Source organism: Neodiprion pinetum, chromosome 5 (assembly GCF_021155775.2).
Source record: "Neodiprion pinetum isolate iyNeoPine1 chromosome 5, iyNeoPine1.2, whole genome shotgun sequence".
In the NCBI taxonomy this organism is placed as follows: Eukaryota; Metazoa; Arthropoda; class Insecta; order Hymenoptera; family Diprionidae; genus Neodiprion; species Neodiprion pinetum.
In genome coordinates, this window is record NC_060236.1 from 10,100,270 (window position 1) to 10,370,206 (window position 269,937).

At 37.6% G+C, this 269,937-nt stretch overlaps 8 protein-coding genes and 1 long non-coding RNA gene across 29 annotated transcripts; 4 read left to right on the plus strand and 5 right to left on the minus strand.

Moving 5' to 3' along the window:
- Positions 1-21,559: 21,559 nt before the first annotated feature.
- Positions 21,560-24,837, minus strand: LOC124218998 (uncharacterized). Its single transcript, XM_046626030.2, has 2 exons — positions 24,168-24,837; positions 21,560-24,087 (listed from the first exon to the last, which is right to left on the minus strand). The coding sequence occupies exons 1-2, from the start codon at positions 24,624-24,626 to the stop codon at positions 23,089-23,091; spliced, it is 1,458 nt and encodes a 485-aa protein (XP_046481986.1). The 5' UTR covers positions 24,627-24,837; the 3' UTR covers positions 21,560-23,088.
- Positions 24,838-31,527: 6,690 nt separating this feature from the next.
- Positions 31,528-38,987, minus strand: LOC124219375 (protein maelstrom homolog). Of its 2 annotated transcripts, none has more exons than XM_046626834.2 (10): positions 38,853-38,987; positions 38,508-38,709; positions 35,062-35,445; positions 34,607-34,773; positions 33,856-34,089; positions 32,839-33,021; positions 32,714-32,753; positions 32,388-32,456; positions 32,213-32,272; positions 31,528-32,128 (listed from the first exon to the last, which is right to left on the minus strand). In XM_046626834.2, the coding sequence occupies exons 1-10, from the start codon at positions 38,982-38,984 to the stop codon at positions 32,103-32,105; spliced, it is 1,497 nt and encodes a 498-aa protein (XP_046482790.1). In that variant the 5' UTR covers positions 38,985-38,987; the 3' UTR covers positions 31,528-32,102. The 2 variants fall into 2 exon arrangements, with proteins under 2 accessions (XP_046482790.1, XP_046482789.1); XM_046626833.2 differs by having other exon boundaries at positions 32,714-32,756.
- A 9,632-nt stretch (positions 38,988-48,619) lies between these two features.
- Positions 48,620-54,537, plus strand: LOC124220612 (uncharacterized). 7 transcript variants are annotated; one of them, XM_046629775.2, is made up of 3 exons: positions 48,620-51,763; positions 52,465-52,597; positions 53,061-54,537. In XM_046629775.2, exon 1 carries the CDS (start codon positions 49,059-49,061, stop codon positions 50,883-50,885), a length of 1,827 nt encoding a protein of 608 aa, XP_046485731.1. In that variant the 5' UTR covers positions 48,620-49,058; the 3' UTR covers positions 50,886-51,763; positions 52,465-52,597; positions 53,061-54,537. The 7 variants fall into 7 exon arrangements, with proteins under 7 accessions (XP_046485731.1, XP_046485727.1, XP_046485730.1 ...); XM_046629771.2 differs by lacking the exon at positions 52,465-52,597 and having other exon boundaries at positions 53,061-53,400; positions 53,524-54,537; XM_046629774.2 differs by lacking the exon at positions 52,465-52,597 and having other exon boundaries at positions 53,061-53,400; positions 53,527-54,537.
- A 3,773-nt stretch (positions 54,538-58,310) lies between these two features.
- LOC124220614 (guanine nucleotide-binding protein subunit alpha homolog) lies at positions 58,311-63,979 on the plus strand. 6 transcript variants are annotated; one of them, XM_046629783.2, is made up of 5 exons: positions 58,311-58,469; positions 59,642-60,169; positions 60,399-60,449; positions 60,635-60,852; positions 61,116-63,979. In XM_046629783.2, exons 2-5 carry the CDS (start codon positions 59,687-59,689, stop codon positions 61,471-61,473), a joined length of 1,110 nt encoding a protein of 369 aa, XP_046485739.1. In that variant the 5' UTR covers positions 58,311-58,469; positions 59,642-59,686; the 3' UTR covers positions 61,474-63,979. The 6 variants fall into 6 exon arrangements, with proteins under 6 accessions (XP_046485739.1, XP_046485735.1, XP_046485737.1 ...); XM_046629779.2 differs by lacking the exon at positions 58,311-58,469 and adding an exon at positions 58,755-59,029 and having other exon boundaries at positions 61,116-63,978; XM_046629781.2 differs by lacking the exon at positions 58,311-58,469 and adding an exon at positions 58,760-58,863.
- A 6,328-nt stretch (positions 63,980-70,307) lies between these two features.
- Positions 70,308-77,979, plus strand: LOC124220610 (protein MTO1 homolog, mitochondrial). Of its 3 annotated transcripts, XM_069136806.1 has the most exons (11): positions 70,308-70,439; positions 71,407-71,631; positions 71,960-72,259; positions 72,342-72,518; positions 73,278-73,685; positions 73,890-74,062; positions 74,150-74,602; positions 75,483-75,586; positions 75,699-75,759; positions 76,482-76,579; positions 76,934-77,979. In XM_069136806.1, exons 2-11 carry the CDS (start codon positions 71,421-71,423, stop codon positions 76,947-76,949), a joined length of 2,001 nt encoding a protein of 666 aa, XP_068992907.1. In that variant the 5' UTR covers positions 70,308-70,439; positions 71,407-71,420; the 3' UTR covers positions 76,950-77,979. The 3 variants fall into 3 exon arrangements, with proteins under 3 accessions (XP_068992907.1, XP_046485724.1, XP_046485725.1); XM_046629768.2 differs by lacking the exon at positions 70,308-70,439 and having other exon boundaries at positions 71,419-71,631; positions 76,877-77,979; XM_046629769.2 differs by lacking the exon at positions 70,308-70,439 and having other exon boundaries at positions 71,490-71,631; positions 71,955-72,259.
- Positions 70,437-71,225, plus strand: LOC124220616 (MKRN2 opposite strand protein). The gene has a single exon (XM_046629784.2). It carries the CDS (start codon positions 70,621-70,623, stop codon positions 71,218-71,220), a length of 600 nt encoding a protein of 199 aa, XP_046485740.1. The 5' UTR covers positions 70,437-70,620; the 3' UTR covers positions 71,221-71,225.
- mthl1 (methuselah-like 1) lies at positions 77,128-196,467 on the minus strand. The gene is made up of 6 exons (XM_046629778.2): positions 195,450-196,467; positions 188,670-188,908; positions 148,010-148,088; positions 101,891-102,075; positions 92,108-92,246; positions 77,128-83,430 (listed from the first exon to the last, which is right to left on the minus strand). The coding sequence occupies exons 1-6, from the start codon at positions 196,199-196,201 to the stop codon at positions 83,097-83,099; spliced, it is 1,728 nt and encodes a 575-aa protein (XP_046485734.1). The 5' UTR covers positions 196,202-196,467; the 3' UTR covers positions 77,128-83,096.
- On the minus strand, positions 138,941-140,790 carry LOC124220617 (uncharacterized). The gene is made up of 3 exons (XR_011177245.1): positions 140,514-140,790; positions 140,244-140,444; positions 138,941-140,033 (listed from the first exon to the last, which is right to left on the minus strand). It is a non-coding gene; the product is annotated as an uncharacterized lncRNA (long non-coding RNA).
- Positions 196,468-237,642: 41,175 nt separating the features above from the next.
- Positions 237,643-261,906, minus strand: LOC124219305 (glucose dehydrogenase [FAD, quinone]-like). 7 transcript variants are annotated; one of them, XM_046626677.2, is made up of 5 exons: positions 254,238-254,446; positions 246,964-248,237; positions 246,407-246,686; positions 245,602-246,019; positions 237,643-238,324 (listed from the first exon to the last, which is right to left on the minus strand). In XM_046626677.2, the coding sequence occupies exons 2-5, from the start codon at positions 248,208-248,210 to the stop codon at positions 238,320-238,322; spliced, it is 1,950 nt and encodes a 649-aa protein (XP_046482633.1). In that variant the 5' UTR covers positions 248,211-248,237; positions 254,238-254,446; the 3' UTR covers positions 237,643-238,319. The 7 variants fall into 7 exon arrangements, with proteins under 7 accessions (XP_046482633.1, XP_046482632.1, XP_046482629.1 ...); XM_046626676.2 differs by lacking the exon at positions 237,643-238,324 and adding an exon at positions 241,122-241,659; XM_046626673.2 differs by lacking the exons at positions 237,643-238,324; positions 254,238-254,446 and adding exons at positions 242,597-243,160; positions 261,675-261,906.
- Between the last annotated feature and the right edge of the window lie 8,031 nt (positions 261,907-269,937).

The following is a 269,937-nucleotide window of genomic DNA, read 5'->3' on the forward strand; positions in this document are numbered from 1 at the left end:
TGCAATTAAGGTGCTGCATGTACGTTTATTTATTATCTTTACACTACGTATAGTAATATGCATATTATATAAATTGGTTACCGACGCGTCTAGAGTTGGGAATTTTTTAATGAATAAACTATGGGTAATAAGGGATAAATTTTAAGAAAGAAAAACAGCGAGTAAGAATAAAAACTTTATAAAAGTATAAACGGGGGAAAAAAATCAAAAAAAAAAATCGAATGATTGTACAAGTGTATAGTTCAGAGTGCGAGGATTAATAAATGCAGACGTATGGCTGTGTGTCTCTCCGTAGTTTAAAATTAATATTCACCCGTAGTTAGTGGAGGTAAGTAAATGTGCAAAGATCAATCTCGAGTACGGAGTTAGTAGCGACGTTTTCAATTTTTTACAATACCAAAGAAAAAAAACAACTTAAGAGTAAAAAATAACTAGTAAAATGATGAACGAGGCGGTTCGAGTGGCGTCGTCCTTAGAGCCCCGGATGTTCGCCCCTCGCCGCCTTTCATTTATTACCACTAAAAATTACTGTTACAACAGTTGCATAATTACACAGATTCGCGCATAATGTTAATAGTATTCTTTTTCCTGTTGCCCGCGGTATTTTAACAACCAAAACGGTATTATTTATACACCTTTTAACAAACCCGATAACATTGTCTCGAAAAATTATAATACATATATCCATATTTATATACACAAATAAGTTAAACAAATTTTTTTCACACAATTGTAAGATGTCGACGAGCGTAATAAAAGTTTTCAACGAATACATGTATAAGTAAGAAAGATAGGGTATATTGTTATTACGTATTATATATACACACTTAAATGTAAAAAAAGAAAGAAACAATGATGAAACTGGACAGAAGATATAATAAATCCTTCGAATATTCTCAGATATTAAGTGTTTTTCCATTTTCAACCATCCACTCCGTCCCTCTACTCGTCTAGCCAAAAACGCATTTAAGCAATAAAGGTTTACAAAGCGGGGTTCAAGCTATTCTGATTCAATTTAATTCAGCAGGGCCTCCTGAATCCATAATAAAAATTTGAGACCTTTAACTTTTATAGAAAAAAAAAAAAAACAACAAAAAACTCATATTAAAGAGACTGTAATACTCTGTCATTTTTTGTAAGAAAAGTATATTGTTCGTACATTTTTCATGAATCACGGTTGATTTTGTCCGTAGTTGAATCCAGTATGTAAGTGTTGGATTGAGAATTGAGGCGAAAATAATAAAAACTTAAAAATCCATGAAATCAGAAACCGATTTTCTTTCCTTTTATCAATCCTCGGTAACTTCTTCCCTTAGCCAGAGGTCGTGCAGCCCACGAAACAAGAGAAATAAAGAAGAAGATAAAAGAACAAAGGTAATTTCGGAAGTATAAACGACATGTCTGTAATATGGATCCGGTAGTTTCTAAAGAAGACAAAAGAACGAGGAATGCTGAAAAAGTTGGATTTTTCTTCAGAGAGATCATTTATGTTATGTATGCTGTGGAAAAAGTACAGGTAAGTAGGTGAGAGAAAAAGGAAATTGTTCCGAATAACTTTTTATCGATACTGGATATTGTACATTATATTTTATTTCGCTGTTTGCCTGTTGTGTATATAATCATGTCCGCGTATTTAACATATGGATAAGAAAAAAAAATCGATGCCCCTGGTTGGAGTTTACACGGAGAGAATATATCAATCTTCCAAATAAAATACAATTGATTTACGGATCCATGCGTAGCTCAATGACTGCCTAATAAAATGCGATTCCGGACGAAAAACAGATTTTTTTTTTTCTCGTTTGTCAAGGTACAGATAATCTCGAATTGATTCTGAGAACGGGATTACGGCCAGCGACGTGTACAAACAAGATATTCATAGCTGTTTGTCTATCTACTGTGCAAATATGAAATATTTATCAACCATTATACCCATGACTGCTACTATTAGGCGAAACTGGGTCAAGGCTGACAAATAGACGAGCTTTTCCGATTCAAACCTCGGACACTGCTCCACGATCTATGAAATGGAAAGAGGACTTTTTGTCGTCCCTAACGTCCGAAGTTGTGGGGTTGATCACCCTTGGAACCTGGTGTGCGTGATTCATGAAATTTTATAAGATCCTTCGAAACCCTGTGAAATTGTCTGAAATTTGTGAAATCTTCGAGACCACGTTAAATTCTTGAAAGCCGTTAGAACGTTTTGAAATCCTTGAAAACCCATTGAAATCTCGTGAAATACTGTAAAATCATCTGAAATCTCGAAAAATTTCCGGAATCACATTAGCTTGTATGAAATCTATTTAGATCATTGAAACTTTGATGCAATTCTTTGAAAAATCTAAAAGCTTTTTAAATTCGATCGAAATCTTATCGTATTATTGGAAATAGAACGATATAATATGAAATATTAGAAACCTTTGATATCACATAACATGAAATGTTTGAAATCTCAAAAAATGTTTTGAAATCCATCGACACGTTATGGAATCTTGCCAAATATTGTGAGATCAATTAGATTCATCTGAATTCTTTAATCGTGAAAACCCTGAAATTTTTTGGAACCTTTTCAAATCAATTTCTCTGAAAGATTTATACCTAATCGTGTAAAACATTTACACAAATTAACGAATGCTTAACTCCTCTTCCAGAGTAAATATCATTCAAAAACGAAAGTAACGCTATCTTTATTTACGGTCGGATTGGATAAATATTATGAGAATCGATTATCGAATTCATTCTTTCGTTTCTCCGCACGATTGACAGATTATTCGGATATTCTTTTATTCGCGTTAAAATGCCATTGGCATCTCACATTAACTTACCCGTATGCGTATTATCGCTGCTCAATGCCGCGAACTGAGCATGAAATAAAACGAGCGTCGCGTTCCATCAATGGAATCGAATACAGATAAGAAGGATTTCGAACGTCTCCTTGAATCCGGCGAACCAACGAATCCGGAAAGTCGCGGAATGAAACAGTCAGGGTAAGGAAGAGTCCTGGAAGTGCGGAATGGGGGGGGGGGAGGGGGAACAGAAGAAAGCAATCGCGGTAGTTCTAACTGCTACTACCGACCGAAACTTTCCTACTTTACAATCAAACCCTCTTGCTGCGGGGAAAATGAACGATGTACCTTTGTGAAATAGGAGTCCTTCGAGACTTGCCTAACTATACGAGTTTTACCCAGGATCAATGGCGGGGACGCCAAATGTCGACGCTTTGAACAGTTTCTTTATCCAAGTTTTCAATGGACCGACCGAAACTGCTACAGCGTTGATACGACTCAGCGTGAAAGCTGGCTGTCGCAGAGTTTGAAAAAAAAAAATAAAACATCCGCACGCGTATCTTTCCCAACGTCTAACCTACGCTCAAATTGTGTTCGATTTCTACGGAGTTTCGTATCGATGGTCCTCGATAAAATTCACTCAACTTTAGAGAATCTGATTATAAAAGACTTAACTTTGCCGTGATGATTGTAATCCAAGTAACTCTACGGAAACCAATGATAAAACAATTATCTTCTATACTTACACAGGAGTTAACTGTTTTACCATCGGGGTCCGTAAAGTTACCTGAATTATAATCGTCACGCCAGAATTAGGTCATTTATGATCAGCCTCTGGAAAGTTAGGTGAATTTTATTGAATTGAATTGAATTTTAGATATTCAACACAATAATTTGCGAAGTCGTACAATGAAGTAAGAAGAAACATTTGTTCTTCATCTAAATTTGAGTATCATGAGGTCGGATTGAATCCGATATTACAAATCACAGATTCTAAATGAACTCAAAATATAGTGACCCGAGATCTGCAATACTGTCTTATAGGTGGCCGAGGATTTTATAGGGATGAGATGGGGTCAAACCCGGTACGGGAGCGTGGGGCAATGGGGGTCGGCGGATAATGGAGGAGGTGTCAAAGTTGACTTTCCCAATGCTCGTATTTCTGCAAACGGCCCTCGAGTGTCTTCCTGAACATTCGACTAACGATAAGATCCCCTCCCCTCAATAATCTCACGTTTAGTTACACGAGAGAGGTTTATGTTTTTTGCTCCCCGCTTATAAAAAGTACGAAATTTCAACATTTCTGGCAAGCATTAAGATGCATAGGTACTATGTTGTATTTACACCAGCTATATAACCATATCTATGTAACTCAAGGTGTTACTCTTGAAATTGCAATAAAAAACGAGGTGAAATTGTTGATTAAATTTTTTTCATTTCGATGTTATGCGGGTAATGGGAGCTATATTACTTTGTTATCAAATATTTCTTTTTACTTGTGATTAGATTAACGATTACGTAGGCAAATAACATTAGAACGTTTTGAGATAGATTGAAACTCAAGATTAGACTTTTATCAGACTGACTAAAATTAATGGCTCTCATTTGACATATGGGACACTTAATGGCTCCCATTTCCCGAAGTGTGGGCTAATGGGAGCGAATGACATTTCTTACTTTTTTTTGTATTTTCAACCAAAGATCATTTAGCACAATTATTTTTCAGTACTTTTCTAGTAGTCAGGTAGGTAAAGCTTACGTTCGTAATTAGTAAAAAAACAGACTACGTAAACTATGAGTTTTATTAACAATTTTCCTTAGTAGGCTCCCATTACCCGATGCTCCCCTTACTCCTGGTTCTCAACGACAGGTGCTGCCATTTACGGCCAACTCATTATATTAGATTGACGCCATACGTGTTCTGCAACCAAAGGTATCCACTGGCACGCGATGTCCCGGCGTTTGTACAAGTGAAAAGTTTTCAAGCTCAAAGATATTAACACTACGACAATCATGTGGTTTTTTCCTGAAGTAGACGGCCAACACGAACAATTTCGTCCTGAGCTCTTCTTCCTCACTTTGGAATTTTGAAAGTTGCCAAAAATTTCGGGTAGTCAGTTTCAGGCGCCTACTTGATATTCCAATAGTTTGTATTACGAGATTTTCAATTAGTTGATCAGTAGATATTGTTAAACAATAAAAAATTCTCGAAACACCGACAAGTGAGAAAGTCAAGGTGGACGACATCGTCCATGTTCACCAGCAGAGGGTTAATATTAGAGCAATAATCAACTGCCTGTGAACATCGACCACGCAGAACATCTGTTTCGATAATTTCAGTACGTCATTCTTTACGTATTTGTGATCAAATACCAACAATTTCGATCGTCACCTCGTACGCTGGAACTTACAACAAGGGGTTAATTACTATTGTAATCTCGTGTACACGATCTAACCTCACGTAATATCATGTAATCTCTGTAATCTCTCGTAATATCTTGTAATCGTTTGTTACTTTTACATTTTTTATTAGTAATCTTAGCTGTCTCTGGAATCATTGTAATCCTTGCAATCCGTGTAATCTTTGCAGTCTTTTGATAATTTGTGCTGTCTCTAGAATCTTTGGAATTCTTTTAATTCTTGCAATGACGCGCAATCCATGTAATCGTAGTCGGTGTATGGCACGTTTACGTAGTGATGGAACAAGCTCGGTTTGATTTGATACAACAATTTCATACTTTCAAAACAAAGCGATTGAAGTGCGTTTGACCAAATTTTCAGTCATTTCAATCACACATTTTCTTAATAAAAAAATCACATTATCGCAGGAACTCACGCCATGTTGCCTTGAATAAATTAATAATCAGTATGATCATTCAAAGGTTTGATTCGTTCTATATTAAGGTGGGGGGGTAAGGTTTTGCCCTTTCGAAAAATCGATTTTTTTTTTTGTCTTATCTTATTGTTAAACATTTCAAGAATATATTCCCAAAATCTTAAGTAGATCTAAGCAAAACTCTTGAAGTTATTTTCTACTTAGTCTCCTGCCCTTTAACACTATAGCTCTGACAGCAGGTATACAGCTTATTCACTTCTATCGTTCTGGTCCATTATCCTGTTTCGAGAATATTTTATTTAGTAAAGACAGGTAAGTAAAGCCATAAAGACATATTTTATATATGTATGTATACTATACACTGTACAATATTTTAAAACAAGAGACGAGCGTCAGTTTGTCGTTGTACGTTCGATCGTGCGCTTGTGATTTTTTCTCAAAACTACTTTTTCAAAGTCCGTGTTCACTGCCATTTAAAAACTACTTGACCGATTCATTTCAAACTTGGTACACATTTTCTACATATGAAATACCTTTCCCCAACGTTTAGTTAAAATTTTTTTTGTTACATTACGGGGGTTTCCCACCCATAAAATGGCGGAATTTTTCGTGGAAAACAGCAGTTTACACTTTAGATGGCCACCAAAAATTTTTGAATGAAAAAAAAATAATCAAAGAATGTTGGGGGGAGGATTTGATGATACTTTGACTAAATTTTAATGCTTTTTGATATCGGATAATTTCCGACCGAGATATAGTGAACACCGCAAATTGTTTTTTTCTGAGACGTTCTGGGGCGAGCTCTGTCACCGGCTTGTTTTTCAATATTTCCGCATGAAAAAATTACACAATATTGTTAAAAGTATACTTAATAATGTACAAAAGATTTGACTGAATTTGCTCAATCCATACTTTTAAAAAAAATTCACAAAAAAGGATTTTTTTTTACGCTGAAACCCCCCCCCTTAAGTTGTACCAAGTATTTCGTCCGTCAAAAGTATTTTCTTGAATCAAGTAAGTACGTGTTCACCGCATTTGACTATGGCATATATAAGTTGAATCAAATGAATATCACTTGACTCAAATAATCCTTTCTCTCTGTGCAAGAGAAAGACAAAAAGACAGAGCTGGTGTTATGAAAACATGACTACAACAATCCAAGATGTTATGGAGGGGTAAATGCTGTAAAAAGAAAAACTGCTGCTGAAAATGGACTCCGATAGAGAAGCTGATGGAAGAAAAACCTTAGTAGGATTAAGTTCAAAAATAAAATAAAAACAACAAAAAAATGGACGGCTTATCTCCAGAGGATGTAGAAGATGCAGCCTGCGTCTTTTGAAATGAATTGTATTTAATGCTGGATGTATTTCATCGCATGCAGAGAATTTGCCCATGAGTCCTGCAGCAATGTTAAGCAAGAGGATTTTGTGTGTGATTATTGTTCATAGAATACACTTTTATAAAATACTTTAATCAAAGTAACTTTTGCATCCTACTTCAATGGAAATAAACGAGAATTCGTTTTAACGAGTAACCGGTTCCTCCGTACCAGCGCTGCAGCGGGGCAAAACCGGGTATTTTTACTTTTTTAAAAAATCACGCTCTCCCTAGTGACCAATTTTCTTTTCTCATCAACTAGCTTCATTTTCTCATAGTTTAAGATCCACTGAAGACTACTGACTGCCCATATTATTTTTTGTACTTCCAATTTTTTTTAGAGAATCGAATATAAAATGGTACCCGGTTTTTTCCCCCTATCCCCTACTCGGAGGTTTGATCTGCAAATCCGACCATTTTTTCAAGATTCGGATTCATAGTCTGAGGTTTTTTTAAATTTGCACTTCTGACTCATTCGGGTTCGAAATAAGCGTGAATTATATTTCCTTGTGAAGTATTTAATCATTTTGGACGAATTTTCATTTTTTTCTTTAGGTTTGAAATTAAAAACAGACGAACGAGTTTCAAGGAATTCAATCACAGCTACTCTGCGAATTTTAATCAGTGAAAATTCACTGATTCCCAGTTATAAGTATATCACTGAAAAAAACCAGTGCGCATAAACTGACGATTCAGTAACTTTACACTGGTATTTCACTGATTCTTTCCAACAGTATACTCATAACTGATTCATATTTAAAGAGGAGTGATTTGTTCTTATCTATGGTTACAATTTTTTAGCAGTAAAACTAATAAGGCGACACAAATGAACATCCATGTTTGCATTCCTAAGTTCCATGAAAGTTGATACTCTTACGGTCGACGTAGTAATCATTGGGTAAAGTTTTTTCCATCGACAGAAATCGAAGCGCTGAAGGATGAGTAAAAAATGGAGAATAAGCGAAGGAAGTTAAATTACGACTCGGTTAGCTCCGGACATTCGTTTATTTTATTAATTTTTTTGCTTTCCAGCTCGGGATCAATTTGCACATCGACGTTGGAATGAAATTAACTCAAGGCTTCCTAAATTATTCCGTGACGTGTAATATTCGTATAAGAGCGTGCGGTGAGACCAGGTGCAGGATTATTTATGATACCTTTCGGCTTGTTATTTCGATCGTGAAATTTTATCTCTCTTGAGCAAATATCCGCGAACACCGAGCGACCTTACGGGCTTGGATATACATAGGAATATTTTTGCGCATTAATTGGACAAATTTAATGAGCCTAATTAATATTTGCCTACTAGACCCAGGCCGGTGTGTAAACGAAAGTTATGTGCCCACCTAACTGAACGGCAACTTCAAGAAAATTAAAATTTCTTCATACAATTACGGACGGAATTGTACGCAATCCAGAAACGCACGCGTGAAAAGAAAGACGGTTTACTGACAGCGAAATACACGTGATTAGGAAAGAAGAACTATGAAAGGCGGATACCTGAGATGAACTGTGATTATCAATGCGTTGGTATAACTTGTTAAATATAATAAAAATGGATGAAAGAAAACTTTGATGTCAAACTAATTGGTGTCTTCACCTTTTAGAAACTTATTGATTAAATTTTAAGATCGGTTTCAGCGGGGCCGAAACTGTCGAGCAACAAATTCTTGTATAATTGAGTATTTGAATGAAATTTTTTTATTTCATATTTTTGTAGATTGGAAAAAAATATTTTGGACATATTTTTTATTTTTTCGATTGATTATTTATCCAATTTTTTGTTGATCTTCGTGGAGGATTTTGGAACACAGCAGATTTTGGCACGAGTGAAAAAAATCCACTCATTCATTTTTTCATAATTTATTAAGCCTCGTTGCAACGTTACGTAAATCACGATGTTCGCTTTGTTTAGAGTAAAAGATAATACCCCCGACTTTGTCATCAATTTTATTCAATTTAGAAAATATACGTCAACTATCTCAATGCGGGGTTAATCACAGTTGTAATCTGGTGTACACAGGTTACTGTAATCACATGTATTCCGTTATCTCCTGTCAACCTTTTGTATTGCTTGTAATCATTTTTGTTCTTTATAATCTTTTGTAATCTCGGTTATATTTTTGGAATTTCTACGTAATCTCAGGTAATCTCTGTAAGCTCTGCAATCTCGTGTAAGTTATTGTAATCCTTGCAATTTTTGTAATAGTTTGTAATACTTGCAATCTCTGTACCTAATCGTTTTTTATCGCTTGTAATCACTCGTAATCTTTCATAATCTTAATTTGATATTTGTAATATTCTTGCATGCAATTTTTGTAATCTTTATGTAATCCCTGGAATCATGGTAATGAATTTTTGATATTTGTAATTGCAATAAGTGTAAGCCATTTTTGCGCACTGATTAATCTCATACTGTTTAGATTTGCAGATTTTGATAAGCAGCTACCAGAATCTACTCTACGCCCAGCCAAGATGTTTATTTGACTTTTTTACCGTTTGTAACGTCGATTGTGCTGCACTTACGTGGCACTACTCCTAATGCAGGAAATTACTAGAGGTGAAAGGAATTGATGTTGAGGAATTAAATGTTTGATTGTATAATTCATTTGTTGTTAGGGATCTGAGAGGTAACATGAAAAAGAATGAGGAGGAGGAATTGTCCGTAGGCTAAAAAATGGAAGATAGGTAAATTTAGATGTTAGCCGAATTTAGATTTTGACCTCTGGTGAAAAAACCTTTCGAAAAGTATATTAACAATGTGTTATCATTCTTTATCGAAAAAAGATTGAAATCACGTACTACCGCCAAGCACATGTCTGTTAATGCACAGTAAAAGCATGACTGAAACTTAACCCTTAGATTCCACATCTCTCTGGAATCACACTGCTGTCACACTGGGATCAGACTGACCCTAAACTTATCCAGCTATAAATGATAATTAATAATGAATAGAAAACGAAATAACTCATACATTGACGAAAATCTAGAAACAAAGCAAACATCGCTGATGTAATTACAACTGGAATGGGATTAAAAAGTGTTCAGATAATTAGGAAAATCGATGGATGGCTGAGTGCCTTAGGAGAGATTCAAATACTCGAAGAGATGGACGAGTACGGCGCAGCAAGCAGACGGTGAACTGAAAGCTAACAAATGGTTGTGCAGGGGCAAAAAGCTTCATTATTTCTTATGCAGTGAAATTTGATACCTTAATTAGATATATAACGAAAGCTCCTACTCTTGCAACCGGATTTTTTCTTCTCCCTTTTATTTGCTTATCATCTCCGATATTTTTGTCCGAGAAAGAACTGCGTGAAGATGAAATCACCTCGTATGAACCACAAGAGCTAACATTTGTTTACAGTTGTAAATTAAACTTATAAACCCGCGGGTGGCGTCATGTGTGCATTAACGTTGGGGAAAATGCGACTTCGTCCCAAATGAAGTCTCGAATATTAACAATATAAATTTTGTAACTTTTATGTATAATAAATATCAATATTATTGCTATTGCTGTTGCAAATTCATTGATTGACCCATGAATTCACAAAATTCTTTTTCTTTTCGAGTGTGTTTAGACCTGGGATCAATTTCATCTTTTATTCAACTAATTTTGAGATATATAATTGAGAAAAACCAATACTCATGTATCCTAGGTATCAAGTATTACCAAATTGTTATTGAATATGTAGTTATTTTGAAAGAAATCAGTCATCAAAATTCAACATTGAAGCTAATATATTTCTCAGAATAGTGTCAAGGTAAAGTAAAATTAATCAATATTTTCACTAATTCAAATATGAGGGATTCTCCGTCAACTCGGAGTTAACCTTTTGAAAAGTGGCCGAGTTGACGGAGAATCCCTCATATACTGGTTTCATCTTCTTCTTAAGCTTCGAAATTTTCAAAATGATCCACGAAAATACTTTTTTCGTCATTTATTAGACGATGGTCACTTGTCAAGTTCCTATCAAATTATTACATTCGCAAGCTACAGGGTTTGCACTAGCAATGTGAATAAAGAAACTGAAAATATGAACAAGAGCTTCGCTATCGATTATTCATTCAAAAACGGATGAAAATTCAAAATGAATATCCCATCGCAGAGTGAAATCGAACGAACCTTATACTAAATTTTTCACCGTTTCAAAGCGGTCTGAAATAAATAATCGATATCAAAGCACTTGTTCGTAATGTTGGCATATTTTTTTTCTGCTTTACTAAAGGAAACACCGTAGCTTGCGAATATGATAATTTGATAAATATTTTACATAATTTTTGGAAATTTAAATAAATAAGAACTAATTAATCCTTGACCCTAAAACCTGGGTCATTTTTGTCCGAGCCGATTTGAATTGTTCGAATAAGTCGAGAAATATTCACCACCCCATAGTCACCTCCATTCTGAAACGAAGCTTATGGGGAAGGGTAATTTGATGCGGAAGCTCGCTTTTCCGGGTCAACTCGTACTCGAATGCCGAGCGGCGCAAGTTACAAACGGACAAAATTGACCCACGTTTCGGGGAATAGGTGACCTTTTGCGGCAGGCTTTAACGCGTCGAGTGTTGTACAAACGTGTTTTTGGACCGAGTTTTGTGTTTTCATGCTTTCAGAGGGTAACTCCACCGTGTTACACATTCAGTAATATCTGCTATAAAATAAATTATGTATTGAAGTAAAAATAATATTGCGTTAACTTATATTTATTTTACTATCCTTTTTCCCTGAGTCCGGTTATAATACTTAATAAGCGTTCCATATTTGCGTATTCCCTGAATTAGGATTGATTATTCTGACGAGAATAATAAATGGTGTAGTGTATCGGTACCGTAAAATTACGATTTTTCATGGTAGAGACTTGAGCATTCGGCTGAAATTTTTCGAAATGGCTTACAGGTACTTTTATTCCTCAATCTCTTAGCTTTAATTGCCCGTATGATTTTTTATTTTAACACATTTCGTTCAAGAGTTATTATTATTCTTCGATAACCATACGCATCACGCATCCGATGCAATATACTTGCAATAAAAAGTTGTTACAAATAATTATATCACATTTTTTTTTTTTTTATTTATAGAATTGTATGAGATGGTTCGAACATAGTATATGAATTTTTCCAGATTTTTTATAATAGATTTAGTTAGTGAAAAACGAGCCGGACAAAAATGACCCAGGTTTCCGGGATAAGGGTACCGAAAAAACCTTTCAAGGTTCAGGGTTAACAAATCTGTTATTAATATTTACGAGAGATGCTCTAGGCAAAAGTATGTATAAAAAATCTAAGTCTCTTATGAGAATATTTTGTAAAGAATCGTCTAGTGAGAGCAAGTATTCCAAATGAGAATATGCGAGACTAAACCAACTGAGAAATTGCTCGGCGAATTAGCGTTCTCAAAGAGCTGGGAATGAGAATGTCCTGTTTCCATGCCGCTTCTTGTTTATATACATTTTGGGCGGCTTTTCCAGGGTGTGGCCACTTAGTACTCCCCTCCACACGTTATTCGTAAGGTTTGGACCAAAGTGGTACCACAACAGTGGGACAAATTGTAAAACATAAAATTGTTTTTCGTTGCGTTCTTGATTTCAAGTGGCGCCCTCTCGTGCCTTATTTTATGACTAAATTATTCACGGATCGAATATCACGGATGAAAAAATTCGTACGTGTAACCCGTAGCATCATTGCTATATCAGCATATGAGAATAACAATACAAAACTAATTCATAAATTGTTAAGAGAGGCTTGGGTATAACTGTTATTAATCGGCAGAGGTCGCCACAAATACTGAATCACCAATTACTTCAGTGATAATATAAAATATTCTATAATATCTTTAGTGGAAGTCTCGTTGTTATGTTGGCTACAGTTTGGTTCAAGCCGACGAATAATTCGTCCGTGAAATGGTAGAGTGTCCATTCCACGGGCTTTCCCCTCTTTGTCAGCATGCTAAATCTAGCTCTAGATATGCTATAGATATCATTTTTCTGACTTGTTTCCGCCCATTCGGCTTTATCTATCGTCGATGTTCCTTTTGTGTTCCGAGCTGTCTTACGCTTCCTTATTCTAATCCTATTTGGTAATTTTTTGTCCATTTTCCTAGGATTATTATAATTGAGACAGAAGAAAGATTATTGAAAGGGATCCGCAGATGTCGTTCCAATTGTGCTCTGACTGGTTAAATAATTCGAATGAATGTGGGCAAGAAATAGGTATTGTAATACCTACTCGATGTATTTGGGCGTTAAAAACTATGGAATATATCCGCCGTATGTAATCGTTGTTTATAACGACCCTTCCTGCATCAATAGCAGCGATTCAAGGTTAACTTAAAAACGCTAATCACCAAAATTTTGGGTCGAGAATGTGTTATAAAAGCCACTATGGGTCCCTAGTGTATTTTTGCCTCGAGAATCGAAAAATTGTAATCGTCTTGCCCCTAGACGTCAGAAATTCATAATGTCGAATAACATGGCATGTTGAGAAAAGCTGTTGTTTCATATTCTTCAAAATTAAATCGCATTACAATAATTACTCCTGCCAAGATTAGATGAGTTTGGATCGATACGATTCCGATGTTATTTCAATGCTACAATGAACCTAGGAAGAGACACGGAGGAGAAAAGAAGTATCCAACGTCGTAACTTCTACTTACGCAGATAAAAATTATTTTCTAATGAACTTGTAATTCGTTCTGAAGTTTGATATTTCCAAAAATCCATTCTTGAAATATTGTTCTTAAAACTTTTTTCTTATGACACGGAGTTTTCTTCGGATAGTATATACCAGTAATAGTCAACTAGCGTATATATTGACATTTTTTTATTAATTTTTTATTTATAACTTTGTACCATTTCTACTGTGGCTTGGTGAAATCTTTAACGATATATATTACTTACAACTGTATACTAAATTTTCGGGAAAAAACGTTCAAATACGAATGCATAGTCTGTATTTTAAATGATGTATCAACATTCGTCTTTTCAACATTTTTAACATCGGTTCTGAAAACGATTCATAACAATTGAGTGTATAGTACTATCTTTCGAGAAAATTTCTGAAAACGTTGTGTTATAGGGACAAGCTGGATATGATTTTTCGATTCAGCGAGCAAAATGACAAACAAAATCGCATTCAACATAGGTATATGAAAATATGAAAAAATAAGTGGTTAAAAATTCACCTTATAACTTGGCAGGAGTTATTAATGCATGCCATTCAATTTGGAAAAACATGAGAAGACAGTGTTTCTCGATATAACAAATTGTTTGATGTATTAAAATATTGATGTCTAGAGAAAAAATAAGTGTGATTTTCAAATTCTACCGGCAAATATACATCGGAAAATCAAACGTAATAATGCTAAGCATTCCCCTTGAATAAATAACTTCTTAAATAATCCCCCATTTCCATTACCCCGAGGACACACGACCCGCGATCAGCTATAAAAGTTCTGATACGATACAAAATTGACAAAATCATGTCCTGGAACATGTTCGCGGGTCCTGGTGGTACCAGATCGATCCTGCCGAAATTAAATCTCCTCGACAACGCGTCCGATCCTCTCGAAAATCTTTTCAACCCTGCCATATGCAGTATGGCTGGAGATACCGCTGGAACAATTCATGCGAAAATTGATTTCGGGGAAACACGTGATGCTGTTATACACTGATAAGTTATAATATCTGATGTAATCTCATTGCCACTAATGAAAATCACGTACTATATACAGATATATCCCGCGCTGCAATTATAAAGTGACAGGTACCGTGGTTGATAAAATGATTGAACGAAAAACACTGGCTATTCTACATAACCATCTGTCACGAAACGAAAAAAGTCTTCTCCGTGGTCACGACTAGAGCCAATAGTCAACAAACAAACAAGCAACCCTCTTGAACACTTACACTTGATACCCGCTATATTTCAAAGATTCTTCGATTCGATCACTCTGGCAAAATCTCTCGCACTTTCCGCACGGCACGCGCAAGCTCCCAGTGAACGATAAATATCCGCCTAAGCTTATATCGCCGGGTTTCCTATAACACATGTAGCCGGGTGACGCAAGTTTCCTCTTCCACTTTCTTATTCAACAACTTATGATATTCTACAACCACAGCAATAAAAACGAATTTCGAAAAGGAATTAACTAGTAAGAATGGATTAGTTTACTTTTCCATCTCGAGAGTGCGCTGCGAAGAAATTGGGTTACCAACAAACGTGGGGGAAAACTCAAAAGTTCTACTAACGTTTGGTTACTTCATCACCCACCTCGATTCAGGTGGTAATGACTGTGATACGAAAACGATGTCGTATTCCCTAACTGTCCTTTTTCCTAATATTATAGTTTCTTTGTGCCTTCGTTGATGTAATTACTTGGATCTTTTCATTTCTTCATAACTTTTCGGACCAACTTAAAGGGTCTGGCCACCCAGATAATTGCAACATCTTCGTTTTTTTTTTCAAATTGTAATTAACCCTAAAGTATTACCAACAATTTGAACCATAACTCGTAATGGAATTCGCGAAATTGCCAAAGTTAGAGGCATTTTTCGGTAGAAGGTCAAGTCTCGAGCTATACGGCTTGGACACGCAGCTGTCCTATTGTTTACTTTTGTATGCATCTATTATGCACTCGGAGCTATGTGATGTGATTATCCTGGAGACCGAAGACGTTATTTAGGATTTTGGGAGCGTGAAGCGTCTCTCAGTATTCGGCAAGTAACCTACAAGCACGCATCGCTACTTATGAACTATAATTTCACTTACAAAATGGAAACAAAGAACGAACTACCCAAGCTTATCTGGGTGAAAAGGAGACGACGTCTTGATGGAGTCGATCGACCATTATAAACCGCTAAATCGATTTAAAATGGAGCAGGAGAATGCGAGTACTTATATTCACCCGTGATATTCACACAACAAAAAAGCTGAAGGCTGACCGCAACATCGATTCACCGCTTAGTGCGAATTCTAGGTATCGGATTCTAAACTTCATTAATGTTTTTTCGGCAATTAGTAACGTCGTGAAGTGTAAATAATGCAACGGTGATGCACACTTCATGGAATTGAACATTCGTGCAAAACAACCAATGTCTATTCTAGGCCTCTCATCAATAACAAGGCGTATGACATAAACAGACGAAATATGTTCGCATTCCAATTGTTGGGAATTGGTCTGAAAGGAATAGAAAATTTTTTTGGGGTCATGGATTTACTAAAAACGATCTACCATTCGTTACACGATCCAGTTTTCGAGCATATTCACGCTGCTGCAGAAAGTGTATGTAACATATCCATGAAAAATGCTGTGAAGTAAATACAATAATTATCAATAAAAATAGGAAGAGGTCCAAGTTTGTCTATTTTTGATGACAGAACTTGGTGGAAACGAGGCTGCTCTTCCCATTACGGAGTATCGACAATTATTGGATATTAGTAAGGCAAAGTGATAGATTTAGTAGTGAAATCTTCTTACTGCAAGGCTCGTGAGTATTGGAATAAGAATATTTGTATAGTTGAATACGAGTCGTGGAAAAAAGATCACGGAGAAGAATTTTCGTGAAGTCCGCTGGAAAAATTAAAGTTGATAGTATAGTAAAAATATTTTTGAGGTCGATAGAGGACTATCATGTCCGATACGCGAATTAGATCGAAGATGGAAATTCAAAGACTTATAAAGGAATTGTTGACGCTAATCCATACGAAAAAAAAATTATAAAAAAAAAAGAATGTGCAGATCATGTGCAGAAAAGAATGGGACCACGACTTCGTACCGTGAAAAAGTCACAACAAAAGTCTTCGAGGTAGAGGAAAGCTAACCGATAAGCTAATCGACGAGCTAACGGTATATTATGGCCTCGCTATTCGAAGGTTCTCTCATTCCAAAGACGAAATGAAGAAAGCTATTTGGGCAATGTTCGATCACAAAAAATCGACCGACGAAAAGTCACGAGATGAAAATTGTTCTTCGAGAAAAGACTCGCACTGCTCTTGTCAAATACCAAAGGAATCGGCAGTTTCGATGAATATACGCACAAGAATGCTCCCCTGAAATCGTTCAAGATGCCATTCGACCTCTTTATAAGGCTCTCAGTTCAGGCAAATTGTTTTTATCTCCAAAATGAAAAAATTTATCATCCGTAAATTGTAACAATTGTCAGATTTGATTTTACCGACCAACTAGTTCAAGAGAAAATCTTTCAAGACTTTTTTTAATATATTCATTTATGAGTACAGTAAGCTATTGTTCATGTAACTTGATGAGATTTCATTACTTTCCAACTTTTTTTTGTCTTTTAAATCTTTTGTTAGTCATGTTTTTGTTGTAGCACATTTTCCAGCTGATTGTACGTCCCATATATCTTTCAACATGGATTTGTAACAGTTTCCTTCTCGGTCGGAACACGGAAATGAAAATTTGATTCTGGGCTAGCGCGTTTGATCAACCGTAATGGAATTCCTATAAATTTTCTCTGCTTCAGATTACCATTTACAGTTCAGCTGTATCTTCAAACTGCTAATCGGAGAAATAATCATTCAACGACAAACTACTTCACCCGGAACACTTTTATATACGACATAAAAATATATTCGAGCATTTTCGACGTGAAACAAGAGTCTTGAGAGAAGTGAACGAACAGAGAGACGACGTGATACCGAGTCAGCGAAATCGCCGTGATTGGGACGATCGGGTGAACGAGGACTTCGAAGTACTTCGGACTGCGAAATTGTCGAACGGGTGATGAATATAGTGATTGACAGATGGGAAAGAAGATAGGAAGCATGATCGACCTAAGAGAGATAAACGAGCGGGTTTTCACGGGGTAAGGCAGGAGTTGTAAAAGTGAGAGGACGATGGATACTCGAGTCGTCAATTCCGGAAGGGACACGAAACTATACATGTATATGTATGCTGTCATTCGAATACATACACCTACCAAGGATTTTCTCGGTGGCTGATGGGGCCCGCTTTCTTCTGCCGCAGCTTCGACCTTCCTGTTTTTTTGTTATTGCTGGGAAGCTTTTGAGGAGAAATGTTTTTTTACGTGAGCTTGATTTCTTTGTACAAGGAGAAAAGTGTGTTTTCTTGTCAATAACATGAACTTTACACAGTGTGTCGTATGTAATTGCACAAAATCATTAATGTCTGTAGTATTATTCAAAGAAATGCGTAATTAAACGTGCCTGAATATGTAAAAACTGAAAATCAAATTCTGTCTTCACGTTTCGTTTACACTTTGCGCCGAGAGTTCTGCCCTGTTTGAAAGATCAGAGTTTCTAATTTTTATTCACCGCAATACTGACGTCCCAAACATTCGTAATAAAGCTGAAATATCTTTATTCTAATAACACTATTGAAAAAAAAAAAACTTTACAATTTGAAAAATAAATTTTTTGCAACCAAGTTTATAGGAATAGAAATCCACTGTACAAGTCTCTTACATATGATTGAGAGTTCAAACGCTTGTGACCTACCTTGTGAAATTGTTTGCAGACTGACGAATTGAAAATTTATAACAATCCTGTTCCAGGATGAATCGAGAGGGGCAACTGCAACCAGTAAAAATTGCTCCACATTTCAGAATTAAAATGACAAGCGTTACCCCTGCAACAATCTCCGATGCCGTAACCTCCTTGCCGAAAAACGCCAGTATTAAAACAAAATCGAGAGAAAAATTTTATTATTGAGCTTTTTAATCAAATTAAATCTCAAATGGGAAAAACCGATGAAGTTGAGATTGCGTGATCAGACTGTCAATATAACATATTCCGTTTTCACCCCGGATTTTATTGAAACTCGAGTTGAAATCGAAATGAAAATATAGCAAACAACCTTGAACGGTGAATTTTGATGTATTGAAAATATGATAAAAAATACGTTATAAGGATTTGCGTAAAGCGGCGAATAGTGTGACGAAACAATACTTCTTGGTCCGAACCGTTTGGGTAGGGAAACCAGAATAATAAAAAGTAAACAAACCAACTGACAGCTAAATAAGATTTAAAAAAGTCGTCTAGGTACTTGGGCAAGCAGCAAGCGGTCAATGGTGCTCGGGGTCATAATCTATTCTGAATGTTTGCTTGGATTCTGACCCGGTTCGAATGTCGCGACCTACACCGACGACACCTTTATATATGCCAGAAGTAAAACACAAAGGAATTAGTCTGGAGCACCGAAGGATTTCGTCTGGAAAGGACTTTGCCCGTCTTTCGGTTTGGTAAGCGAAGCGCATGGGGATTCTCCACGTTCTCCCTGACCGACGTCATGTAATCTTTGCCAAAACGTACAGTGTTTAATGAACGTGAAGCGGAGAATTGATGGCGTGCAACGATCACGTCGCGGCGCGATAAACATACGGGAAAAGTTTTAGTGGCTGACATAAACCAATTACACATCCTAATTACACATTGTTCAGTGTGTGTAACGTCGCCCTGCACCAGGTACGAATAATTAATTATATTTTCAATCAAAAAATGAACAATCATGCGTGCGGGAAAAAATTCGCTATTCTAAAAATAAAAAGGAGAATTGTTAGCAGGCGCGGATTCAGGACAGATTTTGGGGCAGCGGGGAGGGGGGGCAAAAATAAAAGTACTAAATAAATTTTATAAAAATTAAAAAAAAAAACACTGTATTCATGACTGTAAAATATACTGTAAATCATGACTGTATTTTAAAATTTCATTATTTCCGTTTTTAAACTTCAAATCAAGGTTCGCCTTGATGAAAATTGTTGCTGAGTGATTTTTTAATAACTAACAAGTGAGACAAATTAGAACTAACAGTTATTGACCAAAAAAATTCTACAAAATCGCTCCGACCTGATTTTTTTTTTGTCGATAATCACTGTAACAAGTAAACCTTAACTTTGCGGTTGATATTTAAATGACATTTATACAACATAGATGTATTTAAAAAAAAATCAAACTTTCCAAGTACTGTGGAGAAGTTTATTTTATTCGTTAGAAATTGAAACGAAAATTCTGAAGTCAAAAAATAGAAATTTTTAGCAAGGCTTGTGTGTAGAGAAGCAAAAGGCAAAGTGGAAATAATCGGCTTTTAAAAACATGTAAATTGGTCAAGGTATAAAGTTTCTCGGATGCTTGTTTTTTTCTAAAAACCGCCGTGTAAGGAAGCGCCTCGTGTAACAACTCGTCCCACTCTTCCGTCCTGTTTAAATAACCTTTGTGAGATTACTAAAAATCTCTAATTTGCAGTAAATTATTGCGATTTCGTAGTCCTTCAACAACTTCTGCAACTTCAAGATTTTTAATTATTTCATGAATATATTTCAAAGTAATGTAAATTGAGCAATAAAAAACTTTATAAAATCAATTTTCAAGGCTTGGTTTCATAGAGCAGTACATTGCAGGCAATGTTTTTTTATACTCAGTTGTTTAATTATTTAAATGAAAGATCGATTAAGATAATAATTGAAGTATTGTTGTCACCACATATTTTACATTGTCGAGGTAGTTTTAAAAAGGCCATAGGGGGAAAACCAGAGTAAAAATGCTTCTTGCGAATATCTGAATGATATTTTATAGACAAGTATAGACAAGTACATGTACTATTGAAATACTGAGATACTGAATGTATCAGGCCTCAATCTCAATTGGATACGGAGAAAAAAAGAAAATAACAAAACATACAAAATAATTTTCTCAGGATTGACTAGAATGATTTATTTGAAAATTAATTATGTTATTGAGAGAATGAGGAGTATTTATAGATACGATAGACAGATTTTAAAGTCATTAAATTCGTCCTGAAAAAATTATTATCTGAAATTTTTGGTTCCTTACTGTGATACTTTTCGAGCATAACGATAAATAAACTAAAAATCTGTCCATTGTGTCTATAAAGGCTCTTGACTATCTCGATAACGTTTTGCATTTTCAATCAAATCGCTTATGTCAAACGCGCAAAAAAAATTTTTTTTTCTCAAAAACTAATCGGTTAACGTTTGGTGCTTTTAGAGATCTAGTATTTTAAATAGGGCTATGCAGGTTCCCGAAATCTCGGGAAAAAAGTTCCTAGTTCGAGACGAAATTGTATCGGATCGGGTTTTTTGGCAATCCCGGAATGGTGAGAAAACCCGGCATTTTCGTGAAACCAGAAATTTTTGAGAAATCCGAAACCTGAGCAACCAAACTTACCTGATATTCCTAATATTGGATTGAATACTAAATTATAACAGTATATCTAAATGACATCAATATTTTCAGTTAAAAGTATAACATCTTTCATTTGGAGTTCCGGGAATCCCAAAAATTTCAACAAAACTAATATTTTTGTGAATTCCGACATTTTCATGAATCCCAAGATTTTCGAAAAACTCACCCGACGGTAATAAACTTTTCACGATCCGAAGAATACACAATATATGGAAATTGATTCTGCGACAGCTAATTGTTCTCCGTAGCCAGATACGTTGGCAATAACTTGCAGTTGAAGAATTTCAGACCGTAGCACGCCACCCGCAAAGTGTTAGGAAAAATTAGCTGTCGCAGCATCAATTTTTGTATATGTACACCTTCTTATCCATAAAATATCATTCAGTTATCCGCAAGAGGCATTTTTACCCTGCTTATGCGTCTATGGCTTTTTTTTTTATATCTATCCAATATTTTAAGGTAATGTTAGATTAGTAAAAAAATATTTTTCGCAATATTCGTTCAACAAAATGAGTTTTAACATTTGAAAACCTGATTTGTCTCAAAGCCGAAGAAAAATAATTACAGATATACGAACTTTTGGGGAGAGATCCCCCCACCCCCCAGACGGCCTTAGATCCGTGCCTGCTCTAGTAACTAATTAAATTTGCGGGAGTTTTCCCGTTAATTGCAAGCTTCTCAACTCAAAAACTGTCCGAACTAATGTACTAGTCGAGGTAGGGTTTTCCCACAAACTTGACAATAATGTCTGTAAACTCGTAAACGGGTTATAGGAGTTATCGGGATACTGATGGCAATCGCATGTGTGCAGGTTCAGGTGGTGGCACCGTCGGGCAGTTAATACCCTGAGATTATCTGAGAAGTGAAATCGAATTTGCTACCATGTTTTTGCCACGTTAGCTAGTTTCATTTTTTTAGGTTTAAGCGTGTTCGAAAAAAGTAAGTATATTGAATTAGCCCTATGAAACATTACAAAAACTTTTCATTGAATAATTAAAATGTCAATTCGAATGCGGTATACTAATGAATACCAATTAATACTGTCAGAATAGATATTTTATATAATTTTTGTAAACGAAAGTTTTGTATGAGAAACACCGTATATAATGCCAATGTCAGCACGTGAAATTGAATTATTTGTAAGTGCGCATGCGCGAAAGAAATCATAATGTGTAAAATAAAACATTTTTAATCTGTGCGCATGCCAACTTATTATTTCCGTACTGAAAATGATCATGTGTTACATTGGTAAAAGGTTATGACTGAAATTCACGTGCAATTTGTAACATGGTCTATTTTTGTAAATTCAATAAAATACATAATAAATTACACAAGCACTAGATGAAAAATCGTATCAAGGTTACACAGTTCACTATATGATTTTTGATTTCGTATATCTGATGCGTGCTTTTGTAATTTATTATGCGATGTTTTATACATTTTATCGTACTCAAAAGATAAATCATGTAGTAAATGTGAATTTTGATCATAACGTTTTATAAATCAACACATGATCATTTTTAGTAGGGCGGAAAGAGGGTACTTTATGCACACTCCACAAGCTTTGAGAATCAATCATGTTGAAATTAGTAACGTTATCGTCACGATTTAGGCTAAGGAAAAACAATTATTTCTTTCGTGACGTTGGAATTGTTTGAAATTTAGTAAACCGTAATAAAACAAGATATAGGCTTATATTCTGAAATTTTAGTTCTTTCATTCGTCGTGAAAATAAGAAAATAGCAATGTTTTCCCCAATATTTCGTAACGGTAACGTTGCTAGCTTCAGCTTCGTAAAAGTCAAACTTTCCAAACGGGTGTGGGAAAACTTAGTTCTCACATTAGTAGACTGATAGCAATTCAGAAGGCCATGTTATATCTTTTTGGTATAATTTATCAAAAGCAGTGGTTATGCATTTTTTAAGAGAAGACTAATGGTTACATTTGAACATGAAAGATTAATTGTTACATTTGAACAATGATTGAAATTCAAAGATGTAGGTGTAGATGATGTAGACGATTCAGGGTTATTGGTTGATGCCGATGCACCATGATTCACTTCAAATTCATCTTCACGATCTTTTTCTTTTTGTGGTGACGGTGGTGCGGATGGAGAATCTACTTCACTACTATCTGAGGATGATATCGATGGACGACTATGCGCTGATTCAGCGATCTGTTCGCAAGTTTTGGACTTATTATTCAGTGAATCTTTAGTATATTCTTCTGCCGCTGGGTTGGATCTCCATTCACCCTGCTGCTTCATAGTTATGTCAGATTCAGCATCGACAGTCGATGCGCCATTATTCACTTCAATTTCATCTAAAACTTCTTTTTTTGGTGACGGTGGTGCGAATGTGGAATTTACATGACTATTCCTAAAGGAAGACGTCGATGGACGTAAATGCACTGTTTCGGCAATCTGTTCACAAATTTTGGTCTTCTTATTCAACGAATCTTTAATATATTCTTCTGCCACTCGATTGGATCTCCATCCACCATGGCGCTTCAAAGTTGTAATATCAGCTCCAGCATTGGCAAGTAAAGTCACTGAAGTCCGCCGAAAACTATGACCAGTATACGTCTCAGGTTCTGGCAAATTCAAGTACGACGCAATTTGCTTTGGCATACCGCCAAATTTGTTAATTCCGATAACTTGCTGCGTACACTTTCCATTCTGATAATTTAAAAAGAATCTATTGGACATTACATTTTTTGGACGGAGGACAGCGTATCTTTTGAAAATGTTGTAGAATTCTCCAACAACTGTGAATGACCGTAGCTTATTTGTTTTAGATCGCCGAATTACTATTAGCGCCATAGAGCCATTGTCATCAATGTCTTTTATGGTTAGGTTACAGAGCTCTTCTCTTCTACATGCTCCAGTCACTCCGAGAACTAGGGCAACCTGAATATGAAATGGTAATTATTAACGAACATCTTTGTAATTATGTACTTACAAGTATATGAGTAATTATTGTGATTTACCTTTGTTGCCAAGTATTGGTTATCGGGAGCATTGTTGAGAAAATTTTCCACATCATTTGATGTCAAAACTTTCGATTTCTTGCCATGATATCCAGTTGCTTGTCGTTTCAAAAATGCACTTAATCTCGCGTATGTACTCATGTCAACTTTGTGTTTAGCACCGATTGTACTTTTCAACATCGAATAGTGGCTCCACAATGTTGATGGCTTCAAATTTTTTGATAATTCAATGAAATATGCCATCAGGACATGCTCAGAGAACGATGTCGTCTTTCTCGTTTTTTTCCATTGCATAAATTTCTCATAAACAGACTCGTACTTCTCTCGAGACCTCTGCGGCAATGTATTCGCTGCCACATTGTTAACCGATTCCAGGATATCTGGTGACGCATTGCCAGCCGATTCTACGACATCTGGTTCCTCCTTACAATCGACGAATTCGATTTCACTTACACTCATCTTATTCTGTTAAGAGAAATTCTGCGATACACGAATAATTGGTAATGATAGCCCGCACAACGGTGAAAGTAACGGACTGATTAACCTAAACGCGTATCTTACGCCCCATCGGGCCCGATAGCGTTACTGCTAGCACGCAAAACCAAGTTATCTGAGAGTGCGCAAGCGTGAAGAAGATCCTGGTAAGGAAATAGTATATTGCATGACGAGTATGGAAAGTAAGGGCGATATTCGTTCGACTAACGATACTACTACGCCGCCCTGCCGGACTTGAGTTGTACCTTTTAATCTTCAAATAATTAAGTAGGAAACTGTTAATTATAATTGTTTTGAAAAAGAAAGTACATTTGTCCCTCGCTTCGATTATTCTGTAAATTAAAAAAACCCAAACCCTACCGACTTGAATTTTCATGTTTGCATTGCGTTGAAGTTAGCTATCCACTATAGGATATCTTTTATCATTTACGCAAGAAAGCCGAAAACTAATTGCATACGAATCGTCGGTTTCATTTCACTGAATAATCGTAGAACAAAACAATGGAATACTTTTTTTTTACTATGAAACAATAATAATCAACAGTGCCCTACCTAATTATTTTAAGCGGTAACTGAAGAATGTTTTCAATATTAAATCGACAATTTTGAACACGAGAGACATTGGTCGAAGATACGCACGTAAAACGTGCAAATCTTCAAGCGTTTTCAGTTGGCTGCACCATAGACATATAAGAATAGACTCGAGTCATGGGTGAGCGTGTTAAGTCGGGTCTTTTGCTCACTCCCGCGGTTTATTCTTATATGCCTAGGCCGCACTGAGTGTGATTTTCTCAATTTGCAGCTCAGCGGGCGGAAACCTACAGCGTTTTTAGTTGGCTGGGATTTCCCTAGTTTTCAATTTAGGGTATGTTCCGATATTAGCTCTCAGTGCTGTCAACAATCTTTTATCTCTTTTGCGCTGCCGAGTTCGATTTTAGCGCTGTCAGGTACGTTCGGAACGCACCCTTATGACGTGTTTACACACGATGCTAGAAATCGGACCGAATTCTCGGACCGAGAAAAAGTTACCAGAACTCGTATCGTATATACAGCAAACTCGGGGCGTAAATCGTAGATCGAAAACGCGGATGAAAAAATAGATCGCGTCCCATTATTCATCCGCGTTTTCGATCCACGATTTACGTCCGAGTTTGCTGTATACACGATACGAGTTCTGGTAACTTTTTCTCGGTCCGAGAAATCGGTCCGATTTCTAGCATCGTGTAAACACGTCTTAGGCCATGTTCGTAAATTGACTGCCAATACTAAAAATTCCCTAGGACAGAGACAGAGCTGTCCATGAACTCAGCAGCGCAAAAGAAATAAAAGATTGCTGACAGTACTGTCAGTAAATTTTCGAACACGGCCTTAATAGCAAGGGCGAAAAACTAGGGAAAACGTACACTTGCGGCCAGCCCTCTGACACTCACCACTGCTCGTATACCACAAAATTGTACGCGTCTTGTCCCCGTTTTTTAGTTCTTCTACGTGGCGCTAGTAGACTTCTGAACACGCTTGCTGCCCTCGCTGACCGCGCGCAAGCTTGTCAGGTAACTACTAGCGCCACAAGTGGTGGAAATTGGCGGCAGAATAGAGGGACATTTTGCGAACCACTTTTAGCAGCGTGTGTCAGAGGGCTGCTTGCGGCCAATGAATCTGAGACGGCTAATTTTTCACACTAGACAGTTATGTTGGCAGCACAGGAAACGTACAGTGCCATAGTCGGCCGAGCGCGAAACAAACTCAATCTCAATAAACGTAACATAACCCATGACCATGGAAATTAACCGTAGATATGTGTCAATACAATAAGTCATTATCCCGCGATATTCTATGGTTAGATTCGACGGTCATGAGTTATGTTATGTTTATTGAAATTGAGTTTGTTTCGCGCCCGGCGAACTATGGCTCTGTACGTTTCCTGTGCTGCCAACTTAACTGTCTAGTGTGAATAATTAGCCGTCTCAGATTCATTGTCCACAAGTGTACATGCCTTGCACAGTCAGTTAAATATGCTACTAGAAAAAAACCGCAGTTGGTGGGCACTCTTGCTGCCAGTTGGAAACGTTTCTACAGACTTTACTCTACGGGTCGAGGTAACGTAAAGAGAGTAGAAAAACCTGAGGAATATTTGAGTATTCCGTTAAACTGTTTTTTTACGTGCAGCAAATAGCTCAATGCAGCATGCTCTGATTAGTCAATTCACAAAAATCACCATTTGGTGACGTCTTACGATGCTATTTCATGAGCAGTGTAACGTCCGACCGGAACGTCCGTATGTTTTATCGATTATTATTACTGCATGTTACTTTTATCAACTAACCAAACTCGAAGTACGAGAATCTTGTAACCATAAGAAATTAAAACAACTGTCTAACTATTTGGAATATCCCTAGATGGAAATAACTATGAAATTCACTACCCAAGGCTTACAAACCATGTTACGAGATCTTCGTACTACAGAGAACTATAATATTATTATACGTTATTATATATCACTATCATATTAACACTATAATTAACTAACACAATTATACCCAATTATTATATAGCACTCAACAATGCCATTTGTGCATTCGGAGGTGAGAGCTATACTATAAGCAACATACGCTTTACTATATAGCCTGGAGTATAGAAGACTGTAAAACCATAGATAAATGCATAACCAATATAATGTAAAGATAGCACTGCTGCAACCCATAAAACCAGAGACTGCAAAACCATCAAACCGTGAATGCTAATTACCCAGCATGAACTATACCTTCTTCCGTAACGCCGTAATGTAGGCAACACGCGCAACGTTTTGAAGGCAATGCAGATCTCCAATGTGGAGCCATACAGAGCTTTACCTAGAGAATACATTAGGAAACTTACCGACGAAACGAAAACGTTCTAGAAGCTTCCAAGCCGATTCATATAAGAATTAACAATTACAGAAGGGAGTTATATACAAAAGCACACATGTAAACCTGCTCTAAAGCCATGAATCATCAAATTACCAAATACTCTAAACCTGTTAAGATAGTTATAACACAAACAACTAAAGATATTCGCAGCAGCGCGATTCTAATAATGTTAAACAAATAACAAACTATGTTTTGTAAACAATCGCTATTGTACTCCAGGTTAATAACGACAGTAGTCGACTATGATACATATGTAACTCTACATAGAAATAGCTATAAAACTAACAAACGACAGGTAACCAAAATGAAATATGGGCTTTGTAACGAGCAAGATAGCAAAAACATTAAGAGGTAGACAGGTAGTTAAGTGGCTGACGGGCGCCAGAAAGGGGGCTGGCGCCACAAAGGGGGCTGGCGCCACAAAGGGGGCTGGCGACACAACGAAAAGCTCACGCAGTTCGGAGAACTACGGAACCAAGTCCACGCACCTACACCACCGCACCAAGCAGCGATATACCATACGTAAAAACCTACAATATAGTAATAGCTAAAGAACTAAGATCACAGGCGTGCATGCGGCGAAGATGTCGTGCCCTAATTAGAATTCCTAGAAAAGAGGGGAGGTGCGCAAAGGCGACCAAAAAACTAGAGAGGGGGATCGTTCTGCGCAACGATCGACCCCTATAAAAAGGGCGACCGATCACTCGATCGCTCTCTTGTGTTTCTACCTCCAGATTCGTCATCTAGTTCCGGTACAGTCTCGCGGTAAAATCCTTTAGCCTTTTGCATTAAAACTTTCATACAACGTTACTCTGCCCAAAAGTTCAGCGAGCTTCAACTCCATTTTTTCATACTAAGTCTAAGATCTTACACTGTGTAACTCTGCGTTTGTGACTATTAAATATCAAACTTATAAAATAAACCAAGTTAGTCAAAATATCCAAATATTAAAGTCGGTTATTTCGCTAAAAACCTCTCACCAATCTACAAGTCATCGCATCCAGAATACTCTCAAAAAGGTAAGCCAAATTAAATCTTTTATCCAACAATTTCTCCCTCTTCGGTTCGTTCGACTAGAGCGACAGAATGCCCGTTGTCCGGTGTATTTCAATACTTAATCGGTAATTGGTGACCCAAACTACTGATGTGAGTCTGGCTGTAACTGCGTGTGAATGTTTCCGGTGTCTAACATCTGGAGATTTCCACTAGGTACCGTTCCGACGTCACAAGCAGTAAGAAACAGCAGTGGCTTAGTAACTTACTAGTGTTCACTAGCATCAGTCTGGTAATTTTACGCAGCAGCAGCGCTGCTCATGAAATAGGTCGTTGCTTCTTGTGATCTTGTGGCTTGTCGCTCGAGAAATTGAACTGCGAGCAGCAGAAACGTGCGCCGGAAGTGATAGGGGAAAACTGCTGCTACTGCTGCTTCTTACTGCTCATGAAATAGCACCCTTACGCTTGGGGATTCTGATTAATTGACCAATTAGAGCATGCTACATCCAGCTTCTTGCTGCACGTGATAAAAGCAGCTTACGCTCACTCGAACTGCGTTCTGAAATCAGCTCCCAGTGCTGTTGGTAGTTTTTGATCTCTTTTGTCCAGCTGAGTTCGCGACTAACTCTGCTTCTGTCCTAGGGAGTTTTTAGTAGTACTAGCTATTTTTGGAACGCCATCGGATAAAATCAGAAGATCGACACGAAAATCCAGCGCGAAGATGTAGTTAGACGCACAGGCAATAATTTCAGTCACCAAGTACCGATTAGAATTTATGATATAATGGACGATTTGCATTCAATTGCATGTCTCAGATAATCCGGGAGAAGAGAAATAATTATAGAATTAAATATTCATGTTTTCTTTTCTCAAATAGGTAGCTGGAACTCGGATAAAATGTTTCTCTGAAGAATCGGTGTTGAGCGTTTACGTTTTCGAACTTCTAGAATATGAAAAAAAGGTTCTTCGAAGAATTCTGATCTGCATGTCCCTCTGTTGGTCTATCAGACAAACTCTCGCTATGATCTCGAAAACGGCTCAATGAAAAAATTGGAAATTCCCTCACAGGATTTACAATGAAATGTTGGGTATGAAAAATTGGTATGTCCAGTCACTTGAACCTTCTGTTTTACCGGAAGTAAATCGATTTTCAATCTAACTGACAAACAAAGAGGGTGAAGCATTTAAATTGGCAAATGCAAATAATTTGAAAATAATTGATTTCTGAGAAAAATGTTTCACACAAAAGTTTTATCATCCTGAAGCGGAATCTGAAGGCTATAATTTTTTTCACATTGGTGGAGGAATACCCCTATTCTTTTTACAGATTCGTCTTTAATGTGAAAAAAGTTGTCATTTTTGTTTCTAGCGGTTTTTTGTTCCGTCCAGTTGTTTACGAGTTATTGAACATTCTCAACATTTACGAATATGTCAATCGTCACAAATGAATATCTTTCGCATAAACCACTTGGAAAACGTAATAAATATAATGATTTCACAACACTCTGTTCAAGCAATAATCAGTGTCCCACATGTTCGGAATGATATCCTTCAAGATCGATACACGACTTCGTAAATCAACAATTACCACACTTCTTGAAGATTTACCATCAGAAAAAAAGATAAACATGTTGTTCCAGCATGATGGTTATCCACTGTACACTGCACTAGTACACTGGCCAGCTCCATTATCTTATTTGACCACACCAGAGTTTTTGTTGTGAGGATATCTCGAAAGAAAAGGTTATAAATACCTGTATCGAGAAGTGTACCGAACTCGAAGGACATCATTTCAAACATGTGTACACTAATTACTGCCTGGACAGAGTCGTGTGGAATCATTCTGTTTATCAATTTCTTCAAATAGTTTGTGCAAGATATTTATTTGAGCCATATTGGTAAATTTTGAGAATGCTCAATTACTCACAAACATTCGAGCAAAAAATTAAAATAAAAATGATTTCAACAAAATTGCGTATTTTCTCAAATAAAATACGAATCTGTGAAAAAAATAGAGGTACCTATTTCAAAAAACAAAGTTTACCTTCGTGTGATTATGAAGTCCTCTATTGACTTGGAAAAAATTATAGACATTACATCCCATATCGAAGATCATCAAACTTTGGTTTGGAACATTTTTCTCGACAATACTTCATTTTCAAGATATTTGCGTTTACCTCCTTAAATGCCTCATCCTTATACATACTATGTATTTATATATTAGTATATACGTTTTTCTCAATAAACGATGTTTTTCCTAGTTTACATATTTATTTTGTTACATCCACCAGACCTTAAGTTCTTCCACACTTTTACAGCTACCTTATACTCTGCATCCTTGTCTTGTCATTACCTTGCTGCCTTGGTTACCATTCCATATCAGCAGAATGCTCTCTCTACTCCTACACTGCAACTAGCCAGTTTCTTGCATCCTTCCACCCATACATTCACTCTCAAGTCAACTTCGGTGAGGATCTAAATTCTGCTCTGCTTTTTTCTGCTCCACATCTTTATGCACTCGTAATTTGTAAGTAGAGAAAATACGAATTCTAATTGCACTTGTAATTTGTAATTAAGGCAAAAACCGATAATTACATTTGTAATTTGTAATTAGAAAAAACACCGAGTCTAATGATTACATTTGTAATCAGAAGAAAAACTAATAACATAAAAGATACTAATATCACTCGGAATTTATAATTACAAGTAGTATCAATACTAATTATATTCGTAATTTGTAAGTAAAATGTTTCTTATTAGAAATTACAATTGTAATTAGTATTTTTTATTCTTCTAAATACAAATTGAAATTGTAATTAAGAATATTTTAATTGCAAATTACGAATTACGTTTGTAATTTAAAGTACATTAGTAATTTACAATTAGAACGTAATTAATTCAAAAAACTCCCAAGACTGGGACGAAGTTGAAAACTAAGGAAACGTGAAAAATAAAAAGAATACAAATGGAAAACGGGTTGACATATAAAATTTATTTATAAAATATAAATTGATTTCATACAAACTTATGTGTAACTCTGTAGGAGAGCCCGTTATTTCTAATGATCGTCAAAAATGGATAAAGTTGAAACAATGTTTTTGAATTATAATTATACAAAGATTTATCACATTAAAACTAAAACAAAATAGTTCGATTCATACGACATAAATAATACACATCGGCAAACTACTTTTGTTGTAACGAACTAGAAGAAGCTGAGTAAACGAATTTCTTTTCTGTTTGAATACGTCAATTGAGTGACAGTAATAAAATGTCAATATGAGTAAGCGTAACTATGAAATCAAAGAAAATGAAGAAGAAAATAATATGCATTTGACTATGAACATATTTAAGAATGAAAAATACCTGCGACAATAAAAATAACTGTCATCGTTTACGTAAAGCACCAAAACTTCGTTTCGTTTGCTCTAATATCAACTTAACTTATATCTATATGCTTAAATATCACGGATGTTTCGTCATTTGGTTAGATTCATTTACAGTGCCTTATAAAATGCTTATACATTGATGTATTTAATATTTAATTGTCGAATGTGCCACCGCGACCTAGATGAAATAATTTTTCTTGTATGATTGAATGGTAACAACATAGTTTTAGTACAGCAAATTCAAATGCCAAAGCGTACTCACCACGGCCAATTGGTGGAAACTTTTCGGTAGAAGCCTTCCTCAAATTGATTCCTCTGCCACCTAAACCAAGAATGACAGTAAAAGTCGATAAGACTACTTTATTAGAACCTCGAGAAATGGGATTTTCCCGAAATGTATTTGAGACAGTTGATGTGCAAAGTCAATAGACATTTACCAATCGCTGGGAAGTTCATATGATCCATACTCGGTACTTTCTCGGTGTCACTTACGCTCATGGCGAAACCTATTGAGATAGAAAATATTCATGTATGAAATATGTGCAGAATTGATGAAGTGAGGATTTCACGTCGATGACACATCCAATATAAAGGGGGTAAAATACTTGATTTTATCCGTGAGTAAGGGCATGCAGGATCCATTTTTGACTTTCTCACTGGCAGGAAATTTAATTTATATCATTCAAGAGAAAAAAAACCTACGAAATGGTTTCTATCCAGTAATAAATTGAACTCAAAAGATTTTCAATTAAAAGTTTCTTACTTGGTCCACGTGGTAACCGAAGCGGTCTTTCCACCTTCTTCTGCTGAAAGAAATTACAATTTAACAAATTTAATAATAAAAACAGAAACATTGAAATAAGAATAATTTCGGCATTCATAACTCACCGCAAAAGTAGAAGTAGATTGAATACTAGTGCTTGGTGCATTCGGATCACATTTGTTATCTGGTACATTGGAATTTAGCAATTTGCTATGATCTATAATTTTTAATGGTTGAAAATTTTGTCGCCGTTCTTGGTCTTCCTTGTAAGTACGCGCAGAGGTTTTCACCCTATGTTCTTCAGTCACCTGAAGAAAAAAACACATTAATGTATTATTTACAATAACAAACCAACAGCAAAAGACATCTGATTTGAAAAGGCTAGTCCTAGAATTTTGCGCTGTTTTCGTTACTCATCCTTTGATCGAGAGTTTCATTTTCGCAAATAACTCAGGGATGGCTTGACGAATTTTGATTGGAATTTAGTTAGCTCTATGTTGAGAAAACTGCATCAAATGAGAGCAAACTCGTTAAAAAACCGTTTATCTATTTTTAAGATATCATCGCATGAAAAATTAACACACCAACACACACACCCCCTGATGAGGTCTTGAAAATGACTGGAGGTGATTCTCTAGACCATAAAACGTAACTCTAGTGAAAATTCAAGTTTTCCAATTCAGAATGATTAAAATGTCTGCCCTTCTCTGGAGACAGTACTGTTGTGTAGTACAGTAATGTCTCATGACCTGTACGAAACACTCTAATCACAGAACTCAAATATAATCAATCCGCACATATAATACATGCTTTTTTCCCAACACCGCTGAAAGAAAGTTTGATTTCAGAAGCAACGATGGTGCCACTGACAGCACGTAAAATTAGTGTCAGGTAAGTTATGCTCAATGACACGGTGTATAAAATTCAGTAATTCGTAAGTGAACATACCTAAGAAAGCCTTGGTAAATAAAATTTAGCACTTCAATTGTACGCATGTACCAAGGTTGTTTTGGTGCACTATACGTATGCGCCACAGGCTTCGAAAATTAAACTTCCCAAGCAAGTGTCGGAAATCTTAAATTTTGAAACATTTGTAGTATAAAAATAATTCACTGCTTTATTACAAGTAAATTTCCAATTACCCCTGTCATAGATCTGATTCGATTTACACTTTCAGCCATCAAATTATCCATGTCACTTTCCCTCTTTTCCTTCAAATCTCTTATACGATCCATGTCAGTATTCAGTGGACAATGGGCTCCGGGCTTCATTTCAATGCCCACATCCAAGCAACAAAAATCACATATGGTATATGCCCACCGAATCACAACAGATAAGCTACAGTGCATTGTTGCTCCATCTATATTTTGATGATACTGAAAACGAAGCGTTTGGCATTAGTATATAAGTGACCAATCGAGAAATTGATATATGGTATGCTTTTTGCCCTTTATTGCCTGAATCAAAAGCATTATTAATTCTATCATAACTGTTTCTGGAGATCGTGATATAAGTTACTTTTGTGTAAAGTTAACAATGATGCTGTATTAGGGGAACCTCATACTTTCTAAACTTCAGAAGTATATTTCTTCTTAATAATTATAATAGCTTCAGTTTTGAGAAAGTACCCGCTTCCAACGACGTGAAACTAGCAGGTAGTACTAATCCTTGCTAGATATATGTTGTCACGTTAAGGCAAGGTCTTTAGATCAAGTCAATAACTAGAAGAAATTATTTTCACTTGGATAAAGATCTTCAAGTTATTCAATTTTTGCAAGTTATTTCCTTCAATAAATAAAAAAAAAAAAAACAATTGCACAGGTTGAAGATTGAAGATGTATGTTAATTGTACACTCATGTGTTTTGGGTATGCTTACTACATACTGCACTTACATCACATGCGATACCTGACACATAGTCAAAAATATCCCTGTGTATTTGGTCCTCTGCTATTGTAAGCGCTGGAAAACCGACAGTATCAATCTTTGATGCAGCAGTGTTGCGAATGTGAAAAAAAAGTGTTTCCAGTGAATAAACTCGGAACATGTCTGCTGTTTGGCCTGCAATAAAATATCAATCGATAAAAAATCAAATCAGTACTGAATAAGAATTGTATTTACTGCCACCGCACCAGTAACTTAAATTGTGTACAATGGATTGTGAATAATAACATTTAACAGTCAAGTAATAACATTTCCTGTCAGCTTCATGTCTTGACCTCGGTTGTACTTCGAAATAATGAATGATGAAAAATTGAATACTTTAATATCTTTCAAGTATTACGTCAATGTCGAAGAATGCTGGCAACCATAAAATTATCAGATCTAGTAATCAAAGAATATATTCACCGACAGTCTTAGCCATTCGGCTCAATAGTCCGGGCACAATTTCCATTACACCTCTTGTAGTATAGAGTGGTGGTAATTCATCGCCAATTGTTTCAGGTTCTAGTAAGTTTCTCAATCGCTGATACATGATGCTAAAGTTTTTTTCACCACCAGGCGGGTTGGGACTAATCTTATGAGTAGCCTCTGAGTGTTGTAAGGCATCAGATGCGTATCCCATTGGAACGTCCAAGTCAATGATTTCATGGTAAGGTTTGGCAACACCATCCTTAAGCGAGAACTCAGCGACAGCAAACTCAATGGGATAAAAATCACCCTCTCCATTTGGAAGGAGCTTTCGACAAAGCCAGTTCACATGAATGAAGTAAAACTTCTTGCTGATCAACTCTATGAAAAAGAAAAATTGGTCTCACTGACAAACTATTGGGAGTTTAAAGTTTTAGTGATTGTTATCCTTGTTAAATAGCAATACCCTACTTTTTTTTCATTTTTCCATATAAGCACGTGTACTCCAAGCGGCCATTTTAACGCCACACAAGTAGCGCCACTCTACCCGCAGTGATAGTTTTCATTGCCAATAATAATAAGATTTAATGAGGTTGAATTTTGTGGCGTTAACCGTTCAGTTCATTGTAATGTAAATTATCAATGTGGTCTGGAAATAGGTGTGCACTTGAGCGATTGATCTAACAAGGCATTTTTGACAAGATTGAAGTTAGTAACGTTATCGTAACGAAACATTGGGGAAAAAATCACTATTCTTTAAATTATACAATTATTTTTAAGGAACTGAGATTTCTAAATATGAGCGTGTCTTGTTTTATTGCATTTTACTGAATTTCAGACAATTCCAAAATCGTGAAGTAACGGTTTTTCCTCAGCATGAATATTCCCTCATTATTACACAACTTTACAATTGTATGAAATTTTTTAAACCTCAGTAAGGCAAAACATACTCATATTTGCAAACTCAACTGCATCAAAATCAATCTAAAATTGTACAATTACGGTTTTTCAATTCAATTGAGGGCTAAATCACTGTCAAAATTGTTTACACCACATCTCCATTTTTTCAATCTCCATATTTTATCAAAATTTTCATATGTCTGCATTATTTATAAAAATCCCTAGAAATCTTCAAAAATATCTGAGAATCCATCAAAATGATCTGCAATTTTGTCCCATTATCTCTGAATATCTGCTAATATTAACTGCTCATTGTACATTAAACTTCCATTATGATGCCGCCCTAGAATTCAATGTTTCGATACGTTACCATTCCCAACTTTGATTCCAAGACTATTTATCCTACACAGTGAATCTATATGCATGGTAAATTTTGGAGTTTCATTTTGCTATGGGACAAATTCCTTTTGACAGGAAAATATTGCAATGTCACACAAACATATTAAAATATTACACAATAGCAAACAAGATTTAATGATCTAACATAAAGTGATAATACAGTCCTATTGAATCGGACAGTGTGTAAATATTACATGTTAACAAAGCTCAATACTATATTATAATCCATACAAGGATGATGTGCCAACTTTGCATGGAGTAGCAAACAGCTGACTTATCAAGGCATATGTCGAGTAGTCAGCCAGCATACCATAAATATGGAAATACAAAATTCAGAAACTCTTTCAGAATACTAAGCAAGAAACACAGTAAGATAATTATAGATAGGCAGAGTTACATATCGCAAGAGAAAGTCATAATGCGCATGCTCCAGTCTGATGTGATGGACATATAGACTGAGTCTGAAAGCAACTAGTGTCTTCGATTCCATAATAGACTCTGGAAGATTATTTCAAAATGAGTTTTGATAGGTAGTAATTCAAAAGAAAAGGATTTGCTGCTTTGGTGCGCCAGAAGCCAACCGAGTGATTGGCAATGAATCAGCTATTTTCGACTGAAAAAGTACAGTAACATAGGTATGAGAGTCTGTATGTACATAACATGGAATAAAGCAGGAATTATACCGTGAGTTTTTCTAACAGCAAAAAAAGAAGGTCGTCCCAAACGTTATAAAAACAAATAATATTCGACGTCAAAACGAATAATATTTGATGTTTGGGATGACCATGGTAGGATATGATGCTCAACTTGAACATGAGCTGTAAACTCTGATTGCCCGAATCAGACACACGCATAGTTTTGCTGTTAGAAAAACTCATGGTATACAGCTATCTGTTTGACAAAGTGATCCAACTCAATTTGAGTTGATACGGCGCTAATATGTATCTAGCACATGCATTCTGTAGTCGCTGCAGTCGCACATCACGAACACTAGGTATGTCATAAACCACAGCTCCATAGAAGTCAATGCTAGGAAGAACGAGTGCAGTGATTAGCCAATTTGGAAGGATAAGAGCAAAGTTTTATGAATTTTTCGACAAGGTGATATAACGTCCTATTAATTTTATGATAGACGTTGATGATGTAGTTATTCCAAGAGATTAGAGGTCTGTAATAGACCAAAATTACAAGTGCTGTTCGAGGATGGGATGGCATTCCCATACACCGCAGTGTGCGAGTTGCTCATAAGGTTCACATGTAAAGCTACCTAGAGCTATCGGAAAATAGGGTTTCAGTTTTTCAAAAATTTATTTGTAACCAGTCGCTCTTGGCCCATTCACATATGATGTGGATATCCTTGGCAACAGATCTAAGCCCTTCTAGTTTATCATTCGGGGAAGGGGAAGAGGTATTAAATCTATAGAATTAGATGGTATGCCTAAAGTAGATGCCTGCATTATTGAATCAAGTTTGGAAACTCGTTAATAAAAATGGAGAACAGCAGAAAACCTAGAACAGAATGCTCTGGAACCCTGGGTTTCACATACTGAGATGACGATAGCAACCCAACACATCCGGTCCCTTAAGTTGTGGAATAATTTAGCATGACAGACTATATCAAACACCTCACTCAAATCAAAAAGCATGACTAAAGAGATCTTTTAATCATCCAGAGCGTACTTCAGGTCCTCACACAATCTAAGCATGGTCATTTCCATTCTGTGGCTGGGACAAAACTTGGAATGAAAGGAGTCTAGAAAGCCCGAGAATACCATGTAATTAGTGAACTACCGATATGTGATTTACTCAATGTCCTTGGACAGCCTTCAGAGGTTAAAAATAAGTCAGAAAATGCTAAGAACTACAGCATGTAACCAAATAAGTGGTTGTAAACCTCTAGCATCGATACTGACAAAACTGGTATCACAACTTTGATGTAGCTGCTTGGCATCAGCTCTTCTAAGAGTTTTGTTTTATTTTTTTGAAAATTAGTAAATGCTTCTCAAAACTCGAAAATAATACATATAGTTGAAACAAACGTATTTTTTAGTAAAAACAGGATCAAGCGAACTATTCCACAATACAGAGACTGCAGTCCCTAAGTCAGGTGTGATGAAATAGCATGGTTAATTATTCAAACTTACCATCTATGTGATCCGTCATGTTGACTGTCATTTTAATGTAGTCATTCATATTGTCTTCGAACTCCTGTTTCCTTTTGGCTTCCTTTTCTATGAGTGTGATTGGCACCCCCTGCGAAGTGTATTTCATACCACTGATACCGCTTTTTACCTTAGCATTTTTGGCACGAGCCTCATAAGGCCCTTTTTGTTGATCCGTCATTTTCTGCAATACAAGCCACAATTTATTCAACTGTAATCTGTTATATGCTTTTATGATCGAGCATAACAATTTATGAATTTCAGAAGCCGACATTTAGACGACTATGAAAAAGTTAAAGGTGGAAAATGTGAAAAGGAAGTCTGTACCTGCCACTCCGGGCTGCAAACTGTGGCGATTTCTTGGAGGCCGCCGGGAAATTTTTTCCCTTGAGTCTCTTGCGTCTTCCTGAAGTCTTGCATGAAGAAGTAAAACGCGTTATGTTGCTGTTTTTTCGGCATGGTTGATCGGGTCACAAGATTTATTATTTCTCTTCTTCTTGCGGAGATAGATTTTCTACTTGTATCAAATACGATACAAACGAAGTTAACTACTGATTTGTGTTGTATAGAGATCAGTGAAATTAACGCAGAGCTCAAGGGTTAACAGCAGTTAAGATTTCTGTCTTCGTATGACAAATTTGAATCTCTGCAAGTCTATGGTCGTTAGGATTTCTGTCTTCGTATCAGGGAGACCAGAGTAAAGGAGTGGACACAGAGTGCTTCAGAAATGTACACGAAATCCCGGCCTAAGACGGCGGCGCTGCGATCAAAAAGATCGTAGTCATATATATATATATATATATATATATATATATTTAGATCAGACACACTGTTACTACTTATTTCCTAACCTCAATGTGGCAAAATTCGTGCAGTGTTTATGTTTACATGTGTAAAGCTTTTTGTTATTAATATGCAGTGTTAATTAATTAATTATGTTTATTAAAATGGGTGTATCAAATTTCGTTGAATAAAAATAAGCTGAAACATTAGGATAAACATCGATGTAATGCTCCCAGGCAAGAAACGAAAAGAACATACGAACACAAAAAATAGTCTCCTTAACCTCCAATATACTATCATTTAGGTGCGTCACTTTTCATATTACCGCGGACCGGTCACTTTCATCGTGTGGACTAATTTTATTACTATATTTACGATCTTTTCGACCCATGCGATGCTAGTGGCAGAGCGGAGAACTAATTGAAGGACGGGTTTTTGAGGACGCCGTTACTACTTATTCTCCTATGCTGTATCCACTCCATAGACTTATAAAGATAGACTGAGCGCTCTTATGAGCCGCTTGAAGCAAACATTTAAAGGACAAAAATATGCCGGGAGTACGCCTTTCTCTCTCTGACGATATCTGTGGCAGGGATCGAGGCGGTAGAGGAGAATGAGGCGAAATTATGCGCCTATATCTATGGCTGTTCCACTTCTGCTCCGTTGTCTCCCACCATGACGCCGATTGAAAAGAAAGAGCAGTCTCCCGGTATATCTCTGTCCTTTATATGGAATTATCAATGCCTCTTATAGGAGCGCTCAGTCTATTTTTATAAGTCTATGGTCCACTCCTTTACTCTAGTCTCCCTGCTTCGTATGACAGATTCAAATCTGCAAGTCTATGGTCGAAGGTCGGTAAGCCCGGCCTGCGAAATATGGTCGCGTTTTGAATCCGTTAATACCGATTCTCTACAGATCCACATACGTTAGCCCCTCGTCACATCTGAATAAGTTGATTTTTTTAAATCGGTTTTTGGTCGTTTGTTGCGTTTGATAGTGAGTTTCCGACGTTTGATAGTTATCAGTAGTCATTATTGATAAAACAAAATCTGCAAAATCAAATGACGTTGGAATGATGTGACGTCAGAGCGGCGATTGCCCAAATTTCTAGAAGTTAGTCACCGAAAATCGTTGGTGAAAATATAGTGAGACACACAATCGGTAGTTTCGGGTCCTTAAATACTGATTAAGCATTAAAATCCACTGGACAACTTGTTTCAATCGCCTACTTCAGGTAAACCGGGTTTTATTCCTAATAAGTGATTAATAATGATGTGTACTTACTACTAGAATGTAGAACTCCGTTGAGATATTGCTCTGTTTACTGAAGAGACTAATAAGAAAATGGTAACGGGAAATTTGAATTTAGATTAGGGATTACTTTTTCACGTATTATGAAATTATTACAAAAAGAAGGATAATTAAATAGATGATTCAGTTAGACTAGTATATATGTGATGTCTTATACATTATATGTTCATCGCTAATTTCGCCAAATCTTGGGTGTTGATCTCGATGTTTCCATATAAGAAATACATCTTTTTCATTATTCGGAATTCTATGCCGCACAGATGTTACGTCGGAACAATTTAAAACACAGCACTTTGCTTTTCTAAGTATATTTGCTTACAAACACTTCAAATCAATTTTTATATCAGAATCATCAGAGCGAACGCCTTCAATCAATAGTGCCTGGTCTACACATACGCTTTAAGTGGGGGTCTTAAAGTGCGCCTCCATTAAAGCTAATGTGTAGCCGAGTTTATATGAACTTTAAGCGCCTCCTACTTAAAGACTTTCTGAATCCCACTTTAAGCTCAATTTCCCGCGAGAAGTAGTGCCAACCGTACCGACATGACAGATATATTGAAATCTCGCGTGGTTTGAACCCGTTCTTTGTTCTTTGTGCTTTGTTCTTTTCTTCGGTCGGCATTTTGCCGTAACCAAGTTTGGTACATATTTATTACTTGAACAATTATTGATATGAAAATATAATCCATGTTGAAGTATCACCAGGGTGTGTAACAAAAAAATGCTTTCCGAATTACAGATGAGAGATATGATGATTATAAGCTGTTCGAAAAATGGAAAATAAAAGATAGATAGGTGATTATTAATTAATGAATAAAATTACGGAGAACATTGCATTATATTGCTTCCTATATTGTATTACTGAGGTTATAAAAACTAACTGACAGTTCTTAAATTCTTCTCGTTACTCCGTTTGATGGGTACAAGGCTTTCTGACCTTCAAGTGCCACACAGTTCTCATTTTAAACCCAACACAGTTGCAAGCTTACCAACTCGAAATAAATTTTTGTCATTAAAGTAATGTGTGCAGAGAGCTGTGTGTAGCTGAATACAAGGTCCCTGAAGGTCCCTAGATTAGACAGGTCAAGACAGAGATGAGTAGGGAGATCTCCAACGCTCGGCTTTTCGTGATACCAGCTAGGTTGGAGCGTCGACGTGACACCTAGGCGGCCACGCACCGAAGGTGGCCCATTTCCGACCTGACACCTAGGCGGCCATGCACCGAAGGTGGCCCACAATCGTGCATATATAGATATACTCGGTCGCTCGAGCAAGCGGTTGCCAATCGCATCCTTGTCCCCGCTCGCACAAATGTTTCCAGGAATGCAAGAATTGGGATTTTTTTGTTTCAATTATGAATGTCAGCGAATAAAAGTATCTCCAGATTTGATAAATTTTGGATTCAATTAGCGGACGCTGAACCAAAATAATTAACCATTCCCAGCCCCAATACTTTTTTTTTTTTTTTTAATAAATATTATTTTTTTATTGATGTGAAAATATGTGACGCCTGGTGTTCTCGAATATTTGTACACGCAGTCTATGGAAAAATATACGAAGCCAGCTCGATAACATTTATGCAAAATGTGCAATGGGCAAGTGGTTGGAGGAAATTTTTTTTTTCTCGAACTGAATCTTCCAGAGAACCATCAGGGAATTCCAAGCAAGCTCCATAAACATACCGAGCAAACGCGCGATCACGGACGTAGCTGTGGTGTGGCTGAGTGGATACCACATGAGGATGAATTTTCAATCACAGGTTTTTGCGCGAAGTTTTCCTGTATTTAAGTTAATTACTGCTGCCTGTGCTATAATACTGCATTCAAGTCTTAAACAAAACACTAAAAAACAAGTTAACCACTTAATGTAAAACAAAATGTTAGATTGAGTTTAAAATTTAAGCCGGAGTTACATAAACTAAGATAATTATAAATGCAATATTGTAAATATTGAACATTTAATGTTCATCTAAATAAATATAGTTTCCTCCTCAAAAAAAAAAAAAACATGAGGATGGAGTGATGCGAGACACGGGTTCGATCGCAGTTCACTCGTTTTTTTTTTGTATTTTCGGAGAGAAAAAACAAATCAAAGAAAGAAAATTTCGAGAGCCGGTCGATTTTTTCCTTCTTTCCTTTTACTTTTTTTTTTTTACTGAACCCACCTTTTTTGTGGTGGGGGTAACCCGGAAGAGAACAAATAATTGAAACAATAAAATTCCGAGAGCGAATCGATTTGTTCCCCGTTTTTGGCGCCTCTTTTTTGACAAGGAAAAGTTTTGACAGTAATGGAAAATAGAGATTACTAAACGCAAATGTATTGTTTTTTAATAACACCGGCCCACAAACAAAAAAGTGGTCTGTACTTTTGACCGGACCTACCTATCTTTATGTATTTTGACGCGCTCAATCCGAATCTGAAGTCAGTTTTGCCCGTACACCCTCAAAATTTTGAGTAAATTGCAAAAAACCATAAAAATCGCCAAAAATTAGCATTTTTGGTAAGAAAAAAATTTATGGAAGTATAGACTAAGTATGATTTTTATGCATTTTGGTCCGCTAAACCCAAATCTGAAGTTTATTCAACCATAAGCCTTTTAAAATTTAATTGGGCCGGTGGTATTAAAAAACAATACATTTGTTTTTAGTAATCTCTATTTTCCAATACTGTCAAAACTTTTCCTTATTAAAAAAAAAAACGCCCATTTTATATCAGTCTTGACGAGCATTTCTTAAGAAGTTTGAGAGATACGAGATCGGAACGACAAAATTATTTCAGTAGCAACAATGTATGGACCCCTCTCCTTTTCTGATATTGGCAGCCAGTTAAGAGGCTTCACAGTGTTCAGTTTAGTGCCAGCAGCTCTCGAGGTAGCAAGATGGTAAGTGAATTACATAATTATTTTACATGTATGGAAAAACCGGCAGGTTTGACGATCGTCTATTTACTTTATAGATTAAGAAGAGAAAAAAAGGGAAGGACCTGTAGTCGTATTTTATACTTTATTTAATTTTCCTTGAATTGTCAGACGTTTTTATTTTTGATTGTATAGGAAGAAGATGTGTGGGGATTTCCATTCTAGTGCCCAAGAATATAGTACACATTTTCGATCATTTTTTCTTTTTGGAAAACATTTTCCTCAATTTCCAAATTTCCTTAATTTTTTGGTATTCAAATCGATTCTTAACAATTTTGCGCACAGGTGGGATTTCTTTAATTATTTTTTCCCTAATCCTGAGGATATTTCCTATCTGAGACCACTGTCAATAGGCGAGATTCCGAATATCATAAAATTACCTTTTTTTCTAATTAAAAAGAAAATCACATAAGGCCACTAAGAACTCGAAATGAAAATCTGAAAAAATTAGAGATGTTTTTTTATATTCTAAGCCATTAACGTAAATAATCCGTTTAACGACCATCCTAATAGATATACATTGTATATAGGGCATTCCGCGTCAAATTTGCAACCCATGTACCTCACCCTCTTCGATTTCGATAATTCTTTAGTATGATGTTAAAACCACGGTTTCAATCGACTTGAAACAGTGTTGGAATTTTTCACAGATTTCTTTAGCCACCACTGAAATAGAAAAAAATTGTAAAACCAATTCCGAAAAAGCTTCTTTTAAAATTCTGAAGAAATTCACACTAATTTTATAATTAAGAATATTATTTGTAAGCACGACACGATAACGGGATCTCAACATCTACTACTTTTCTAGCAAGTTTTTAGTTTTCTTGGATCTTTGGATAACTTGAAAAAAAAGAATGAAATGGTATGAACTGTATTCAGGCCTTCTGGCATTCCTCTAAATTTCATGAAAATTGAAATCCATTAATAATAGAGAAATTTATGACCGAACAAATAAATAGAAACTCCAATTCCGGCATGAGAAAAAAAAACTTGCTAGAAAAGTAGTAGATGTTGAGATCACGTTATCGTGTCGTACTTACAAATAATATTCTTAATTATAAAATTAGTGTGAATTTCTTCAGAATTTTAAAAGAAGCTTTTTCGGAATTGGTTTTACAATTTTTTTCTATTTCAGTGGTGGCTAAAGAAATCTGCGAAAAATTCCAACACTGTTTCAAGTCGATTGAAACCGTAGTTTTAACATCATACTAAAGAATTATCGAAATCGAAGAGGGTGAGGTACATGGGTTGCAAATTTGACGCGGAATGCCCTATATACAATGTATATCTATTAGGATGGTCGTTAAACGGATTATTTACGTTAATGGCTTAGAATATAAAAAAACATCTCTAATTTTTTCAGATTTTCATTTCGAGTTCTTAGTGGCCTTATGTGATTTTCTTTTTAATTAGAAAAAAAGGTAATTTTATGATATTCGGAATCTCGCCTATTGACAGTGGTCTCAGATAGGAAATATCCTCAGGATTAGGGAAAAAATAATTAAAGAAATCCCACCTGTGCGCAAAATTGTTAAGAATCGATTTGAATACCAAAAAATTAAGGAAATTTGGAAATTGAGGAAAATGTTTTCCAAAAAGAAAAAATGATCGAAAATGTGTACTATATTCTTGGGCACTAGAATGGAAATCCCCACACATCTTCTTCCTATACAATCAAAAATAAAAACGTCTGACAATTCAAGGAAAATTAAATAAAGTATAAAATACGACTACAGGTCCTTCCCTTTTTTTCTCTTCTTAATCTATAAAGTAAATAGACGATCGTCAAACCTGCCGGTTTTTCCATACATGTAAAATAATTATGTAATTCACTTACCATCTTGCTACCTCGAGAGCTGCTGGCACTAAACTGAACACTGTGAAGCCTCTTAACTGGCTGCCAATATCAGAAAAGGAGAGGGGTCCATACATTGTTGCTACTGAAATAATTTTGTCGTTCCGATCTCGTATCTCTCAAACTTCTTAAGAAATGCTCGTCAAGACTGATATAAAATGGGCGTTTTTTTTTTTAATAAGGAAAAGTTTTGACAGTATTGGAAAATAGAGATTACTAAAAACAAATGTATTGTTTTTTAATACCACCGGCCCAATTAAATTTTAAAAGGCTTATGGTTGAATAAACTTCAGATTTGGGTTTAGCGGACCAAAATGCATAAAAATCATACTTAGTCTATACTTCCATAAATTTTTTTCTTACCAAAAATGCTAATTTTTGGCGATTTTTATGGTTTTTTGCAATTTACTCAAAATTTTGAGGGTGTACGGGCAAAACTGACTTCAGATTCGGATTGAGCGCGTCAAAATACATAAAGATAGGTAGGTCCGGTCAAAAGTACAGACCACTTTTTTGTTTGTGGGCCGGTGTTATTAAAAAACAATACATTTGTGTTTAGTAATCTCTATTTTACATTACTGTCAAAACTTTTCCTTATCAAAAAAGAGGCGCCAAAAATGGGGAACAAATCGATTCGCTCTCGGAATTTTATTGTTTCAATTATTTGTTCTCTTCTGGGTTACCCCCACTACAAAAAAGGTGGGTTCAGTAAGAAAAAAGCAAAAGGAAAGAAGGAAAAAATCGACCGGCTCTCGAAATTTTCTTTCTTTGATTTGTTTTTTCTCTCCGAAAATACAAGAAAAAGCGGGGATTGAATTTAAAAATAAAAAAAAAAAAGAGTGAACTGCGATCGAACCCGTGTCCCGCATCACTCCATCCTCATGTTTTTTTTTTTTTTTTTTGAGGAGGAAACCATATTTATTTAGATGAACAATAAATGCTCAATATTTACAATATTGCACTTGTAATTATCTTAGTTTAAGCTCTATCTAACATTTTGTTTTACATTAATTGGTTAACCAATTTTTTAGTGTTTTGTTTAAGACTTGAATGCAGTATTATAGCAAATGCAGCAGTAATTAACTTAAATACAGGAAAACTTCGCGCAAAAACCTGTGATTGAAAATTCATCCTCATGTGGTATCCACTCAGCCACACCACAGCTACGTCCGTGATCGCGCGTTTGCTCGGTATGTTTATGGAGCTTGCTTGGAATTCGCTGATGGTTCTCTGGAAGATTCAGTTCGAGAAAAAAAAAATTTCCTCCAACCACTTGCCCATTGCACATTTTGCATAAATATTATCGAGCTGGCTTCGTATATTTTTCCATAGACTGCGTATACAAATATTCGAGAACACCAGGCGTCACATATTTTCATATCAATAAAAAAATAATATTTAATAAAAAAAAAAAAAAAAAAGTATTCGGGCTGGGAATGGTTAATTATTTTGGTTCAACGTCCGCTAATTGAATCCAAAATTTATCAAATCTGGAGATACTTTTATTCGCTGACATTCATAATTGAAACAAAAAAATCCCAATTCTTGCATTCCTGGAAACATTTGTGCGAGCGGGGACAAGGATGCGATTGGCAACCGCTTGCTCGAGCGACCGAGTATATCTATATATGCACGATTGTGGGCCACCTTCGGTGCATGGCCGCCTAGGTGTCAGGTCGGAAATAGGCCACCTTCGGTGCGTGGCCGCCTAGGTGTCGCGTCGACGCTCCAACCTAGCTGGTATCACGAAAAGCCGAGCGTTGGAGATCTCCCTACTCATCTCTGGTCAAGACACGCGTGGGCAAAAAAATTAGTCAGAATGCGCCAAAAGTTTCGTATGCCAATGGATGCTTTCCATTTAGAGCACAATATGACACGGTGTAAACATTTCTGGTCTATTCCTTTGTCCGGATTGGTCGCTTACAATAGAAATTTGCACATTGTGTCACACTGTGCTCTAAATGGAAAGCACCCGGTGTGCTTCTGATTCCTGACCTGTCACAATGATTAACCTCAAAATATAGACGTGCTTCTATTTATTTCGTGAACGTCAGGACACTAAGGGCGCAACTCGTTAATGCTTAACCTTAAAAAATTGAGCAAGATTGGTCAAAAATGCGGTAATGTAAGTTTGATATTTTTTGGGCGAACGCGTATAGAACATTTTTGCCCACGTTATAGTGAGAAAAACTGGAACACGCGTGTCTTGACCTGTCTAATCTAGGGACCTTGTGTGTGCCAGCATAACTGTCTAGTGTAAAAAATTAGCCGTCAATTCATTGTCTCCAAGTGTACATCCACGTGTGGAGTTTCGAGTGCGGTGCGATCACTGGTTGCGATATTCGCTCCGTACACTGAAAACGTTGAATACGCAACGAGAGTGCTTATATTCCAGACGGTGCTCAATACTGCGAATCGGGCCCTGAACTAAATTCTCACATTTTGTAGTGATTTTTAGTATAATGAAACCAACCTTCTTTTGGATTTCAACTTTATTTACTAACACCCCCCGCACATAGCTTCTTTTCTTCGCCGATGCCGCCACGACTCTTTTTTTCCCCCACGAGCCTGCCGGTTCGGGCCTACCCCAGGTGTATTCCGAAATATAGTTGCAGTACTGCAAGTACTGGCAACCGCGTTCCGAAATCGCGCGACAGCTTACTGCCGTCGATGCTGCCACCAGTTAGTGACGTCATGAATTTACTGACTTAAGTCGACTCGTGGCGCTGTTTCTGGTGTATTCCCTTGCCCAGATTGGCCGGTTACACCAGAAATAGCAACACAAGTCGATTTGAGTCAGTAAATGGAAAGCACCCACTACGGTCTAGGACGTGAGGCAGTTGCAGTACCTGAAAGATGGCCGCGTCCTCGGTGTAGCGTCCCGATTCTACTGCGACTGGCAACTCGTAGTAAAAACGGAACGCAGTTCGCAGTTGACTGCGTGACGTCACGGTCGGCAATACTGGAAGTATATTTCGGAATACACCCGAAGGAACTTCGCTGTTGCTATCTCTTTTTAATCAGTTCTTCAACTCGATACATACATCGACTGCGCAGTTCATCCCTATGGGCATGATCAGTAATGGGCATACGATACGCCCCACTCACCCCACTCCAACCGTTTTAGGTTTAACTTCTCTCTCATTCTCTCTCGCTCGGCGTGTGTAATGGGAGCTTTCCAGCAAGGAGACACAGTGTGACACTGTACACGGTCGAACACTGTGCCTTGGTGCTTGTGGAACGGTTTGAGGTTCTTAATTCAGTCACTAGAGTCCGCTCATGCATTATACGAAAAATCTAGGATCATTGAGCGCTCCAGGAAAAAAAAAACATTTGTGAAACGCATGTAGATTATCATTACATTTAATAAATAAATATAAACAATACCATGCGTCGAACATAAAATCTCTAACTAAAAAATTGGCAGCAATGAATCCGACACAGTGTCCAACCATGCTCCGCAGCTGTGTCCGACTGTGTCGTTCTGTGTCGTTGTCGATAGCACCATGTTCGACACAGTGCCGCTCTGTGTCGCTCTGTGTCGTTGCTGGAAAGCTCCCATAGAATTGAGCGAATATCTGACCGTTAACGTAGCTGAAAACGCCTTAGATCAGTATCGGAACGTACCCCTATTCAGATTGATTTAATAATATAGATTCACGGGAAAATGGGTAAAAGTGGTCACAAAGGGCATGGTAGATACTGGTTATCCGTGAAACCACCGAGTCGAAAACGCAAATTCCGCGAACGCAGAAATAGATTGAAGGCACATGCAGTAGCACTATCAACGGTACGCCAAGACAATGTGCATCTTGTGAATAAGCAGGTCGCAAATGAGTGTAACATATCAGGTACGGCGCCTCAAAGTTCCGAGTCTGCCGATTTAAAATTTGAATTAGATTTATATGATCAAAATATCATGGATAATCAATTGAAGGATGTTGTCGCTAGAGAAACAGTCGTGAATCGCATAGATGACGCCTACATGGTAGTCATGGAAGAAGAACCTCAGGAACAGGCGACTCATCAACGTGAGAAAACTTCAAGGAAATATACGCACGGTGCTGAAATGCAACAGGGAACGGATGAAACTGGAGACATTCGATCAAGACTACACGACAATAATATATGGCAGGTAGATAACAGTTGTGATGGGAGTTTCACAGATTTTATAGTTAAACCGGCACATGTAGACGAAGCTGATATCCAAAATCCAGGTACTCGATACACTATTGATTTAAAATACATGCTCTCTGAGTTGCACAGGGAATTTGACTATCATAATTCAATTTACAATTGCAACTTTGATTCTCTACACTATGTATTGACAAAGCATGTAGGTCTGACGACAAAGTTTCTTTTTGAATGTAAAATGTGTTCGACACGAGCATACATTTCAGCGGAGCCCGTCGAAGCAAAAAACCTTTCGATTAGTGAGAGTATAGTGGCTACAACAAATTCTACCGGGATAGAATATTCTCAACTAATAGAGATTCTTAATTCGACAAATGTTCAATTCATGACCGAATGGCAGACTCAGGATACGGAAGTTTCAAATTTCGAAAAAGCAGCTGAAGCAGAAATGAAAGTAGCTGGCAAGGAAGAAAAAAGGCTCGCAATTCTGCGTGGTGATATGACGAATGGAGTGCCGTACATCCCAGTTGTAGCAAATGGAACTTGGATAAAAAGGCCACATAGATCTGGAAAACATGATTCGCTGTCTGGTCTTAGTGTTATTGTCGGCTTCCATACTCAAAAAGTTCTATTTGCAGCAGTTCGAAACAAGTACTGCACAGCTTGTAATGTGGCTGAAAGAAAGAACGAGATTCCCAAAGAACACCAATGCTTCAAAAATGAAGAGAGTAATCAGAGCTCTTCCAATATAGAAAGCAGTGCAATCGCTGAAGGATTTATACGAAGTTTGGAAATGCACGGACTAGTATATTCTGCACTGATAGTGGATGGCGACAGCAGCGTCTACAAAAAAATTCTGGAGTGCAACCCATATGATGACTATTACGTGAAGAAAATCGAGTGCACGACCCATCTGTTACAAAATCTTACCACCAAGATCAAAGAAATTGCTAAAACTAAATTGAAATCCGATTCAAAAACAAAAATGAAGGAATCGTCAGAAGCTACGAAAGCTATCGGAGAATGGCGAAAAGTTATCCAAGGTAGTACACTAAGAATTTGCACGGCTGTGGTAAAGGCAAGCCAGTACCACATGACCCAAGATATCTCGTTGTCTGACAAAGTAGAACGTCTGAGAAAAGATATGGTCAATATTCCAAATCATGTGTTTGGTGAACACACGCGATGCGCTGGATTAGGATACTTCTGTGATGGTATTCCGAAAGAAGGCGAAAAAAATAATGTGCCAGTTTTGACTGAAATAGGATTGTTCGATAGGATTTTTGAAGCGATTACACACCTGAATTGGCATGCCGAGAGTTTGCTATACAACGTCACCAGAAGCACTATGCAAAGCTAGAATGCTATCGTCAGCTAGTTTATTACAGAAAAGTGTATTAATTTAGGAAGAAGATATTCTCACAACGCTCAATGCACTGTAAAATTCAACTCACAGAAATCGTACTAAAATTTGAAAAAACTGAACCATCTTGTTTCATTTCCTGCAGCTAAAGCTCAAATGAAAAAATGTAAAACAGCTGGAAGAGAAAGACATGAGAAAAAAAGAACCCAAACAGAAGTACATGTCAGCAGAGTCCTGTGGGCTAAGGTTTCGTTCGGGCCAAGACTATGGTCGAAATTCTAAGCCGCCCCTCGTCTTTCTGTTGCAGATTTCAAAGTGCAAATTAGGTTGCATTATAAAAAACTAACAGACCAGCAGGCAGAGCAAGACTTCATCAAAGTTTTGACAAGAGGCTAAATTAACAGTGGCAAATGAAAATCTTTGAGGAGAAAACTACTCATAGCATCGAATTTTGTAAAGGTGTGTCGCATGAAACCGACTACACTTTCCACGAACATAGTGAGTACTGTGTATCTGCAAGAAAGACTTTTTCCTGCTCTGCAGTATGCGAAACAGAGCGAGGTAAAAGTACAACAACAATTTGAAGAAACTTAAGAAGTTGCAGTCATCCCTTGCGTCCTCTTCATTGATTCGGAAAATGCATATTGGGGTGTGTCATCAGATGGCTTGCTGAACGATGATGGCATTGTTGAGATCAAATGCTCCTTCAGTTCCAAAGATGTTACTCCGGACTAGGTCATCGAACAAAAACATGGAACTGGTCACAGAATTTTTGACAAGAAAAATTCTGACAGGATAAATGAGACTCGTTCTTACATTTGCCAGATCCAAGATACAAAGTCAACATTGTGCTGTCCACTCGTCAACTCCGAAAGGTAAGATGGCTGTTAAAGTTCACAGAAACAGCCAATTTTGGCATAGCAAAATGTTACCTGACTAGTAAAATTTTATGAGTCTTGCATGCTCCCAGAATTGATAGATGGTAGATATCTTAAAAATACGGAACTTAGAAAACTTCAGTATATAACACCGGCACACAAAAAAAAAAAAGTGGTCTGTACGTTTGACCAGACCCATCTAGAATTACGTATTTCGATGCGTTGAATAAGTAAGAGATGCTAGCCCCCCTTTTCAAAATTTTCAAATTTCGATAGTTGCTCTGGTTTGCTCCGATGTTGCTCTACATTGCTCCAGAAATGTATTTCGGTAAACCCAAAATTGAACAAATAAACATAAAAAAACTATTTTTCACACCAGCCCCCTGTTTTTGAAAAAGTGATTTTTTCGCGATTGCTCTAAGTTGCTCTAGTGGTTCCGAACATTGCTCCAGAACCACAATGCTGTCAAATGAATAGTGCTCAAACGAAAACCAAAAGTCGACGGGGAGCTTAGCCCCCAATTTTTTTACATAAAAATTTCTAAAAATGATTTTGGATAGGTGAAAACTTGCTCTGCATTGCTCCAAAGCCGTAGGATTCTGAATCGGAAATTCGTCCCGGAAATGAGGGAAAAACCTTTTATACTGGAAAATTTGTTTTTGAGAAAAATAATCTTGCGATCCGGGAATCCTTCCCAGGTCCACGAAAGCCTACCCGGGGACCAGAGTTGTGAATTACACATAACACTGCCTGATGTGAAATGGATGAGTGCTACATTACAAATACAAAACGCAATGTGTAATGGATGAATGCTCGATTACAAATAAAAAAGTAATGTTTAATGAATGCGTTATTCATTACAAATAAATAAAGTAATGCATAATGCATAATGGACGTGTGATCCAGTACAAATTTAAAAAAGTAATTTATAATCTATGAGTGATCCATTACAAGTTACAAATGAGAAAAAAGTAATTTGTAATTATGCCTGCCTACAGCAGGTAGGAAATGGATGTAGTAAATTTTTTTAATATAACACCATTGCAGAAATTGATATCGAAAATATTACAGTATCAGCATTTATAAAAATGCACTAGCCTGGAATTTTTTAATTAACCCACTTATGATATGAATTGATATAACGTATAAAACTAAAAAAGCTTAGATTACAATTTATTTGCATATATTATATGTAATGAGTAAAAAATGTTATGCGCTATGTAACATTATACTATAGCATGTAATAGCCGTGATTTCTCAGACGTCTAATGAAGATTTGTTTTCAATTTTCCAGCTGAGGTACCTTGATTTTCGAAAGGCTGCTGTGCTAGGTATAGACAGAACATGATTAAGATCTGCAAAAGGCACAAAATGAATCCAGCAAAATGCATAAAATTGTACGAAGTGAATACAGCAGCAACTTTGAGGCAGTCCAGAATGTGTACAGTGAGTTGAGATTCGTGACCAAGAGGTTTTAACGATAAAGCATTCGTCGGGGAAGGCCAAGAAAGAAAAAAAATGCCTGGTTTGCATTTACCGTGTTGGTCCGAATATAAGTCGACGCCCAATTTTTCACCTCTAATTCCGGATTGTTTTTGGATTCAAATATAAGTCGAACTTCAGAAGCAAATTAGGTACATATTATCACAGATGGATATTTATTTATAATATTGCAGTTTAAAAAAAATATATTTCATACATTTAACTTGGAGCAAACAAAGTTGGAGAACTAAATAATTCAGGTATATTTTAATCAGCAGAGTCTCCATCGGTGCCCTCCCCAGCTATTGACTCTTCGGTAGAGCTCTCCTCAGTTGTTGACTCTTCGTTTTCTGGGATGGGATCATCTTCATTTTCTCATAGCACGTCATCTTCCATTCCATCTATTTCGTTGCTTATGCAACATTTTTTGAAGCCTGCGACGTTCGTTTGACTTTTAATGGATTGCCAGGTGGTTTTGATCCATTGTAACAAAAGAGGAACGAATGGTTTCTTTATTTTTCCACTTCAGCATCCAATTGGTATAACAACTCCTCAAGTTGTCTTTGAACGACTTGTTCACCACTATGTCCAGGACTTGCAACTGAGAGGTCATGCCTCTTCATCTACTTCGGGAAATATCCCTACTTTTTAGTCCTTTGAAAGCTTTGGCGTGTGGAACAAGCATTCTTTAGCTTCGGTTTCATTTTTCGCCAATTACGTACATTTTTTTCTAAGATCCTGAATTTTTCCGCGGCCATACAGTTATTAGTATTTTCCGCTTCCCGGACTACCATCAATTGAAAATTGGCGTCAAAAGACTTTCGAATTCCTTTATTAACTTGATATTTGCGCATCCGTAAATTCCACTGTATCTGCACTTACGATATCCATTTCTAATTATTCAATGATTTTTACGTCTTCTAATTTGCAATAATTGTTTTCACCTAACCGATGCCAAGCCGAAAAAATTGAAGTTCAAATCTTCGATATCTCGCAAATAACACACGCGGCCGCAGCGTAAAATTTTATTGGTCGAATTTTACGATCAAACGGTCGATAAGGTAACTTAGCCAATCGGTAATATAGATTCCTGTAAAAAAATTTAAAATGCGTATATATGTCAAGGACGATTATGGCGGGTGATCTCAGCGACATAAAACCTCGACTTACATTCGAAACAATATGGTAACTATGATAGGGCAACGATCGTAAAATTTATTTCTAATCATGTCATGAAAAAGACGGTGATATCTATAAGAAATGTAGTGGAATAAAAAAATTGACAATTACCCTATTTCTGTTCTACTTCCAAATATTAATCGATCGATTAGCTAATCCTATTATTTTTACAGACCATCGTAAGACTGCGTTTTTATGTCGAATGGTAACATATCTCTATGTGAGTAAATGTTACTATGAATGATCAACAAGTTTGTGTTGACTCATTCTTTTATACTAATCCTGCTGGTAGATATGAAGTAGTTTTCTGTTCCGGAATATACCACAGAAGTAAAAGCACAAAACAAGATCGGTATTTTCTACTAAAGTACTGATGTTCTGCACATGTTCTCGTGAAAACAAAATTTCAGAAATTTGGGACCCCACGGGCACCATAATGATTTGGCATATGTGTACGCTCCTGGTGGAGGAAGTTTCTATGCTGACCACCAGTCAACTCTGCTGTCGATTAACAAACAATGACGGCCACTGTGATTGACTCCGTAGGTTGATTCTCGTGGAATCAATATTTCATCTAAACAAAACTAATAAAAATAAAATCAGATTTACGCCGGGCTTGGAGCATTCAAACACACCAGTTTTGATCTGATGGCCAATGTTTTTATACGAGATAGTCATCACGTATTATGGTGCTGTCCCATGTAGGGTGGAATCGTTGGAATGTAGAATGACGGAACGGAATGCAGATGAAATCTAGCGAATTTCCGAGTCCGTTCTAAGTCTTGAGAAACCCTGGGGACCTATTCTTGAACTCGTGATAATTCTCACATGCGATAATTATCGCGCAGACCAAATCGCAGACGACTCGAATTAGGTAATCTCCAATACCACGCAGTCGCATACGTCTTGTTACATGCGATAATTTCCGAGTTTTGCAACAGCAAGCAAGACAAGCATTGCTGAGTTTACAAGAGAAATTCGGAAAGAATCATATCGACGAGTGTTCTTCGGTTCTTCCAAACATTGCATCGAGAAGAAACGTGAAGTGTCCCAAGCATCGTAAGCATCATAAGCATCATCCAGAAAGCATTTAAAAAAATCAAGTTTTAATAAATTAATGTTTGGAAAATGTTAGCTATTGTAAAGAAAAAATGCAGACACATAACCGAAGAACAAAAAACCTTACTTATTGAAAATCGTCTGAAAGTAAGAATAAACATTGCTGGAATTAATTCAAGAACTAGTGCAATACCTCGGGCAATATCTATATATCTACTTCATTATTGTGTAATCTGTGTGTATTTCCGGGTCCATGATAAATTTTTTCTGGAGAAATACATAATTATTGAATGGTACGTTTTTTGATCTTCACGAAATAGTAAATACATTGTACAATAGAAGATAATTCAAATTATCGAAATTTATCGCATGCGATTTGCAGTATCGTTCGGTCTTATCGAGTCGTTAGATAGATTTTGACACGTTTGATATCTAGGAATTTTACGGCCCACAATGTTGGATGAGCACTGCATGGAGACTAGAGTCAGGTCCACGAAACTCCGAGATTTAATAGTGCACGGTTTTATCACCAGCGCCGCTCCGGACGTTCTGATCCTAGAAATATAGTAATACAGTGATCAAAATTACAATAATTATAATAAACGTAAATATGTGCGGCATCATCGGTCCAGAGTGACGACAGCGCCCCTGTAGCGGAACCCTCATTTCTCATGATTTCGTGGACGCATCTTCAATACAGAGATTGGGCTCCTGTACTCTAGTCTCCATGGAGCACTGTTTGCACCACCGGCCGCGCGCTCAGAGCCCAAGTAGAAAATAAAAAGGAATGCGGCGGGCTGCTGGCAATGCAAATAGTGCTCATCAAACACCGTGGCCGTTGACCACGGTGTAAAAATAAGAGGTGGTCCTACTTCTCTATACTCCCTGTGTTGAGCTCTGTGATTATTATGTCTTAGTACGGCGGATATCCGCCAGGGACTTTATGCGTCGGTGAGGATGAGGTAAACAATAATGGTGGCGATCTACTAGACGGTATTCACGAAAGTTTGAAGCAGGGAGACTAGACTGGGTGCTTTCCATTTGCTGACTCAAATCGACTTGTGCCGCTATTTCTGGTGTAACCGGCCAATCTGGGCAAAGAAATACACCAGAAATAGCGACACAAGTCGACTTGAGTCAGTAAATGGAAAGCACCCAGTAAAGGAGTGGACACGGCATAGGAGAATAACGTGGCCATGACCTCGCTAACGCAGTCTATGATGTTTACGTACCTGCATGCAGCTCTCTCACTCGCACTCTCAGTGAGAAGGAAGAGGACACGGCTATACTGCAGACAGCGCATGCGCGAGCATGTAGCTATTCCGTTCTGCGGACTTGGTCTTTTTCATGCAGTATAATGAGCCAACTTTTGAACTCAGCCTTGGCTGAGTTCGGTCACCTTAGTATTACTTCGTGGTTTTCTGACACAGCACGAGACTAAATGATTTTATTCGTACATTCCGTTAGATTTGACCAATGAAATCTCTTTGTGTCGAATTATGTCCACGGACGTAGGTTGTGTTAGAAAGTTGGTGTAAAAGGAAAGCGGCCGAGGTTATGGACGGTCGTTTTTTAAACACACTTGAACACATTTTTGGTGGCTAGATTATGAATGACAAAACCAACTTTAAAATGAGAGCCTTCCGTTTCAGTTGATATTTTTGATTTGGCTGAAACTTGGCTAACTTTTTGAATTCTGTGAAAAAGGATGTTCGATTTTTTCTTAAATTGAATGTTTCTGAACGTACCTTTTGGAATTTCAATGATAAAATAATGAAAGCCTGTTTACTCAAGTTTTTTAATTTGAAAATTGAATTTATTTAATTTACACTTGAATGGATTGATTTTTTTAAAAATATTTTCAAAAATACTACCTCTTATGGAACATATTTTAAGCCTGGTCTTCACGTAGGGAGATGATTCCTTTTATTTCTTTTGATTTCAAGCATTGATGAAACCTATTCTTTTTATTTCAAATTTTAAGTATTACTTTTGAATGTCTTAAACAATGTCTCATTGAACACGCAGTAGTAAAAAATTGCAAATCGAATTAATCCAAAATTGTGAAAACGTCAAATAAGTATTTTGAACGAGCTTTTTATTTATTATCCTTTTTCCTTTTGTGTCATCGTTCGAATATGCTTCATAAATGACTTTCACTTGAGCTTGGAATTACTCTCAATGTAAAAGATCCATCTTTGTTCGAATTCACACAATGAAATTTTTGAGTTCCTGTTATTGTTTCAGCCTTTGAATAGTAAATATTAAGATTATTGGCAACTTTATCATAATCTTTAATTGTTGAGAACTTCACTTTATGATACTTCTGATTGCCTTGGTTTGCAGTTTTTTACTAATAATATATTTAATAAGACATTGTTTAATGCATTGAAAGTAATATTGGAAGTTTAAATGAAAAATGGAACTCATCAATTTTAAAAATTAAAAAACGAAGTATCGTTTTCTCATGATGCCACCAGGCCTCAAATTTTGTGGAGTAATCAGTAATATTTTCGAAAATTAAAGACAAACAATTCATTGACACAATCAACTTTAAAAATGATTGTAATCTTAAAGTAAAGAAACTTCAGTAAGAATGCTTTTGATGATTTTCTGCGTCGCATCTTCATAAAAGTACGTTCAGCAACACACAATATGAAAAAAAAGTTCAAATTGATGTATTTTTCAAAAAATTGAAAAAATCCAGGAACTTTTTTTCACTAAATACAACAAGGTACGTTTGAGCCAAATCAAACATTTCAACCTTATTAGTAGGTTGACTTGGCATACAATGCCTCATAAAGGCGTCCAGTCGGCTGGGTGGATCCAGGGTAATTCTATTGTTCTGCACTTATCGACGCATTTTATGGGATTCCAATGTTAAATCGGCTCAGTCGGCACACCAAGAATACAGCGATCCCCTCCATCCCCCGCCATGCAGTTCCGCTTACCGTGCCTTTACCTGGGGAGCAAAGTCCATAAGGTTAGCAATATTTACACATCTTTAGTTGTGCTTTTTGTAACACCGTGCTGTAGAGCAATCTTATGGCTAACCATGATCGTTGTATGGCAATAAAGCATCATGATAACTGTCTGCTAGCTGTCCTAAACACCATAATCGAAAAAATCCTATAAGGAGCGTCGGCAAGTTTATCCTGTGAGTTTATCCATGGATCCGTGGATTTATTTGTTGCTGTTACAGTTCTATAAGAACAGTTACTCAATGACTCTACCCACTAGCGCTAAGGTACCGCGGCGTTGATGTATGAAGGTATTATAAAAGCTGTGACAGGTCCTACAGACTGCGTCCGATTGTGGACTAGTGCCATAGGTATTTTTGATGTAATGTAGTGCTTGTGCCAGGCAGCGATGCTATGGTAGGGCGACATTTTCCTATTCCAAAAGTAATTCATTTATCATTAAATAAAGTTGACAAAAATTATATAGTCATGACGCTTCGTTAAGCCGTATTATGTTCACGAAGCGATCCTGTAAATGCAGAGCTGCTAGACACCGGATGATAATGGAGTGTGACGTGTGACGGTATTTTATTCTCAATGAAATCTAATCATTCTTTAACTATTTAAACTGACAATTATTTATATAATTGCAAAACAACGAACTCATATGAGTTTCAATGTACCATAACTGACAAACTTCACCAGCCGATCTGCCATTTGAAAAATTGAAACTGCATTCTTTTGTTTCTGTCTAGTTAAACATACCTTCTATATTCGACCTACATGAATCGTATCCCAAGATTTGGTCAACTTTCGCACAATAATTAGTTATTATTAATCCCATCCTACTGGTAACAACATTTTTTTGGACTGTATACGGCTTTCTTCTCTTCCTTTTACCTAATCTATTGCCTTTGTCAGTAAGAGTAGATCGTAGTTTTGGTAACATGTGTAAAACTATTACTACAATAACTCTTCACCTGATGTGTGAAGTAAAAATTGAGGAAATGGATAAAGATGATAAGAATTCATGTACACATTCATGCCTTACGGAAGCTAAAAAGTAACTTATTTTAAACTGTTTCAAGTTTGATAAACCATTGTTTCTTTACTTAATATTGAAGAGAGAAAGTACCGATCTTCTGATCACTAAATTGATTTCTTTTATTTACATACTTGTGATCTTTCCAAATAGGTCGCAGATGCGTTGAGGAGTGTATGAAAATTGATTGACCCCAAAATGGCAGCGATGTTAACATGGCTATGTACCTGTTGCTTGCGATTCAAGTTCAGCCAGGAGGAAATAGAGCAGCGATTCAAGAGTCAGGAAATAGATCAAGAGTTGGAAAAAGAACGTCAGGAGAAAAGACGTGAAGTAAAATTACTGCTACTTGGGGCTGGGGAAAGTGGAAAATCTACGTTTCTTAAGCAAATGAGAATAATTCATGGAGTTAAGTTCGAGCCGGAACTTGTCAAGGAATATCAGCATGTTATCTATCAGAATATCATCAAAGGAATGAAAGTGCTCGTTGATGCTCGTGACAAGCTTAACATTCCTTGGGAAAATCCTAAGAATTATGATATTGGTTATCAGTTGCTTAAGTTTGAAAATACTACAATCTTAGACACTAGATTATTTCTACACTACGTTCCATCCCTGCAAAGTCTCTGGAATGATGCTTCAATTAAGCAAGCCTTCGATCGAAGACGAGAATTCCAGCTGGTAAAACTTTGTTCTACAATTAAAGATGATTTTCTTTATATGCTAAATTTTAACCGCAAGTGTAAAGTTATGCCCATTGTAAACAAACAATCATCTTCTGTTATCATATACTTCTACAGAAATTACAAATTTCAAATTGAATTTGATTACTGTATGAAGCATCACTGAAATATGCGCACTGTATAGTAGTAATATTATTAATGTATCAATTCTTCTTAAATGCTTCCAGAGTGACTCTGTGCAATATTTTCTTGACGACTTGGAAAGGATTGCTCGTGTGGTAAGCATGCATCATAATAAATTTAATTAAGGTACTCTCAAGTTTCAAGGTGAAATATTATTCGTAGACCAGATTTCTCGTTCGGTATTTATAAAGAAATCTTGTGGCGATTGGGTTTCGTAAACTGAAATATTGATATGTTTTCCGCATTTTTATTTTATTTACCTGCTTATTTTTATTTACAGGATTATATACCGACACAACAAGATATTCTGCACTGTCGAAAAGCTACAAAGGGTATTTCTGAGTGTGTTATAACAATAAAGAATAAAGCGTTCCTGTTCGTTGATGTCGGTGGACAGCGATCACAGCGACAAAAATGGTTCCAGTGTTTCGATTGTGTCACATCAATCCTATTCCTTGTATCTTCCTCTGAGTTTGACCAAGTATTACTGGAAGATAGGTAAGTTTTCAACAGAAAGAGTCAATCATGATCATAACTATCTGTTTTACACGTTAAGCCAGGATTGATACAGAAGTTCGACGATTCTGAATTAGAACTTTACAGAGATTTCAAAAATGCGACAGTCATTAGAATTCAGTGCAGTCTTACAGGATTACAAATATTAATTATTGGTTGTTTGACTCGGTGTGTAAAAGATTTTCTTAAATTTAGTTACACAAATAGAAATAAACTGATGGAACGTATAAAACAATTCTTTCCAGGCGAACAAACAGATTGGAAGAATCAAAGAATATTTTTGATACGATTGTGAACAATATCCTATTTGAAAAAATATCAATAATTTTGTTTTTGAACAAAACGGATTTACTTGCAAAAAAAGTGCGATCAACCGACACGGACGTGCGTTGGTACTTCCCGGAATTTATTGGAGATTCACATTCCATGAAGGATGTACAGAAATTCATCTTGAATATGTTCATATCGGTCAGGAGAGAACATAAAGCATCGTTATTCCATCATTTCACCACAGCTGTAGACACTGAAAATATAAAAGTTGTTTTTAACGCTGTCAAAGACACAATACTGATTCGAAACTTGCAGTCGCTTATGCTACAGTAAGCTTCTTTGGAGTTTTGGAATCTCACTGTGATTAGTTCGAACCAGATCTGAAACCTTTGAGGACTGGTGGCTATCAAAATAGGTAAACAAAATGTGGAAAAGATAAGGCACTATATGAAATTTTGGAGTTTATTAGTTGAGCATTGTAACGAATTGGTAAAATTTTCATAAACTCTACACTAATATTAATCAAATTAATTGACTACAACATAGATACTATTTAGTTGTGATATTTCCGTTCTCCGGGAAACAGTTGATTTTGCAATTTCACGTTCTATTTCAGAAATCAACAAAACTTTGTAACACTCTTTACAATTTTGTATTTTTATAAAATTTTTCGAAATTCTCAACTTTGAAGTGGCACTTTGATTTGTATTTTACATTTACATTATGTCGAAATATGATAGTAGCTTCTTACGCATGCGTTAAGTTTGGCTTTGTTGAGTTATTTTTACAACACTCTTTGTTAAATAACGAATATGTTTTATGGGATAGTACACACCAGGCCTTTCTGCAATATTTTCAAAATCTGTGCTGCAAAATAACAAGTTTTAAAGGTCCCAGACGCTACTTTTGTCAACTATTATATTTATCTTCTACTATCATAGGAAAAACAAGAACAATTGCGTATACATGTCGCATCATCTATCGCTATCATCTCCTAGTGCTAAACGAGAAACTGCCTGATACAGCTGATACTGATATAATAACCAAAATGAAAAATTTATATAAACATATACACGTATTATAAGATATTCTTCCATCCCATTTTGATACACATATTGATCAATGGTCTTTGTAAAAAGTCTAAGCTACATACAACATAGCGTGTATATAGTAATATTTATCGTTATCAAATAATTTCAGTCGCAACGCATTCACATAAGTATATTTATATAGGAAATATTAAATTACAAACAATTGTAACTTAGAGTTTTGTATATTGTACAGATGTTTAAAAGAATTCCCTTTAGGTCACTGTTATTATTATTAATATTATTATTATTATTATTGATATTATTATTATTATTACTACTACTATGGTATACGTAAAAAAAAGTGCTGATCAAATAGCTGATTTTCGTGAAGAAGTAGGTAATTTATTTTTAGGTAAGATTAGAGATTTCAATGACTAAGAAGCAAGCTAAGGAACAATGAAACCAAATATTAGGTCCATGCCATAAAAACCAAATGAAACTAACCAGTTTGTGTTCAAATTGCTATGATCGTAATTTGTTGTTGATAATCCCGATTATACTAATTAATTTATTCATTTGCATTCAACCTTTTTTCGTTTCGTTTTCCAAAACTTCACTTTTAAATTTTGCCATAATATAGTATTTCGAATATAATCAAGAATTGATTTTTCTTCAGAATCCCATCATCAAACTGTGCGAATTTTACAGTGCAAACCAGTGCTTCTATTTTTTTAATCAATGTTTTATTTATTCTTTTACTATTTCTGTTGTGTTTTTTCATCACTGTCACAGGGTGTTTGAAAATACCAGCCTTCTATTGGACATTATTCGAACATTTGTATGCCATATTTTTTACTTGCAAATTTATTCAACGATCCAGTTGCTAAATGAATTTGTTACATTGAAAGCTTTTTTGCAAATCAGGTATAAAAGCTCAATACTAATAAGCTTTCGAGAAAAATTCTTTACAGATTACCGAAATTCCATTATAATTCGAAAATCTTGACTGTACAAGAAGAAAAAAAAATTTCCTCATTATTGTCGATTATCTCTATTGGCTGGTATCCGAAAGGTAGTCATTTTCCACATGATTTCTAATAGTAACTCATATGATTCAACTTGAAATTGTTATTAATCGACACAACTGATCAACAATAAAGTTTATCATCATTTTCGTGACGTGTATCATGATCGCATGGGTATTACTTTGTGTGGTAATGTGTGATCAAAAATTATTAGGTTCTACATTCCTATGGAGCCGATGTGGCCCGGTTTCAACGAAGTTGAGTGTTGTATTTCTTAATGTTTTGACTATTGTATATAAAGTTTTACATGACAAGCGTGATATTGTACATGACTTATGTGACTGGCATTATCGACTATTTTCGCGCGTTGCACACGACATGGTAACGGATAAAGAAATTTGTATTAAAATATTTTGAAACACTACATACGTATATACGTACAATATATATATATAATTATTTAATATTCAGCAAACTTGTGCTAGGCTAATCAACCTATTTATATACATTATTTATATATATATTCTATATATATATATATATACACACACACACACACAAACATATGTATAACTTATACGTATACAATGATATGTGTATAGTTAGAAGTGTACCATGTAAACAAAGTACGCATTTAGAAACTTTTATACGAGTATAGAATAAGGATATCTAACAAACCTTACGTCTACACAAATCAGGATCATAAGAATTGTATATTGTTGTATTGTATATAAGTAAATAAACTGTTGTATAATATAAGCTATATTTGCAACAAAGAAGTATAAATGTTTTGCGAAACGTGTTGGTATATTGTTTAATCGTAAAATTTTCCACTCTCTATAAATCAAAGGAAAATATTAATTTATGCAACATAGAAAATCACCCGAATCGATTTAGTTGGATGAAATTTAGTTTTAGTTGCTTCAATCGTTATTTTGTGAAAATGAATTTACGGTAGTTAACATAATAAGTTCTGTCTGGTCAGATGAACCAAACGAGTTACTTGAACTATGCGGTCGATTTGATTTAAAATTTGGTACGTCCGAACAATAATTCGTTCGTGTCAACTCAATGATCCGGATAAAGAATGCGAGCAATCGCTTTAACTAAATATTTTTTTGTCGTCAAAGAATTCATTATTCCGCCAAATCAAATTTGATCCCCTTGAATTGACCCCTGCATGTGATTTAGTAAATAAATTGATTTCGATAAACCAAGTGATTTTTATTAGTTCCGTTGAAATTTATACAGTGTTTAATACGTATGGTTGAATAAACTAATGTGCCTTTTGTCGGGAAATTTTGACGGATGAAAGAAACAAATCAAGTTGCTTGGACCAAACAAATCTATATCTTGTAGGTACCACTTGTTTCGTTGATCCAAGTCAGCGAATATAATTCGACTAACTGCAAATACTTTTGATTATTCAAATGTATGTATCAGTCGAAACAGCAACAAAATTGTTTACACACAAATAGTTCAATGAATTTATCGACATTAATCTACAATCACGAATAGGCTAATAAATTTACCTACTTTTGAACATTTTGTTGGTCAAAAAAACCCACAAAACTCCAACGCGTAAAACAGCCGGAAAAACAACGGTAATGAAATAGGAAGGTTTCAGTGTGTTGGACCAATGACATGAACGAAAGATTCACGTCGAATAAATATTTTGTTGATTGCGAGCATTTCATTCGTTAATTGAAGTATTTCATTGGCTGTTTCACTGCTTTGAAATTGTTAAAATACTGTTGAAATTTTTACACTTCTGTACAAAATCTCTTCTCGTCACCTGGCAATAGTTTCGTATCACCGAGACAAATATATCTCGTCATCTAACTGATTGTGAGCAACAGTCAAACCGAAGTCTGTTCTATAGTTTGGCAGTTCGAATCTCGAGCAAAATCAAGCGGCGGCGTCGTATCGGAAACTAAAATACGTTTCATCCGACTTGCGAATAATTGTAGTTAATTGCGTTACTGAAGATTCTACCAATTGCCTTAATTAGCCTAAAAATTTCAATTTTATTTTTGATCAGAACTGTTCCATGATTGAACCGCTACACTGAACTGAATGTTTATAGTTGCTTGTACCTAGCTGTGATTTTTCCAACTAATCTAAATGTGCAATTCCGTTAACTAAGATTTTTTTACACCAGATGAGTATGATCTTGTATTGATCAAACATTCGTTGAATCAAAAAGTACGATATTGTGATTAACAAAATGATTTTCATTTTAACTATATAGTACAGATTGTTCGAATTGATATTTCGTTGACTGTACATCCTCGTATTTGTGTTAAATTATAAATTAGTCAACAGAAGTATTTTTACGTTAGTTCGTGTAGCTTATAAATTGTTCTGACAGTCAAATATTTGTTTTGCCGCCCGTGTACTCCTCATTTATTACTTAATCGAAACAGTTTTTTTTTTTTTGTTTTCATTCAACGACTTTTTCTTCTCAGTGTATTGATTGACTGATGCAGAAAATACGCGATTCAACCTCGATCCATATACTTTTTGACAAAACAAACCACAATCGAATGAAAGCTTCGTTGTCGAGATAAAAGTGCTAAACACGGCGTAGGTTCTAAAATACACCCACCTGTTCATCTGTCTTCTCGTATAGTATATTCTCGTATACTTTACAAATATCTCTTATTATAGGCATTATAGCCGCTGGTATAGGTACAAAAATGAACCAAAGTATAGTTTACATGACACACAATATTGTTCCGGTACACCTTGATTGCAATACCAGTAGCTCATCAAAAAATATATCTACCAAAAATATTAAAAACAATCCTTATTGCCAAATACAACGTAACTTTTTCGCGAAAATAGCTTATGTGTAAACGAAAAATAAATAATTTAGGACGGAAGAAAACATTTAGAGTATAGAAGTAGTTCGCGGGCAGTTTTAGAAAATGTATAAACTACAAGATGAATAAATGCATCTTTAAAAGACGCTTCAAATCACTTATTGATCAGCCATCATGTCATTTTTGACGTATTTTGTAAAAATATTTTCATAATCATATACATGCATTAAGAATCACATCAAACACCTTAAATTATTTCACTGACAAGTAATTGTGAAAACTTTAACGTTGGAACTTGCACGCCAGGGAATGCAAGTAATTTTGCAACAATCAAATGTAAAGAAAACTGTCACCTCTAAAAACAAAACTCAATTGACGTTAGTGATACCCCCTATTTTTTGTGGCTTCTGAGCCCCGGTACAAATTCTTTTGATATATCTCGAACAAATTCGTCAGTATTTTGCCATAATTAAGGAAAAAGAACTTTTCCTGGGCACGACGGATGCCTTCTAAAAATGTGACATATTTTTTTTTCTAATAACTTTGCACTCTTTAATTTTACCTACATTGAATACATCTTTCATTATCTATCAATATATATATATGACAAAAATAATTATCTTCCGGAGCAAATGGCCTTTATCTAAAATATAATTTTTTAAAAATCTTTAGAAAAATGTTATTCATCTTAAATGAATGTTGCATACATTCAACACATATTAAACAAACCTCTAATAATATCTCAGTATAAAAAAAATAAAAGTTCTCTTTCGTCAATATTTTGGGGGGTCCGTCGTGCCCCGGTCTCCCCTATACTAATATTTACGTATACGTACAGATAAAACGTAACATCCACGCTAGAATTTCAATGCTTTGTTTACCATATTACGGGGTGGATAATTGAGATCACGACGAGCGGCTATATCGATGATCGCATCACACTCAGCCGTGATGTTATTACCGCTTATTTTGGATTCGTAACCCGTTGACTACGGTCACGTAGAAAGGATCAGAGGAAATGAGAGGAACTTGTATCGAGGAGTTGAATGTTTAAGTATAGTATGTAATTGATTTATTGTCACAGGTACGGAGAGTACAGTGAGAAGATTTGGGGAAGGGAAAAGGGAACAGAGATGAGTTTGGATGTTGGCCGAATGGAATATGACTTAAGAGTTAGCACATGAGAAGAAGCATGCAAGGGACTGGCTAGTTACAGTTTACTAGTAGAAGGAGCATTCTGCTGATGCGGTATGGAAACCGAGGCAGCGAGGTGATGATAAGAAGTGGATCAGGATATAAGGTAGCTGTAACAGTGTGGAAAAAGAATCTAAGGTCTGGAGGATGTAACAACCGTACCAAAGTATTTGTTAATTGAGAAAACCTCATATAATTCCTCATTCAATTTTTATAATTAAAAAATGAAGAATATGTTATGGGATAGAGGGGGGCTGGTTCGACGATTTTCAAACCACCTCTATGCTCACCTAAGATGTTATTTTGGTGAATTCGGGTGCGGTCTCGTCGCAGTCCGCGATCCGGGAATGATGGAATGAGTGATAACGAGGTGGAGAAGTTATACATTTGGTTGCTTGAATGCTTTGTTAGAACTGGGATTAGGCGTAATTGTGTAACTAGGCGAAGTGAGGCAGGAATCTCTCTATCTCTCTATCTAATAAGAAAGTTTCAAACAAATGAACGTAGAAAAAGATTATAATAACAATAGTAAAAAAAGATTATAATAACAATAGTATACGCATGAAGTTGGCGGTGGGGTGAGATACCGAAAACAAAACAAAAAGCATCTAGCAAACCCTTTGACAGCTGTCATCGGCTGTTTATGACAGTCTTTGACAAATATCTTTATAGGTATCTGTTTCTGACGCGCAAAAAATGAACATGCAAACGAAAATTATAACGATGATTCCCGACAGGAATTGTCTTTTTCGCGCGTTGGCGTATTGTGTATACGGCACTCAAGATCGACACGCAGAGGTGAGACTGAGGATCGTTTCAAATATAGTGGATAATTGGTCTACATTTGCGGGTTTTATTACAGGTAATGAGTCAAACGGTGCTGTGATTAGGTGACCTGGTGATTACAAATCACATATGAATAAAAATGCAATATATGCAGCTGCGGAAATTTTTAAGATATGTTAAATCGAGTATCGCGAAGAATAAATTCATCCACACCGGATCGGATCACAAAATGGAACACAATTCTCGCTACTCTTCACCGGTGACGGAGAGAGTGGACACTTTGATGTCTTGCAGAACCAAAATAAAATTCAGATAGTGAGTAATAAGTATGAAAAGTAACAATCAAATAATAGTAAATCTAAATATATCACCAAACAGTCAAAAGGACAGCCAGGATTTACGATGACAATGGAGAAAGGAGGAGTTTCAAGCAGCAGACAAGGCGATGAAGATGGTGGATGGTCGGAAGTATCACAAAAGAAAGAGGAAAATAAAATTTTAAGTGCGAAGAACCAAATAAGGCAGAGAATAATAATAAACAAATATTCCTATAACCAGGCAAGAGGACGACCATGATAGATGTTGACCACAAGAAAAAGAGGTGTTTTACGGAGTGAACAGCAACATAAATACAGAGAAAAAAAAATATAAAGAAGGTGATTTTGGAGAATAACGGGCAGAGCGGTAGCAAAAATAATTCAGCAAGTCAAGGAGATAGACAGATATCAATAGAGAAGGAACACCAATTTTCAACCAACGAATGGAAGCTTAGATTGATGAAAAAAAGAAAAGTAAGCATAGAAGGAATTGAAGTGGACAGCAAGTGCAGGACCTGTCATTAAATCAACATGAAGGAATTCGCCTGTCTACTAGACAATGCGTGAGGAAATAGTGAGGCGCGAAGCGCCGAACAACGAGGCGCGCAGCGCCGAGTGCCCGAGGCGCGTAGCGCCGAGATGGGGTTGGCGCGCGAAGCGCGCAGGGGTGAAGCCCCTAGTAGGTGAAATAAATATTTAGAATGCAACGTGACGTTGGTTACTTGAATTGAGGTGCTGTACGTTGACGATTGTTTAGACTATAGTCAATTAAATAATAGAATTGAATTTAGTAGACTGGTCGTAGGTGCTGAAGTTAACGGGAGAAAACCCTTTACAATGTTCAAAAAATCGATTTGTTTTCGCACATTTCGAAAGTATAATATATTGAGAGTATACTAGAAAGTCGAACAATCCGAATATGAAATACTAACGAAGTTGTAGGACCTGCACCTGCATTCTTGTCTAAAAATCGTTGAAATCTCAGCCTACATTTCTGTTGGGGTATTTAATGAAGGCTACAGTGCCATTTTGAAAATGATAAATGCATTAGATATAAATTGTTAGATTAATTATTCCAAAGTCTTTGCTGAAAACACCGATGAGGCGCGGATAGCGAGGCAGAACCGAAGGAGTCTTTTTGATAAAAAAGTAGCTCGCACAGCTCGAAAACAACAACTCGAAGATAATCAGCTCTCTGAGGAAGCTGAAGGTTTATCATATGCGCCTGGAATCGCTGATTGATCGGTAAGGCACTAAAACTAATAGTATTATCGTATTGAAACTTTAAACGCGGTTGTGTCAATCTAATGATACGTGTCAATCTAACAAGTCATTATCCCCGCGGTATTTTAAAGTTACATTCGACGGTCATGGGTTATGTCATGTTTATTGAGATTGAGTTTGTTTCGTGCTCGGCCGACTGTAGCGCTGTAGATTTCTCAGTGTTGCCAACATAACTCTCTAGTGTAAAAATTAGCTGTCACAGATTCATTGTCCCCAAGTGTACATACTGCTTAGGCATATAAGGACTATAAGGTACAGTATATGCTCTAACAATAAGTCATACTGGTGTTACATAGGCCGTGTTCGTAAATTGACTGCCAGTACTAAAAATTCCCTAGGACAGAGACAGAGCTGTCCATGAACTCGGCAGCGCAAAAGAGATAAAAGATTGCTGACAGTACTGTCAGTCAATTTTTGAACACGGCCATACTAGTCTCGCTAATCGTAAGGCCTGAACCAGCCCCCTGACACTCACCACTGCTCGTCTACTAAAAAATTGTACGCGTCTTGTCCCCATTTTTTAGTTCCTCTACGTGGCGCTAGTAGACTTCTGACACGCTCGCTGCCCTCGCTGAACGCGCGCAAGCTCGTCAGGTAACTACTAGCGCCATTAGTGGTGGAAATTGGCGGCAGAATCGAGGGACGTTTTGCGAACCACTTTTAGAAGCGTGTGTCAGGGGGCTGGCCTGAACCAGAGAACGAAGAACGGTCAAGTGCACGTAGATCTAACTTATGAATTAATATTAAAAAATCTGATGAAAACGTGCGCAAGGACAACGAAATGAATTATTGATAGTTCAGAATATCTGCGTAAAAAATGCGTGGCTTATTACAAGTGTAAGGAGTGTGTTGCGATAATATCCGAGGGTTATAACCTCAAAGCGACCACAATATCACCAAACTTAACCTTATGTACCCTAATTAACTTTGCACGATCAAACCTATTGAAAGTTGTATTATCATTGCTTTTTAAAATCGCATAAAATAGTTGTAGATGACTTACTTTTAAATTGTACCGATGAATCACGACCCTTGTGTTATCTGTTTCAAACATTGTTCTTCAACTGCTATATTTTGTAAACAAGTACCAGCAATCTGTCCCGTATGTAATGCTACTATATTTGAATACTTATTGGAACCGTTCCGTCTACCGAATCCCTTTGCCAACGCCAGGGAATATCCAGTGACGGTTGTACTAAGACCATCACTAGGCGATTTCTTGAACGATTACACGATCACTGATGATTTGCATATTGGTGTGGTAGATTCTAAAGGGAATATATTCGAGTATGATAAACCTGGAGTGATAAAGAACGACTTTTCTAACTGGCTAAGCTGTTTGGCGTTTGACATTGTACCTGATTCCTGGACGGATCATTGGGACACAACAATACAAAAAATATCAACTGACGAAAAATGGTCTTGCCAAGATTATAACCAAGATTCTTTCAACTGCTTCAATTTTGTTCTTGAATTTTTAACTCAATTGAAGTATAGTGGTGCGTTATTTGCTAGTAAGGAAGAATTTTGTGAACGCTTTGTTATTCCTAAAATTCAGGATGCTCTGAAGTTTGTCACCCTTTACAGACAGCTCAAATATGTTGATCATTTTTGCTGAAATACTATAGATTTGCTTGTGTGAGTTATCTCTAATATAAATCCTCGACCTTTGTTAGAACTAATATATAACTCAGTGATCACTTCCAGGTAATTAAAAAAAAGATTTCTCTCCTGTTTGTAGTGCTATCATAGCTTGATTCACATACTGTCTTTAATTTTGATCAAAAATTAAATTTATGCTAAGAGAAATTGTGAACAATGGCTATCTCTCAACTAAGAAACTGTGTATTCAAACTTAAACATATACAACTCTATCAGCGGTGTATTGGAACAGTAGTTAGTGATAGTAACTATGAAAAGTTTGACGTCATCGTCGTTGGAGGTGGGCATGCTGGGACAGAGGCATGTGCTGCGGCAGCTAGAATGGGGGCCAAGACTTTGCTCGTTACTCACAAGAAGAGCACTGTCGGTATGTTGGCATAAAAGTCAAGAACCCGTTACCAAACTACAAGAATCCCAAAAATAATCTAATTCAAATTTAGACAACATAACATATTTGATAAATCTCAGTTCAACAAATTGATATAATTTAACACAAAATCATTAATTTTAAATTTTACCATGACTTTGAAAGTGTTAACTTTTGAAATACAAGTTATATTTTGCTTTATGATGGTATACTTAATTTCAGCCAGTCTTAAAGTTGTGAAGTTACGATTTTTTTTAAAATCAACATTATTACAAATAGCGTTACAAACTTCAACCTCATGATTCTAATTAGTGTTTTCTTAGTACAGGCGAAATGTCTTGTAATCCATCATTTGGCGGAATTGGAAAGGGTCATCTGATGCGAGAAATTGATGCGTTAGATGGAGTTTGCTGTCGAATTTGTGATAAATCAGGAATACATTACAAAATACTGAATCGAAGGAAAGGACCAGCAGTGTGGGGTCTTAGGGCCCAAATAGATAGAGTATTATACAAAAAGCATCTGCAGGCTGAATTATTTTCTGCAAAAAATTTACACATATCTGAATCTCCAGTTGAAGATCTCATACTACAAGGAGATTCACCTAAGTGCTGTGGCGTTATACTCAGTAAGTGTGGTTCTTTTGAATATACCTCCAGTGGAACTACCATTTGAATCATCATGTTGAATGATCAATTTTATTTTCACAGAAGATGGAACCAAGGTGTTTGGAAAGTCTGTTGTCATCACAACGGGAACTTTTTTAAAGGGCCAGATTAACATTGGTTTGGAAAAGAGACCTGCTGGGCGATTAGACGATGAGCCTAGCATTGGCTTGGCTAATACACTTGAAGACCTTGGATTTAGAATGGGAAGGTTAAAAACTGGTATGTAAGCTAATGTTCAAACTCATTTTCCTTATACCTAGCAAGTACTAAAAACGACTTGACACAAATTTTGAGCTGCTATGTATCACCAATGTTGTCCTTTGCCAGTCATATTAAAGAGATCATAAATCTGTTAAATATTATTTCCCGATTCAAGGATTTGTAACTTATTGAATTCACTGCTGTATATTATAGTGTGTAAGGTTCTATATGTCTGCATACTTCTTAGACCTAGGCTTACGAGTCATTCAAAACATTGAGTAGATCATAAATCATCTGAAAAATCCTGCTTTGTTCAAGCACTAAAACTGCAAAAATGTAAACAATTACAGTCCGACCTCTGAATAGTACCCCTCTCTCAATAGTTCCGCTTCTCCAGTTTTCTTTGCAAACTGTTCCTCCTACTACTCAGCGAACTAGCCGTGAGCTCGAATTTCGTATACCTACTTCTCAATAGTTTCGTCAGTCAAAACTTTTTTTCATTGGTATTTCGAAGCATTAGAGCGATTAGAATTATTGAGAGATAAGGGTAAAGCCTCACTGACCAGTGCAGTGGTACATAGTGGGGGAACACCGATTCATGGAAAAACTTCCCTTTTCATCCCTGCTTGAGACTATTGAGAGGTCAGAGTGTACCACCTGATAAATCTCAAAACGTGAATGTATAAAGCGTCAGATATATTTAGCCAATGTATTATTTAGATATCTTCATTCTCATTTTCTCAAAAAATGCAAGTACAGGTTTATCTTGTTACTCAGGTACCCCTCCAAGAATCGTGAAGTCTACTATCGACTTTACACAATGCCAATACCACCCTCCAGATAATCGGCCGGAGCCATTTTCATTCATGAATGAAACTGTGTGGATAAAGCCGGAAGATCAGCTGCCTTGTTATCTGACATTTACCGGGGAAGCAGTGGCTAAAATAGTTAGAGATAATCTACATTGCAATAGACACGTCACTGAAGAAGTAACAGGTCCTAGATATTGTCCAAGCATTGAGAGCAAAATTCTTAAATTTGCATCTATGAAGCACCAAATTTGGCTTGAGCCGGAGGGACTTGACTCACCGTTGATGTATCCAAGCGGTCTATCTTGTACTTTACCGGCAGACAAGCAAGTCGACCTTGTCAGATGTATGATTGGTCTAGAAAATGCTGAAGTAGGTAAGATTTATTTCATGAATAAGTTTCATGATATATCAAGGAAGTTACACAAATATATATTTAGATATCCCTATAAAATTAATATGAAGTGATTAAAACGCAGAAAATTGCCTGAAATAAACTGTCATAATTATGTAAATGATACATCAAGAACCAAGGTGTATAATTTGTCATTCTTAATTGAACATAAATACTTTCCTACAGCACAACCAGGATACGGTGTTGAGTATGATTACATAGATCCAAGAGAGTTGACTTATAAGTTGGAGACTAAAAGAGTTGAAGGACTCTATCTAGCTGGTCAAATAAACGGAACTACTGGTTACGAAGAGGCTGCAGCTCAGGGAATAGTTGCTGGAGTAAACGCAGCTGCCAAGGTAGCAGAAGAAAAAGGATTATTTGATAAACAATTAATATCTTGTATTTAATGATTACTAATTTGTTGATCTCGACAACATTCACAGGTACTGAACAAACCACCGCTTATAATCAGCCGAACTGAGGGCTACATTGGGGTTCTAATAGACGATCTTACCACTCAAGGAACATCAGAACCTTATAGGATGTTCACCAGCAGAGCGGAATTCCGTTTGAGTTTACGACCAGACAATGCAGATCAGAGGCTAACTGAGAAAGGTTATATCTCAGGATGTGTATCAAGGGAAAGGTTAACGAGGATGCAAAATATTCGAAGGAAGCTAAGAGAAGCTGAAGATCTGCTGAAGTCTGTTCAACTGTCAATTGAACAGTGGCAAAAGAAATTGGGAATTGAAATGAGCAAAACTTTTTCATGCAGAACGGCATTTAATATGTTGAGCATAACGAACTATGGCCTTACCCTTGATGATTTACGGAAATGTTTGCCCGATCAATTAGCTGGACTGGATAACGATCCAATACTACATAATAGACTAAAGGTATAACTGTCAGAGATTTATGTTTGGATTTTAAGGTAGTTTAACAGTCCAGATGGAATCAGAAGGGCTTTACATCCAAAATATGGATCCGATTGAATTTTCTTCACATATTCGTATTCATTTGGACCAGCGGAACAGCGCTCGTTTCAAAAAATGGTGAAAATCAGTGAACAATTATTCTATCTCGACACATTAATTACTTACAAAAACTGAAGTTGCATCCATGCATCTTGTGTCTCACTCAGCCCATCGGTGGCTTTGGTTTATGTACGCAAACAGAGAGTTGAAATACAACAGTCGTTCACCGATTTTTACTATTTTTGGAGCTGCGCACTCTTCTGCTACACTACGTGAATACATGTGTAGAGGGAAAATTCGATTGACCCATATTTTAGTGTGATGCTGACCGTTTTAAATCTCGACCAGACTGATACGCCGCGTTAGCAACAAAAATGCGTCTGAATAAGGAATTTATCAATTTTGAAACTACAACTAATGTAGAATATAGTACAAAAAATATTTAACTAGTTTTGCGATGTCCAGTTTGGTATCAACAATTGTAAAAAAATTCGTATATGTGTCAGCATACTCATCACTTACCAAAGTCATAAATTCACCAAAATTTGATGCATCACGTAGTTTTTATTTGATCGTTGAAAATAAATTTTTCACTCTTGTAAATTTGTTAATACAGTTCAAGTTTACTTACTAAACCACTAGTAATTTTATTTTCAGTTATATTTTTCATTGACGGACGTCATTAGACATGATTAGACATATTAGCCTGAAAATCCGTAAAAATTATAAATATTACAAAGTCCTGTAAGACTTACATGTATACGATTGCAACCATTATGCAAAATCTTATAATTGGTTTTAGATCCAAGCAATATATGCGATGGCAGTGGAAGATCAAATGCGTGACGTTAACGAAGTAAGGAAGCATGAGGAAATGCTTATTCCCCCAGCGATTGACTATTCAGTGTTAGTACATAGCATAGATATTGTGTTCATATCATAATTTCCGAAGTCTTGAAAAATGTAATGATTAATTTTATCCGTTGTTTTTGATCTATCTTTTATTTTATTCATACAGGTCTGCCTTGAGTTTCTCGTATGAAGAGAGGGAGAAGCTGATGATAGCTCAACCTCAAACTGTGAGCTTTCTTGATTCTTACACGAAACCTTAATTCTGTTGCACCTACATGTAGTACAGTCAAATTTATATTCTCAACTATGACGATTTTACCTATAAAGCATATTGACCTTTTGAGCAATCGATACGAAAAATTCAATTGACTGTAAAAACCCAAGTATCGGTAAATCTAAGCAGCCATTTTATTCTCAATCGTTAATCTTCAATTGATTTTTTGATGAAGAGTTCATAAGTACCTTATTTCGTGGATATGCGGCACATGTCACTTCTTGTCATAGTAGCTTGGCGCGCTTTTTAAAAAAGATAAAAACTTCCAAAAATAAACTTTTTTTGTTCCATATTCTTTTTACATTGTCTACTAAAAAATTAATTATAAAATAACAATTGATGTTAATCCATTTGCATTGTGAGCCTAGAACAAATACTAACTTTGCTTCCCTGCTATTTATGATCTATTACCAATCATTTTAAAGACAACTTGATATCTAGAAACGCCAAACGGCGTTTTGAAAATAAAATAGCTGCTTAGATTTAATCGATACTTGGATTTTCGCTATGGCTTGATTTTTCTTTATTGCTTGTACCAAGAGTGGGCTCTGTACACTGGTTAGTACAGAGATTAGTGGCTCTGTAGGTGACATTTACCGAGCTCGCACCATATTCGCCTAATGTAACTACTCTTAGACTTACCCATAAATTAATTCGTCGAAATTCCCGTTTCAGATAGCCGCAGCCAGTAGAATACCTGGAGTTACACCATCGGCAATACTGCGACTGTTGCATTACGTGAAACAGAAACCTGACATTGGGTCGATGCAGAGGTAACAACATGCATTGATAGAATGAAAATAAAGCGAAACTATTTCTATTCCTTTCGTTTAAAAAAATCTTAATAATTGGTCACAGACGAATTTATCAAATTCTTGGTTAACAAATTATTGTTTTGCTAAAAACAAAGTTCTGTTCAAATACATTAATTCTGTCTGTAAATTGATCTTCCTGGCATTTTACAATTACGAAATCTATTTCTATTTTGAAACATGACCATAAAATGTGACATTAAAAAAGACACGTGATGCAGTCGTATAAGCACAATTTCCTCCTCATTGATTGATTAGATGATCGTCTTGCGCCCCCTGCACATGAAAATTTTTATTGCTTCATTCTCCTGACAGCGCTGCAGCGCTTTGACAAACTGCAAGGTAACTGGAAAGGAGGGTTACGTTAACTTCGTTTTATCAACAAATACAATCACATACACTGTGTACTAGTTTAGTAGGTGTATTGTATTTAACAACAAGCTATATGCGTAATAAGATATTGTAGATTGTGAGATATTATTGGAGAAGGATATAAAATTCTGAAGAAAAACTTTTAATCGCCATTTATTCAATTAAACGTATATACCGTAACATGTAAATACTGTTTATAATACATCATAGGAATGGTGTGAACAAATCGATATATTATTCGTGGTTCATGAACCGATTACGCCAAGTGGTACACGCGTTATATACCACTGTACTTTCCACAAGATTGTGATCAGATTACAGGGTGCGTTTGCTGGAATTCGACAATTATTTATACTCGACTGTTTCAATTATCCTGATGTGCTACAGATTTCAGGTATGGACTTACGTGTGTGTATATTATTATCCTACGTAACGGTTTACAAATTTTTCTTTTGATTTATAAATATGTTTCGTTTACATGTTAGTACTATTCTTTGTCCATAGTTGTGTATTAATTTTATTATCTATAACCACTGGTTAATGGTGTATATATACTGTATGTTAGGGATAGTGTGTATTATTATTACTACATTTTTTTCATATAAAAGCAATTTTTAAACAATTTCAATCATGTGACATAAAATTTACTCGACAATAATGTTTACATTTATAATACGCTTAAAAATAATAGCGCAGTGTACTTTGACCAGACGTAAGTATGACAAATTAATTTTCTGAGAATTGATACCTCTTTACTCGAAAACTTATCATACTATGTATATGTATGTATAATGTTCGCAACATTTATTAACACCTAGTGCTGCCTTCTTTATTTTCATGTTCGTTTCCATATGTGATTAAATGACCAAAGAAAATTCATACGTGGTATGCTTCAGGGTTTACAAGATTACTGTAACACATGCTATCTTAATTTTTCCCTCCTTTGGCTAATTATTCTCATTTGCACTTGAAACTATGTAGTGTTGTAACGTTGTGAAAAATTTATTTCAGAAGCTTATCCTATACATACATCTTATCATCAATGTTGTTTCAAATATCGACCGGAATTAATTACTGGCAAGCCAACGTACATTTAATAGATAGAATGACTAATCCTAAGTGAACTGTATTGTGTACATAGGCAGAAAAGAATTTGGAAAAAAAATTATAAAAAAGGAAAAAAGTATACCGGAGACTATGAAAATAAATTATGTAATAAAAATAAGATGAACAGTAAATTTAATGCTCATATTTTAGTAAATAAGATCGTTTGTTTACACTTTTTCTTTCACAACTATCAGCAGTTGTTGTTCACATTCGATTTCACGCAACGATCATATTTTATTAAGATCCAATTTAGCGGCATAAAATACCTATGCAACGTATGTGTCAGTATCGACCAACGGTAACAGCGAAAGCAAGAATTACATCATTTTGGTCGGTACTGACTTATGGCTGTAAGCCGGTCGGTAATACACAATTTTCTCTTGTTTAATTAAGCTACAAATCGACATTTTCGGAGCTTGTAACACCAGATAGGGGATATTTTTTTATCACTATGCCGTTTTAATTAAACTCTTTGATACCGTCGTATTGTCAGACTTTAACTAGAATTTTGAGAGATGATCCTAAAACATCGGTTTCTCGAGAATCCACCTTACAATTACAAGATTTTGTAGTTTGTAATTACTTAGACACATTCTGTCGGATGATAAGTATCTCCATGTAAGTAATGCAATGACATTCCTACACATCATAAGATTTTCTTGGAAGATTGTGAAAAGTTCAAGTCATTTGTGCGATATCGAAAATTTGTACGCACTTTTATAAGTGATGATTCAATCATCGAACTCAACTGAATAATTTTACATCAGAAAATGTCTAACTTTCAAAGATACTGATGCAATCGAAAAGACTAGCGAATCGCCGTATAAAATAGAAAAATTGTGCCATCGAAAAATTTCTGTAAAACAGCACTGTAAAGTTCCGAAAAAATGTCCAGTTGAGTGGATAAACTGATAAATAGTAGTATTATGCCTACGTAACGTATAGTTATAGATAAACTGACAGGTTGCAAAAATTTTTGATAAACTCCTGGCAAGTTCTGGTAAATAAGTTTGTTCGTTGGTTCACTTTATAAAAATGTAAGCCGATGTATTATAGCTAGCCTCTTCGACAAGATGTATTTACAATGTTAAACCTAATATTAATCTGCCAGGAGAATCACATAACTATTCAATATACCTACGTACTAATTTATAATTGTTAATACATGTAAATATATATTTACGATTAGAAAAGTGTTGCACTGCAATGCGACATGGTAAATATATAATATGCATAGAAATAATGTTATTTACAAGAACGGTGCAATGATCTACTACAACAAGATTACTGAAATGATACAATATTGTTACACACACGGACACACACATACACACACACACTGTCTGTTGAAATTTTTTAACTACAAATATTCAGATTAAAAAAAAAAAAAAAAAAAAAACTTAGCAAACTGACAGTGGGAAAGGTAAAGAAAATAAAATATCAGAATTTACCGTCTTCAGCAAAGCATATTTGGCCAAATGTGACTTAGAGTAATTTGCATATAAAAATTTCAGCAAGAACGAACCTGAACACACGGCATAACATCGAATACAATCAATTTAGAATTAGTAATTTCACGTGTACCCCCGCAAGTGTTTACATTCGTATCTAACATGAATATAATTGCAGGTAATTCCCAAGGTACACATAGAGCCATAGCATACACGATCAACGCGACCGAAAGCACCCGCTCTGCCTAAACGAGAACAAACCGGGGATCCGGGCGATAATTTTGGCCAATAATTGGTGAGGAGGTTTGTTATAGCGAGAGGGCGTATGGATTCTGTTACGGGACGATCATTATACCGGGACAATCTCTTGAAACTCGAAAATCAACTGCGCGTGCGCCAAATAATTCAATCGCATTGGTCGGCGAAATCTTTCCGCAGCGATAGTTTTGTCTCCGATGCAGGCGGGCCAACGTACGCAAAATGTGTACGTTCGAATATTCAATGTGCATAAGCATTAAATTCCGACCGTTCTTTGAAGAATCAACTTTCCGACCCAATAACAAATGCTTCCGCAAACCTTTCCAAATCACTACCTCTATTATTTAAGATTCTAGCCTCGAAAAATCGTATCAACGCCGGCAGAAACAATTTGACAGCTGAAAACTCGCAATGGCCAGCCTGCATGAACAGCCGATAAAACTTGCGCATGCGCAGTTGATTTTCAAGTATCAAGACATTGTCCCGGTATAAATTATTGTTCGAAGTACTTCGCAGTCGCAGGTGCATCAGCTCGCGTTGCAGCTACCGTACATCATCATTCGATGTGTAATAAGAAACTACAGCATGATGATATACTAACGGCATAACATTCTACGCCATGATGCCATCTGCTCAGTCTTAAGGTGCACACCTGAAGAAACAATGATGATTTCACTAAATTTTATGCACATACTGTTATTACTAAATGACGTAAAGTAGCCTTTGCGAGAGTTGATTTTCTAGTGTCGAGGGGGTGTATTAAGTATCATGGTTCAAGTTGTAAAAATTGATAGTATTTTTATGAATTATACAGAACTGTAAGAAGAAAGGAAAGAGCGCTTCTTAACGGCAAGTTATTACAAGTAACTGCAGATAGCTCTTCATTTGATGAAACTATGAAAACTGCTAATTTCAAAAAAATTGTTGAAAATTAATGCGCCGTGTAAGCATCTGAAATGCAAAAAATCTGCTTAGCGGATGAGCTTCAAAACCATATGGAGTAAATAAATTGCGAAAATTTCTATTTCTTAATTCTTAGGTCAGCATTCGTGATCAGTTCTTCTATATTCCTGATGATATTATTTCAAAAAGATTTTCACTAATCATTTCACCCTTAAAATTAACTTGAAATCGCCTTCGACACAAAACACTGACTACTAATACCGGAAATCTATGGGATTTTGACTTATGTCAAAAAATTTTATCACACATTAAACACAAACTACTAAGATGAGTTAAACTGCAGGACTATTAAAATACTTCAGTCATATTCGATGCGGAAACATCGGTGCTCTCTTTGTGAAATAATTTGAGGTTCCTTTTTTGGCAAATCTCAGTTCCTTCAAATTACCATTTTATATTATGAAATTAACGAGCACTCATCGCACTCTGATCGGTACAGTTTTTTATTTCGGAAGCGCAAGCTTCCAAAACTGAATACATGAAGTAAAAGTCCTAGAAACAGTTAAATGGGACACCTATTTTTTACGCATGAATACATTTCATTTATCATAATTGTTAACAAATGAGTAAATACCATGATATATAATTTATGAGCGTTATAAACTTACTTCCATAAAGAAGAAGAAGCTAATATCTACATGTAACCTTACATCAGAGGTGTACTATATACATAGTAATAAATACACGGTTAAAACTGTCAAACGTTTACTCGGATAAAAGTATTGGCAGTCAAACGCGTCATCTTGAGAGGTTATCGCCATAAGGCGATGTCTTACTCCTTTTCGCAAACACATGTACATGAGCATACAAGCGAATTTCGTTGCTTGAATTCTCAAAAAAGATGAGGTATTTTTCAATTTGTTGGTGGATTAATTGTCCGCAACAAGATAAAATTCGACATTCCGTTGAAATTCAGAAAAAAATGTTTGTAAAATATTTTCTAGCTGGTGCGAAATCAAAATGGCTACTGTTGAGAAACTTGTAACTTTACTTTGGCTGTAAATTGAGAATTCATCCAACGAAATTTATGTGCATATGCGTACATGTTAAAGTGCAGTCGCGCAAAGGAACGAATCTCCTATCATGGTTTTTCCGTTATTCTTTGAACTCTCATTTCATTCGTTCATCAAATTTTCGCAACGTCAACGCAGTTGCAATAACGCATTGTACGTTTACGTCAGTTGCGGTGACAGTTTTTTTAATTTTTCAAACTTGGACTTTGAATTTTTCATATCTGTTAAACGTCAAAATTCTAACTGGACGCAATATCTTAGACGCATTGGCTTCAGGCGTGAAATTTTTTGAATACAATTCGTTTCGGTAAACACTGACGTGTTATATAAAGGCATTTCAAAAGGCATTGATTTCCTCGTTCATATTGTCAGTATCTAATAATATTCACGTATGATTACGCTTGGTCTTATTACCGCCATTTCCTCCTTGAATGCGCGAAGAGTTTGACTTTATTCTCAAATTTGGAATTCGCACATGTTTCGAAACGGGGATAAAATTTTGTGCAATAACGTAATCTATACAAATAGTATTATACTTTCTTATTCGGTTCGTGAAAACTTTTGACTTCCCCGATGCTTGCGTCATTTGGTATGAACCGCATTCTCGATGTATGGAAGAACGAAGTCGTATTTCAATTCTCTTTCCCATGTTGCAGTGCTAAATTAACCTAGGAGGTTAATTTTTTTTCTATTCATCGTTAAAATCAAACTGATTGGAAAATCCTTGACTACTCATTAACGAACGTTAGTTAAAAATGGGCCGGTACACGTAAAAGAAACAAGAATGTCAATATAATAATATTAGACCGCCGCGATGCCAATTATTTCGCAATCTCGATTAGCTGACGTCCGCTGCAAACGCGTACCAACATTTCGATTGCACAACGAAGATCAGTTGGTCATCAAGAATTGTGCTAGGATATTCTTTGAGAGTAAAAACGCATTGAATACGTAATATTACGTGTCGGACAATGAATTTGCAAATATTAATCCAAAATTACGATCCAGGATTGTTCACAGATTTACCTCGATGGTGTGTGATACTTTTAACATAATAGAGGTCGAAGTACTCTTTTCATCGTCTGTTTAGCATATGTTAATTGAGATTATAAATAACCATGCGGTAATTTTCTCTTCCTTAAGACTTGTCAAGACAGATACAGTTCATTCCCCTTTCGTCGTTCCAATTCCTCTGTTTTTCCACTAAAAAATGGTCGTCATCGATGACATACTCTGGTACCCATTCCACTGTTTGGTGGTAAAAGGAACTTTTCAAATTTCATCGTAGTATGTCTACCTCGTCCGTTTCTTTCTTTAGCAGATAGTTTCTAACGGCACAGATTTCGTGCTCTGATTCTGTGTGACGCTGTCACCCATGCTCGGCATTCCGTTGCTCGTTGTGCTCACCGCGTTTCCTTGTCTTCCGGCATTCGTACGCGGATTTCTGTTGCACAGTCTTTTCAAAGCGGTCCAAACTTGAGGCTGACAGCCAACAACAGCGAATATGAAGACTCCCTGGAGCGCGTTGACCATGTCTGGGAAGTACCATAGATACTGGGGTCCTCCGGCGATCCACGAAATAAGGTCTACAACCCAAGTCACTCCCATCACGACGACCAGCTTCATGCAAACGCGTCCTAGTGCGGCTCTGAAAAATTGAAGAAAAAATTCTCGTTAACATCGGCGACAGTAGGATCTCTAAGACGCTTGTTCATCAACGAACGACCATTTAAGTCAAGGATTAAAGCTTCGTTACATTTAAAATACTGTTAGCCAGGTCTTTAGACTATCGATTATATCACGAGTCAGGCTCTGGTATTCCCTGATGACACAATGGCCGTTGGTTCCGTGCAAAGAATCGGTTGCATCAAATCGCATCTAATTCTAGTACTATCAGAAATTGCTGTGGCGATTTGAAGCTTGGAATTCTGATTTTACGAATCATGTAGACATTAAAACGTTTTGATCCCCAATGTCAAGATGTGTTTGCCTGTCAAAGACCGAGTCAAAGGCTATCTTTCCATGGTCAATGACAATATTTTTTAATCATATGACAGATTCGGTATATGTTTAGAGATGGGACACACTTGTGGGTACTTAGCCCCACGATCAATTCCTACGCGTAGTATAAATAAAACAGTACGTGATCAATTTCCCTTCAACTGCAATATACGTATAACTTCAACTTTCGTTGTGTATAGTAAAACACTCCCGAGCTAAGTCTATAAGAAGATACCACTTCGATAAAGCGATCCTAAAATTCTCACGTACGTTTTATTCTATATAAAGTCTTGTTCATAATTTTGATGATGCGCGCTATGGATTAGTGTTAAGACATGAGGATAAGCCATTCAACACACAAGTAGTGAGAAAATTGAATGAGTGAACGCTGTATTTGCACGTTTAATGTATGAGAAGTAAAACTTTGGGTGGCATCTGCTTGCGGAGGTAAAAATTCTCATTGAGTTGTTTTACCAACTCGAATTGACGTATAAATGGCACAATTTTCACAATTATAAGCAACTGGCACCTGACCTGGCAATCTAAGCTGGTGTATTTCCAATAGAATGCTCACAACGGTGACAGTAATGTGTATCTGTTTATGTTAACGTATGTGTAAGCGTGTGATTGAGGATTGGAAAAGAATTGGGATTGTTATAAGTGAGAACTTATACCTAGCAAAACAACCAGAAGAAAATCGAGATGAGAATGCTTCGCTGTGGGTGGTTCTGACATATCAGCACCGCTTCTAAAATCACCCTTTTCTTCTCCACTTAATCCTGCAGGCAACTATCTGGTTTAGTTTAATCACAGATTGTAATGCAATAACTTCACTTGACACGATCGATTTTGCAGGAGCCAAGAAACTACTAGTTCTTCATATTTCAAAATCAAGGAACACAAATATTATCCATGTCCGTACACCTTTATCTTTTTCGATAAAAGTTGCAGTTGAAGTTTGTCAATGGTCTTACTCTCGTCTGCCTGTCGACTGTTGAACTTTACTTGAAAAGTATCGATTGGGCCATTGTATAGATGAGAAATTGGGAAATAATATGAACAAAAAGTAACTTCAATACGTTTAAGACCTCACGCGATCATGAATATGGTAAAATTGTGCTGAGAATGACTTGGACGCGGTCGTTAGGATGGAACGAATGTCTGAAATCCGGTATTTGGTGAGGCTAGTCTCTTTTGTTTTAGGAGGGCGTATAAATTACCCTCAGATTCTAGAGATGGCGTGATAGATTGAGGATAATGACGTTTTAATGAGCGCTATTTGCTCCGAAATGTAGCTAACGCCGGGGACCTGTGACAACTGTCTTTTAGAGAGTCGAGCGACGCCTTCGGAACGATCCTCTGAAGAGTTTCCTCTGCGCGGACCATCCACGAACCACGAACTACAGCCAGTTTATTTTGGATGGCGCATCGCTAATTATTATAAACGACTGGCACTTACGCGGTCAAAGACTACACCAAAAAACAGTCGGAGAAACTAACAGAAACACGATGGCATTTCGAGTCGTCGCTCGGAAATAAGCGTCAGTTTTACTCAGACTGGTATGTTGCGCTCCGTCCTAGACGAGCCGACGTCCGAAATGACAGAATTGTTTTGTTATCTTTCCATGCACTGCATAAATTCCAAATGTATGAGTACGATGTACAGGGTGGACTTTTTCAATCACGCCAGGCGAATATCTCGAAACCCGGAAGAGATACAAGAAAAAGTTTGACACACAATCTGGGGGAAAGATAATGCTGATGTGGGTTGACTTGTGAATTGGGGCACTTTCGAGATTGTTTTTAGTACTTCGTGATTTTAGGTAAGGAACGCGTACTTTGACTATGACCGGCCGATGGCGAGTTTGAAGCCAAATTTAAAAACGTAAGAAAAAAAATACAAATTTAATTTATGTTCCTTGTTCTTCGTGTTAAACACCGAGTGATCTCAAAGCTCTAGAATTCGTCCGGAATTTTCACGAATTATAACTGGTGGGCGAATTGAAATGTTGGCCACGGGGTTCTGTAGTTAATAAGAAATCATGTCTGATTATTTCTTTACCATATCAATTTTCAATTTTCTTAATCATAACTTCTCATTGCCAATATATTATGTTTCTTTCCTTTTATCAAAAATGAAAGCGATACTTATATTTGAGATCCAGTTCTGTCACTGATTCCAAATAGTTATTATTTATTGCATGAGATTCTATACTCGTCTAACAATTTAAAATTATCCAAAATACGTTCGGTAAGAACTCAATCGATTCTCGGGATTGACTATAAAGCTATTTCTAAATTCTGGATTTATTTGACAGTTCGTTCAGTCAACTTATTCTGCCAGAAGATGTACATTTCAGCTATTTTATCTTTCTGAATAGTACGCAGAATTTATATCATCGGGATAAAGGGATGTGAATATTCTGAAAAACGATTCAATACACATTATGGTATTTATTATATATCTCCCACTCGATAAATAGTTTGCATGAATTCTATGCGGTGATGTGAGATAAAAAATTAATGTCGGCGCAAGTTTTTTTTTTCACAGAACCGTGGATCTCCTACATATATCAATGACAAAGCATTCCGCGTAAATTTTGCCAAATCAACTTTTTTTTTTTAATACATAGGTATAGAAGTACCGATTTTATCGAAACTCGGCGATGTGTTGAAAGGAAAAGGTTGTTTAATATCACTCCTGGGAAAAAATAGCTCTTCTCAATACGTCTCCAATAATTTATCGTATCTACCGCATGAATGTATTTACCATCTAAAAAAAAAAGTAGTTTTAGCGACGTCAAAACGAATTTGGATACTGGATAATAAACATGATATTATTGCAATGGAATGTATGTCTGTACATAAAAATATAAAATAAGTTTATTGCAACGGTGTGCATCATTTCTCGCTGTGTGATCTGCAGAAGGACGCAATTATTGGATAGAACTGCAGGCATAGAGTGAATTTGCAATAAAAAACAAATTCCGCTGCAGCGAACGCTGCGTGAAAAATAAACCGCGATACCGTGTCTGGTAAGTTGTACAGCTTGTGTATACAGCGAACATATTACGATCGGTAAATTCAGTTGGAATATAAATTAAGCAAGATTTGAGAAACGATGTCAGATTTACCATTTATCCGTAGGCGGCGTCGCGCCGGTCGTTTCGATGGCTACTTTGAGGGTGAATCTTGTCACCCGATTGGACGCAAGGTACAAATACGTCAAAATGAAAAGCGTAGCGTCGCGACCAACAGGAAACAAGAAATACATCTATAAATATTGAATGACGTGTTTACGAGAAACTGAAAACATCCAAGGACGAATTCTTCGATCAAAAATATGCTTGTGTCCTAACGGGCATACGTCCACGACTTGGACTCCAAACACTTGTTCCAATCACGTCGATGTTCTGTGTCACAGGGATAGAATCTAACACTTCGGGTTATCCACAATCAGCCAGGCTTCGATATCAAAAGCATTAAACGAGATTCTACAGGCGTCCGTCTGCGGGCTATTTGAATGGATGCGGTTACGAGAGCGGAGACAGACATCCACTTGGCTACTGCAGGTTAAATGAAAATTTATTTTCTCAGACACCATACGCTCCGTGACCTTCGATCGTGGTATAAAACCAGGCACCTCTGAAACGCCAGGATCGTTGTTTATTTTTACTCCGCAATAATACTTAGATATCGTCGGGTTACAAGTGTTTGTTTTAATGTATCCATCTTGTAACGTCCGCGAGAAATTGAGCAGATTTTTGAAATCGTTGGCCAGTTAGAAATAGCCAATCTCGATGGTTAATACGAGCTTCAAAGAACCGGGCAAAATTTGTTCATTTTTTTCCAAGTGCATTCTTTATGCCCTCGTAGATGTAAAAGAAAAAATTACCGAAGCAATATCCGTTGAAATTTATGCATTTTTTTCACGTTTCTATATCTATTATAGATATGCATGACATGAGTGAATTCATCGGGTTTCAAACATTTTCAGTATATTTAACAATTGACGATTTCTGGATTACAAAATATTTCACCTTCAAGTTAGTTCGAAAAAAAAAAAAAATGGTTAAAAGAGTTTAAAATTTTTTCGCATCACATGTGCGTCTCTGTATTTAAAAGGATACCGTGGCATTTTGACGGTTTCAATTGAACTGACAGTGGAAAAAAATCTTTGCGAAACCGCTGCTGAGGGTGCAGTTTTCAATAATTGCTGCACACGCGCTGTAATGTTCAGATTGAAAATATTCTTTCGCTGTCATTTGACCATGAAGACATTATGGAAAAGATTGAGTGTAGCGCCGCGCGATGCGAAACTTCTCACGCGATCCGGAAGATGGCGCAAGGTGCAAGTACGAGTGATGACGTAAATAAGGTCATGACCAATAGCAGCCATTTGAGGAACTGCGCGGGATATTTTGAAAGTCAAAATTGAATACAACCAAAGTTCCCGAAAGACTAAAACAATATACGTTCGTTCCACTGCAATGTATTTCGATTGTATACGAATTCAAGAAGCGTTCGAAGTTTAATAAAGCATAAATTTTTTGCGGGCACAAATCAATAGAGCTGCACGAAGAGGAAGATTTGTAGGCAGACAATTAATCTTGAGAGATCAAGCACAGCTGTTGCCGCGTTGTATAGTTCAATCTTTTAAATCGTTACCGAGGGACTCGCAGGCATCTGCAACAATTTTGTGATAATAAACAGGATCATTAATCAAAGGTGAAGAGCAGGAAGATAATAGTGCTGCAGCACACTCTCGCTCGCAGAGGAGGGTTGGCAAATTATAAATGATCGAGTACCAGCGTAAAAGTTACGATGTCAATTTCGCTAAACCAGGTACCGTGATCACTGTGTTTATGTGATTGATTTATTGATACATTTCATACATTCGTTTGAATTACTGACAATGAGCAATAGACTATTTAATTCGCGTTTACACGAGTTTTTTTTAGACCAGCCGGCTGCTTTGATCGTCGGCCTTGAACCGAAATTAAATTCAGATTTAGTCGTCTACATCCATCGTTGACCTGGGGTATAACGACGTCTTCGAACGACTGGCGTCCGGTATCACGACACAATAAAACGTGTCGTTTGAAATCGCGTGGGACAAGGGAACGCTGCTCATTCCATACCTATGTTTTTTTTTTAAATTCCTCGTAGGCCGAGTCTTCTATGGAAAAGCTCTGATCTGCCCAGGCGAGCAAACTGTGCCTTATAACTGATACGGTTCACTGTTATTTTTCAACTGGCACAACCCGGTTCGCTGAATATTTTATACTTTCAATCAGATAGATGTTGCCCTCTCATCCGGTGTACGAGACGACGATTTTTTTATGTGTAAATTTTCACTTCAACGTGTCAAGGGGACCAGCATAAGTTAAATTTGATATTAATAGAGAATATACAGATTCGGTCACGCTAATAATATTATGTTCTATAATGTTACGTTTCTCTACTGTAGACGGCATAAATCACAGAGATAGGAGTAAACAGTTCAGGCATCCTTGAACTGGTTTTAGCTTATTAATAATCGGAAACTAATGACACTCGTAAAGAATTGAAAAGGTGCAATTTTTTTTCGATAAATGTCTGTCTTTCAATTCAATCTACGATCTGATTTCAGTTGACAAGATGGCTATCAGAAAGAAAGCAAGTTCTGCTAAGATTTTTCGTGACAAAGCTATTGTTAAAAATGCCATTTTTCTTACCATTGTAAAATTGAAATAAAATTATTTTGCAAGAAAATAAACCCATTCATAAAACTTCACTAATACCGATTTCCGTTGGTAACATTTTAATTTATTATGTGTACTGTTTCCAAAAATAGCAAACAATTTGATGTTTCTTACAAGGGTGTCTAATTTTTGAGAAAATACAGTCGTTATAAAAAAGCACATGATACGGTGTAAGGTTTCAGCTTTGTACTATAAGTCCGGAAAAGTTTTCAGAGATACAATAATTTCTTAGCTGGTAGGTCTATCCCGAGTTGAAACTTTGTTTGCTTGCGTAATTTTTTTCACTCAAGTTTGAAAATAAAATAAATCCTTATCTTACAGAAGAGTTGAATAGGTTTCACAAGGTTCTCAGAGATTCGAGAACTTTTATCTTACCCTGAGATGCAAAGGGAAAATGTGTTTATTGGCTAATTTAGGTGAACTCAATTCACGAATTCGACCATCTTCTATACAAGCGTCTAGTTTTATTATAAGCCACATACGTAAAAAATGGAATGACTAGAATAGAATACAAACGAAAAACAGAATATCATAAGCATCAGTCTCAAATTTCAGAAAAAAATTCACTTCTGGTGAAAGGAATTGTGATAAACTGAAGTCCAGCGAAAAAAATGGATCGCAGACGATTTTTAGGATATTCGTTCACAAGACAAATTGGCCCCTGACCTACCGAAATTGGACAAATAATACGATTTTGATAATAAAAAAAGACGACAATGTGACGTCATTCAAATTTTTATTAACTCTAGTTTCTTTATTTTAATTTTTTTGTTCCGCGTTGAGTAGAAACTCTGTTGACACGATTAAACTCGATTAACCGAGTCTTAACTTTCCGAACCCAGCTATCTATCTTGTTATTTTTTTTTTTCAACTTATGTTTCCACAGGATTGTACGTTCTGTAAACATCCTTAAGAACTTCTGCATCCTGGATAAAAGTCACAACGCGCATGTAGCAAAGTGTTAAATTGTGTCCCCTGAATTGTGAATACCGTTTCCAAAAATAGTAGAAGAGGAGTGCAGGAAAGAGTTGACTCACAATCGGACGGAGGGAACAGCGCGAGGTAAACAAGTAAGAAAATTTGCGTGGCTTACGAATTTTTCACGTAAGATATATAATGCCTGGTGACCGTCAAAGTTCGTGTTCACTCGTTCAGCGCGTCCGCTTTCCCGTCTGCTCTTTCTCGAATGTAAATATAATATCACAGAGTGCTGTCGTAAATATTATTTCGTCTGAGATGGGTGGGCAAGATTTTCAGGATACCAATACTAGCGTGTATTTCATTTTATCCGAGTGTACAAGGCGCTACTGCAACATCGTCGCTCTCAGGCAACGTTGGATTGCGACTTTCTTGGATTTCAAATACAGTAGATAATCACGTCAATAACAAGAATGAAATGCATAAAAATTTCGACGGAATATCAACCGATAGAAAATGAGGAAGACGAACCTCACGTCGATTGTAATACTATATTTTAGGTGCACGAAAAGAAGTCCTGGATTATTTTCAGGTGGTGTCCTGGTCCAGTAAAGATTCCGATAAAATTATAAAATCGATCGAAATTGAATTGAAATCGATTGAAATTTTGCGTCGTGTAATCGCAAAATGTGCGCGTGTACTTATGGCCATCAAAATCTGAGCTTAGTTGACTTTTATCTAAAAAACAGCATAAAACCACCATTCTACATGATATTCTGAACAGATAGATCCCAAGAAGAATTGTATTTCACGCTGAAGAAAAGAAACCGTAAGCTTTTTAGAAAATGGTGACAATTGGCGATTGTCAATTGTTCGAAGGTGCCTAGGCTCAGATTCTAATCGACGTAAGTGCACGCCTACATTTTACAATTCACACGACGTAACATTTTCTTGATTTAGATTGATTTTATAATATAATCGGAATATATTCCTTAAGAAAAATCGAACGCCGCAAGGACGAACGATTTGGATGCAGCGTTTCGAAGATATTGGAAAAAATTCTGGGCCCAGTATTGTTCGACCAGGGCACCCTCGTAAAAAAAATTCTAACCATAAGCTATATAAATCGTGAGAATTGCTTCGTTCTTCGCTTTCAGGTATTCATGTATATTCAATTTTCCTTCTCAATGTGTATCATTCGCACGCATAATTAAGCAGCTTCTCGCGAAAAATTTCATTTTGCGAAACCAATTTACTGACGTCACATTATTTAGTCGCATCGAGATAATTATATACAACATAAAGAGACGAAAAGCAATCTAATGTCTATCGTCACTTCTTTAGAAGTAATATCTACATAAATGAATATTGTTCGTTTCACTTTCAAAAGGTGCAGAGATGCGATCTCATTTTGTTAAAGTTACCTACTCAGGGTAACGCAGTTAATTAGTAATTATTTCACAATTAGTCAACACGCTTTGGTTCTCTTTCTCCCTTTCTCTAAGGTGTAATTCCAGGACACACAAACATTCAAATTCATATTCTCGCTCTCTATCTCTTTCACTTTCTCTTTGAAGGTGAGAGAAGAATCGCTTCTCTGCACCCTCGTTGCAGTGTAGCTAATTTGGATGATAATTTAGGAGTATAATTAGATTGGCTTACCTCTCCGTTGTGCTCTTGACTACTTCACGCTTCCATAGGCCACAGGTAAGCTCGCGAGCTGTAGCAGCGAAAAGCAGAACGTTGATTGTCAGCAGAATGCCGACTGGTCCAAAGAAGTAAGTCAGACTCTCCATGCTTCCTGAACAAATAAAACACACGATATTATTATCAGAGATTTGAGCATAGCAGCTCAAGAGTGACTTCAAATTACGGCCGAGCGTTCCTTGGTTGGCCGTGCGCCCAGCTTACCGTCAGAGCATTTTTTATTTAAAAAATTATTGTAATTCTTGGTTCTCGTCTAGCGACCTTAATATTGCATGAATACAGTATCACGATGGCTCATTTTACTCCTCATTCTATCCGGAATTGCGCAAACTGTGCACGTTTTCGTCCCTGAAATCCGGGAAATGTGGGAATAGTAACACCTGTCAAAAAACCTTTAATTTTTTGGACGATTTCGGGATATGAGTAACTTTCCTGAATTCCGCTACAAAAGAGCGATGTACCGTCGAAATTTGAACCCTTTCCGTTCGTTTGTTTACTTAATATAGGAAGTCAAAGGGTGAGTTTGCTCAGTCAGTAAAGGTAGGAGTGCTACATGACCTTAACAAATATCATTTCAACGAAACTGCGAGCTCTCGCATTTCACTGATGCGGTTATACTTTCTGTTTTTCATAACTTGCGGTCGCAACTTGATTCTTAACAACATTTTCCCACTGAGTGCATCGTCTTTCCGGCTGTTACAACGCGTACCTTTTTTATCACTGTGCCCCGCTTAACCGATTGCATGTAGAATTATCGAAAGCGGCGGTATACGTGGAATTTCCAGCTCTACTTGTGGCGCAATAAACGGAAGACATTTGGAGTGAAGACGGAAAAATAATTTCACCGTTGTTCAGGTCGATAACCGTATAATCGCGGAAGAACGTAAATTGCTAGGTAGACGCGGAGATCCAGAATCGAGAATGTGTAGAAATAGCAATCGGGTCCCGCGATATAATTCGCACGTTGTGTAATGTTTGGTTACGTTAAAGATCGTTTACGATTAATTTATTTCACATAGCTCGGCAGAAAATTGGCAACGGCAGCGTTTATTTAGAACGCGATTTAGCGGGCTTAGCGAATCGATGGAGTTTGGAAAATTCGCGAATAATCGGTTATCGCGGCGTTGCTACTCAGCTCGATCGGTAAAAACGAACAACTGAATATTCACTCTGGACAATTTCCATGGTTCAATTTCTTAAAATCAGTCGTTTGGTCAATCTATGCAGGACGTAACGCAGACGTGAACGTGAAATGATTTTCTTCTTTCACAATTTCAAGAGATAACAGACGTATAGTATAAATGGCCAAAAATTCGAAGTACGCCAGCCGCGTTTATTTCTAAATCACAGTTAACTTCTCAAGAATAATTCATACGTCAATTGGTCTGGTTCTGGGGAAACTGACTCAAAAAATATACGGATAATATAGCTTCTTACACATCTACGACAGACAGTCGATGAAGTCTATATTTATCGTATATGAAAATCAATTTTTCATTGACTTGTCCCATGCCGCAAAAGCTATTTTACTATACTCGTTATTTTACCTAAAACTACGGAAGTGGTTTCTGGGTGTTCTCAAAAAAATTCAGTAAAGCGGTTCATATCATTGGATTCTGAATTTGCGATATTTTTCCAACAGTCTTACATCAAGCCAGTCGCGTGTTTGTAAATTTTGTAAACTCCCGGTTGTATGTATTCAGAGCGGAAGTAAAGTTATTAGTATCACCCTGAAGATGAAACGTTGAATTTTCATTGGATCTCAATGTTTTGGTTCGTTAGTTTTGCTTCGTTTAACTTACAGGTTTGATCAGATGTCTGGTAAAATCGACCGATCCATCTTAGAGTGTATCGCAAAAATAAAAAACTTTTGTTGAAAAATTCAATTTTTTCCAAAACAACGTAAATAGTGGGAATTTCTGGGACCGGCTCTAAACTCGGACCAATCAGTTTTCCCCGTTTGGTTCGCAAGTGATCACGGTTTATCGAAATCTAGACAAGTATTAGATTTACCCTCAAAATCGCAGTGCTTTTTCCCAGTTTTTCCCATACTCATTTCCATCGAGTTCTTACCCCGCGAGGTGTGAACGAAAAAATACTTCAATAGGCGCGATAGAATTAGCACGATTAATTTATAAACGTGGTAGCGCGATACGAGATCAGACTTGTATATTTAGACGAAGGGAGAACTGCTTACACAGTTGAAAATTACGAGCCGGAAACCAGAATCTAATGGTTTTAGAATTCGGCGCGGAGTTCGTTTTGATTAGCTGTCAAGTCTCTGCGTGCATTATTAGAACCTGAGCCGGGATTGTGGCGCCTGGTAAACGTTATGGGGTGTCTTGCATGGGGCGTGCCAGGACGTACCGGGAGCTGCCAGGTTATCAGTCGTCAAAATCAATGTCCGTGCATCGCGTTAACGGAAGTCGCGCTATTAATGCAGCTGAAAAGGGTGAATTTATTCCATATAGCAAATTACTCGTCAGCAACGGCATCGGGTTTGTTTATTACCGGCATTCGATCGGGGAGTCGAATGTGATTTTCAATTTCACAATCGTTTTTGACGTGAATAACTTGAGAGTGGAATGTTGAAAATTAGGAGGATATATACACACATTCTTGTTGCAACAACATTTAAACATTAGTTACTGCCGCTTTTTTGTACCTTTTGTTTAAGATGTTTTTAAAAAATTTTCTTTGACTTACTTCAATCAACCGGCAAATCAACTTCTGTAAAATCAATATAGTTTGCAAATAATAAATGAAGAGGTGCTTTACTTTGAAATATGTTCATATTAACGAAGAAATATGTCAGGCGATTTGTGTTGGGTTCATAGCTAAAAAAATTAGCTATTATTCGTTGAAATTGAAGAAACTGATTTAGCATTATCATAAAGTATCTGATAATGTGATCCATCACAGATCAGCAATTAATGAAGTAATTCTATCAAAATTCACGGTTTTCAATTCTTTACGGTACCAAGGGGATAGTTTTTTGACAAAATATAAAATGTTTTTTTTTTTTTGAACTGTACACCTCAAGTAAACGGAATACTGTATACTGCATACGAAGCAATTTATTAATCTATTTTGACAATTTTGCCTTCCTATGCTTACAATAAATTTGTTCTTATACAGATTCTTAAAATATTAGACCCCTTTATATTCTGTAATAAATTCCACTCGTAGGCCGTTTAAGAAAACCAGCATCTGTAAGTTTGATTGAATTCACACTTTCTATCAATGTTTTGAACGATAAAAAGAACAATTCAAGACCAAATGTTCCCATTCTATCATATCGGAGTTTTTGCATTTGTTGACCGACTCTATTATTCCTAATTACCTTGTCAGCTATTTGTCTAGAAGAATAACGATAATTCTGGTTTCATTTTCCACGGAAATTCAGTAATCCCCGAATAGACCAAGAGCAGCTGTAGTAGAATGGATACTGGAAAAGTTTAATTTAAAGTTCTCATCACCGCGTGAAATCGTTTTCGGAGAATCAAAAGACAAACAATGCTTCTTACTGGTATTGGTTTATGACTAAAATGTTCAAGAAACAATCAATTCAATTTTTAGTAAGTGTAAATCTACAAAATAATTTAAAACTGACACAAATATAAGTTGCAGATTTGATAAAAGTTGTACAAATGGCGATGTCGACTTCGCACGGTAACGATTCAAAAACAGATTATTGTTCCAACGATTCAATGTAAAACAATTTTGAAGGTGGGGCAGAATTTACTTTCGCCTTTGCATTGAGTTGCTGTATAAATATAGCAGTAAGATATAGCTTGCTCGGTCTCTGCAAAAATAAACTTATACATACGCAAAGGAATCGACTCGTTCGAAAATATTCTTCGAACAAATAAAGACAGGTACAGTTTTGAAGCTGAAACAATAAACATCAAGAACATGCAACAACCTCAATATCGTAATTCGTAGCTGTTCTTGTAATTCCTGTTTCGATCTACCGAACGGCAGAGTAAGTTGAATTATAATTATGGAGGTTGGTTGGCCGAAAACCGATCGGTCGTGCGTTGAGCATTCACCAAATCACGATATTGAGAAACTATGACGATCTACTCAGAAATACGGAAGTAAAAATTGGGGGAATTATAAGCAAAGGCTTATATAAATATGCTTCATTTTAAATAGATTCCAAATAGCTCAAAAATTAGTGGGTTCCTTCTATTTCACTCTATGATGCCCCATCTTAATGCGGAAAATTGTTTTCGATAAGTTCACTGAAAAACTTTGTTTTGGTTATATTGACATCGTTAGATATTCAATTTTTTTCAACGCTTGCTTGGAAAGTTCGATTTTCGAATCCTGTGGAGTTCGCGTAAATCGCCCCATTTCCGAACAGTGCGGTAAACCGACGTTGGCGCATGCGCACAAGTAAAGTGCTCAATTTTACACACTAGGATTATCTTTTTTGGTGCATTTGAAAAAAATCAATTGTATGCACTGTTTCAATGGCGGTAAATTACCAAACCCCAATTTCACATGCCGTCTATGGCACCGTCGCGACGGTGCTTCTCAGGTAATACTTTCCTTCAAAGGTATTGCAAAAATAGCGTGTGTCAAACGTATGGGCAATATCTGCCAATATTCGTCTAAACGGAAATCGCCCACTTTCCACACTGGTAATACAATATAATACGACAATATTACACCGGTATCGATTATGATCAAAAAATGGCAGTATTAAATCGACTTCTGATAAAATAGGATAACTGTTTCACTTTTGGACAAAATGAGCCATGTAGAGTGAAATGGAATGACTCTATACCGACTTTAAAAAAATTTGAAGATATTTGAAATAAAGAATCGAAATCTACGCTTTTGTACATAGTCCCGGTATATATTTTATTTTACGTAACATCGAGAATGTTTTACGCGTTTTTTCATGTGTGTTTTCCGAACACAAGGTACGCGTTTCTATGACGGTCCAGTGAGATTGCGAATGCGCATGCGCGGAGTACTGCACGCATGCGCTGTCGCGAACAAATCTGATATTACGCGACCCTAACCTCAATTTCGTACTTCGTGCAAAAACGCGTAACATACGCTTGCAATACAATGAATCGTGTGCAACAAGGTGGCAAGGGTATTTTCGCCTCGCGTATTTGCAATATTCATCTACGGCTCACCTTCAACCCATATTGCAAACTTACGCTCGGTCCGAAAAGACCGAGTTGTCCTCCTTGTTACACAATATACTATTTATTTTTTTTTGTGTATTTCGGAAGAGATCTTGATGCTAATTTGCGACTAGAATAATGTGATAAATACTCAATCTACGACTACGTCTTACCGAATTTAACGAACAGTATCGGTTTTTAGCCAATCAATCTCCTTGAGTATGTGGAGCGAGAACGAGAGAGAGAAATGGTAATGAAAAAATAATAAGAACAATAGTACGACAAGTGTAATTGTCGGGCGGTGAACTATGGAAGTAAAGCGGAAGTCGAAGCGATGGGAGAAATTGGAGCGAGGGGTGCGGCGCTCCAGCTTATAGAATAGAATAGCGATTACTAACTACATCCCTCCGTCTATCCAGTATAACGTTATCAGCTGTGTCACCCCATGGAAGACAAACCCATAAATAATCTCCCGGCTGGAGTCGCTGGCCCTTTTGCTCGCAAAGAGTATCGCATTATCGTAATAAGTGGAGAATAGTAGCTTGCATTATAATCGACCCAGTTTTACTCTCTCGCAATTTACGTACTTGCTGGCCAATTCGCGTATGGTAAACACGCCTGTGTGTGCTGGGAAATCTCGTGCGTTTGTCGGCGCGAAGCGATGTTGGTCGCACTGATGCACCCAAGTAGTGCTGGGTGGCCGGCCGTATATCTGGGGGTCTATTTTTAAATATAGGTGACCGATAAATCATCGACGCCGTAGGTGTGCTCCGTGCATTTATCAATTCCTTTAAACGAATCATAGGTGAGATCAGGCGGGGACGTGTAAATTTTTCATTGTACAATTTTTCCGCAGAATTAAGTTATAAAAATTATACACATGCACCGCGTATTACTTTCAGCCCCATTTTACGACGTTGCGTGACTGGTGTGTATCGTTTACATATATTTTATAAAATTTTATTCATAAGACTACCTTTTCCCGCATACCAATTACCTACCTAAAATATAGCTCAATTTTCTTGAAAACAATGAAAAATAAATTCGCCATTGAATTTTACAATACGGAGATTTTTCTGTTTGGTATTCAATTTTTTTCTACACCACGGTCTACATTATTTTCAATTTTCATTTCGCTGACATTAAGTCCACTGCGAATTAGTCAAGGAATTAATGCGATTAGTGATAACTCGAAAATATTAAATATAGACTTAAGATTCAGATTAAAAATTTTCATTTTTGTAATTTTATGATCAACGACTTTTGTTTTATCAAAAAAACATTTGAGTCCATAACTCAATGATGTCGTGAAAATGATTATTAATCATTCTTGATCACATTGTGGATAGTAGGAATACTTTTCAGAAGATGTAAAATTCCAGCCAATAATTCATTACATTTGTTTCATTGTTGCATGGAAACTTGTATACCAACGTTCGTCTATAGACATACGGAAAAAGATTTCCTTCATTTCAATCTGTCAGCCTGGCAGAAGATAAACACAATAGATGTACAGACGGTGAGCAATATTCAACGTTTGGTGACATAGACGCTTTCTGATCAGAAGACATGCACCAAAAGATTTTAAGTAAAGCTCATTACGATCTCACCCTCGAAGCAACTTAGAGCGCTTCCCCTTTGCAATTTTTTTTTTTTTGTTTTGAGAGGAATAGCTTCTCCCACCCATTCTAGTGAATGGTTGAGCAAAGAGAGGGAGGGAGGGAGAGAGAGAGGTAGAGAGAGAGAGAGAAAAGAAGAGTTCTCGGTCTATGCTCCCTCCATAAAACCAAACCGGAAAAACAATTTTCAATTGGTCTGTTCGACAAACTTCGATGTCGGCGATCTCGAAAACGGCCGAGTGAGAAATCTGATACTGATAAAACTTGGCAGCCAAATGAAAAAGATTTGAAAGAAAAATGAGAATAACAAAAATTTTTGGAAAACCAAAAATTTATACATTTTTCAAAAATAAATATATAACTGAGAAAAATATGATCGTTTATTTAGAAAAATAATAAGGAGGAAAAGTATACGTTTGTCGGTAGAACATTGAAAATCGATTTATTTTCGGTATAACCGGAAGTTTAAATTAAACTGGACGTGGCAATTTTTCATGCCGATCATTAGATTGTAAAATCCTGTAAGTTTCAAATTTTTTCATCCAGCCATTTTCAAGATCATTGCGGAAGTTTGTCGGTCAGACCGACATACCGGCAGACCGACATTTTCTGAAAACCTATTTTTCGGATTCCATAGGTTCGAATCTCAAAGATTCGTTGAATTTAGAACAAATGATTTTCGACCGAAATCAATACTTTTCTTATATCGCTAAAGATGATGAAGAGTAAAATTGTTTATCCCGAGATTACTTCTAAAAATTGCTAAATGGAATGATCGAATGTTCGGTACTTGAAGTAGGCTTTTATACCAGCTTTCCAACTCTGAAATTATTAAATAGATAAAAGTCAGAGAGCGGGTTAGAGAGACGAGGTGAATGTCTGAAGAATTTTTTGTACGGATGAAGAAAAGTTTGGATGCCAAAAATTTCTGGCTTTTTATTGTCTAACGTTATTTGTACAGAACCGTAATAACGTTTCAGAGACAGGGAGTTCTGTGGACATTAAGAAAGTTTCTATCTGCAAGACGTGTAGACATTGTAACGTTGTATAGAGGCGATTCTTCCGTCAGGGATACGGTTGCGTGCGGACTTATCTCTATATATCCGCTTGGATTTGGCCGTTGGCCAACGATAGCTGTTTCCCTAGTTATATCTCACTCAGTGGCAAACCATAACAAACACAAGTGTCTTATTGCTACACCGGTCAATACCTGATGCAATGGGCCACAATTTCGTTTCCCGTTTGTCTTCGCCTCTCTCGTTAATGTGTAGAAATTGAAATATGACCACAGTACATACCAATAGAATCTGTGACTGGACGTGCGATGGGGACAAACTTTGAACTGTCATTTGTCTAGCAGACCTAGAGTTATCAACTAAAGAGTACTATGTAAGTTACTAAGTGTTAGGTACAGGTACCTCTGCAGATATCAAACGGTAAAATCTCACTATTATAGCTTGTTGCAGAAAATATGGAAAACTGAGAAGGTGAAGTGTTTCATCCTAACGATGCATATCAATAATCGTAGGCAAATGACGACGGGATGAATGGTAACAGTATTTTGGTATACTAGTTTCAAAATAGATGGAACTTTGGTCATTTTTATCAAAAGCATATAAGACATACACTGTTTAAAAATTGAGGTATCAATGCAAGTTAACATCGTTTGGTGTAAAATTTATACCGCCAATCGGATTAAGAGAGTCAAATTCACATCAAATAATTTTAAAATCACCACCAAAATGGTGTAGAATTTTATAGAACCTTTTCAGCACTACGTATTTTCAACATTATCATTCCAACAGTCTATCTTTGGAGCCATAGTGGTTTGGTTGACCAACTCATTGGTAGACGAAAAAAAGCAGGAAAATCGGAAGTGCAAATCTAAATTATTACCTAGGGGAAGTATCATCAAGATGGGCTATGGAAAGGCAAAAAGGGAATTTGCTTCGACAGCTATGTATAATATATGCTATGCATTCGTAACATTTATCACACAAGCACCATGCAGAATTGCGGACTAGTTATTTACCCTATAAGAGGGTTAGTCTGCGACGGTGGTTCAAAAACGCTCTGAAAATACTCTAAAAACATTTTGTACGATTTTGCACTGATTATCCGAAGAGCCACGCCAGTGTTTTTATTATTCAGAAAAAATTAACAGTATTCCGTTTTGATGAATGCATATTGAAAAAAAAACTAATGTTATCGAATTTAAATACTATTATCTACACTTATTTTAAATTGATCGAATTCTAAAGTTTGAAGAGAAACTGAATTTCGACGAGACGACGAACCACGAAAAACTTTCCCAACTTCAACGACTTCGTTCAGCCAATTGGACCTTCCCCTATTCTGAAGTTTTACAGGGTCAGAGGGACGGTTGGCCTTTCGGGGATAATAACGATTTTCATCCCGGGGCATAAATTTATATCAGTCACCGTACATTAACGAATCGCATGGATCTTTCGAAATGGCTCTTCCTATAGGGACCGTGCAGTGGTGGTTGGATCCATTTCGTTAAATCCCCTCTTGGAATGCCGGATTTCTGCCTGCTCTCTCATGTCCCGCGAACGTGTGGAAGGCATTTACGCGTATTCAGAGCTATCACACACGGTGGATGCATGTGTGCGTGGGTATTTATATACTTTTAGATCTACCCCTCGGTTTGGCCGCGGGTCGACCGTGTATCGCCAAGCGCCAGGGTGTCTTCGGATGGCCGGCTGGCGCCGGATTTATATCTACCCCATAGCCGGTATTCTCCGTGACGAGATAGGCAGTCGACGCCAAGGGCCATTGCATCGGTAAGCGAGACTCGGAAGGAAGGAAAAGTGGTGCTCTTGGAGTAAAGGAGAAAGAAATACCCAGACTCATCGTGCCGAAAATTTTTTGAATGGCCCTTAGGAAACTTCTTTCACGGAACAAGCAAGATCGCATATCGCTGTCATTGTTAATGTAGACTTTTCACCTACCGTAAAACCAGCAGTATTTCTCGCCGAAACGTGGTCTGAGGAATATGAGTCCAGGTTGTTCCGGCAGATTGTCAAGCAGTGCCGCTAAACCGGCTATAAAGAGAGGACCGCCCCAAGCGTAACAGGCGTACACCCTAAGCCTCAAAATTTCCTGGCCCTTTTCCAGACTCGCCGGCCTCAAGTCTCTGCAAGAGAAAAAGAAAACACTTTACTTCACCAGTTTATTCCGCATGACGGAGCGTGTCAACGTGTAGAAGGATAGAAAGATACAGAGGGAATTTCAATGAGAATTTGTTATTTAGTGAGTTCAAATGACTCACGTAGAGAATCGAGGAGATTATCTAACGATCAGATTTGCTGTTTTTCTGGTCTCGTGTATCCGAAAGTACGTATCGCTAATTGATATGTTGAGCCAATGTTAGACGGTCTCCATAATATGGTGCGACTGTTTCGTTGAATTACGTGACCAGACTAGTAACGATTTAAGAAGATTATTTTACACCGGACGCAATTGTACGTGAATGACGTGTTTCATTCAACCGAGAAAATGGCATATTTAAAATTCACGTATAATTCTTGCAGTCTCAATCGAACTGCAAGCCAAGATGGATAAGGATTACCGTTTGGTGTTCTGTGATGTATACAACTGAAGTCGTAGGTATTAATTGGCTCATTAGTTTCGATCATTCATCTTGCCATTAGAAAGTTGTAGTGCCGATTTTTTGATCTCTTTCTTGAAAGTGAGCCACGACCGACTGAGAGAATGTAGGGTGAGGACGTCATTAGGGATTTGGGTCTCCTGTAGTACGGATGTAAGACCTGCATCGATCATGTGCGAGCTGGCTTTGCCAAGTGGGAGAGGTAATAAATAAGAGTGATGTTGGCATTAGCGTTAGTGACAGGTCGTTGCTACTCAGGTATAAGTGTATACGTTATAGCATGTGGGCATGTACGCGGTTGTCAAGACGTCGCTTTATTTGGGACGGGACATGGCAGTGGTCATCGTCGCAGACGCCAGCGAATCACCACCTTGAAATAAATGTCTGGATTAAAAATACTCTGTCGATGTCGTCCCTGTGCCGACTATAAAATCTTGGAGCTCTAAAAAATCAATGCCCCTGGTATATGTATAGCAACAGTACGCTCTACGGGGCGGTTATCCACAACGTTCCCCTCAGCCAGAAGCTGATCGCATATTAAAATCGATCAATAGATGTATCACGTTTCTGACGCACAAGGAAAAGAAACTGCTTCTAGACGTTTATTGGATCATCGCATAATGGCGCTTGATCGGCCAGATCTGTATCGAGATTTTCTAAGCTGGGAAAAGGGCTCACTCGGTGACTACTTATAATACCAATGCAATATTGTAAGCAAAATTTAGTAGTTCCTAACTAGGTTCAAGTCACGCATAAGTACGACTTGCACTGTAAAGACGATGCTATATTCCTTCATAACTTGACCAACTGAAATTACTTTTGTTACACTTCTTAGTAACGACAAATCAGTGAGACTGTAATATAGATTATATCACTGGGCCAAGTAGGAAAATAGAATCACCTTAAGTCGTGTATCTCATTGAAGAATTTGTGAAATGCAGTATAAAAGATATGTGGCATTAGTTAGAGTTACAGAAGTCGTTACATATGATTTAAAGTCACCTGCAGATTTATATAATCATATGTCGGGTGAAGTTGTAGCCTGGTAATCCAATATCAATTATTGCAGCTTGGAATTAGGTACACAGACTGATTGAACTTGATTCTATATAAAAGCGTAATTTTTAGAAAATTCTACTCCGGCTTTTCAGTTTTTTACATGGTGTTATGGTCAGGGTGGATGTCGGAGATTCGATAACGGGAGACAATGCGACGTCAATCAGTTGAAGCATCGTGTCGTATTCACCTCGCGACGCTGCGGTAATTTCCCACAGAATACCGATCAGCGTGAATGACGTCCGGAATTATGACGTCATTAAAACGGAGCTCGAACAATGACTACGGACACAGGTTTACGGTTATAATTATTACTCGGCATGTTAGCACGACGAGACTGGGAAGGTGCTAGAAATTTTAACGGGTTTGAAATCATTCCATCGCCCCATCTCGGCGAGATCATAAACTGAACCCAACAATGCGCTCGTAACGATCTAGTCGGTGAAATTTGTATCCAGAATCGAACCAGTTTAGGCCCATGAATTCTGAATGTTGCTTTGCAATACTACAGATTTCGGAACCATGCCTAACTCTTGATACTTAAACCTTAATGATGGATACTTAGAATCTAGCAATCATCAAGATTATTGAGTAACAGGGTTCTACATCCTAGCTTTGTGAAATGACTTTGCTAAAAAAATGTATTATGATTCGTCAAAATTCCATATACGAAAAAACCAAGATGAATTTCGGGGAAATATTAAGAGACGTAATATTGGAGAGCTTTTCGCCCTGCGGATGAAAGCGATGAGGGGTAGAGCATGGTTGGACTTGATACGCGTATCGATTGGGTATAGAATAATACACCAGTTGCGTTAAGTTTCGATGGATTAGGATAGGTTAGGATTAACGACACGAACTGTAAACGAGCTCAAGTGTGAGTTCCGTGGTGACAATTGCAGGATAGTGGCAGGAGGGCCCAGGTTCACTGTCGTTCGTGAGCATCGCGTGTCGCACGGAAGCGAATTTCTTTCAGCTCGATCTTGTGCGCGTTCTATACCCAGTGTGGAACAGAAGCTGGTATAGAAAGGTATCACATAACGTACCGTTACGTCGTCGTAGTGCTTCCATCCTTCGGGTTAGGCTGAATTTACAACGACTGTCAACGAGTCTCATTCCACAGTCTCATTAAGATCCGGTTTTGGGCCAATCTCTTATCAAAGGATGAAAATCGAGGAAGATGATCGTGATGGGTAAATTACGAATTCGACTTGAGTCGGTGTGAACGAAAGAATGTTTAAGTTCTGGAGCCGGATCCCGCAGTGTGAATTCTACTGCAGCCACTGAACGCGAATGCGGGAACAAAGCGAGTGCAAACTCGTTTCACCAGATTGAAGGATACTTGGAACCGTGAGGTCACGAGAGCTCGATGGGATAATAGGTGAGAGGGTCGCAGGAGAGGGTTGAAGCGGAGATTTGCGCGCGGCAAGAAACTGTCCGCGAAATTGTACAGAGCGTCATAAGAATGTTTGGAATTAAAATTTTTACCCTTTGAGCAACGTAAAATATTCAAACCGAGTTCTACGATGCCTTTAGGGACTCCCTATCCCCCGGACAGGAGCTCTCCAAAGTCCTCGAGACGGTTCTACAGTCCAAACAAACGGCTTCGAATCCGGAGTAAAGAGCGCCAAGGGAGTTGACGGTTGTCTCTGACAAGTGGTCATTTGTTGATGAAGGGAAAGGACGCTTAGCCGTGAAACTCGGAGGACTCAGACTGGGAGACTGATCATCAAATCGGTGCTAGATTTTGGAACGGGGAACACGTCGGTGTCCTTTGTGATGTGATAATGGCCTCTTGTTGTTTTCGAGGAACACTTCGTAACACGATCCTTCAACAGGATTGCTAAGCATCCAATGAAACCTACAATGACAGTGAGCGAAGCTTGTGAAGGACAGCAATCTGCAGGTACGAATGAAAAGGTCATAGTTACGCGGACTTCTCTAAGCCGTACTATAATTACAGTACGTGAACTAGGTACAACCTGGTCTAACTGGCTGCAAGCATATCTTTTGCGGTACGCTATCTGCGCGTGATTGGTCGTATCGATTTAAGTTGTGGTTAACCAGACTACCATGAAGAGTCGACGCTACTACATTCTAATGTACCGTGGAGTAATTATTTATAACACAGGGATTACTTTCACATATTACCTACATTTTTTGTTGCATTTCTCAATTGAGAGTTCTAGATTTGAATTTTTTTCAAAGTAACATTTTGACGTTCACAGTTCTTGACGACACTAATTCTTCAATTATGGCGTAGCTGGTGGTTCTATACATGCACGTTGGAGATGAACATGAATGCATATACTAAACGAAAGTGTGTCCATAACTCAATGTTTGTAAATATTTTTTTGATTTGTAGATCGCGTCATGTTTAATACACCGTAGTGCAAATGCAGACTTGCGAAACTGCTGTGTCTTGAAAAAATCTAACTTCTATGAATTTGATGCACACAGTACATACGAGACTTCTTGGGTAGCTCACAGCTCGTCCTTGACAGTCGGAGGACAAGGACATTCTCGAATCATTAAACCGCAACACACGACCTTTCCGAGCGGCATGCTCAGAGAAGACGGAATAAATTTTCATAGGATGTACATGTATAGGTGTAGCGGCAGCCTCTCTCGGACGTGGAAGACCAGAATCTATACTCCGCGTGTATATTGTACACTCAACGACTCTTGAAGGTTTCCCATTTGCGAAGAAGCGGAATGTGCGTTTTATACTACTGCACTTACGGTAGTCCCAGCATCTTGTGTAAAAACGTTGAAGTATAAGCTATAAGTATATGAGTGGTAACGAGGGCTGATGGCAGAGCAAGAAGTGCAGGGTTTAAAAAAAAAACGTCGGAAAAAGGATGGAAAAAACAACATGAACTGACTGCATGGCGTGGCGGCGTTTTTTAGCCGTGTAATTATTTACCTTATAAATACATTCCATATTGTCACTTATTTTTCCGATCTTACTCATCTTCTTCCTGCAGTTATCTACGCGTTTGGCATTGCGCAAAATTCCACTTTGACTTTTCCATGCCAGTGCTCGTTGCGAACGCGCTGGATTAAAAGACGAGGGAAAATTCATATTGTATGGATCACATACAGTATTATACACGCACGGAGTAAGATCAGGCGACTTCTTTTCTTTCAAGATAGAAATCATATTTCAGATGTGCTGCACGAAGAATACTTACATTCGTGAAAAAATGTCCGTAGACAATTTCTGTTCAAACTCTGTCCAAGGATTTCATTGCCGCCTTTGGAAGATACGATTCTATGAATAAAGTCGAAGCATAATGCGCCTCATTAAATCCAAAGTAGCGACTTATAACTTGGCGCCTGCACTCGTGGAGGCTTAGGTTCAAGGGGGGAGTCTGCACGTTCCTGACGTGGCATTACAGAGGATTTGGATAGGAATGAAAGCCTGGCGTAGGGATTATTATACCCCGAACAAATCATTGCAACCGAACGGCTGGAAAAGACCCGGCAAGTTCAGGTCCCCCGGATCCATTGTCGACCGTATATCTTTACAAAACTGTATTATATATATTCACCAGTTCCGAATCCTCACCCCGTAAGGTCTTATTCCGCTGGGGGATCTTCCCGCATCGGGATTTATTTGACGGTCGCACTGCATCATATTTCAGTTTAATGAAAACCTTTTCTTCCTTATGAAAAGAGCCCATCTGCTGATGCTCGACGGCCGTTCGAAGCGAATCTTTATTCATAGGACTCGCCTTTTTCCTAATGACAAACGGACAAGTCTTCGACTAACAACGTCCCGTTTCTCTTATACGACAACCTCAATTACCGATTCTGTACCCAGACCCGCGGTTGCCGAGTAACCTTGGTTTAAAAATACGCGAACCCATCTCTCAGCACATGGTCTGAAAATTCGCGCGTGCTTGCAGACTGCAGCCACAAATGGACCACTCGAAAAGCAGGTTGTGGATCGTAGGAAACGGATAGCAGGCTTTCTGCGTCTATGTTTGTAGTACGCAATGCAGAAAGCTACACGCGATTGCGGCACAGCAAGCGGACGCGAGAGCTGTGATGTGAAAGTGTTCCAGGAAGCAGAGGAACGCCTGCAGACAGTAGACTGGTTCAAAAAGCGACGAGAACGTTTCAAGCCGGACAAATACCCCATTCATTCATTGGCGCGAGTCAAAAGGTAATGCGCTTTTAAGTAGATGAAATTAATGCACTGAAGTTGCGAAGACGAGTCGTTGGAGATGCTCGTCTGCTTTCTGCTGCTGCCGTGCTGGCGCGATCTCGTGTCTGGGACTGCGATTAATTCCTCTCTTGCATTCAGAGCGGTTTAATGTATTCCTCAAGTCTCTAAGGTCGCCGTATTACACGTTACTGGCGGGCTATTCTGCATCCGCGGCGAAGTTGCTTATAATTACGCTGATTATGTCAACGATACATGTTCATCGGCCTTGCGTCTTGGAACAAAACCGAATAGACAACTAAGCTACGCGTGGTACGCAAACAATTCCAAGATACGGAAAGATGCGGGAGGAAAAGGATTCTTTGAATGTATATAAAATTGAGTCTGAAAAATTAAGTTCACATACCATCAATCTCATTAGAATCTAATCAGAGTTGAAACAATTTACTGGTAAAACCTTTTTCTACATTTTTTATATATCATCTATGATCCAACTATTCAAATTTTGATTTATTCATTTCCATTAATTTCTATTACAATAGACATGTTTTTTTTTTTCATTCGTGGTCACTGTCATTGGGGCAAATAAGATTGCTTGAGCTTAATTAAACGGTGCTTCATCTTTTCTCAACTTTTGATGTGGACTATAGATAGGTGTAATTCTACCTCGATATAGTGCATTACTGAAACCCTCATACGGGCCCCGAATTTGATTTCTTATGAATAATAGTTTTTGGAATGACAGGCAACTTTTTGACCATCGGTATTGAAACGACCCTCTTCTAAGCAATATTTTATCATTAATTGGCGCGTGTGGCTCAATCACACAGGTCCTTTCTACAGACTTGAAATCACAAGGACGGGGTGTTTTTTACAGCGGTACCGTCCTTTGTGCCTTTGCATTCACAAGTTCTAGGCAGTCGTTGAATATTAATAAGCTACCAGTCACGCTGGCGCGAGCGAAGGGTTCTTCTTGCTCCAATGTACAACGCGATATGTATGTACATGCATCGATCGGAACAGCTACCCCACAACCTTAAATTGCATAAATGTATGCGTCGCGTCTCATATAAAGTCGTTCAAGTTCCCGACAAAGACCAATTTTGTAGAGCCAACATGTACATCTTTCGAGATTTTGTGTTATTCCAGGCAGCATTTTATTACCTTCTATTACATCTAGAGGTCGAGTTTTCTCATAACTATCCATGCACAGATGTTGCAACACTAACCGGCAAGAAATGCATACATATATATATATATATATATATTTGTAAATATATATATATATTTATGACTCTGGAATGAGGTGTCGAGCGGTTATATAAGCAGTTTCTGCGCAAAAATTATGTAGTAGCGCAGGAAATATTGAGCAACGCTTTTACGCTTTTACGCTTTTTGTCGGTTTTCAAAAAGGTTTCATCATTCTATACTTTCATACTTATTTAACGATACAGAGAACCGCTCTCAAGTTTTGATTTTGATTATCCTGGAATGAGACCGCATCTTACTTCAACTCACAAAATGGTCCTAAATTTCCTGACATGATATTATGCCATAATCTTCCGTCATTGAGTATTTAATTGGCTAAAAAATACTTCGAAACCAATTCATACTGCTATTCAATTATAATAGGTCAGGGTATTTTACTAATGAATTCTGAAAATTTCAAAACCGTAGAATCGTCACAGAAAACGAGTTATAAGCGTTAGTTTTTTTTCAGTGCCCTGATTTATGAACAACTAATTCCAGTACTGATTAGTTTAAATTTCAATTAGATTTAATACTAAAAAGAAGTAAAGTCTACGCAAAACGGTTTGGCAACTCTGTCATCGTCTATCATAACACTTCTCCATTTAAATAGTAGCCTAATTTTGAATCAATAATTGTTAGAAATTGGACGTTGAAAAAACAAGTAAGTAAATAGATGAATGAAAAGAAGAATATTGAAAAATAATCATGAATTTGATATTAGTATTCTCATTAAAAAGTTTTTGATTTTTTGATGTAAGCATGGGGGTTAAATGGAGAATATATACACAAAATCTAAAGTGACGATTTTTTCCTCGCGAAAATTGTGATAAGTAAAAAAAGCATGCGTTCAAGCTATATTTATCGTCCCACTTAAACGATTTTGATAAAATAACTTGAACAGAAACAAGTAGAAAACATTAGGATAAATACTATCTTTGTTAAAATAAAACATAGACAACAATGTACAAAGGAGATGGCTGAATTGCATAAGAAAACGAGGTCACGAGGTGGCATGGTGCACGCCTATTTTGTGTTTTGGCCAACGAATATATAAACCAGGAGTATCGTTCGTTTTTCTTTCCGTGCATTCAACGGCGATTAGCCCGTCTTCGAGTCGTCTTATCGTGCGAGGTGAAACAGCAACAATTGTTGCCTCGCATCGCGCGTTGGAACCGCTGCGTGGTAGCGATGAAGTAAACTCATTCCGGTCACGTACTCCTTCATTGGAGCAGCCGATCGGACTGTCCATTTAATTGCGCCTTTGAACTCTGTTGGTATAAGTGACGTGGCTAGTCACAGAAGATCCTTTCACGCTTATGGGATACTCCCGCGGAGGTGGAAGTGGAGGCGGAGGCGGAGAAGCCGCACTATGTGCAGACGGTCGTTGCAGAGGTCAACCACAGCGGATGTTATCCGATTTTTCACGCAGCCGTATGAAGCCTCCTGACGCCTACGCTGCTTTTAGATGATATTTCTGAACCTCCCACTTATGGAATCGGTAATACACTCGAATCTATCAGAGGCTGGATAGTTAAAATATTCGAATACTGCTGTCCGACTATTTTCACGCGATTAGTCCAGTCAAAATAGGTCTGAATTAAAAATACTCAGGATATAGGGGTTTTTGATCTTCACGAACTTAAATCTCAAGTCATTTTTGAGCTGCATAGCCGGCGTTTCGAGAAAACAGCAAAATTTGACGTTTTTTGCGTGTTTCTCAAAAACTGCTATCGATGGGTAAAAAATGAGTTGACCATCGTGGGGAACGGAAAATTCTACATCGAATTATGCCCGCGCATGTCGGAAACGGAGTCGGATTAACCAATTAAGAAAACCGGAATTAGTGTACCAAAATTCCCCAGATGGCATCGATAAGTAGGATTTCTGTTTTCTTAATTTGTTATTCGACTCCGTTTTCGACGTGTGAGGACATAATTCGATGTAGAATTTCCCGCACTACGCGATGGTCAAGACATCTTTCATCTATAGATAGTAGTTTTTGAGGACAACGCAAAAAGCACCATATATTGCTGTTTTATCGAGACGCCGGCTATGCAGCTTAAAAATGACTACAGATCTGAGTTCCTGAAGGTCGAAAACCCCTATACACAAAAATGCAGCCATATCCTGAATATTTTCAAGTCAGACCTAGGTCAACTGGACTAGCATACAGAATTTGTACACATAGGTATATTGGCCCGAGAATGCAGCACATTACTCAACTCAATTGCTACTCAACATTGTAAAGAAATGTGATTTTGACAGTCAGTGCTTGATTGAGTTAATGCTGCGTAAAAAATAAAGGCTTTTCAAAATGTCCATTAACGACCATCCACTGTAGTCCATCAAAGAGTGTATCACGAATGTTCAAACGCTTGATTTAACTTTACTGCAAAGGTTTAAGCTTCGGGTATGAGATTTCTAAGCGATTCATTTCACCCGTAACTTCGATACCTTTGCATATGGATTTGATTAAAATTGGCCGCAGGGTGGCGAATCCTGAGAGTCTGGCTAGCCTTCCCGATATTCAAATCAGCACTTGACCATTTCTGCATGCACCATGGCTCTTGGCATCAGCTGACCAAATGCGAGGAGCGTTGAAAGAAGATTCTTCTCGGTGATTTCCCTCTCTCTTTGCAACGTAAGCTTATCTTGTGCTCAATCTTTCGCAAGAGGTCGCAGCCAAATTGAAAATTTATAGCAGTTGAAAAATTCTCGCAGGATTTTCGCAGAAATTCAATAGATGGGTAGCAGCTTAGTTATAGGGAATTGTTACATCACACTAATGGAATTTTATGAGGGGTATTAGCGCGTGAGATTGAAAAAGTGCGCCCACTCGCAATGGCAGCAATTTTGCACGTATATTATATATTGAAGTAAATAATTGAGTTGTGATGTCACCGGACAGACTTAGATCAAGTGCTGAGCATTGATTTGCTCACCGAATATTATACTCTGAAATGATTTCATGAGTGTAAATAGTATCGATAGAAGTTTAATTTGTAAAAAAAAGAAACAAGACGGTTTAACATAATATTATGACTGTAAATGAATAATGATTTTCAATAAAGCTATTCGTACCGTATACTCTTTACTGATACATATTTTAGGATGTTAAATTTTGCAACGGGGCAGGATAAAGATTAGGCCTCGAGAATACAATAAAGATTAATAAATATTTCAGTACAGTATGCGCTTTTATGTGTCTTTCTTAACTGTACCTATCCAACATGCGATAAATAATAATTCCCACCTTCAGTCATTGCTACAGATTACTCCGAAACTATCGCTTCACCACAATTTTCAGGTTCTCATATGAGATGAATTTTTGATAATATCGACAATTTTCAATAGTTATACAAATAAAGTTTTCGAAGAGTACACAGACAGAACAAAATTGAAAAAGTTGCAAAAGCCTCGTGATGACTTTTCCAGTTTTTTAAGCATATTCGCGAGTACCCCGATTTACTCAATTTCCATTTTGTGTATGAACACTGTCCACATTTTATCAATATTAAATGTTTGCTCGAGTCATTCACATATGCGGGAGGGAAAGCGTACAGTTTTACTCGATTTTACCAACAAAAATTCTACATGCTCGCGATATTAAATTTGCGATCTCTATTAGCCGGGTTTAGCTACCGACCCGCGAAGCGCGCGAGCAAGGGCTTCGTCGCTCACAATCAGAGAGTAATTAACAGAGTTACCACACGAAAGCTAATCAATTGCCAGCAAAGCCAGCGTGTAGGTGTATAGACCGACCAGGAAATATTAATTACTGTTTGGTCAGAGCTGAGGCATTATATACGGTTGCTATTGACGTGCTTCGATCAAAAGTTCATTATGAAGAATTCTGAATTCGGAAGCCACGGGGCTACGTATTTCTGACTTTCCGTGGAAAGTCTGGCGACTTGGGGGGGGGTTGAATTTCCGAATTTCAAAATTTCCGAAAGCTCAAAATTCCGAATTTTTGGTTACGTAACTTGAACTGAAGAAATCAAACTTTGACGAAACATCAAAGTTTTGAATGGTCTGAAACCCAACGCTCAAAGTTCCGAAAGTGCAGAGTTCCGAAGGGGCATAACTCCGACACGTTAAAGTTCCGAAAGTGCGACAATGAGAAAATTTGAATCTGAAACATCGAAATTCTGAATGATCAAAGATTTTCAGTTCTGTGAATTTCTGGGTTGGTGAAATTTCACCACTTCGATATTTCTTGGTTTTGCATCCTGGTCGTACTAATTTTCGTTTTCTCTTTCATTTTTTACACCCACTCATTGAGAAAACTATACTGTGTAAGTACATTTTAATTTTCGGAATTTTGCTCTATCGTAACGTGAATTTTCAGAATCTTACATTTCGGAACTTTGAGTCGTCGGGTTTCGAACCATTCGAATTTGATCTTTCGTTAGAGTTTGATTTCTTCACTTCGAGTCTAGCCACCAAAAATTTCGGTTTTTGGCATTTTCGAAACTTTTCAAATTCGGAACTTCAACGCCGCCCCATTCGAGTGAACAACAGAACGTTTGGCTGCTAATTCCGGCTGCTACCTTCAGCCTCGTAATTCCCCCCACAAGTGCATGACAAGAAAGAGTTCGCGAATCAGCGTCTAACTACAGCAGCGCGTTTCAAATTTTGGAATCCCCGCATTTTGGGGATCGCGCAGACTTCGGACTGGAAGGCGCGAATGATAGATACCTGTAGTTGCAGGAACAAAACCTTCCCGGATTCACGTCCACTCACCTAGTAACAGGGTAATCATCCCACGTACGCTTGGGTCTATGGTGGAGGAGGATCGCGCAATGATCAAGCACACTAACACACTCTCGGATACATCGATAGGCCCGGAAGCGCATCGTGCACACCTCAGTCGGTATCGGAAAGCGATTACCGCTGAAACGTATGGCCATCATTATTGTCACGGTCATTATTATTAGCGCGGATGCTGCGCTGCACCGTTGCACCGGTGCCTAGGTATGTACCTACAACAAACGGGCATGAATATCCCACGTAAGCGAGACCGTTATTCAGCAAACTACGTTATTAACCGCTGTTACACGTATCTGCGACGGCGCAATCCCTGCGATTTACTGGATTTTTATGTTCCCTGGTTTACTGTTTTCACCATTTCCACAAAGCCCACGAAACGATATTTTTCGCTGCTGGTACTCCCCGTTGTACGTTGTTCCACTGTACCATGCTGTCCGTCAACTTCTTGTCTACGGAAACAGGTGACGCATACCGTTCGACGATTCGTAAGAGACGAATTAGTCCGTAGAAGTTGCATCGTTGATTTTCAGTATCATGGACGAAGAACGTGTATTATAGTTTGCTAATTTTTTGCTACGTACGATTTTAAAATCGAATGAGTGGATATTTTCATCTCAATTATTACTATGAGATCTTCAGAATAAATGCAGTAATATCAAAAAATATACGAATTCAGGTTAAACTATAGGATTCGAAAATTAAAATGGTTAGAATAAATACAGTCTTAAAAAGAAAAAGAAAAAAAAATAGGGGAATTTAGGCAATTGTATTTTTTGGCTTCCTATATTTTTACCCTTTTACAGTTTCAAGTTCTGTTCTTATTGTCGCTTCTTTCGGTATTCGACATAAGAGATTGCAGTGATTCTTGTATCGTGTGGCCATTGTACTTTTTGACCATTGGCTGTCGGAAAAACTTTGAATTTGACAAACATGTGATATCCTGTAATTTCACAATATTCCTGATTAAAAATTACTAGACTAGGAAACTGTGTATTTGCATCTGAAATTCGATCAGTTAAGATGACAGATATGTAAATTAGGGGTGCGAAATAAAATAGAACATAATATATTGCACAAGAAGAAAATTGCTTATTGGACAAATTGTGTGCTAAGATTGAACTGATTGTAATGCGGCGTCACGTATCATACAGTGTTTGTAGATGAAGTTTAAATCACTTTCGAGAGAGATCAATTATTTGATAACAACCTTTACATCGTAAACGATCTAGTACTGTAACCGAAAACTGATAATAATTCTAACTAATAATTAAAATTAGTTATTTTAGAGCTGCGTCGACTTTTCCGGACCAAATCATGCACCCAGAAGTACATCCAATTTGAATATCCGAACCTGTTGACCTATTTAGTTGTACATCAGGCGTAATAATTTCTACTCATCACGGTTCAGGGGCCACATTAATACTAATAACAGAAGCCCCTACATTCAAACGAGTTGATTTTTCCATCCGAATTATCAGCTAGTTAATCATTTATCCAAACGAACGATTCTCTTCCACTATATAAAGAAGATTATAAAAATTTTAAAATACCACTCGTTACTGAAAGCTTGCTTGTTGTATTGAACTACAATTCATATGTTACGCTGAATTGAACTTTGAACAGTTGAACATTTCCATGGGTTTTGGATAGTGCGAGTTTTGACGTGTCTATCAAAGAAAAGAAATTTTCATTTCAATATACGAATTCTACAGAATTGTTTTTCCGCTACATAACTCGTGATTTAAAAACAGTTACCATCGCAAATTTCGGAGCTCTTGTTTTTTGTTTCCGGTCCCCGGTGGGATTTACAGCTTGGTCCGACGGTATCGTGCAGGTATTCGCAACGGTCGAAGCATTCCAGTGACCAGCGTCATCTGGCATCCGTTCGTCGTGCGTTCCTTTTTTCGCTATTCTTTTACTCTTTTTTCTACATTCTACTTGTCGCAGTTCTGCGAACGTCGGAGCCTTCCAACGGCCTTGCATCCTCACCACGTATAGACCTGGACCGAGGAAACCGAGACCGAGGTCGCCACACTAAGGTGCAAGTCTTAGGTATTCTTACGGTCCATCGGAACATCTATCCAACCACTAGGCGTATAAGGAAAGATGACTCAGCGTGTAATCACGGCAATAGCTCTAAAATGTCACTACGTGTGAATTGGTACGTGATAGTTAGTTCACGCAGATCAATGGAGAATTTCACTCTTTCACTTTCACGCTGTTACAAATTTATTTACTAAAAAACTGGTCATTTTTGTATCCTCCGTTTATACTTCGTTCTCGGAGTGTCAATTCTTCGAAAAGTACGTTTGTGTTTTAAAAATTATCTTCTCACAATCGACGAAACGTGACTCATTGTCAGACCCCTTGCCATGCTATACAGTGTATTTAGTGCACGCGGTCGAGCTGTGTATGCAAGGGCATCATCTATGAAAGAACTTGACACCCTGGCCAGGTAGTTATAATTGTTTTATCGAGCGCAGGGAGTCTTTGATAATGAAAGTGAGGCTTCGACCGTCTCGTATGGTGTCGGATGCCGGGTTTAAAGTTTCCAGAAATATATCGAGTTACTAGCTACATGTGGAGCTTATTAGAAGGCCTGGATGAAAAAGTGTTCTGAGGCCCCTTTGAAGTGAGTTACCAACGAAAATTTACAATAGTACGATGTTTGAGCCGTTCGTTGTTTCAAGTAATGCTTTCAGCGTTGAATTAATTTCAGCATGTTTGTAATGAGAGTTATGGGCAGGGCGTGTATGACCTCTGACAAAGAGGTGAACAAAGACAGGATCAGTGCTGTGGAACAAGAGCAACGTCAAACCGGACAAAAATTTGGCTTTTTGGGAATTCAGGAAACTCGCTACAGGTGCCGGTAAAAACTTGTTGGGTCGTATCGCTGCGGACGATGGAAATCTCGGTCGCGAGTTCATCAAACTTGGAAGGCTAACCTCCACGCACGACGGGAGATGCGAACGTGTTTGTGGGTTGGGAGAGAGTGAATGGCGCGGGAAGAGATAAAGAGAAAGTTTGAAAATAAACCTGGGATAAGTAACTGTGTTCAGAACCCATCGGATGGAATACCGTCGTATTAAAAACAGATTCAAGTCCCTACCTATGCTGGCCTCAACCCTCTAACCGCGTCCGTATTGTGGTCAGGAAACAGTGCTGCTCGTGTAACGCGATCGTAACCTTTATTGACCGTATTGCATTCGCAAGGGGATCGAGAACACAGGGGCGTTAAAAACTACGTCTCTTAAGCTGGAATAACCACTTCATCAAAATCGAAAATGACCTATATGGGTATTTAGTGCTCTTTAGTTGCTAATTTGTTCCCCAAATTTTGATTTTGTTGCTCCAGTGATTTCGCCGAAATTGAGGGCGATGTCAAGTTTAAAAAAAGTTGGCAAAGCCAGGCAAACGGATGACGGAACATTAACGAAAAAATTATGAGAATTGGTTGCTAATTAGTTGCTCAAACAATACACTCATTTCGAACTGAAAGAATCAACCCCTGCTCCGGAAACCACCCCCAAGTTGTCACGTACAAACAATACGCTTGAAATGTAATTGAATGTACTGTACATTTTGTTTTCAACTAATAAATCACTGAATCACGTGAATTTGTCGTATCACCGATTTTGTTGCTCAACCCCCAACACCCGAAACTCACCCCCATGCCAACGACGCTAGACAGAAATGACAGAACGCGCGGATATAAAAATTCGTTAAAAATTGATTTCAGATCCGCGAATTAGTTGCTCTCGATGTACCGTATCACCGATTTTGTTGCTCAACCCCCAACACCCGAAACTCACCCCCATGCCAACGACGCTACACAGAAATGACAGAACGCGCGGATATAAAAATTCATTGAAAATTGATTTCAGATCCGCGAATTAGTTGCTCTCGATGTACGGTATCACCGATTTTGTTGCTCAACCCCCAACACCCGAAACTCACCCCCATGCCAACGACGCTACACAGAAATGACAGAACGCGCGGATATAAAAATTCGTTAAAAATTGATTTCAGATCCGCGAATTAGTTGCTCTCGATGTACCGTATCACCGATTTTGTTGCTCAACCCCCAACACCCGAAACTCACCCCCATGCCAACTACGTACAGAAAAGTGATGGAACGCACGTTTTCCATTGATATGCTGTTATTAGGATTCTGCCGTTCCACCCTTTATTCATTAAAATCACCCCTTTGTCAACTTATCTTGATAAAAATTAGAGTTTCACGTGTCAAAGTTGCTCGGCTCTATATCTAATGTCCAAAGTTAACGCTGCTGATGAGATTGCCATGATCGGAGAATGAGCTCGCCCACGAGTCTTATCCACTTTACAACTCGGCTTTCCAATCCAACTATTCGTGCTGTAATAATGTGTCGAGTTAAATAGTTTTGAGTGCCTGTAGAACGCCCAATATTATTTTATTCTCCCAATGTAATTCCTCGTGGCTTGACAGGCGTTTATGTCTATGGTATGTTAATGACATGTGTCGGTTGTTCCGCGATTATTTCAACAGCATTTCATTTCACCTCTAGTCTCATTTGTTCATTTGTAGAGGATTTTGTAGTCTTTCTACACCTTTAGAGGACGGTAACACCCATACACGGGGGCAACGCATGATCGACACTTTACCCATAACAGTTTCAACATATTAGATACCATTTTTATGCATTTTCTAAAGGAGACCAAGAATCCGAAATCCCTGTCCTCCAAACTTATCACCTCCGCTCTCGTATCAATTTCCCAAAGAGGTACTGATATAATATGTCGTATACAAATATCTGAAAAAAGTCTCATTTTACGCAACAAGAATGCCAGAAGATGTATTCCTGTGATTTAATTACCACTTATTGCAGGTATACATATCCTTGCATCATTTCCACTCAAAACAAAAGATTTTTTAACAATAAATAATTAATATAAACTGAAACTTGGATAAAGATGAGATTTATATAACTGTATATGTCATGAAAAACAGGAAAATCCAAATATCATTCAAGGCCGAGTAAAAATGGGTCACGTATTGTAATGCAGTCTCAGGTAACCCTGTAATGTTTTTTTTTTTTTTTATGCAATAACGGAATAACGCACATATTTCTGAAAATCTCAGAACTTGTAATTTATATTGATGACATGGAATTATGTCCAAGATGACCGTCGTTGGCATGGGGGTGAGTTTCGGGTGTTGGGGGTTGAGCAACAAAATCGGTGATACGGTACATCGAGAGCAACTAATTCGCGGATCTGAAATCAATTTTTAACGAATTTTTATATCCGCGCGTTCTGTCATTTCTGTGTAGCGTCGTTGGCATAGGGGTGAGTTTCGGGTGTTGGGGGTTGAGCAACAAAATCGGTGATACGGTACATCGAGAGCAACTAATTCGCGGATCTGAAATCAATTTTTAACGAATTTTTATATCCGCGCGTTCTGTCATTTCTGTGTAGCGTCGTTGGCATGGGGGTGAGTTTCGGGTGTTGGGGGTTGAGCAACAAAATCGGTGATACGACAAATTCACGTGATTCAGTGATTTATTAGTTGAAAACAGAATGTACAGTACATTCAATTACATTTTAAGCGTATTGTTTGTACGTGACGACTTGGGGGTGGTTACCGGAGAAGGGGTTGATTCTTTCAGTTCGAAATGAGTGTATTGTTTGAGCAACTAATTAGCAACCAATTCTCATAATTTTTTCGTTAATGTTCCGTCATCCGTTTGCCTGGCTTTGCCAACTTTTTTTAAACTTGACATCGCCCTCAATTTCGGCGAAATCACTGGAGCAACAAAATCAAAATTTGGGGAACAAATTAGCAACTAAAGAGCACTAAATACCCATATAGGTCATTTTCGATTTTGATGAAGTGGTTATTCCAGCTTAAGAGACGTTTTAAACGTTTTTAAGAGACGTTTTAAAAATTCATTGAAAATTGATTTCAGATCCGCGAATTAGTTGCTCTCGATGTACGGTATCACCGATTTTGTTGCTCAACCCCCAACACCCGAAACTCACCCCCATGCCAACGACGCTACACAGAAATGACAGAACGCGCGGATATAAAAATTCGTTAAAAATTGATTTCAGATCCGCGAATTAGTTGCTCTCGATGTACCGTATCACCGATTTTGTTGCTCAACCCCCAACACCCGAAACTCACCCCCATGCCAACTACGTACAGAAAAGTGATGGAACGCACGTTTTCCATTGATATGCTGTTATTAGGATTCTGCCGTTCCACCCTTTATTCATTAAAATCACCCCTTTGTCAACTTATCTTGATAAAAATTAGAGTTTCACGTGTCAAAGTTGCTCGGCTCTATATCTAATGTCCAAAGTTAACGCTGCTGATGAGATTGCCATGATCGGAGAATGAGCTCGCCCACGAGTCTTATCCACTTTACAACTCGGCTTTCCAATCCAACTATTCGTGCTGTAATAATGTGTCGAGTTAAATAGTTTTGAGTGCCTGTAGAACGCCCAATATTATTTTATTCTCCCAATGTAATTCCTCGTGGCTTGACAGGCGTTTATGTCTATGGTATGTTAATGACATGTGTCGGTTGTTCCGCGATTATTTCAACAGCATTTCATTTCACCTCTAGTCTCATTTGTTCATTTGTAGAGGATTTTGTAGTCTTTCTACACCTTTAGAGGACGGTAACACCCATACACGGGGGCAACGCATGATCGACACTTTACCCATAACAGTTTCAACATATTAGATACCATTTTTATGCATTTTCTAAAGGAGACCAAGAATCCGAAATCCCTGTCCTCCAAACTTATCACCTCCGCTCTCGTATCAATTTCCCAAAGAGGTACTGATATAATATGTCGTATACAAATATCTGAAAAAAGTCTCATTTTACGCAACAAGAATGCCAGAAGATGTATTCCTGTGATTTAATTACCACTTATTGCAGGTATACATATCCTTGCATCATTTCCACTCAAAACAAAAGATTTTTTAACAATAAATAATTAATATAAACTGAAACTTGGATAAAGATGAGATTTATATAACTGTATATGTCATGAAAAACAGGAAAATCCAAATATCATTCAAGGCCGAGTAAAAATGGGTCACGTATTGTAATGCAGTCTCAGGTAACCCTGTAATGTTTTTTTTTTTTTTTATGCAATAACGGAATAACGCACATATTTCTGAAAATCTCAGAACTTGTAATTTATATTGATGACATGGAATTATGTCCAAGATGACCGTCGTTGGCATGGGGGTGAGTTTCGGGTGTTGGGGGTTGAGCAACAAAATCGGTGATACGGTACATCGAGAGCAACTAATTCGCGGATCTGAAATCAATTTTTAACGAATTTTTATATCCGCGCGTTCTGTCATTTCTGTGTAGCGTCGTTGGCATAGGGGTGAGTTTCGGGTGTTGGGGGTTGAGCAACAAAATCGGTGATACGGTACATCGAGAGCAACTAATTCGCGGATCTGAAATCAATTTTTAACGAATTTTTATATCCGCGCGTTCTGTCATTTCTGTGTAGCGTCGTTGGCATGGGGGTGAGTTTCGGGTGTTGGGGGTTGAGCAACAAAATCGGTGATACGACAAATTCACGTGATTCAGTGATTTATTAGTTGAAAACAGAATGTACAGTACATTCAATTACATTTTAAGCGTATTGTTTGTACGTGACGACTTGGGGGTGGTTACCGGAGAAGGGGTTGATTCTTTCAGTTCGAAATGAGTGTATTGTTTGAGCAACTAATTAGCAACCAATTCTCATAATTTTTTCGTTAATATTCCGTCATCCGTTTGCCTGGCTTTGCCAACTTTTTTTAAACTTGACATCGCCCTTAATTTCGGCGAAATCACTGGAGCAACAAAATCAAAATTTGGGGAACAAATTAGCAACTAAAGAGCACTAAATACCCATATAGGTCATTTTCGATTTTGATAAAGTGGTTATTCCAGCTTAAGAGACGTTTAAAAACTGCGGAAGTATCAACGCCGCATTGTTCAGAATTACTTATCAACGTTCCTGTTGTTCTGCAATCGTTAGGACACCCATCCGTAGAGATGTCGATACGTCGTTTATAGATGGTAGAAATGTGAAAAGGTGAAAAGTTATCCCTGAAAAATTCTGAAACTAAGTGCTTTAGATTATCTCTCTGTGAATTATTTCACGCAAAGTTCGAAATTTTACATTCTAACAAAAGTTTTTCACGGATTCAACGCAACGTTATACGGTTGGAAGTACCGAACAAACTCAAGGTTGTCAGTGAGTTTCAGCAGAATTTAGATTTGCAATAAAACTTCGACGTTTCCATATATTAGAAATTTAGCCCGGTGCACTTTTGATTATGACTGTTCAGAAATCGCTGGAAACTTGTTGAAATTAATTTCAAATGGCTTGGAGTCATTTTTAAAGTGCTGGAAACATTTTGGAACCACTTTGGAAGCGATTGGACCTGTAAGTGCATAGCACCTTGGTTCAGCATCTATATATCGATTTTGGAGAAGAACCTCCACTTCCGGTCGTTGATTTTAAATGCATTAAAAATTTTAGGATGAGTATGAAAATCATGGCGGTCGAATCTGATTTAGCAAAGTGCTGTTGTGGAAAATAAATTCAATTCCTATGAAAACAGAGAGAATTTTGATCGAGGATTTTGTATGTTGAATACTGATGTCTGAAATAAATGCTACGAAAAATTTTTACAGACGTATTTCAGTGAGCAAATTAGAGAATTTGTACTGTTTGAACATGTTACGAAAAGAAACTTCTTTCGACAATTTTTTCTTACAAATGCCGCAACAATAAATCGGAATTAACAGTGCTGAGGAGTAAGTAATTTATTCCGGTTTGAAAATTGAATGCCTATTTCAATCCGAGGGAAATGATATTTTCGTGAAACTTCTGCATATTTCAAAAAGAGAGAGTTGAAAAATATTTGCACTGACGGGTACAATGAGTTGCAGAATATGCGAACTTTCTCTTTTCTGAAGCACGGAATTACAGGCGTTGGCATGGAAAATTCGCTGTCGCTAGATCTTCCTTGGGAACGGTTCAACGTGCCTCGACAATCTTAGTAAGTCCGGCTATGCGTGGGAGACAGAGCTGAACAAGGTGTCATTGTCCGGTCCTTACAAGAAGCATCTATCTAGCTAATAAACGCGAGGCTAGTCGCTCAGCCAGAAACTCGACGCTCTGCTTCCACGGACGGTTGAGGATCTTATCGTGCACAGAGCGATGAAAAAAGACCCAGGTAAAATTTGCTGTATGCATCCTGTACTAATTTATTCGTGACTTTGATCCAGGGTTTATTCAATTACGCGTCACTCTATCTACGATTGCTAATATAATGGAATTGCAGAATATAGAAATAGACAAAGAAAATAGTGATACACGGTATGACGAGAAACGAAAAGACAGATAAATGTTTGAACGCTCTTTATTCTTTTCGAGATTGATTCGGAAGTTTGTGAAATTTATAAGGCGTTTACGAACAGTAAGAACTTATACCCAGATATGCAAACAGTGAGCCAAAAACTATCTGGAAGATGCATGTTTCGTTTCGGTACGGTGAATGATCTACGCAATCCACGGATTATAGCATTCAGGTCATGGTCATCGAATGGTGGTTTCGTCATGCTTGGTCCGAAGTATCATTAAAAACGGTACTAGTAGGTACTGTCAATAATTTTGTCGACGGTATATAAAATATCCATAAAACTATTTTAACCGGCCCGCATCAAACATGATATATAAAATGTCCTTCAACCGGTGAGCATCGCATATTATACGTACAATGATTTGTTGATGGTGTGGGTGGTGTGCGATAATCGACGCTAACTTGATATTCAAATCACTTTTGGAGCTCTTGCTGCACGTACAAAACGCGTTGGATTCACGTCATGTTCTCTGTTACGTCGGTATGTCGATTCGACGTGTCCCTCGAGCACGGGAGGCGGCTACACGGCGTTGCTGCAGTTGTGTTAAAAACGAGTGCAGACACCCCGGGATGTGTCAGCGTGCAGCCATGGCGAGAAATCAGAAATCCATTAGCAAATTATTTCGTGATAATCTACAACGCGGTCCGCAATTTTTTCCCACATTTGTACCGGTTTCATCACTTCAACTGCCACGAGCCGGAATTGAGGGGGGAATCGTTGCATATTTCTGACTGCGGTATAACAACAAATGCTGCAGTTTTTACTTTTACTGCAACGCCTGGCGCCACTGACGAGTATATCGACTCGAGACACGAACTTTCCGGTCTCAAAAAAAACGAAAACAAGAAAATAAAACAGGGAAAGTGAACTTGGAAAAGAAAGAACCGGATAAAACAGACGCCAAGTGCACGCGGCTCCGGATGATCTTGAGTCTCTCCGAAAGACGCATGACTCAAAACTGTCGGCCCTGCACGTGTGACTCTCTCGAGCTTTGACACGGGTTGGTTAATTCACGCCCCGTGAATATCGCGGTATGCGTTTTACTGGGATTTTCAAGAGGCTCGGCCCAAAATTACAGAATTGTAAACACGACCCGTGGGCATACCGTTTGCGCGTTCACACTTACTCGATGGAATGTTAAAAGTGTTAGAGATTTAGCTTTCTCATGCGCGTGGCGCCCATATGCATGTACGCAACGCAGGCACACATTGCATGCAACGTGAACGATGTGTTACTTATCCACAGGGCCGCCGACTTATTGTTTTTTCACAATCACAATCGAAAAATATAGCTCTTGGTAGAAAATGAAAATTAGTTTCGTAGCTGTTACCGGAAAGTCTAGTATCCGTTACTTTTCCTTCTCATTACGATCACTGTTGCTATACATTTTCTTGCAACTGTTGCGAAAATCTAATGCCTGTGCAACGATAAATTGACGTTCAAGACTTGTTTAGGTAAAAAAGTAGAGTAAACATCACAAACTGATTTTGCGTTGCAATTACCAAAAAAGGATCGACGATAGCGCAAAATCGTTACGCGTAGCTCGTTTTTCGTAATTCCAACTATATTCAAACAGTTTTTTTTTTAACGATACCTGTTTTACTGAATTTTTATAGTTACTATGACAAATGAAATTTTTTACAGTGTAGAAGTGGGAACGTAAGGGGGTTGTTCATTTACTCTATCACAGTTACATGGTATTTTGATTAACGTTATAACTTTGCACTTTAGAAACATATGACCCTCATTTATACATTATTTTTTAATAAAGTCAAAAGTAGCTTGAAGTTCAACATTTCACTTATTCGTAATCGAGGCTCGATTGATTTCTATTACCATTTTTGTCCGAATGTAAAGGATCGCTGTGTGTATCCATCTAGATACCAGTATTAATATAAGATATGAGTTTCCAACTTCTGACGCTGGGATGAATGGAATAATCCTAAAAGAAAGAAGAAACGAATTCCGGATGGAATGCAATGGGTACGGTATTTTTTAGACAGAGATACGCAGAAAGTTCGAAGCAACGAAGTTACTGACTCAATAACAATCTTCTATAATTTTTAATTTGATTATATTCAAGTCTTCGCCTATCAACAATATCCAATCAGCAGATGTGTTTCGCTACTTTTCCGATGTATGAAAACTCCATACTCGGCATACATCAAGTGTGTGTTACTTCATACTGACCATGCCGAAGTCGCCGACGGTGCTTATCCATTAATATATCATATTGACGATAGTGTGCTTTTCACACGAGGGATACGAACAATTGGCAAAAGTAGCTAAGCCGCGAATAAGGGGAATGACAAACATTATATCCGTGTGTACAATTGACTGAGCGATGCGGAAGTACACTGCAGTTGCCCGAGATGTTTATTAAGTGGAATTAGCGTAGGTTTGTTTTAAATTTCTATAAATTACAGCATCCTGATTATGACCGTTCGCAATTAAGTGCAATTGCACCAGTTTCCGTGTCGTTTATGCCGCTGAGATCCATCCCTCTGACGATGCATTACACGATCTGTGTTACCGAACTCCCGAACATCACAGTGTAACAAATGTAATTATACCTATAAAGATTAGAACGCGTGTATGAACTCCTCTTGAGAAAACCTCTACCGGGACAATCTCTTGAAACTTGAAAATCAACCGCGCATGCGCCAAATAATTCAATCTCATTGGTCGGCGAAATCTTCCCGTAGCGATATTCTTGTCTGCGATGCAGGCGGGCCAACGTACATAAAATGTGTACCTTTGAATTTTCAAAGAGCATAAGCATTAAATTCCGACCTTTCTTTCAAGAATCAACTTTCCGACCCAATAACAAATGCTTCCCAAACCTTTCCGAGTCACCACCTCAATTATTTCAGATTCTAACCTCGAAAATTCATATCAACTACATCGCCGGCAGAAACAGTTTGATAGCTGAAACTCGGGATGGTCAGCCTGTACGAACAGCCGATAAAACTCGCGCATGCGCAGTTGATTTTCAAGTTTCAAGAAATTGTGCCGGTATACTCGTTAAATGGTCAGGATTCTTTCCACTCCACTTGGTAAAACGAGGACTAAGGTAGTCTTGTAAAAATTCACAACGCAATTTTTTCCTACCCGCGCGTTGTGAGTCATGCGTATTTCACATATATCCACAAGTTTCTGAACATATACCTCGATTCGAGTCACGCTCGTCAGGATAAGAAGAGGAGACGCGTTTCTTTCGGTGACCAAGGGAACCGCTTGTCGCCGCTTCCTGTTAACGGTGATTCCAGCATGAACGCGCAACTGTCACTATCCGTGTTCGCCGTCATGTTCACCACGTTTGCAGTGGCCGATTCCTCTTCCGGTTATACCGTAGATCTCGTAAAGTTAGCGCTCAATTACAACAGACCAGCAGTGAAGCTCATTGCTCTCATTATTTGCCTCGAAGAGCACGTATCCCGTCAAGGAAACGGTTAAAACAGTCATCTGGACGTTGATCCGGATTCTTGACAAACCCTAACGGGTTTCTTTTGTCTTTTCATAACCTCAATCATAGGTCTGGGCTTTAACCGAACCGTGATGATCCGCTACGTAATGTCGGGTATTTCTCGGATCGGAAATAACGCTTTCATAAATAAAGGTAATTGTAAGCGACGGATGAATTATCAAGTCAGGTCGACTTTTACATCAGGATTATATATGAGCGTATGGGGCTAATCCATCAACTTCCGGCCAGTTTTTCAGTGTCAGAATTTTGACGTGACTATAATTGGATACGTTACTGTGGACACTTGGATATAAAAATATTTTTACAAGCCTTACCGAATTCGAATTCAACCTTTTTCAGCGAATTGACGGAAAAAAATATGACCCAACGTGTTTGTCGTGCAAAAAAAGTCTGGTTTTTGCAGATATGAAATCTATTTTAAGGCAGATCCTCAGAAGTTGCAAATTAAAGTCGTGTTTCTGACATTTTTTGTATATACGAAAGGGATCAGACACGTTTCACATATACTGAAATAAAAATGTCGAAAAAACGTGTTTGAGATTGAATTTTGGCACCGAAGTATCCGACCGAACGTTAGCGGATCGGCCCATGTACTTCTTCCTGCGTCCGAAATGAAATATGTTTTGTATTATACAATGTAGGAGATTTCAATTTACGATAAACGGTTCAGCAAAAAGTGAAGAAGAAAGAACCTGCTGTGAACAGAAATTAAATGAACGACTCATCGTCAGCCGCCGTCTTAATAACGTCATGAATAGAATTTTCGGTATTGAACGGAAGTTTTGGGGTGTTGAAGCATGAAATTGGCGCATTGGCCGCCTTTGAGGGGACGTTGAACGTGGGGGCGCATGTTTGAAGCTGAGTAGAGTCGAGGGGGCTGTTTCATGCAATATTTAAACGACCGAGATTCGAGGAAGCTTACCGCGGGGTTTAGTTTCACCCGATTTGCTCGTGAATGCACACCATGTGAAACAGAGCGAATTTACTCGTCTTCAGTAACGACGTCGAGCGGCGCGAAAGAAGAAAAGTGGACAGATCGGGCACGTTGGTTTTACGACCACGAACTTCCGGACTTCGCTCTACTTCACCGACCAGGTTTTTTTTTTTTTTCTACAGGCTTTCGTCAATGCGTGTTGATCGTTTCTAGACTTCAGTGCGTTTCAACCGTATATCATGGTACGAGACTTCACTCCGCAGACAGAAAAACCTCACCATGTATTAAACGGCATTGACTTATCGATGATATGTTTACGTTGCACTATCGGATCTAACATTTGCTCTGTCTAAGGGTCAGTTTTATCGCACAACTGTATCGTCCGCCTTCAGATAACGAGAGTTCACCGTTCGCTTGGTCACGTTCGACGGGAAAATCAATTTTCACGGAAAATTACGTACGGAGTGAAAAAATTTTTATGCATGTTCTGTGCATCCAGATTTCCCCAGTCTGAAAAGTACTGAGATTAAAAAAAAAAATTCCTTCTCAACTTGTAACAAAATTTCATCATCAGTGTATTTATTTTCCAGCCTATACCTTAAGGCACGAACAGTTTCGGTTTCAAATTCCGGAGCAATGACTCGATTCGATGCGGATAAGATTTGAGTGAAAATCGCGTAAATGTTATCGGCCAAGTTGAAGCATCAAACTTTTTAAACCTTCGCGTATTTCCATGACGAAACAGAGATACTCTAAACTCTGTTACTATATTAACATAATTTTTAAATCTCTTAATATCAACTAAATTCATCAAATTTGGTGCAGAAGTAATATTTACCAATTCAGAACTACATAATTTCTTCGCAGAGTTTTCACTTGGCCAACTTATGTATTTCACTGATTCTAATCAGAACTTTTACCACCATGCATTTGAAAATAGTGATATCTTGATCTTCCATATTTACCATTACTTTCGTAAAAAAACGTTGCTTCCATAGTCATGAACATTAGTCTTCTCGGTTGTGAAACCAAGCCTAAAATACGACTCGCGGCAAAAATGCTTAGTGCTGCTTGATTATTGGGTGCAAAGGCGCCGCGTTGTTTGTTCAGGAGGCATGCAGGTAGAAAAGAAGGTTTTCTACCCAGGTAAGTGCAGAGGGATTTTCTGCGGCCAGGTATCTGCGACTGAGATACAAGGTAGTTTTATGAAAAGGATCAGCCTATATTATCTGTGGACTCACAATGATAAATTTTTACGAACCTCAAGTAGTAGATTTTGACAACTCTCTTGAAACAACGATTTACCTGAATTTTCCTATCTGAAATATGTTTGTTGCTGATGGTATTATCCGTCTGCTTTTAGTTGCGATTACTGCACAGTCGTAAACTCTTGAAATTTTATACCACAAACGAAAAATATAATTTTTGGTAAAAAATGCAAATTCGTTTTGCAACTTTAACCAGGAACTCTAGTATCTGTAACTATTCTTTCTGATCATGGTCGCTTTTACTATATTTTCTTGTAACTCTTGCGAAAATTTGATTACGGTACAATAGTAAATTAACGTTGGGGCCTTATTCTACTAATAAGAGAACAGTTGACTGAACAAACTAATTTTTGCGACGAAATTACCAAAAAGTATAGTAATGATGACTCTGAACGCATAAAATAGTTACTTGTACCACCTCTTTTTATGATTCCAACAATATTTAAACAGCTGTAACGATACGTATTTTATAAAATTTTTTTGGTGCTGTTGAAATTTTTTTCAGTACAAAAAGTGCGCCTAATTTTACAAATTTAGAATTAAAAAGAAACTCACTACGCAAACGTTTTTACCTGAAATTCAAAATTTTCGCAAATTTCCAAAATAGAATCTCTCAGTGAGCTTTTATTCATGATATTTCATAATATACGGAAAATCAAGCTTTTTTGTGACCTATTCTCAAGATTTCCAAGGATACTTAATCATCCACGTACGCGTTTCAGTTGCCAGTTCTATGCACGTTGTCTATAAAATATTTCAGAGCGAGCTGGTCGATTTTATGGTTTTTGCGAAGTCAATCAGCGTACTGCAGCGCACTTGAGTGTCATAAAAAGCGATAACCGTGAGGTGAAAAAGTGCTCCGCTTCACGGTGACCCCTCATACCTACAGAGTTGTGCTTCAGGTCGAATACCTTATATATATATCCCTGCCATGTGTGAGCTGAAACTGGAGCCATTATAGCCGTAGGTAAAACGTCTCTGTCCGTGCACCAATGACGAAGACAATGCAGTTAAAAATGAGAATAAAAAATTTCTTGGAATCTCCATCCATTCATCGAATGCGAATTCGTGAACTGCATTAAGCTGAAATCAATATTGCGCCAGCTTCGCAACTAGAAATGGAAAGATAATTCCCAGAATTGACGTGCTACTGACGGTCCAGGCTAAAAGCCATTGCGAATTATTTTTGGCCAGGAGATAATTCGGAAAAATATGCCATAACCATTTGATAGAAGATTTTTCGTTATTTTATATCATCTTCTATGCGAAATCTAAATTTTTACACCGCTATTATATACAAAGAGAAAGCATCAGTTAGTTTGTTATCAGTGATTTCAAAAACGGCTAGGCCAATTTTGGCAAAATTTTACGGATGCATCTGTGCTATCAGTAAAGTATCATACGAACTGCGAACTAAATTCATCTTATCGAGGAGCTGAAAAAAAAGAGATGTGACTGATTTGCAACGGTTTAAGAACGATTGTATGCGTTCTGCGGTTGTCACGTGTCAGTTCGCGATCTTCCGCCAGGTGGCAGGAGCTCAGACGTCATTCTCGCAGCTGAATTGGCCTGTTATTTTGGTTTTTACCAATGGACACAGATTATTCCAAATTCTGTGTACGTGTTGAAATACAAGCGGTGAATGAATTTTGTGCCCTGCGCTTAATGACGGCTCATCCCAGATTAAACCGGTAGGCATAACGTACCCGAAGCTGTGATCCTTTCACGAATGAACGGAAGAATGGTTTCCTAGTTGTTGGTGTACTATTATTTCCCTGCTCCATCCCCGAGGGACCCTCGAATTTGTACGATGAAAAATCTCCCTGAGATCACAGACAAAAGTGCCGCTGCAACTGAAGAAGCGCCAGCTTAGCAACCCATGTTCGATCAGTTCACAATATTTCATCTTCTGCTTCGAATTTGCATTTACAGAGTAGGGTATACACGTAGGCAAATCTAAATGAGAGGGAAAAGCAGCTGCGGGTCTCAATTACCTGATATTAAAGTTTCGGTCATCCGGATTATTGAAGTGCACTGAATTCTCTGCGGGTAAAATGTTTTCACTGCATTTCTTTTTCCCTTCGCAAAAATGCACTCTGATTAATTCTTCACTACCTTGTAATTGTTTATCATGAAATATTCGATGCCTGAAATTTCCAACTTTCTGATCTGTCACGCGTCTGAATTTATCTACATAGCGAATGACCGCAGGGCTACCAATATAGGATCGTTGATTAAACCTCGCCGTTTGTTTATCTCAAGTCAAAAGGACCGCTTTTAATCACTGGGTAACCGCAGCATTGACACGGTTTACTATCAGGTCTATATTTACCAGGTTCGCTACTGCTCGTAGTTGAGGGGCGCCTGAACTCTAATGAATCTACAGTCAACATCGAATCGTCGTCGCCACGGTGAATCCCAAGAATTAGAGTTGAGCTCTATGGATGGATGTACGTGACGTGCGGTTCCATGCATCATGCGTTTATCGCCCGTACGGCGAGGCGTGTGAGTCAAGACTCTGTTTATATGCCAAGTCAAAGTTCAAAGTTCAAGAGCCTTTGAAATTGACACATTGACAGAAATTGGACAGACACTTATGAATGAATGGCTTCATTAAAAAATAACTATTGATGTTGCATTTTTTTTAACCATATGTAACAGTTATACTTTTACAAGCCGAGTATAATTGTTAATTTTTCAAACCAAAAATATTCACGTCCCTTGGATCTGAAAGTTATATTCAATCACTTGTGTGTAGATTTCGGAGATCGATAGTCTATGAAATCCAACGTGATGATGAAACGATTGAATTGGTGGTAATTACGGATGATTGAAGAAAAGAAAAAAATTAAAATAGAAAAGAAGAGAACACTTTACTGAGGAAATGCAGTGTCGGATTGTTCTTTGATTTGTTCAGATTGACACGGGCTTGATTCTGCGAACCCGAGTCTGGGCAAAATTCTTTCTGATTGATAAAGTTCGGAAATCGGTTTCACTGAGTTAGTACCAAGTTATCAATTTTTTAAAACCACCCCCCCCCCCAAAAAAAAAAAACTCGAAAATTGGTTGATAAGCTCCTTGGATGTAAAAGGAAAAAGCGTTCTCCCAATTAGATGAACCTAGTTCCCAGTAAAGCAGTATCCTGTTTCCACTGAAGATAAATTTTGGTAAGTACAAATCGTTTCTGAGCTCGACGCGACTCGGATCTCCATGTCCAATCTGTAAACTGACACTTTCTCCCGAATCTTATCTGCCTAGCCGGGTCAAGACAAGAGCGACGAGTTACTTTCATTCAGATAGAAGGAGAACTTTGACGTCAGTTAAGGGGCGGAAAGATGCGAGCTGTCGCCAGTTTCGTCTGCGGTTGGCGTCTGCCGGCCCGTTTTGACTACCAAATTAACCAATTAAGCAGGGTCGATGGGCGTTTGAGGCCAACGTGACCCAAACTCTTAAGAATATGCGCCAGGGCTCCTCGATCGCAGATAGAAATCGGTCCATCCCTCTAATTGCCGGAAGGCCCCAGGCGCATGGATTTACGAGATACTCTCAGGGGGCAGACCGTTTTTCAAAAAGGACCACGCCAAGGAGATCGATAAGAATCTACGACAGTTGTTCGAAGCTCAAACCTCGGGCAGTACGGGCGCCTATGCTGGAGATGGCCAAGAAGTACGTTTTGCCCCTAAGAAGACGTTGCCGCCTTTATCTACGGAAATATCGCTTCGGACGCGTCATTTTATTCACCGTTACCTTACCACTGGGAGTTTCGATGCTCAATTGTGGTATTTGAAATCAGAGAACGCTTGAACATTAAGATATGATATTTTAACCTTGCATATAGAACGGAAATTTTTTTTGTCGAATTGGCAAGTCATAAAATTGCAGCGAGTAAAATATCGTAACATGAGAAATAGTTCAATGCCGGTATTACTTGACACTTGACTCGACTCGGGAAGTGCATCCTGAAATGTGAGCTTTGGTTTCAGGCGATGAGTAATTATGGCGATTTAAATGAGCTGGGTGATAACATCTGTGCGGAAATAAGCGAGTTTTAAATGAATAAATGGCGCTAGTACAAAAGCCTCACGCCGTCGACGCCACAGCTATAATGACTTATGGAAGCCTCAGAGGCATAGCAATTAAAATACGACGACATTGAGTCCGATGAATGGGAACAGAGTGAAGAATACGCGATACGAATGGAGGAGAATATGAATCGACGAAAACGTAACCGCTACAGGGCCGCGAAAAGATCCGGAAGACCTGCGATACTAGAACCTTGGAATCAATTGGAAATTGCCAAACTGCATCGGTGTGTGAATAGCCCCAGACGACAGTTGATCCGACGCTGAGTTGAACCATTAAAACAAAGAGTATTCGGCCCGCTCAAAGTGTTCAAGATGGTCCGATGTACGTGTGTCGCATTCCAACTGTTCCCTATATTTGGTTGCTCGAGTCTCTCCTGAAAAGGCTAGGCTGTCCTCTGCATCGTCCGGTCGGTTGCCTGCGTAGACCGCAGAGACTCGAAAGTTATAACTAAACTCACGTACGCGGTGCGTTTTAGTCGTAGACATTGGCATTCGTGGAAAAAAAAGAGAAATAAACGTGCAGGAAATTCAGTATTTCGCAACATTCCGCAGACAGTTTTGTGCCAATCGTCTCTTTGGTATGCCCACTATAAGTGGAAATGCAGGATGTGCAAGCACGTGCTTTGTATATTTTTCTTTATGCCTACAAAGATCCAGCGACAATAAAGTTTGATTCAAATTAAAATTCGGCAATTTGCAATTTCGCGAATTTTAGATCAGGTTCACAGCTGCAGTTGTTCAAAATAGTATAGCTACAAGGTGAGTAATATGGTCAGGAGTCAACCTACTTCAATTTCCAAATAACGTTCAGACCTCCTATTCAGTCTTCGACTCGTCAATGCATGAAATTCACGTATAATCCTGAAGAGGTTTGGCAGTTAGTATGATCTGTAGGAAGATACAATTCTCAAACTGGTCTTTGCAATTTCGATGTAAATTCCTTCACCGATGCACCTGCGTGTTGTCCCTGACGAGATGTTCTCGTCATCGCATAAGGCGACATTGCAATATCATTACTCTTTGCAATTTGATGAAAAAGTAGATGCGGTAAACGAGGATATACAGTCATGAAGTTGTAGGAGTAACTTCGCGGTCCTTGAATTTTCCGAGAGAGTGGTAACAATGCGCAATTTTAAAAAGTTCATTAATCGCACGAGGAGAGCTAATGAATGAAGTAGCCCAGCTCATCGTGTCTCGTCGAGTTTATTACACCGTCTCGTCCCTCTCCTCTGATGTGATATAATTGACTCCTCGGGAAGAGAGTTATTAAAATGCGGAAGAGCACCCTTCCCGGTTCAGCCCTTTCGAATTCATTTCTAATTACAGCAGGCCCGCTACACACTAGAGTTTGACGTGCAGCGGGTTCGACCTGGGAGAAATATACGTGTTTATTATAAAGAATATGTATTAGCATAAATTGATCAGGACCCACGTCATTTCATTCTGTGAACGTCAACATACGTGGCGCGATGGAATTTTCCGGGGTACCGATCGATAGTCCGCACATATTTTCGACGATAAACTCGGGAAAGCGAGGACGGACAGCCTTAATTTAATAACCGCGAAACCCGAGCGCTAGAAAAAATTTACCATCTCTCATACGATCTTCCAGTCCGCAAGTTAGTACGAAAGTATTGTATACGACGACAGCGATGTAACCCACGTCAGTTAAGTAAAACATGGAAGGAACGGAAAGATTGAGAAAAAGGAAGGGCCGTTTCTTTCGCTAAAAATCCAGCCCTAAGCCACTTTCTTCCTTTCAAATCTCCTTGCGATATGATAATTGAGAATATTTCTAGAAGCAACGTTATCTGTTCTCCAAATTGTCCGGTTAAGCCCCGTAGGGATTTTTTCTTCTCATTTCTGTAGCCTCTCGCTTTTTTGAGAAGGATAAAGCACGAAGAGCATACATGGACCGGTTTTGGTTCAATCCCTTTCTATCACCAGCTTCTGCGCAGTAACGTTCATAATAACTTTGTTTCACCAGCGTTCAATTTGTTTCTCGATTCCGTTGGGCCCGCTGGATTTAGAGGCTTTGCAGAAGTTGGATCACGCTTGCCAAAGTCCGGAGGGTGGGTAGCCGACGTCACGGGATTAAGAGGGACTCTGATGAATCGGGACTGCTTGTATTATGGCCATCGCAATTTTTTAGCGTCTTTGCCATGGTTCCGCTTACGCCCTGACGGAGACAAAAAGCCTCGATGAGAAGTGGAGGAGCTGAAAGGGTTCTCACCCTCCAGCTGAAATATATACCGCGAAGAGTCTCATCCGGTAAAGGGAACACGCGTTACTTCGCTTACATTTTTTAAGTTTATTATATGTACAAAGTAAGAGCAAGAAATGGATACATACATTGTATAAAACTTGCGCACGAGGCGGTTCAAGGGAAAAAATAAAAAGCGGTTTTCGAGGCGTAATTTGTTTTGCATCGAATTTTGCGTAATGAAAATACATTTACTTCAATAGAATATTATACGTATTTAGAGATCATTCTTAAGGAGTGTGATTTCAAAAGCTTTTCCATTATTGATCTTGAAGTCTATGGGGAATTTTTCGTAGGAACGGGCGTGACATTATTGTTTCAAGAAACTTTTTACCCGAGTACACCAGATTCAGTCTCTACCTGAGACTGTAACTGCAGAGGCAAAAAGATTTTTGTACGAATAATTATATATAACCTCTGAGGAACGTTAAAGTGTATATTTATAACAAGTAAGAAACAGAGAGACGAGCTAATTGCAGGAAGTTGAAAAACAGACCGGGGACGGAGAGTCAAGTGTTGCGAGAGAAGTTGGAACAAGATGACGTCGACAAAGAAAAAGAACTCTAACCGAAGCCCGATACGATTCATTGCGTGTTGGATATTTCGATCAGTTGATCCAACCATCCTGCATCCGCCTGGTCAAACACTTAAATCCAAGGAATTCCATCGCTCGGCTTCGTCAACCTTTTACCATGATTATCGGATGTCCGAGGACACCCTGCGTCACATGAAATCCTTCCAATAACTGATCTTGCGAGCATCCGTACCTAGGAGTCCATCAATCTTGCAGAGAAGCTCCTTGGCTCGAGGAGCAATCCATTAAGGGAGTGTCACTTTGGCTTGTCGGCATGATATTTGACGAAGGAATATCTTCCGGCGAGGGATCAATGACCGGTCGACTCTGTAGACATTCCGTGGCTATGGTTTGCGTCAGCCTCAAAAATCGACAGGTGGAGAAGCGCAGTTTGGTAGCCGGGAACGCGTTGGGATTTCTGGTGAAAATTGAGGGCTCCTAGTCTCCGGTAAAATGCTTGGGGCGGCTGATCAAACGCGAAGTGTCATTGGATGGGAGAAGGAAGAGGGGGGGGGGGGGGGAGGGGGCAGTTTAATATTCCCTCGATATTTGCTTTGCAGCTAGCTAGCCAAACTTGGGCGCGAACCCGCCTACTCGCCTCTTCAGCCTTCCAAGAAGACCGCTTTGAAGTCGAACATTCAACGAGGACAGAATGGCTGAGGTCTTAATTCCACCCAAACGAGGATCCCTCCGTCAGAAATTGCAAGTCTGAAGCGAGAGGCAAGCATGTGGCCATGGAAACCCGGGTGCAATAACGCACGAGTGAAACTTTCCCAAGATCACTTCACGCATATCAGTCTCAAACCAAGCGGAGAGCCGTCGCTGCCTGTAGAGCACCCCCTGTACCTTGCAGTGTCTCTTTTCGCGCAACGCTGATCAAGGAATATTGGAGAGGATCACCCACGGCGCGTATTCTACATTCTGCAATTCAGTTTTCAGATTACCTACATGTGCGTGTACACATCTGTTTGATCTCAAGTTCTCGTTGTACAAGGGTACATGTCATATACGACTAAATTCAACGTCTTCAGAGGTGCCCGTTTGCAGACTACACAAGAAAATACATCGCAGCGACAGTTCTGTGACGGTGTGATATCAATTTCAAAAAAATTCCAGCATTTTCCTTTGTGAAGCTACCTTTTATCGAAATATCTATAGTCAATTTGTGAAATGAAACGATGACTTCGTCCGTACCCCGATGACGAGGAAACGTCGAAACGACTTAATTTTGGCGATGCGCACCCCACTGTGATCAGTTTGAAGGTTCGCTACTTATTGTGAGCTCCATAATATCATAGCGTCTGTTTTCTCACAAAAAAAAAAAAAAAAAAATGGTAGTTTCGCAGCCTTTGGGAAATAGACAAACAAACAGATAGACGAGACAAAACCTTAGCAACTTTTTTTATACATATTGTTGAGTTATTCTCTTAGTGACTATCGATACTGTATTCCCATTAATACGACTAATCAACTATCAAAATCGTTCCAGCTTTATAAAAATTAGTGACCAATAAGTAAAAATTTTCATTTTCAGTTTCATGCACAAGTATTCTGAGGCTGCAATCCTTCCAAATCGAAGCAACTTGACGTAAACCAATTACTGTTACCACACTTCCCCCTGGCGGAAAAGTACAGAGAAAAGCGCTGATGCCTGACGATGTTGATTGGTCGAACGCTGGGAGGGCCGTTATTCTTCGCCGAACCGAAACGCCGGGTGCGATTAGTTAGCTAATACTGTTTCCCATTTAAAATTTTTAATAGCTTTGGCTATTTTACTGGTCACAGTAATTCGTCGAGGCCTTTCATGGTGGATGTAACGCAACACGAATGATAGTGGTAAGATTTGTAAACGAAATACTCGTCGTACAGCGTGTACTTGTTTGTTTGTTTTTTCCTTTCAACTAATTTGATCATCCGTTAATTCACTCGTCGTCATTTCCGTGTACAAAGTGGCCTCGGCCTGCCTCATTGTGCAAGTGTGGGTCGACATCATTGTGGGCTCGATAAATGCGATGCGAACGATGACTCGAGAACGCGTTGATCACGCGAGGCACACGCACGCACGCATCCACAGTGTATCAAGAACGACCGCGAGTAATCTAATTGAGACTTACAATGGACCAGGGCGATTACGTTATTCGGATAACCGGTAGTTAAATTTCTCCCTCTGTAATCCATTCGGGGTTAGTTTAATTTGTCCGTCTACGACCTGTCTGACTTAAGCCTCCTGCATCTGGTTTGCTTGGGGCTTATAATTCGTGACCTTCTTTTTTATTTCTGTTCCGCTTTTGCAGGATTAATATAACAGTGGAAATACACGCAGGTGAAAAATGTTTCCTGGTTAATCCCGGACTTACCTCATTTCCACGAAAAAATTTACTAACGTATTATGGTAATAGCAAACTACTCGGTGTATAAAAATTCGCACACGGGGGAGAGTGCATTCGAAATTGGAGATTAACTGGAGTCCGGGGTCAGAAAATGCGGTATAATTTGAAAATCCTCGAATAAAAAGGCGGGCATTTTGTTCAACGACCGTCACCGCAGGTTCCACCTTGAATACAAAGTGCATTCTCAAGAGTCTCGGCACCTTCGCGGGAGGGAGTCGTGCAATCGCGTAATAAAACACTCGGCGATTAGGAATTCTTACGCAAGAGTCATGGCTGCTCCCACCTATACGTGACTCCTGGCTGAAGATCAGCATGCAGAAATGTAATAGAAATCGCGCCAACGACGCAGAGGTCAACCGGAATTAGTGGGAAGGCTGGGAATTGCAATTATCAGAATAGACGCGCACATTTCAAGCGTTTTGTATAAAACCCACACTCGAAGGTTGGGAAGAAGGAAATGAGTCAACAATCAAGGATGCGCTCTTCACTAAGATTGGTTTGCAGCCATAAGCTTCGCATTCTTGAGTATATGCAAATTCACCAGACTTTGTGTCACCTTGAATTTGGCCTTGCAAGTGATGTAAGCTCTTACTCATCTCCAAAATATCCTCAATATTAATTCTGTTAATCGAATGAAATGTTTACTCCAGTTCAGCGGTACAACAATCTTTTAGTAGAGTACCGAAATCTTATATATTATTTTCAGGTAAATATAGGAAATGGAATGTATACTGGCTGAATTATTATCACACAGTGCCTCCCTGGATGTTAATCAAGGCTTCGTATCTCAGGCGATAGTTGAAGCGTAAATAGACTGGTATAGTATAATCGACGATAAAAGTAAATAAAAGCTTTCACGTATCAGGCGTGTCATGAAATGCAGTCATATACCACAGGCGCGGTCAGAATATTAATGTAAATAACGATATTACAGCTAGCAGCAATCTGTTTGACTGAATAACACCGAAGCAAAGTTAGCATATAAGTCAAAATAAGGGCACGTGATGAGGAACATTGCGATTTTACCAGTGTTCAAGTAAATCAATGGAGAGACAAGTATACCGTACAATTTTTCTCGAGACAGTTCATGTCAGGATCGACTTGTCCTTAATTTACCGAGAACAATATAAACTAACCCCAATTAAACGGAGATAATTGAACAATCATCGAGATACCGATCTCTGCATCGACCTCAATGTGATACCAAGAAAGACGGCTTCTGCCACAGGTGATGCAGGTGTGCTGCTGTGGCGACCTGCACTTGAGGGGTCGTTGTACTCCTCCGGCACTCTTTACAGCTGCTTGCTACGGTAGGCTGGTAAGTCTTAGGCCTAGTTCACACTGAAGCCCGATTTTTACCACGGTAAAAGCCCATGGTGGCGGTAAAGAGCTGAAAGATCACACCAACGCAGAGCTGCTGGAAGATCGGTGTGAGCGCAGTTTGAGATCGAGACTCTTTGTGCACGGCGTTGCTCTTCGCGGCTGAACGAGTAGGTCGTGGATCGTGACGCAAACGGTAACAATGTCACGATCCGTCGAGTTCACTGTCAAAGCCGTATTTACACGCGATACGCCAATCGGCGTATCTTCACCTCGAGCTCACAAGAGCACGTTTCGATAATCGCCGCTGCGTAGTTTCCTCTGATAGGTACGTGGTTTGGCACAGTCCAGATTGGGAGAAGATCCTTTGTTCCTTGTTACACACTTGCCGATCGTCCGAGGTTGGTCGCTTGATTTGCTGATCGACGCGTAGATCTACGGCTCCTTTATTTGTTAGTATCGTTTTTGGGTGCGAGTAGCTGGCCTGCGAAAAATTGATTTAAATCTACAGGGACAATTCTATAGTCGGAAAAAAAGTGACTAATAAACCTACAAAGATGTCGATTTTTCGCTTAAATCTCGGGGTTTTCAAATCCTGCTAACAGTCTTCGAAACCATGGAATAGAGTAGATTTCTGATGGAACGATGACAAAGTAAAGTATAATGAACTGATTTGTTTCAGTTTTGCACTAACCATGCTCATGACTGCCGTAAGTAAACATGGGAAACTGAGGGATTCTGTAATTCCATAGACGAAATAACTCTCTTCTGTACGTAGGGATGAAAGTGTGCGGCGCATTTACAGAGCTGATGTACGTTATCGTGATCCACATTTGAAGGAAAAATAGCGAGAATATCACTCCAAAGAATACCAGGTAGAATACAGTGAGTCGAACTGCAAAGAATAGTATAATAGAGAATCAATTCCATACGAGCGAAATGAGGTAAAAAATTTTCATATTACTCCAGCTTTTGCACGTTCTGTCCAGGACTGATTTGTTTTCAGGGTTCCAGATGAAACGTTTGAAGTTTTTCACTGGTCCCAAGTCAGACTGTGGTTTTCTGCTCTCGTAGTAGTTATCGTCGTGTAATATCAACATTTCTGCGGCGAATTAGTATACATTTGTTCAATCCCGTGATTTTTTGAAGAGATTTAATGATTGATGAAAAACGCCGTTGCTAGTGGTGATGTGAAGACTGAATGGCGATTTCTGATGTTTTTCGATCATAGAAATGTTCGTGTGTATACAATTCGCACAGTGAATTGCTAACGCAGAATAGCCCGTCGTGTGCTACAATTTAATGCGCATGCGCTACAAACCGAGAGTAGTTGATTGTCAGGGTGACCAACCGTCGTGAATATAACCTCAAAAATTTTGACAGTTAGCGCTGGCAGTTGTCTTCAACATCGGCAGCAGTCAAAATTTTTGAGGTTACATACATCACGGCGAACTGTCGTCTAAATTTAGGAGGACGGTTGGTCACCCTGAGAAACAATTGCTCTCGGATTGTGGCACATGCGCATTAAATTGTTGCAGACAACGGATCATTCGGTCGGTAACAATTCAATCTGTATAAAAGCACAATAGGCTGCTAATTGGTGCTTTAAAATGATCAAGATTACGGCGTAGAAATTATTTTATGAAACGTATACGATTCGCAATATTTTAAATGATGCTGCGGAGCGAAATGCCGTATAACTTTGATTGCGATTTTCATGCGACACTTTCCACGTCTTCCCGATTTTTCGTTCTCCTTCTATTTCTCTGTTTCTCGATTGACTTATAGCTTCTGGTCTTATCTCCATGACTTCCTGGCTACTTCTTCGTCTGTTACATCATACATATATGTATTCTTTATCTTGAAACCTTCCGTTTCAAACAACCTACATTTTTCTACCATCATGGATGCTCCAGTGACTCCAACTTATGTAATCTCTCTGACGAAAGTATCTCTACTTCTTTTCTCCTAACTGCGGCCTATTTTTCTCTTCTTCCTTATATATGCTCTTCTCTTCTGTCTCAGAGGTTCTGGAATTCCTCATACATATCACACATTCCTCATACCCTCCAGCCACTGTGTCATTCGTCTTACAATTCGCATTCTAGTCCACATTTACTCGTATTTACATACAAACGTTTTTTTTTTTCAATGAGCTCTTCCACTTTAGTGCTTCCGCACTTTTTCTTGGTCTTATCTCCTCACTTAAATCTACTTGCGGGCATTATCTTGGTACAAGTTTACGTTTCCTTCTTGAACGGTCTCTTCATGTTTGGTAATTTTGTACTTGGTTCATACTCTTTATAATTTCTAACTCTTTGTACCTGTGTATACATTATTTTGGGGTTATCCCTAAACCAAGTTCAAGTGTCCATTAAAACAATTTAATCATTTAGGATATTTGTTTGAGATATGTAGTGTTCAATCTTTCAGTAAACATTAGTGAAAGACTTCTATCTCGATGAACCTAGAATCAAGAGATAAGTAATAGTTGAGCAACGTTTAACCAGAAAAACAGAATCTCTCCGACTATACTGAGAAGAAAATAAATGGCAAAAGCACAGTTGCGCAGGTCTTTAAACTATCAGTTGTTGGTTCAATTCAGCTTCGCCGTGATAGTTTCAAGTACTGTCCTGATCACAACGATATTTTTGTTCGATTTACCCTTATCTCGAATGAAGGTTGAGAACTTTGACGATATTTTTTTTTCAAGTGTAATAAACGTAAGTGTTTTTATACATGGCCAAGCAATAACCACGCTTCGAATTACATTTTGATGGATCTTCTTGTGAGAAGCCGAATCAACATCGCATAGTGCTCGTTCTGCATACGAATCAGGCGTGAATCACGATTGTATTCTGTCATCGCGATAATTTTATTCCCAACGTTGGGGCGCGGTTCAAGTTCCGAAAGCAGCCAATTAAAAAAATGCGGAATTTGGCGCTTGCGGAGCTTTTGAAATTCGAAATTCCAACACCGCTCCCCAACGTTTATACTCAGCGTATAGGTACACATACGTGCATTGTCAACAACCTCCGAGTTTCCAGGTGGCTGATTACACTGAGTTCCGACGTAAACCGAATTTACATATTATTAGGCAATGTCGCTGAGATGTTCCTTGGATGTAGGGTCACAGGTCATGGCGTGGGTCGTGCTCTCTCCACGTCGCGGCGTCGTCCCTCTCGCTACACGGGAGACACGCGTTTACAATCTTGAAGAAAAAAGCTATGACCGCCTGACTTGAACGTGAATCTAATAGCGTTTGGTGAATTCGTATCACTCCCAAGCGTACCATGATGAGAATGTCACTCGAAACTGTTCTATGCATTATGTATTACATGAAATTTTTAAACACAAGATTCATCATATACACCAATTTAATTTGTAGGTAAAACATTTTTACTCGTCGCTGGGAATTTCGAACGAAGAAGTTTTTCTTTATTCTGCTCATGAAATGCTCAATGAAATGTCTGAAATCCAATTTTCAATTGCAATATTTATACGCTATTATTTCGAATTAGTCGTTGAATGCTGAACGACAACGGGTGAAATTGAATTATTACGGCACAATTATTGCCCGTAGTAAAATATTGTTGAAAAAAAAAAACAACTTAAAATTAGTATCTCGGTTTAAATTCAGTATACGGCAGACTTTTAGACTTTTATGGCAATGAAAACATCTTGTTTGCGAACTTTATCGACTCGGAATGAGATTTTTAGATTCTACAAACGGCTATTTTTTATTGTATTCCTCGTTTATTTTTATAACAATAGCGTTTGTGAATTTTTCTGCAGCTTTTCTTGTCTCATTTTTATTTCGTTTATTTTTTTTAACAGAATTGCGATCTCGAAACTTTTTAACCAATCCGGAAAGTTTTTTTCCTACTTTTTCACAGGGAATTGTAATATCTTTAATAATATAATATCTCGTTGTTTCAAAAAACAGTCGCTCCATAGCTGGCAGCTAAGCTAAATATTATACTACGGTCTAGTGGGTGACCAGCACTTTGCACCCTCATGTCCTCGACAGCGGTGTGTCTAATTTAATTGTAAAATCGAGCAAATTAATATTCGTCGGGATATTCCGCGAAAAAATGTATCCGGAGACTTTGTTTGTTTGGAGTAAAATAAATATACACACCAAAATGTAAAAAAAAAGGAGATTAACAACACGGAAACGGAAAAATGCGCTTGGAATAATAATAATAATAAAAAAAAAAGGTTTCTGTTATTGTATAATATTTTTTGATATTTCTTGGAAATATGAATCATTGAATCATTTTTTACTTCGTTGGAACGCTTTTGATAAATTTCTCAACGCCGGTCAAACGCGGATGAGTTTGAAAATCCAAAAATATTTCAAAGCTTGGTGTATTTTAGTTTTCTTATACATCAACACATATTATGCTTCGCTATATTCCGGCAAGTAAACAAATAAATTGACGATCTGCACAAGGTCCGATATTGAAGTGTCGGATTTTCAAAGTACCACCCGCATAATATAATGATCTCCGCCTTATATAAAAAAAAAAAGACACGGACGTCCTAATTCACAGCTTCAGTAATATTATTACACACACATACATATATAAATACGTGAAACTTTTGATGCAGAAGTAAAATAGCGACGTGGTTTTCACTTTTCCTTGCGTAAATATCAATCTAATTGACAGCTCCGAAATCTGGCTACTCGCCAAAGTTCACTTCTTATGATCGTATGGTGCGACGATACGAGGAAGACTTTGTTTCAATACCTCTCACCCATTATTCATGTTTTTTTTTCGGACACAGATTGTGTTTACCGAAGCAAGTAAACTTCTAGACTGCAATATTTTCTCATTTCTTTTGTTGCCCGTAGATATCACGTGGTAATGTGAAAGGAATCGATGGGGGTTGACATTTTCCAGAACGCCGTTTTTGCAATCTTTGAGACCGAATTCAGAAGGATTATCAAGCTTGGTTGAAATATCTATTTTTACGCTGTATAAGTTTGTCAGATGTCGGGATTGTGGAGAAAATCGATCTGTGGATACAAGATAAATCGCAAACGTACGTAACAAGTTTTCAATTTCAAGATTGTTATTTAAATTAATGTTTTAGTTGATGAGGAAAGATATATTGAAGATGGTGTTTCAGTTTGTTGGAGATATCTAGATGTTGTGGGGTTTGATGTATTTTATGCATGAAAAATCTTGAAATCAGTTCTCTGAATTTTGTACCATTAACATAAGAAATACCCTTAATTGATCCATTATCTTATCCTGATGCGTTGATTTCTCCATTCGTTTTTCACACGAGTATCAAATTTCTAATACTAGATAATAAATTTTATTTCTGTGTTATAAACAAAATAATAAAGATTACAATATTTTAAGGTAATGATTATAAATTATCGGAATAAACGAACTTCAACCAATCTAGAAACATTACAGGTGAATAAAAATCGATTAACAAGTTTGACTGTATTATTTTTAAGACGAAATACGCGGATTGAATCGGTGAGAATAATAATCAAGGACCCGTTATTGGCAATTTTTCTACTCGACTGTTTGCTACATTTAAAAATAATCATCAATTATCAGGAACATTTTTTATGAGATGCAGCATAATTTTGCGTAGGATCGATGCATGATCCGTATAGCATGTCGAGTGTGCAAAATCTGGTGCAAAAGTGCATTACGCAGCTACACGACCGTCAAACTTGGTTGAGCAGCTAGGTCACGATATACTTACAATTAGCCGTATAAATCGTCCGTGAGAAGGTGAACTTTGATTAAATTAACTGTAAAGATTCTTCCTGAATCTTTTTTTTTTTTTGCATAATTCACGTTTGTGAAAAACTCCAGGTGCAGTAACATTCTGCGGATGATCGGATCTAGCATAGATCACTGAATTGTAACTCAGTATGTTTATCGGCGAGGTTGATATGTGTTATTCAAAGAAAATTGTCATCTCGATTAGCAATTCAAAATTTGGGCCGTTCTGTGCGATTCGGACAAAAAAAATTACCCCACGCTTGAAAATTTTCCTGTTTTCAAACCTGATTCGCGTTTTTACTTTTCTTTTTTTTTTTTTTACATTCACTGACAATGAATAGGTACAGGCATTAGTCGATAACGACTTTTTCAAGTTCACCTTAGTGTAACTAATTTTTTCATTGATAGGTATTAAATTTTAGAAATTCATAATGCATAAGGTTAGATAGATAGATAGACAAAAAGGACATAAAAATACGATTCAAGGTGAAATTATAACAACTAATCTCTTTTTGACGTCAAATTCTCTGAATGATCGCAGAAAAATTGCATTCATCTGGACACGTGTGTTTCACCGTTCAGTAAGAACAGTATCATCTTCTGTGACCAAACGGATTCACAAGTATACGTGTTTTGATAAAAATAGTTTGAAAGACTCGACTGTTTACCGTATGAAATGCGCGATTAAGATTAAAATTTTGGGATTGAGGTACTAATTAATTTTAATCGGTGTAATAATTACGAGCGATTTGAATCGCGGTGTGATTTGAATAGATGGACTACTTGGAAAGAGAAGTAGAAAGATAGTGAACGATGAAGACGAATCGATGTTCAGCCCGTTGGTTGAATTATTTTTTTTTTTTTTTTTTCAGCGAAACAAGAGCGGTTACATCACAGCTAGTCTTTAAATAATGACGGTAATTTGTGTAAATGTCTGCTTCGCGAGATTGACGAACAAGTTAAACAGTTAACCGAGAGGCGTGTACTTCTAATTATACTAATTATTCGAATTAGTCAACTGTTCTTGTACAATACAATCGACACAATGCCAACCTTTATCTTTCTTCACGGTTAAGTATATTTTCGTTGTTCTTCTTCTTCTTCGTGTCTTTCCTGCTATTGTACGGGTTTCTTCAGGAAGTCTTTCTCGCAATGAAATAAACGCAGCTAATTTTTTCACCGCTTTTGAACATAGAAACGGTATCTGACTTAAAACGTACGTAATGTATTTCTGGAAATGAACATAACTGAATAAATCGCTAAACATTAGATTTTTCCTGTTGTTCCACTATAGTTCGGGCCTGTATTCTGTCTATTGTTAAGAATTTCATAGAATGTGAAATGACGTGTTTTATAACGTTCATTATAAAATCGGAACCTATAACAACGTAAGTATTCTTAGGCAGTACGAAAAAATGCCTCTAATGCAAACTGGCAGGGAAATACGGTGAACGTAATTTTATTTACCACGTGCATAAATATGCGTTAGTTATCATAATTAGCATGTGTATGCAATGAATGGAATTAAACACGTGTTAGCTTTTAGAAAGACAGATGCATTGAATTATCCCCGCAAAGCCTCGAGTTAGCTTTGCAGTCGAGCGTATGAGCATCTCCAATCACGTAGCTATTCTGTGCTGATTGCATTATATCCTCTGATGTGCTAATTAAGAAACGATTCGCGGCGTCAATCGTCGGCGTTTGATTATATCGAGCATATCAAGCTGCAGCTTCGCAAGATACACCAACATTTTATATAAACTATAAGTTTGCGAATGATCTGCAAAAATGGTGATGTCAATTCAGTCGTTGAAATAATTAGATTTTTCTCGGACCAGTGATTTTGAATTCATCGAAAGAAAAAGAAAACTTCACCAGCTTCAATGAATTACATTACGCATTTCATTACAGTGTTTTTCACGCGATGATTTCACAACCGCGGTATCAATAATCTTCGTCTCAAAACATCGTCAATGCATTCCGGAATACGAAATGAAAACCTAACATAAATCTCATAGAATGCTAATTTTCAAGTATAATTTATGACGTTACCAATTTTCAATTCGAAGTGCAGATTGTGTGGGATTTCAATTTGTACATTCAATGTGACAGTTTGATATTGCGAAAGACGATTTAATTGCGTATAAACTGTTTGTGGAATCGTAGAATTATTGTCTGAAACCTAGAATAAGTATTTCAGTAGATAAAAAGTAAACTTAAAAGTCGCACCAGCATTGTCGATATTATCAGTGCGTCGTATTGGATTTTAAATGTTCCACGTAGCGTTTGAATGGAAATAATCAACTCCGATGAAGAAAAGTTTGACTCTCGAATTAACTCGTCAGAAGCAAAGATGTTTGGGTAATTTGTCCATCCGAGTCAGAGCCCCCAGATTTTCTTTTCTTCGAAGAAATAAAAATTAAAAAACAAAGTTAACGAAATGCAACAAGTCTGTCGAAAGATAAATCGTCGAATTTCATGGTAGACTGAAAAAACACGCATTGCTCAACCATTCGAATATTTTACAACCGTAGCATCGAGGAACGTCTGAAACGGTAGACACAATGTAACGGGGAAAGTGTGTCGACATTCGAATTGTAAACCAAAGAGTGTAGAGACGTGTTCACAGACATTGATAGAAATTGAAAAAAAAAGTAGAAAAAAAAAAAAATAAAAAATAAAAATGACGGTGTTGTAAACTTACCTGAAAGTCCACCAGATGTTAAAGCACATGGTGTTCAGCCAGAAGAATGCTGCCAGAAAGAAGAAGTGGGTCAATACCGCTGAAACAAAAAGAAATGGAACACATCTGTTAGCCACGAATGTATGTGTTTTGAACGTAAAAAATAATTCTGCGGTTTTATCGCGTGTTTCTAAACATTTACATTAGTGCCAAGATTGAGATATCGTTAATTTAGGATAACAGAGGTTTACCCATAAACGTCTGAGCGTATCGTTACAGCGATCGAGGGATTGACGCCTAAATTTAATTAGACACGAAACGTGGTTCGTGAAATTTTTTTAGTATAAAGGGAAAACAGGTTGGCGGTGCGGTAAATTTTGAATGTAAAATCTGTTGTGACAAAGGAATAAGGGGCAGTCCTTAGAGACCGGAAGGCCCATTGTGTTCTCGGAAAGTTTTCACACAAACGCGCGGGATTATAAAATTGTGGGAAGTTTATTTCTGGACCAAAATAAACCGGCATGCTCCAAAGAAATGTGAATTCCCTGGGCCCGAGGTAAAAACCCCGTAGCTCCCCAATTATTTATAAAGCAATTAACCGACGGCAAAACCATGCCATGCATTTTTCTAGCACGACTATAAGTAGGTACAATAAGGCGCCAGAACGACAAACAACACGGACCACCATGTGCCACGGTATTGAGGAAAGTTTCCGGTTCAACCATTCGGAACATTGGATTTGAATGGGGGAACGCAGATTCAGTTACTCCGATTAAATATTAGTTAATGCAATAAATTATTGTATTTTTTCAAGATGCAAACTGATATTCGGCAGATATATTTCGCTGTTTTGATTACGCAGATCCGCAATGGATGAATTTGCGGTGGAGCTTTTTATTGATAGCTGGATAAGCAGACACTTACTGCGTCGGGTTCTAACCCCTGAGAGAGTTACCAACCCGGGTATTTACCGAACGTATACCAGAACTGGTAAACTAGGTATCAATTTCAATGTGATGGAGATGGATAAATTATTGACGATTGTGAGAAGAATAGAACAAGAGAAGAGGTCGATTACTTGTTTCAAGTAGAGATATAGATAATAGAATATTGGATGCAAATGCTGTTACTACTATAAAGTTTGTATGATAATATATATTGGATAATAAAGTCGGATAAGAATACAAGTTTACAAATTCATTATAAAGTAGAGTTCAAAAGTCTTGAGCGAATACTAACGATAATTATTGGTGTTAATTTTAATTTCTAGTTGTTGGTACGAATGTTCGTAAACAGTTGAACCATATCTCAAGAAGGGAAATCATAAACCTGGTAAAAAAATACAAAGGGACCACTTTCCTTTTTTTCTTTTTTACGGGGTATAGACTGCGAATCCTCAACGTCCCTGCTCATGTGACTCGTAGATGAGTTGCAGTCCCAGCAAGGTATTCAAAGATTACCGTGACCATTGTCCACTGTTTGGACCTTTGTCAAATAAACAATAAATCAGTTACTCAGATTCGTAGGCCCTCCTCATGATAGTAGATGGCTATTTCTAACCTATATACCTGCACCGTGACAGTCTCGGGATATTGAAGACTCCGTTCCGCATGCGTTAAGTTTTTTGGTTGTTATTTAGACAGGCTGGCCAACTATATCTGGTTAGGTCCCAGCGTGAACTGTCAATAGGTGCACATGGGGCCAGTGATTCTGAGACGGCGTGTATTCGAAAGCGTTTAGAGGTAACATTGACTCAATTACAGAGCCATCACATTCAGGCCATCTTAAATTCTCAACGAAACATAACCTCGAAGCGCCTAGAAATTTTGTCGATTAGCGTCTGACCGCAACCGAGTTGGTCAACCTGACAAGCAGACTTGAATCTATCAATGGTATCGCACGATTTGGCGCATGCGCATGCGGATGTTAATTTTCCTTAGACTATCGCGGCAGATTTGTATTCCGAACAAGTGTTTTTTGCCCGCGTAAAATCGAAGGTTAATAGCTACGTGAGTTAGCGGTGATAATTAAATTCCCGCTCAAACTAATTACGCCCACGCGGCAATTATAACTTGGAGTAAACAAGGACGTCCGTTGATCGTTGGGTGCGTTCCCTTCCTCCTCCACCTCCTCCACCTTCTCCTCGATACACTGCGCCGCGAAAATCGAGAGGCGGAGGGGTCCTGGTCTGTAAAAGACCCTTAGGTGTATAACGGGAATTGGTTCTCCAGTGCCCACTGGGCGATGGTTAATTCAAGTACGATATGGTTCGCCGACTCCCATGGTGCGGAGGGTCACGCGGATGACGCGCGCAATTCGCCAAGGGGAAATCCGGACTCCCCGTATCCCGGGGCGGCAGCTAGTTAAGTCCTTGATTTGCATGGGGCGAGATTAGATTGCGTGTTTCGCGTTTAGCTTCTCATATTCACTCGTTTTTGTTTCCCGCCACTTTCAGACTCTCGGATATAATATGGGGCAGTTGTCGTCGCGAGTAGCCACCCACCCATGAATCAAATGAAGTTCCTGCGAATTATCACGACGATCAAGATTATACACTCTACAGTTTTGTAACAACCGATTGTCTGTGCAAAAGCGAATATCTAGTTCTCTAGGTCGAGATAAACGGCTAACGGCAGTTACTGAATTCTTTCATGCATACATTATTCCTTACGTGCGATTCACTTGAAACTTTACATAGGTATATATGAGCTTTTGGGGTCGCTCATTACGATTCTAAACTCGAAATTCAAAAATTCAAAATGGTGGATCCAATATGGCGAATAAACAAAAGCAAGAGAAGAAATTTTTAAAAAATTCTGTAAAATTTTTTGGTGCGTACGTGTTAAGTTTGTGTAAAAATTGGAATTTGGATTTTCACGGTAGATTAGCAGGCAATCCTTTTTTCGTACAAAAGTGCGAACTCCGACCATTTGTTTACATGCGCTATTTTTGCAATTAATTAATAAATAAATTTCGTATTTTTCTTAGATTTAGAAATATTTCAGGGACATTGTGGAACCAAAAAATTCGCCAGTTGTTACCAAAAAAATATTTTAATAAATAAAAAACTGCAAAAATAAAGGTTGGACGCCGCGTGTCCCAGCGTGAATCAAAGGTCTAAAAACCGCGCACCATTGCCTCAAATTTTAGTAGTCCGTTTTTCAACAAATTCTGGTGTAAACACTCGGTTGACAATTTTTTCTTTCCTGTTCAAATACGAGTGAAAAATAAAATGACCGATTTGATAGTCAAATACTCGTTCTGGATTTGCATAGAATTTTTCACGCTTTATTATAGTTTTTGACAATACGACGAAGTATTATTTTGGTCCTATTCAAGCGTTGTTCTTTGTTGGTTTTGCATTCTGCGTACAAACATATTCCATGGGCGCGTTACATTGTGCTTTATTACGTAAGAAAATGATGATATTTCGGGTTACAAATACGTGGATCGTTATTCAAGTGAAAGCTACTTCTTACCCACACTTGTCGTTTATTGTTATTTCTGAAAAATTCAATCATCCTAATTGCTTCAGTTTTGAATCATGTAAGAAGGCTGGTTCCATTCCAAAGACTTATTTATGAACCCATAAAACCGTGACATTGGAAAGTTTTTCTTCGCCTAATGGTGCAGGAAAAGATGAATTTATACAGAATATACTTTCTTCGTCGCAATGAATTGTCAAATAAATTCTCAAACTGGACGTCGGGAAAACGTTGAAAACTAACGAATCGCATCGCTGTACGAATAATATCTGCAAATTTATCCGTCAAAGTTCGAAGCTTTTAAGTATAACATAAACATTGTGCTCAAGCATCAAATTTATTTCTTCAGTCCATTTTAGTTTGCAAATGATGAAAAAAAAAAAAAAAATAATAATAATAATAATAATAACTAACTAACTTGCAAAAATATGGGGGTTTTAGGGGAAAATTCAATGCCTTAGGGTACAATTGGAGGGTACTTTTGGAGAAATAGGGAAACCACTGTGCAGCCTATAATCGTGAAACGAACCTCAATTTTGTTTTCACAATTTCTCGAGACCCGTCCGTAAATGAAATTTGGAAAAATGGATTGTTTCGAGTTAACGCGTTGAACGCAACGAGGCGAATTACCATTTTCAGCGTAACGGCCCGCGTATTAAAGTCAGCCACACACCGTGACGGGGTTACACGCACTTCGTCAGCCCTGCGCACGTTACTTCCGCTCCTTCGTCTGGGTGTTATAAACCGAGTCCAGTTATATTTGCGCGAGCTGGATGATTCACTTCTTGTTCATTACCGTGGCACTAGGTCGGCCGTGTCTCGCGATCTCTGCAGAGCGTTGCGCCGGCGGAACTGCCGCGCTACGCCAAAACCTTTCCTTTTCCGCCAAATCTGGGCCAGTGTATATACACGGTGGCCGAAAATTTTTGGGAAACAAATTCCATGAGATTTCCAAGTTTTCCAGGGCCCAAATCCTAGTGTTCCCTGACATTTTCCGGGTTCTAGTAAGTTACTAAAACCCAAATCTTTCAGCCGATTAACTCTATATTAGGTTCAAATTCAATTCAAATTGACGAAGAATATAATCTAAAAAAATGTCAGTTCAAGAAACTTTGTTTTCACGACGAAATATATTAAACTCGTTGTGTCAAAAAAAATTATTTCTAATTCCCAAAATACCAAACTGATATTTTCAGGTTTTTACACGTTTTTTGGGTCTGTGGCCACTCTGGAATATTTGCCTGTCAACTCGAAACTCGCTGCTGCGATTTCTACACACAAATATGATGCAGTAAAATTTTCCAAGTTTTGATGTACATCCAGAACACTATTTTCTACAAAGTAATCGAAACAATTGTTTTTATTACTCTGGTATTGTTGGATGTTTAATTTTGTAAAATAGTACCGATATTGATTATAATCAACAAATGGCAATATTGAATTATCTGCTAGAAAAAAACGTACATCTGTTTCAGTGATTTAGTAGAACTTGCGAATAAAATGCACCGTCAAGTGAAATCAAACAAATGAACCTGAACAAATCGATCTGAAATTAACCATCAATATGCAGGTTTTTATTTATAATTCGAGTATTTTTAATTTTCATATTTTTGAAGAAATGTTTGCTGTTCACAATTATAATACTGTATGTAAAAAGAATAGATTTTTGTCAATCAAGATCTAAGATAATTAACATCTCGGCGAAGTGTAACGTAAATTTTTCAACATCAGTTAATTCTGGTTTTACACAACGATTTTTCAGAAATATTACGTAAACACGGTTTCGGCTTTTTTCAAATGTTGACCTCGGAGATTTGTCTAAGACATTCGTTATACGTATATGCATTCTGACAAAGTGCAGTGACGAAAGAGAAATGAAAGAAAATGAAAATACGATTGAATGTTTATGGGCCATTATTTACCCTGCAGAATGACGAATAGCCAAAAGAGAAATCTGTGAAAGTTGGTAAAATCCACGATGCTACACATATAACGGTGAAATTATAATCATGAATCTCGTGATATCGTGACAAGTGAAATAGCAGCAGGTTAAATGAAAACTTTGAAAAACGTTAGACAGAAAGAATAACATACACAAACTTTATTTCTCGTTCACTTTATGGATCGGAGTTTTGATAAAATTTGTTGAAAAAATAAGCTTATACACAGGAAGCCGGGGATGACAAGGTCGTCTTTCCCCTCTTCATATTCAAAGATAACAACCCGGGGCAAAAAGCTTAGGTTCAGGCCGAAGCTGACGTGACAATTTTCGAAGTAGGGGAATTTCTACATGCACATGCTCGTACACGGAATTACCTGCTGCGTAGGGGCGAAACGTAATTTATTCTTCACACCGTGTCAAGACCAAGAAAAAGAGAGAGAGAGAGACAGAGAGGCGAGCCCTCAGGAACCCTTAATCGAGTTCTGAAGGCAGGAAAAATATACCGGTGAATTAATATTGTCGCTGAAAGTTCGGAAGGAAGAGCGCGTGTCGAGAGGCTTTGAGGTTGAATATTTCAACATTATTTTTTCCTCGGAATAACAATTACCGCTGCTCCTCGAAGAGACGGGAAGGGGAAAAAGAAAGCTTAGCCGCGATTCTTCTTACAGTTCCTTTTTTACTTTCGTGAAGGATAATGAAAGTTTATGAGGTTTAAAAAAAATTCAGGAGAGCAAAATCCAGCCAACAGAATCTTCGCTCCGCTTGTCCACAAATTACAAAGAATAAAAGTGAGTAATACAATTCTATTATTTTCCGAAAGATCGCATTTTCCTCAGTCTAATGTAAGAAGCATTAGTGATATACGAATGAAGATTCAGAATCTCTCCAAAATTTTCAGCAGTTCGTGATATATTTGTACAGTAAACATCGAGAAATTATCAATTATTTTTTTTACAGATCACTCGGTCTATTCTAATATTCGTATAAGCGGATAACGTTTTTTCAGTTACTATTGTTGAGAAATATATTCTTGAAAAAAAAAAAAAAAAATTGTTCATTTCAAAACTTTCACTACAAATGAAAAGATGTAAAAGGTTGAACTCGGAAAAACTGACCGAAATCTTTTTTCTTAGTAAATCGTCCGAATTCCTCCACTTTTTTAAGATTCTTAATATTTCCTGGTGACTGATAAGCGAAAAAGTATTCCTAGAAATTACACCGTTTAGTTACATGACTAATTTTCAGTTCATTCAAAGATATAAGAGTGAAATTATTAAGGCGTGAGTATCTATCACGAATATCTTCAGGTATACGAGTACATACCTGGGAACCGGAAATAGGAAATACCAGTCAGTCGCACAAGTTACACGCCCCATCGATGCTATTTTTGAAAGTAATTAGTCAGCCGTCAGCCAGAGATATTTCATGACGAGAACCTAGGAAACGTTTCAGCCCCAAGGAAGTGCTGATCGCTGATACCGGAAGTTCAACATATGCGGGTAAAGGTAAAGAAAAAGCGATCTCAATTATTGAAGAAACCATCCGCGCCGTAGAAAATTATTTTATAATATTAATGAGACTCTGATTAATTAAAAGATATAATTTACTGCTTTGAGGAACTAATCTCTGTAGAGTCGAAGACTCATAGGTAATGAATTTTGGTTCACAGTGTAACGTGAAGCGGAAAATAAATGAACGATCAAAAAATTCTAATCCATTTGTTACCGTCGATAAATCGGCAAAAGAGATTTCTTCTCAAACCCGTTTCACTGGTTTGTTAAAATATGAAACTACTTGACGTTCTTTGAGTGGTGGTAAAAATGTAGAGATATCAGAAACTAGAAGATAACAATACGTATTGAATTTCAAAAAAACGTGAAAATCTATTTTATAGAATGTCGAAATGTTGAATAGTCAAAACGTAGAAATATCAAGTGTATCTATGAGAAACTTAAAATGTAGAATCGTCGAAAATCCGACGATAAGCGACAAAGTTCCCAAAAAATTCCGACGGTTCTATATTTTGGTTCTCTCTGCCTACTTTATACTTTTCTACAGTCACAAAATGGAGAAAAAAATGGATGAATTTATCAAGTAGGTACATGATGATCAAATATGCCGAAAGAAATGATTTTCGAATTAAAGTAAATGCGGTTTCACTTCACGATCGAAACTCTCGTTCGAACAGCTTCTTTGTTGAATCAAATAGCGTTTCTTTAAATCGTTAGAATATTTCTTTCGCTATATTTGATCGCCATGTTTGGTAAATTCAATAAATGTTTTCTCCATGTGTACATTACGTCTTTTCTGCATTTCGACTTCGCGCATTTAAAAATTTTATACTACTGTATTGTATTACAAGTGCGGGAAGCGGGTGATTTCCAATGAGCGTGCGGTTTTCAACGTGAGCCGCAAAGACGAGTTCTGCAATCGCATGAGTCAGATATCGCCGTCATTTTTCCAACACCTGTGAAGGAAACTTTGACTTGAGAAGTAACGAAAGTGCCACAGACAGCATGTGTAATTGGAATTAGGTAATTAACGCTCAACGACACGGTGCGTGAAATTGAGTTGTCCGAAAGTGCGCATGCGCCAAACAAACTTCCAGTGCGTAACATATGCCATACCAATTGTGCGCATGCGCCAACTTTGTTTTCCCGCACTGTTTGGAAATTGTGAATTTTACACACGCTCCACAAACTGTGGAAATCGAACTTTCCAAGCATATGTCGGAAAAGCTACAAGCTTACAAAAGATTTAGCTTGTTTCTTAGATATCGTGACTCTTCTATTTTCTAATCTCCTATAATTGCATCATCCACTTTATTTCACCACGATTTCACGGATCGCAACCTGAGAAGAATCTCCCGACACCTTGAACTTGAAGACGCGAAGGGCAGGCGGAATGCAGCATCTGGTGACGCCGGAGAAAATCAGGATTCGATTGTTCGGGGGGGAAACGATGCGGGGTTCGAGAGAAACCGGACGTGAATCAGCGAAAGTCACAGAGTATTGGTTGGCAGGACGATTCGCGGAGTCGCTGGTCCGTTGAGAAATAGTCCAAGTGTGCATCCCGGGGTGCAAATGCCATTTCCCTCGCATACGACTCGCATACCAAAACGAAGCGTTGCGACGTTCCCCAAACCCGGGGTCAAAACTGGTCCGCTTCCAAACCCGGAGTTCGGTCCGATTGGGCTATTTCCGTTCTCCCCCGCCTCCTCCGCCGTGCCTTCCTTCAATTTCGCAGGATTATATTCCCGTTTCTTGGTTACCCTTTTTTCAACGCTACACACCCCCTGCCAATTAACCTGCGTTTGCTTTACGCAAATTGAAGTACGAGGCGAGGCCGAGCCAATTACAAACCTTGCTCAATTTCGTAAGAAATTTTTATCCACGGAAAAAATTTCAACTATAGTATTTTTTTTTCTCAATAAGAAATTCGTAACCGAATCTATTGCACACTTTTATCGACTTGCAGTCGAATTTTAACCGTTAGAAATATTTTGTGTTCAACGTTGTATGGTTGAAGAAATTTTGTCACCTAATTTATTTTCTTGGAGCGGGAAAACTCAAGGTTTTAATACCGAAGGTGTGGCCACGATTAAGGAAACGCGGATTGCGGTTTGGCAATTTGTCCAATTTCCGGTCCAGTTTAACGTGCGTAGCGTATAATTTTAGGATTCGATCTTCAATTTACCGTGTTCCCCGGTGTTTTCATTCGATTGAAATAATTCTACGTCTCGCGCTAGATCGACGCAGTGCACGGCGGTTTACCAACGGCAAACAGCTGCGTTGATCGTTGCAATTTCTACACGAATTGCTTGAATTGCTCGATTGTGTGCTTTGCAATTTCACTTGTATACTTATAAGTAATGCCTATTACGAAATATCTACAGACTTTCTAGAGGGTGAAAGGAATTTGTCTGAAAAGTTGGACTTGGTAGTGCATGAATTCTCATATCTGCTTATTGTAAGATAATCGATCTTTGACTTTTTCATCCGTTCGCAAACATCTGCGGATATGAAGTAATAAACGAATAAAAAAAGGGTCAAGGTTGGCCGAGAATCGGCACTTGTTATTAATTTTAATACGAGATAGTCGTTCGTTGAGTATTTCACAGGAACAGAAAATACCAGAGCTATAAAAAAAAAAATCTCAGATATCAATGTTTTATTTCAAATTGGTTCAAAATGTTTGAAAGTACGATCTGTTCGTTAGATTTTACCCCATAAGGTGGCCCATTTTATTCATAAGACTATTTTCTACAAACCTGCTGAAACAATTGTTTTTATTACGCTGGCATTATTGAATATTTAATTTGACAATATTTCGTCGATAATAATTATATTTACCGTCAACAAATGGCAGTATTTCATGGACTTCAGGAAAGAAGAAAATCCGTTTTATCAAACTTGAAGAAACTAAAATATGCCACCGTACAATAAGATCGAACGAATCAGCTCAATTCATATTAATTTTTGAACGATTTGAAATGACGCATTAATGGCGAAGTTTTCGTTAAAATTACAACTATTTTCTACGTTCACATAGTTCTAAGAGATATTCTTAGCTGCCGAATACAATAATTTATTAAATAAACATCTTCAAGTGAATACACAAAATGCAAAATCGATACTCCAGATGTCTGAATTGCAACACGAAGTTCTAACAAACGTTTCGACGAATTTTTATTTTTTTTTTTGCAAACGTGCACAGCCTGTCAATAACTAGACACGTAGATACGTGCGATGGTCGCATCGCACGATCACCGCAATGCGCCTCCGATGACTGACAGGTCACAGACGAACAATTTGGAAATCCCGTCAGGTGAGGGTCGCTGCAATTAGGGGAGGACAAGCTGTATCGACTATAGCGGTGCGGAATTAGGGCGCGTAAAATTTGGAAACTAATTAGCCGCGCTGGCTGCATCAGCCTAGTCAACAGCTCATCAAGACCCCGAGAGCTGTAGATTTTCATCATCGTGGTAGGCCAAATTGAAAATCGAAATCCTTTTTACCTTTTCTATTATCCTAACGACCCTCCGTTACGCATCGACCCGCTAAGCCGTATAATCCCTATTAATTAGGGCAGTGATTTAATAGCTGCAGGTATAATTAGCGATAATATCGTAGAGCGTTATAGCACCGGGGTTGAGCGTAGCGTCGATCCAGGCGTGTCAGGGATACTGATAAATCATTCACGTTTGTATAAAATCGTTATTTCGCAGTATCAAGAATATCCGATTGCGAGATGCAGTCAATTATAGGAACGAAAAATATATACGTATTTTGGAAACTAGACTACTTTAAAGTCACTATAAAATTGCAAAACAGTGATTTTTCCTCTCAATGTTTCGTTACTAATAACTTTAGTCTCTTGAATACTGCAGGGATATGTTCAACTTCCAGACAGATTATCAGGTATAATTAATTCTTATGTGACTCAATTAGACAGTGTATTGATCAGCATTCCCTGTTCTCATTGGTTGTTTGCCAATTTATATGCAGGTATGATAAAAACAATGTTTACACGTCCGTGACAAGTATGTATCAAATATCAATACAAAAAACGCTTGATATACAGCGAAAATTAAGAAACGGATTTTGGTTTTCCATTTAAGAAAAATCATGGAAAAGTCAGAGGATTCTGTCGAAAATCTGAAAAAATTGAAATTTCAAGCACAAACTTTTAGATCCATTCAAATTTTACAGTTCAAACCAAACTTCGAGCAGAATTAGCGACAGCCTAGATTATTGTAAGAGCTCAAGACCATGGAGGAGGTGAACAGCGCCGGCGGTAACACGCTATAATTCAATACTCGCGCAGTACATTATTTACTTTATGGTTGGAATACAGCCGGTAGTACAATGAGCAGCGAAGATAACACAAAGCGGCATTGTCCCCGAATGACGCAGGGCCCGAATTCGCGCTACTAAACTAGCTGCAGGTTTCTACTGAAAAGCCGGGCGAAAGTCGATCGCCCCGAATGGGCCCAAACGGGACTTGAAATACCCGGGATCCCGTCTGACGGAACAATCGAATTTAACGGGATCAGAGAAAATTGTTATTTGCAGGCATCGAAAGTCTTGATTATAGGGAAAATTATTAGAGTGAAACTTGATCGACACATTGAAATAAAAAGTCCAATTTCGATCCTTGTAACGTCAAGCGAGTTTTAGATTGCTGTTCATTAGATCTAGACGATGTTTTGGTTTACTGTACACTGAGAGAAATTTTTAGTTCCGGTTACGGCCCAGTCCTTGAGTAATTTCATTTTTTACCATAATCGAAAAATATAGTTGTAGGTAGAAAGTGAAAATTAGTTTTCTAGCAGTTACCGGAAATTCTAGTATCCGTTACTATTCTTTCTCATTACGATCGCTGATGCTATATTTTCTTGCAACTGTTGCGAAACTTTAATGCTTGTGCAACGATAAATTGACGTTAAAGCCTTGTTTAACTAAAAAACTAGGTTAAACCACAAATAAAACTGATTTTGCCTTGCAATTACCAAAAAAGGATCGACGATAGCGCAAAATGGTTTCGTGTACCTCGTTTTTTGTGATTCCAACAATATTCGAACAGTTTTTTTTAACGATATCTGTTTTACTGAATTTTTCTAGTTACTATAACAATTGAAATTTTTCTCAGTGTACGTTGTTCACAGTGAACGAATTTTGTCTAGCGACTATTCGTAAAAAAGGTGAAAATCGTATAATCTCGTCTATATAAAGTATTTCAACGGTTTGAGTATGTTAGAGAAATACAAGAGTTTTAGGTAAATATTAAAAATTAGAAAAAAAAATCTCAAAAGGAATACAGGATAAAAAAAAATTTTTGACCATCATTTTAATTCGTTTACACTTTTTCCATTTTTTCTGCCGTTCTTCAGAATACTCAAGTCTTCTGAAACTACAATATAAGTCTGAAACTGACGGACATTTGACTTTCCCAAACTTTTTTTTCTTAATTTACGAATACTTTAGTAGGTTTCCAAGAAATTTACCCACTGATTCCCTGTAATTTATTTAAAATGAAGATATATTTCTGAGATTTTTTTCTTTCAAACTTCAAACAACCAATTTCCATCAGTTTATTAATTATTTATCCGTAGAGTGAAGAAATACGCACGGTTTATTCTTAGCATATATTTACAAGTTTACTCTACAAATATTTTGACCGTAAACTTATTCGGAATGTGACTCGTCCCTTTGCCAAGAATTCAGTATTCAATTTACCTAAACTTTCAATATTCTTACGCTTCTTCCGCACTTGTCAATCTTTAAAAATTACCCCACGGATGAATTTTCCAGAATTCCGCAAACCGTGAAATTCTGCAATTTTTAATTTTCCGTCTCTGCGGACAATTAGTGCAGATCGGATAATCTGCGGGATGTACTTCAAAGGTCAAATTCGTTCGAAGGATGGCAGGCGAAGCGGAACGAAATTACGGATCGTCGCAACTGATCGGCGTGTTTAATGCAGCAGAACTTAGTTGTCGAGTTGAACCAGGTGGTCCAGGTCGACACTCGATCCTGCAGGTGAGCCGGAGTTAATACAATTAAATAATCCTCAGAGTAATTCGATTACTCACCTACCCGTTGAACCGTACCGTTCCATTACTCTTCCTCGAACCTACCGATAATTAGTGTTAGTTACCTGACGGTAGGGTTCACCGTTTCGACCTCGAATTTCAAATTTACAAATTAAGAGGCTGCAGAAAGTAATCGGAGGCGACCGGATCGATTCATTGTATCCCTCATTTCAGAATTGGCCTGGAACTCTTTATACTTTTTTAAAAATGAGTGACGGTAAATCGACTTTATTCTGAAATTCTACAGTATTACCAGTATCTAAAAGTTCATCAGTACCTTGTCATGTTTCACTTTGAACTTCTTCAAAACAGTACTTTTCGATAGATGTCTCCATTTTACTCCCGTCCAGTCAATTTTAACCGTATCGAATAGTAAATATTGGAAGTCAATATCAGTAATTCATGATGTTCACGATTCTTATTAAGTTCTTGGGGCGTAAAAACCAAACGATAACCAATCACGAGTCATTTAAGAGCACTTCATCGTTCCTTCGGTCAGTTTTTTATGTTTCCGATAGTGTTTTTTACTGTCAGTACAAGTAGTTACAGAGTGAATCGTTAACGATAGAATGATCCATCGTTTAATGTGCATGCGGTATGTTTCTAGAGCAGTTGTTTGTCAGGACGACCAACCTTTATGAACGTAACCTCAAAAATTTTGACAATTGATGCAGGCAGTTGTGTTCAACACCTACAGCTGTCAAATTTTTGAGGTTACATGCATCGTGGCTAACTGTCGTCTAAATTTGCGACGGTTGGTCGCCCTGGTAAACAACTGCTCTTAAATTGTAGCGCATGTGCATTAAACTATTGTGATTGTCATTTTGTAACGCGTCATCTGGTGGAGAAAAATCAAACTAATGCAATCAGGCTGACAACAGCTGACTGTTGACCTGGTTTTTTCACGTTTGGATGGTAGAACAGGTACATTATTGATTATGTTCAATTAATTTTTGTGACATGAGTAATTTGAAACCTTAGGAATTACCATTTGCCTCTATTAAAATTGAAAGCTTAGGTTATGTGGTGATAAAATGACACCGACAACCAGGCTCTGACGTCATGAGGACATTTTTCAATAGCAAATGACGAACGGAAATAGACTTGGGGAAAAGACTCGTAGATCTGTAGAACAAGCATCCTGCATCGAGTGATTTGAACAATAAAAACTTAGCACTGCAAGTATAAAAAATTTCCGGACGGCGACGAAGAGAATAATTACCAGCTTAAGTTAGGTTAGGTTAGGTTAGGTTAGGCTTAAGTTTCACAAACTGACTGTACCAACATTTTGACTAATTTTCAGATTCCTTGAAATAATCGTAAGTGTATGATAAAGGAATGATCTTCTTATTGGTAATTATTTCCTAGCGAGGTGAGTTTCGTCGATTGTTGGTCAACGCGGCTATTTATTTATTTGTCGATGTTTCGGCCGGGCCATCTGCCGACCACCTTCAGGCAACAATGATACATAAATGTTTAACACGACATTCACGCGTAACTTACGACTAGTTTAATTTTCATAAAGGACACATTTGTTTCCATGTCATGATGACATTTTCCAATAACAAATGACGGACCATTTCGTCCTTAGCTATTCACTCCGTATTTACAGACGGAAGTCTGCATCTGTAGATCAGATGAAAATTATCAGCTGTGTAAATTCAGAGATATGTACGCAGCAGCGGTTCTGGACCTAAATGCAATTGTCGATTTGACTTGTAGGCATGCACTGGAACATGTATGCATACTGCACAGTATGTATACCTATAACTAAGCGGTACTGAACCGCATGCAGGCTGGTATTTAGCACGAGGCAAGTCAAACGTGACTATATTCGATTCTTGAATAGTGTGTACGCGAATATATAACGTATATAGTATACGGTTACGTAGGTATAAACAACACCGTAAGATACTCTACACCTCTCCTACTGCTGCTGCACAGGCTCAGGCCTAAAGAAACTGCAATTTGCATAGCGGCACGTATAAACCATAACCCGTGTCCGCAGCCTTTCTCGGCGACGTCCATGCAACGTTCGGACACATTCGAACAAAACAGCAGAACTTCTTTCTCACTACACAGCCGAGCTTGTACTTTAATCAGTGCACGGTGTTCATGTTCAGTTGCAGAGAATCTACTTTTATTGCATATTCTTGTCAATTTTTAGAACGTACATGTCACGCGGTTCGATATTCTACATATACAGCGTTCCCTTTGGTTGCAACGTTGTTTCCTTACTGCCACCTGAAAAACTTGTGAGTACGAGAAAAGTATGAAATTTTTAAAGATCGCTCTTCGAACTCGAAGGTTCCCGTTTAAATGGTACGGGACATTTTTTTTTTTTAATTTCTAACACCAAGAGGAATTTAATGATGCGGGGTTGATAGAGAAACAGCGTTGCGGAGAGTTAAGTTTTGTAGAAAAGTGTTATTTGGGCTTGTGTCGTAAATAAATCATAGTTTTGTCACTAAAGACGTTTGAGGATAAATTTTTACATAAAATTGACCTTTCAGCCGAGGCTTAACTATTGAGCGGTTCAAGCTATGGATTTTGTTGTCAAAGCACTTAATTGTTCTTGCGAAATGCTTTCAGCATCGAGTTCGCATTATCAAATGTGACTGCGTAGTAGGGAATTTAAAAAAGGCATCTTCTCTGTGTTATTTAAATGGAAAAAACTTAGAGTTCCGAGTGCATCGTTTTAAGAAATATCCTATTGCGAGGATCCTCCTCTTGCGATCTGCAACAAGTTTTTCAGGTGAGAGCGAAAAACCGAAAATTCTGCTTGCAAAAGAAATACTCACTGACTAGAAGTATTTATCTAAACCAACTCCCACATAGCAATTCTCAAATAATTTGAACATTAAATTTTCGAAGTGAGTCCTTTGAATGTCGTACGAAATAATTTCCTTCAAATTAGAAGGTTGCCTGCTTCTAAATCGAGTCCATAGTAGCTCTAAATGAAATCTATTGACCCTCGTTGAATGGTTACGTAGTTCAGCTTGAAATTATTGATTATGGTATATAATTAAAGAAATACGATAAGTCCAATTAGCCCTGGAATGGCTGGTCTTTCTCAACGAGCCAAGAGGAGAGTAAAGAAAGGTAAAAAAAAAAAACTAAAACAAAAAGAACCGCGAACAAATTGAAAACAATTAAAAGAAAAATCAGAACGATCCGAAGCGGGCATCCGGAGCCATCTAATCGATTTTAACGTCGGATATCGTTCTTCACAAAGGGCGCGGAGGGGATTCGACTGCAATTAAATATTGGACATAGAAGAGCGGTACCTGCGGCACAAAACATGTAATTACGAGGGAAAACATGGACAGCCTGGTGGTAACCCGTAAAGGAGGAACTTAAAAGGAAGGACTACGGAGTTTCGAGGGGAAGAAACAGGCGGTATGGAGAAAGATTTTACAACGATTCGTGCAGAGGCGTGACGTTGCCGACTGATTGAAAAGCGCAGAAACCCTGGTAGAGGGACCAGGGTGAGAAAATTGTTTGGGGTTAAAGTGGTGGACGTAAATCGAATTGGGCGATGCATTGAGCCGTTAAAATATGGCAGTCTGCAGTAGCCGTAATTTAGGGGTTTGATACCCGTACAATCTGGTCCAAAGAGTAGCGAAGCTGAAAAAATGTACCAAACAGAAGACCGAGGAGTGCGAGTGAAGTTTGTTCGTTGAAATAAATTGAAATACTGCGTTTTCAAAAGGGGCGGAAATTCGTTGATTTTTGTATTTTACTTGAAAAATCGCAATTATTTTGATTGAAGGTTTTAGAAATAAATTTATTGTACCCATCTTCTTCATGGCAATATTTCTGTCTTTCACTGGGTAGAAAGTTACTTAAAGAATATATTAAAGAAAATTTTTGCGTGGTATCATATTGTCAAAATTCCAACATCTTATCTACATTTTTCACGTTGAAAAAGCCGCCAGTACCAGAACATGGTGATTCAAAAAATTGTAACAATTGAGCTTTTTCGAATACACAGCTCTTCAATTTTTTTTTCATGTTGGAATATTAATGTAATCGAAGATGAGGCGAATATTGTGAAGACCGTTTTCAAAGAAATATGTGTAAAAATACAACCTAAGCTAATCGAGTATAATTCAACTAAAACAACTGCTCCTAATGACAAAATTATTGAAAACTATTAAAAAATTTTCCTAATTGTCTTCAAAAACTTTTTTCTTCATCTCATCAGTAAATAGAAGAAAAAAAAATGAAGAAAAAAAAATTTGCGTAATTTTTCTGTGATATAGAATGCAGTTTCAATCAAATTTAATTCGATTGACCAAAGTCCCAGTTTTTTTGATCTCCAAACTCATTCGACTATACTGTGCAGTGAAACATCCTTAAATTCAACTCAATCAATTAACATCGTGTTCACAATTGTTCACTCGTTGTTGCAAAATTTCTATATTCGTAAATTTTTTGACCATACTGTACGGGTAACGCATTCCTCTAGTATAAATCCAAGATGCACCGAAGATTCGTCCCCAGAAAAGTGAAATAGGAAGTCAATTTAAGAGAGGGTCGAGGGGACGTGAAGCCGAGTGAACGAGACTGGAATATATTGAATCTATTTTTCCTGATAAATATCTAGGTCCTGCTGCTGCTTCTGCCGCTGCAGGCGATCGGACATGTATGTTGCATACACTTGCCGTTACTGTACATTACTGTAAGGTGAAAACGGTAGGTAAGTGCAGAATTATCTGGACCTTTTCACACAATCAGCGTTTGCAGAAACGAGACTTTAATTCTCTTTTAAAACATGTGCGTGGCGTGAGTATCAGAATGTAACGTATAACGTATAAATGTGGTTTCATGTGAGCGAAGGAATTCGCTAATAAGAACAGGCGTAATTTTACTGTAGTTGGTGTTATTAGCTGATTAGCCGGAACGGCTGAAATTGTGAATTATAAACGAGAGGAAAAATTCTTCACGCCCCAATTAGGAAAATTTACTATAGTGTGTGACACAGTGTTGTGAATTGAGGGAGTGTGCTGGACCTCTCGGACTATACCTAAAAAAATTTAAATCCGGCGTTATGTGAAGTACCGAGTAGAAGAAACTCGATAAGTCAGAAAATGGTTAGGTATTGTTTCTACGAGGAGGTTCGCTCGAGTCACAAATCACTTTATGTCACAATAGGAGACATTAGTCGTACAAATTCAAACACCGCAAGTTTCTCGATGATGTTAATGTATATTATTGGTATATTTCCTGTATTTGAGCTAGAGTCAAATTTTACAGAAAAAATAAATCAAGCCTTAATGACATGTGTAATATGTAACACATGTGCGTTACGCACATAAAAGGTTGCTTCCAAATGACGATATTTGGTTAAAGTAAAAGTTCTTCCATTGATGAAACGATCAAATTGTAATAAAAGTAGTGAGGTAGAAATAAAACATTCAGAAATAGTTCTTTTGATTTGAAGAAAAATCATTCTCGTCGATAGAATGTGTTAAAAGGAAATAACCGGTGCAATATCCTTGAAAAATTTTTGAAATCGTATGCAAGGTTTCGGAATTCTCAAAGATTGTACAAAAAACTGATAAATTCTTAGATATAAGTACAACGTGTTCGCAAATATATTCCAATGGTTTCACTATTAATCCTGTGATTCCAGAAATGTTATCTTTACTTAACTGATTGTGAGCGCAAATAAATTGAACCGTCTGAAATTGTTGAAAAATAAAGGGACTACGAAAACTCGAGTTAGTCAGTCCGGTTGTACGGCTCGAAAATCCGATGATATTTATTTATATTCCTTGCACCGCCGTTTCATCATGTCATGATGGTTTGGCAAAGATCAAAGTCTCCAGCTATCAAAATGTTCGACATGTTTTCCAATATTATTTTATCAAATGAGCTGGCAGAGACGCGAATTAGCGCGTTCAGGTGATTGGAAAGTCTCTCCACCCACCGTCTATGTAACTTTGGACAGTAAAATCCGTTGGCAGCACGCGCAGCCATTCGCTTCGTTAAGGGGGTGCACTTGTAGATTCCGACGTGGAGTATAAGAGACGGGTTTTAGCTGTTAGAAGGTCCATATTTCCACGGCTAGATATCGGAACGAGCCACGCTATAGATTGGAGTTGTAGTTCAATGTTTGAAAGAAATAAATGTTGTTAACTAGAGTATCTCACTGATTGAAAAACTGAAATTGGACCTGATATGTAATTATTTTCCATACCATGAATATGTTTTTTCTCATTTTCTTGGCTGCATTGGGATATTTCGCAATAAGGTAATCGGAAAAGTGATTCTTCTTGCTTTCATTTGATACATGTATATGTTTTTGATACTGAAATAGCGGGTCAACAAGATATGCACATTTTTAAAGAAAATCGCGAGTTGGGGTAAATTGTCACATCTGACAACAATTTCGAGACAACTTGCCCCATTTCGACATTTTCGTGGGTTTTTTTCATGGTTTTCGAGGTTTCGGATTCCGTGCCGAATGTTTTGTGGTCTCCGGGGAAAAAATACAATGGAGAAAAGAATTATTACTTAAAAATGTACATTCAAAACCCAAGTTTCTTACATCAAAAAAAAAAAAAAAAAAGAAAACAAAGATGCAAAAAAGAAAAAAAAAATTATCCATGATTTTTTACCCGTTTTCGTCATTTAAAATACTTGGGACAACGTACCCCGCCTCCAGGGTGAATTGTCAAGCTCCGAAATTTTTTGGAAAATTCGAAAAACCCTATTCAGACTTGCTTTGGAAAAACCACAAATTTTCCCGAGGCACGCAAAGGATGCATATAAAGCGCCCCGTATCTGAATTAAATCAAATTACATTTTAAAAAATTCTAAAATTCAGAGATTAAAAAGTGTGACAACTAGAACCCGTCTTCCCGATATCTCCGAATATCGAAGTCCACGTATCTGAAACGTAAAAAATGGTTTATTAGGCCCATTCTACACGCAATCCTGAATAAAAACACTCTAAAACATTTTCAATTGACGCAGGAACGACGAAATGGCACGGATTCTACGAAATTGCAATAGTAAATTCGTAGAATTCATACCATTTTTTTAGTTTACGTCAATTGAAAGTGTATTGGAGTGCTTTTGTTCAGAATTGCGTATAGAATGGGGCTGATAATCCCTTCGTCGCGTTTGATTTACGTGGAATTTGATATTTGGGAATATACCGGGACAATTTCTTGAGACTTGAAAATCAACCGCGCATGCGCGAGTTTTATCGGCTGTTCGCGCAGGCTGGCCATCCCGAGTTTTCAGCTGCCAAACTGTTTCTGGCGGCGATGTAGTTGATACGAATTTTCGAGGTTAGAATCTCCAATAATTGAGGTAGTGACTCGGAAAGGTTTGGGAAGCATTTTTTATCGGGTCAGAAAGTTGATTCTTCAAAGAACGGTCCGAATTTAATGCTTATGATTTTTGAAAATTCAAACGTACACATTTTGTGTACGTTGGTCCGCCTGCATGGCAAGGAGATTGAATTATTTGGCGCATGCGCAGTTCATTTTCAAGTTTCAAGAGATTGCCCCGATATACTCTAGCGTCGAAATCGACTAGGCCCCTTTAAGTCGGAGCCTAGGTTGTTGGGAAGTATTTACGGGGTGACGACGGACAGTGAAACGCTCCACGTGTAGTGCTGAAGTTAAGAACTGTAGGTAACCACAGTAGAAATTTCTCGTCGTGCAGCGACGGCGATTCGCTTGGAAATAGTGTCTGCTATACGCGCATGCTGCAGCGTTCAGCATGTGGTTCTTGTACGCTGGCTGCGTATAATGGATTTCCTCACATAAGTTTAGAATTGCCTACAGATGCGTACTAAACCTTTCAAAATCATGCCTTCTAGAACACGTGCCTCAACTTTTTCTCACTATAATGAAACAACTTCAGTGACACGCGATACTTCACCCTTGTCAATCAATTACATTGCGCGAGTGAAATTTCTTGTTGCAATCACGAGGTTTGAAGCTAGTAACGTTATTGTAACGAATCACTGGGGAAAAAATCACTATCTTCTTAATCTTACAATGATTTTGAAGGAAGTTTGAAATATGATTTTGAAATATGAGTGTGTTTTGTTTCATTACGATTTACTAAATTACGGACAATTCCAAAATCGCTAAATAACGGGTTTTTCTTTTGTGATCACTGTACACTACGTAACTATTATCGTTTTTTAACGCATCCGAAATAATACATTGCGTACCAAGAGCGGAAAAAGCAATTACGAATATGGTGTTTGACCTGTATTGTAAGGTTTAATGACCGAAATTGTTCCCAATGAACTAAAAATCTACTTTGTCTACGTTTTTCACTGATTCCAATCGTGCCAAGCGAGAGATTTTTTATTTGTCTTGATTGTAATGTCACAGAATAAATAAATTTAGCTACGTACTCGTGACATATTTTGTTCCGAGTCAGATTGAAAATTGTGCCCTGAAAAATGAACACGAGTATATGAGTTTATAGTACAGCTCTGCTTTGACTGTAACACACTCGTCGCAGGTTTTGCTACACGGAGAAGCGAAATGAATACATCTTGTCTATCTTTTAGTTCATGCTCTAATAATTCCTGGTAACTAGCGCTCTTTCTTTGTTCGATGTCCCACTTCACCGTACCTTCCGACTATCCACGCTTCTCTGTCTTTACTTGATTATGTTCAATGGTCGCTCTAGTTTTAGTACCGTTTCTTCCTGAGCTGATCTCTCTGCAATGTCAACGAACGAACTATAGCACGTTCAGTTGGGGCATGAAGATGGCTATAATATAGCCGCAAGGAAAAGACTCGTATATCTGTAGAACAAGCATCCTGCATCGAGTGATTTTAACAACAAAAACTTAGCACTGCAAGTATAAAAAATTTCCGGACGGCAACGAAGAGAATAATTACCAGCTTAAGTTAGGTTAGGTTAGGTTAGGTTAGGCTTAAGTTTCACAAACCGACTGTACCAACATTTTGACTAATTTTCAGATTCCTTGAAGTAATCGTAAATGTATGATATAAAAATGATCTTCTTATTGGTAATTATTTCCTATTGAGGTAAGTTTCGTCGATTGTTGGTCAACGCGACTATTTATTGGTTTGTCGACGTTTCGGCCGGGCTCTGCCGACCACCTTCAGGCAACAATGATACATAAATGTTCAACACGACATTCGTGTGTAACTTACTAGTTTAAATTTTGTAAACGATACATTTGTTTGTCAAGAAAACATTAGTTCCTTGTTTAAATTTTCGTTGATTATTATGGTAGTTAGGTGTAATGAATTGTGAAGATTTTTTCAAAACATGTGATTTCTGAAGTAGGTTATGTACGTGGTGAATAATATACGCTTTAAAATGACTAATTATTGACTAACATACATTGGAAAAATGACTGTAATGATTTTAACGTCACGTTACGATCGGCAACTGACGAGATTACGTTGAATAAAGCGGATTGCTCACATTTTTTCTCCTGTTTTTGTTTATTTTTATTCATTATTTCCTAGTGGCATAGCATATTACTTACTCATGCTAACTGTAAGCGAAGAAATAGTTTCAAACGAACGAAAATCGCAGGGAAGTGTACAAGCGGCGATGCTCGAAGATAAACGAACGCCGACCTTGGGTTATAGGCTTGGCAACATTCCTCGAGTCACCGATCTTGGTCACTTTCTTATACGAGTATGCAGTGCTGAGCATCCGCACGCACTATCCTCACACTGGCATGTGACTCTCAAACTGTACACGATCTGGAATATCGGGCACAATATTTTGTAACCGACACTTTTACTCAACTATTAACGGTTACTTCGAAATTCATTAATATCCCGGTGCAAGTTTTCTAGTCGTTAGATGAACCCCGAAAATTAAGCGACTCGTCGTGATGACGAATTGAACATACATTGCGTGAATTTATGAAATGAGAAAAATTTATCCTTCATGTTATTTGAAAATGACCTTTTTCTTTATCGATCACGGACGAGACTTTAGTACGTCAAATAGCTGCGATATTTATTACGCGCCTGTCATCCAATCTTTTTTTCGCATCTTACAAAATCCACTTACTTTTTGTACCAACTTGACTAACCGTGAATATTTACAGCTGCTTATTCAATTAATTTATTCAACCGCCTTGAGGACCAGTTTTAACCGCTGTACGTTTTGATATCAAGCAGTCACGCTGTCTGCGGGAAAGTATGAAAAAAACATGGAATACGATATACACGGAATGAAATTTCTTCATTAGCGGTTACAGAATTCATGGTTATTTTGGTAGTCCATCGGTTTTATGAAAACAGAAAAATTTTCTATTCGGAATCGCGAAGAATTGGCATAAATATGTTTCAATATTCACATATTTCAAGTAGACTTCATCAAAACATTTTGAGGTCTTCATCATACATGGATCGCCTGAATGTTTAATGTCTAAAACTAACAAACTGGTTCGCTTTGTTTAAAAATTTTTTATTTCCTCATTGTCGTCCGGTATAGTGATAATTAAAAATATAAAACAATAATCATAAAACTTTTTCGCTAGAAATCAATCTTAAGTACCTAAAACTATTTTAGCTGTCAAATTGCGTACCTACAATTAAATTAATGAAATTAAGGATTTGTTAAGTTGTTACCAGTTACTATTGTCAGATAAAAAACCTGTAAGGTCCCGTGAAATTCTTTTCTACGGAGCCTAAAATAAATGATTTGTAATAATTTATGTATTAATACGTTTTTCGGTTACGTGATTCGCGCAACTGTCTTAAAGTTCAATTAATTTATTTGCTCGAATACAACGAGCCAGTCCGACGTGCATTTACTCTATCATCGTTCGCAAATTGACATCACGACTCAGCAATTGTCCTTAATAATACACTGACATATCGTTGTATCGTTATTATAATTGGAATTGTAAGCCATTGTAGCTTTTACTGCATTGTCAGCTTTTATTGTATCATCTTGAGATATAGTTACGTTCGTTATAATATTATCGCAAACGATCTTTATCATTGCCATAGACAACAGGTACAATAAAAGAATCGAGCATCGTTCGCGTTTTGTATCTTTACGAGTTCAAGTACAGCGATCCGCACAGAAGATAATTGGACGTATGCTATGTCAGCCGTAAGGTGAATAACGAAGGAACGAGTGAAACTGACAAAAACAAAATTGAAAGGGAGGGATGAAAATATAATAAAAATGTAAAAGTTGTGCGTGTAAAAGTGAGAAGGTAACGAGGGACGTGTACATGTATATAATATGAAGTAAAGAAACGGAAAAAAAGGGAAAAATCGTACAACACGGTTACACAGATGCCTAAAACTGAACGAGCGCATCTATGCAACGTTGCACATCTGCAGCAGCCAGCGAGGCGGTAAATTCGCGAATCAGTCGTGTGTGAGAGAAACGTGCGTTAGAAGTAAACGAATAAACTATTAGTTTTTTGTGGACCTGATAGATCCGGATATTCGTAAATTATTTATCTTGCGAAATGTGCGGTAGTTTTTATTTGATTATGAGTATAGGATAACATTGATCTGCCTGTAAGATGGTTGAGATATGTTTTTTTTTTCTTTAATAGGTAATGGTATTAATTAGTTGTATACGTTTTTTGTCACGTAAATGTATAACATTAACTGGTTATTTGATTCAAGGTGCTTTTATTTACTGCTAAATATTTTACGCCACGTTTTTATCCTAGCCAGCTCATTCGTTATGGATAAAATGCTAGAAAAAATTTGGTTGTCTTTACATTCAGGACCCGGTGACTTTTTTTACTTCAAATCTTGTACAGGATAATTTAAAGTAATCAGAAAAAAAAAAATTCCACTTCACTGGATCAAATCTGCAAATCTCAACACAGGTTCAAATTCTTAACAGTTATTGAATTCAATTCGTGCAAACGCGAAACTAGCATGAAAAAAGCCTGCTCCATTCGAGTTTACAAGTAATTGAAAAGTACGAAAAAGTTACGCGACTGAAGTGAATGTAAAAGAGACAAAAATGACAATTTCGCAACACGCACGATTTTTATTGTATCTTCGTGTTATACACTCAGGTACGTTTTCCCTTTGCTTTATGATGATAAAAAATGACAACTCCAGAGGAATCACAATGTAGAAAGTTAATTCGAATCATCGGATCCTCGTTCTTTTAAATGAGTGTGTTTTCCGAATTCATCTTTTTGCGCGCGCACGGAAGCGCAAGACAATAAAAGCAGATTTTAAAATTAATTCGTAGGAATGTGAAATCCCTCTATCAACTATTCTAAGGCGAGCTTCCGGCTGGTGATATCGTTTCTTGGTTACTTCCGGAGCGATCCGGATGCTCGTTTTAACGACTGTTGATTCATGGCGCTCTAACTTCAAGTTTCGTGGAAACGGTTTGCGGTGATTTGGCGCTTCTCGACTAGGCGCATAAACATTATGAACTCCGTTTCTGGTGTATCTCCTCCATTGCGCACAACTGCCAAGTTCAGAAATAATTTTCACGAATCAGTCATATACGCATGCATTTTATTATCACGTATAGCGGTAGGTAACGTAAGCCCACGAGGTGTACTTGATTATTTTCTTACCAAACTCACCGCCTCTGCATTCTATTTGTTTATCAACCAATCCTAATGCTCGCGGTTTCTACTAGTTGGATAATATTTGGCAAGAAATTCCAGAAATCTTAAACCCACATTTGCGCGGAGCAGAGTTTCTATTCATACCGCGTGTAAGAGTCTTTTCCAAATCGATTAAACAGTGGTCCTCTTCCTAAGAATAATTCTGAATAATAACACCATTAATTTTTTTTTTTGGAATTTCAAACGCTTCTTTAAAAATGAAAATTCGTTGAACTAATTTATTTTGAATTGATTACATTCAGCGAACGCAATTTTCTGTATGTGTATTATTTTTTATCGTTTTCATCCTTCCCGTGCGATTTGAAAAAAAAACCAAAGTCGAAAGAAATCGTGTCATTCGATAAAAGCTGTTGAGCAATACATTTTTTTGACGATATAAAATGATCTTGAATAAGAGAATTAGCATTGTATAAAAGCAAATAAATTTGCAATCAATATTCATTATCATTCCGACTATTATAAAAAATTTTAGTTTTACAGTTTTGCAGTATCGCACAAGTTGTGAAGTTTTGGTAAAACTGTATGAATCCAACTTTTACCGAATATTTACCGTGAAAAGATACCGACAATTTCATGAATACAATATTATAAATGTTCACAAATTTCACGTATAAAGTCGTCACCCTACAATACTCGAATTGCATATTACTTCAATTTCATAATTTACTGTATAATCATTGATGTAATTATATTTCGTGTACTTTCCTACAAAGTTTACAGACAAATGTGCTTTATACGTAGCTGTATGATCAGCACTTGCGAAGATTATCGTGAATTGTTGTCTTTTATTCTTTGAAAAAAAAAGAAAAAAAAAAACAGAAAACGCTCTCGACTTTAATTCAGAGATATTTCATTTTCATGCACCTATAACACGTAGCAGAATAAAGAAAATATCAGGTTTTTGCCCATTTCCGGAACATAGTGTTAGTTTTTTTTTCTCTCCTCTGCATATCAAAGAGTGTTTGCAACGACGAGCGAAGCCGACGATTATGCAATCAATTCTTAACGTCTTTATTGATTTTTCGGCGGGCATGTACTTTGCAAGAATGTTTTATACGTAACCGGTGTACAATTAGAGGGATACGCATACGACGTACAAGGAAATTGTTGTATAAAATTACGAACAAGTGGCAGACACTGCAACTGCACCATTTGGATATTTATACTTTTTAGAGGCAACGCTCTATCCATGTCGACGTATTATCGGTATGTACAGGGTGAAGTGCAGCTACAGGGTGAATGGTTCGTCGTCTGCTATAGTTAAAAATATGCATGCGCAACAATTCAAGAGCAGTTGTTTGTCACGGCGACCAACCGTCATGAACGTAACCTCCAAAAATTTTGACGGTTGACGCTGGTAGTTGTGTTCAACACCGAAAGTTGTCAAAATTTTTGAGGTTACGTTCATGACGGTTGGTCACCTTTGCAAGCAACTGCTCTCGAATTACCATGTTGAAGTAAGTAACGTTATCGTAAAGATTCAAGCTGAGGAAAAACCGTTATTTCGCGATTTCGAAATACGTTTGAGGTGCGGTAAAGCGTGATAAAACAAAACATGCTTGTATTTTGAAAACTTCGTTCCTTCAAAGTCAGAGTAACAATAAGAAAATTCCTTTTTTTTTCAATGTTTCGTTACGATAACGTTACTAACTTCAGTCTCGTCTCGAATTGTAGCGCATGCGCACTAAACTATAGCAGACGATGGACCACTTCATCGTTAGCAATTCCGACGTATTACATCATTTTACTCGAAACCAGGAGAATCTACAATTTTTAGCCATTTCATATTTGGTCCGAACTGCAAAATTAGCTGTTATTAGTCAGCCGATGATGATCATATTATGAATTCTCATAACTCTCAAGAAAATAATTCACGTTATATCACGAGGGATCATTCTCTTGGAAATCGAACGAATTATTTCAATTCATGAATATCGATTTCTATTGATTTTTACTCAGTCACGTGTTTTTCGTTAACTTTTAACATGACTTCTGATTTTCGATGATTTCCTAGTATTATAGGTGATTTTCAGTGATTTCCGGATTAGGTGAAGTCACAGAAAACCACAAAAAATTACCGCAGTCGCTGCACAGAAAACTTTAATTCGCTGGAATAACAAATTCAGATGTTGATTCACTGTCAGATACAGCAAAAAAATTTGTTGCAACAGCTAGAATTTTTCGAGTTTAACTAACGGATTTGCTACATTGAGAAGTCCACTACGCTATGCTTACAAAACTTTGCTTTGCCATTTCAGCGAAAATTTTTGCTGCATTTATATCAACACTAAAATTTGCTAGTCCAACAAATTATTTTTCTCTCATGGAAGTTACTGAGAAATCACCTGGAACACTGTAACATGATTGGGAAATAATAGTTGTCACTCGGTAAACTGGAAATAAACGGAAACAGTCAATTAGATAAAAATTAGTAAAAAACACTCGAGATCCATACGATTAAGAACCGCTTCGTATTTATCATGATTTTTAATAACGTTTATTGATTCCAAGTCATTCGCAATGATTTCCGTTAATCAGTGAAACGAATGGATTTCTTGTAATTTCTAAGAACATCCCTCTCAAATATCCATCTGCAGATTGTGATTAATTATTCGCGACTGGAGCGGATTCGATCGAAAGGCTGCAGGAAGAGAACAGTTTCATAAAAAAAATCTGCATAAATTTCGAGGCCCACGACTGTAAGCGTGTACAGGAATGTACATACAGGGTGAAATATATATTTAAAGACGTAAAGGTTGATACGAGGAGGAAAAAAATGACAGTAGTAGCGGACAATTTTCACCGCAAGTTCAAAAGCGATCACTTTGAAAGACTTCAAAGTTAAACAGAATTCTGGCTGTTTACCAGTCGCGAAAATAGGAATGGCGCTTCAAAAATTTCTTGGAATTATCATATTTGATATTCTCGAGTTTGTAAACAGGATATACACGTGGTTTTTTTTTTCCTCAGAATATTCAACCCCGAACTATCTTGATCGATGATAAACTAAATTTTCTTACAGCGCAATACTTAGATATGCATATACACACAAAGCTAGAAGGCGAAGTTTCTCGTGAAAAGAAAACAACGCTGAGTTTTTGCCGTTTATATTGGCAAGAAATTTTATATCCGCTAATATTTTATTTTTACTTAAATGAGTAATTCGCGTTGAAATACTTAAAAAATAGACAATCTTTTGTTTATACTTGGATGTGATCAATAATTAGCGCGACGAAAATACTATCGAGAAATAAGTTTTATACCGAGCAGGTTTTCGATTAGATTTCACTATGAAAGTCGTTCTCCCGTAATGACAGGCTAATTATTCGACGAATTAATTTGGTAATCATAAGTTCAACCGACATGCCGGGAGCGAACTGATCTCCATCAATATTCAATGTACGGAATGTTCTCACGCATTCATAAATTGAATTCCTCTCTTCTACTATTCAAACTATTAACTGTACATTAATGTATTACTGATCGCACACGTGTATCTTCAAAAAATGAACTTTTTTTTTTTCTTCGAATGAATCACAAATTTACTCGAAATAATATCTCATTGAAATAGATTTGGACAATATTATTCTTTTCTGTGCATAATTTTTAAGACGCATCAATTAATCAAATCCGCATAATGAACGTGGCTGAATTTTTTACTTGCTAATTACAAGGTTTTTAGATGGAAGCAAAAGAAAATGTTTTCAAACGTTACACCCTGTTGTAAAATTGCAAAAAATTTTAGTCGCGTTAAAATGATTAACGTTATACCTGAAGTTCGGTCAACCAGAACAAATCAACGTGCCTCAAAGGCCAAACTAAATACGTCGTTTACATTTTTGCGCGGTCTTCTTAGCAGCGAAAATTTCTAAGACGATCGTCATAATTTTTCAGTCGCAAGTGACGCGGACATCTATGATAAATCAATTATCTTCGGCAGGCAGATTGTCTTCGAGTTTTCTCCATTGCAGATGACAAAACTTCGTTTAGTCTAGCGGAAAACCGAATACACAGGACAGATATCGGAGCGGACCTTTTGTTGATTCGCGAGATATAGACATCGGCGCGACGATAACAACGACCATGCACCGGGTTTGGAATGCAGCCATTTTTCTGCACCCAGCTCCAGTCACCACAATGCATTTCGGCTAGACGCACAAGCGGTTAAAATAACAGAGAGAAAGAGAAGCGTCAGGGGGCGCGAGAGAGACAGACAGAGAGAGAGAGAGAGAAGGAGAGAAAACCGCGGCGCCGAGAATCGCCAGACAATTGGGGGGAGTCCGAGCCTCCTACGGTGGTGATTTCCCCCCCCCCCCCCCCCCGGGCCCTTCTTCCCAGTTTCTCCGTCCTCATCGCCTCGGAGACAATATGTAGGCTCCGCCGTAGTCGGAACGACTGGCTACCACCCCGGAGTACATAGATCTTCCCTTGTTTTTGTACCGACCTGGGGGAATCCCCGCGGTCGATCCTCCCTTACAGATTCCCGCCATCCGGCCCTCAGCCCCCGGAATCAGGGACGATCCTCATCTTCTCAACACGCTCGTTACGACCGATGAAGGAATACCCGAACGATCTCCGTCCTCCGACGTAAGATAGAAGGGGGGGGGGGGATGACTGCAGCTACGGTTGTTCCGACTTTCAGGGACACCGTTACGACGGAATATCTCAATTATCGAAGAATCTTGCGTGATGATGAACAATTTTTCCATCGCTTTTTCCACGTTAGCAATTGGTCGGTTCGAATAAACTCAAGAGTGATTCTCAAGTTACTATTATCGTGCTATTCTCGACTAATCATTAGATATCATGAATACAGATGTGTTGCAGGCAGAGAAAGTTTCCGAGTACTACTTCAAATTTATTCACGCGATGGATGATTCACCTTTTTTGGAGAATGCTACGGATAAATGAGAATATATTTTACACCGGTGTGATGAACTGTGATACATGCAAATTTGTTCGAAGTAGAATTTTTTTTTTTCTCATTCTTTTGTAAACGGACTTCGTCAAATACTGAAATCACTGCTTTGGAAAGTTAATATAAAATTTAAACTATACTCGACTACTCACATTTTGTAGCGTTCAAGATTGCGCTCCGTGTCGCATATATACAGAGAGAAAACAGCGAAACTTACAATTAGCAGGCCGAATGATCGACAGCGCATGCGCAGAATAACTGGATTCTGTTGGTCGGCGAGATCGTACCGTGAAAATATTTTCGTCTGTTAGGTATAGAAGAGCCAACTACTCGAAACGAAACGTGAGATGTCAAACTTTCCCGCATCAAACGGCAAATTGAATTTACGTTGTAATCTTGACTCGTAACAGTTGTCAGTCACCGGTCGATTATATCACAATAAAACTTCACCACGCCTTCTCTACTCGCTACATCAACAATTTGAGATCTGTTTACAATGAATAAAAAAAAAAAAAAAAAATTCGCATCATCTACATAACTTCCATGAGATACGTTTGACAGCTGAAGCTTGAGTTGGCAAGCCTGCATGAAGAGACAACAAATCTCGTGGATGCGCAGTGAGATTCTCTTTTCAGTCTGCCGAGTTTCGCCGTTTTCTCTCGTAATAATGCAAACTCGCGAGAAGTATGATTTCCTCGGTTTATTCAGCAAACAGTCTTTGTCAATTTTTCCGCCATGACGTAGGTTTATACCGCTTTATAGTGCGTGTCGATGTAAAGTATCGAAGTCAGTTCAACACCGAGATCGGAGAAATTTGAGAGCGGATATTATTCTTTAGCGACGCAGCTGGATGTGTGGTGCAGGATCGTTGCGCAAGATGAAGCCTGTGTGAATTATATTTGAGGGTGAACGGAACTCGGCACCCCTGCTTGCCTCGTCAGCTGCACCAGAACTTCGCCGCGTAGGGTATATAGAGTGGTTTCTTTTCATTCGGTAACAAGATCAGGAGGCGTCGGGGTACCAGGAAAGATAATTCCTTCCTTTCAGAAGAACCGGGGCACCTACCGCCACGAAAATGAATTGCGAAGGAAGGACGATTCTTGGAAATACCCGTCGCTTCCCGATCCCTCCCTGCCCTAAAGTGCGGGGAATTGATTGCTATACCTACCTACATTTCGGAAACTGTTGGATAAGACCGGAGTTTCTCCTCCTCGCTTCCTCTTCACTCGGTTAACAGACTTTTTTTGCCAGCGTAACAGGGTTACAGAACCGTTCGAAGAACTCTATTTTCTTTCCGGTCCTGCATGCAGGGTTCGTAGTTTTTGCTCGCCCCTCTTAAACACATGGTTGGCGATCCGGTGAAGATTTCTCTTACGTGTATATTTTTTTAGTGGAAAAGAGTCGATCAACATTTTCGAGAACATTTATTGGGCTGTTGCGAGAAAAATCGATTCTTGAACACTCGGTAATGACAAGGAATTCAGTTTTGACAGATTTTTACCATTCGGTGAGAAATGTGAAAAATTTGTCGTCTACACCGTCGAGCATATTTTTCTTTCTACCGGGACTACTGTTTTTCCTTGAAATTGTAACTGGTGAACTTTTCATTCGAATAATCGCACGGTCATCTTATTTGTACTGGAGGCATCGGAACAACTACCAGATGGCGCTTAATCTTCTTTACTCAAGAACCACAGCTACCGGACAATAATCTAATCGGAGACTGGTTAAGAACGTACGATTAGTCTTTCAATGTGTTTATTCCCGAATGACTGAGAAATTATTAATACCACAAAAAACATCAGGCGTGTTATTGGAACTTGTGTGCCTTTGACATTGAAATTCAAAGCAATACGTTGTACTAAAGTCGAAATAAAGCCGGTATAACAATCCAGCATCATAATTCTGACAGTATTCTAAATGTTTAGACCTTATATATTTTCCTAAAAATTGTTTTACGCGATTTGAGAGTTTCTTAACAGTGTTGAGAGTACATGGAAATCAAAAGCTCTTCGCCAAGGTTCTAAGAAGAATATTTCCACACTACGTATACGTGAGAAAACTGCACAGGTATAGAAACTTGACCTTTTTTAGATGCACGGTACACCTAAGTGCATATTAAAGTTTGAAGGATTACTGTTAAAAGCAATGTATACCTAATCTCTTTGCGTGCAGGTAGAGGAGTGCGTTTGAGAATTCCTCGCACGATAAAAAAGGACAAGGATTATTAAGAAAATGACGAACACCTTTCCTGAGCTGCCGATCGATGGATTAAGGAATAATTGACCAATTTAGAGTCACGAACTGGAAGGGCTCGCCGCTCGAAGAATTGCTAAGCCCGATGACCTCAGCAGTGATCCGAATCTAGGCTACACTTATACCAGGTTCTACACTTACAATTAATTACTGAGAATGGATTAAGCGCCGTACTAATCACGACCGTAAATAAAGCTAATCCCCGTCTATTGGCGTATCGGTAAAAATTAAGAGGAACCGAGGAAATCTCAATGAATTTTGAAAGAAGGTTAGACGTGTGATGTCACTGCATTATATCATCTTACGTTAAATAATGATAAAAAAAAACAAAAAGAAATAAAATAAACATCTCCAAACCTTTAGTACAAACGGTCTAACAGAAGTAATTATAAACTTTTGGTCAGTAGCAATTTCAAGCTGTGCAGAATATGTTTTTGACGTCTTTTCAGAAACAGAACCCTGTAGTTTTAAATACTGTTACAGAGATTTACAACATCTTGGACTCATCTTTATCGTGGCAGGTTTTCGAAAAAAATTGACATTTATAGACAGATGAAATCCAAAGATGGATATCATTGAAGCACGAATCTGAAAATTTTTCGAAAATCTCATTGAAACTGTAAAAGCCATTTCCGTCCGAAGCCAATTGGCCATTTTAACCCAACTATGGCCTTTTTTGAAATAAAAATTCAAGGGTGGTGTTCACATCCGGGTCTAGCAAAGTCTAAAGTCTCCAAGATCTCACAGAAACAAATGATGGAGCCGTAGAGCTTAGTTGTTAAATATTGGCACCGTCTGTATTTATACAGGGTGACAGTCACCGCTGAGAAAAGTAACGATTAAAAGCCTGAAGTAAAAAAATGAAACGAAAGAAATGAGAGCTGGATTTGAATAGGCGCCAAACTTTTAAACCGAATGACTCGCGAAAGTTGTTGTCCGCGACTGCGGCCTTACACCTACTACTACAAATATACCGTAAGGCGGCAAAATAAAAACCGAGAATCAAGTCGAGTCTAAGGCTAAACGAATTCACCTACATCTTTGCTTTGTTATATTAAATTTCCATCATTGGTAAGTGACGTATATATACCAGTATTAAATAAGCAGCAACGATTCAATCTATGTCATCGCGAAAATTAACTCCGCAGGCGTGATCGAGTGACAAAAAAAAAGAAGAAACATGGCAGATTAAGAAATGTGTAAAAAAAACAGCAACATTTGCATTTTCATCAGTTAATACTGACCTAAATTAGCGTAACTGTCCTCTTTTCTACAACTTGTGTTTGCATACATTGCACACGAGCAGAATCACCATTACGAGTGCGAATCAAAGTTCTGACCTGCACTATCAATCGCAACATGTTCGATCTACGGATCAGCAATGTTATTAGTAGCGGTAAATATTTTATTTCTAGCTACAATCCCGACGGTGTGATGAGTTTAAGATAAGAAGAGCATATATCGTTGTGGATGCAAATCGCCGTTACTGCATCCATCGCTTTATGTGTTCAGACTACATAGACGAGATAATGCTGTATGGAGGTTTACCCACGATAATATTATACGTATTTGATAGGAAGATATTTTGTACAAACTTTATTTAGTTACTCAATGAGAGAAAAAAAATTATCCTGCCTCGTAGATAAGCTGAAGCTGGTATAAAAACGGAGAGCTGCAACCTTGTTTTCTGATGCTGACACTGCCACCCGTGAGTTAATATGGTCCACACTTTCAAAAAAAAAAAAAAAAAACTTACACACGTTCGTACGAACAATCTACACACTTTCTACTCATATGCGTCTTTCGGTCTATCTCGCTGCTTCGTGCGTGTCATTAACTCCGAGATGTACCGAATGCGCTGACGCCACTGCTCTTGGTAACTGTACTCAATCAAGACCTAGAAAAGTATATTGGAAGTACCTCTTCAGTTTTGGACATTCGATGTACCGCACAATAACCTTAACTCATTTCTAAGTAGATTTTCATGAAATAATGGCCGAATTGTGTTTGACCTTTCGTCGCGATTGTGAAAAAAATTAAGGGGGACGTCACTTCCTATTCTCAAAGTCTGCGGCATCAAATGCTAATTGCTGCGACAAGTTCAACGAACCTCTGTTCAACGAGTTTTAAGATCGGTGACCTCGAGTCGATCTAAAAAAAAACGGTGAATACACGCAATTAAGACTACCGCAACATTTTTTGGCAAACTTTATCTTTGCGCCAGCATTCGTCATGCTTAAGTCAACTGAAACGAACCATTCGGTAACTGCCTTGAACTTGAAATCACTTCGTCGCTCATAAGTTTCTTTTATTCTCAATGTTTCACCCCGTGACGATTCTCACGAATAAACATTTTTCCGTTTTGAGTTATCACATTCGTAAAATTAATATGACAAATTTCTGCAGTTGACCTGATTCATCCGTTGTTATAACTATCCCGATAATCAATGCACGTGTTTTATGACAACAATTCTTACTGTGCTTCTGATTTTTAAAGGTCAATGTTCTCAGCCTTATGTTTTCGGAGAATTTCGTTGGCCAACGTTTCAGTTGACAGATGACAACGCTCGCGCGTTGAGTTCCGCTGATTTTTGCCATCTCAGAACGTTATTTTTACTAACGAATTGGTAAACTTGCTTGATTGTTGAAGTGCAGAAAACAGGCGGAGATCAGCAGACGTTATATGCAAGCAGTCGAGGAGTAATTGAAAAAATTTTAATAGTCGTATTTTTATCTTTATATCCTCCATCAACCCCGTAAAAAAAAAAAAAAAAAAAAATGTCATAGGTTTATCCTATAATTCAGCGACCTCAAAAACGATGATTTACCAAATTGCAGTCAAATCGATGTAACAAGAGCACGTTTTTTTTTATCAAATGTCCACAATTGTGTCACGACACAAAAGTGGCACAACTGTTTTCTATCCATATGTGTGTCACTGACAATCAAGGAGTCAATTCGTGAGATACGTTTCATTGTGTTACAGTTACGCCAAGGGTTATGACTTACAGTAATTTGCTGTGTAATCGTTGAATGAATTGTAAAAAATGTTAAATTGCCATTTCCAGTAATATTTACAATTCTCATCTTCAGGATAGACAATGTTGGAAAATGAACGACAGCAAAGTCCCGCATGGGCTAACCATAAGCAGAGATTGTTCTCAATGCAATAAGAGGAGACGATCGTAATGAACGACTCATTCTTAGTGGTCCTATACGGGGGCCAAGTCAATCTAGGCGACAGTTTCTTATCAAAATCCGTGATTACGCCGAACTAGAGTCAAACCAGAATCAGTCAAGCCAGAAATGCAGCCGAACCGTTTTTGAGTGGCTGAAAGATTGGAGCGCAGGCCTCTGTTGGACGACGAGGAAGAGGCTTATTTTATGTATACATGTATGTACCCACGTATATAAACGCATGTACAGTGTGCTTGTACGCTACACGCAGTAGTGCTCGAGCTGCTAAGAATACATCAACGAGTCGAGAGAAATAATTGAGCGTTTATGAAGATTCAAGAGTTGGCGCCTACAATGCAACGCAGCGAGGGCTGCATGGATTCGCTTTTTACTTACATGGATGTGAGCTTTTTACGAGCACAAGCCACTCTTTTCTTGCATATCTCAGATTTTCTTACGATTCATGTGTCAAAACATTAACGCTAAATCATCTATTCCTCGTTTACTTCGAGCTGCTATATTGGCGCAACGTTTTCCACGAATTTGAATCAGTTTACAGTTTTAAACTTTGTGCAGTTACTACAGATCGGGAGAAACAAAGGTGCTGAAATTTTAATGCATTCCTCTAAAAGTTTGTTTACTTTGAAAACTTGATGTTTTGTTCTTAAAATGTGTAAGATAACCTTGGGAAAAAGAAATCGATCTCCGATAATTTGAACTAATTTGGAGTATCAATTTGGGCTGATTCAACGTTACAAGTGAGCAAAAATAATTTGATCGGTTTCGTTGCAGTAGGTACAAATTTATTTCCTACCATCACGAAGGAAGCAGAAACGACCAAGCATTGAAAATTTCGAATATTTCGCGTGAGTTGATTATAAAAAAAGAAAACGTGTCAATGAGTTGAGAACGTCGTAACCGCGATGAAGTCTATATTTTGAATAATGTATACTCGTAACATTCTGTAACGAACTATGAAAGTCGAGTCGTTGAAAGATATGCTTTGACAAGTATGTTAACACAGACATGGACTGACAGAGAAAAATAAAGAACGTTCAGACAATTCACTGAAAATTCAGTCAATCCTGTAGAACAAACTCCCAATTTCAGCAGACTTGAGATCAGATGTTTTTCCCGTGAAATCAGTATGGGTGCTGTTGGTGCTAGTCTCGCCTGGCCGTATTATCGGCATAAATACACTTTTGAAGTGCGTAAGAATCGAGTGAAATAATTCCCGTCAAGGACGCTGCAAAGACCGATCGAGCACTAGCCTAACGAAATAATTGGACCGCACCCATTATTACAGACTCTGAACGTCGTCGTGTATACGTACACGTTACTTGCGCGGTAGAAATTACACGCCGCAAGTGCAATAATAGATACATTATCCACGTTATAAACGCGTGCATTAATTTCTCTGGATAATAAATCCCCTCGCAAAAAAAAAAAAAGACGTCGTTCCGTATGACGACAGTTGCAAAAAGTTCGAAAACTGCGACCAAGACGTTCGATTAGGCCTCTCTGAGTCACCGTCTTTAAATTTATTCAAATTACTTATTAATGTATTTTCAACCCCGAGTTTCTCGCCTATTTCATAAAACGTGTGTGGGTGAACGATATTACAGAAAACGGGATACACGATGCGATTGTTTCAGCAATCATCACTGTGTCTCGTTAGTGAAGAAACTAGCGAACTGAGACGTATGATCGTTTTAGTCTTCTCCGCGTTCTAACCGATATTCGAACTGTAATTTTTTGACGTCTTTACCGATCACTGATTCGCAATCATGAGACCGTTTGGCAAATTATTTGTTCTCGCACGTGGTTATCAAGTCTCGGAATTGTTTGAGAATTTTCACAATAGAGGCTTGAGCGCGAAGATATGATGTGAATCGCTACTGAGCCTGACTCAACTCATTGATATGTGCATCAGAAACGAAAGCATGGCGTACTCTATGCTACTCGAACGCTTTCACGAGCGTTAATGAATTTCATGCCTTACACATTGTCACACATTATTGCCACACATCGTTGCATTGGCGTGGGAAATGATCGTGATTGACTTTTTCTTAATAATCAATAACCGTTTGTTAGAATAATTGTTTCTACTTCTGCCTGCCACATATCAATTCCTCTTAAATTCCATTCAATGGCGATGTGAAATGATAATTATGTCTCCCATGGCGCAAGTACCAATTGTAAAAAAAATTGGTTTCAGACAAATCGGTTACAGTACCATCTTCTTGTTAATATCCAAGAGCTCTACGTTCAGTTTCTTCGAAATTTTAAGCCGAAATAATCCGTGTAAATAAAACGGTATCTCCCGTCTATGGACAACGGCACAAATCTTCGCCTCATTCTGAGGATCACAACCGCATCTTGCCCTTATGCGGGTGTTTGCGGTCGCACATCTGAAGCCCATTACTTTTGCCGCTTTGGTGGCATCCATGTGCTGCGCAGTAAGGCAGTGAACGTACATATTTTTTCGAGTAACAAAGAACGGTGGAAAAGATCGAACAGCCGAGGCGTAAAAAAAAAAAGAAAGGAAAGTGGTTTGCCAAGAATATACCCAAATGCATTTGACCGCTTGGAGGAATACACTTAAAAGTGAAAGAAGATGCGAGTGATGAGCGTTTTAGAGAGATAACTTGGGTTGCGTGGTTCGGGGAATTTGAAATACTGGTAAAAAGGTTCAGCAGCGAACGTTTTAGATTGCGGCAATTAATTCCCAGCTTCCAAACCCTTCTTTTTCACCTCTCTGTAATATGTCTGTGTCACGGAGAGCCGCGGCGTGTGCGTGTTGATAAAAATTGCCGCGTATGCTGCTGACGTTGTGAATGTATGCAGCATTCTAACATACACAGAGAAAAAATTCATTTGTTACAGTAACTAGAAAAATTGAGTAAAACAGGTATCGTTAAAAAAACTGTTTGAATATTGTTGGAATTACGAAAATCGAGCTACGCGTAACCATTTTACGCTATCGTCGATCCTTTTTTGGTAATTGCAACGCAAAATCAGTCTGTTCGGTTTACTTTACTTTTTTAATTAAACAAGGCTTTAACGTCAATTTATTGTGGCACAAGCGTTAAATTTTCGCAACAGTTGCAAGAAAATATGGTAACAGTGATCGTAATGAGAAAGAATAGTAACGGATACTAGACGTTCCGGTAACAGGTAGAAAACTAATTTTCATTTTCTACCTAGAACTATATTTTCCGATTGTGGTAAAAAATGAAAATATTTAAGGACTGAGCGGTAAGCGGAAGTAAAAATTTCTCTCAGTGTACACTCACGGGTGATGAGAGAAAATATTCGATATCCTATACGTCTCGGCATTTCACGGAGTATATCAAGTGACGTACCGTTATATCAGTTTCCCCCAAGTGTTACCCCGCACTTTAAATCACCGTTTCGGCTAGAATTTCCATTACCCTTGTCCGTAGCCTTTCTGATTACGTATCAAATTACATAGAGACAAACAAGCAGGTTTAATTCTGGCATCTTATCCATGCTATGGAATTACGGGTATTCCTTACGTCCATCACGATGATTACGGGGTATGCGCATTTCTTTAAGAGAAAATTGCGAATCCTCTATACATTTATTCTCAAGATTAGAACTATCCAAGTTCAGATACCTGACCTCGCGCACGTATCCCGACGGCTGCAATCTGTGCATCACCGTTCCGCAATTTTTTTCCGTCGTCACTCTGCAAATCATCTTTGTATAAATTGGACGCTAGGCGGTAATCCCTTATCTACGAAAACCAGCAGACATATTGAGAAAGAAACGCAGAATTTGGTAGTGAAAAAACGGTCACGTCTTTAGAAATATCACCAGCAGAGCGATTCGTATATCCTAACAGAATTAGACACTCTATACGGTCTAACAGATTCATCGTAGGCAAGAATGTCCGTGACGCTTGTGGGATAAATGCAGGAAACGGAATGCGTTAAAAGCTCTCCGCAGGACCGGAAGTGGCGCACGGGCATCTGTTCGAACGAGTGGACGGAGAGCTTGGAGGCACAGGCGCAAGTCTAATTTCTCGAGGGATAAGTCACTCCGGCAGAAGTTTGATTCCGTTGCACCGTCTCGCAGATGATGACGATTCATCGACTTCGCTGTAATATTTAAGCTGCAGTTTCAAACCGGTGAACAACTCGCAGCAATTGTTTGCAAAGCGGACTGCATCCGCTTGGTCTAAACCAGACCCATTTCCGTCGCAGCATGCCATACGACACGGAAATTTCAGAATAGGAAATAACAGATGGCAAACTATGATCTGGTAATCACAGCTTCTCGTGGTACCTGCTCTAGGCTGAACCAAATTTCCTCTCGGTATATTGCAGGAGGGAAACGATATTCCGAAACTGTGATTTTCAACCCCGGTAGACGAAATCACGCAGGAGTTCGATAGGGTTTCAAATGTTATCGTCGTTTGCCGCGATGTCAGTTTCAGGCTTTCGCGAGTTCTCGTCCTTCGAGCATGGCGTGTCCTGCAAAGTCTTACCTTATGGAACGCGTCGCGATGTCCGATTTTCACTTCACTCTTGAACGATTGAAAGAGAAATTTCTCGTACAACGTATCGCGGTGTGGTTGAACCGAAATATTTTCGCGAATCGTGCGGGAAAATTCTAACCGTTGAATAGCAAGTCCAACGATAAACGAGGGGCTGAATTTTGAATGTTAATCTCTACTCACCTATGGATTTGCAGGCATTGGGGTGCAGCGACTTGCTGCCGAGGTAAATGATGGCCATGAGAAGGTCGGCCAGCATCAGGCAGACAACATGCTGCGTCTGGCACCGCCAATGGAGGACATGGTGGGCTGTTGGCAACAGCCATCCGGCTGCGAGGGTGGCCGCCAGGAATACAACGCTGATCAGGAATCCGACCGCATATAGAGTGAAGTGTGGGCTAGTTTCCTCGTCGATTGCAGACCTGTAGTTAGGACGTTAAGAGCTCGTCAGATTTTATAGCTTATTTCCTAGACTAGATCAAGATACGAAGTACGTACAGCAGGCGGTGGTAATTGGTAGGACATCTGACCATACTGGGACAATAATTTTCAAATATCATAAAAGTAGAAGAATTCGTTACTATGTAAAATGGGCCAAGTAATTTTTTTCACAGGAGAAAGGACATGTGTAGCAAAAAGTTGCTAGATTCTATTAACGTTACTTTCGGAACATTAAACGACATTTTTGAGAACCTTTCGGTGATATAATTTCGCTAGGAAAAATCAGAGCTTGTAAAAAGTTAAACTGTCATAAAACAAAAAAAAAAAAAACGATTTTACTGAAAATTCAATCGTATAAGTTTGTTCGTTTAATGTTCAAGAAATGGTAACACGGTGAAGCAAAACTTGAAATAATAAGAAACCTGAACCCAATTAATTACTAATTCTCGTATCATTTCGTGGATAATATGATTTTTTTTAAAAAACACCAGCTCTGCATAAGATTTAAAACAAGGTTGGACGATTACGTTTTCCCTGAATAAAAAACATCCTGTGAATTTATCGAAGTAGCGCGCTAGCAAAATGTTTATGCGATACAAAAGTCAGTGTCTTCGATTCGACTAAAATTTTAACAATATGTGACCGTCGTACGAATAAATACGGGTATCATAAAATTCACTAAAGGCTGAAGAAGCTTGACACGGTCGAAGTTATGCCAATTGTAAATATATACATTTTGTTAAATGAGTAATAACATGCGGGTTAGCCCGTCGCGGAGAATCAAACGAGAAAATAGTGTACAGTCCTTGAAAAGTTAATATACTGGGACGCCGCACAAAGTAGCGTAAATAACTCGCCGCAAACCGAGATAACGGAATCGCTATAATTGAGAAAATAATGTTCATCGGGCGGGTAAATAGGATCTGCATAAAAATTGTATATATATGCAGATTCCCGTGTGTGAATTCGCATGAAATTTCATAAAGATATGCGAGGTATAGGAGGTTTGATACCCAGCACGAATCACATATTGTCATGTTTCAGAAGCTATCGCAAGATCAAGACCGTCATGACCAAAAATGTTTCATCATTTAGCAGGCAATCAAAATTCTAGCCTTACACATGGGTAGAAATTTTGCAACTCCATCGTCTCAGCGAATTCTGCTGAAACGACAGAATTTATAGTTATAGTAACTCGAGAAAGAAATATTGTTGACCTCGATATGTTGACGGTACATCTCGTTGCTGCGCCAGAGGATTCGCTTTTTCCTTTAAGAAAATAACGATTGCGTTCTGAATTCCGGAGAAACTGATAGGCTTGCTTGTTTTGATGGGGATGGATAGAAAAATGTAATAGAAGTGGTGCGGTTTCAAACATTTATGGTAAAAATTGGGATATCGTCTTGTATTTGGCAGTTCAATTCCAGCACTGGAGCAGTGCATGGCGGTTTTAAATCCGTGCAGCAATTGATTGTACTAAAGTTGATCGATCGAGCTGAATACTTGATTGGAAAGCGTGTATAAAGATTAATAGGATATCGTAAAGCAGAACGCACTTAACCTCACAGAGCGAGATAACGACGAGATATGAAGCTGGTTGGTGCAGCAAGGGATTGCGGCGCTTTGAAGGGGTCGTTGATGATCAGTTTGGATCGGCGAACGTTCGAGGAAAGTTGCGTGATTGATTATGCCGGAGGAAAGAAAATGATACGTGGAGGGATTTTAACGATCTTTTGATTGATCCATACGCCATCGCCTGCGTGCCAGAAAGAATTAACGTCTCTCTCTCTCTCTCTCTCTTTTTTATTTTATCTTCGTTATATTTATTGTACGACACGTCCTCGAGCAGCGTGTTAAAGTTGTTCGTAGAAGAGTTTGCGAACGATAATGCGAAAGCAAGTATTTCAATTAATTTCCTGCCATCGAGGCTGCATGCAGGTCAAGTGGAACTTTACCACGCCATTAATTGCATAGCTAATAATTGTCATAGGCGAGCATTGTTCCTTTTCACCAGTTGCCCTGTCGAACGGGAGATTTATCCGGTAGCGTAGCGCTTTTGGGAATCAACTGTAGCGTACAAAACCGGTTGAAAATCAGTTTTTAACATCATTAGAGTATCAGAATCGTCAAGTTAAAAGTGATCTAGGTTCAAAACATGTCAAAAATTTCTTGCATGATTGATTTTTTTAGGATTCTCTCATGTGAATCAGATGCTTCCATGAAATTGAAAGTATGTATGGATGCATTATCTTCAAAATACGTTTTTTCTAATGACATATTCACAGATCGTCGATCGATTTGCAATTGTTTCAACAGATAATTTATATACATCTAGAATATACATAAATTTTTTTCGCTGAAACCGAAAGTAGAGTCGGTAACTTTAATATTGAAAGAAATTGTCTAATTAACAAGAAAGCCTCATGTAACGGGAATCGAAAAATTGATCGAAGATAAAAATAAACGATGTTGAAATTTGTGACGTGGACGAAACGATGTATTTTTAGAAGAAGTCTTTTTGCATCGAAAATTTAACACCTTCAAAGTTATTCAACATTTTATTACTAACTTCAACTTTGTCAAGAAAACGACAAATGAAAAAAACAAAACAGAAATAAAACTAAACTACAAATATCGCAATAATACGAGAACGAATGATGCGTCGAAAAATGTTCAAAATTTATTTACTAAACCTGCACGGTGCTAGTAAAGCAATAATTATCGTGCTGTTTGTTGTTTTCTTATTTCTTGTCGGTGTTGCAGTACGTATACCGATGACTTTGCAGATCGCGGTTCGCCTGCTTTTGACGAATGTACGCAGGCACGCAAGTTTTGACAGGTGAAAGCCGAACCGTCGTATTATTGTACAACAACGTACGTTGGTTCCTCGTACAAAGTACGCAAGTTTATATTTCCGACATTCGATATGTTCAAAGGCGCGCGATTGATATACACATAAAGCATTTTACCCGATTCGCAAGGTGAGTCTAAGGATGCGGTCTTCTTCTTTTCGCGTATATAACGTATCCTATTAGATCTGCAGACACGTCGGTTTGTTATCGCTAATATTTTTGGATTCAGCCTTTGCGTAGGAAGCGTAACGAATTTAACCTCATCTCTTTCGTTGATCGCGATGCTCCAACATACACAGGTATAATAACACGATACTCGGAACCATACTGAAATTATTTTTAAAATACGCAGAATAAGAGATGCCGTCAGCTAATCCTGCTTTCTCGGAATGTTTAGATTCGGAAGAATGTGGGAGAGAAATAAAATAATTTATTACCGTATACGTGTACACAATATCGGTAAGAATAACCGTCGATCCCGGTTTTAAGTGGGTCGCTACACGTTGTACATACATAGTAGGTACAATGTATATACCGTGTCTTCCGATCTCGATGTTGTAAAATCCAGAATATAATCAAATGGTTGCGAACTTCGCTGTAACTGTATCGTGTAGCTATTTTGAAAATCATCGATCGAGATCTGTTCGACGATCGCTGTTTGCGAAGAACACATAATATCAACACTAATTGCTTATTTCAATTCCAAAGTCCATACCCCTCGTACAGTATTTGAATTGTGAAATACATATATATTATACCTGATGTGTAATCTACCCGATATCTTTATGATTTTCAATAATTGGCATTGCGTTTTTGCAAATTTTCTGAAAGCTTTAATGGTACTAAAATTTATGAGGTAGGATTATTGCAATTAACATTGCAACGAATGTGTAGGTGAAAAAATACTTTTAACGTTATTAATTCGGCCGATTTTTATGTTGGTAAGAATTTAAATTCGACGAGGAAAAATCAAACTTTTAAAGCAAGGTTGTCGATACCTTTATTCAAATATCCAAGACAATTTCACTGAGATATTGACGGTACGAATTTTCTCCTTAGTTCTGCCGTTATGCTAGAACGATGCGTAAGGTCCTGTATGTACCTTTCGCGAAAGTGTTTCGTAGCATTGGTTCTACGTTTACTTTCTTTTCTGATGTTATCTGAGATTACAGAGTAACGGTTTCTGAACTGCTCGGCAGTAACGGATACTAACGATTTTCCAAATGGCCGATATAATCAAAAATGAATCGGTCAGTTCTTTCACATCAAAGACATTTGATGTAAAGCGAATTACGTAAGGACGTCACGTTTTCAGAAATGAGAATCAAGGGTTCGCTTTGATTTACCGATTTCCGGTTCTCTTTCATTTCAAACGACGCTGCAGTCGGAATTTACTAACCGTGTGAAATATCACTTATATTGTCTTTCATCACGATGCGAAAATTCCGCAGTCAGTGCAATTCTACATGCGACGCCAAACAAAATTATCCGAAAACTTCTTGGTTTTATGCGAAAATGATTCCAAGAAATGTATTCCTGCGATAAGAGGTAATTCAATCGTATGAATAGATGTCTTGGTACTATTGTTGCTCAGTACAGCAAATCTTTTTTTGGACATTTGTATTTTTATGCGGTATTATCACATCAGTGACGCGTATGAGGCTGAGGTTAGTAACGTTAACGTAACGAAACATCAGGGATAAAATCGTTATTGTACAATTTTAGAATGACTTTCGAGGAGTTTGTTTCGTAAAATACGAGTATATTTTATTCACGATGGTTTACTAGATTTCAGACATTTCCAAAGATGCGAAGCAACGCTCTTTCCTAAACACGCATCGTTACAGTAACGTTACTAACTTCATACTCATTGATTCGCAGAGACTTTCAAAATAGTCAAAATAAGTGACGTTTGACGTGGTTTGATGCAGGCTAGAACCCGTTACAATATCCTATTTCTCAAAGGAATGACTTAAAACCTGTTTTGTGGTGATACCAAAACAGTCTCTCTCTGAAATCGATTTCGATCCCGACCCCCTTTGAACAGACAACTTACAAATAGGGTTGTCAGAAAACATATAAAACACACCGCGGAAGTCGTAAAACCCTTCGCATATTCCAACTTTTTGTTCACCACGTTATACAAGTTTCATATTTCCCGAATCAGCTCGATCTTGGAAATTACCATATATCGCCAGGCTTTATTCAACCGCTGTGCAATCCCTACAAGAATAAAACATGACATGTTCTTCTCTCCTTTCAGACTTCTGAATTCGAGCCACGTGTCTTGTCTTCGAGTATGTGTGCGTATGCTATCAACATTAAATACATCCCACTAAAATATGGATCCTTTTAAAATTCTCGGTAGAAATTTCGTTACCAAACATCAGATAGTCTGAAGATTCTTCACCAAAAATCTTGTGTCGGATTGACCGAAGTCTTTGATACTGGCAAAGCTGGAGCTGGAAGTAAAGCTTGCCAAATTATAGGCAATACTTTCAAAGAATCTTGGACGATAAAACTTACTATTTTAATTATTTTAATTATCCTAGCATCAGCTTTATCGGATACTCTAGTGAAATAAATTCTGATGAAAAATCAACTACGGATTACAGAGGACTTATTACGTCTTACATACGAGTATTCTATGTAATAAAGAATATAAATACTCTAGCTGGAAACATTCTTCAGGTCTTTGATATTCTGATGTATATCTACAGGCCGTCTTTATTCGTATCATTAATAGCTTCGTATAATATTATAGTATACTAATGATATGCTTTTTGGCAAATGAGAATTTTCAAGACGAATGTTTCGGATGAAACAAGGATGTACAGTCGGATCGATAAAGTGGTTTGAATAGAAATATGACAAAACAAAGGCACAGAATATCTCGCTCAAGCTTATCTAGCTGTATATAACTGAAAAAGTCTTCCGTGAAACGGTAAAAACTTTCTAAAATCTAAATTTCGAATTGTATTAAAAACTTCAGAGAAATAACATTATTCTATCGCTTATTTCTGAAAAAAAAGTCGATTATTCTGACTTTGCTAACAACACTTCTTACAGCCGAAATTCAGTGCATACAAATTTTCTTTCCGGATCGCAGGGATTATTTCAAAATCATTTTCAATTTCGTGAGGTTGAGTTCCACTTTTTACACGTGTGTTTGGTCACGCATTTGCTGCATCAAAATTATCAGCGGACTGTAACGTACGACCTCTACATCCTTAAAAGCTCTCGAAATCGCAAAATAAACACACGATTTCAATGATCGAGTATTTGAATGAATTTTTTTTATTTCATATTCTTGTAGATTGGAAAGAAATATTTTGGACGTATTTTTTATTTTCCGATTTAATCCAAATTGCCATTAATATAACAGATTGAAAACTATAACATTGTGACGTCACTCATGTTAAGATATATCTATATATATTAAAATCAGTGAAATTCAATCACCTGTAACATGAAAAATTATCATTTTTAACGAAAAACAAAAAATACGTCCTCATGATTTTGGCTTGCACTGCATTGTGCACCTCTAAAACTGAAAAAAAAAAAATTTCACTCAAATACTCAATTCCCAGCCTCACTATTCGCTGAGATCACCGGTACCGGTTTGCAACAAAAATACCGGTCAAATTTCACCCAACGCTCTGTGACTCACCTGACTTTAGCGTGTTCGGTACAGGCGATAACCTTGACCGATTTCATATCGTAAGTTTTCTCGATGCAAAACTGTCCCGGCGGGATGTTGAGATGATCGAAAATCAGAGTCCCGTTTTCCATGATGTGTGCATCATCCACGTCACCGATCACCGAATAATTTCCCACGTGATCGCAGTTAGGGAAATCCAGTATAATATCGTAACTGGTAGCGTTCGGTATCGCGAAAGTGTCGGGTGGCGAGCCTTCCGGCATTAGGGCGCACTGAGATTTATCCTCGTGCAAAGTGGCCTCGCTTCCGCAGCACTGGAAGACCATCGGCTTCAGTTCCGTCTTCATCCTGCATAGAAGCAACGCCTCGTTTTCGGCGCAGTATTGGTCGGGCTCGTAGGCATTTCCGGTACCACTGTTCAGGATCAGGAGACCGTTGTCGAAGAAGATGAACGGCTGGGTCTTCGAGTTCGGATAGAAGCTCAGGACCCTGTCGACTCCGCAGTGCGGACGCGTGTTCTCTCGGATATCCCAGTCGTCCGGTATTGGGATTTGCCCTCGGCTCGAAAGCGAGAATATCAAAGGTTGCCACATCGCCGTTGTCGGTACGCACCTGCCGACTTCGCCCTTCGACCCTTCGACCAGCGTCTCGCCGGATCGGCAGCACCTTGGAATCGCGGTCCGTGTCTTTTCAACGCTCGGCTCCGACGAAACGATCGTCGAAATCGCGATGAGGACGACGAGCGAAGTGAGGAGGCCCATTTTGGTCGGTGGAATCCTTGCGATCACTTTCACTGAACACCACCGTCACTTTTTTCAGCTCCGATTCCGCCACTCACTTGATTCTGTTCGTGAAGGGTGAGGGGGTTGGGATTTCAACCCTTGCCGATGATTTTTTACCTCGTTCAATATTCTACTCGCAGATGTGCCCACGCTAGTTTTAGTTGTCCGAGAGTAATTTCGCGGTTTTAAATAAGCGCGGTGTCGAGGGGAGTACGGAAATCGTTCGACGCACGACGTTACCGCAAAGAAGTTTCGGAGTCACTAAACCGAAGGGATCCGAAACACGCGGGTAACGTCCGACCGGTCGCTTGGCAGCGTGGTTTCGAGATGCGCGCGCATACTTTCGCCCCCCCACCACAAGCCTTTGGAGGCGTGTGACTGAGTAGAGAGAGATTCAAACAAACGGTAAAACCGCTTGTCGACGCCGGCCCGAGTTCTGAAGAACGGGGTAGAAGCCCTGTGGCTGCGCTGGAGAACGCCCAGCAAGGCAACAATGCGTACTCGCACGGAAACTGAGAGATGCATTCTATTGATTGTCGTAGAATTTCACAATTTTCGGAAGCGGAAGGAAATGCGCAGAATTTTCGAAATGTACAAACTCTAGGTATCTGAAATTCGAAATTTAGAAATATCAAGCCGAAATGAAAAATTGCCTGAATTAATCAGAACATAGCGCGCCGACATTTACAATCGGTAAGGACTTTCAAACCACAAAATGTAAACCGTCTGAGCTTTCTACGATTTTAATCTTTTTATATTTTGATCTCCACCCCTTTTCTTTAATTCTAAAAGTTATTGTTCACATTCCTGGGAGAAGTTTTCAGTAATGACTAAACTATAATGCGTTGTAACTGGAAAAACGATGGATTCCATTCGTTTAATTCGATTGTGTAATAATATCTTGAAGTTTGTTTTAGTCTAAGAACGGTTTATTTCCTTCGCACCAGGTTCAGGTGACAGTGATTGCATCGAGGATCCAAGCAGTTTTCGTTCAGCTATATTTTAATTTGGCCTGTAAATGTTTGATCAACGAGAAAAACCAATTTTCTGTAGAGTCTAGACCGAATTATTGGTTTAACTACATATTTAATCAATTAACTCCATATTATTTGCAACGTACTTTGGTTTGCCGTTATCGTGAAATTTTTTTCACTGGAACATTTCGATAATTGCAGCGGCTGACAGCTGAAATTTCATCCCCATGAAATATCGATACTACCGAATTACTCATTTCAATAATCATTCGTCATTTTGTTTTTGATAACAAACAATGCTTTGGACAGCGCAACTTTGTTAAATAATTACAGGTCTTTAGAGAGCAGAAATTTGAACGGTTCACACTGGATTTTCACCATTTTTCTCACATTTCGCAATTGAAAAACATTTTTTTCATAGGTCAAATCAAATTCAAGTTTCAGATAATATTCGAAATATTTCAGAGAGTAAAATACAAGATGAACGATTATTATTATTGTATTCTTACGTGGTTAATATTGTGGCCAACGTCCAACGGCTATGTCAATAGCGTCTGTCTGCCTCTTGAATTTACTAAAGACTTGGGATACCAGTTGGAAATATCAAACTTGTGGACTTTGTGACACAAATCTAATGCATGCAATGGAAGCGTCTCTTGCTGATATTGAAGAAAGTCACTTGCAGTAAAGATAACAGTAGGGTTTTGAATAAGCTATGTACTCAATGTCATCAACATGAATTCTTGATATTCGATATCACTTGCATTGCTGTCATTGCCATCATGGTTAGAAATGTCAAAAGTTATGCGAAGACGGTAAATATCAACAAGAAAATATGGTCATAATATTGATGTAATCAGTAAAATGAAATAAGATTTCAGTGTTAAATTGACTATAGAATTTTACATTTCTCATATAACGGAGTTTAGTTTAGTTCAGTTTAGTACTTTCGTAATACAATAATGCAATATAATAATAACATGTAGATTTTGTTTGAATTTTCATGATTGATTACTGTATTATATATACTCATTGAAAATGAGGATTTTTCTAGACTCTTATTATCACATTTTCAAACACTTTTCTTGCAGGGTTGACAGTAACAATAACTTCAAAAATATCAGGATTAAAAACATTAAAAAAAAAATAACAAAAAATCAAAATCCCTTTAGTATCAATATCTCACACGGTTTAGATATCGGTAATGAATGTTTCTCATATTGAAATACAAGCGTATAATTACGTACAGCAATATCGATATTCGTTTGAGCGGGGAATGATTCTACCAATTTCTCGGTCTTGTTCAAAATTCTGACGCTCTGAAATAATGGATTGATTATTGGGCTCGATAAAAAGACTGATGGATTTGATGTAGGATGAATTTCATGCACACAGAGAAAAAAGATTTGTTGGGCGAAGTGAATATTCTTTCACTGAACTAACTACGGCAGTTCTGGACCGCGAAATAAACATTAATTTGAGGCCGAAAAATTATTCAGTTGATGAATATATATTTGATTACATCAATTTGGCAAAATAGCAAATATATGTTCGCAAAACAACAAGAGAAAAAACATCTCAAATTTATTGTAAAAAAAATTTTTAAATATTCATTTTGAAGATGAGATTCCACGCCACAAGTTCGTTCGTATTAATTTTTTTCAACAAACAAACCGTTTTCGTGATATTTGTTGTAAAAAAATAGTTTAAGCCAATTTTTGACTGCGCGCTGTAAACTACCCCCTACTTTAAACGCTAATTGTGAGAGTTAAGTGCGAATTAGCTAAAAAGTCAATGGAACATAGTTTATGTAAAATTTTATGATAAACATTTTGATCTGTATACTTTTTACCCGTTCGAGCAACGGTCCGTTAGAAAAATTGAAAAACCCAAAAAAAAGTACTTGCTGGGGGTTGTTTTTCTCAATTTAGGGGATGATGCACCCAACTTTTCGGATATTTGTTTCTGCTTATATCACGAGCTCGTACACCAAATTTAAACTCTTTTTAAATTATTTCTCCTAAAAATGCTAATTTGCGTGAACTATTTGTAGCTGCTCTGCATTGATTGAATATTTGATCGACTTGATCGGTAAATTTGATTATTTGTACCATATAACGTTTCAGTTTAAAAAAAAAGAACAGGAGACGCAAAAAATCTATCAGTTCTGTGAATCTACAAAGAAACGTTTAAATTTGCCAAATAAGTAATCCCAGAGAACGATTGTAGAACAAGACAAGATTGTAAAATTTAAAATTGAAAATTTTCTTAAAAATAAAAGTGAAATCTGCATTGTAATTAACACAATTGAAACTTACCGAACACGTTACCTATACGCCAACTATTGATAATTAGTTGTATGTCGAAGAATGAGCGTCTTGGATTTTTTTTTTAACGCCATACTCTAAACGCATGACCTACAAATGACAAAGTCGTACACTTATAACCACTACGCTAAACTATCGCTTACAGGCTGGATGACGCTTCCTTATTTATTTTGAGCCATACACATACTCACAATTATATGTATTAAACGGATTTGTTTACTACATATACTACTCAACTAAATCCGAATTGTCAAATATTATAATGTTCATTTGATTGAAAAACACGTTTGTTGATTCAATTGGTTCCCTTAACTAGATTATTTATTACACTTAAATCAATCACTTACCATATTAAACTAAATTATTCACCGAATTCAACTGGATTCGAGTGGCTGAATAATCTGTAATCCAGTTAATTCGAGCACGCGTTAATTGATTCAATTAGGTTTCCCCACTAAATCATTTTCCACACTAAACTAAATGCGATTTATCAAATATATTATTCGTTTACTAAACTCAACCACATTATCAAGTTTACTCAACTATATTGGATTTGTCAACTGTGCTTTCATTTATTTGATTGAAACATTAACCGGCCTGAGTCAAGTAACTCCCTCAACTATGTAAATCGTTTACTAAGCTGAACTAAACAGAAATTGTTTTAGAAATTTTGCTTTTGAAAGAACAATCCAGTGTCAACTTTTGGACTGATACAGTTGACTCACACACGCTCATCCCTATATCTATATGCGCACACTCATGTACATTGCGCAGAGACTGGCCGTGGCAACATCGCAACGTCCAACAAGGAACAAGAAGAATTTAAGGTTACATACATCCCGGCGACCGCTCATCTGAATTCATGAAGGTTGCTCGACCTAACAAGAGACCTGCTTTTGTTCTAAAATTTTAACGCATTCACGTTAGACCATTCTATCGTTAAATAGTCAATCTGTACATTGGAACCTAGCTTCTGAAGAATGTATGTATTAGTGTACACTTATGTACACCGGACACAATCTCTCAGAGTGCAACGTTGCCAAAACGGTTCGCTCTCGGCCGTCGCATGACAGAATTCGTCGTGAATATCGAACTTTTTCTACATCTACCGATAAATCCTATGAGTAAAAAGTTGTTGGTTTTTTTTTTTTTTTGGGCAAATTTCTAATTTTTTCTTTCTGCCACATTTTCGTTTTTCATCAGATTAGCACGGACGAGTCAAATGCAATAACAAAAACATCCGCGTTTTATTGGCTCGGTACAGGGAATGTGTTACGAGTACTGGCTTCAAGCGTGATTTTTTCGCAAATGTTTGAGACAATCGTGTTACAAGTTTGTAAAAAGGTGCATCGATATACAAATTAAGAGTAAACAAAATTTCAGCTACATTACGCGGTACCGAGTTTACCGTAGTAATTTTTTTCCGTCTCCAGTAATCAGTTATCTACTGTCAACAATCGAATCAACTACGTGTAATAGGCCAAGAATTGGTCTCGCATTTCCATCGTCATCATAATATTAAGATCATGTAGTACTCCTACCTTTACCGACCGAGCAAACTGACACTTTTTCTTCCTGTATTAGATGAAAAAACGAACCGAGGGGGTTCAAATTTCAACGGTGCATTGCTCTGTTGTAGCAGAATTCAGGAAAGCTAATCTTATCATGAAAATCATTTAAAAAATTTGTAGCTTTTTGACAAGTGTTACTATTCCCACATTTCCCGCATTTCAGGAGCCGCTAAATGCATAGCTGAGATACGTTGCGCTATTCCGGAAAGAATGAGGAGTAAAAGGAACCATTGTGCCACTGTTCTCATACAATGTTTAGGTCGCTAGACTAGAACTAAGAATTACAATAATTTTGTAAACAAAAGATGCTCTAACGATCAGGTGGGCGCTCGGGTACACATTTTTTTGACGATTTCCGGGACATGAGTAACTTTCCTGAAATCCGCTACAAAAGTTGAAATTGGAAACCCGTTTCGTTCGTTTGTTTATTAAATATAGGAAGAAAAAGGGTGACCTTGCTCGGTTGGTAAAGGTAGGAGTATTACGTGACCTTAAAATCCTGTTTGAAATTTACAGAATAACAGTATGCAAAAACGTAATTCTAGGGAGTGAGTACACATTACACATACGTATCTAATTCCGCTTACACCTCGAGGCACCATCTCTTAAGTACAGCTCTGTCGCTTTGTGTAGAAACTACAATCGTACACGATTGCGTGCATGCTTACGACTTGCGTTCTCCCGTAACACAGGTACTCAAGATTCGCCGACGGTCACCTCTGGTGAATCATCTTGCGTTTAAAGTTACCGCACGATTACTGCCTGTTGCGTTCCCGGCTTCGTTTGCGTCGCATTCATTGGCGCTGTGTGCTTCTAATTGTAAGCGGACGATCATGCGGTGTACGAGTATATATTTGAAGCGTGTGACTTAGCACTCGACGAGTTGCGACGCCGCAGCAATAATATTCGGCCTGAATACCACCACGACACGTCTGTTGTCATTTCGGGACAACTAGATTTCGCATGTTCAAGGACACATTTTCCCGCCCGTACCTTCATCTTTGTTTTCATTCACTTCTTGCTGTACCTCTCGGAGGACAAAAGATCGGTTCCATTGTCACGAAAAATTAACATCCAATCGATTGTTCGTCGACGGGGTTAACGGGTCAAATCCCTAATGTGTCAATGTGCTTTCACAATTGACGATAACAGCATTGCAAAGTTTCGCTAGAGTTCGGATAAAAAGGTTAACACAGATCCGCTGAAGAAACGTTGAAATGAAAAAGTTTATATACATTTCGCTTCCGGGTCAATAGTCAAATACTCGTTTAAATGCTTTCTCCATCACTGCGGACGTATATTGAACAATATGAAGTCTTTCCAACTTGCACGCGTAACGTGCGACAATTTCATCCGACGTTTCACAAAAAGAAAAGTACAAAAGTAGATTAATACGATTTCTGAAAGTAATCCAGAACTGAGCTTCCACCAAACTATGAGTTCAAGTGGTTTTCGCTGTAAATCTCAAATCATGTCATGACCATTATGAAAATTAATTAAAGTGAAATCATCTTCAGCTTTTCAGTTGTTGAGTTTTACTATGGTTCAATTTTCTTTCACTGATTGTAAGCAATGGTGCGTGAGAGTAAAATTTTTATAAACATTTGCAAAGTGAAATTCGAGAATTATCAGTTTTGACTACTCAGAATACTTTTTATTCATGATTTATCAATCGAAGACATGAATATGATGCGGGAAGCTTGATGAAATGTCAAACTTTTCCAACCTTCTGTATAAAACATGAAACTTTCAGTACATGTAGTCGATGATTTTATATTTGCTTTTCATAATACTGAAAAGTAGTAAACGTTTATTACACGAAGAAAGCGAATCCTTTGACTGCACATTAAAAAGATTTGACCTTTTCGCTGTTTTCTTCTTACTAGATTTCGTTAATTTGATGAATCACGCAGGCTCAAAAAGTGTCCTCTTAGGATTAGGTCGAACGTACGACAGAGTTTGGTTTAAAATTGGAAACACACGCTTGGTGAGTTAAGCAGTATTAGGTACAATGTATCCGTTTTTTCCGTCTCAAGATTTTATCTTTTCGTCATAAGTCTGGACCGAAAATCATATTTTTACAAGGTATTCTGTTTCGAATTGGGTAGATAAATAAGCATCACTCAAACTATTGACTAGATAGAGAATTTTCAAATGGCAGACTCGGGTTTTCAAAGGAAATACAAATAATAGTATTTACAGTTCAGTTGAACGTGACGCTACAGCTTGTATATTCGCGAAAAAAACAATATGCATTTGAAAAAATTGTCACCGTATAGATTTCACAAAAGCGGTTTCACCTGTCAGGAATACTCAATTCCGTGGTGTCCATTTCGATTGCCTTTGACGTTTCGGTAACTATTATCTCTAATATTTTCTCTGAAAATCCGCGGTTCCAGGTGTATTTCACGGCCGCCTTTCGATGTCCACGTGTTGTACGAATTCGTACACATACCGGGACAATCTCGTGAAACTTGAAAATCAACCGCGCATGCGCGAGTTTTATCGGCTGTTCGTGCAGGCTGGCCATCCCGAGTTTCAGCTGTCAAACTGTTTCTGCCGGTGATGTAGTTGATACGAATTTTCGAGGTTAGAATCTCCAATAATTGAGGTGGTGACTCGGAAATGTTTGGAAAGCATTTGTTATTGGGGTCGGAAAGTTGATTCTTCAAAGAACGGTCGGAATCTAATGCTCATGTTCTTTGAAAATTCAAACGTACACATTTCGTTTACGTTGGCCCACCTGCATTGCAGACAAAAATATCGCTGCGGGAAGATTTCGCCGACCAATGAGATTGAATTATTTGGCATACGCGTGGTTGATTTTCAAGTTTCAAGAGAAAACGGATAATTAACGGCCATTAAGATTTTTTCTTTTATCGTTTATTTCCTATTCCTGACTCATTTTTCTCATTCCGCGGTTCCATTTTTCATCCAGTAAACAGTTTTTCTCGCCAAATAACGAAACAATAAATTGAAACAAAAAAAAAGACGTGACATCGCGGTACAAAGTCTCCTCCTATTTCGAACTCGACGGAAATGGTTCGCAACGTTTAACTTGCGCCTGGCGCCACTGCGACGCTTGCAACGATGAAATTTTTTTTTTAGTTCAATACGTTGCGCGGCACTTACACGTGCGGTATTTCTTATAAGTGCAGTCGGCAGAGACTTATATCTCGATCAAGCACCCACTCTCTTTCCTCATACGTACGGTAGAAGCTGCAATTATATTGCACACTACACCCACTTTATTTTTCAGCACAGTGAACCTATAACTTGACACATATCTCACGGTGCCCAATTTCACTTCAACGGTACATATTTACCACTTAAGATATCGCTGAGAGGGATACCTTGAACCGTGCAGTCTCTTCATGTTACAAGTATCTCTCCATGCTCATTATTTGACGATCTCCGTCATGCCGATATGAATATTTATAGAATCTTCGACATAAGCGTGACATGCATACGCTAGGTATAAGGATAGAAAAAGTAGCGCGACGTAAGATATCCTGAGAAAAAGTATGTGTACATGAACATTACGTTGCGTGAACTTGATTTGAGTCCATAGTTTGACAAAACTTAATGCAAATATTACAAAGTCATCAGAATTCCTGCGCTGGGTTGAGGTAACTAGTCACAAAGGACAGAAGCAATTCGAATAAACAAATCAATGTCATGAGGATTTGTAGTTCTCGAATAGCAAGTCCAATAATTCACAAGCCATTGTAGTATGGACGACACATTAAAGGTGGCAGTACGACATTACTAGCATCAATACTAATGCGAAAACTAATTATACCAACGCCAATATCGATACTAACAACAATAATACTATAAGAGTAATAATAGCACGATAACTGACGCTAACAATGAGAGTAAAAACATTGAGCAGTAAGTAAAGAAAGCAAGAAGTTCACGGAGTTGGACGAATTCTTCGAATGAAATTAAAAAAAGATTTCATATCGGGAAGTTCTTTTTTTATTGGATCCTAGTTGAAAACTCGCATGTGTAGAGAGTGCAAATGTGGCGATTTCAAAGGAACTAGAACAAAAAAAAAAAAAGAAAAATCGTGTGCAAAGACGGCTGGAGGGCGATTTCACTCGTAATTATCTTCTTTCCGCCCTTGATGCACAACGTACTATTTATCAATCGGCCGTTTGTGTTGAAGTAAACATCATTTTTGAGGATGCGATGAGATAATTAGTGTCCAATCCGCGTAACCACCGACCCGTGATACGAAATAATCCCTGCACCGTGTCTACCAGACGTACATCCACCTTTCGTCCCCCTGGTGGTTGAACAAATGACCCGAAATTCTTGACCAACTCCACAAGCCACGACGTAATTCAGGTTTAGGGTAGTCCGCAGTTCTCTCAAACACAGCTTGACGAGTCGGGGAGGGTTCTGCGTAAACACACACGAGCAAAAGGACTCACACCCGCCCCTACATGACCTGCAGCGCATGTTTGGTGTTTAGGTTGATTTACCAGAGTCCCCGTCTGCGTGACGAAGACCGGGTTTCGAGCCGACTATCTCTGGCCCTGGTCCCCGTCCTGCAGGAGCCAAGGGGTAGATAAAATCTCAACCACACCGCCAAACGTTCTGCAGGAACACGCGCGTGGAAACGCATTAAAGCGCCAGCCGGCTCGCAGATACTTGCGGGAATGCGAATATTGTATTTACACGTCGTTTACACGGTGTGCTCGATGGAAAATCACTGCTTACAGTGTCACGCGTGGATGTAATCTTCAGACCACACGATGGTCAGTGGTCAAATATGTAAATACTGCGCAATGGGCCGATCGAGGAGATCTTTCCAGTAAGCTGCTGTATGAACCTTATGTATGGGACATTCTGCGTGTTATAAAGCTGATCATAACCCTAATCCTGTCAAAATCGATTTAAAGTTGTGTAGGGAAGGCTTGTTCGTTGGTTTATAGCTTGTAAATTAGTTCTAAGTTCATTTCAAGTTGTTTGTAAATGTTCGATTGCCTAGGAAATAAGTTCAAGTTTGATAAACAACGCTTTTTTCACGGGATTGTTGTGAAAAGGGAGGAGAAAGCATTCTGTAAAAGATGTTGGAGAAATTGGGACGTTTTGTGAATAATAAATAAAGTTATTTACGAATTTCATATCGCTGGTATCATGAAGTGCACTGGAAAAGTTTATTTAAATTCATTATTCAATTTAAGTCGTTCCACCTCTGTTCTGTAAAAGTTCATCAGAGAGATACTGGCAACTTTAGTTTATCTAAAAGGACAAGTCTTCCAGAGCACTAAAGACCAGGATCTAACCAGCTGAAGGTTTCAAAAATTCATCAAATTTAAAAGGAAACACCTTAAGCAAATCACCAAATTATCTTGCGATAAATTGATAAGACTTCTCGTAACGAACTAAATAAATAAATAACCGTAATAAAGTAAAGTTGAGGATAGAAATTTGGGAGACAACACCTTTTCACCACAAAGTTTATAAAATATCAATCTTTAACTGTTTATAATATATGTGAGTTTTTGTAGGTTTCTATTCGAAGTCGTTTACACGTTAAACTATAAACGAAAATCGATAATTTCCGATGATTAATTATAAATATAACTCGAAAACTATAGATTACACAAAAAAAGTGGGGTATAAAAAAACTTCAGTTCCAAGTGAATTTTGAAATTAAAATGAAGTTGATGAAATATCAAAAATAAACCTTATAGTTTCGTCAATTTCTCGAAGATCTTTCCTATGTTTATGGCCGAAATTTCAGAGAATACTTTTGTGTTGCTGTAATAAAACTACATGTGTAAATACCATTATGAAACCGGGTAAATTTTGGAAGCTATGACGTTTTTTCTCTTCTTATATCTTCCACGCAGTTTTGTCGTCGAATCATATAATGAGACAGATCTAAAATGTAGATACTATAATTCATAATATTGTACATCTTTATTAGGTATTTTATATAGGTATATATTATACAATATATGCATTCTAGAATATTTACAATTTGCGTAGAATTTTGCAAGAGAAAATAATTTGGAGTTTCTTCACTAAATCCAGCCCCATAACGAAATGTATTATATATGTTTTTTTTTTTTTTTGACACTAACACGCTAATATTTTCACAAGTTTCAGCGAAAAAAGTATCGTTTTCTATGAATCAAAGAAACTTGGATTTTTATTGTATGTCGAGTTACAGGTTGAATCAGTTTTCACATGGTCAGACACCAGCAAGGTTATATCGATAACTCGCGGTACCGCAGAAAAATGTCTGTACCCAAGCATTCAAGTACCGAAAAGGGCCAAAATATTCTTTTATATAAAGTCGCAGTTTTCCCGGCTAATATCTTGTAACCTATTGTAACGATTTTAGGTTCTTCTACGATCTACGCGATAAAATCTGATAAAGATATAAAAACATGAAATCAGACAAGAGAAATTAATTAATATAATTTTGGCAATTTCTTTATTTTTTTATTCCATTTATTTATCCACCCTTTCTTAAATTCGTTATTTTATTTTTACAATATAAAAGGGACCCTATTCGTCACAGGTCTAACAAAATTAGCCTGATAGTTTAAAAAAAACACATAATAAACAACAAATAACGCACATATGTATAAATAGAAAGATGAAACGATGAGTGAGGAGAAAATTGTTCGTGAAATAAAACCGAGCCGAGAGAGGTTTCTTAGTGAGATACGTAGATATATGTAGAATACGGTGACGATGTTTAAAAATGAATAAAAAATATTGCGAATGAAGGTTTTGTGTTCTCTGTACTATGTTCAGTTAAAATTTCTACCTGGCTAGGATTTACGCTTCAACTCACTGTTATGACACGTCTTATATTAGCGAACTACGTAGATCTACTAAACCTTCTCGACCCAAACTCGTCTCTCTCTCTCCCTCTCTGTCTTCTCTTCTATTTTCAATACGAATCGTCAGACCATCAAGTTGAGAATATACGTAGGCCGGTACTTTTCGATGCAGAATTTGATGCACTTTCAGATCTCAGGAAAAAAATATACCATTGCATTAAAAAAAAAAAGACAAACAAAGTTGATTCTTACACGTCATTGACGTCTCAAGTTGCAAAAAATGTGACACCGTTAAATTTTTTACCTCTTCGAACCCTCAAGTTGTTGTATTTGTAACTAACGGTTTTGCGTAAAAAAATCACCCTGTAAATAAGATGGCATAAATTCGTTGTTCCTAAGGTTCAGAACCTAAGAGTGAAATTAGAGAGAAAACGCTCACGTAACATCGTTGTCTTATTATTTCCTGTAATGCAGAAGTCAAAGTTCACGCTTAATAGAAGACAAGAACTCAGATCTGAGCCTCTGCAAAGCGAGGGGCCTCAAAAATTTACTATTACATGCCTTTTGTTTTACGCCTTGACACACATAGCAAATCATCAAATTTTTAATCACGGATGTTTGCTGGTTTCGATCATCTTTGCGCAAGAATTTTTCATGCGTGTACGAAGATACGAAATATCTCCGTTTAATCCTGAGTGCCGTAATTACACCACACGTTAGGAATCTAATGGAGGGCTAAGACTGGTCACCGGCAACCGCAAGTAATTGGCGGCTTGTGTATCGTGGACAAGAGGTGAAGAGGAGACTGCGGGATGCTCGAATACTGCAGAGGCTAGGATGTGTGCTAGGTTTCAGAGTTTGTATAGGATACTGCGCATGATCCGTAATTACAACGTGTATGCAGATGCATCTTGCTGCACAGTTCAATTTATATGTTCGTGGTAATTAATGGTTGAATGTCACTGCCGGAACTCTCGGATTATTCTGCCTAAAATTCAGCGAACAGACATCTAGTAACGAACATAAATTCAGTCACCTACTGCGAAAAATAGAATTTTCAAATTTTTTCCTGCTCATGATAAAAAGATTTTGACAGCAAATTGTAAATTACGCGTCATCGAAGCCTGGCAACTTTTGGTTACCAGAATTAGGTACTTTTTACAAGAAATATATGCTCCGATCGTGACACGAACAGTTAACAAGTACGTTGAAACAAAAAATGGAGAATATTTTTTAACAACTAATGTATTTACCGTTAAAGACGTGGCAAATTTGAAAACCGGTACGTAATTCCTTTTTATGAGGTGCCTAGAGTCTGTCCTTACTGACCAAGTGAAATATCAGTTGTTTTTAATATTATCAACACCCGTGAATCATTGACAGGAAAAAGTCACAGCTGGCGCAATTCTACGTCCGAGGGAAAAGAAGGTGGGAGTGGTGAAACCGAAATGTTGTTTCGAATCTGAATACCCTGCTACACAGCTAGAAGAGTTGCGGCCCTTTCCGAAACGAACGATAAGCAATAAACATCGGGCTTGATTATTCTTTGAATCCCAGTGGCATTCGAACGAGTTGTGTTCACGCAACGGACGTGGCGTCGAAGGGGTGATTAGCATAGTGTCCCGTCACCCTTGAACGTATATCAGCCGTTGAATTTAAGATTGTATTCGATTGCGCAGACCTTGGATCGTGACGAGGCATATGTAAAGGGGCATAAATGGCATATTATACAATGCGGGACGAAGCCCCTGCCCCTCGAGCTTTTGGTAAAACGTGTTAATCTCCTCCGAGCTTATACATGCACACACGACACTGGGAACTCCTAGTCAGTTATGTTCGCTCGACTTACTCACACCCAGGCGTGAACGGTCGTTTAAAAGATTATAACTTAAGATCACCAGGGGCGATACGACGTACGAGGCGTTATGGATAACCGGGCGAAGATCGGTGATGTCGTTTATACTACGAAATAGAACGTTGTTATATCCACTTTCAATTTCTTTTTATCAGATTCGAAATGCCGCTTCACTGGCAATACAAGATATGCGGGGTTTTCAATGTAAAATTAGATTGCTAATTTCCTGAACTCCTCCTCTCAAGTTTCTTGCACCTTTAACAGGTTTTGAGATTTTTATAAATCAATAGTTCCTTTACGATATCCACGATAAAGATTGAACTTCGTAGCTATCCGATTCACAGATATTTTTCAGAGCAAGTCATGACTCATGAATAAAACTCATGTATATGTAAGGAAGTTTACTTCCTTAACCATGATTTGAATAGACCCGCGCTCACACGCGGGTCGGTAAAGTAGTGGACCATCGATACGAGTGAGGAAAGAAGAGAGGAGATAGAGATTGCGAAATATCAGGTGCAAATAATAAGTAAATAGATTATTGTAATAGAGCGAATGAAAGAGGTGAAGAATAGACATTGAATGTAGTTTCTTTGTTTATTTCAAGTTGTATATAGTAACTATGTAAGTTTGAATAAGTAAATCAAATACAAAATCTTTGTTTATTTCAGAGAAACGGTTCTTAGTTATTTTACACCCACCCATTTGACTACTCAATAAAGTAACCTCATATTACATATATTATACATGTACAAGTTTTGCATCTTTGTATGAAATTTCTGATACCTATTTGAAAAAAAGAATTTCACTGAAAGAGTGCAGATTTTACTAAAAATCTACATAAACCATTTGCAGTATTCCAAAAGCCATCCAAATTGATTTGGCTGAAACTTACACACAGCGTGTCTTGTTCAAATTCAAGAAATTTTTCAACGATATACACTGTTTTTTGGCCCTCTGACAGTCGGGAAAACATTATAACAAGTACCGAAATCTGTTATACGAGTGAAAGAACACTGGAAGTTATCGGCCGAGTAACATGATAAAAAACGAAAGCCTTCGCAGTGCGGCTGAAGGGTAATCCTAAAAATATTGTCACTTATTAACCCTTTCGTAAATTTAGTTCACAGTATCGGTGCATACGATAAAAAGCTGCTTGTATTGATAATAAAATGAAATCAGACCGTAAGTAATTAATTGTTTCGCAATTAGTGCAGCGGGGAAATCAGGACGAGCCTGCAAGCCACGCACTGCTGGAAGAAATGAGAACTTTCCATCGAAAGAAATATTCAAATACCTTTATAATAACAAGTAGATCGAGAGAGAATTCATTCTACCTCATACCGTTTTTTACACGAAAATTGAATTTTCAGATTAAATGTTTCGTTGCAGTGAAATTCGTTGCGTTAGTCTTATATCGTCATCGGTATGCTTTAATACATCACTCGCTATTTCCCTAAAATGTTCATTTTAGATTTTCCGAAGTTACAGGAAACAAAGAAAAACTGAAATTTTTCGGAATTTCAAATCTTTTTTCCGCTTGTTTTGTGTAAGATGTACTTTTTGTTCCTTATAAATAAATCGGCTGCAGATGAGTTCGTTTTGGAATAAATAATTTCTACCTGTGCAAGGAAAAGGTGTATAAGCAATGTTACAAAGACAAAGTACACGATGAAGCAGTAAACCTTCAAAATACTGATCATTATGTTTTTGTACCTTTTACGTTTTTCAGTTAGGCGATACATTGTATGCGAGTTGCTGTTAGTGGGCAACCGTCGTTATTGATACGAGGAAAAACGAGCAAAGAGAAGGCATCGTACGAATCTAACTGTCAGTTGGTGTCTGAATATTTAATACTTCGATTTCGCAGCAAGTTTGTAGGTACAAGCAGTTCCTACTCAAAGCTGTTGACACTGCGCAATTCAATGTCCATTCTACGGTATCATACATTATGGAAATTCACATCACTCCGGAGATTAGAAGTCTTGTGAACAAAAACTCATCCCTGCAATTGAACACATACGTTTTGTACCGCTTATTCGTCAGTATAACGAAAGACGATCGTGTTATTCTTCTGGTGAAATTCATCACACAAACGAGTTACGTTAGAAGTAGCAATTTTCGTTAACCCCGAGTTCTCTGATATCAGCGCAGCGAACGAAAAGCGACGAACAATTGGAACTCGAAGTTTGATATCATTGTCAGGAGCGAATGAGAAGGACTTCGTGAATAACTCGCAAGATAATAAAAATAAATTCAATCTTGCTACATGCTTCATATACTCTTCAGAAAACTTAACTATTGTTCGTTCTATAAATTAATAAAGTCAGAAGAACTATGCAGGTGTAAAAAATTACTTGTATACTTTTGTGCAAAGATGATCGACGTTTACGTGTGGAATCGATGAAATTCTAGGTCGTAGAAATACGAACTGAACCTATTTAAACATCACATACCCCATGTAAAGAAAGTTATGTTATGCAACAGAATAGATTAGGCGTTGAATCCATTCACAGCCAGAAAATTTCAATTTTTGAGCACGTGTCTCGAGTTTTCTCCGTATTCAAGTCCGATTTGAAAAATCCCTGCATTTACAAGGAAGGTACCCCAGGTTGATTTCTCCGATTTGAATAATTTTGTAATATGTTTTATTAGACTAAAAACTGAACGACACGAATTTTTTTTGATCTGCCGTTAAACACTTTGAGAGGGTAAAACTACCCTTCGAAGTAAGGCATGCCAAGGAACGATTCGACATTTTTTTTTTCTTACTTCAGAAAATTACATTCTCCATTTCTCGTTACGTGAAAACTATCTCGGTTGAATTGATTAAAAAATATTATGTTCTTGTGAGTAAAACTGCCGAATCACCCCTCGACATGCCTTACTTTGGAGGGTTGTTTCACTCCCTTAAAGTGTTTGATGGCAGATAAAAAAAAATACGTGTCGCTTAGGTTTTAGTCCGGTACAACATATTACAAAAGAAATAAAATCGGAGAGATCGACCTGGGATACCTTCCTTGTTAGCAATATCGTATATTCGAAAGTAATACAATTTTTTAAAATTTCGGTTGAAATTATTCCATTTTATTTTAATCTTGTAGTCAAGTCTTGGCAATGCGTAATGTACATTATGCAATGTGTATGCAGGGTTTCCGCAATCCTCAAATGGATTTTTGTTTCCACGATTCCAGCGTGCCGAATACATATGTAGGATTTGGTGCTGGGCAAGTTGGGTAAACCAAATATGCGTCGAGTTACGATTAGTTATTCCTGACTTGACCATCCATACCTCTAGTCGAGAGGTCGACGGAGATCGGTTTGTAAAATGAAGCTATAAATTTCGACATTCCTACATCTGTGTACGTACGCGTTTACCTATACAATGTATATGAAATTATGTAAATGTTTGGTGAATCGACGCGGGATTTCGAACGGTTTGCTCGGTAGGGGGGGACAAACGGAACGGTGATAAATTCCAGAACAGCTTACGATGAGCATTCGTGGGTTTTGGGTATTCAGAATTCAGTTAATATCCTCTGCTATTACAATGCTAAACGGGATGTCAGCAACAAGCAACAACTCTCGCTAAACTCATATAGGTTAGGTTAACTAATCAGAGATAATAATTCGTTTCGAGTTTCCAGAGTTGCACATACTTGGGTTTAACGCAGATGGTTAATAATTAATTTGCAATCAGGAAACTGTAGCATGACCTCAATTAACATGATTGCAATTTTATTTCAGCTGCACAAATATCTGTATATTAATCAAATCAATTATTATACAACAGCAAGATTAACTGAAATACGATTTTATCTTCCACTAACGCAAGTCCCAAAAATTGAGAATGTAATTTGAAAAATCGGTAACAGACGATGGTGATATAAATTTTACAGTGAAGTTTAGGCACAAATTACAGTAAACACTTTCTGTCAGTTGAATACCTGCTCAAGGGCTGTAAAAATTACACGTACACTAAAATTCCTTACCACGTAATTGCTATCGAAGAAACACCGCGTAGCTACTCTTCTTCCGAAACATTCCAAGAAGATTCAAACAAGACCGTATTCTAAAATTTGAGAAACAAGTGTTTGATCCTTGGATTTGCAACGTGAAGCAGTTCGGGCTTTGATCTAGATTGTTATTTTTTCTTGTTACTTTTGTTTCCACCCTCTGAAAGTACTCTGATTGCGAGTAGTCATCCGGAGCCCGAAGGTTTAATTTTCTCATCGTGTTGGGTAGATAAGCCTCCATGACCTCATCTAGTCAGGGTGGCTGGCGCTCTTTGATATTGACGAGGAGAACGTTCGCTGAAAAGTTATTCCAGAATAAGATTGATGCGTTTGATGCGTGCGCACTGCGCACAAGCTTGAATCGGTACCTGAGGGTTTTAGCCGGCTGTCCGGGAATGATGAATTGCATTTTGACACCCTCGCCACCGTCGTACATTCACCCTGCAATAACTTCCGCAGTGATGTGAGTCCGCGATTCGAGCCGGAGGCCGAAAGTGTTCGCAAACTTGCCTCGTCATTCGGTTCGGGGATTCCCAACACCTGTCAAATTGCATCGAAAAGGCACTCGGTCCTCCGGTTGCACATACCCAAGTGCTCGCATGCTCATCCGTGAAAATCGATTCACACGTTACACACATTTCAAATTACACACATACTGTATTGATTTGCCTGCCAAAGTTCCCTTATCTTGCACGAGGGCGATCCACCAACTTTTGCCCAGCTTTCTAGGGTCAAAATTTTTATCTCGCAGCAATTTGGATATCCTTTAATACACACCAAGATATGAACATGCTTTAACTTTTCGGCTCTTAGGCCTTAAGGTAGTTGGATAGTAATTTCAGAAATGTTGAATTCAAATGAGTTTTAATTACATAATTTATAAAGTAATTTTAAACAATCCTGTAAAGTTTGAAAATGATTTACCGTTTAGTTACTGAATTTTTTCAATTTAAATTTGAGCTATTTTATATTATGTAGATGGGGACTAGGATAACAACAGATAGTTTCGAGTTGGCTGTTTTAGAATAAAATATTTAGGACGGGAAAAAATATTGAATAAGATAAAATGAATATTTAAGAATAATATCTCAAATTTTTGTGCATTTTGTCCGTCATCTAATAATTAAAAACATAATTTAAAAAAACTATCCGATTGTAATTTTAGTTAGGTTGTACATTTGGCAACATCGGAAGTAAACACATTACGCGCGGTATTCAAATTACTGGTTTTCTGCTGTTTAGATATGGTACTGCTAAAACACTTTATTTTTATTTTTTTTCACCACGAATCTCCCTTCAAATCGTAACTGATACGACATTTCGATTCACAAAAATAAAGGTTATAGCGAGGTAAACACCGAAGGTTCAAGCAGACTACAACACAAGAAAATCACGCCACGTTGCCAAATTTATTTACTGATTATTTGAGGAATGCAGTTCTCACGATTATCCATTGGATGGCGTTACCGTCGCTACCCAACAAGCTTACACAAGTTCGTGATTTTTTTTTTTCGAATAACCTCAAACTCTTGGCGCTTCCTGTCATCAGTCAGACACATGACCTATACAGTTTTTAATGAAAAAAAAATCTGATTTTTCCCAATACGAAACTCATTTTAAAGTAGGTTCTCATACTGTATAAAAACACGTTTTTTCCACATTTTTAGTCGAGTATATACCAAAAACCATGTGAACTTTAATTCAGAGACGGCTAGTTCATAGGCCGGCCGACAGTAGCACTGCGAGCTGAATCTGCGTTACCAACGTAATCGATTCGGCCGAAAAACTAACCTAACTAACGTCTCTGAATTAATGCCCACATGTGTACACTTGGTGACAATGAATCTGAGGTGGCTAATTTTTTATACTAAACAATTGTGTTGATGACACAGAGAAACCTACAGTGCCATAGTCGGCCGAGCGCGAAACAAACTCAATCTTAATAAACATAACATAAATCATGACCATCGAATCTAACCATAGAATACCGGGGGCATAATGATTTGTTGGATTGCAATCCTGAGGTTAGATTCGACGGTCGTGAGTTATGTTATGTTTACTGAGATTAAGTTTGTTTCTCGCTCGGCCGACTATGGCGCTGTAGGTTTCTCTGTATTGCCAACATAACTGTGTCTAGTCTAAAAAATTAGCCGTCTCAGATTCATTCTCTCCAAGTGTACATCTTGAAATGTTTCAAGTTGGATGAAAATGGGATCATAATTAAATTGGTATAAATATAGAATGTATTCCAAATCGACCGTATAGTAGCTAAATTCAAATCCTCAGCGTATCCTCGAGGACTTCGACATCACTCGCAAAAATTGTAAAACGGGTCAAGTCGTTCAGGCGCTGCACCAGAAATTTGAGGTTTGAATTCGGTCCAGCTACACCTGGGCAAAGTTTTCTGCATATTTCCTTGCCCCTTGTGCGAATGCAGGTGTTTCCATTGAACATCTCAGGACTGTTGCAGACGCATGCATGATGATGCTCACTAATTTATCCCCCCCTACCCCACACAAGGCAAACGGTTCATGGGGACCGACTCTATCGGGCATGGTTATTATTTAGAAAAATCAAAACCTGGAATATTGACACAGACCTAATTATGATTCCATCTTCAGTCAAATCTGAAAATTTCAGGTATCATCGATGTGACGTCCGGTGCGGAGATGCGGGGATTTTTCAGATTTTGTTTAAGAGACGAAAACGAATCTGTGTACCAATATCGAATAAAAAAGAATTATTCCAATGCAAAATGCTAACTTTCCTGGGCTATAAAGTCGATTAATACTTACGCAGTAAAAATGTGACGACTTCGAAGTCAAAACACGCTCGTAAAAGTGTAACGTATGTGCCAACTCGCAGCAGAGGATTCAACATAGAATAAAAAAATTTCGCATTTTTTATTTCCAGAGCTTTCTGTTATTCTTTTTGTCTTTATTTCTTTATAGCACGTCTCGTGTCTTTATATATAATTTCATCGATATTTGTGACGCAAACATGCTGAAAACAAAAAATAACACTTATCGATTGTTTGTGATATGGCGTACGCGTTTGTTGCAGAATGAGGTTTTGCCACAACAATAGATCACGTAAATATGAAAGAGAGAAAAAATACACCACGGTTGATACGATAAAATGAAGATTGAAAATGGAAAATTTAAAAACTGATCAGTATCTTGGATATAATGAAGCCCACGTCAGTATTGAATCGGCTAAATGTTGAATATACATATGACTCCGTGCGGCAATGTGCGTCACCAACGTCGGAATGTATAATAAGTATAAACTGATGTGTAATAAGTATAAACCGATGTATAACAAATGCACATGGGGCATTCCATCGCTACGCAATCAACCATCGATATTTGTTTCAATAACATACTACGTCGGAGAAATTTTTTTTTCTTTTACATCAGCATAATCGTATAAAATACTAATGGATAGAAAAAGAATAGGCGTGTGGATATTATTAAATGCAATTTTTAAAGTTTTTTTACAAATCGTTAACACTGTAGTTGCATATGCAATGTAGTTGTAGAACCGAATCAAGCCTTTGAACGATCATGATGGCTATCAATTTATTCAAGATAACACGGCGTGAGTTCCTTCCAGTAATGTGAATTTTGTTTCAAGAAAATGTGTGATTGGTGAATAACTAAAAATTTGATTGAACGCGCACCGTAATCGTTTTGTTTCCAAAATATGTAACTTTTGTTTGAAAACAAGTTGAGCTTGTTTTAATACATGTTTTGTTTAGTCAAGAAGTTCAATGGTTTTAATATGTAATGAAATTTGCTGTTACGAAAATCTGCTGTATTTACTGAACATTAGAGTTGTTCAAGCGCACACAAAGTATTCTACGAAGGATGTCATTTATAACTGTGTAGACTCAAAATTTTGTTGAATTTCCCCGATATTTAATGGATGACATTCATTGTTTTATAAGTAGAAATATAAATTGAACATGCGTCAATAGCTTTTGTTTATTTGTAGTCAGTGTTAGTTTCTTCGATGACTCGAAGTTTAGTATTATGCTTTCTTCGTTTGCAATAAGTCTGATGACAATTTTATCTATCCGTATCTAACTTCCGAGTCGACTACCCCGTTTTACAACTATCTCTGAACCTACTACCGTAGAGAGAAAGTTCACTGCCTGGTGGCCATTTATAGTACCAGTCTACTGATGTCTACGACGAGTATATTCTCTATATTATTTCAAAGCACGTGGTGTTTCTTTTATCTCGCAAATACATTAGTGCAACTAATTCCAGCAGTTACGTCAAAAAAGCTCCGGTTAGATCAACAAAGTATATCATTCGAACGATGTAAAATTTTTGCTAAATTCATCCACTTATTTTATTTAAAGTACCTAATTGTTTCTGTTAGCAAATATGCGAAGCGGAAGAACGATACATAAACTTCAAATGACTAAATTTCGAGAACACATCGAAAGGGTCACTCGAATCAATACTTCACTCGATCACGACAAGAAAGGCCTTTGTTGAATCAAAGAATTCGCTTGAATAAATCATTTTGACAAACTAACTAAATTGAAATTGTCGAAATGAAGTCATTGTATTTGAAACAAATAAGAGATACTAGATTGTAGTGCGTGGACTTCAACAAAATCTATTTTGTTGGTTCAAGAATTCCATCTGTGTACAATCCGTGATTATCTAATATTGTGCAGCCAGGTCTCAGAAGGGTTACGAACAATTTTGAAAATTACACTTTACTCCAAATTGATAAGATGGATAAAAAATTATTCTATACCCTTCTGGCCCGAGTGCAATCAGCACGATGAAGAAATGTGAAGAGAATTGCTGTCGGCACGACGTAACCAGCAAAACTTGATAAATGGTGTTACACCCTTCTGCAGTATCGTGCGAAAACCGATTCAGGCTTACACCCTTCGAATTGAAAGCTTTCTAATATTTCGTCCTATGCAGCCCCCATGTTAAATTGTTCTCAGCGTATAACGTAATGAGGTGGTTGCTAAAATGAACTTTCTTAATATCGTTAGAAAATGTCTAGGTAAAAATTTGAATACATCCGCAGAAAATCCAATTTTTAAGCTTTCAACTACTCCGTTTTCAGAGAAGAAGCAAAAATATTACTACCAGCCGAGGAATTCATTACTATGGATAGAAATGGTGTACACTGATTAAAATTACAAAGAATACAAGTTGATTATAGAGCTGACAAAGATTGCCAAAAAAATGCATAGATTATAGAAGTATTAACATGAGATTACATTGGTTACAATGGTATCACAAAAATGAAAAGTGATTACCAATATTACCGGGATTTCGAGGTGCGGAGTGTTGATTAATTTTAGAGAATATTACTACCGGAGAGCGTTCACGAACAGCGATGAATGAATGAATCAAGGAGTTATTGAAATAACGATTATTATTTCGTGAGACTAAACGATGATTTTGAAGATGGAATATTAAAATGAAATGAAAATTGCAATACGACGACGATGGCGTCCGAAATTGTCCGTACGTGGCTGCGAGTTATGGTAGACTGATTTTGAAAAAGTGATGCGTAGGAGGTGTCAGATGATAAGCTTGATATTGATTGGTAGAAAGAAAAAACGAGGAGTGAAAGAGTATTTCGCGCAAAACATGTGCGAGGAAAATGCGAGCAGATGCTAAGAATGGAAAATTCCAATTCTCTAGCGTCGGGTTGTATGGGAAAATTGAGTCCGTAGGTAGTTATGGTTTCAAAATGAGAAAATTACCACATGTGCACATCCCTGACGCTCTTGAATATCGAGAATGAATAGGTTTAAGGACAGGGAAAGGAGCGAAAGTGAATGAATAATGTGACTGAAAACCCGCATAACTCGGCCCGAAGTTAAAAATTGACCTGGGATGTGAACAATTACAATGGATTGCTAAGATTACGAGCGATTTCATAGATTACAAGAATTTCAAGAAAGGCAAATATACAATGATAAAAACAAATAAATCAGAAAAATAGTGCGAAGAATCACATTAATTACAAGACATCGCGAAGATTACAAACGGATTACAACGGATTTAAAAAATTACGAAAATCGAGCGATATTACAAGCGATAACAAGGATTACATAATATTACGGGGAGTAGGTATACGTATACCAGAATATGACAGTGATCCCTTCGAATCATTCCGAAAACGAAAACTTGAATTTATACTAGATCTCCATGTTTTGACAAAACCCAATTTTTTTTTTACATGTAGTACATAGTTGACTGAACACATAATACAAAATACGGAAATATTGACAAATTATTTTGTCGCAATTTTGCAATTTGTCAGTCAACGACCTTCTCCGACGAATGTCTTCCTCAAGTTGTAGTTGTATTAGAAAACTTTTGTAAAATGGGTATCGTTAGAATAACATTTACAAGAAAATGTAGCACAAGTAACTATTTAGTGGGATTATAGTTGTCTGTACTACATTTTCTGTTTATACTGCAAAATTAAATCTATGAGCTTGGTTTACTACATTTCTTCCAATAAATAGGCCTTGACATCAATCTATGTTGCCCCAAAATCAAATCATCGCAATGGTTTGAAGAAAATACAGTATGAGCGACTGTATTAAAAGACTAGTGATATAAATTAAATTAAATATCCGTCGATTATGTCGAAAAATGATGATATTTGAGTTCGATTAGTTAAGATAGTTAGTGCACATTCGGCTACAGTAGCCATAAAGGCATGTTAAAGTTACCTGAACTACACCAAACGTTGCACTGCAGAAACTCGATCCCTCAGCCGTCGCTTCCGGACCCTTGTGTGCCTTTCCAACCGTTTGCTACAGGGCGTGGTTTCATCCGAGAACATTGTGATGAGCACTGCAGTTGCCGAAGCAGCTGTCCTCCGAAGCAGCTCTGATTGTGAGTACGGAAACTACCGGCAGTCAATACCTACAAGCACGCGGCAGTGATCGATGTCCCTGCGGAAAGCTGCGTGAACGATGATCGTGCGAACACGTGAATCGGACAACCATTGCGTGAGGTCCGGAAAACATCCCTACCACACTCCCAGGTTCACGGCTACTCGTATCACGACATGGGGTCTACGATCCCGGTTTGGTTCCTCTTGTGATTCGGGATCTGGTCAAGATTTTTTCGGCTAGATTAGACCATCCATGCTTGTAAACAAGCTGGCGAATTCGTTCATTTGTATTATAATTAAAACAAATTTTTTTACACGAATTTTTTGAAGCTCTGAAATATAATAATACCAAGAAAGCCTTCAAATCGTGAGCACTGAAAGATATCTGAAGTATTTGGTATTCCTAAAATCTCGTCAGATCATTGTGGTTCTGAAAGTTTGTCATTTTTTGGACTGTCACCATTCGCTTTAAAAATTATTCGAACGTACAAATAAATTGAAATGAGAAATTTGAAAATTTAATCGCAAACGCAAACTTTTTACCATTTGAGTTCAAGTTGACGAAAAGTTAAAAATCACGGCAAAACGTTGTAAGCACCAATTTGAAAAACATCACTTTCACGAAATATTATATACACAGATGAGAATTTGAAAGAACGACATTAGCCTCACCGAAAATAACTTTCGGTAACACGACTTTATGCAATTAGCTGAGACATTTTTTTAATTGTTGCAATAAGCTCGTATCTACGAATACATACAACCTTCTACCATTATTTGACATATTCATACTCGGCCCAAGAAAAAAGATAACTTTTAGTATTTTTTTTATTTTCGCGGTTACGATCTTATGCTATTAGTTGTGCGATATCTTTATTATTAAATAATCATCATATTTAAGATTGTGCCCATTACATACGTTACAATGTTCAACATATTTTGCAATGAAATTCACAGCTTTAAAGTTTAAATCAAAGAATTAAATGAAATGAAAAAATTGGTAGAGAAGAAAATTGCAGGTGATTCTTCAAAGACGGATGAATAAATACAACTTTGGCAAATTTATGATTCCATAGTATTCGAAGCGTCCCTTAGCTATATGTATAAGTAGATCTAGTTAGTGTAATGCAGTCTGCGGATCAAAGTGCCGAGGTTGACTTTATATAATCAGGGAAATGGCGTGGAAAATCAAATAGTGAAATCGTGGCAGGGTGCAGGATTTTCTAGAACGATACGACGCTCTGTAGGTAGATAACCCGGCGATTTGAGGGGGGCAAAAATGGTTTTCCTAGATTATCCAGTCTTAGCCCCTTAGTCCCGTTCTACGAGGCGAATCAGCAAGGCTAAGCCACGATCTACCCTCGTACAGGAAGCGGGTGAGCTAGTCACCCGGGTAAATTAGACTCTGCAACGCGGGTGTAATACCTAATAAGTTTTATGCAAATTTCGAGGTTAATGGTTGCCAATCATGAAGAGTCATATTCGTTTAACCCGCAGCCAAGCCACGCCGAGACCTTGCGAGGGGCGTCGTAGAGAAATATCGGGGCGAGAAACAAGCTGCATAATATTTCTGGCCAACGATCTGCTTAGTCCACGTGGGAGAGCCCAAATCGTCGGGTTTCGACTTTGGGGTGCGGACCACTGCGGGATGCAAGGGGTCTTGGATACCCAGGGGACAGTTTGACCCTCCTGCTGGCATCCGCCAGTTCCCGATGGGATTCCAATCCCTTGGAACGAGAGGGTAGCAAATCCAACCACCGCGCATTCCGATGGCCGATTATCGTTTCCGAATGTCTCTTCGCCATTTCAAGAAAATTTCCAGTTTCTTTGAATGCTCTTCCACCGCTGTATGACTGCGAAGACACTACTTGTCGGCGTTGTTAGGAATTATTTTAAAAGTCCCAAGCTGCAACGAATGGCGGGGAAAAATCGGGTTCGGCGGATTAGGGGTAGTGATGCTGCACGGTTAGGGTGAGGCGGCGCCCTTAAAGCTCTCAACGTTTCAACGGCACATTTTATAGACTGGGGTGTAAAAACGGTAGGGATGTTTCGGGTTTGATTGCAGTTCTTCGTGTCTCTAACCGAGAATACGCGGGTCGATTTCCCGAGATATGTGACCGAACGAACAGTTCGACCACGGTTCCAGGAAGTTGATAGAAATACTTGGACAGATTTAATTTACGGCAAGAAAATAAACAGAACGCACATTGTTGCGGCGCAATCGTAGCGTCTTTGATCGCGACAAATTCTGACAATTTTATTTAATCCATCGGTCATTTCGAAGATCGGTCATAGTTCCAGGCTGTCTTATTGTTGGTAAACATCAGAATACGGCGAGCACTGTAGCTCGTACTCCGAAATAATTCTATGTGCGTATAATATCTAGAGTCGTATTTACCCACTTGAAAAAAAAAGAATGCGCAGCTTGCGCCACCTGTGTACATAGACGGCGCAACTGTCTTGTCGCCGCATACAGACTGCAGTACTGTGTAAACGATCCTACAGCCTAGGTTATCGGTATAATCGACGAACTATCACGAGGCGCAGTTCCCGCGAGGTCGATCAACCTTTTGATATTTTCCATAATATTTGAGCGAGATCAATACTTCATGACTGTCCGTATGAACCAGGAATATTCATGTCGGGACTGACTATACGGGACTTATGAGCAGCTCTAGAAGTGTGTGATCTGCGGCGAGGGCTGGCCGATTTTGCAGACATTACCGCCGTGCATCGAGCGTATTTTAGAAGATACGATATTCGCTCTGATAGGGCAACGGGTCACGCTTTGATAAGAATAATAATAATCGATAAGAGTTTTCATGAAGTACAGGAAATTTGGGCAAACTTCAAAGTTAATTCAAATAACCTTTGCTCTCCCACTCTCTCTGATTTTCTTTTCCAAGTGATGCAGTAGCGCTCAAAAGTATTCTGACAAAGATAGTAATTGAGTTAATTACATGCAAGAATAAACTACAAAAATCAATAATATTATTTGTTGAAACAAATTCGATGTTCTACAAAATTGTTGAAAATTAACTTTCGATTACTCGAAAATAAAGTTAAAATAAAGAAAAGTAAGGAAAACGATTGATCAAAGTAATAACGAATTTCATATTATCAAAATACTTTTGAGCGCTACTGTATGTGATTGTCTTAAACAGATTGAGAAAGCGATGTGTAAAAATTCAAAAATTGTTTCATCGGCAGGCATCTCCTTCGGTGCGGAGATATTTCAGACAGTGCTTTCAACAAAGATATTGACTGTAGGAAAAATGTATTACAGATTATTTTGATTATCTAAATCCAAAAATATAAAAATTTTGGCTACGCTCTAAACTGAACTTAAATTACTCATTTTATTTTATGCAGAGTTGGGCGTTTTTTTTTTTACTGATTATATTCTAATTACAAACAAATTCAATTTATAATCGAAAAAAATAATTACTTATTACAGTTTCAATTTGTATTTAGAGCCACGAAAAATGCTAATTACAATTGTGATTTGTGATTAGACAAATTTCAACTACAAGATAAGGATGTAATTAGTATCGATTTTTCTCCTAATTACAAATTACCAATGTAATTAAAATCGATTTTTTTTCTAATTACATATTGCAATTGTAATTAGTAAGTTCTTCTTTCTTAATTACAGTATAACAATGTATTCAGTATATCTTTTCTCTTAATTACAAATTACTAATGTTATCAGTAATTTCAATGTAATTAATTGCAAGTGGCGCTCAACACTGATTTTATGCCCGAATATGAATCTTAACTTTATACATTTTGAGATAATTGTGACAACTTGTGGCAGTTCGTTGTAAGCGTTTTTAGTGTTTCTTTGAAACCAACCAAATTGCGTCATAATTGTACACTGAATTTGAGGCTAATTCCGGAATGCAAATCAGTCTAGATCAATGATACAAATATTCCTTTCGAGAATATTTAACACTAAGATAAATATTGAAAAGATATTGGATCTATATGCAATAAATTCGACACTGACCGTTAGTCGATTTGAATTATTTCCAGCTCTGTGGGTGGTTCTGCATGCTCGGCTAATTGTAAAAATGGTACAAACGTTCAGGTATACGTATTGTACAAATTGTAAATAATGAATGACGAATCCTCATAATTCATTCTGAACCTATTCACTATTACTTCTTTCCTCGCAACTAACTGAGTTTGGCGATTACACTGATTTTACTATTTCCAAAAATATCTTCTACTACTGCATCAGTCATTGAATAGTTCAGATACGCGATTTTCAAAGGATAACTGCATACAGTATTTCCAAAGTTCACCGTCAGTGAATTCCAGAATATTCAAGAATAGAATACATCAAGGCCAAATACAGAGGGTTGAGAGATAGATATATATGCGAAGAAAATTTGAGGTGATCATCAACAAATTACTTACAGTCTCAGCTAGGTAGTTGAGTAATTCGAATCAAATTCAGATCTTAGCATAATAGTAGGAACTATTTATTCAGTAAGAGATCATCGCGAAATGAAAGAAAACATGTGAAAAATGATACTAATTGTGAATAAAAATAAATAACACCGGTCAACACGATTTTTGGGTTTGGTTTCTGCATGTGAAATTTTGGTTTCTCCTACGTTACAAATAAGGGAAAATATTATTTTTCTGATCAAAGTTTGCTTTTGTAGAAATGAGAGCAATTTTTTGAATTTTCAAGAAAAATGACTGATTTTTATATTTTTTTTATAATTGTATTTTAAGTTACGATCAGAAAAGTTTTTGCGGAACATCAAAGTCTTTTTTATTCAAGAATTGTGATAAATAATTATAATACGCAATTTGCAATCGGGATAATCAAAGTGCTACCATCTAGTGATCATAAAATGAATTAAAATCTTTAAAACATAGTTATCGACGTAAATCAGACAAAAGCAAACTTTAAAAGCTAAAAATGGATATTTAAGTATTTTTCGATGTCTGGAATCAGAATTCAAGTATTAGAACCGAAACCCAAAAAAAAAAATTATTTTTTTTGTCGACCTGTGTAATGATTTTAACATTGGAGAGGTTCCATTATCTGAATTTGTCTTTTTTTTAAAAATAATATTAAAGAACCTATGTGCGAGTCTCTGGAAAATTCGAAAGCCGTGCTTCTCTAAATAAAAAAATACCTCACATATCTGGGAAGACCCATTGCCCGAGGTATGCAGGCAAATCCGTCGGCAAAATTCGCATGAAGAAATACGCAAGACAAACTATACAGAACACTTGAGGGTTTATGTACACTTGTACCGCGCAAAAAGATGAAATTTTCTCGATTTTTTTTTTTGACACCATAAAAAATATTTATTCAAAATCTTCTGTCAACGTCGAATAGTACATGTTTCTAAGAACTTGTTGAAATTTTTTCATAAAAAAATATTAATTATTAAAAAAGTTATAGGCGAATTCCAGGAACGCCTTTTTTTTCGACGTGACTTGCGGTGGACATCATATCTTGAGAACGGTTCATCTGAAATCAAACATTTAAAAAAATTCCGTTAGAGTATTGTATTGTCTAGTCGCTGAACGAAGGATTTGTAAAAATTTTGATTTAAAAAAAAATGGTGACGGTTGTAACTAAAAATGTACTTTTTCAATATATAACATTTTCGATTTTTTGCTCTAAAAAAAAGTTTTCAAAAAAATTTAAAATCCTTCGTTCAGCGACTAGCTATTATCATAATAAATAAGTGGTATAAATTTGGTGTTGATCGGATTAATAGTTTTGTAGTAATCGTGTCGAGCGCAAAGGTAATTTCGAAAAAACAAGATTCTGAGATAATCGCGTTTAAAGTTTCAAGTTTGTTTCTTTCATATTTCTAGTAAATATATTTCAACTTACATCGAGTCGTCTATTCCAGGGCCATATAGTAGTCCTTCTGCATCATTTGCAGCCTCCAAAACATGGATTTGTTGCTGTCGACGAGCCATCCTTCCTTCTTTAGTGGCTGCTTGCGCGCGCTGCTCAGCAATTATAATACGGGATTCGTTCATAAATAGCTATGACTTCGGTTCTGATGCTCCGATCGTTATGAAATTTTGTGAGAGTATTCTCGAGAGTATATACTTAAAGAATATGCAATAAAAAAAAATGTCTTTTTTCTTCCATCACAAGTGTATATAACCCCTTAAATTATCTCCAGCATGATAAGTAGATATACATTAAGATAATACAATACAAATCATATAGTCAGTATTCATAAACATATTCAAAAGATATTGAGTCATAAAAATCCGAGTAGAACCTTATCCAGAGATGTTAGCCAACGATGATCTAACCATTAATCGATAGTTTCGATTATTCGTTTTTTTTTTTTTTTGATTATTCCATTGAAGGAGTCTTTCAATTAATCGTTCTTCCGATTGATCGATTAATCTACGATTTCGGTTAATCGTGATTTCCACGTAATCAATTAAAAATTAATCGAAGCTGCCGACTAATCGATTAATCGAACAGCCCTGGTTTTGGCACGATTTCAAACTCAATTTATACGAGAAATGACAACTGTACGTTTTACAGTCACATTTGATTAATTATATGGTGGTGATCATTTTTTTCAAATCATCGATATCGATCACTACTTAAAATCAAAATAGAATCGAATAAAACCATCTAAAAGTAATTGCAATATCGAATGAAATCACAGTAAACAATTACACGTAAACATGGAAAATAATCCTCGGAATCATATGAAATTTATTTCTCACCTGTAATAGTGAACGAGTGAAAGAATGCCGTTTTCGAAAATTTTCAGCGGAAGCCTATTTTCATTTTTTAATAAATCCAGCTGTTGAACGTCTCGTCGCTTATCAAGTTCGAATTTCTTCGACTCCGCGATCTCTCCACATGTAGATGAAGATAGTCATGCTTGCGGCAATGGTTGTAGGTACACGTGCGCATTCTTGCCTTTATGTACCGGTGTCCGAGCAACTCACGGTACTGCTTATCGATGTTACCATTGTTCCGTCTGGTTGTTGGCACAATGGTACCACCTACTTTTCGCCTTGGGCCCTAGACTCGCAACGGTAATCTGATCCTTCGCCGCCGGTCAAACGAATCGTATTAAACGGGCTCGGCTCTGCCGCATACGTGAACCTTATCGTCGTCCGTCGCGGTCCAAAGGCATCGTCAGACTAAGCTAATGAACCAAGTACGTTGGTATGCCGGATCCGACTGAAACTGCTGTATGTCGATATTGACGATCAGCCACTTTTAATGCTACCGTTTCAAATAGTTTACGACTGCTCGGGAAGTGCATTAAGAGGGGAACCTGCTTTACATCGACGAAGAATAGTTTGTACAGAAAAGCAGCAGTTTTCCATTTGAAAATTTTTTTTGTAATTTCGAAATAGGTATGTCATACAACACCCCAAAAGTTTCAAAAGGATTCGTTTCCTCGTTGTCGAGAGAATAAATTGCAAAATCCACCCTTTTTTCAAGCGTTCTGAAGCAGTTTTCCCCTTGAAGAGATTTATACTTCAATTGAAATCTAGATCTCAAGGGTAATTTCATGAAACCGATGGAATTCTCACTTAATTGAACGCTGTTACATTTCTCAAACTTTTCTTTAGCATTAGGGGTTTTCAATCTCATACGTTGTCACTCGTTCGATTGGATTGTAGGATGAATCTATTTTCGGAACTTTCAATCCAATTCGAATAATAACACTGGATCTGAAATTAAAGATTATTTCACAGATTTGATGAACTGAATCTTAATTATACAATTCGTACTTTAGTTCGTACCACCTACATGTTCAGTGAATTAGTTGGCTGAAACACTTGGTAAATGCTATACTTTACCGAGATAAATGTCTATAGTTGTGCGGTCATCGCATACTCCACAGTTATTTTGATTGTTTATCATTAGCGAAAACTATGATTGCGAATGGAAAGTTGGAAATAAGCTTTGGAGGCAACACCAAAAATCTGTTGTGTGTCGCTATTTTTATTTCTATTTTGCGATCGGTTTGTTAGACAAAACGACTCGTACTATATTTTTTTCGACAGTTGCAAAAATATGGTGTTGGTGCAATGTTAAATTCGTTTTGGACCATATTAAACTATAAGAATGTAATATCCTAAACAAGCACAATAATGTTTAAATCTTCAGAAAATGTGTTATTGGTAATTATAGTTACATTAAATTGCTAATTGTATGAAATTTTGTTATAATTTCAACAATATTCAAACGTTATTGTAACTATACTCATTTCATTGTAATATATCTTGATTCCTATATAAGATGTTCAAGTTTTGCCCAGTGTCATTGTTTACAGTACCTACCATGTTTGTCTGAATGACATACAAAATTCATAATGTTCATCAGTGGGAAGAAAATTTTAACACGTTTGTAAAACCGTTTCTGAATAAATCAAATTTCAAAAATATTTCACGTTGTCGAATTAATCGAAAACAGCTAGTACATAAAATAATATTTAAGTAAGTTGAAAAAAAATATTTGACTTCGAAAAGTATATTTACACAAACTGAGTACTTTTGACCATTTTGATCATTCGTACAGTTTTTAATTCCAAGTCGAAATTACTAATTTGTATTGTATATATCCGTACGTAAAAAGTCTATTGTTTCGATTTAAAAGACAAGAATGGCCACTCAATGGTCCATTTTGCTGAAATTTGTATAAATCATGTGCAGATGGAGAAGCAGTTGCAAAAGAAATTTGTGCACGAAGAGTCTGGACGACTTCAAGTGAAAGTGAACAAGATTCTGTCACGACGTAGTTTGATTGATGCAATTCGTTTGATAGCTGACTGATATAGATGATATTCTAAGATTAATTCGTTGCAGAGGACGTGTTTTTGTTCACTTCCTCAGTTTAAAAGCATATTGTCATTGAAGAATTCATGGCAAAAGTGATTCGGATGCGACAGTTCATGTTTTTCAGTTGACTTTTTAGAGTTCTGACTCACATATGAGGCAATTTGAAACGATACTGCTCTCATACTGCTGTTTCTGAAATATCTCAGAACAGGCTAACTACTCTGCGCATTATTCTAGATTAAAAGTGATCCGTTTATTTCTGCTAATATTTGGCACGGCATGAATTGCACTGCTGTAGCACAGAGTATTATCACTAAATACTATCAATTTTAAATTATGGAATGTTTTCGGGATTTATTCAATTGCCAAATCTCAAAATAACAGCTTGGTGCTGGTGGCTACATTCAACCTTTAATTATAAATGAATAATACAGATAAGTTAGAGGTCTAGGCTAATTGTTACAAGAAAAACAAGTGGGATTATTCAGGAATCCAAGCTTCAAAAGCTTGTGAGTTGATTTTATTGTAACCTGAGTACCCGAATAGTTAGACTAAGGTGTATTAGACCAGTTAGACTTTGGGCATATAGAACGTTCTCTATGTAACGTGCCTTCTATGACTGAAGCCAATTGGCGTTACTCAGTGATAAGACGCCTGACAGGGAATATGTAAAATCTTATCAACCGTTAATACATCTTATATTTAGCTATCACTCACTCCTGTCTGAATTTTACTTGGGCCAGACGAGCATAATCCCCGTAAATATTACCATAATTACTACAGATGTGGCAGACTTCACTTGTAATTGGGGTCTAACAGGTCATGCAGTTTGACAATTTAACCGATCTTTGCAGATCGCTAACGTTTCATTCTTTGCTGATTATGTCGTGTAAAATGACGGCTTGCGATCGCAGAGAATGCCCTGAAATCTATTCGTTTGTTGTATCACTCTAAAGCTCAGTTGGTGTAAAACTTAGATGTCATTGCAGTTCGTGTTTGACACATGACGTTTTCAATTCCTGATCCAATTTCACGTTGACACGATTTAAAACGATGCTTGCCGGTTCTGAATTATATTAAAACAATCCAAATTCGAACGATTTATGGAAAGCTGATTTCCTAATTCATTCTAATCGTAAGACAAAAAACTTGATCACACACACACATATACATACATACGTACACACATCCATACGTTGATCCGAAAATGGTCGGAGGTGATCCTCTAGATCATGAAGCGTCGAAATCTAGTGAAAATTCAACTTTTCACTTTTGGTATGATTACGATTAACTGTCTTTTTTCTCTAAAAACAGAGAAACACGAAGTTAACAAATGTTAGCAATGTTAAAACAGTGTTCAGTAGGACGATCGGAGAGCAGCTGGTAGTTATGCAACGAAACAAAGGAACAAAATGCTCCACGGTATTTTATTTTACTTTGCTTTATTCCTCTTTCATAGAGGAGGCTCTCGTGAGTGGTAGAGACTCAAACCCGAGACCTCTTATGGTCTCCTTTTCTCGAGTTTTTTCTTGCTCCTGTTTCGAATATGAAATGAAAAAAGTCTCGTTCTCGCTTATGACCTCTTCGCGGTCTACAATATAAACGCTCGACGGCTCACATAAGTGGTACACGCGTGGCCGTTGAGACTGCAGGGGAAAGAAAAAAGATGTCGTTTCTATTTTTTAACGATCCTTTCCCGTACCCGTATATGTTATAGGTTTATATTATGTACAGAATAAGAATTTCAGATCAGATTGAACTATGGACCTCTTTGTCTTACGCAGTGGAACGACACAAAATTTTTTAGCATAATATGACCGAATTCGAATCAAACTTTTCAGGTTTTTCGCGCAGATGCTGTCATGAAGAAAAGTAAAGTTTCAGTATGGAACATTTCTCAAATTTTTTTATCAGTATTAAGGGGTTACACGCAGTCAGTGGACTGAAAAAAGCGATTTTTCAAGGATTTTCCATGAAGAGACATTTCAATTTGTTAATATAAAAATTGATATACATATTGGAGTACCGTTGAGCTTCGTTCTAATATTTTTTATTTGAAAATTCACCCATTCACCCATGTATTGGATACATCAAATGTGATACAAAACTTTTGATGCCTTCATTATTTGTGATAACAAAATTGTCACCACCTCGGCTTTCCAAAACTTCATGACTGTCTATGAAAATTCTCTACATAGTTGGGCCAAGTTGAGTAAAATTAGCTTTTCATTCATCTTGCGCATCGTTTTATTACACAGAATGGTCTTCTTACGAGAAAAAGTTTACTACAAAACTTCAACGATTCAAAAGGGGGTAAGATGACGCTGACATTTGTTGATTTGTGAATTGCGCGATTTTCGCAATTTTTGGAGTACTTAGTGATTTCAAATAGGGAACACATATTTCGACTATAACTGATTGATAGTGAGATTGAAGACGAATTCAAAATCGTAAAACAAATACATTTGATTTTTCAAAACTGCTAAAAAAAAAAAATTTCTCAAATTTCAAAAAATGAACAGCTATCCTTTTTCAATACAACCACTTTCCGTCGAAATGAAGCATCAATCCCCATGGCTTGAAAAAAATACGAATTTCTTTTCGAGATGATAAAGCGTCTCTCATAGCCCTTTAATTTCAAAAAAGTAGTGAAACTATGGGGATTAATGCCCTGTAGCAGAAAAAAATGGCCAAGTATTACAATTATTGACATTTTTTAAAAAACAAATATTTTTTATACGTCCTTTAATTTTTCTAAACCCAATATTAGCTGGTCGTAGTCAAAATATGTGTTCCCTATCGAAAATAATGCAGTTCTCAAAAAGTCTTGAAAGTAGCACAACCTTCCGGATTTTATATCAAACTTTGTTTCTATCTCTTCTAATTTCCGAGATATTCGCCCGGTGCGATTAAAAAGGACAACCCTGTATACTTATGATTAGTCCGATTCGCAGCACGATCGTTTCGTTCATGAAATTTTTTAAAACCATCATACAACAGTTGAAAGATTAAAATTCCTTTCATGTTATGTATAGCATTATTCTTGCATTTGAATAATCTGAACGAAGTGCTAACGGCCATACTATTCAAAAGTTCACAGAAGCTAGCCCTATCCCAAATACATCCAACTACACATAGGTAAAAAGCGTAGTGCATTCACATATGCACGTATTGAAATATATTCGTGGAACGGACTCTCTTGTACGCTAGAAAATGAGGCGAGACGGCAACTGTGGGCCACCGTTCAGAAGTACGGACCAAAAATCAGTACCACAACTCGTGAAAGAGCTTCCGGTTTGCATTCAATTCTGCCGGAGAAAGGAGGAATCAGTTACGGAGGAACGAAACGCTCGTGCTATCCCGTCTTTAAAATGTATAATACCTGGTAGTTCAATTGTGGCATAATGATGAATACACACGGGCATGAAAAACTGTATTGATAAAAGCATTACAAGTAAACTCGCACAGCATATAGAGCAGCTGGAATGATGCGTTGATGGAATTTTGAAAGCAAATTGACTTTCAAGTAATTTAAAAAGTAGAAATTTCCAAGACAAAAGATGTCGGGGTTTGTAAGGTTTCTACATGGCATTTCAAAATGCATTCGATACATGATTACCCTCTCGATTTTCACACAACTAGCCACGTTATTGCATGTGTTCTAAAATTTAGTCATTAATAATTTAAGAATTTTTTACGAAAAACAAAACAAACACCAAACGAACAGACCAAAGTTCACGGAGATTATTGACAAATCGTACTGGGAATGATCAATTCATCAGCAATTCAGATGAATGCCACTTTGTTTACAAAAAAAAAAAAAAAAATCGTTAGAATTCCAGTAATTTCTTTGGAATTCAAGATAGAAAATCCATTTGACTCACATCAATATCCGAAATCTATTGAAAAATTATTAACATGTGAGAGCTTAAGCATCTACGGTTCTATGACTGAGGAAGACAATTTCATCGACACTAGCGGCTTACCCGATCAAAAATCTAAAACGTTATCCACTCGGTTTTGCAGTGGATTCTGTTGCCATGTTGAATTGAATACGGGTAATAGTAATTATCGAATGTTAAAGTGATTTTATATAAAGCAAGCATGTTTTACGCATTTTTTCATACTTGTGTTCGGTACGTAAGGTAACTGTTTTAGCGATGGTAAGAGTCACGACTGCACATGCGCAGCAAGTTATAGACATTCTGTTGTTTCACAGACGAATTATTCGTCGGCTTGGACGAAACTGTCGCCAACACATAATTACAATTTCCGCTAAAGATATTATAGAACATTTTCTATTTACTGAAGTAGTTGGTAATACAGTAATTGTGGCGATCTCGGTGAAATCATGAATACAACATCAAAAAAAAAAGAAAAAAAAATTTTGCGTTATATACTTTTTTCCTACTGTTGAGGTATCGCTTTGGTCCAAATCTTACGAATATTGAGTGGAGGGTGATACTAAGTGTCCATACCCTGAAGCGCAGAGTACAATAAAGCTCATTTATAGATCCTAAGAGTTAGAAGTAGCCTTTTCTGTACTTCGCGCATTCACAGTCGCAAACAAATCTGACATTACGCGACCCTAACCTCAATCTTGTGCTTCGTGAAAAACGCAGGTGTCAAAAGTCGTCTGTGACAAGGAGGCAAAGGTCTTTTCATCCCGGGCATTTGCAATATTCGTCTTCGGCTTGCACAAGCATTATGCTCACCTAGAACTCATATTGCAAACATACACTTGGACCAAAAACACTGCGTTTGTTACACGATAAACTTTTCTCATCGCCAATGCAGTGGTTTGAGAACGGGTCTTATTGAAAACCGGCCGGTTACTTTGTATACTGCAATTATCCAGCCGCAGTGTTTCGAGGTTTGAAACAAAAGATTGCAGGAACACCCTACATATTATTTCCACAGGCATACACAGGTGTGCATTGTAGTATGTATAATATAGATCTATGTAGCTTACCAAGCAGTGCGGCGTCCCTGCGCCGTCCTGTTTGTTTTTACACGTGTACCGCAGCTCTAGTTGTATGGTTTGAGGTTGCGTATGCATACGTATATTTGGGTACAATGAATCTGAGACAGCTAATTTTTTACACTAGACAGTTATGTTGGCCACACTGAGAAAGCTACAGCGCCTCAGTCGGCCGAGCGCGAAACAAAATCAATCTCAATAAACGTAACATAACCCATGACCGTCGAATCTAACCTGAGAATACTGCGGGAATAATGACTTGTTGGATTGACACATATTCTACGGTTAGATTCCACGGTCATGGTTTATGTTACGTTTATTGAGATTGAGTTTTTTTTTCGCGCTCGGTCGACTGTGGCGCTGCAGGTTTCTCTGTGTTGCCAACATAACTGTCTAGTGTAAAAAATTAGACGTATCAGATTCATTGTCCCCGAGTGTACATACATACATACGTGTATATTGCAGGCGTGTAAAAATATATCGGTGCACAGAAGGCTTGGAAACAATTTTACGCGCATGAATTAACCGCGCGCAGCTTTTCTATGGTTGTAGGTACATCATGCAGATGCTTCCGTGCACATTTTCACGCCTGTCTTTCACTTCTGTAACTGTGTATATAATGCATACACCAGTCTTCGTTTATTTATTTATGTTTTTTCACACATTTCCTTCACCACTCTCGTATCCCTGGTGCCTATACTTCCTCCCTCGACTAAATATCGCATGTTGTGTGGTGAAATGCCATCTCGATAATCCATTCGCCGCTTTAGCTGTTGACAGATTAACATCATTTCATCATCGCCTTCCGGACAGATATCGGGTGCTCATTTTTAAAATTGGATAGACATTTTCTGAAATTTCCGCGGCACAGATTTTTCTCAGTACAACGCTACATAATTCAACGTTTTAGAAAGATCTTTTTGAATTCGGTTTATTCACTTTTAAATGGTTGCAGTTTACGGACTGAGAAAGAGTTGTGTATAGGGTATTCCATGTCAAATCACTCAGCATGTGACTTTGATCATTTTGGATTGTTTTTTATAACAACTATTGTTTTTACAAATTATTTAAGATACGTCAAAAGCCGTAAAGTCGTAATTTCTGAGAATACCAACACAAATACAAAAATATATATTTATGGTGGTCTAATCTACTGGGCCAGACACTTTTTTAATTTTGTGGCTGTATTTTTAATTTTCTACCACTGCTAGTACAAGTTACAAATCATTAAGTGACTTATTATTCGAGTTCTCGTTATTCTTTTCACAACTGACAAAGCTAGGATATATTTCTTTGTCAATAATAGAAGAGAAATTAAACGGATTGGATTTTCGAATAGGAATGAAAAGGTGAAAGAAAAATACGAAATGATCGAATCGGGCTAAGTATCAAATCGTCGACTAGATTTTGGTTTTTTGCGAGCCGTGCACGCCTACATGACAAGGCGAGGGAATGGCGAAACAGAACTGATAGTCGTTGTTTTTTCATAACAGTCAATAGTGAAATGACACATCGCACTGCAGGGCTCGCCCCTCAAGGATATCGAGTTCTCATTCATCCAGAAGCAATTTATTAGTCCTGCGATGAACGACACGCTTATGCTAATGGGCCGCAGGGTTTATGTATTATACACGCATGGCTGCTACTTGTCTGAATACCCATTTAATTGAGTAGTCGGATAATCGTGCTGTAACGCAAATTAAGCTGAGCTGTTAATGAGCCTAGCTTAAATATTTTATCAGTTGCCTGTCCCGGTGGATGCGATTTAATTTATTCGTTAGACTTATACCTGGTTATGTATTTATACGGGTTGAAAACTTGAATTGTACTTCAGGAATCCACGAAACGATGAGGTGCACCGATTCGTTTTACGACCGGAATAAAGCGCCCAAGAGCGAATGACAGGTAAAGTGCATTCCCGGACCCGCGAGTTAATTCGGGAACCTTGATATTGCCACTTCAGGTTTCCATCGATGGTGAAATCTTCACTACTAAACTATACTTACCATCATTTTGTTTGACGTGAAGCAGTGCACGATAGCCAGTGACTGCTAAAAATTATTTTATCCCTGCAATAAAATAATCGGCTGTTCTGCGCCATTTCATGCCAAATATTTTTTAATTATCATGCGAGATATTTTCATTCCTGTGTGGTTTTTATATTGTGATGCAGATAAAGTTCGCTTTTAACTTGCACGGAATTATTTGCACGATGCAAACTGCGGACGGCAGTCATCATTGCCATGATACAAACATCGATGTATGTGATTCTTAGGCAAATTGAATAGATCGGACGTGTGACAAGACTGACAACGCATGTATTTATGCATCGAAGGGCCGCGTGTTCAAACTTCACAACGAACTTTATCCTATGTGATGTTAAATCAAATATGTACTCCAAGGAGAAAGTACGTGAGACTTTGTGTTCAATAAATTCTTCAAGTTAAGTAAAGCCAACTTTTTGAAAGTGCGTCGTTACTACACGCTCGATAGTACGGGAAATTATAATGCACATAATTGTGCCACAAAGAATTGCACCAGACCAAATTATACTATACAAAATTATACTATCACGAATAATACTACAAAAAATGCACAAAACGATACCACTTGAAATTATATCGCACAAAAGCATTTCACACAAAATTAGTTCTATGCATAGATGAGCAGCCTCCAAGTATATTTCTACTTAAAATACTAACAATAAATATCCGAGTCCTGATGTACTTCATACTTTGCGAAATACAAAACAATAACATGAGTAAAAATTTATTTTGTACATTTGGATATAAAAAATATTAAGTACGAATGTATTTTGTACTTTGTGAAACAGGAAATACTAATTAAAGTTGCACTGTTAATGTCAAGCCTCACATGCTAATTTGGCATTTTGTGACGTTCTTAAATACCTGAAAAATATTTTGTGTGAGAAAATTATTCCGTGTAAATTCAAAATAGTAGAAGAATAGTTGCAACGTAAATTTTGCAGGTGAAGAATTGATTTATTTTAAGAAACATATAGCGGTAAAAATTTTAGATACATCAATTAAACAGCTGCTGCTATGATCGATACAACTGCGTAAATTTAAAATGATAAGATCACATATAATTATATTTAACAGAGAAAAATTTAGATGATATTCGTGACCAGGCAGGTGAGTTATGAGGAGATATGCTGCCACCTCGTACCAGAATGGAAGTTCAATTTTATCTTTGTTGGGCGACATACCAGTTGAGCGAAGATAAAATGAATGCCTTGAAAGTTCCGAGCGATCCCTACTTGATCAACTGACAACTTATCAGAGTTTTACTAATCACGTTCAATTCTGAATAAAAAATCTGTCCGATTTTGCAAATATCATACATTTAAATACATGAGAATATTTGAAAGTTTCTTATTTCATTCAATATCTCGCAAACTAAAATCTTATGCAACAGTTGGTAAGAATGAACCTTGCGATGTTAGAGTTGCTCGGCCGGTATCTCGCTTCGCTGTAGTAACGTCTGGCGGTCCCTGCAGAGGTCTTGACTATGTTCCACTCGGTTTTAAATACCTCGGTCCCTCAGTCAAGGCAGATAGGGTCCGGCACGCCAAATTAGATACAGCTTCTCTATTCCGTTTAGTCGTAAGTGAAATGAGAAATTATGAATGGGTTATTTGAAATTATCAAAACCGTGCTAAAAAATACTAATTTGATTTTTCGATTTATGCGGTATACGTTCAAATAAGCAGCAAATATTGATTTTTGTAGGTAGGGATTTATTTTTTACATCACTTTTCTTTCTGTGCGCTAGGCTAAGACTAAATCGAATAGACAAGCTGTACCCGTATTCCGGTGACCGCTGTCGAGAACTACGCTGTAAAAAAGAACATGAAATTTACAATGCATTTACTATACTATACTATGTCACATGGAATTCATAAACCAGCTATCTAAAATGGAAATTTGTATACATGGCAAATACATTATCAATGTAAAAAAATGCGCCAAGTACGTATTTTTAGACTTAGGTGGGTAGAAAGTAGAGCGCAAATACGAGTCGCCAATCTTTGCTGTCAAATGTGAAAATAAAGCCAAGCACTATACAGGGTGTCCCTAAATTGCCTCCCACGGACTAGCCAGCATAATACCTCGTTAAAATCCAACCGAGAATTTCTTTTCCGGAAGATCGTCCGACGCATAGTTTTTGAATTATAAGCGATAGCGCTAGGCCAATCAGAGTGCACCATTTCATCTAGATTTGCCGCCACGGAAATTGCTGTTTTGTTCGTCTGGGTGAATTATTATTATTTGTTTACGAATTAAATATCGGCACCTCCCCTCTTTCGCTGCTGTACCCCTTATGCTTGAGGATGCGCTTCTGTTTACACACACAAGTGTGCGCCCATGGATGTGCGGCCGGCAGCGTATGCCGCGGCAACAATACCGAGGTCAGCGCTCGAGAAGGGGTACAACAGGGAGAGAGGGGAGGTGCCGATATTTAATTCGTAAACGAATAATAATAATTCACCCAGACGAACAAAACAGCAATATCCGTGGCGGCAAATCTAGATGAAATGGTGCACTCTGATTGGCCTAGCGCTATCGCTTATAATTCAAAAACTACGCGTCGAACGAGCTTCCGGAAAAAAAATTCTCGGTTGGATTTTAACGAGGTATCATGCTGGCTAGTCCGTGGGAGGCAATTTAGGGACACCCTGTATATCCACCTCGCAAGAATGGGTCGTGAGTTTGGATCTCACTGCTTCGTCCAGTGATATCGAAAAATCGTTCCACAGTTACATTAGGGTGATCCTTATTTAGAATGTTGACGAATTTATTCCGGATCACCCCACCAAATCAACTATAAATAATTGAAAATCAATTCACAATTTTTTTCAGATTTTTATATCAACTGTAACCCGTGCCTGTAAATGGAAGGATTTCCCAGTTTAAAATACACGTATTTCGGACACGTTGTTAGTATATATTTTACTGTGAGAGTAATAATGTTCGAAAGAATCCATGAATGTGAGGTTCTGTGAGCATGAGTGCTACTATCTGAGAAAAAATTCACATCATCATACCAGGTAATATAGAAAATTGCATTTCTTATAAATAAAGAGAAAAAGTCACATTTCTAGGGTGTGCAATTCGTCGAGATTGGTTGGTATGGTGAGGTGAATTTTTTCTCAGATAGTAGCACTAATACTCACTAAATCTTCGCAATTACAGATTGATTCGAACATCGTCACTCTTACAATAAAATATATGCTGAGAATGTATCTGAAACAAGTGTATTTTAAATGGTGATATCCATCCATTTACAGGCACGGGTTGGAATTGATATAAAAATCTGAAAGAATTAGGAAATTGTTTTTGAATTATTTGTAGTTGATTTGTGGCGTGGTCTGAAAAAAAATCATCAACACCCTAAGTAGGGATCACCCTAAGTTACATACTTGTCTGAATTAAGGGTGTTCTCTAGTCGATTGCGATATTTTGCATACATCTCCAAATATCGCAGTCCACGTATCTCAAACGCGAAAAAGAGAAAACAACCCCATTCTATACGCAATTCTGAATAAAAACACTACAATTCATTCTCACTTGAAGTAGAAATAAAGAAATGGCATGATATCCAGAATGTACAATTGTGATTTCGTAGAATCCATGCTATTTCTTTATTATATTAGATTAATTAAAATGAGACACCCTGTATATATAACGTTAACGTCAAAATCGCTCAAGGCACCCCCGTGAAATCGGTCATTAGTACGACATTTGAACACAGAAGCGGGTATTTCGAGATGCTGAAAATTATGTTGCTTTCAGTCAAAAACATAATACATTGTCATATACATGATTATATTAATATTTCGTAGCTAGTTAAATTTGGTGTAAAATGTCGACAGAAACATTTATGACCGTTCGTCAAGCTTGTATTTAATACGTTACATCCAAGGCTTGTACCTACGTTACATAGTTAGGTCGAATTGCGGTCGTGCTGTTATTTATGATGCATGACAAATGTACGAGAGAATCCTGTACTGACCGTTTATTACGTGCACCGGTCATTATACATATACATATATAATGAATGACAACGAGACAAGAAATATGTCGCATTTGAATAGTTAATACGTAATTACCCGTAATTTCGGTCTTTTCGCTTGTTGTTGGTGTCCAGATGTAAAAAATACATTCATGGAATTTCCGCAACTTAGAAACAACCGGGTGGAAGTTCTCATATACCCACGGAAATGAGTTGCAACGACGTTCGATACAGCAAAATGTATACTATGCATGGCACTTAACGGGAACTTATATTCCCGCCACAAAGCGTGGTTTAATGGTGGCAAATGATAGCGTTACTGAAAATATCAGCCACTGATCGCCAAATAGACTCGATAGTGGACGGGTACCCTGTCTACATGTTACAGCCTGGAACCATTGGAAGGCGGATGAAGGGCCGGGGGGTCGGCGGAAAGGACAAGTTTGGGGCTCTTTAGAAGCGGGAAATTTGATCGGATACATGGTTCAAAGCTTAGTTTATTTACACGTTGACCAAATGTTTTAAGTAAATTTGAAAACTTTATTCAGCATGTGGTTACCTCCACAGTAGTTCGACTGTACATGTAACAAAAAAAACGCGTATTTTTTTAAAAGGCCGGTAATTCGGGATTAAAACCGGCCGATTTAAATAGAATTCTAATGAAAAAAAGGATATTGGTTATGGACGATGGAAATATTATTTCTGACCTTTGAGCTTTTATTTTGTATTTTCAGCATTAATTGAATTGTTTTATTTCAGTAACACATACGGTGTAAATTTATCAGTATCAGTGATCAAATACATTATAAAACAGTGAAAAATAAAAAATAAATCGGCACAAAGAGGTTCATTACTTACAAATAGGCTGTTTGATAACTTAGTAACAATTTTAAGCAAGGGCAAAAGCTAACCTGTGATTTGTTCTCTTGCGGCTACAACATTTTCCACAATACGAGTACTTTACTATTTTTATTAATTTGCTAACCTTTTTCCTAGTTTCAGGCACTAGGCTTTACCGTTCATCGCAATTCGTTAACTTGCTCACTTCTATTTTATTTTCCGCCGCCATCGAGCTGGTTTCGAACTGCCTTTGAAACGAACCCGTAAAAATTGCAAATGGCGCTGATCAATTAGGTCCACTCAGCGGCGCCAGTTCACTATCCAGTCAATACAGAGATCAGTGATATCAGCACCGTATCGACGGTCGAATTACAAGTGGAAATATAGGTTACTAGTGGATTAGCCTACACATTACTTCGCTGTAACGGAAGGTAAACTATTTCCCATGGGAATACCAAATGTATTTTGTGGGAAATCGGTATTAAACAAACTGAGCGGTTCCACTTATTCTATTGCGATAAATTGTTTGGCCGGATGTCATGTGCATGCAAAGTTTGAAACAAGCATTTGGGGCGATTGTGACGGTAATGAAGATGCAGAAACGTAAATAGAAGCCTTGGCATTGAATCACGGAATCACGCAACGGTAATAGGAAGGAGCGTAAAAAAGGTGCTCATTGGACCTTATATCCTGTGGCGCTTAGACCTTCCAGGGCCAGGGCCAAGTGACTAGAAATCACGTTAATTTGAGTGACGCGAAGATTGCTCTAAAAAACCTTCGTGTAACTTCTTGCACTTTTACTAGAGGTTTCGCTCCAAAGGCAGAAGACCGGCAGTTTCGCAAAACCCTCAAGCAGTTGTATTAAATTGGTCGATCCACGAACCTTCGCACAGCTTTGCAAGAAAAAAAATTGATTTGGATGTATGCAATTTTGAAAAATTATAGCGTACACAGACTGGGTGATAAAAATGCTTAAAATTTAAGATCACTAGACTTTACTGTTTACACGAAACTCGTTGATCACTGTCATTACTATTTAGAAGTTTTTGCACTTCCTGTCGTTGGCAATAAATATATCCGCATACTCGTATGTCTTTTGTGTAAGAAATTCTGGTCTTTCTAAATATGAAATCTGTTCTAAGGTAAAATATCCTCAGAAATAAGTGCTAGGAAAAATGTTTTTCATCCCGACTGAACCATAATGTTGACTTTTTTGACCTGAAAAGTGGGACGAAAGTAGCATATTATTCCCTCTTAACTTTTCAGTAAAATGAGATTTGCGGGAAACATGGCCTCAAATTTTTTTTTGATTTTCTTCTACTTTTTTTTTTTTTTTTTTTACCGTCGACAGTTCGCCTTCGGCGAAGAAAGAGTAGTGATGAAGGTTCAAAAAGTTGGTAAAACTGGCCATACGTATTGTTATAAAATTTCAATAATATTCTACCTGCCAAACTCATAAAATGATCACACTTACGTACGAATAAAAGAATTATAATGAGTTTTAATCTAAAATTTTTAAAGTACTCAGTAAACTCGTAACCTTTCCATGAGTGAAGTTGAAATTTATCACATTCCTTGGTTTAAAGAAGTATTTAAGTATGAGAATACACATTGATACAAGATGATTGTGCGACGTTCAATGGCCTATTTTTTCTATTTAATGACATATCGAATATATGTATTTTTTTCTCAAGTGAAGGGGGCGCTGCCCCCCCCCCCCCCCCCCCCCTGCAACACCTTTAGTGGGGGCTTTGCCTTCTACACCCCCAGCATTGCCTGCAGCCCTGGATCCGCTCTCTCCCTCCAGCTCCAGCCGACCTGCACCCATATATTAATCGTATGCATTTTTGAAAATACATTTTCTCATGATTAATCTACGTTCTCAATTTTAAACCCAATATTGCGAAAGATATATGGAGTGCCTATTTTCAAGTTAATAACGTGGCCGGAGTTGAGTCGGAAATCAAATCTTATATGAAACACAGGAATGCAAGTCGACAAATCTCTTGGTTCGCTCGTGCAGTAAACCCACATGCGGGAATAATCTCTGTCTTTATTCCCTTGTTACATAATGTACTATTTTCTTGAATTCTGAGGCTTGTTTATTTGAAGAGCGATGTGTGTAAAAGTACACATTTTGGAAGGCATCTAGATGATTTTGAAGTTTCTAGAGTCTTAAAAATTCAAAGATTTTCATATCTTAGCATGCAATAAAATATATCCAAATGCAGGCGAATCGAAATTTTCACCCCGAAAAGCTAGCCTAAGGTTCGTGAATCGGCTCACACACACAGTGAGCTGCCAGACTGCATTGATGAGTTTTGGTAATTTCATACTTTTTTTGAAAGAAAATGGCTGCAACGAAGCTAACAGAATGCCCAAATCGACGATTAATTTGTTTGTGGTAACGATAATACGATAAGAACGATAAATCAAGGCCGTCGATTAATCGTACATTCCTAGTTTCTAGTTTTTCAATTCAACGTGTTATTACTGTAAGGACGTAACTATCAATGATTATGTAAATGTAGAAGAGGAGAACAATCAGTAATTTTCTTATATTTAGGACTTTCTCAAATTTTGTAAACTGTTTTCCTTGTGTTTTCTCTAAATGAAATCTCAAGATTTTATCCCCATTGCACCCTCCCCCCTCCTCGCGGGTAAAGTTGAGAGTAAAAGTAAGATTCCCAACTTCAAAGCGGAGCAAAATATGTTCGCACAAGTTCACGCTGTTGCACCGGAAATACACTAGATGGGAATCCATTCCAATAAAGAAACAGTAGTTTCATACCCTGAAATATGTATCTTTATTTTATTTCAACCACGAATTTACTAATTTTCAAACTTGAAATAAACCTTCTGTCACGATATTATAAATTCAAAAGTGCCCGCGAAATTTTGCGTAGCACAACCATCTCGATTTAGGCGTCAGACGGGAGAAACGGCTCAGAATTTGAGAGAGTCTACGGGAAGTCGCCCAACCAACCGGTTTATAATTCCCCGTAGCGATTGTTTAATCATTGTAAACGATAATTCAAATTAAATTAACACATCGACATCGCCAGTAAATAGCCGAACGAATCTTATCGTGTAAGTCAAAAATAAAAAACAAAACTAAGTCACGAGATCCAAGGAAACAACAATTTTTACAAACTTCTTCGCATTACGGAATCGCCGCGAAGAAAACTTAAGACTGTGGATTCCAAATTTTATCGAAAGATTCGCAAAATCACACGGACAATTACACGACGGAGCTGCTGCCGAGTATTAAATCAAGGGATAAGTGATTTTTAATATATTTATAACTGACCAACTTTTTACATTATCACTATAGACAATTTTATATCCCAGGGTGAATTCCGGCGTATTTTATCTTAATTTATTTGTGAATGTTTGGAATGAATGTGTAATTTTAATCGTTAGAACAATGGACAGGATTTAAAGAGTTTTTAAATGTTATTTATATTTTAGTTATATTTCATCTACATTTTATTTATATTTTATTTAAATTTTATTTATTTTTCATTCACATTTTATTCATGTTATTTATATTTCAATAATGTTTTATTTATATTTAATTTTTTCGATTTATAGTCAATGTCATATTTATTATCGTACTCTTAATTTTTTTTTTTTTTTGTAAGCCTGTCCATTTATTTCATATTTTTTCTTTTATGTTGACAATGGACTCAAATTCTTCACCGTCCCCTTATTGACATATGTTTTGGACCCCCACAATAATCAGAATATAGGCAAAAACAATTATTTACACTTCTATATTTCACATAATCTAAATACTAGCTCACAGTTCTTTGTACTATAAATAAAAGCTCACATGTACACCTACCGAGGTAGATTCTGACTGATACAAGGCTGCTAATGTCGTTTGTCACCATCCATTTAACCTGTATAGCAGGCGACACGGATGGCCTTAAATCGGCCATCCACATCCGGAAGTGTATAATTAGCTCAACAATCGGTAAACATTTCTGACACTCGCCGAATCAGAAATTTAATTACTTGTCAAAAACCGTCGTCACTTTTTGAATAATGACAATCGCGACGAGCTCAATATACGTATAATTAAAAAAATATATTGCAGTTCGCCATGTATCGAGTGATTAGTTATTGCTTAGCTCCTATTGCAGAACTCTTTTCTTGTATTCTGAGTTAAATGTAGAATGAGTTTTCAAAATAAGCATACACACAATAAGCAAATATGAAATACCGAAATTGTATAGATGACAGAAAAACATTACTTGTGGAGTTGCCATTTGCGTCGGAATCGGCAGATTGGTTCCGTGCACGTGGATAAACACACCAATCTTCCTTAATGAGATCCGCTGCCTTTTCTGCGATCATAATTACTGGAGCGTTGGTATTGCCAGATACTATGTTTGGCATTATTGAAGCGTCCACTACTCGAAGACCTTCCACCCCGCGGACTCGCAGGCGGGGATCAACTACGGCCATTCCATCATCATCGGGGCCCATTTTACAAGTTGAAGTTGGATGGTAAATCGTCAGCGAATAGAATCGTGAGTAGCAGCGCCAATAGTCGTGAGATGGAAAATTTAAGTGCGCACATTCGGAAATCAAATTGGGATTAGCTGTGGCGTTCAGTTTCTTCATAGTCGGAGTCTGGCTAAAATTGTAGACAACAACGGCTCCTTCTGCCTGTAATACGCGATATCGATCAATACGTATCAAAACGTATAAACATATTTTCGGTTAGAGTATTAAAACTTCACCCTCAGTTTGCATATCAATTTTACAGGGGGGATTTATTTTTTTTCCCGCAACGAGAAAATTTCGACAAAATGAAACTTAATCCATGCTACTGTGAATAAAGAAATGGATAATTTTTTCGTCAACACGTGGCCCGAAAATGAGTAACATCAGCTCTTACCCTGAAGTGAGATTTTTACTTTACAATCGAAGCTCTTTCGGCGAATACCAAATCTTTGGAAATGTTGCAAATGAAGAGAAAAATTGTACTTTCTTTTTCACACTTAATATACAGCACGGAATCAGACCCTCTACCACTGAAGATTATTAACTTACCAAAACATTCAAATCATGTGGGTCATCGAAGTAATTTGGAACTATAATCGGAGGGCTTGTAATATTACTATTTCTCAGTTTGATGTAACCTCTGCTCTTTGGGCGCAATAACAATGGTATTACACCGTATGAATCATTACCGATGATATCTGCATTCAAACTGTCGTAGAAGTCTGTTCTCACACCGAAACCGTGCTCAATACCTGCTTTATTCAAATTATCAGCCGTTGATCCGAAGTACAATTGGATATCTGGATAATCCTCGGAACTGTTCACATACCTGAAAGCATCAACTGATAAAATAGCACAGACCTATATGTGGTTAAAGCATTGTGCACGTGCGAGGTTGACACGAAAGCTTTTTTCACGTACATCTATACCAATTGCTATGAAAAGAAAATCTTCAGCAAGACGATTGGTTCATTGTCTAGTCACAAATCTTACAGATTTTGGACTTAAACCGATTTAACTTGTGTACGTGAAATCTACTGTCTGCGATGTAAAAGTCTACTTGCCATTAAAACATATTCTTGCTAAGTAATTATCAATGCAGTTACCTTGTATTTATAAATGCCAGTACTTCGGACAATGAAGCATCGTACAGTGGACCTTCACGTTGGATCAAAAACTGTTCTGCAGCTGAAAATGTCGATGTTGACAGATTATATGGTGGATCAATCAAGTAGGTAAGTCCGCCGAGGGCGACATGGTCCTGAAGATTTTGCCCAACTCCAGGGCTATCGAGAATAACGCGGATTCCAATCTCCTCTAGATCCTTTTTGGGACCAATTCCCGAGAGCATAAGTAGCTGAGGTGATTGTACACTACCCGCAGATAGTATGACCTCATTCTTAGCACGAACGGTGTACCTTACGTTCTCTCGGACAAACTCGACGCCGTAAGCTTTTTTCGTCGTTTCATTTATCAAAATCTTATGAACCATGGAATTTGTGCTGATGTGAAGATTTGATCGATTAGATATGGAGCGAAGGTAAGCTTTCGCCACGCTGCATCTGAGGCCATTTTGAAGAGTGCCTTGTGGATAGGCAGCTCCAGTTTGCGTCTCTCCGTTGGAATCCACTTCGTCGTAACCCATTTCCTGAATGGCCTTCATGAAATAACTTCCAATCGGATGCTTGTATTTGTAAGTTTCCACGGTGAGATAGCCCTTCGTTCCGTGATAAGGTGATTCACGAAGATCGGAAATCGAGATGTTCTCTGCTTTCATAAAATATGGCAAAATATCATCGTATCCCCATCCTGGATTGCCCAGGTCTCGCCATATGTCGTAATCCTTACGGTTTGCCCGTACATATAGCATATAATTGATAGCACTGCTACCACCAAGTGCCTTGCCTCTGGGCCAACTGCACTGATTGTTAATCATGCCTTTGCAATAGTTCGTTGAAGGTTCAGTCTTGAACGCCCAGTCCATGTAAGTACGTTGAATATTAAGGAACATCGCAGGTATCTCAGATATGACCCCTTCGTCGTCGCCAGCTTCCAGTAGCAAGACATTCCAGTCTGCATTCTCTGTTAATCTGTTGGCAAGTACACCGCCTGCAGATCCGCCACCAATTATCACAAAGTCATAAGTGCTAAGCATGTCTTCCGGAGACACAACGCGTACTCTGTTGTCCCTATCGACGATGTCTGGTCGCATGAACATTATCAGAAGTTCTAAAAATGCCATAAACCCAACCATTGATCCGACGGATAAAGCTGTTCGAAGGCCCTCGAAACTCCATTGTAACAGTGGAGCTGATATCGTGGTTTCTATACATCGTGGAATTTCTATCGCCATGGCGTTTTATCGCCAAGAATTCTTTCACTGTATCAAAAACAAAGAATATAGTTATTACTTTTCCCGTAGCTGAAAATGGTATCGTACTATTTATTCCAAATGATCATCGATTGCAAAAATCATTTTCGTACAGTGACAAATCATGTGCATTAGGGTGAGCCAAAAAAACTAACCTATAGGGAAACCTACAACGCTACAGTCGGCCGAGCACGAAACAAACTCAATCTCAATAAACATATCATAACCCATGACTGTTGAATCTAAACTTAGAATACCGCGGGCATAATGATTTGTTGGATTGCAATCCTAAGATTAGATTCGACGGCCGTAGGTTATGTTACGTTTATTGAGACCGCCATGACCATCTCCACCGGCAAATATTATTTGTCCTGACAACGTCAAATGTTATTTGGTTTGACAAAGTTTGAATCAGGCGCACGCAATGTTCCACGACTAGGGATACTCACGGTACATGCGTAATGCGTATACGTACGTCTAACTTGTTATTTTTGAAAGAATAAAACTGTTTACATACTTACAACATTGGCCTAGGCATCAAAAAGTTAGACGCTCGACTTTGAAAAGTATCAAAAATAATTCAAAAAATGTTACGAAAGCTCAGAGCTTGACGTTTTATATCAAGCACACACCGTAACGTGTCTACTACCTCCAATTGGTCGAGAGTCACAGTGTGAAGAATGTGAAAAAGATAAAAATCCTGCTTCTAAGATTACCTGAACCAATGTTTCAGTTTTTTCTGACAGAATTATCGAACTTCTGATTAATCATGCATCTTAAATTTTTGCACGAACAGTAGCGTATATCCTTAGAAATATACCCTTATGTAAAATGATACGTCACTCAAGGTCTAAAAATCACTTATTACGCCAGTCCCTGGCTATGCTCTTCCGGCCCCTAGCCCTCGATATGTATACCTATTATTTGTCATACCCGATAAATAGCAGATTCCAATTCCGGGTTGACAAGACATCACACCATTGGCACTGTACAATAAAAATACACCGAACGACCTTCCAGAGCCGAAATGTGAAAGAAACAAATGTTATTTTCTGGTCTAACCTCTACAACAAGATTTACTTGTTATGAATTTACCAAGAATGAAATCAATAATCGCATACTTGACTATATGTGTTTCATAAACGCACATGTTCGGTTAAGTATCAAATAACTGCACAGATTCCACCTAAACTATACTACTATAGAAATATAAGCACACTCTATCTTTTTTGATTTACTAGAAACTACTGAAATGCCATCTGATTCCGCTATAGAAATTTAAGTTTTATCGTTCATGTAAATCATATATTAAAGACAAGTGATCAGCTCTAACCCTAATTTATTTACATCGCAACGCATAACTGTGTTTAACACCAAAAAAAACAGTGTGCTAAAATAAAAGTTTAAAACAATGGATGACTTAAAAAAATTTTTAACTCTACCACAATTAATTGATTCAGCTAAAAATGCAACAACAAATTTACTACCAGAAGTGTCAAAAGAATAATACACGAATGCTTACGACAAATTGATGTCTTGGAGAACTGAAAAAAATACAACTTCATTCTCCGAAAATGTTTTATTAGCTTATTTTAATGATTTATCATCAAATTTTAAAGCCATCATCTCTCTCGCCACAATATTCAATGCTAAAAAAAAACTGATGATTAATCAGAATATTAACATTGAAACATATCATAAACTTATTGCTTTATTAAAAAAACTCAACGTTGGATTTAAACCTAAAAAAGCCAAAGTTTCCACGTCAGAAGATTTTTCAAATTTCTTGAATACTGCACCCAATACCGAACGATTAGATCAAAAGGTAAAAACTATAATGTCTATATAATTTATTAATTGATTATATTAACTACAAAATATACTAAAATGAATTTTTTTTCAGGTTATAATGATCTTTGGTATAAATGGCGCTTGTAGGCGAGAAGAACTATGGAATGTAGACGTTAGTAATGTCCAAGAATATGAAAATTCTTTGATCTTAGTAACTTTACCAGACACTAAAACACATAAAACACGTTCTTTCAGAATAACAGATAAATTTTGTACCATCGTAAAAAAATACATAAACTGTCGGCCTACAAACTGCAAGTATACTAAGTTTTTCTTAAACTTCCAAAAAGGTAAATGTACAAGACAACGAATCGGTATAAACAAATTTGGAAGTATGCCTAAAGAAATAGCATTTTTTTTAAATCTATGAGAACTAGAACTGTACACGGGCCACAGTTTCCGCCGAACATCTACGACTCTTCTTGCTGATTCTGGAGCTGACCTAACGACAATAAAAAGACACGGAGAGTGGCAATCAAACAAAGTAGCAGAAGGATACATAGAAGACTCAATTAAAAATAAACAAAGGATTGGTGAAAAAAATCGGACAAAACATAACTATCAATGTTGCGGAATGTCCAAGTACTTCTACATCATCAACTGATATAACTACTAGTATCCAAGAACAAAGTAACCAAAGTCATGGCTATGAAGAAAACGAAAATTTAGAAATACCTCCATTAAAAAAGGCAAAACCTAACTCAACTGAATTTGTTGATACAAATCAACCATTATCACAAATCAACAATAATTCCACTATTAATGAAAGAGTTGATTTATCATCTAATATTAAATTTCCGGGTAAAAACATTATTCTTACTTTAAACAATTGTTCAAATGTATCATTTCATTTCCATGATAAATAATTTGCTATTCAAATTAAAAATCTAATATAAAATATAATATTGAAATTTGATTAATAAATAAAAAAGATATTTATACTATTTATAAAACTATAATTTTTATGCAACAAAATTAAAATTCAAAATAATTGAAAAAATTACTTTTTAAATTATTATATTACTCTCAAATTCGACTTCCAGATCAGTTTCTGTAAAAAATATTGTATTCTACGTGTGGGATGAGTAGCAAATATGACAGTCGCGATTACGACATTCGCTGTAAGGTTTACGAGACATTCATATGAAGACTCGTGTGGTTGTCGCAACTCGCCTGACGGCTCATAGCGACATCTACCACACTCGTCTTCATACGAATGTCCCATAAACTTTAAGCTGCTCATGTCGCAACAACACGACTGTCCGATTATTTGCTACTTATCCCACATGTAGCATAAATAACTATTATTGTCTAGAGATATATTTTTTAGTTCAGTGAAAACGGACTGTAATTGCATTGACGCTTCTAATTTTCATTGCTGTCATCATGACATAATAACGACGTTTCATTTCAGAAATATATTTTCAGATCAAATATCCTCATAATGTGACCCTGATTGGTATTCTTAAACTGATTCTTCCCAGGCAAGATCTGCTTCTTTATGCTTTAGGTCTGTTCTAACACATTGGAAGTATTTCATTTCATTATAAAAAAATTTCATTGCAAAGACTTTATAAATGGCTACACTCTAAGGGGTTGGAATTCCGTCTGCAAAATAATTTCCGTCCGTAAGATACGACAAATTCTGTTTCGTTAGCATACTTTTCGGTTGACGGCAATGTGACATAACTTGGAAATATTTCCGGCCATTTCCATTTCCAATTTTCGTTGCAAATACATTACGACTGAATGTACTACCAAAACAACCTGAAACGACTGGTTACAATATTTTATTTCTATTCTGGAGCGCCATATCCGGTTAACATATGATTAGGCGCTCCATCAGATATTAGTACGCAAATAAAAATGGTTTACCTCGCTACCGTGACAGATGTTCCCGGTACTCTATCCGATAAAACATGACAATTTTTTTCCCATTACTCACATTTTTTCGTGTAATTTGATGTAAGTGAAATCTTCGTGATGTTTCAAATAATTTCAGAATACTTATACTTTTTTTCGATGAAGAATGAATTGTCTCAATGTCTTGATAATTTGACATTTGAATTTCAAGCTCCCTGTTTGATTCGAAAATAGTTCTGATTTTTTCAACAGTTGAACGATCATGAATATGTAAAAATGGTAATGGGTGGAAGAACAGAATCGAGGCCTCAAAATATTGTAGATACGAAACATCCACCAACTTTGGAGTTGGAAATAACATACTATGGGTCTCTCATAACCTTTCGGTAGAAGTGCCGAGTATGTATGACATAATATTTAAACCTGCACTGAATTATTCATTATTTTTTCGATGATTAAGCATTTTTCGAGCGATATAATGGTCAAGAAAAACCATTGCATTGAAAGTACTGTATTGTGTGAAATATATGTTTTTAATTAGACTTACTATCAGTTACTTACGATATAAGATTAATTTACACGTACGGTGCACTCTCTCAATAGAACTACTCTCATTGCCAATAACAGTGCCGTTTCTTCATTTTCATACTCGGTTGCTGTCTCCTTTTCTCTAACCCAAGATTTTATTTTAAGTAAAACTCTCATTCTCATGTTTTTTTTTTCAGTTATGACATCACAATGACGAATTGGCTCGACATAGATTAAAACAACTTGTGCCTGGTGCTCAACAGCCATAAAAAATAATTAGCGGCTTAGGGGGGCGGTCTTCTCTGTATTGGTAACTTTTCAGCTAAGTCGTAGGATAATTATATTCCTGAAATTATGGCGGAATGTATTTCCGCTAACAGTCCTGATTTGAACAGAACTCAAAAATTATAAGTTCATCTAATCCTGCTTCCTAAATATGAATCGATGACAAGAATACCGTTGGGAAACATCAGTGAATATTAGGGTAGATCAAGAAAAAAAAGAAAAAAATTTCACTCCCATCCTTCTCAAATGGTGGTGTTGGCAGAAAAAAGATCCTCCCGAAAGATGAGTTTTCTAGTTCGCAATCAACAAAACAGCGACCTGTTAAGGTTGAGCTAGACAGGGATGATCTTATTTCTAACAAACCCTAACATTTGTGGGGGTAAGAACAAAAAATTTTTTTTTTCAACCACCCTTGTGTATATGTACAGAAAATCATTAGAAGATTAGTAAAAAGTCACTGAATCGTCGGCGTGTGTCTACTGGTGTTTTTACAATGGTATACCTATAGCTGGGAATCAGTGAATTTTTTCTATTTCTAATTTGGGGAGTGAAAGAATAGCTGTAAGTGATTCAGTATCAGTGATGAAGTAGTAATTTTAAACCCTAATGCCAATGGTTGTATCAGAATTGCGTAATTATAAACCAGTGGACTGCAAGCTAGATGATTCTTTTACTTACCGATTATTAGAGGATGTCGCATTTTTGTGATGTGATGAATTGATTAGGTAGAGTAAAAAGATTGTTAAATAATGTCTCCAACATTATTTATATTACAAGGTAATCGTTGTACTTCGTTGAATGATGATAATTAACAGTAAAATTTAGGAACAGAATATTTAAGTTTGTGAATCATTTTAAATCAGCCCGCATTTAAATCGGTTGAGATATCACTAACAATAACTGTAGGTAAAGAGCTACGGTAAATAAAAAAATTCACACAGATGTAAAAACAGAACTGTAATATTCTGGGAGGATAGAAACGAGAGACACGATTATATTTGGGGGGGGTATTTAATTTTTATGATTTTTTAAAAATTTTTCAGGTGAAAGTACGATATTTCAGGAACATTTTGTGAAAATTTCAAGTCGATCCGAGAAAAGTTGACGGTACTACAGCATTTTTGGTATGAGTGCCTCAAATGGAATTTTCAGCACTTGCGCGGCAGGATGAATCGATTTCCCCACAACTTGCTTTTTAAAAGTCGGTGGAGACTGTCACTCAAAATCTACTGAACCGATCGATTTGATTTTTTACACACTTTCTCTACACATATTTAGCGAGATAACCCTGTCAAGTTTCTTTTTTTTTTTAATTTCAAGTATTTTTTATGGGGGCTGAAATGTTGGGTTTTTGATCGAAAATCGGGTTTTTGACTTTAGAATGCCACCACAAATCCAAAAATGAAAAAAACATTTTTTCTCGACAGGGTTACCTAGATAAACTTATAAACTGAAAGAATCACTTTCGCTTTTGTGTTTTACATAATCCAGTCTTGAGCTCTGATGTCCACCGCAAAAGGCTTTTTTTCCGAGGCGCCGGACAAGAGTTGCTGCCACTGGCTCAAATCTTTATATTTTTTCACCAAAATTTCACAGAGTATTCTCCAAATGTGACTTGACAATACCCCACTGGGATAACATTATTTATACCAATTGTTTCTTCAATAAAAATTCATTTACGACGCGCTCTGTTCACGCGCTCGTCTTCAACTGCCCCTCTCTCAGTCGCTAGCGCGATGTACAATCATAATATCGAATAATAGTAATAACATGTTTTCCACGAAAACTCGTATACCACGTATACTACACTCTCCCTCTCCTGATCGAAGATATTTTTCAACGCAGGTATCGGGGAGCCCAAGATAATTACGATAGTTGATACAAAATAAAAACAACAAAAAACATGTAATGTTCACAATGTTCATACATCGCCTACACATATCACCCACGCACTCACGGTGTATTATGTTTGACAGCCGACCATGCCGATCGACGCGGCCTGTACGATACGTATCATCTTGTTTTTCGCCCCGCTGCGATCCGGCGTTTCTGGGGACTCCTTTAATCATTTGATCGACGTGTCGTTTACAGCTGATGCCGCTATCTGCAACCTGGCATTCATACGTCACGAATGAGGTTAAAATTCTGGTCACTCTGGCCGCAATCCACTTCGGTTTCGCCTTACGGTAATCCCGAATCATCACTCTCTCTCCCACCGAGAAAGCTGTTTCGCGGCTCGGTTGACGATCTTGAATTTGGTCATTTTGTTTGGTCCAAGCCCTGAGATTGGTTGCCGGTGGCTGTAGTAACGAAAATCTCGTACGCAACTCTCGTCCTAAAAACAGATGAGCCGGTGTCTCGTTCGTTGTGCTGTGAGGCGTTGATCGATAATCGATAAGGAACAATATTACTGCCTCGTCGAATGTTTTTCCCGAGTTTACAATGCTTCTAACCTTAATTTTGAACGTATTGACAAAGTTCTCGGCTGCGCCGTTGGTTGCGGGGTGATAGGGTGGAGTGAGAGTATGTTTCATCCCACAACTTTTCAAAAATCGTTTAAAATTTTCGCTAGTAAAAGTCGGTCCATTATCCGTAACGAGTTGCACGGGGAAACCGTAACGGATGAAAAGCGACTCGAGTATCAGTATTGTCTTTTCCGCTGTTATGGAACCCATGAAGAATGCCTCAGGCCACTTGGAATGACTGTCAATCACCACCAGGACAGTGTGATTAAAAAAGGGTCCGAGGAAATCGGCATGGATTCGATTCCACGGAGTAGTAGGCCAAACCCATGGCGTTAAAGCAGTTTTGGCTGGCTCTTTACGTGTTGTTAGACATTGCTCACACTGCTTTACCACATTTTACAAATCGCTATCAATTTTTGGCCACCACACAAAAGATCTGGCCATGGCTTTCAGCTTCGTGATCTTGAAATGACTCGCGTGCAACTCGTACAAAACCGCTGCACGTAGTTTGTGAGGTATTATCACCCTATGACCCCACAGTACACAACCGGCTTCGATGTCTAACGCGTCTTGCCTTACAAAATACGGTTTTAACTCATCGTTTTCGCCCATCGTCGGTGGGAAACCGTCAAATATCATACGTTTCACCTTGCATAATATCGCGTCATTCATCTTCTCGCTTTGAACATTCTTCCAATCAATCGTCGTACACTCTTTCATCACGAAATTCAAAAAAAAAAAATGTGCGCCGTCACCTGACAGATGATGTTCCTTTTCATCGCTTTTCGTGCTGTCAGGCAATCTGCTCAAACAGTCGGCTATCATGTTTTGTTTTCCCGGAATATATTCAATTTTATAATTGAACGCAGACAAGAAAATCGCCCAACGTTGCAACCTGGCTGTTGCCATGATCGGTATCGCAGCGAGTGGCCCAAAAATGCGGACCAATGGTTTACTATTCGTTCTTAGGATGAATTCATGACCGAATAAGTATTCATAGAATTTAGTGATGCCGAAGATTATTGCACGCGCTTCTTTATCCAGATGATGATAATTCATTTGCGCCTTGGTTAACGTCTTGCTTGCGAATGCGATTGGTCGCTCTTGGTTATCCGGCCTGACGTGACCGATCATGGCACCTACCGCATATTTAGACGCATCGCAAATTAAGAAAATTGGCAGCTGAGCGTTAAAATGTACGAGCAATTTTGACTGTACCAGATCTTGTTTGATTTGATCGAATGCATTCGTACATTCCTGACTCCATACGAAGTTCTCTTTTTTTAAACACGAATAAAGTGGTTTTAATTCTTGTGCGTAGTTCGGAATGAATTTTGCAAAATAGTTCACTGCTCCTAGAAATGATCTTAATTGCGTTATGTCCGCCGGTATGGATGCGTTGTTAATCGCATCCACTTTGTCTGGTATCGTACGAATGCCTCCTTTATCTGTGCGAAACCCCAAATACGTAATCTCCTTTTCAAAAAACGAGCATTTGCTCTTCTTGACTTTAAAACCAGCGTTTGCTAATGTTTTGAAAACGGCCGCCAATCGTTCTAATTCTGTTTCTACCGTCGGTGCACCGATGATGATATCATCTAAGAACGTTTCTATCCCCGGGATACCTGTGAATAACTGAGAAAGGATTCTCTGGAAAGAACCTGGGCCGGTCGATACTCCGTAGGGAAAACGCGTATATTTGAAAAGTCCCATGTGTGTAATAACGATTACCAACTCTTGGGCTTGAGCCGTCAGAGGAACTTGTTGGTACGGATCTTTCAAATTGATTTTGCTGAACACAGTGCAGTCTTGCAACGCAGCAAATAGCTGTTCGATCCGTGGCATTGGGAAATGATCAACTTCGAGTACGGGGTTCAAAGTTACCTTAAAATCCCCGCATATACGCACCAATCCGTCCCCCTTGAGCACAGGTACTATAGGTGTTACTCAATTACTATATTCTACCGATCTGAGGATATCAGCCGTCACCAGACGTAAAATCTCGTTTTCCACCAAAGGTTTCAGTGCTAAGGGGACTGGTCGAGCTTTCAGGCATTTCGATACGCTCCCCGGTTTGATTTTCAGATCTAAATGTCCCTTCGTGAAGAGACCAGTGCCCGGCTCGAAAATTACGCGGTACTTCTAACAAATTTTTGAAAATTGCCCTTGAAGTTCGTGATCAACAATCCGTTTACACTCGTCAATTCGCTCATTCTTATCTACAAAACTGGGCGGCCAAAGTTCGAAAGCTGCTAACCAGTCACGGCCTAGGATTGGGTGACCCGCCCCGTCGTATACGTACAGTAAGAGAATTTTTATTACCCCGAAATTCTACCATAACATTCAGAATTCTCGCTGGATAAACTCTACGTCCGTCGCACGCTTTAAATTTTCTTTTGGTTACAGATAACGCCAAAGTCGGAAAAAATTTACCTTTAACTTTCAACGAAAAAGCGGAAATCGCCGACCCGGCGTCTACTTCCATTTTTAATTTTTTTTTCATTTACCCATATGTCAACAAAGCACGGTTCAACACTGTTCTTTCCGTCAACCTCACCGGCTGAGAAAACTCCGTACTCTTCGTCCTCCTCGACCTCATCTACCAAGCTAAAATTTAACTCAAGATCATCCCCGCAATCAGATTCCACGTCCCTTTCAGTTTCTACAGCATTTGCATTCTGGTGTGAATTACCGTCGCACGATGGGCGTGTATAACGATTTCGGTTTCTTGGACACATTATAAATATATGACCCTGATTCCCACATTCGCTACAATATTTCAAGCGTAGAATACAACTCGCTCCATTGTGTCCGGCTTTACCACAACAATAACAGCTACCGTCACCCGGTGTTGTTGTCAAGGCTGTGTATTATCTCGTTGCTTACCCGTCTCTGCGGGACGTGGAGTCGTGCGAGCTCTTTGTTGACGGGTTGTCACCTCGCCTCGATACCGCGGCCCATATATTGCGTAGAGCAAAAACGCTCGTTTTGATCTCCTCCGTCGCCCCTACTTGAGTTGCTCGAGTTTTCCCCAACTCGATAGCGGTGGCCATTCTCACGATCTCCGTCAGGCTTGGTAACGTCTCTTTTTTTAAAATATCCAATCGAATATTATTGTTTGTTATGCCTACCACGAGTTGGTCTTATAGTTGACTTTCGGCATCCGCAAAGTTACATTTTGTCGCTAACCGACGCAGCTCTGTGGCGTACTGCTGTACATTTTCCCCTGGCTCATGTTTACGCTGGCGAAATGTATAGCGTTCCACCGCTTTCCCTTTACTCGGTTGGAAATGCTCTGAGAGGAGATTTGCAAACTGTTCGTATGTCTTTTCCAGTGAAGATTTTGGAGTAGACAAGGTTTTCAAAATTTCGTAAACACCCGGAGATAATTTTGTTATGAGAAGTGGCACTTTTTTTTTCGTTGACAATGTCGTTAACAAGGAAGAAACAATCCAATTGTTCTTTGTAGGCCGACCAAGTTGCACTTTCTTTGAATGCATCGATCGTCGTGAGTGCCGAAGTCATCGTAGCACGTGCGTTAATTTTTGGGGGCAATTCTTTATATTGTCGAACTAGCGATCGGAAAATTTCGGCCAACTCGCGTCGCAGCAGATCAATCGATGCCGTGGGACTGAACACAGCATTCACTTCGACCAAAATTGCCTCTTTATCGAGCCGGTAAATCCAACTAGTTTTTCCAACTTTAATTTCAGCATCAAAACTGTACATAACAATATTCTGTAATTTTTTCATGCGGAAATATTGAAAAACAAGCCGGTGACAGAGCTTGCCCCAGAACGTCTCAGAAAAAAAACAATTTGCGGTGTTCATTAAATCTCGGTCGGAAATTATCTGATATCAATAACCATTAAAATTTAGTCAAAGTATCATCAACTCCTCCCCTCAATGTTCTTTGATTATTTTTTTTTCATTCAAAAATTTTTGGTGGCCATCTAAAGTGTAAACTGCTATTTTTCACGAAAAAATCTGACATTTTATGGGTGGGAAACCCCCTTAATGTAAAAAAAAAAATTTAACTAAACGTTGGGAGGAGATATTTCATATTTAGAAAATGTGTACCAAGTTTGAAATGAATCGGTCAAGCAGTTTTCAAATGGCAGTGAAAACGGACTTTGAAAAAGTAGTTTTGAGAAAAAATCACAACCGCACGATCGAACGTACAACGAAAAACTGACGCTCATCTCTCGTTTTAAAATATTGTACAGTGTATAGTATGCATACAAATATAAAATATGTCTTTATGGCTTTACTTACCTGTCTTTACTAAATAAAATATTCTCGAAACAGGATAATGGACCAGAACGATAGAAGTGAATAAGCTGTATACCTGCTGTCAGAGCTATAGTGTTAAAGGGCAGGAGACTAACTAGAAAATAACTTCAAGAGTTTTGCTTAGATCGACTTAAGATTTTGGGAATATATTCTTGAAATGTTTAACAATAAGATAAGACAAAAAAAATTCGATTTTTCGAAAGTGCAAAATCTTACCCTCCCCCCTTAACGGCCTTTTATTTACGACGCGCTCTGTTCACGCGCTCGTCTTCAACTGCCCCTCTCTCAGTCGCTAGCGCGATGCACAATCATAATATCGGATAATAGTAATAATATGTTTTCCACGAAAACTCGTAAACCACGTATACTACAAGAATTATTGATGGTTGAAAAAATAATGTTAAAATATTTATTCATATCACTCGTCGAAACATTTGTGACAGTCTCAGTCTGTTTTATGTCATCAGATGATCCATCAAAATATTATCCATCGTCATAAAACAGGAGTCGTATTAAAGACACTAAAGTTACTATTTTAAATAAATACATGCGTCTAAATTGAGATTATTCATCGTTTTTACTCGTTTCTGACTTTGAAGTTATGCATATCAGTTTAGTTTTAGTCATTTCAATACAGAAGACTCGGTATTTCGAAGGTAATTAAATGCAGAAACGAGGGCTTAACAAATAAGACAAAGTCAACGATTTGCGTCCACTGTTTACTCTGTCAGAGTATTATTAATTTTGGCTTTTCTGACTGTAGCTGAAGTGCTGTACAAATTTATTGCATAGTTGGTAGGATTCAACAGACTACGAAAATTGATAGGACTTTGATAACTGGACGGGTATACGTTGCGTTCTTATTAATAAAAAAAAAAATATTGTAACTCAATATGTCACTGCTCCTCTTAATATTAATGAATCTTTTATTGTTAGTGCAATAATGTATTATTATAATGAATGTAAAAATCTATTAATTAATAGACAATTACATCTGCAAACTAGATCTAATCTCCTAACACTACCAAAAATTAATAAGACGATTAGCACTAAAAATGCATACTATATGGCAATTAAGTATTATAATCTGTTACTTAACAATCTCAAGTCACTAGCGTGTAAGCAAAAAACCTTAAGGAAGAAACTAAAATGTTGGATTGTTTCCTCGAATTACTAGTCTTTATTTTAATAACTGTGTACTTTTGAGTGTAATTTGGTACTTTTCACTTTGCTATGCAATATAGACAATAAGTAATAAATTATTTTTTTTTTGTATTTTTTGTTCTTATAATGTGTATGTTTTATACTAGATGTATTTTTCTGGTTCTATGTACAGATGCTTATGCATTTCTATAGAATTTGTGTACCAGAATAAAATAAATAGATAAATAAATAAATAAATAAATAAATAAATAGACATATCAAAGTCAGTAAATGAATAAAATACATGCTGCACCGACGAAAAATTAATCACGCGGCTATTGAGTTTTATAAAACACCACAATAATAAGACAGAATGAAGTGTATAAAAACATACTAATTATGAAAAATTTAATTAAACTACGATCAGTTAGCAAGTGTTACATTTATGCGACAGAGATACTTCACGGAAGAAACCCTCAACTTTGGTGTCAATTTGTACCCCCAACTTACAGATAATGCTGAATTTCCATAAGTAAAAGATTGACGATACGAATTTACACCCAAGTTGAGAATATTTTCCGCGAGGGATCAAGCGAAACAAGTACCAGGTGTGATGACTCAGTAGTAAATAGTTAATGTAGTAAGAATTTCGTCTCTTCAAGCACCGTTAAAGAATGTATTGTGCAGATGATATGTTTACATTTGAATTCCTACTTCTAATGAGAATCCACGTAAGACGGGCAAAGCCGTCTATTAAATGATACGAGGATGCGCATATCATTAATCACGAGAAGAAAATTGTTGAAGAATGTAAATTCGAAAATTTGGTGATTTCGAAAAATTAACGACGGAGCCAGGAATCGAACCTGGCGTCTAGAGATGCATCGTTAAAATCACCAAATTTTCGAATTTACGTAAATAGTTAATTGTGGCCAATGTGATATTACGAAAAAATGTGATAAAAAGCAATAATCCGATCCCTCCGTTGCGTTAGACGCAACCAAAATAGAAGACTTACCTTAATTGACGAGTACAAACTAACCGAAGCTGAAGTAGACAGAGCAAATTACAGTACGACGATACGTATTGATTAGCATAAATTTAGTATAAGAAGCGGGACTTGATTTAATCAAACTCATGCGATTAGACGATAAAATCAGAGACAAACAGCGGCGGAAGGAATATAACTAATCGGAGCTAATATGAGAAATATCCGATATTAGAGTAGCAACATCAGGTCTAACCGCTAACAGAGCCGAATGTTGAATAGACGAAGTTCAGCGTCGCTTTTCTACGATTCTATGGACTCCTGCTCGCAACTTTACCATACGTATGAGCATCTGCTCTTAGCCGTTGCGCACCGCGCGATTGCAATTGGTGGGGGCTGCGCTACTGAAAATGAACATATACTAAATGATGTAATGTGTTGAATAAAATTGACGTGTAATGTATTACATGATTTATCTTGTAAAAACAAAAAAAATATATATAAAAAGTCACATAATAAATTATAAAAACACGAGTCATCAGATATACTAGATCGAAAATAATGTATCAACTATACAGATGACTACAAAGATCAGCTGCACAGATGACAATATTTCGATCGTTAATTGTCAATGGACGACTATACATATGACTACAAATATTGCTCATAGTAATCTTCACTGACCAGTATTTGCGTTAATATTGCCCTACATGTACTTGGCTCATTATCGTAGCATTCGGCAGGCAAATCGGTTTGTTCTTCCAATTCTGGTTCATCTAGCTTTATTAGAATTTCAACATTCTGCGTCAAAGAATCTAATACGGACTCTGGGTCAGCAGGCAATTCATTTTCCAAATAAAACGGATTATTTTGACTTCATTTTTAATTAACTTTATTTAACTTATGCGGTAAATTTTTTTTTTGCAACAGTACCGATTCAGTGTACAGTTTGCAAAGCCTTTGCTCTCTGAACAAGAATTTTTTCGTGATCATCCAAGATTGATAAAATATGAAGCTGAAGTTAGTAACGTTAATCTACCGAAACGTCGATACAAAAATTACCATTTTACTGCTTCAGAATAACTGGAGGCGTCGAATTTACAAAGTCTTTTGAAAGTGCGTTAGCTAACGTTGAAAAACAGCAATGGGCAAAACGTGAAAACATAATCAATGGTTATCACTAGGGGTGGGATGCAAAAATTTGCAAAAAATGCATCAGCTAATATTTGACTGGCTCCCGACGTCTGACCCTCACCATGATTGATTTTGTTGAAAATTTTTTCTGCAATTGTCCCAACTCTGGAATAGTACCCTCAATTTTTTCAGATTTTTTATTCAACCGGTTAATTACTTCTAAATATTGAGAGTGGTTTTGAAAAGGACCTTTTCTTAAATTCGCAAAACTGCTCAACTGTTTTTTCTTTTCCAAATATTTCAAGGCCCGCCCATGATGGACCGATTTTTTTTTTTTTAAGATCACTCATAACTTTTTTGATCAGCTAAAACATTGTTCAAACGGACTGAAAATTTCGAAAATATTCTCAAAACTTCTATTTTTTAATTAGGATACTTCTAGACCGGTTTCATTATAATGTTGATAGAAAAAAGTTAAATGTGCTAAGAAAAAAAAAAAAAATGGAATAAATCGGTCCATAATGGAACTGATCCAGAAATTTTCAGACCATTCAAACAATCTTCCAGCTGACTACATAAATTTAAAGAGCTGAAAGAAAATAGGGAAAATTGGCCCATCATGGGCCGGGTCTTAAAATATTTGAAATAGAAAATACAGTTGCTGAGGAATTTTTGAGAATTTTAAAACAGATCCTTTTCCAACAAATTTTAAATATTTATGAATAATTGAACAGTTCAATTAAAACTCTGAAAAAATTTAGGGTACTGTTTCAGAGTTGGGACAGCTAAAGAAAATTTTTATGAAGAAAATCAGAAATGGCAAGGGTCAGACGTTGGTCGGGTTTGCATGGAATTCCCCAAAATATAAACATGCGCACTCAACAATATTTCGGCAGAAATTATCATTTGGCGACAAAAAATTTTCAAGGCAGGAATTTTGGAATAAATTATCGTTACATGATATTGGTCAGATGCTTTTAAACTATACGCGGCTAAAGCGGTCGAAAGCGTGTGAAACAGAGAGAGAGAATCGAGCGCTAAATAGATCTCTGCAATATACTCTTCTTTATTATCGCGTAGGATAAGAACGAATTTCTAGAACACGCTTCTAGGTCGGACCGATATAGTCCAGTCAAATAGTGATTCAACCTTGGAATGAAAGATGATAAGCTATAAATTTGTATAAACAAATGTAAATCTATTAAAATTCAAGTTTAAATGTGGGAGGGATTTTTTCTGTTATTTTTATTATTAATAGCAAGCGTTCATCTTAATATTCCTATTAGGAAGTAATTAGTGAATAACGATTAATTAGTAAATAGCTAAGGTTTCTTCATATTTATAATATTTTTAATAAGTAATTAACTTTGTATTTCTATGTATTGGATTCCACAGTTGACCTAGTATTCATAATGGTTTCTTGACCTCGGTAATGTTGAAGTAAATATTTTCCTTGGAAATGAAGGTCAGTAACAACACCAAGAAGGAAATTTGGAGCAAAGGAAACAAGGTATTTACAAAAAGCCGATTTTTGCGATCTTTAACCTCGAATATCTTGAATAACGTATATGAGATTCTATGAGACTTTTGAGCTAACTTACAAAATCTTAAAATAAAGATTTATACAAGTTTATAGCTTATAATCTTTCATTCCAAGGTTTATCCCTTTTTTCACCTTTTAATATAGATTTGTTTAAGAAGAAAACCGATGTGATAAATAATATGAAGTCTGAACCGTTCTTTGGCTTGAATAAATTATAATTAAAATCGTGTATAAATTACCCGAAACGCGTGAAACTCTTTTTCGATCTAACGCAAATTGCATGGGTCATGTTTAATAGTTTTATTTCAATATTACGTACATACTTGAAACGTTTCTGTTTCATTTTCAATTTTTTACTGGTACTTCATTTCGAAGATTGCGAAGGTGAAAAAATTGCCTTGGAAAAACACGCGACGAGGCTCGAAACACACCGGAAACGTTGAAATATGTACTATGCGATCGATTCGCGAGGGTCAACCTCGTATTTTGTGGTCTAACCTCGCAGTTAGTTATACGTTAGGCTCGGTGCTTATTTTTAGACTCGGTGAGTATAAGGTTGTAGGTGGATATAGATATAAGATGAGATTAGTGCAGCCGCGCATATTGTTTACCCGGAAGTCGTGGTTAGGCATCCAAGACTATACATTAATGCATTAGGAATTTCGTGTCTTCAAGCACTGTATATAAGAATGTAGTGTGTAGATGATATGTTTACCCTTTTGAATTCTTGCTTCTAATGAGAAGACACGCAAGACGGGCAAAGCCGTCTATTAAATGATATGCGGATGTGCATATCATTAATTCCGAGAAGAAAATTGTTGAAGAATGTAAATTCGAAAATTTGGTGAATTCGAAAAATTAACGACGGAGCCAGGAATCGAAATCACCAAATTTTCGAATTTACTTTCTTCACTATACTTTATTATCTCTAAGTAACCAAGCCCCTTCACTTTGGAAAGAGAATAATCGATACATGGAAAATTACGAGCTATTTATGAGCTCTCAGAATATTCAAGTCCCGATTTTTGAGCTCAATCATTCGTGCAGGAATTAGTGATGTTGGATGGGAGGGGGAAGGGCTGACTACCTTCGTACCTGCCCCCCCACCCCCTGCCCACACTGTGGAAAAACATGATAGCAAAAAATTGAAAATACCAAAACTATAAGCAAAATTCATAAGTTCTTTGGATACACTTACGGGGGGTAATACTGATATAAATATTACTCATACTCCCATGCATCGGATGCACATCCCTGTTCCATGCCAACATGTGGGGTTTGAACTGTGTCAAGATCACAGCCTCAGAGGAAAGGACATTTGAACTGGCAAATAAACAGTCCTTTTTTCAATGCTTAAATTGCAAACAAAATGGGTTCAGTTCTCCACTCATGATCTACATTGAGAAAATTGAAGAAAATTCCGCCAAGGTTAGTGAAATTACATCTGAGGTCGAAAACAACAAGAAAGATACCTCCGACACTGAAGAGGATCTTCAAACCGTCAAAAATAACGTGGCAACTTCCAAAAACGATGACACTCATACCTCGGAATTTGATAAAAACACACGCGAAATTTGCTTGTCAGAACTGAAATCACGCCAGATCAGAGAATTCAACATTATTGGAAGTAATATACCTGATATAAATGATATCCGCAGGGACACCAAAGTTATATTCGATGAGATCACACAAGCCAAATTCCCGCTTAATCAAGTTAAAGTTGCCAAGCTTGGAAAATATGATGAGACTGCAAAAAGCCCTCGGCTAGTACGCATGACCTTTCCATCACCCAGTGATGCTACTTGGGGCATTTCGTCGTCTGCGCAATAAATTCAAAAACGAAAACAACGACACCAACACCGATAACAGCAGCAACAATAACAATAATAACAAGAACATTCATTTCAAACGCGATAGAACTCCAGCCGAAACGGAGCGACTCGCAAAAAAAAAATCAACGAATTGAAGCAAAGAACAAGCCGCAGGCGAACAAAATCTCGTTCTAAAACATAAAAATAGTATCCTGAAGATAGTTGAAAATGAAACGCCATCGGCTCCAAAAAACTAGAACGCGAAATAAAGGTATTCTACCAAAGTGTACGTACTCTGAGAGGAAAACCCACGGAATTCCTTAACAACATTCTAAACTCTTCGATTGAATACGATGTTATCATTCTAACAGAGACCTGGCTTGATGAGAACTTTCGCAACCACGAACTATTATCACCAGACTACAATATCTACAGATGTGACAGAGACCGCATCGTAACAAACAAAAAAACGGGAGGGGGTGTTTTGATCGCAGTGAGTACTCGACTTCGATCCAGTCTGCTGCTGTCTTCTGCTTTCAGTTGTGAACAACTATGCATCGAAATCAAATTTGGCAAACGTAGAGTCTTGGTGGGGGATGCATACTTTATCCCCTCGCCAGACTCTCAAGTATACTCCGATTACACAGCTACATGCGAAATGCTTGTTTCGTAATACATGTTCGGTGATTTTATATTTGCTGGAGATTATAACCTACCTAATTGCAAGTGGACACATACAAATGACCATCTCTCACATCAATGTAATCATCCTAGTGTCTCTCACAGAAACTCCTGTAATATTGTATGCAATGCATGTGACTGCCTAAATTTGAGACAACTCAATGGTTTTGCAAATTCGTCAGGAAATACACTTGATCTAATTTTTACCTCATTTACAAAGGCCACAATTTGAACTAGCATCGATCCACTGAGCAAAATCGTCAAACTACACGAAGCTTTTGACATATTACTATACAGCCCAATGTTTGTACCATTGCTGAATGAAATATGGGGTTTAAACTGCAAAAAAGGTAACTACGATAATATCAATAAAGGTCTTAGTGAAATTAACTGGGAACCTCTTTTCGAGAACCGCCTTATAGATCATATGTGCAATACTTTTAACCAAAAACTGCAAGAATTAGCTATTGAACATGTGCCACATGAGAAAAAAAAATGATAATAGGTTTCCTAATTGGTATAGCAAAAAGCTGATAAGTCTAATCATTCAAAAGAAAACCTCACATCGCAGATTTAGGCAACAAAACTTTAAATGTGACTGTTTAGAATTCAAGCACCTCAGAGCACAAGTGAAACTGCAATTCAAACGCGATAATGCACAATTCCTGTCAAACTTAAAAAAAAAAACATAAAAAGGGACCCGAAGAATTTCTTCAAATATGTCAACGATACAGAAAAATTTGGTTATCCAGTATCCACGCATCTAAACGATGTTTCATCTGACCAGAGTAAGAAAATTGCAAACCTGTGTGCAGATTTTTTCGGCAGTGCCTATAGAAAATACTCTCTTGCTGGCTGTAAATTGCCGATTATTTCGCCAAAAAACACCTGGGACCACTCTTATTCTTGATTTTGATCAACGATATTGAAAACTGCATCAAATTCACCAAGTTTCTACTATTTGCAGATGACCTGAAAATCTACTGCGAAATCAACAGTCCTTCAGACTTATTCCTACTACAATACGACCTTAATAGTGTCTGATAATGGTGCGAAGAGAATGGACTTGCGCTTAGTACAAAAAAATGCTACTCGATGTTCTTCTTTAGAAATAATACCGATTCTAGATACGCAAATGTGAAATACATGCTAGAAAACCAAATCTTGGAATGAAAAACCGTAGCCAGGGATCTTGGAGTTATTTTCGACTGTAATCTGACGTTCGATCTCCACATAGACCCCGTCAAAGCAAACTCAATGGGGATGTTGTTTTACATACTGAGAACATCGAAACCTTTATCTGATGTTCGACCAATGATCATACTCTATGACACTTTTGTTAGACCAATATTGAACTACGCGTCCGTCATTTGGTCCCCAAAAACGGACGTTAGTAGCAGTAAATTAGAATACGTACAACACCTCTTTCTAAGATTTGCATCCTACAAAACAGAGTCACCCATGTCATTTCTTAATCACAATTATGAAAGAAATAGCCAGCAATTAGGATTCAAGTCTCTCGAAAAAAACACGTAATTCACAGATGCAATGTTTCTATTCAAAATGTTCAACAATTCAATAGACTGCCCTTCAATTTTGAAAATGTATAACTTAAGAGTACGAAACAGAAGATCGAGACACAATGTACACACATTTGCAATACCGAACCGATATGTAGCCAGATACACCCACAAATCCATCATTATGCGACTGAGTATGTTAGCGAATAGTAACAGCGGTTGGATGGATATCTTCAACCAACCGATCAGTCACTTCAAAGCGTTAGCCAGAGAAGCACTCTAGTTATCGAAATCTTAGTTGAAAACACTCTAGTTTTATACTTTGTTAAATTTTCATACAATATATTGTTTTTTTTTTTTATATATTCTATAATAATGTTATGTATATTGGGAATATTAAGTTATTTCCGTTGATAGTTATAAATGAATAAATAAATAAATAAATATCCCCCCCCCCCTCCCCTTTCCTGCCCATTGCTCTTCTGCCGCTGCAAAAAATTGAAAAGTTCACTCGGTCCGTTTTGAAATTCAGAAAAAATTAAGATAAGTTTCCAATTTGTTTTGCGAATTTTTCACGAAATTTCGAGTTGGGCTGTCGATATTTACTAAATTTTCTTTTTTCCTTTTGTGAAATTACGATTCTGGGACGATGATTCGGCAGCTCAGAGGTTAGAAGAGTTATTTTTATGATCGTGCAAGTACATTCCCACCTAATTGAATTTGACGTGAAATCATATTTTGAAAAGTTTGATATTGAGGTAAAGATTTCGGTTTGGGATGTAATTGGAGTTAGACGAGTTATAAACAATGACGCAGTGCGTGAAATTGGGTCATTCGAAAGTGTACTGACGTCAGAGGAACCCCCGGTATGTAAAACCGAGCATTTGAGTTGCGCGCTTGCGCCAACGTCGTTTTACCGCATTGTTCAGAAATGGGGCACCTTACGCACGCTCCACAGGTTACAAAATAAAATAAATCTCGCCATCACCACTTTCAGAGAAAGCTCATATTTTCAGTAGAGGCCCATTAAGGTAGTACCGTGATAGCAACAGTCCTCAACTTCCAGAGAAATATCCCCCGTATAAAACATTATAACTAAAGTAAAAAGTAGTTGAGATACAGTACACCTTTGCGCCTCCTCTCACATGCGCAGAAGTATAAAAATTTTCCCATTGCGTCTTTTGTCTGACTTGGCAACGTTGCATTCTAACTCAGTATCTCTTGCCCCTCAAGCATGTGTTGTAGAGAAATGTATTGTTATGAAATCAATTTGAGGTTAGTTATAATTGGAGACTGAAAATAATACACAATGACTTCGCGATTAAAAAACGGCAGATTTGTCCAAAAAAGGACTGTTGATAAAATTAATAATGCATTAGCAGGTATGTCTAATGCTCAAAAACCAAAAGTTGAAATTGCACTTGACGAAAAGGACGGAGATAAAATTCCTGACGAGAATGGGATAGTTACGTGGAAAGTAATTGCAAAAAATCTGAAATGCACAAGCTGCAGAAGTCTTTTGGATTTGGAGAAGCTTTACGAGTTCAAAACAGAAGGTCTGCATTCAAAATTTAAAATAAAGTGTGATAAATGTGCAAAGCTTA

Bases quoted from the DNA above. Each gene is read 5' to 3' on its own strand.
- LOC124218998 (XM_046626030.2), bottom strand. From the start codon at position 24,626: ATGAGTGTAAGTGAAATCGAATTCGTCGATTGTAAGGAGGAACCAGAT. The intron at 24,088-24,167 runs GTAAATCACAAT...TTTCATATTCAG, and splicing joins ACCAATACTTGGCAACAAAG to GTTGCCCTAGTTCTCGGAGT.
- LOC124219375 (XM_046626833.2), bottom strand. From the start codon at position 38,984: ATGCCGAAAAAACAGCAACATAACGCGTTTTACTTCTTCATGCAAGAC. The intron at 38,710-38,852 runs GTACAGACTTCC...CTTGTATTGCAG, and splicing joins TTTGCAGCCCGGAGTGGCAG to AAAATGACGGATCAACAAAA. The intron at 34,090-34,606 runs GTAAGTGCAGTA...CTTCGTTTTCAG, and splicing joins TGTCAGGTATCGCATGTGAT to TATCATCAAAATATAGATGG.
- LOC124220612 (XM_046629775.2), top strand. From the start codon at position 49,059: ATGGGTAAAAGTGGTCACAAAGGGCATGGTAGATACTGGTTATCCGTG.
- LOC124220614 (XM_046629783.2), top strand. From the start codon at position 59,687: ATGGCAGCGATGTTAACATGGCTATGTACCTGTTGCTTGCGATTCAAG. The intron at 60,170-60,398 runs GTAAAACTTTGT...AAATGCTTCCAG, and splicing joins GAAGACGAGAATTCCAGCTG to AGTGACTCTGTGCAATATTT. The intron at 60,450-60,634 runs GTAAGCATGCAT...TTTTATTTACAG, and splicing joins TGGAAAGGATTGCTCGTGTG to GATTATATACCGACACAACA.
- LOC124220616 (XM_046629784.2), top strand. From the start codon at position 70,621: ATGAATCACGACCCTTGTGTTATCTGTTTCAAACATTGTTCTTCAACT.
- LOC124220610 (XM_069136806.1), top strand. From the start codon at position 71,421: ATGGCTATCTCTCAACTAAGAAACTGTGTATTCAAACTTAAACATATA. The intron at 73,686-73,889 runs GTAAGATTTATT...ACTTTCCTACAG, and splicing joins TCTAGAAAATGCTGAAGTAG to CACAACCAGGATACGGTGTT. The intron at 74,603-75,482 runs GTATAACTGTCA...AATTGGTTTTAG, and splicing joins TACTACATAATAGACTAAAG to ATCCAAGCAATATATGCGAT.
- mthl1 (XM_046629778.2), bottom strand. From the start codon at position 196,201: ATGGGCCTCCTCACTTCGCTCGTCGTCCTCATCGCGATTTCGACGATC. The intron at 188,909-195,449 runs GTGAGTCACAGA...TCCTAACTACAG, and splicing joins ACCGAACACGCTAAAGTCAG to GTCTGCAATCGACGAGGAAA. The intron at 92,247-101,890 runs GTAGGTGAAAAG...TTATTTGTTCAG, and splicing joins GAAATACTGCTGGTTTTACG to GAAGCATGGAGAGTCTGACT.
- LOC124219305 (XM_046626673.2), bottom strand. From the start codon at position 248,210: ATGGCGATAGAAATTCCACGATGTATAGAAACCACGATATCAGCTCCA. The intron at 246,020-246,406 runs GTAAGTTAATAA...CGCGTATTACAG, and splicing joins CACATGATTTGAATGTTTTG to GCAGAAGGAGCCGTTGTTGT. The intron at 243,161-245,601 runs GTAATGTTTTTC...ATATGGGTGCAG, and splicing joins CGCAAATGGCAACTCCACAA to GTCGGCTGGAGCTGGAGGGA.